This window comes from Trichosurus vulpecula, chromosome 1 (assembly GCF_011100635.1).
Source record: "Trichosurus vulpecula isolate mTriVul1 chromosome 1, mTriVul1.pri, whole genome shotgun sequence".
NCBI classification, from domain to species: Eukaryota; Metazoa; Chordata; class Mammalia; order Diprotodontia; family Phalangeridae; genus Trichosurus; species Trichosurus vulpecula.
This window is the reverse complement of record NC_050573.1, coordinates 456,984,005-457,272,362: the sequence shown is the minus strand read 5'-3', so window position 1 is coordinate 457,272,362 and position 288,358 is coordinate 456,984,005. Positions and strand designations below refer to the sequence as shown.

Sequence of the window (288,358 nt, the reverse complement as noted above, 5' to 3'; positions counted from 1 at the left end):
CCATAAGGTGTTTGATGGGTCCCCCGATCTACCTCCATCCCATGACAACAGCAGGAACGCTGGGTGTTACATATGTTAATAAAAAAATAGCTTTCCTCTGAATTGCAACTTTATAAGTGCTATCATGTGACTCCAGATGGAGAAAGATGGGTCCTTCTCTATCTTAGTACCATGGTGATACCACTGCTGTGACCTATTATAAGAGCTGAGTAGAAACTCTGCAGTGCAAATGGGGGGAAAATATAGTCATATCTGAGCAACTGTCAGAAGATAAATTATGATGAAGTGCTTACTACCTAGTAGGGGAAAAGAAATAAGTGCCCCTTCAAGAATCTCACTATCTTCAAAGGGCACAGTAGGTATTAAGAAACTTATAAACACAAGAACGGCATGTAATTTTTATTTTGGCTTGTTGGTTTTAAGGGAAGAAATAAAAGGGAAGGAAAAGGAATACACTGGGAAAGATATGAGGAAGAATGGGGAGGGAGTTACTATTTCATGTAATTAGAACACATAAGAAGAAGTATATGCAATCATGGAAGACAAGGTAGGGGAGTGAACAGTTTATGGCCCTCATTCTTATTTGGTAGGTATAGTGAACATAAATACAAAGAGTTTGTGTGTAGAAATACATTAAATTCAAAAAGAAAACAAGCAAGAAGAAGGAAAGGGAAGATAAGGAAGGAGTTTAGACAAGGAAAGGGAATAATTATAAGCAAAATAAACCTCAGCTTCAGAAGGTGGATTATAAAAAAGGGATTAAAAAGAATCAGAGAACAAGGTCTTGATTTAGGGTAGAGAGGGGTAGGGAAGAGGGGGAAAAAAAACATTTCACTTGCAAATTACTAGTTTTTCTCAGGTTTCATCTCTTTATCCAGCTCCTTCTTCTTAGCAAAGAACAGATGAGGGAAGAGAGAGAAAATAATATAAAAAAGATATGATGAAAGGAAACACATTTAATCATAATATGAATGTGAATGGGATGAACACACGCCAAAACAAAGGAATGTAGGATACTGTATTGGAAAAATCTATAAATGTGTTTATAAGAAACAGACAAAACATAAAGATTCACACAGAATCAAAATGATGGGTTAGGAGAAGAATCATTATGCTTCAGGTGAATTTTAAAAAGCAAGGGCGGCAATCATAATCTCAGACAAAGCAGTTGTAAAATATATAGAGTTAGGGAAAAGGGATAAGATGAAAAATAACATTATGCATAAAGGTACCAAAGCTAAGGAAATAATGTCAATATTACATATATATGCACAAAATAGCAGGCATCTAAGTACCTAAAGGAAAAGTGAAATTACAGGGAGAAATAGACACCAAAACAATAATACTTGGATCCTACAATTTATTCCTTTCAAAGCTACAAAATTTAGCTAAAAGATAAACCAGAAAAGAGTTAAGTGCCTGAATCATAGAAATTTTAGAAAAGTAATATATTGATAGTTTTCTAGCAATTATTAAATGAGAATAGAAAAAGTATATTTTCAGTTATTTATGGCATCTTTACAAAATTGACCATATGCTAGAGTATAACATATTTAAACTTAGAAAAGCTGAAATATTAAATACATTTTCCTACCTCAATGCAATAAGATTATAATCAATAAAGGGTATTTGAACAAAGGATTCAAATTTAAATGAAAACTAAATAATTTAATCTTAAAGAATTGGTGGATCAAAGAACAAATTAGAGAAAAATAGATAATTTCAACAGAGAAAATGACAACAATGAGAAAACTTACCAAAAATATTTGGCATACAGTTAAAGCAGTTCCTGCAGGAAAATTTTTATAACTAAACTCTTTCATCCAAAAGAGAAAAATAAGAGATCAAGGGTTTCACAACTGAAAAAAAAACCAAAAAAGCAAAAATCAAAAACCCTCAGTTAAACACAAAGATGAAATTCTAAAAAAAAAGCACATTTTAAGACAAAAAAAAAACTGAATTGACAAATAAAACTAGGAGTTATTTAATCTGACAAAAGGGAGGAAAACCAAATTGTCAGTATCATAAATGAAAAAGGAGAATTCATAACAAATGAGGAGAAAATTGAAATTATCAGAAAAGATTTTGCTTATTTAGATGGCAATAAAATTGATAACCAAATGAAATGGATAAATATTTTCCAAAAATAAGACAATGAGATTAATAAAACAAAAATAAAAAAAATCTCAGAAAAAGAAACTGAACAAGTAGTAAGAAATTTCTAGGAGGAAAAAATATGCTAAGGAATTGATTCTTTCATAAGTTAATTCCATCAAGCATTCAAAGAGCAATTAATTCGAATATTACAGAAATTATTTGTAAAAGGAGGGAAAGAAAAGATTATAGCAAATTCCATTAATGAGGTAAATATGAAACTTATGTATAAGCCAGGGAGAGTTAAAGCAATCCGAGTAAACCAATATCTCAAGTGACAACAGTGCAAAACTTTTGAACAAAATGTTATTAAAGAGGCTGCAACAGCAAATGTTAATGATTATTTTATATATTAAAAATTGCATTTATACAAGAAATGCAGTATTGAATATTAAGAGATCTTCAGTCATATTGATAACAAAAATTTTTAAAGCCATAATTATATCAACAGATCCAGAAAAAGGCTTAAAAAAAGCCAACACCTTTGTGTTGAAAATAAATAAATAAATAGCACAGCAATAAATATACTATTTCTTAACATGGTAAGTGGTAGCAGTCTAAAACCAAGACCTTTTCCAATAAGATCCGGGATAAAGCAAGGATGACTATCATCACTACTATTTTTTCATGTTACTCTAGAAATGCTAACAATAGCAATTAGACAAATAAAATCAGGGAATAAATGTAGGCAAAGAGACAACAACATTACTGCTTTTTGCAGACACTTTAGTTTACCTAGAGAAACTTGGTTTCAACTAAAATTAACTCAAACAATAACTTCAGTAAAGCAGCAGTATATGAAATTAATCTACAAAAATCACTAGCTTTTCTATATATAGCCAAGAAAATCCAGCAAGAAAAAGTATAGAAATTCCTCTTAAAATAACTACATAATGTATAAAATATCTGGAATTCTACCTGTCATTCAGCCAATAAGCATTTATTAAGTGCTTACTATGAGTCAGACAGAGTGATAAGTGTAGGGAATATAAAAGGCAAAAGATAGTAACTGCCCTCAAAGAGCTCACAACTAAATGAAGATAACCACAAATATGGATAAACATGCTATGTACAGGATAAATAGGAAATAATTAATGGAGAGAGGGCACTAGAACCAAGAGGGATTGGGAAGAGCTGCTTGTAGGAAGCAGGATTTTAGCTATACATACAAAAATTATATAAATATGACTACAAACACACTTTAAGGAAGTAAGGGGCAAATGTAAAGAATTAGTAAGATAATAATTGTTCATGGTTAAGATATGCAAATATATTAATGAGAATACTGTCTGAAGTAATTTACAGATTCACTGCCATATCAAACTAAAGAGTTACTTCATAAAACTAAATAATAACAATATTAATGATGATAGTAATAACAACAATACAACTTATATGAAGGCACAAAAGGCAAATATCAAGAGAAAAATGAAAAAAAGAGGTAAGGGACAACTAGAAGTACATCTAAAATTGTACTACAAAGCCATAATCATCAAAACCTTCAGCTATTGAGTTTAAAATAGAAAAATTGATCAGTGGAACATATTAGGACCAGAGCCAATCAAACATAGTAGCACGACATTTTAATGAACTCAAGAATATCTAGGTCATATATCCATTTTGACCTTATTTTGGTGCATTGTGTAAGATACTGTTCTATGCTCAATTTCTGCCTGACTATTTTTCACTTTCCCATTTTTTTATCAAATAATGAATTCTTATCATAAAATCCTAATTGTCAAACACAAGGTTACTATAATCATTTGCTGCTGTAAATTGTATGTCTACATTGTTCTGCTGATCTACCTTTCTATTTCTTAGCCAGTACTAGATAGCTTTAGCCCTACAATATAGTTTAAGATCCTCCCTTTACATTTTTTCATTAGTTCCTTTGATATTCTTGACCTTTTTTTTTCTTCCAAATGAATCTGGTTATTATTTTTTCTAACTCAGTAAAATAATTTTTGGTAATTTAATTGGGATGGCATTAAATATATAAAAGAACCTGTATATTCTAAAATATTTATTGCCACTTTCTTTGTGGTGGCAAAGAACTAGAAATTGCAGGGAGACCCTTCGATTGCGGAATGGTTACACAAATTATGGTATATGATTGTGATGGAATACTACTGTGATATAAGAAATGATGAGCTCTATGATTTTAGGAAAACATAGACAAACATGCATGAAATAATGAAGAGTGAAAGGAGAATCAAGACAACATTGTATACAGTAAGAGCAATATTGTTTTAAGAACAACTTTGAGTGACTAAGTCATTTTGACTATTATAAATAAACAAATTAACTACAAAGGGCCACAAAGGAAGACACTATCTGCATCCAGAAAAAGTACTGATCAATAGAAGTATGTATAGAATGGTTTTTACACACACACACACACACACACACACATTTGTATCTAATGGTAGCCATTGGGGTGGGGAGGGAGGATAGAAAAAAAAAGTAACATGAAACAGTTATTACATTATTTTATTCTTAATTTTATTATTTAAATTTTGTATAAAATTTATATTTATAATTTAAATTACAATTAAAATATAATTTATAACAAATTATTTATATTTATCATTTATATATTTGTTATATCTAAAATTTAAAATTTTATTATTTAAAAGGAATAGAAAATTTTACATAACAGATTTGCAGTTTCGTGTGGAATCATCTGTTTTTTTCTATTTTACTATTTTATGGAAATGCTTATTTTATTTCTTAAGTTTAGAAATAAACTTAATAAAATAAATTAAATAACTCAAGGATACCAACTATTGATGTAAAAAGTCACTATTTGGGAGGCAGTCAAAACAGCAGAGGAAAACTAGAAAGTAGCCTGAGGTCTCCCCAGTTTCCTTCAGAAACAACATTAAATCAATGTTCTCAAAGGATTCTGGAGCAACAGAACTTACAAAAAGATGGAGTGAAATAATTTTACAGCTTAAGATAACTTAGAAGGACTTCAGGAAAGGTCTGTCCCACTTGGACAAAAGGGGAGGGCAGTGCAGCACTGTCCAAGTATCCAGGAAAGCCAGTGGGAGACTCTTAGCCACAGTAGAGATCAGCAACTAAGGCCCCTTGGTCCTAGCTTAATCTCCTAGCAGCACAGCAGGGCAGCTGTGAGGCCTCCAACCCCAGTGCAGAAGGTAAACTGCCAGCCCAGGAACACCTGGCACAACAGGAAGGACTAGGCCAGGACATCCCAGCACATTGGGCAAGCTGTCAGCATGTAAGGTCCTAGAGCAGAAAAACAGTGACCAAGACCCTAGCCCCCAGCACAAGAAGTTTAGGACAGTGTCCCCTGTGCCCCAGGAGCACAGTTCAACTTTAAAAATCACAAAATAGGCTAAAAATGGGTAAAAAAACAGAAGATAGCCCTGACCATAGAAAGCTACTATGGTGACAGGGAAAATCAAAGCACAAACTCAGAAGAGGATAATAATGTCAAAATGCCTACATGAGAAGCCTCAAAGGAGAAGATGACTTGGTCTTAAGATGAAAAAGCCTTCTTGTAAGAGTTTAAAAAGGATTTTAAAAATCAAATAGGAGAGGTAGAAGAAAAATTGGGAAAAGAAATGAAAGTTATGTAAAAGAGAGTCAATAGCTAGGAAAAGGAAGGACAAAAATTGACTGAAAAAAAAAAAACAATTTCTGAAAAAATACAACTGGCCAAATGAAAAAAAAATCTACTGAAGAAAACAATTCCTTAAAGAGTAGAGTTTCCAAATGGAAAAGAAGAAAAAAGCTAACTGAAGAAAATAATTCCTCAAAAATTAGAATTGGAAAAGTGGAAGCTAATGATTCTAGGAGATATCAAAAACCAGTCAAACAAGATCAAAAGAATGAAAAAATAGAAGAAAATGTAAAATAACTCATTGGAAAAACAACTGATCTGGAAAATAGATCCAGGGAAGAGTATTTAAGAATTATTGGACTACCTGAAAGTCATGATCAAAAAAAGAGCCTGGAAGCATCTTTTAAGAAATTATCAAGGAAAACTACTCTGATTTCCTATAACTAGAGGGTAAAACAGTCATTGAAAGAATCCACAAATCACTTCCTGAAAGAGATCCCAAAATGAAAATTCCAAGGAATATTGTAGCCAAATTCCAGAATATCAGGTCAAGGAGAAAATACTGCAAGCAGTCAGAAACAAACAATTTAAATGTCAAGGAGCCACAGTCAGGATTACGCAGGACTTAGCAGCTTCTACATTAAAAAATTAGAATACGATATTACAGAAGGCAAAGGAGCTTGGATTACAACCAAGAATCAACTACCCAGCAAAACTGAGCATAATCCTTCAGAGGAAAAGGGGGAAATAGGGGACTTTCAAATTTTCCTGATGAAAATACCAGAGCCGAAAAGAAAATTCAGTCCTCAAATACAAGATTCAAGAGAAGCATAAAAAGGTAAACAGGAAAAAAAAACCAAAGAAACACATTATTTAATAGGGTTAAGCTGTTTACATCCCTACATGGGAAAATGATACTTGTGTAACTCTTGAGAACTGTATCTCTATTAGGGCAATTAGAAGGAGTATGCGTAGGTAGAGGGTATGGGTATAAGTTGACTTTGATGTGATGATACAAAAAAATTAGGGAGTAAAGAAAGGATTGTAGTGGGAGAAGAGGAAAGGGGTGGCAGAATAGGATATATTACATCACATCAAGAGGCACAAAAGACTTATTACAGAAAAGGGAAAAAGGGACAGGGTAACCACTGTTTGAACCTTACTCTCATTGGATTTGGCTGGGAACAATATACACACTCAGTTGGGTATAGAAATTTATCATATCCTATAGAAAAGTAGGAGGGGAAAGGGGAAAGAAAAGGGAGGGGGGCTGATAGAAGGGAGGGCAGATTGAGGGAGGGTTGGTCAGAAGCAAAACACTGGTGAGGAAGGATGGGGTGAAAGGAAAGAGAAAAGTATAAACAGGGGAAAATAGGATAAAGGGAAATACACAGTTAGTAATCATAACTGTGAATGTGAATGGGATGAACTCTCCAACAAAATGGAGTGGATAGAAGAGTGGATTAAAAACCAGAATCCTAAAATATGTTGTTTACAAGAAACACATTTGAAGCAGATACACACACACATAGAGTAAAGGTGAAAGGCTGGAGGAGAATATATTATACTTCAGCTGAAGTAAAAAAAAAAAAAAAGAAGGGGTAGCAATCCTGATTATAGACAAAGCAAAAGCTAAAATAGATCTAGGTAAGAGAGATAAGAAAGGAAACTGCATTTTGCTAAAAGGTACCATAGACAATGAAGTAATATTAATAGAAAACATATATGTACCAAGTACAACATGTTCCTAAAGTCTGGACACATAGGCAAAAATGCATATTTTCAAGAAAGGAAATGAATGAAATTTTCAACATTTTATTTAATTGAAATGTTAACAAATAACATCTTCAACATGATTTCCATCATTTGTGATGCAAAGGTTGATGCACTTTGCAAGATTCACATGAACTCGATACTATAACTCCACATTGCTGTCAATTTTAGCCCATTCACTATTTATGCATTCAATCAAGTGTGTTGCATCTGTGATTTTCATTTTCACTGAGTACACCTTCTCCTTAGCATACCCCAGAAAAAAAGTCACTGAACAACACAGATTTTTCAGTAAAACAATTAATGAGATGTCAATGAGATTTCCTATGTGTCCAGACTTTAGGGACACCCTGTAGTATGGCATCCAGATTCTTAGAGGAGAAGTTAAGTAAGTTACAGGAAAAAACAGACAGCAAAACCATACTAGTGGAGGGAACTTAACCTCCCCCTCTCAGAACTAGATAAATCTAACCACAAAATAAACAAGAAAGAAGTTAAAGAGGTAAATAGAATTTTAGAAAAGTTGGATATGATAGATCTCTGGAGAAAATTGTATGGATTAGAAAGGAAGATACCTTTTTCTTAGTGGTACATGGTACCTACACAAAAACTGACCTTGTATTAGCACACAAAATCTCACAATCCAATGCAGAAAGGCATAAATATTAAATGCATCCTTTTCAGATCATGATGCAAGAAAAATTATGTGTAATAAAGGACAATGGAAATATATATTAAAAATTAATTGTGAACTAAATAATCTAATCCTAAAGAATTAGTGAGTCAAACAACAAATCATAGAAACAATTTCATCAAAGAGAATGACAATAACAAGAGAACATATCAAAATTTACGGGATGTAGCCAAAGCAGTTCTTAGGAGAAATTTTACATCTCTAAATGCTTACTTGAATAAAATAGAGAAAGAGGAGATCAGTGAATTGGGCATGCAACTAAAAAAAGCTAGAAAAAGAACAAATTTTAAAATCCCCAATTAAATAGCAAATTAGAAATTCTGAAAACCAAAGGAGAGATTAATAAAATTGAAAGTAAGAAAAACTATTGAACTGACAAATAAAACTAAGAGCTGGTTTTATGGGAAAAAAAAACAATAAAATAGATAAACCTTCAGTCAATTTGATTTAAAAAAAAAGAAAGAAGAAAACCAAATCACCAGAATAAAAAAATGAAAAGGATGAATTGACCACCAATGAAGAGGAAATTAAAGCAATAATTAGGAGCTATTTTGCCCAACTGTATTCCAATAAATCTGACAATCTAAGTGAAATGGATGAATGTTTACAAGAATTAAATTGCCCAGATTAACAGAAGAGTTTCCTTTTGAAATACTTAAATAACCCCATTTCAGAAAAAGAAATTGAACAAGCTATCAATGAACTAAGAAAAAATCTCCAGGGCCAGATGGATTTACAGGTGAATTCTAGCAGACATTTAAAGAATGATTAATTCCAATATTATATAAAATATTTGTAAAAATGGATGAAGAAGGAGTTTTACCAAATTCCTTTTATGACACAAATATGATGCTGATACCTGAACCAGGAAGAGCCAAAACAGAGAAAGAAAATTATAGATCAATTTTCCTAATGAATATCAATGAGAAAATTTTAAATAAAATATTGGCAAAGAGATTAGAGCAATTAATCATGAGAATAATACACTATTACCAGGTGGGATTTATATCAGGAATGCAAGGCTGGTTCAATATTAGGAAAACTATCAGCGTAATTGTCCATATCAATAACAAAACTAACAAATCATATGATTATCTCAATAGATGCAGAGAAAGTTTTTGACAAAATATAGCACCCATTCCTATTAAAAACAATAGAGAGCATAGGAAATAAAGGGAGCATTCTTTAAAATGATAAGCAGTATCTATCCAAAACCATTAGCAAGCATTATATGTAATGGGGATAAGCTACAAGCTTTCCCAGTAAGATTGGGTGTGAAACAAGGATGCCCATTATCACCACTATTATTTAATATTGTAGTAGAAATATTAGCTTTATCAATAAGGGAAAAAAAGAAATTGAAGGAATTAGAATAAGCAATGAGGAAACAAAACTGTCACTACAGATGATATGATGATATACTTAGAGAATCCACTAAAAAACTACTTGAAATAATTAACAACTTTAGCAAAGTTGAAGAATATAAAATAAACCTCCATAAATCATCAGCATTTCTATATATTACCAACAAAGCCCAGCAGCAAGAGATGGAAAGAGAAAGTCAATTTAAAATAATTGTAAACAATACAAAATATTTGGGCCCCTACCTGCCAAGACAAACCCAATGAACATAATTACAAAATAAAGTCAGGTAAAGGAAGGTGGCCTAGCTGTACCAGATCTAAAACTATATTATAAAGCAGCAATCATCAAAACTATTTGGTACTGACAAAGAAATAGATTGGTGGATCAGTGGAATAGGTTAGGTACAAGACACAAAAGTAAATGACTAGAGTGATCTACTGTTTGATAAACCCAAAGACTTCACCTTCTGGGATAAGAACTCAGTATTTGACAAAAACTGCTGGAAAAAATGGGAAATAGTATGGCAGAAACTAGGCATAGACTAACATGTCATACTGTAAACTAAGATAAGGTCAAAGTGGGTACATTATTTGGACATTAAGGGTGATACCATAAGCAAATTAGGAGAGCAGGAGAGTTTACCTGTCAGATCTATGGGGAAGAGAAGCACTTATGACCAAACAAGAGATAGACAACATTATGAAATGCACATGTTGATTACATTAATTTTAATTACATTTAATTAATTACATTAATTTATTACACTTATTATAGCACATTTAATTACATTATTACATTTATTAAATTACATTACATACAATTTTTTATTACATTAAGTTTGCACAAACAAAACCAACGCAACCAAGATTAGAAGGAAAGCAGAAAGCTGGGAAACAATTTTTACAGCCAGTGCTTCTGATAAAGCCATCATTTCTCAAATATATAGAGAACTGGGTCAAATTTTTAAGAATATCAGTCATTCCTCAATTGATAAATGGTCAAAGGATATGAACAGCCAATTTTTAGATGAAGAAATCAAAGCTATCTATAGTTACATAAAAATGCTTTAAATCCCTAGTGATTAGAGTAACACAAATCAAAATAACTCTGAGGTACCACTTCATACCTATCAGATTGGCTAATATGACAGAAAAGGAAAATGATAAACATTGGAGAAGATGTGGGAAAGCCAGAACACTAATGCAATATTGGTGGAGTTGTGAACTGATCCAACTCTTCTGGAGAGCAATTCAGAACTATGCCCAAAGCGCTATACAACTGTGAGTACCCCTCTGATCCAGCAATACCACTACCAGCTCTGTATCCCAAAGAGATAATAAAAAAGGGGAAAGAACCCACATGTACAAAAATAATTATAGCAGCTCTTTTTGTAGTGGCAAAGAATTGGAAATTGAGGGGATGCCTATTAATCGGGGAATGGCTGAATAAGTTGTGGTATATGAATGTAATGAAATAGTACTGTTCTATAAGAAATGCTGAGCAGGCAGATTTCAGAAAAACCTGGAAATGTTGAGTAAAGTGACCAGAACCAGGCAAACATTGTACACAGTAACAGCAACATTGTTCAATGACCAACTATGATAGACTTAGCTCTTCTCAGCAATTCCAAAAGACTTATGATGGAAAATGCTTTCACTTCCAGAGTAGGATCTGTGGAGTCTGAATGCAGATCAAAGCATACTATTTTCATTTTTTTTCCTTTCTCGTGGTTTTCCCCTTTGTTCTGATTCTTCTTTCACAATATGACTAATGTGGAAATATGTTTAACTTGATTGTATATGTACTATCTACAACAATGAGGTCAGCATTGTAGACCTTCAGTTTGGGTAATCAGTCTAATACCTCTTCTCTCCCATACTTTTCTTCAAAGCCTCACAAACACAAAGCTAGCTCTGGCAATGAGTGGGTCAAACTCATTATCAATGTGTACATCCCTGGAAAGTATACTACCAAGGTAAGTTAACTCATCCACAGCATTCAAAACTTCTCCATTTGCTGTAACTGATGGTTTCACATGTTGGTGGTGTGGTGGTGGCTCATGGAACACCTGTGTTTTCTTGGTGTTAATTGTTAGGCCAAAAGTAGCACAAGCAGCAGAGAAGTGACCCATACTTTGTTGCATTTCATCTTCAGAGGCTGCATTGAAAGCACAGTCATCCGCAAGCAGAAAATCATGCATCAACACTCCCTCCACTTAGGTCTTGGCTCATAGCCCTTTCAAGTTAAAGGTATTAGACTGATTACCAAACTGAAGGTCTACAGAGCCATTGTGCTGACCTTATTGTTGTATGCCTGTGAATCCTGGACAGTCTACCAGCACCATGCCAGGAAACTGAATTGCTTCTATTTGAATTGTCTTAGGAAGATTCTGAAGATCACCTGGCAGGATAAGGTACCAGACACTGAGGTCCTTACTCGAACTAAACTCCCAAACATTCAGACTCTGCTTCAGAGAGCACAACTCCAACAGGCTGGCCACATTGTTCGAATGCAAAAAGACTATTTTATGGAAAACTCACACACGGCAAGCATTCACATGGTGGTCAGAAGAAGCGATATTAGGACACTCTCAAGGTCTCTCTCAAGAACTTTGGAATTGATTGTGTGACATGGGAGACACTGGCACAGGACCGCTCAACATGACGTTCCCACATCAGAGAAGGTGCTGTGCTCTATGAGCATAGCAGAACTGAAACAGCTCAAAGGAAATGCAGGATGCGCAAATTTAGAATATCTACCCCAAATGTTCACATGGACTATTTGTGCCCAACCTGTGGAGCATTGCAAGCTTGTGTTAGTCTGATCAGCCACAGTGGAACATATTGAAACTTGACTAGCATGGTGATGTCATTTTGGTCCTCTTAGATAATGAAGGACAACAACCAACCAACCAATTATGTATATCAGATTGCTTGCTGTTTTAGGAAAGAGGGTGGGGAGAGAGGGAAGGAGAAAAATTTGGAGTTCTAAATCTTATAAAAGTGAATGTCGAAAACTATATATGTAATTGGAAAAAATAAAATACTATCAAGTGGGAAAAAAGAGTCGCTATTTGACACAAATTGATGAGAAAGCAGATTGTTGTATGCAAACTTTAAGAGAGATGACAGGCTAGGATCCTAGAACAGAAGTTCCCAAGCTTATTTGGCCTACTACCCCCTTTTTAAAAAAATTACTCAGTGCCCCCCTGGAAATCTACTTTTTCTTTATCAGGTTTTTAAAAAAATTGTATCATTTCAAATATATATATATATATACACATATATATGTATATTATTTTTACAAATGATGCATCTTTAAATTTAATAATTTATTATAAATTTTTTTCCTGCATTGCAATTTTGATGATACATTATGTCATGCAACTGTATAGTATTGTATTGTAAACAAGTCGTTATATGCACATATTCCTGCTGATGCTTGCTGGACTTCCCAACAACACACCACACGCTTGCCTGCAACGCTTGCTTGTTAAGACCTGTTGGCAGACTTGACCATTGATAGGTTATAACTTGTATTTTGCGTTTTTATTTGGAAAATAATGTCATCATTATGACTAACTCTGTTACAAAATTTTATTTTCTCTTTTTTTTCCTTATGCTTTCACTGCCCCCTTATTTTTATACAATGCCCCACAACTGCACCTAAGGCTACTATCACCCCTCTGCATTCCAGCTCCTCCTCCCCAGGTGACAGTATTGCCCACTTTGGGAACCTCTGCAGAACCATAGACAGGTAGGGAATGTCATCCCCTCACCAATTCCCAAGACTTCCCATATCTGCAGCCCTAGAGAATGCTGAATGGAATCCACTTTACCACCACCACCTCCTCTGCTTCATCCCCAATAAGACAATTCTTTTTTCTGGTTTGAGCTCAGCTCTCATCTCATTCCCAGCTACAGAATGTATTTACTGTTGTGTACTCTTTGGTATATTCTAATCTAATTTCTCTGATTCATTTGCTGATTTCCTTAATCAAACAGGTTCACTACATATTGATAGTGGTCTTTGTGCAACCAGTATTTGGTGGGAAAGAACTAAGGTCCATAGCATAAGCTAAGGACTACCCCTTCCCTTGAGAGCAAACAGGGAAAGAGCTTTCAGTTGGAACCCACACTCATATCCTTAGAAGTCTAGAGATAGCAAAGGTGTGATAAAAGATCTCCTTCTAGCCCAATACCTCTCATAGAGATAGGAAAGATCTCTCCATCATGGTATTCCTGGATCCTGCCTGTACTTTGCTCACAACCCCATGACTCTCTTCTTGTTCTCCACAAAGATGGAAAAAGATCCCCAATCATATCTCCCCATGATGTCACACATGTGCACGCATGTGCACACACACACACAGTATTAACATAAATAGCACACACATGTATCTCATACTAGGGAGAGTCTTATCAACAGGTATAAAATGAAGTGAATACAAGAGAACAATTTAAAAAATAAGCACATGATGAGCAACTTTGAAAGTCTAAAGAGGACCAATCTACATTACTTCCCTGTCAGAAATAACAAAAGAGCCTGAGAGTTCACAAAAATCTGATGTGATGGGGGGCAGAGCCAAGATAGCAGCTGGAAAGCAGGGACTAGCGTGAGCTCCCCGCCGAGTCCCTCCAAAAACCTATAAAAAATGGCTCTGAGCCAATTCTAGAACTGCAGAACCCACAAAACAGCAGAGGGAAGCAGGGCTCCAGCCCAGGACAGCCTGGATGGTCTCTGGGTGAGGTCTATCCCGCACGGAGCTGGGAGTGGAGCGGAGCAGAGCAGAGCCCAGCATGAGTGGTGCAGACTAACCAGACCAGGAGCCAGGCGGAGTGTGCCCTAGCGCCCTGAATCAGTGAGCTGCAGAAGTTACCAGACTTTTCAACCCACAAACACCAAAGTCAACAGAGAAGGACAGTGGGAAAAGCTGCTGGGGACACAGTTTAACAAGGAGTTCTGGTTAGGCCGCCGACCCCAGGGCAGAGGAGGTGGGGCAGCTGCAGAAGTACAGCTGCAGTTGCTTCCGGCCCCAGGCCCACCTGGTGGGAGGAATTAAGTGGCGGATCACAGCAGGAGTGAAGAGCCTGCTGAAGATTTAAGTCCAGTCCGGGTTGGGGGTTCTTGGGGAAGGAGGAGTGCTGGTGTGGCGGAGCTGGCGCATCCCCCCAGGCTTGGAACATAGTTCTCTAAACTCTACAAGCAGTCATACCTCAATGAAAAACTCATGGGTCAAGTTAGTTGGCTGGGGATATGGCCAGGCAGCGAAAACACAGCCAGATTCAGTCTCAGACTTTGGATTCTTTCTTCGGTGACAAAGAAGACCAAAACATACAGACAGAAGAAGTTAACAAAGTCAAAGAGCCTACAACAAAAGCCTCCAAGAAAAACATGAACTGGTCCCAGGCCATGGAAGAGCTCAAAAAGGATTTGGAAAAGCAAGTTAGAGAAATAGAAGAAAAATTGGGAAGAGAAATGAGAAGGATGTGAGAAAACCATGAAAAACAAGTCAATGACTTGCTAAAGGAGACCCAAAAAAAAAATACTGAAGAAAACAACATCTTAAAAAATAGACTAACTCAAATGGCAAAAGAACTCCAAAAAGCCAATGAGAAGAATACCTTGAGAGGCAGAATTAGCCAAATGGAAAAGGAGGTCCAAAAGACCACTGAAGAAAATACTACCTTAAAAATTAGGTTGGAGCAAGTGGAACCTAATGACTTTATGAGAAATCAAGATATTATAAATCAGAACCAAAGGAATGAAAAAATGGAAGACAATGTGAAATATCTCATTGGAAAAACCACTGACCTGGGAAATTAGATCCAGGAGAGATATTTTAAAAATTATTGGACTACCTGAAAGCCATGATCAAAACAAGAGCCTAGATATCATCTTTCAAGAAATTATCAAGGAGAACTGTCCTGATATTCTAGAGCCACAGGGCAAAATAGAAATTGAAAGAATCCACCGATCGCCTCCTCAAATAGATCCCAAAAAGAAATCTCCTAGGAATATTGTTGCCAAATTCCAGAGCTCCCAGATCAAGGAGAAAATACTGCAAGCAGCCAGAAAGAAACAATTTGAGTATTGTGGAAACCCAATCAGAATAACCCAAGATCTGGCAGCTTCCACATTAAGAGATCGAAGGGCTTGGAATACGATATTCTGGAGGTCAATGGAGCTAGGATTAAAACCAAGAATCACCTACCCAGCAAAACTGAGTATCATGCTCCAAGGCAAAATATGGATTTTCAATAAAATAGAGGACTTTCAAGCTTTCTCAGTGGAAAGACCAGAGCTGAATAGAAAATTTGACTTCCAAACACAAGAATCAAGAGAAGCATGAAAAGGTAATCAAGAAAAAGGACAAGAAAAAGAAATTGCAAGGGACTTACTAAAGTTGAACTGTTCTGTTTACATTCCTACATGGAAAGATAATGTGTATGATTCATGTGGCCTCCGTATTAGGGTAGCTGAAGGGAATATGCATATATACATATATATATATATATATGTATAAGTGAATGTATATGTATGTATATATATATATATAGAGAGAGAGAGAGAGAGAGAGAGCGGGCACAGGGTGAGTTGAAGATAAAGGGAAGATATCTAAAAGAAATAAAATCAAATTAAGGGATGAGAGAGGAATATATTGAGATAGGGAGACATAGAATGGGGTAAATTATCTCGCATAAAAGTGGCAAGAAAAAGCAGTTCTGTAGGAAGAGAAGATAAGGCAGGTGAGGGGGTAATGAGTGAATCTTGCTCTCATCAGATTTGACCTGAGGAGGGAATACCATGCATACTCAATTGGGTATCTTACCCCACAGGAAAGAAGGAAGAGGATAAAAAAAGGGGGGGAATGATAGAAGGGAGGGCAGATGGGGGTGGAGGTAATCAAAAACAAACACTTTCGAAAGGGGACAGGGTCAAGGGAGAAAATTCAATAAAGGGGGATAGGTTAGGAAGGATCAAAATATAGTTAGTCTTTCACAACATGAGTATTGTGGAAGCATTATACATAATGATACACATGTGGCCTATGTTGAATTGCTTGACTTCTTGGGGAGGGTGGGTGGGAAGGGAAGAGGGGAGAGAATTTGGAACTCAAAGTTTTAAAAACAGATGTTCAAAAACAAACAAAAAAAAGTTTTTGCGTGCAAGTAGAAAATAAGATACACAGGCAATGGGGTGTAGAAATTTATCTTGCCCTACAAGAAAGGAAGGGAAAAGGGGATGGGAGGGGAGTGGGGTGACAGAAGGGAGGGCTGACTGGGGAACAGGGCAACCAGAATGTACACCATCTTGGAGTGGGGGGGAGGGTAGAAATGGGGAGAAAATTTGTAATTCAAACTCTTGTGAAAATCAATGCTGAAAACTAAATATATTAAATAAAAAAAAAAACGCAAAAAAAATCTGATGTGATGGGAACAATATCCTAGGTGCCTCTTATCCCTCTCTCTCCCCAGCAAGTTAGGGTAGTTTTTTCCTTGACAGTTAATTGCCTCAATAGTTTCCCAGTCAACTGGGCACAAACTGCAAAGACATCAGCTGATGCTGACCCTTAGGCCACTGGGGCTGTATGTGCAGCAGCAGGATGATGGACACTGAGACAGCAAGGTCACTCAGCTGAGCCAAAGCTATATCCCGGATGAACGTGCTTTGCCCTGCTCCTTCCTGACCCTGATGACTATAGCTAAGTAAACCTCTTTTCGTTAACTGTCGAATGGACCAAGAATGGCTCATTTCATTCCATTTTCAGACCTAAACTACCAGAAGATCAGCATTAGATGGGCCCAGCCCCGCTACACCTATGAAGGTTTGCATGAAGAGATAAAAGTGAGCATAGAGTAATTTATACCTTAACGTCATCATTGCACAGAAAAACAGCTTTGGGGGCAGCCGTTAATACGTGCAGTCAGCATCTCGTGGTACAGCTGGGACAGACCTTCAAGATCATCTATCGTTCTCAGTAAACTGAGACCTAGAGACATCGGGTGACAAGGTCACACACATCTGGTAATGGGCACGGACTTGAGCCCGGGTGCCTCGACCTTGATCCAGGCCTTTACAGCACATCTGGCTGGTTCCCACTCCTCCAAGGGCAGGGAAAGCCCATTTCAATGTTATGCACAATCGCTTGTAGCTTTTTCTCTCTCCAGTCATTTTCTTGTTCAATCCTCAATAGTAACTACTTAATAATGTTTGCTAATTGGTCGCTCTATGGACAGTAAAAATTTCTTGCTACGAAAGATTGGGGAGGAAAATACCTCTTCTCCATCTATAGAAGTCAATGACACTCTAAATTCTCTTCCCCGATTTAAAGGCTCACTGGCACCCTAAATTCTCCCTAGTTTGTGCTTAGCCTAACTGCACTAACCGTCCATGTGGAGTTTGAGAGCCGGGAAGAAGATTGAAAAGAGGAGACTGGAAGAGAGGTAAAAAGGCGTAGCGCGCACTACGGGTAGGCGGTGTGGATACGTCGCCGCGCTGAGGCCACAAGTCGGCGTATGACGCCACAGGAGAGTGCCCTCCCACTACCTGTATGGGGGCGTTAACCAGGGGCGATAAGGGAATTGATAAATCTACCCCCTCCCCCATCTCACGCAGAAGCGCCAGCGTCGTGACGTCAGCACGTCGTTGAGGAGGCGGGGGTGGGGCGTGGTCGGCTTCAGTGTTGGCGTCTCGCGAGGGCTTCCTGCGTTGCTCTGTGCGCTGCGGGGCCGCAGCCGGATCGTGTGCCTTGTTCTTCCTCGTACCCGGGTTCCCGGGGCCGCTGCCCGACCCTTCCGGACCCCTCGCTCTCGGCTGTCGCCCGGGATGTATCACAACAGCAGCCAGAAGCGGCACTGGACGTTCTCCAGCGAGGAGCAGCTGGGGCGCCTCCGGGCCGACGCCAACCGCAAGTTCAAGTGCAAAGTGGTGGCGAACGGGAAGGTTAGTGCGAGCCCCCGACCCCCAGCGGCCTCGCCTGTGCTGGTGCAGACCCCTCAGCTCGCCTTCACCGGCCCCACACTCAGTTCCTGGAGCCCGAGAGCCCACCGCATGTCCCTGGAGTCGCGAAGACCCGAGCTCAGATCCGGTCCCCAGAGCCTTAGCCAACTGTGTGACCCTGGGCGGGTCCGTTCCTGCCTATCTGCCTCAGTTTCCCCTTCTGTCAAATGGAGATAACAGTATCTTTCTCTCCCAGGGTTGTTGTGAGGATCAAATAAGACATTTGTGCAACACTGCGGACCTTAAAGCGTTGTAGAAACATTGGTTATTATTAGAGCCGGGAAGCATCTTAGACACGCCACAACCCTACTCTTTCCAAAGCGGGAACTATAAGTGACTGCTCGGAGGATCACACAGCTTAGATCCAAATCCAGGAATTCTGATTCCCCTCCAGGTTCAGGGAGCAGTCTTTATTTCTTGGAGGGTTGGACATTTTTTCTTTTAAATTAATGGTGGTGCCTTTTAAATTGTCAGTGGGTCAGTTCTACACTGTGCAAGAACCCTGACTCGAAATTGACACCTGCTTTAGGTGTTGCCTACTTTAGGTTGTGGAATTGTGTAGTATTTTCCTTCAGCATAAGTGGACCATGGGTTGCCACAGCCAAGGGATTCATTAGCTTGTGACCTACCAACTAGTGAAGATTTTTGTTCTTGGCCGGATTGGTCTTAGGACAGCAGGAATCAATAATCCTCAAGGATTTATTAAGCACTTACCATGACAAGCAGATGCTAGGTGTTGGGGATATAAAGACAGAATTGAAACAGCCCCCACTTTCAAGTAGCTGACGTCCCACCAGGGCAGAAGGCGTGTGCATATAGGCGTGTGCAGAAAGTAGCAGGAGAAGGCACACAGCTAGGAGGACCAGGAAAGACCTTATATAATAGGCGAGGTGGCACTTGAGCTGAGTCTTTAAGGGAACAAGCATTCACAATGCAGAGGTAAGAAGGGAAAGGAAACTAGGCATGGGCAACAGCTAGTGTAACGGCACAGAGATGGGACCTATGTGTAAGAAACGGCAGGAAGACAGCCAGTATGGCTGGACTGTAAAGTCTTGGTGGGGTGCAAGGTGTAATAAATCCTAGGATCTCCTTCCTTTCATGTCTGACACGTATAAAGATGGTCATTCTGGAATTCATTCATTGCCATTCATCTCTGGGTTCCCCTCATCATTTTACCTCTCCTGTTCCGACTCAGGAACTGCTGACCTCAGCTGGAGGAATACTTCACAAACTTTCTGTCTGGGTGCCATTACCAATTCACATTATCCAGCCTCAATTGAACCTTCACTGCCCGAGGGCAGTATATTTAGTCTTCCCTAATTGATTACTTATTCTGTTGCCCAGAGAAACTGACAAAATTGAGGCCATTTGACATGAACTTCCTGTTCTAAGGACATCTCCCACTCTGTCCTTTCCTCTAGTCTCTGACAAAGAGGTGGCTTTTTGCCTTTCCAAAGCCAACCTTTCTAATATGTGCACCCTTGATTCCATTCCCTTCAGCAGATTTACATCCTGCTTCTTCCTTAACCCCCTTCCCGTTCTTCAGTCTCTCCTTAACTACTGCTTTCAAATATACCTCCTTAAAAAATCACTAGATCCTGCCATCACCTCAAGCTATTGGTTAGAATCCTCTATTTTTCAACCAAGCTCCTCAAAAAAGGTGTCTATCTGCATTCATTGTTTCCACACTGTTGAGCCCTTTGTAATCTGGCTTCAGACTTCTTCACTCAACTGAAACTTCTCCCTCCAAAATTGCTTATGATCTTATAATTGCCAAATCTGATGCAGTCTTTTCTTAGTCCTAATCCTCACCCCGTCTGCTGTATGGGGGCATTGTTAGCCCTCTCCTCCTGTATAGTCTTTTCTAGAACCCCTCCTCTACCTCCAGACTTAAATCACCAGTTGCTCATTGGACCATTTCAAACTGGATTTCCTGGTGACATCTCAAACTTAACATGTCTGGAACTGAACTCATCCACTCTTCCTTCGTATTCTTCCTTCTTCCATACTTCCCCATTTCTATGAAAGACACAACTATCCTTCCTGCCCCCCAGGTTTGTAATGTCAGCTTTGTCCTTGACTCCACGTTCCCTAACCACATGTATCTAATCAGTTAACAAAACTTGATGTTTCTACCTCTACATCTCTTGCCTCCATCCCTTTCTCTCTATTCACACAGCTGTCACCTTACTTTAGGCCCTCATTGCTTCTCACAAGAATTACCAAATTAATTGGGGCGCTTTGTAGACCTTTGGAAGATGTTTGTAGGTTTTGGACATACTGTGTTTGAAGTACCTATGAGACATCAAATTCAAAATGTGCGATGGGCAGGTTATTCAGATCTGGAGCTGAACTAAAACCCTGGGACTGGATATGTAGATCTAGTCATCTTCTGTGTAGATATGCATTGGAACTGATGAGTGTAGTGGTTAGGACACTATAGACATGAAGACCTGGGTTAAAATCCTCCATTAGACACTTAGGTAAAATGCGTTTGGATTCAGTGGCCTCTTTTTTAAAATTTTTATTATATGGAATAAAATAAGCATTTCCATAACATAGTACAATAAAAAAGTTGATTGACAAATCTACTATGCAGAACTTGCTGTTCTTTTCAAATATACAACACAATTCTCATGTACATTTCTTTTTTTTTCTTTTTTTCTTCCCTCCCCCCATTCCCACTTAAGAAATGGCTACCATTAGACACAGGCGCATGTGTGTGCGTGTGTGCGTGTATGTATATGTGTGTATATGTGTGTGTATATACAGACATACATATACATACGTATATATGTAAAATTCTCTACATCTGTTTGTCAGTTCTTTCTCTGGATGCAGATAGCACTTTTCTTTATGTGTCCTTTATAGTTAATTCGCATATTTATAACAAACAATTCACTAGCTTCTTGAGGTCCTTTCTAGCTCTAATCCTAAGTCTTTCCCTATGACTCCATGTCTAGTGCCCTTCCACTATACTATGTATCGTCCTCTTCCTGCTTAACAGCAAAATTAGTGTTTGTTGTGAAGGAGACATGGGTTGGGCATTGTGCCTCTATTTCATTGAGATGTGTGTAAAGTTTGATTTTGGTCTTGGGGAAAAGAATGCTAGGTGCTTTGACTGAAATTATTTGGTAACCTTTTTTCTTAAAGGTTCTGGCAAATGATCCAATCTTTCTTGAACCTCATGAAGAATTGGTAATCTGCAAATATTATGAGAAAAGACTGTTAGATTTCTGCTCCATATTTAAGCCTACAATGCCAAGGTCTGTTGTGGTAAGTCATGGGCATGGTGGGTGAAGAATATGTTTCAAAACAAGCTTAGTAAAATCAGACAGTTTCCAAACTCTGAATTATCCCAACTTTGCTCGCTAGTTACACAAAATATCGTTTCCACATACGTATATAATCAATGTTGATGTCTTTCTTGTGTTCAGCCATAACAGATAAGGTTAGAGGTACTGTAAGTTGACTTCAAACTCTTTGTAAAACCTGAATTCTTTTTTTCTCTGTATCAGAAGTTTTTTTTTTTCCTGACCCAGACCATGTTTCTCATTCATCCTTTGAAAGCTGTAATCCTCTGATACTATTTTGTGTTTAGCACGTATTTATGGAAATCAGCCCCTGCCTATTTATAACCCAACCTGGTGACATTGTCCCTTGTCATAACAGGAACCTGCAGACCATAGCTTTTCCCTGTCCTCCCCCTTTCCTTTACCCGTGGAAATTTTTTTTTAAATTACCTCGTGTTTATTTTTTATATCTTGTATTCTCCACAATAGAATATAAGATCTTGGAAGACAGAAACTTTTATTTTTTTAGCTTTGTCTTCAATATCTAACACAGCGCCTAGCATATGGTAGGTGATAAATGCGTGCTTGCCGACTGATGTTTTGTCCTTATCAGTTAAGAGCTCCTAAATACTTACTTATGGACCATGAATGGTCTAACAGGTTGAGCCTAATAGAAAATAATGTGCTCTTCTGATGGAGAAACTTAGGCACATTGAAACCGTGAAACCTGTTAAAAAAGACAGCGTGCAAAGTATTTTATCTTTTATGAACAATGTGCTATTTCTTCAGAACATACTAAATAAAAGTATTTAGAAGTTCTGGTTCAAATAAATTTACAGCAGTCTTTTTAGATGTCCTGAGATCTAGATGTCTCTTTTGCCTTAAAAGCAATGAATATTTTGCTAATATACTGTCCATATGTACTCTTCTCATTACTGTCTCTGCATGTAAGTCAAGTAGTTAGAAGCCTGCTACATGAATGATCTTGTTGAGGGCTTGTAAGGACTTGAAGAGAGATTTGCCATATTTTTAGATTTGACAACTGAAACTAGCATCCTGCTACAACGTAAGATTTTGGATAAGTAGGAATGGGAGCTCATGATCTTTCAAGTATGTGACTAGAATGTATTGAATTGAGTAGAATCTCAGAGTCTATCTAGTACTTGAAAAATAAGCCCCTCTACAGCATCTTTAACAGGCGGTCATCCAGCCCTTGTTTGAAGGCTCCCAGTGATAATAAACCCAACACCGCCTGGTTTATAGCTCATTCTGCTTTGGCATAGCTCTGATCGTTAGGTAGTTTTCCTCATATCAAGCTTAAATTTCACTCTATGGCTTCAACAACATATTAATTCTCTCTTTAAGAAAGATCTTCCATTTTAGAGTTTTTCATGCGGCCTTTATGGTAACTTCTAGCATTATTGAGGATGAGGATGACGACAGTTGGCATTTCATGTACCTCATCTCATTTGATTCCATTGATTTTGGATAAATGGCAACGGAAAGTTCACCTTAGTAGTATGCCTAGGGTGCAGGGTGGCTTTTTTCCCCCCTTATAGCTATAAAATGACAGTAGCAGATGAGCTGACATATAAATATTGTTTAGTTAATATTTACTAAAGAACGATAGACAAGTAAACGAGAATAAATATATTTTTAGATCTTATGATGTTTAACCTATTCCTGGATTATCCTGTTGCACGTTTAGGGAGTTGGGAGTGGTGGTGGTGTTCATTCAGTTGTGTCCAATTTTTTGTGACCCCACACTATAATTCTGTCCATGGGACTTTCTTGGCAAAAATACTGGAGTGCTTCACCATTTTCTTCTGTGGTGGATTAAGGCAAATGGAGGTTAAATGATTGCCCAGGATCACACAGCTAGTAAGTGTCTGAGGTCCCATTTGAACTCGGGTCTTCCTGACTCTAGGCCTAGCAGTCTGTCTACTGAGCCATCTCATTAAAATAAATAAAACCACAGATATGTAGTAAGAATAAGAGAAAGGCTGTGTGTGCACTGTTTAAATTCATGTATTATTTGGACTGTATATTTTTAAAAGAGCTAGTCATTGGCTATGGGATCTTTTTGTTATTCAGAAATTTTTGTTATTGTGGCACTGCTTGCATTCCAAATCATTCCATTTAGCTAATTTGTGATGTTCTATTGAAACTTAGTTGCATGACTGGCTATAATAAATATTTTCTTTAACTTAGGGTACAGCATGTATGTACTTCAAACGTTTTTACCTCAATAACTCAGTGATGGAATATCACCCTCGGATAATAATGTAAGTAAATAAACATAGCACTTTAAAAATCTTTACTTGCCTAGTTGATTATTTTAATTTAGGAAAAGGTTTTTTATTGTAAAACTTGGTCACATAAGATGAAATTTTCCAACATACCATACATTTAAAAGTTTAAATGTGTGGAATTTTTTTTCCTTGTAGGCTTACTTGTGCATTTTTGGCATGTAAAGTAGATGAATTTAATGTGTCCAGTGTACAATTTGTTGGCAATCTTCGGGAGAGCCCTCTTGGGCAGGAAAAGGCACTTGAACAAATTTTGGAATATGAACTCTTACTTATTCAGCAACTTAATTTCCACCTTATTGTCCACAATCCTTACCGGCCGTTTGAGGGCTTTCTCATTGACTTGAAGGTAAGTCTAATCATTTAGAAGTAAACTAATGCAATGTTCTGTTTGTGGTATGGCAATATGAAAAGATATTACTTAAAACTTTTAAAATTACCTCTTAGTTAAAAGCACATAAGTACTTGACCTATATACAAATTAGAATCCCTCTTTAGTTTGGAATCCTTATAGTGGGTCTATTTTCAGCCCCTTTTCAGTTTGTATATTTATTAAGAAATATTAGGAGAACCTTGCAGCAAAGCTAAGAAACAGCATTTAAAAGGAAGCCCTCCGTATTGTATTACATAGTATCATTGTACTATATCTGGACTTAACTAAATTAAGGGCCATAATCTCTAACTTTTAGATTAACTAGATGATAATTTGGCTAATTAGCATTTTACCTATTACTAATAGAATATCAACAAAGATGCACCTCTGAATTACTGCAGAGGAATTGGCAAAGGCCTCACTGGGTTCTGGGGGTAGTCTCACCCGTCGGGCAATAGCTCACCTTAGTGCTTCAGCTTGCTGTCTTGGAACGTAAGAGAGGTTCTTCAGTTCCTCACGTGTTCTACTTTGATACCAGAAATCTTGTTGGTGCTCTGGTCTCTTAAGGTCAACCAGTTTTATTATTCACATCAAAGGGAATTTGAGAGTCATAGATTGACCATGATAGTTGTCTACATCTTTGCGGATTTCCTAAAAGTGTTTTTTGTTGGCATTTGGAAAGAATTGGCAAGTCTTCTTCAACCCAAGATTAATTTCAGGTCATTCCTTAGAGGCCAACCTTAAGATGATGGGAACATCATTAGTCTAGTTAATGAGCTCACTTGTCTCTGTTGGCAGAGTCTTGGAGTCAGGAAAATGCAGATTCATATCTTGCCTCTGATAATTATTCTTTTTGTGACTGAGTAAATGACGTCATCTCTCTGAACCTCATTTTCCTCATCTAGAACGCTATTATTAGGGTTGTTTCTGAGGATCAAATGACATAACTTATATAAAATACTTTGCAAACCTTATAACACTATGTATAACAGAACTTTTGTATTTTATATGCCATGGTACTCTTGTCTATTGTATGAAACGGGACACATGTTGTAGAACAAAAAGAGCTGTATCAGTACCTTTGATGGTATTATTGTGCTTCTCAGTGGCTTTTACCCATTCATTCCTTTCAATGTGACACAAGGGAAGGGTAAATGGAAGTAAAGGATCAATTATTTTGCATCTACCTGCATTTTCCCTAGTGGCTAGCATAACATCTACCGTTCAGAAGACATCCTCCTGAAAGTATCTTATTTAGAAGAAGCCAATTTATCAAATTAGTCATCTGTTCTAAATAAAATATTTTACAAGTATTACATATTGGGTTTTTTTTCTGCCTTAGGGAATAATAGTGTAGGAAGCTGGCAAGCTGCTAAAACATTTACAGACCTTAGTTATTTGTTCTTTGCTGTTTCTAATAGAACACACAGTTTTACGTGGGGAATTTATTAAATTGCTTGTCATTATTAAGCACAAAAATAGTGCTTCTTTATAAATATTTTCCTTTTAATATGATTCAAAACAAACTGTTTAATTCCTGCTCTTTTTTTTTTAGACTCGTTATCCAGTACTAGAGAACCCAGAGATTTTAAGGAAAACAGCTGACGACTTTCTTAATAGAATTGCTTTGACAGATGCTTACCTTTTGTATACACCTTCACAGATCGCTCTGACTACCATTCTGTCTAGTGCCTCCAGGGCTGGAATTAACATGGAAAGGTATAATTTCATTTTATGTTTTAGGTACACCCTTTGTCATTTTATTTACCACTGATGGAGACCCTTTTTTTTTTTTTTAAAGAAAGTACTGTTTTAAAATGTATCAGTTTCATGTCCCTGAGTTTCAGGGTTGTCTAATAATAGAAATTTTTTAAAAGTGAAACAGACAATTAAGTGATTGAATCTTTTTCCAGAGTTCTGTAAAAATAAGAAATATTCTTTGATTCAAGATAATTCATTCCTATCTAAAAGTTGGTATTGACAATAAGATTCTTCAGAACCGTTCACAGGTTTATGGTATGGCATATATAGGAATTGTTTCACTCTGTTATCTAGAGGTTTAGGAGAGGCATAGTATGTATAAATGATAACCATATGTAGATTACACACAGGCAGCTGGGTGGCACAGTGGCTATGGGATGCTGTGCTTGGAGTCAGGAAGACCTGACTTCAAATCCAGCTTTAGACGCTTAAGAGCTGTGTAACCCTAGGCAAGTCACTTAATCTGTGTGTGCCTCTATTTCCTCGTCTGTAAAATTAGGATAGTAATAGTTTCCCCAGGATTGTTGTGAAGATGAAAAGACATAATAATTATAAAGTGCTAACGCCATACCTGCAACATAGTAGGAACTTTATAAATGCTAGCTGTTATGATTATTATTATTATTATTATAGTAAAAGCCTTATGATTAACTTGAGAATAAAAGTACAAAGGGAACTGATTGGAGTTTGAGCAAAACTGACCAAGTATAATAACATTCGCAACATTCCACATTAGCATTCCCACACCTCAAGGGAGAGAAGTATATTTTCTTAATTCTTTTTCAAGGACAAATTCATTCATTCTAATTACACAACATTCAGTTTCATGGTTTTTGTTTTTAATTTTTGTTGATTCCATTGACATTGCTATAATCATCGTATATGTTGTTTTCCTGGTTCTGCTTATTTTACAATTACTTACCAGTTCATATGGCTTCCAATGCTGCTCTGAATTCTTATCCATCATTTCTTATGGTAAGGTAGTAAAATTCTGTTGCATTTGTGTTTTAGCCATTTCCCAATCAGTGGGCATCTATTTTGTTTCCATTTCTTTACCATTATAGTAAGTGTTGCTGTGAATATTTTGGCGTATATGGGACCTTTAATTCTGTCTTTGACCTTCAGGTAGGTACCTACCAGTAGGATCTGTGGGAAAAGGGTATGGACATTTTAGTCTTTTCCTTCGCCTAATTGCAAATGGCTTTGCAAGATGGTTGGACCAGTTCATAGCACCTCCAGGAGTACGCTAATGTGCCTGTCTTTCTGCAACCCTTCCAACATTGACTGTTTCCATCTTGTGTCATATTTGCTGGACATGAGAGGTCAAACCTCTATGTTGTTTTAATTTACCTCTCTTTTATTGTTAGTGATTTGAAACAATACATCATATGGTTGTTAATAGTTTTTAGTTGTTTATATGGTTGTTAATAGTTTTCAGTTGTTTTGAGAACTGTTCACAACACTTAACCACTTATTCATTGGGGAATGTTTCTTAGTCTTACATCTTTCTGTTAGTTGTCTATATATCTCAATCTCAAACTCTTATCAAGGATGCTTAATGCAAAAGTTTTCCCACCCAATTAATAGTTTTTCTTTTTATCCAAGTTGCTTTGATTTTGTCTATACGGCTTTTCCATTTTCAGTAATCAAAATTATCTATTTTATCTTTTGTGATTACTTTTGTCCTTTGGTCAAGAGCTTTTACCATAGCTGTTAGAGATACTTGATTTGGTTCTCTTTATAGTGTGATCTTTAATATTTAGATCATATATCCATTTTGAATTTGCTGTGGTATATGGTGTAAGCTGTTGATCTTACGGTGCTTCTGCAGGATAATGTGTTCCATCTTCCAAATAATCAGTTCATAAAATTGAGGAATATCTGAATGTTCAATTATGCTACTTGGTGCCATAAGGAATTTGGAAGGAAAATACTGTATTATAATCTTTTTTTTTTTTTTGATACTCAACAAAAATTTGGTAGAACTTTGAAAATTTATTTAGGTTACAAAGTTTTGGGGCCAGAAATTAAATAGCAAAAATGTTCTAGTTACTTTTCATCATTCCTTTCCTTTGTACTTTGTTTTTCTTCTATTTTCCTCCACTATGTGTTCATGCTGCTGGTCCTTTCCTTCTTTCATTTTTTTTTATTCCCTGTCACATTGTTTAGATCTCCATTTATTCTTTATTAGTCTGCTTTCTTGTCTTTTTTGCTTAACTGTGTTAAAAGCTGCAACTTGATAGTTAAAAAAAAACAAACCACAAATGATGTTTAATTGTTAAGCAATGGAAATTCTAATTAGCCCTCTATTTGTAAGCAGAAAAAAAATAATTCTGAGATTATGTTAAATAGCTGTTTTTTAATACTTTTATAATGTTAACAGAGTATTATACCTTTAACCTTGAATTTTAGGGTAAAACAATGTGTCTGGCCACTGACATGCATGATACATTATACATACATGCATGTACATATAAATACATGCATGTGTATATATACATATATGTATATAGATAGTAAGTATTCATTGGCTAAGTGAATGCTCTGAAGGAGTAGGAATATTAAAGAGGAAAAAAGGGAAGGACAAAACCTAATATTCTTAGTATTCCACTTTTATTTCTTTGTTAAGATTTATAAAATGTAAGAAATGACGTTAAACAATTAACAGGATATTAATTCATTTCGTAAAGTAGTAGATAGAGACTGCTTAGCTCTGGTGTCAGGAAGACATTGGTGCAAATCTGGCTTATGGTAAATGTTGGTTATGTGACCCTGGACAAGTCACTTCTCTTTGTTCCAGACAACTTTCTTAGACTAATTATCATACAAGTTGCCAGTCTGCATTGGTGGAGAAAGTTTCTATACTAGTTATTTGGCCCACCCTGATGAAATGACAGTCTAATATCAGAAAATCTTTTGTCCGTGATAATCCTGGTGCATTTTATTTCTAGCTTTAAAATTTTGGTTATTTTAAAAATGTTGCAATCTTTTTTTTTTTTGCAGAGAATAGAAATTGATTTCTTGTAGTTGCTATAAATCTTTGAGAGATTAGGTGCTTTAGCAACATTAATTTTCTGATATTTCAAATATAGCATAATTAAAATTGGGACAAAATGATGGTATATTTGCCCATCATGATAAATGTGACAGAAGATTTTTCCTCTCACGTGTACGTGTTCTATTCAATAGTAATTGCAAATAATTAACAAAAAGATTAGTCTTTAATTTTCTTTTTTTCCTTTTTTTAGTTATTTATCAGAAAGTCTTATGCTAAAAGAGAACCGAACCTGTTTGTCACAGTTATTAGAGACAATGAAATGTAAGTAAAGAAGCTTTTTGAGGAAATATTTGTTACAACGTGATATTTTCTATTAATCTTGACTGAACTACATTTTTCTTAGGGTGCTGTATACATATGTCCTACAAAATTATTTAGATTTGTAATTATATACAGGCATAAAGTGTATATTTGTGGCAAACAAAAGGCACATAAAAAGAAACACTTTTCATTGTAGGTAATAAACATGGAATTCGCTTCAGAGATTGTACATGCTGAAAATACTATTGGGACAACCTGTATAAGTTAAGTTCAGTATAAATTTTAGTTTTATAAATTCATAGAAGCAAAATCTCGGACCTCAAAGGGACCTCTGAGTTGTTATGTATCTGAACATGAGAGTCCTTTCTACAATACCCTAAGAAATAGAAATCGATCCTGTCTAAGGAAGCAGAACTTGCCCCTTCCCCCCTTTGGATAACTATAATTGTTAGGAAGTTTTATTACATTAAATCAAAATTTGTCTCTTTGGAACCGTAACCCATTGTTCTCATTTCTGCCATCTGGGGCCAAACCGAGTAAGTTTAATTTCTCCTCCGCAAGACATCTTTTAAATTAATTTGCAGATGACATTAAGAGCAAGCTGCCATACTATATAACAGACTCCAAAAAGATTTTGACACGTAAGAACATTGGACTGAATCTAATGTAATGAAATTAAGTTTAATACATGTTATAAATGTTGAATCTTATACTTGTAAAGTCAGTTTTTTGAACCCAGATACAAGATATTTCTGCCATTTTGTTTGTTTTTTGGGAAAAAAAAATCTGTCAGCAGTGTGATGTGGCAGCCATCAAAACTAAAGCTCTCTTGGACTGCATTATAAAAGGCCAAGCTTTCAGGAGTAAGGACATAGTCCCTTTGTACGCTAATCAAACCATATCTGGAGTATTGTTTTCAGTAACAAATGGTACTATAGTTTGGGAAAGACATCAGTAAGCTAGAGAATTTCCAGAGAGGGAAGCCAGCATGGTGAAGGTCTTTGGATCATTTGAGTGTCTGTCGAAGGAGCAGGGGATATGTGTAGCCTTGGAGAAGAGAAGACCTGACAGCCATGTTCAGGTACTTGAAAGGCCTTCTTATGTTCTGTTAGACTCCAAGGGCCAGAACCAGGATCAGTGAGTGAAAATTGCAATGAGGCAGAGTGAGGATCAATGTCAGGAAAAATTTGCTAGCAATCAGCTATCAAGGAGTGGAATGAGCTGCCTTGGGAAGTGGTGGGCTTCCTTTCCCTGGAGGGCTTTAAGCAGAGGCTGGATGACCAGGTGTTAGGTTATTTTTGGTGATCTTTTTCAGATATTAGTTGGATTAGATGACTATTGCTATCCCTTCTACAATTCTCTGATAAATACTTGAAGGCCTCTATCATGTTCCATCTTTCCCAGGCTTAATATCTTTAGATGGCATGATCTCAACCATGAACAATATGCTTCCTAAAATGTCACCTTTGGAATCAAACACATCCTCCAACTGTAGTCTAAGTAGGGGAGCATAGAGTAGGAATGACTTCATTCTGAATACTTTATCTGTCTCAATAAAGCATAGTCATTCAGTAAGCATTTATCAAAGCTGTATGATGTGCCAGGCAATGTGCTGGATGCTGGAGAAACAAAGACAAAAATGAAACTGCCTCTGGCCAAAAGGAGCTTTTTACATTAAAATCTCATTAGGTTTTTCACCGCCATGGCCCGCTTATAATTGAACTTTCCATTCCCTGAAACCCTTAAGTCTCTTTTTCAGAACTGCTCTTTAAAGGTGCTTTCCTTATCTGTACTTGTGAAGTTGATTTTTTAAAAACTGAAATATAGGTGTTACCTTTATAAAGCTCTGTGAAATAGCACTTTATTAGTTTTGTCCCAGTGCTCTAGACTGTCTAAGTCTTATAAATTTCTGTCATCCACAGTATCAGCTGTCTTCTAGTTTTGTATATCATCTGCAAATTGATATGTATCTTCAGCCAAGTTATTGATAAACACCATAGAGCCAAGGGTAGAGATCCCTGCAGCATTCCACCTGAGATTTTCTTACAAACTGGCATTGACCCATTTGGGTTTGGTTATTCAGTGATTTCCAGATCTGCCTAATTGTATTATTATCTAGCCTACATTTTTCTGCCTTGCCCATAAAGGTAACAAGAGAGACATGCTTCACTGAAATCTGGGCAAAATTAGGTCTATTAGCAAGCAGGGAAGTCACTGAATTCAAATAGTTCTTTGTCCCTTTCTTGTCCAAGTAATTTTTTATTTGTAAAGATGTTGGGAAACCCATTAAGATTGATTTTCAGAAGAAACAAGGTTAATTTTAGACCCTCTTGTTTGTTGACCCTTCTACTAATGGGTTCTTAGAAGGGTAGCAGTTAGCCTGTCCATCTGTAGTCTCTTCTGTTGAGAGGGAGCCCTCCCTCCGCACCTAAGAGTCCTAAATCCAGGAGAATGAGTCAGATTGGCAGAACAGTTGGGGAAGGATAAGAAATAACAAGCTTTATCCTTTATTCATCCAGCATTACTGAAGGCCTGCTATGCTCAAATACCTGTGGAAGGTACTTTAGGCATCGTAGGATGAATATGAGATAGTATGAATGGAAAGGGAGGAATACTTGACCCAACTTGGGGTCAAGTACCAGTGAAACTGTTATAACCTTGGGTAAAATCCCCTCTCTAAACCTCTTTTCCCCATCTAGAAATCAAGGATCTTAGACTGAATAAGTTCCTGCTCTAAAAATATGAATGTCCAAAAATATTTATATTCAGTAAACTCAAGAGTTAGCAAACATTTGTTATGTTTACTGTGTACTGGGGACTGCTCTAGGCCCTAGAAGAGAGAAAGTTTAGAATTAAGGAGCAGACCACATCTTCATGGAATGTCCAGTAGAGGTGAGACAGATACATGTAATAGATAATATTATATGCTAAGTGCATTGGAGAGAGACAAAAGTCCAAAGGGGAGCCAACAGTCCTAGGTAATAGAGATAAAACAAATTGATTCATTTAACAAACACATAAGTGCTCTACTGTATGGCACCAGACATACAAAGAAAAAAGAAATGGTCCCTACCTTCAAGAAGTTTGCGTATCCTAATAAAGGGATATAACGTACACAGAGATAATTAAGATATTTTGAAGCAGGAACAAGCACTAATATCTAGAAGGATCAAGAAAGGCTGTTTCTAAGAATTCTAATGGGTAGAGTCAACAGAGTATTTCAGACTGGGGGGCGGGAGAGAACTCATTTGATTACACAGTGATAAGAGGTGGAATTTCAAAGTCAGGGAACAGTGTAACTGCAATGTAAAGTGCCTCAAAGGGAGTAAGAAAGCTGTGAAGGTAGAGAAAAGCCAGATCGTGGAGGACCTCAGATGCCAGGCCGTGGGGTTTGCATTTTACCTTAGAGATAGTAGGGAGCTACTGAAGAACACTTTTGATCTTGTAGCAGTATGGGGTTTAGTGGAGAGTGAATAATGTGAATTTCTGGTGGACCCATTTGACAACATTTATATGAATTCCTCCTTCAGCTTGGGTTAGAGGGAAGCTGGTATAAGTGTAAGAAGCCAAGGATTAGGTGGGGATGGGGGGAGGAATAGTATGTAATTAATCTGACTAATTCTGGGATCAGCATTGGCAAAGGGGGAAAGGAAGGCTACGACATGGATGGACAGATAGACAGGTCATAGTAACAATCAAGAAGAAGTTCAGGAGCATTGAAAATGGAGGGTGATAGGGAAAAGCACCAGATTATGATCAGCGAGGAGACTTTGAGTTCAGGCATGTAGGTCTGAGGTGATGGTCAGGTCTGTGCTACAGTCCATGAGAGCTGAATAACATTCCTTCCAAGTTTCTCAGACCTTGGACCTGATTAGCTTGATGCGAAATGGGTTTTTTTGAAAGCCCTTAAATTTTTAAAATTTGAAATCTGTTCAGAGTGAGTATTAGTATGTTATTGTTGGCATCTATAAAGCTTTATATATCTAAGAATGTTATCTTATTAAGTTATAGATTTAATTTTCTATTTTGTTATGCAAATCAAGTTACCAATTAACATTTTGTCTCTTGTTTGCTACTGACCTTGGTTGAGGTTGGAACTTTTACATAGATTGGTCAAATTAAGTTGTAGGTCTTCAGTTGTACCACTAGAGGGTTCACTTTGAAAGTGAACTATGATTTTGATTCTGTATATTTAGGAATCATTTAATGAATTGTAAAATTGGAAAGAAACTTGGATGATTTGGATTGAAATTTTCTTTTCAGAGAGGAGGGCAATTAAATGTTTTGTTTTAAAATGTCTATATTTTCATCCCAGATAATTTTTAAAATGGAAACCAAGTATTAAACTTGTGAAAATACAGTATGTTCTTTGAAATAAAACCTATTTGAAAAAAATTACATTGGGTCAAAATTGTTATCCTAGAGAACGTTTAAATTCACATATTGACTTAATTCAATGTTTTATTTGTTACATAACTGGATAATAAACTAATTAAAATCTATAGATATGTATAGTTGACTCTGGAACACTGGAACTGGATATAGGCGCAAGGGTTCTCCTACACAACAAATTCTTAAGGGGTTTATATAATCTTTTTTTTTTCCTTAGCTGGAGTCTATTTAGCAATATAAAAGAATTTGATTAGTTATTGCTGGAGTTATTTGCCTTTATTATAAAATGATTTTTTTTTAACTTAGAAATCATATAACTCCTGATGAAATTGCTACCTTTTAGTTAAAGTGTTGGAGAACATTCTTTCCAATTACTTTCTTTGGAGAAAAGAACCCTCTACCCCAGATTGTCATATGTGTATAGCATATATTACCATAGCAAGTTGCTGGAGTATTTTCTATGTATAAAGATGGTAGTGCCTTATCCTCTTGGTAGGGCCTGTGCTTCAATTTCTTTTTCCAAATGTAGTAATAAGTTTGCATTGATCCTTTAACTCTTTTACTCATTCTATAAAGCATTTCCAAAATAACCTGCCAGTGTTAGGGGTGCGGTCTGTGGCAATTAAACAGAATAGTAATTAACCCATATAGGATTCAAACCCTGGAATCCTGAGAAGACTTGCCGGAGTACTAGGCACTTAATGGTGTATTATTATGCATCAGATTGTGCTGAAACGTTAACCACAAAGCCTATGAATTAAGATTCTTTTTTTAAATATTTTTAGATTTTTAATTTTTAGTTTACAACATTCAGATTCCACAAGTTTTTGAGTTCCAAATTTTCTTCCCCTCTCCCCCAAGACAGTATGGAATCCTATATCTGTTCTACATATACCTTCTCATTAAACTTATTTACACAATAGTCAAGTTGTAAAGAAGAATTATGACCAATGGGATGAATCACGAGAAAGAAGAAACAAAACCAAAAAAGAAGAGAAAAAAAAGAGAGAGCAAATAGTTTACCTCATCTGCATTCAGACTCCATAATTCTTTCTCTGGATGTAGATAGCTCTTTCCATTATGAGTCCTTTGGAGCTGTCTTTGAGCCTTGTAATGCAGAGGAGAGCCAAGTCTATCAAGGTTAGTCATCACAGAATCAATATCTCTGTGGTTGTGTACAATGTTCTCCTCATTGTGCTCACTCAGCATCATATCATGTAGGTTTTTCCAGGTTATTACGAAGTCTGTATCTTCCCCATTTCTTATAGCACAATAGTATTCCATTATATTAATATACCACAGCTTGTTTAGCCATTCCCCAATTGATGGGCATCCCCTTGATTTCCATTTCTTTGCCACCACAAAAAGAGCTGCTTTAAGTATTTTTGTACATATGAGTCCCTTTCCCACTTCTGTGATCTCTTTGGGATACAGTCCTAGAAGTGGTATTGCTGGGTCAAAGGGTGTGCACATTTTTATAACCCTTTGGGCATAGTTCCAAATTACTCTCCAGAATGGCTAGATCAGTTCACAACTCTACCAACAATGTAACAGTGTTCCAGTTTTCCCACATCCTCTCCAGCATTTATCATTTTCCTGTTTTGTCATGTTAGCCAATCTGACAGGAGAGATGTGGTACCTAAGAGTTGTTTTGATTTACATTTCTCTAATCAGTGGTGATTTAGAGCATTTTTTCATATGCCTATAGATATCTTTAGATATTTTTAATTTCTTCCTCTGAAAACTGCCTGTTCATATCCTTTGACCATTTCTCAATTGGGGAATGGCTTTTATTCCTGTAAATTTGGCTCAGTTCCCTGTATGCTTTAGATATGAAGCCTTTATCAGAAACACTGGTTGTAAAGATTTTCTCCCAGTTTTCTGCTGCCCTCCTAATCTTTGTTGCATTGGCTTTGTTTATACAAAAACATTTCAATTTAACATAATCAAAATTATCAATTTTGCATTTTGTAATGCTCTTTGTCCCTTGTTGGGTCATGAATTCTTCCCTTTCCCTTAAATCTGATAGGTAAACTATTCCTTGCTTTTCCAAATTGCTTACTGTATCAGCCTTTATTCCTAAATCACAAACCCATTTTGACTTTATTTTGATATACAGTGTAAGATATTGGTCTTCTGCCCTACCATTTTCCAATTTTCCCAGCAGTTTTTGTGATACAGTGAATTCTTAGATCAGAAGCTGGGTTCTTTGCGTTTATCAGAGTAGATTGCCATAGTTTTTGTCTACTGTGTCTTGGATGCCTAACCTATTCCACTGATCCACCACTCTGTTTCTTAGCCAGTACCAAGTAGTTTTGATGACTGCTGCTTTATAGTACAGTTTAATATCTGGTATGGCTAGGCCACCTTCCCTAGCATTTCTTTTCATTAATTCCCTTGATTTTCTGGACCTTTTGTTCTTCCAGATAAATTTTGTTATTATTTTATCCAGCTCTGCAGAATAATTTTTGGTAGTTCAATTGGTGTGGCACTTAATAAGTAAATTAATTTAGGTAAAATTGTCATTTTTATTATATTAGCTCGGCCTAACCACAAGCAACTGATGTTTTTCCATTTATTTAGATCTGACTTTATTTGTGTGAAAGAATTAGGATTCTTTTTAAAGGTGGAAGGGACCTTGGATTAGAGATGCATTTGTTCTGGATTTTATCTGCTTCCCTTATTTTACAGATCAGCAACCTGAAACCCAGGAAAGTAACATGCCCAAGGCCCCACAGCTAGTTAATGACAAAGAGACTAACAGAATTTTTAGGTCTCCTGATTCCTTTCCCTCCTGCACCTTGTGATCTTTGTGCCGTATTCTCTGTACCCCTTTATCTGGTAGGGCTAAAAGACAAACATAAAAACCTATTGCTTTTACCTTCCGGTATCTCAGGTAGTAGTCTGATTCTTGAGTAAAGCTGCAAAAGAACGTCTTTGCTCAGCACAGGGGCTAAAGAAAGGGAGCAGAAGTAGTTCTTGTGTATTGGGTCAAGAGCTTCAAACCGAAGAAATGTCAACAGGAGATGAGATGAGTGTGGGGGTGTGAGGCAAAGACTGTAGATAGATTCTCCATGGCATTACTTTCAGGGGATAAGCTTGGACCCATAATTAAGCAAGAACTATAAAACAATACTACATATAGTGTATGTACATATCTATATATAACATAATATCTATACATATGATATAAACAACTACAATTTAGTCTTAATTATACTTTAGTTATTTAATGATAGTTGCCATTTCATGATATGTGTTGACAAATGTAGGAATGTTATTTGCTGGATTTTGGTATAGTATAATGTTAAGTTGTTTCAGCGTTTGTTTTGGTTTTGAAAGCATAAGATATTATGGAAACAGTCACTTTCTTAAAAAAATTATTCCTGTGGTTTTTTTTTTTTTCACTTTTGGCAGTGATCTTTCTTGTGTTTAAGTTAAATGCTTTCATATCTCCATAGGCATGAAAACCTTAGTAAAGAAGTATGAACCACCAAGGCCCGAGGAAGTTGCTGCCCTAAAACAGAAACTAGAGAAGTGTCACAGTGCCGAGCTTGCATTTAATATCAATGTGTAAGTCAGTGAGGATGTTCCTCAGGAACACAGACATTTAAGTTCTACTTTACTCTTAGATGCAGTCATTTAAATTTTTCTGTTTAAGTGTAACATACATTAAATTTTTTTCTTGTAAATTGGTAATACACAGGCTGGGGAATAACTGTGTTTGTAGTTTATAGGCTTGCTTTAATCTTTTTATATTGACTAGAGATTGTGATACAGGGCTGCTACTAGACAACAGGACATAATCTATATTGGGAAGGAAGGTGGGACAGGTGTTCTAAGATGCAGTTATTTCTGATAGCTTTTCTGCCTAGAGATAGTTTTCTGGAGAGGGAAATTCTGCAAAATTTTCTTTTGTGAAAAGATTGGGGAGATAATGGAGTGCTTGTCATTGATTTGGATGTTGAGTTTTAAAGTCTGCTCTTAGTCCTTGATCTGCTTTGCAAAATGAAGAATCTTTTCAAACACAGTTTTGTCACTGTAGAAGAAGGCCAGGTAAGTGCCAATGATTGGTTTGGGGCTGGGAATGATAAGATTGTCATGATAAAACACACAGAGACATTAACATTTCTGAAATATTTTAGGTGGAATTCCTAATTTACAATAGAGGTTAAGCTTTCAATTTAATTACAGTTCTTTGTTGGATTTTAATCACATGATTTGAAATTATTTGGGTTCTTGATCACATCAGAGGTAATGAATATTTGCTACATGGATAATTGCTGGTGGAAGCATTAGTGAAGTGAAAAGTAGAACTGATACTTAGATTACATGTATGTGACTGTCTTTATTCACTGTGTAGTTATGGATCGGTGCATATTCATGATACATTAAAAGATTGGTGGGATGGATATACATGCACATATCTAGTTATAACCAGAGTTATTAAAAAATTCCCAATTCAACTCAGAAGTTTAAATTTGTAGCTTATCTCTTCTGCTTTTTAATGGCAAGGAAGAAAAAAGAAGGAATTGTGGAGAAATAGCACAACACCCCAGAAAAGCATTTGTAGGATTGAGTGGAGCCTGTCCCAAATAGGTTTTGTAGTAGGCTCAAACAACTTTGTCCTTAGCTACTCTTGTGTTATCTTAGCCTGTAGAATTGAATTGACTGTTCTCTGAAGCACCTAATAGGTAATACACAGTTTTTCATTTTCATCCTCCAAGACTTATTTTTTGTGTTTTTGACAAGATTGTGCATTTTACTCGTAGAACACATTGGGATAAGACATATATGTAATTTTGTTATCTTACTGAAACTTTATGAGTATTTTTATTTTGAATCAGAAAGAAGAGGAAAGGTTATGAAGAAGATGAGTATGTCTCAAAGAAATCTAAGCTGGAGGAGGTTAGTGTTTTTCTTCTGTGGAAGAATTGATACACTAAAAATAGTTATTATATAATACAACTCTGTTCATGCTCTGTGGTTTTGGGCAGGGCTCAAATAATAAACTACCCAAAAATAAACTGCAAGCAAATAGGGAAAGGTATGTGTGCTTATTTTAAACATTTTGATTTAAAATATTTTTCTGAATTTAATGAACAACCCACCACTCCACCCCCACAACCCTCCCCTCCCCCTCCCAAAAAAGGAGAGAACATTTCTATACACAAAGTAGAACAGGAAAAGTGGAGTATTTGTGAAACTATGAATCTGTTATGTACAATTTGCTATTTTATAAAATCATGTAAGAAATTTAGCATATTACTTTCAAAGCTGTCCTGCTTATCTCCTTCCTCAGGAACACCCTGTACTTTCCTCATTTAAAAAAAGCTTCATTGACTGCTTTTTTTCCCTCTGCTCAGATTCTTCCTTACTTCCGTATAAAGAAGAAATAAACAATCTTTGGGACAAATACATGTGGGCAAAGAAAGCATTCACACATCTACCTTGTTTCCCGCCTCTCCCCCCCCCCAAAAAAAAAGTACGTTTTGTCTGCATTTTTAGTCCACTGTCCCTCAGTCACAATGTGCTTTTTCTTTTTTTAAGCCATCATTTTTTTCTTCTAAGTCTCCTCACATATATTCATGCCGTGCTACTGCAGGACAAGAATCTTGGCCTCGGTTGCGCATGATCTGAAGAAGCTGCCTAGGTTTGATTTTTTTTTTAGAATTTTGTTAGTATTAAGCACAGCTGATAACTGTGCTATCTGTTTTTCTGCTAAATAAAGTTAGGTATTTGTTAGATTGTTGTGAAGAGGAGCATGGCTAGCCCAGTGGATAGAGAGCTGGCCTGGGAGTCAGGAAGATCAAGGATTCAGGTCCCTCCTCTGACATATATTTAACTGGTCAAGTCTCATAACCTTTCTTGCAGTGTTGTAGGCAACTCTTTTAAGACCGCCCGTTGTAAAGCAGGTGCCAGTCTGTTTATGTAGCTCCCTATACTTGTGAAATCACATGTCCAGTACCAGAAAAATTGTGTGCCAGGGAGTTCGATGGATTTTTTTTATCTGAACCTATAATTTAATTAGTATAGGGAACTCGAATGAGGAAACTCCCCTACAAATGCAGATCACATTTGTTAATAACCTTAGAATTTTAGAGTTGATGAGACACTTAGAGGTTAAATGGCTTGCCTAGGATCACACAGCTAGTAAGTATCTGGGGCTGGATATAAATTCTGTTCTTTCTGACTCCAGGTCCGACACTTTATCCTACCTACCATTTCCCATAGCTGTCTCTTAATAAATTGTAGTAGTTCATTTTGATTTAACAAAAAACCATTAAGTACCTATTAAATGTAAGGGACTATACTAAAAGCTAGCACTACAGAGATAAGTAAATGTAATAGATGAAGTAAACTCTGTTCTTAAGGAGCTCATAATCAGATGGGTTGGAGGGAGCATGTTTGAGACATACTACTAAGGTAAGAGCAACAAAGACAGTCATCAAGAAGTTAAATGTGGGATGTGAGGCAGAGAGGAGAGACTGGGTTTGGGAAGAATTGGCAAGATGGTAGTGTCGTTAATAGGAAAATTATGGCAAAGGGCAGGTTTTTATGGGAAGAAGCTGAATTATGTTTAAACATGCTGAATTTGAAGTGTTTAAGGTACCTAACAGATAGATGGAGAAAAAGAGACTAGAGTTCTTGGGAGAATTTTGGAGTGTACAAATAGATTTGAGTGTCAGAGTGTATAAAAGTAGCAACTAGAGCCTTGGGAACAGATAAGGTCATTAAGGAAAGGGTGTAAAGAAAGTAGTTGAGGGCCCAGAACAGAACCCTAGGAAACACCGACATTTAACAGGACAAGAAGAAAACAAGGACCCACCAAGGGAGAAGGAGCAGTAGTGATAGAAGAAGAGTGATAGTGGTGTAGGACAATATCAAGAAGGCCAAGAGAGTGAAGACACCAAGAAGGAAGGCATAATCAGCAGTGTCATGCCGGGATAAAGGGGTGAGTGGGGGACCGTTTGATCTAATAGTAAGGAGGTTCTTGGATTTTTGTATGAACCTGGAAGGAGAAAGCATAAAGGGAGAAGCATTTGGGCAAAGAATAGAGGAGATAGAAACAAGATCACCTGCAAAAAAGAAGAAATAGAAGAAACTTAGCAGACTTGGCACAGAGGCGTTATGTAGTAGTGAAGAGACTAATTAGATTTGTCCTGGAGTTATTTATCAAAAGCTGAACAACTAATTTATTGACTTAATGATAATTTCATCCTTCAAAAGGGTAATAAAATGAAGAAGGGAGAACTTTTCTTCTGGATCTGATTGTCAGTAACCATGGGAAATTGTTTAGGGAGGAAATGGTGGGAACCTTGGAGGAAGTAACCACCACTTTGGAGTTTGTGATAGAGGAAAGCCGAAAATGTTCTGAGTTGCACACTACATTTGGAGTCAGCAGACCTCAACACTTAGCATTCAGGAGGAGGATGTGTAGGAACCCATAGTCTAAAAGTTATTTAGAGCAGCACTTCTTAAATTGGGTTGCAATCCTATATGGGGTCATCAAAAATCTGGGAACAGTAGGTTTCTGAATGTGCAACAGCCAAAAATCAATTAAAAATCAAATCTATAATGAATCCAAGGTGTTTGTGGCAGCACTTGGCCATGTTGCATCATGCATTTTCACTGCAGCCTTGGTTCTGAACACAAAGCATGTGCACTTTTGCATTGCATGTGCTCTCAGGCCATGCAGTGCCAACTGAACTGCTGAAATGCAAAAAGGGATTTTTGGTGGAAAAAGTTTAAGAAGCCCTTTAGAGGAAGGTAGGTCCAGAAGGGATGAGAAGCTGTCAGGAGTGAAATTCTGAACATACAGCGACATATCTGCTAAGGAAGAAAAAAAGGGAGTTGTCTCAAGGGGACTACCTCTATGCACAGGTAACTCAACAACCAATTTAGAATTAAAAGATCTTACAGAAGATAAGAATAGAAAGATGTGTCACAGTCTTCTAAAGATAGCATCAGGAGATATAAAGCTCAGAATAAGTTGAGGCTGCTTAGAAATAGTAAGAACAAAAAGTTTGAATTTTTTTTAAGCTCAGGGAAAGAGGAGCTTCAAATAAGAGATAGTACTGAAAGCTGAGTGGATGGGACAGTAATGACAAAAACAGCTTCTTCATTCTTGTATTTTCTTTGTTCAGAGATCATCATTTTTCAACTGGAAAGGGCAGGACAGTTATGGCTGATAGAGAATTGATACCCAAGGACAAATCATATAAAGAGAGTGCTTGGCTGTTCTCAGTGAATTCCAGTAGCCTGCTTTAAATGAGCTACATCAAGGGGGTCCTGAAAGAACTGGATTAAGTCACTATCAGTTATCTTTGAAAGACTGGTAAATAAGGGAGATATTGCAGGAATGAAGAAGGTAAATGTCCCAAATTTTTAAACAAGGGAGAAGAACAGAGTTCACAAACTATAAAGCTCACAAACTGATTCTGGACAAAGTTCTACAACATATTATTAAAAGGGTGGTTAGTTAACCATCTAAAAAAAGAAGTGGTTAGTACAAAGATCCACCATAGCTTTGTCAAGAACAAGTTACGCCACACTAACTTTTATTTCCTTTTTGGACAGGGTGACTTGTAGATCTAATTAGATTTTAGAAAAATATTTGCTGGTTTTTAAAATTCTTGTGGAAAAGGTAGTTACCAGCTAGAGTTTGTAGTTAGGTTGATTTGGAAGTTGTTTAATGGTAGGAACCAGAGTCATCATTAATGGTTTGATGGGAATTTACAGATTTCTGGACTCTGCTTGGGCCTGTGCCCATTTAACTGTCAGTAACTTAGATTAAGGCTTAGACTAAATACTAGTTGGCAGATAACCTAAAGCTGTTACAGAGACAAGCTAGAACATTAGGTAGAGTTGAACATGAAATGTAATAGGGATCCATATTTTGTCTTACAACTTATGAGGTTGATTTCTTTTTTCTTGTAAGTCTTAAGTATAAAATGGGGGAGGTGTGACTGAAAAGGATTTAATGGATTCTTGTGTTCACATGACTCAGCCTATGATATTGGGAGTATGTTTTAAACAGGGATAATGTCCAGGAGTAAAGAGGCAGTGGTCCCACCCTGCTCTGTCATGTTAGTAGTATTGTGTTAACTTCTGGGCACCCAATTTTAAGGATATGATTGGAAATTTCAATTACCCTGAAGAGGACCACCATAAATGTTCAATGGGCTTGAGTTCTGTCATATGGGATTTGGCTGAAGTACTGAAAAGAGGGCAAATATACTAGCTGTCTTAGATATCTGAAGGGCTATCACATGGAAGAACAGATTTGGCTTTTTACAGGTAGCCCCAGAAGGTGGGAAGAACAAGTAAATAGGTAGAAGTTACAAACAGGCAAGTTAAGGTTTGATGAAAGGAAAAAGTTCCCAATAATTAAAGCTATTTAGGATTGGAGATGGATTGTTTTCAGGAAGTAGTGGGTTCTTAGTCATTGGAGGTCTTTCTACAGAGGTGGGATTACCATTTCTTAGGTGTTTTAGAGGTGATTTTTTCCCCTCAGTTTTACATTTAATTAGGTGGTCACTTAGGTTCTTTTTAATTCAAATTGTGAAATCATTGGTGAACTCAAATTTTTCACTAGTATCTTGGGGAAAACTGCCTGAATTACAAGGCATAAGTGAGTGAAGGATTACAGAAATTCCATTCTTTGCCCAATTTTATAGCAAAAAACTTGTTTCTTAAACAATAATATGCTCCTTTTTCCTTTCAGGAAGAATGGACTGATGATGATCTTCTGGATTCCCTATAACTTTATGGGTGTTACCAAGTGTTATGTTGGAACATATAAAGTTAACTCCGGAGTTCTGAATTGAGAGATAGGGGTGCTTTATCTTGAGTCAAAAGTGTGCAGTGAAAATAACTCCCTTTCATTAAACTTTTTCTATTTATGATACTTTTTCATTGCCTTTCTTTGGGATAGATGGGTTTTATATGAAGTGAAATACTTCCAAAGTTCAGGCACATGGTTTGGATAAACTGTCTTCAACAGTACTAAACAAGCTGTACTTTAATTAGCATACGTTTTTTCTCAAAGACAGAAAAATGTTTTCAAATAAGTTACATGAGAAGTTGCCCGTATTCAGAGAAAAAAATTATATTCCAGTAAAGGTTAAGACCGAATTACCATTAAAGGCTGCTCTGTTCTCTCTGCCTGCCAAGTATCTCATGAAGATGTAGTCCTGATACCTTAGCCACCAAGTAAAATATCAACTGCTTAAGGTTTAGATAGTTTAGTTCAGATTTATAGCTATTGAGGTAAAAGAATCAGACTCTGAGGTGGAGTACAGGAGAAAGAATACTGGAGTCAGTGAGACCTGATTTCAAATTCCATTTCTACCACTTATTACCCATCTGGCCATGGGCAGGACAATTCATTCCCAGTGGGCCTCAGTTTCCTCATCTGTAACATGAGAGGTGTACTATGACCTCTGAGGTCCCTTGAGTTGTCGGGACATTAATCTACTGTAGTTAACAAAATGCAGTTCTTATATGGGCAGCTAGGTGGTACAGCGGATAGAGTGCTGGGTCAGAAGTCAAGAAAGACTTCCTGAGTTCAAATCTGGTATCAGGCACTTGACTGTGTAACCCTGGGCAAGTCACTTAACCCTGTTTGTGTCAATTCCTCATCTGTAAAATTAGCTGGAGAAGTAAATGGCGAACCACTCTAGTATCTCGGCCAAGAAAACCCCAAATGGGGTCACAAAGTGACAGACAACTGAACAACAAAATACAACATGCTGTAAAATTGGTAAATTACTTCATTTGCAAACTCAGTGAAGAATTTGAGATTTATCTTACAGATCTTATTTCATGGTTTCAATTTTTCCCTTCTACAAACAGGTCATACGCACCTTTTTCATATTGTAGTTTAGTTTGAAGCGTAACCAGGTTTTAAAAATAAATACCCTTCCTAGGAAGAAATGTTTTCTGGTTCATTAAAGGCAGATCTGCAAATCCTTGGCATTGGAGGGGAATGTAATCTTTATTACTCCATGTCTCTTCTAGATGAAGATCACTATCTCTTAAATAAGATGCCTGGCAAAATTTTAGAATTTAAGCCCCTGGCTTGTAGTTGGATGATTACAACATTTAGCCTTTTTTGAGAAAAGAAACATTTGTCCTTAACAATTTCATGGTGCCTCTCCCTATTAGTGATTTCCATTGCCTTTTCCACAGTTCAAAGTCTGTTCTCCTTTGGTGAAAAAAAAAATCACAAGCCAAGTAACATCTGAGCAGTTTAAACCCTATTCTTGCCGAACAGCAGTCCCATTCCTTTCGTCCAGTTTCCTCATAGATTAAAAAAGTGTTTAATCAGTAACAAAAGAAAAAAATTGAGGCAAAGTATAGGATAAAAGCAGAGAAGTATAGACTAAATGTTGAGAAATGACTATACTTCAATGGAAGGAAGGAGAAAATCCAGCATAGAAGAAAAGCAGTCAACCAGCAGGAATGAGCCTTGTCTCTTTGTAAGGTAGTATCATGGCGAATGGTTTGCATCTGTAAAATGGTTCCATATTTTACTATTGGCAGGGTGGGGGGCAGTAATCCAAAAGATGATGTGTTTCATAGACCCAGAGCTATCAGGTTCCACAGACCTGTTGCACAGGAAGAGAGTGACAACTGAAATTCAAACCAGAGCATCTCTGACTTCGAACAGTACTTGGCCATTGCAACAACTTGCCTCCTTAAGCAGGGAATCTTAAACTTATTTTTGTGTAATGGACCCTTGGGCAGTCTGTTGAAGACCATGGACTCCTCAGAATGTTTTTAAATGCATAAAATAAGATTAAAGGAAAACAAGCCTATTATCAAAAAATTTGAAAGTCAATGGAATCCCAAGTTAAGAAGCCCCTGCTCTAAAGATAACCAGGAACAGAACAAAAAGCCTGTTATAAAAGACCACTGGACCTAGATTTGAATCCCTCTTCTCTAACTTGCTTCCTATGTGACTTAGGGCAGCTTACTTTACCCCTCAGCTTCAGTTCCTTCATTGAGAGACAAGTATTGGATTAGATGACCCAAGTACCTTTGAGCTCCAAGTCTGATACAAAAAAAGCTCCTTCATATATTCTTCTGAAACTTATGCTTCTAATATTCATTTGAGTAGAAGGTGTTCTTCTAATATACAAATGACTCAGTCTAATATGAATTACTTTAATCAATAATGTAATTGGGCATATAGGGAATATTTTTGGGAGAGGGAAAAGCATATTGTCTGGAGAAAATAAATAGAAAGTAAGGGTAAGGGTCAAACATTTAATGTGATTTTGATGACTAAAAGACACACTTTTCCCTTTAGGTTTTACTGGACTCAAAACATACTGGGATTCAGTTAATATGCTCAGCTTCCCCATAACCTCTTCCATCAGGAGGTAGAGCTGAAAAAGTACCTCTAAAATGCACTATGGGAAAGGGATAAGTACATATGTACTACCCCATCCCTTATTCCTCCCATCCCTTATCTCCCCCCCTCCCCACCATCATTAAAGGTATTTATACCTTTATAAAGCATAACTTCATCATGAACAGGCAATACTAGTCTAATTTCATTTCCTTTTTTGAATTATTCATCAAGGGAATTCTATAGATATTATTCCTGTAGATTTCAGCAGGTCATGTGACAGTCTCATACTGTTCTTGTAGATAAGATGGAAAAAAGTAGGTTAGATGGTAGCACAGTTCATAGAATGATAGCTTGAGAGCTACAGAGGACGTAGCTATTTAAATCCATCCATCACTTACTTGCTCAAGGTCACACATTAGGAATCTGATGTAGGATCTGAATTCTGGTCCTCTTGAGCTAGTGCTTTTACACTGTACCACAAGGCCTCCATTGATGGAATGGATATCGCCCTAATAAGCCTGGAAAACTTTTGGAGTAAAGGATAACATCTAGAGGTAGGTACTCTTTGCTATGCAAAGGGTAGGTTCTCAAATACGTTAATGAACAACTTCTAAGTAAAAAGGGAACAGAGTTTCATCATCCAGGGGACTTTGAAGGTTGACTTGCCTCCAAAGTGGACAAGAGAAAGAGCAGAGGAAAATGAAAAGGTATCCATATTGAAGCCAAAGCAGAGACCAAGAAATGAATGGAGAAACAGCAAATAACACAAGACCCTTTGACTTTATTTCAACTTAGTTTTTGTGAATTTCACACAAAAAAATACAGAAGCAAATCTTATCAATAAATAAAACTATGTAGTCAAACAAAATATCCCTTCATGAAGTGCAGCTCTCAACCAATGAGAATTTTTTAACGAGCAATAGATGTGTTTTAGCTAATTTAAAATAGCACAAAAAATTCGGAATGGCTGAGTGTTTTAAACAAAGATAATGCTTAGGTTTGGCTTTACATAAAAGACAACAAATTCATATTTTATAAAATGGTTTAATGAAGGCATGCATGACTGGTAACAATGATCAATAAATTTACTGAATTCAAATTATTTACTGTTGTAAACATTTTACAAAAGCATTGAGATTTATCTGAATTCACTGTCTGATGAAAGAATTACTCAAACAGACAAAATCAATGGCACATTTAAAAAATAAAGCTGACAAATATCATTCTGAACATTCTCTTTTAACACAGTCCAGGCAAGAGAAAACAGTACAGTATAAAAAAAAAGTATACAACAAAGATTGTTCTTATTATAATGTCAAACTCTGGAAACTGTAAATACAAATAAAGTGATTGAACAGTCATCTCCCCACGAGGAAGAAGTTACAGTAAGAAAAATTTGCAATCCAGTTATATTCAGCTGTCAAAAGAGAAGGCTTTTCTTTCTTGTCAGTTGACGACATAATTCTTTTTCCAACAGACAGCGAAACTTTGGCAATTGGATGTATTGAAAATAAATTTTTGAAGTTCAAGAGACAGTCACAGCATTTTACTTTATGAAAGGTGATCTATACACCAAGGCTCAGAGGTTGTTAAAGATTCATTCCATGTGGAAAAAAAGTGCAAATATCCTGCACAGATAGCTTACAAAGCTGCCGGCACAACTCTCCCCCAGCAGAATCTTGGGTTTTGTTTTGCATAGTTCACACATCCCTGGGAATGTGGAAAGGTGTGCTATTTTTGGCAAGAGCAAGGAGAAAGTGATATTGATGGGAATTATACCATGTTGAGCATGCTGAATCCATGCAGAATACTAAGGCAAAGGCTGCTACCTGATGTTATTTGTCACTGAATACTGGTTCTGTTTTTGTTGAAGCAGTTCTGTAATAGCCAGGAGCTTTTTTAAGACATGCTAAGAAAAAAAAAAAAACAAGCAGAAAATTATTACACTTCAGAATCCCAAGGTATGGAAAACATATTAACAACAATTGAGACTCAAGTCTAGGACAAAAATTTCCATGAAGGAAACCTGAATTTTCATAAATTTAAGTTACCCAAATGAACTCTTATGAAAGAGAACTGCTATTCACATCTGAATGAGGTTTCTGAGGAAAGAATCCTACTCTAGTTATGCAAAAATCCCCGACAATTTTCTCTTCAGCAGAAAATCCCTGGATGAACTCTTCATACCTAAAGTGACATTTAAAAAGTCAGCCGAATGAGAGAAATTCAGATGTGGAATGTAGAAACGTAACTACTTCAAGTGAATAAACAATCACACAATATTTAACCCTAACATTCAAGGCAAAGTAGTCTCCTGCTAAGAGACAAACCTGTCATAAATGGTTAGTGGTAAACATACACAGAGTGTATCACATCAGGAATATTTTAAGATCAATGAGGAAGGGCTTGCTACTAACAGTAGCTAATACTTATAAGGTACTTATTATATGCCAGGCATTATGCTAAAGGCTTTACAATTATCTCCTCTGATCATCTTCAATAATACTGGGAGGCAGATGCTATTATCGCCACCCCCCCCCCCCCCAGAGGAGAAAACTGAGGTAGACAAAGGTGAAATAATCTGCCAAGGGCACACAGCTAGTAAGTGTCTGAGGCCACATTCTGACTCAGTTCTTCCTGACTCCAGGCCCAGTGGTCTACCTGGCCACAGTGCCAACCTAGCTGCTCAATGTTTGATATATTTTCATTATAGCACAATACATCTCTATTCTACATCAACTCATTTTAAAAGCTTTATCAAAAACTCTTCTAAAAACATAGTCTTGATTGAGTCCAAATACAGAAAATGCAAACATATAACAAATATTGAAACTCTTAAATTTGTTTTTTAAATTAGGCATAGTAGACACAAAACAGATGCAATCAAGTATCTTCATTGACAGAATACAACAACCTTGTAAATGCATTAAAATATCTTAAAGGCATTTTTATAGATGCATTCTTAATAAGCCAAAATTCATCCAAACATAAGTAATTTTAGTAAAGTACTTGTTTTATAATTAATCTTGATACTGATAATTTAAGTACTAATTACTTGAACACATTATTCCCCAAAATATCTGTAGTACAAACCCACCTGCTGTACACCACGCTCATTACTGAGTGTTCGAAGTTCATCTGAATGTGCCACACAGATTTCATGCAATGCTGCCAGGTCACGTGATAAGTCAGTTCTAGAATGATCTGTAGTGTCTGGAAGTTCGGGGACATTCTTGAAGAAGAATCATAAAATGGCATTTAGAAAGGCAATTGTTTACAGCCCCTTTAAAGATGTAATTTAAAAATTGTGACTGTCAACTAATGATGTAGTAGCTATCTTCTCAAACTCAATGTAATCGCTCTATCAAATTTTAAAACTAGCCTATTCCTGATAAAATGCAAAGACTGACAAGCCGGCATATCGTTCACATCGTGTCAGGCCTTTCTCTTGTAGCCAGTCCTAGCCTATCTGGGGGAAACAATTCCTTCTTCTCCACAGTATTTGTAATACTAAAATTCTAGGTATTCTGAAGAAAAGAATTTTTCCTAAAAGCTAACTTGGAACCTATAGTAAACTTCAAAGCCAGAAAAACCCAGGTTCTGATAGATATTGGCTGTGTCACCAGTGGAGGTCAAGTCACCTGATCTCCCTCTGTCCCAGGCATCTCCCTAAGTAACAAAGCAGATATTTAATCTTCATTGCTAGAGAGAATTCACAACCCATAGGTTCCCTCACAATCCTATTTGAAGTGACTACAAGTATTATCTGTTTTACTATTTAGTGTCGGAGCAGAATTTCAGCCCCCCACAGACCTTTTCTGAGTCCAGCACCTGGAACCCACTCTACCCTGCTGCGCCCCAATATGCAGCTTTTTTTTCATTTTCCTATGGCGTATGGAGTCTTGATTGAGAGAACAATAATCACTAGTACACACTACTGCATGTCTGAAGAAAAGGTTATATATTACGCTGTTTAAAGCAAAAAATTATATCTAGATAACTATAATATGTAATACACATACCCCAAGTTCGTCTAAAAACATGATCATACGATGTTTGTTACTCTTGATGAATGGATTTACTCCCTCCATGTAAGGCTCCTAGAGAAACAAAAATAAAAGCTCTTTATACTCTTTATGAATCCTCATGAATTAGATGTAGTAAAAATTGTTGCCTAATGTGTCACAGTATGATAATTCTTACTGATCTACTTAATATTACCAAAGTTCAAAATGATGGTGTGTCTTATAGGGTAACAAACCTGATGGGCATGTGATATTTTATTTGAAGAAAGTCCCTAGACTCCATGTTCTGGGATGTTTTTTGATTTCTAAAATAAAACTAAGAAAGATACCCCTACAAAAGTTTTCTAAGTTACACTTATAACTGAAACTTCAAAAAAAAAAGATTAATTAAATGCATTTAAAATTTAACAATAAATGATCTTTTTCTCAAAACTCTAAATCATTAATAGTAAAACATCCAAGTTTTATAAACAGAAGATAAAATGAAGTAATACTAGAGACCTTAAGGTTGATGGACACAAAGTAGTTATTAACAGGGTATACAAAAATTCATGAAGGTTCCCTACGCCCTTTTTTAAAATCAAGGACTTGTTCATCACCTGACTATTCACTAATTACATCATATCTTATTTCTCACAGGCCTAAAGACTGAGAGCCTGTTTGCCAAAGGGCTGGTAGGTTCTATCAAATTTATGAGATTATGTGTAAACTGGAACCTTGACATTACAACTCTACCTTTAGGAGAAACTGACTGCTTTCCAAAAATGAAATGACCAGCTTCTAACATTTCAGTGGGTGATCCAGTGTGTGCTGTGTGCCTTTTTACTGCAGTACTCCTGAAGAAGAGCTCCCACAGACATACAGCACCCATGTGCAAACTCAACACTTCCTTCTTTCTCTTTGCTGGCACAGCATCTGACCTGGCACCTCCACCAACCCTTGCCTGCCCAACTCTCCTCCAATAAGACATCACTGTCTTGATTCATTTCCTATCTTCCTAATGCTCCTTTTCTGCATCTTTTCCCTGACTCTCAGTCCTTAGCATCTACTTTCTATGTTCTCTAGTTTGGCAGATTCATTAACATCAACAGAGTCATCAACCCCTGAATGCAGTATCTTTGACCTCTCTTCAATGCTCCAAATACATACTTTCACCTCCTTCCTAGATATGTAGCATCATGAAAGAATAATAAGCAATAACTAGAAAGAGAAGTTCAAGGTCTCTATGCCAGTTACTGGTTGTCTGATATCGCAAAAATTGCTCTTAAGAGAGTTAAAAAGCCCTATGCCAACTTTCCCTTCAAACCAAATAATAGAAGTAAAAAGTTTACAAAATGAGAAAATTCATCAACATCAAGAAAAGGATAAGTGAATAATACCCAACCGCAAAGGCTCTCCGGAGCACCCTCTCTCTTCATTTCCACCCTTAAACAAGCAGGGACTGAAACAGTGCAGCTGCAGAAAGGACAGTGGAAACCAAAACAATGAGACTCTTCAAAGTGGAGAAGAGGCCATCCTACTCCGGCCACTTGTGATTTTCTTGTACCATTGTTCCAATAGCCACCCTCATCTTTGTGGAGGGAAAAAACCTCGCTTGTTCCTTCCCTCCATTCTATCATCCTGTACCTCTTCTGCTCTTTGTGGACAAACGCCTCAAAAAACCTCAAAAAAACCATCTACAATTAGGCGCCTCTAACTCTCTCCACTCACTCTCTTCTTAAACCCTTACAATCTGGCTTCTGACCTCGTCATTTCAAGACTGCTCTTTTCAAAGTTACCAATGATCTCTTAGTTGCCAAATCCATGGCTCTTTCCCAATCCTCCATGGCCCTTACCTCCCTGCAGCCTCTGACACTTGATCACTCTCTCCTCTTGGATATTCTTCTCTCTAGGTTTTCAGAACACCATTCTCTCCTGGTTCTGCCCCTACCTACATGACTGTTCCTTCTCTTTCTCCTTTGTTGGATCCTTAACCAGATCATGGCCTCTAACTGTAGGTGTCCCACCAGATTCTGTCCTCTCCTCTTCTATACTATTTCACCTGGTGATCGCATCAGCTCCAGGGAATTTGTTAACATCTTTATGCTCACAATTCTCAAACTTAAACTGCTGATCTCTAATCTTGTACATCCAACTACATCTCAGACATTTCAAACTAGATGCCCTAGTAGACATCTTAAACTCAGTATGTCCAAAACTGAACTCATTCTCTTTCATCCTCCTGACTTCCCCAGTTCGTCAAGGGGAATGCCTTCCTCCCCCTGTCCCTCAGGGTCATAACTTAGATGTTACTAGTTAAATAGTGACTCCTCCTCAAAGACTAAAGCATTTAGAACAAAAGATACTCTCCCTACTAGATTTTCAAAAAGAAAATAGAATTAGAACACAAAAATGAAGACAGAAGGAAAAAAATGGAATACAATTTTAAGAAACTGGAAGAACACTTCTGAACGCTACAAAATAAGAATAGAGAAACTGAATATGGGAAGCAAAGAAGCAATTTAAGGCAAGTATGTCTTCCAGAAAAAAATGTCATGAAGAAGAAAACTTGACTACCACAGTTCCAAGAAACCATACAGAAAAACTGCCCAGAAATATTGTAAGCAGAAAACACAAATTCAGATCAAGAAAATCCACACAGCACCAAATGGAAAAGAAATCCAACATTTACACTGTTGAAAAACCAGAGTCATATAGTGGAAAGAATTATAATTTCAAAGAGGTATGTATTATAGCTAGAGGATGGAACGAAAAACAACAACAGAAAAAAGTCAAATTCCAAGGACAAATAACTAAGATGGGAAAAATTATTCTATGGTTACAAGAAATCAAACGAAAAACTGGAATAAAATATATCAAAGAGCACATGTAACATTGGCTAGAAACCACAACTAATATACCATGCAAACCTGAGCCTAAATGTTAAAACATAATCAAAGATTCTTGAACATTTAGTAAAGGTGAAGAATTTGAATCAATTTTTCAAACAAAGCCAGAGCTAAACAGAATATTCAACTTGCAACCTCACTAAGCATCAGGGGCCACTGTTGGAAAAATAGATTTAACTGACTTTATGACTTTTATAAGAATATTAAAGAAAGTAAATTTTCATCATCCCATGGTACTTTTACAAAAAAAGTCTTAAAAAACATCCTTTACAGATAATAATGCAATAAAATCAATGAAAGATATTGATTTTGAATACTGGGTCAAAGAATAAATTATGCTAACAATAAACAATGTTGAAGATCACAACAACAGCAAAAGAGAAAGGGGGCCAATAAACATTTTTTAAAAATTAAGGGCTAAAAAATTATTTAGTAACCCTTCAAAATGCACAAATCTTGAAAATTTGAGGAAAAACTTGAAAATAAAGATAATAAAAACAACAAAAGGGTTGATTTTCAAAAGATTAATATAATCAATGAACAATTAGCTAATCTGACAGAGAAGAATATTGCATTTTAATTAACAAGGTGGATGATAAAAAGAATTATCAGAAATTACTAGAAATTACTATCAGAAATGTAAAACATTTTAGCAACATTTTAAGGGTAGAAGTTGACTATTTATAAAAATATGTAATAAAACAATAAATAATTTATCTTAACAACCCAATCCTAGAAAAAATAGATACAAGTTATAAGTGAATTATTGAAGGGGGGGCAAAAACTCTAGAAGGATCTGCTTGTGAATTTTATGAAAGATATATAAAAACAAGCCAACTGATAGTTATGCTACAAAAATTATTCTCAAACTGAAAGAAAGCACTCTACCAAACTCTTCTTATGAGATAATGACACCAAAACAAGAGAGAGATAAGGCAGAGAAAGAGGGATAAAAACCAACTGCACTATTGAATATTGATACAAAAACTGTAAATATATTTCTTACAAGAACACTACAGCCATATATGCAGAAAATAATTCGCTATAACCAAGCTGAACTCATACCAAGGACAAAAGAATATTTCAATATTAGCAAAAGAAATTAACATAATCAAAAAAGCAATTTAAGGTACAAACAACATGATTGTTACAAGTGATGGAGAAAAAAAAATCTTTGATAAAGTTTAACCCTCATTTATATTAGAAGAATTAAAAAGTATAACCTTGGAATAAAAGCAAGAATCCAAAACCAAGATCTAACATTGCTTGCAAGGGAGAAACACTAGAAGTTTTCAACCCATATGTGATGAAGTTCTAAAAAAGTTAGCTTTATCAGTAAGACAAAAGAACAAACTTTAAAGCTGTTAGAAACATTACCAGAAGAGACAAAATTATTCTTATCTGCAAATGACATGATATACTTAGAAAATCCCAGAGACTCAACAAAGAAACTAATTGGAACAATTCAGAGTATCTGTAAAGTTAAGGGGAAGCAAAATAAATCCACAAAATCATCAGCATTTCTGAATAGTAAAGACAAAAACATGGAAAAAATGATGAAAGGAATTACATTCAAAATAGTTACAAAAATGCATAAAGTACCAAGCAGTTAACCTACTTAGATATACACAATATTCAAATAAATGTAAGTACAAAAGAAATAAAAGGAGACTTAAACTGAATATATTCACTAGCTATTGTCATTACAGGCCATGCCAATATGATAAAAAAGCTAATACCTAATGATAAACTAATATACAGATTTAGTGCTAAATAACTGAAAGTATACTTTTAAAAATTGTGCAAAGTTACTTTGAAAATACAAAAGCTCTAGAATCGAGGATAGTAACAAAATAAAGTACAAATGAAGGTGACAATCTTCAGACCTCAAACTGTATTTATTACAAAGCAGTAGTCAGCTTTTTGGTACTGCTTTAAAAAAGAAAGAGAGAGAGAGAAATCAGTGGGATAAACTACATAAACAAGAAACAAGCACTCAAAAGCAGTAGTCCAGTGTTTGATAAACTCAAGAACATGAATTTCTGGGGGAGAGACTCCTTTTTGATAAGAAGTCCTAGAAAGATTGCGGAGCAGTTTGGCAGAAATTAGTTTTAATATCTTATGTTACACAAAATACTCAAAATGGATTTGAAACCTAAAGATCATATACCTTTAAAAAACTGTATGGGTACAAGATTGAATATATTCTGCAGTTAAGTCTAAGAGTAAAATTCTTAAACAGAGGAGAGAAGAAATCATAACAGATAAGAAATATTGACCACATAAAATTTTAAAAACTTTTTTAAAAAACTTATTAATGAAGATAAGAGTCAGAAAAGAAACATTAGGAAAAAGATTTTAATCAAAGATCATTAAAGTCTGATATCCAAAACATAAAGGTAAATTAACAGAAATATGTTTTAACAGGCAAAGAAAAAATAATTTTCAAAAATTTGCAAACTGTAATTCACCACATAAAATCTTCAATAAGAGAAATGCACATTAAAAATTATTCTGAGGCTGAAAAGCAGGGACTTGCTTAAGCTCTCCCTCAAATCCCTCCAAACACCTGTGAAAAATGGCTCTGAACAAATTCTAGAGCTGCGGAACCCATGAAATACTAGAGGGAAGCAGGTGTCCAGCCCAGAACAGCCTGGATGGTCGCTGGGAAGGGTCTATCACACGGTGCTGGGAGCGGAGCGCAGCCCAGCATGGGCCATGCTAGGACAGACCAGACTGGGAGGTAGCCCGGAGCAGGCCTTAAGGCCATGAATCATTTAGCTGGTGCAGTTACCAGACTTCTCAACCCACAAATGCCAAAGACCACAGAACAGGTTAGTGGGAAAACTGTTGGATCCAGGTGAGAGCGGTCCAGCCCCAGCCCTGGGGGTAGTGGAGGTGGCACTGTGGTGGCGGCGGAGGCAGCAGCAGGAAGCTCCTGCGACTGCTTCCAGAGCTCCAGTGTCACCTGCTTCCAGAGTCCCTGGCTCACACAGTAGGAGGAATCAAGTGGTGGAACAGAGCAGGAGTGCAAGGACCCCATTGCTGGCAAAGAGACAGGTTCTCCTGCTGTGCCCTGCTTAGACCTGGGTCACAATCCTGGTTGGTGGTTTTTGGGGGAGGAGAACTGCTACTGTGACAGAGCTTGCAGTGACAATGGAGTAGAAGTAGCTCTGAAAACAGCAGCACAGCCACTAAAGCTTGGGACAAAGCACTCTCTACAAGCAGTCATACCCTGACAAAAAGATCAAAAGTCAAGTAGTTGGCTGGAACATGAACCGGCAGCAAAAACGGGCTCTAGAATCTTTTTTTGATGACAAAGAAGACCAAAACATACAGCCAGGAAAAGTCAAAAAAGTCAAAGACCCTACATCAAAAATAGGAATTGGTCTGAGGCCATGGATGAGCTCAAAAAGGATTTGGAAAAGCAAGTTAGAGAAGTAGAGGAAAACCTGGGGTAGCGAAATGAGAGTGATGCAAGAAAACCATAAAAAAGAATTCAACAACTTGCTAAAGGAGACCCCAAAAAATACTGAAGAAAACACCTTAAAAAGTAGACTAACCCAAATGTCAAAAAAGCTCCAAAAAGCCATTGAGGAGAAGAATGCCTTGAAAGGCAGAATTAGCCAAATGGAAAAGGTCCAAAAAAACCACTGAAGAAAATACCACCTTAAAAATTAGATTGGAGCAAGTGGACGCTATGACTTTATGAGAAATCAAGATATTATAAAACAGAACCAAAGGAATGAAAAAAATAGAAAACAATGTGAAGTATCTCATTGGAAAAACCACTGACCTAAAGAATAGATCCAGGAGAGATAATTTAAAAATTACTGGACTACCTGAAAGCCATGATCAAAAAAAGAGTCTAGACATCATCTTTCAAGAAATTTTCAAGGAAAACTTCCCTGATATTCTACAGCCAGAGGGTAAAACAGAAATTGAAAGAATCTGTGCTTGCTTTGGCAGCACATATACTAAAATTGGAATGATACAGAGAAGATTAGCATGGCCCCTGTGCAAGGATGACACACAAATCTGTGAAGCGTTCCAAATTTTTCACACTTTCTGTTCACCCTTTTTTCCCTTTGCTCTTTTTTTTTGCTTTTGTTTTTGTTTTTTCTTTCTCATGATTCATTCCACTGATCATAATTCTTCCTTACAACTTGACTATTGTGTAAATAAGTTCAATGTGAAATACTGTGGAAACACAATCAGAATAACGCAAGATCTAGCAGCTTCTATATTAAGGGATCTAAGGGCTTGGAATATTATATTCCAGAGGTCAATAGAGCTAGGATTACCTACCCAGCAAAACTGAGTATAATGCTCCAAGGCAAAATATGGACTTTCAATGAAATAGAGGACTTTCAAGCTTTCTGAGTGAAAAGACCAGAGCTGAATAGAAAATCTGACTTTCAAACACAAGAATCAAGAGAAGCATGAAAAGGTAAACAAGAAAGAGAAATCATAAGGGACTTACTAAAGTCGAACTGTTTTGTTCACATTCCTACATGGAAAAATGATGTGTATAACTCATGAGACCTTTCTCAGTATTAGGGTAGTTGAAGGGAATATACATATACATATACATACACATACACATACAACATATATATAAATATGTATAGACAGAGCACAGGATGAGTTGAATATGAAGGAATATCTAAAAAAATAAAATAAAATTAAGCGGTGAGAGAGGAATATATTGAGAGAGGGAGAAAGGGAGAGATAGAATGGGGTAACCTATCTCACAGAAATTGGCAAGAAAAAGCAGTTCTATTGGAAAGGAAGAGGGGGAAGGTGAGGGGGAATGAGTAAATCTTGCTCTCATTGGATTTGACTTCAGGAGGGAATAACATACACAGTCACTTGGGTATCTTACCCCACAGGAGAGTAAGGGGAAGGAGATAAAAAGGTTGGGATGATAAAAGGTAGGGCAGATGAGAGGAGGTAATTAAAAGCAAACACTTTTGAAAAGGGACAGGGTCAAGGGAGAAAACTGAATAAAGGGGGGAAGGATAGAATGGAGGGAAACATGGTTAGTCTTTCACAACATGAGTATTGTGGAAGTGTTTTACATAATGATACATGTGTGTACTATGTTGAATTGCTTGCCTTTTTAGGGAGGGTGGGTGGGAAGAGAAGAGGGGAGAGAATTTGGAACTCAAAGTTTTAAAAGCAGATGCTCAAAAAAAAAGTTGCTTTTGCATGCAACTGGGAAATAAGTTATACAGGGAATGGGGCATAGAAATCTATCCTGCCCTACAAGAAAGTAAGGGGAAGGAAGACGGAGGGGGAATGGGGTGACAGAAGGGAGGGCTGACTAGGGAAGAGGGCAATCAAAATATCTGCCATCTTGCAGTGTGGCGGAGGCTAGAAATGGGGAGAAAATTTGTAACTCAAACTCTTGTGGAAATCAATGTTGAAAACTAAAATATTAAATAATAAAAAATATGAAAAAAATATTCTAAGACTTCACCCTATTACTAACAAATTGGTAATGATTAAAAATATATTGAACTATCAGTGTTTGGATGGTTGTGCTACAACAGGTCCACTCTTTGTAAAACCGTGAATTTGCTAAGAATTTCAAATGAAAATTATTTAAGGAAGTGACTAAACTGTCCATAACCTTTAAATGGGCCACCCCACTAATGGACATATACATCAAGGGACTCAAAGTCAAAAACAAAATTCAATACATAGCAAAATATTCACAGCACATAACAACAAAGAACTGGAAATAAAGTGGGTACCTATGAAAGTGGGGAAAAGCACAAAAACTTATGTTAAGTGAATGCAATATAACATTATTTTGTAATAAGAATCCTAAATGAGGAATTCAAAGAATTGTGTCTGAGGATCTAAATGATCTGATGCTGAGTGAAATAAAGTCAAAAGAACAATGCCTAATCATAACAATATAAATCAAAAGATTGCTAAAGTGAAAATTAGAAGTGATCAAGGAAACACTGGAGATTCTTGTGAAAAATTAATACAACACAGCCCTTCGAAAATGGCAAAGAGGCAGTGAACTACAACAAGACTGATTATCATTACCACTGTCAGCAATTTTCTCTTTATTAGATGTTTTTGCTTAATCATTTTCTTTGTCACAAAGGATGGTGTAATATGGAGGTAGTTGTGTGGGAAATTATGATCCCATAAAGATGAAATGCAAGGATAAAATGTGTTTTTTCTAAAGTGGCTTATGTTTAAAGCCCTGGTGTTATCTCATAGTTTTCCCATTTGCTTACTTTTCATATATTCAATCATTTCCAGAATTGTGAAATGTTTTCTCAGTTCTGGTACTAGCTTTCGTTGGAAATTAGGGAATTCCGAATCTCTGACTGCATCTACAAAATGATTTAAGCCACATACCATATTCTGGGGTAAAGATGGGAGGGGGGAAGAGGGAGAGGCATTAAAATTTTAAAAGTCTCTATTTAAAATTACATTTTGTGGCTTTGACAGGAATCTGTAAAATTACATCTTACATCATTAAAATATCTTTTACCTTGGCACCAAACTCAACCAGATTTGCTAAATTCTGCACAGATTTAGCCACCAGTGTCAGCGTTCTTGCAGCAGTAGGAGAAGGAGAATCTACAAAGAAAAAGAACAGAATACTTTTAGTGATTTGAAGTCAGAAGGGTTTTAGTCAGTTATTTGAGAAACTAGCACTTTAAGAAGCCTTCACTACCAAAATCCTAACATTCCTTCATCCAAAATGTAAAGGCTGATGCAAAAATTCAAGTGAAAAAGTTTTTTTGGGTCACCCTATATATTGGAAAATCTTATGAATTAAAGAAATCTGAAAACACTTTACATATTACTGCTACCAAATAGGTTATTACAAACACAAAATCTTATTCAGGAATCTTCAACCAACGCCTGATTTAGTTTACATTGGTTATCACCAGCATCTGGGAGCCAGCTAATGACCACCTAGTTAGGAAGTGCTAAACATGATGGGGATATTCAGACAATGACATTGCAAATCAGCAGACTCCTCCTTCATTCAAATTAAAAATATATCATCAGGAAAAAGTTGCAGATCTCTGTTCTAATTTGGGGACTTCTAACATTTCACTGATCACTATAGCTCATATCAAATTCAAAAGACAATAAACATCTTTAATGACAAGAATAACTAATCTGCTTTAGAGATAGTTGGGAGATGTATGTGTCTGTAAGGCATGTAAACTGGAGCACTTTAGTCAGAAGTTGTCTGTAGCCCACTTAAATGCCTGATCTTGGCTCTCTGAAAAGAAAGCCAGTTTTTGATCCCTAAATTCTTTTATACAATTTCATGAACCATCAGAGTTAATATAACTATTTTTTCTAGAAGTCTAAATGTGGTTAGACCAACTTGGACAAAATAATAATTACATTTAAGAGATAATCTGAATTACTTAATTCTTTCAGAATTTAAGCAATTCCAGTATCTATTTTGTTATTGTTCTTCAATCTTTTTTCAGTCATGTCAGATTCAGGCCCCCATTTGGGATTTTCTCAGCAAAGATACTAGAGTGATTTGCCTTTTCCTTCTCCAGATCATTTTACACAAGGAACTAAGGGTCATATAGTTAGTATCTGAGGCCAGGTTTGAACTCACAGAGATGAGTCTTCCTAAGTCTAGGCCCAGCACAATATCCCCTGCAACACCTAGCTGCCCTCCAACCTCCACAAGAGCAATGAAAGAAAAACACCATCAAAGACAAATGACTGCTAGAAAACTAAACAGTAATTTTTTTTCCCCAAAATATGTCAATCATATAAAAAAAACAAACCATATTCTACATGATTCACTTTACTTTCTTTTTAACAGATGACTAAATTTGTAAGACATCCTCCAGAAAATATGTGTAACACCAGAATCTGTGGTTTTTCGGGCATTTGGAGAATTTAAGGTTACCATTTGCTAGCTGGTGACAAGAAATTTGAGTCAGTGAGTGGGAGAACTAAGACTTCATTCATAAGCACTGAAATCCATTCTATCTCTGCTACCAGAGATACTATTTTAACTTGATCATACTGTCAACTCTGAAGATGACAATGACAAAAAGAGCAGTGAGTACAGGTTAATAAGGGCAAAACCAAAGACAAAATTCTTCCCTATCCCAGAGTGGAAGTATGTCAGTATCTAGTATTAGGAGTTTACCAATAACTGTTTTCCAGCAATCAAAAGTTTTACAGATTTCATACAAATCAGGGTGTTGAGAGGTAGAGAAAAAAAAAATGGAATGGACATCTCTACAGATACTTATTGATTGTTTCAGATACTGGGAGAAGAGATGATGAAGAAAAAAGGGAAGATGGAAGGAGGTAGTTAAGGTGCTATCAACAAACAGTTTTAAGTGCTTGCTATGTGCAAGATACTATGTTCAATATATATATGTATATATATGTATATATATATATATATATGTGTGTGTATGTATATGTGTATATATATATGTATATATGTGTGTATGTATATGTGTATATATATGTATATATATATATATATATGTGTATATATATATATATCCAATTATGAAAGTGGGATAAAGCTACTCCAAAAAAAAAAATAGCATTTGACTCTAATTTCCTGCTTCTTTTAAGTACTGAATCCAAATACAGACATAACAGCAATAGCAAGTATTAGTAAGAACATTTTAACTATTCAATTTTGTCTAAATTAATCTAGATAAATTACACATCTAAAATTAATTAAATGCTATTTATTTACCTGAGATGATATTAAACATCCGTGGATTAAGGATAGCAGGACAGATAAGTCGAAGAAAAACAAAACCACTGAATGGGAGAGGAAAAAAGACTTATGAAAAAAAAAAACCACAGTAAGATTCATCACATCAGATATATACATTCCAAACAACTAAAGTACTATAGAAAGTTAATACTGACTCTGAATGTAAGGCAACTCTGACAATTTTAAATCAGAAACAAATTTAATACCAAAACCTAATTTAGGATCACAGGAAACCACTAACAAAAGTTAGCTGCCCCAAACCTTCTCACTGGTAAGATTATAGAATTTTAACAATATCTACCCAAACTGACAATTTTTCCAGTAAACTTAAGTCTTTTATTCTTGGGATAAGATGAGGCAGCATGGCATAAGGAAAACAATGCTTGACTTAGGTTTGATGCCAGGACTGCCATTTATTACATGTATAATGTAAAGGGCACTTCACTCCTTTGGGTCTTAGTTTCCTTATCTGCAAAATGGGCAGTTGATGGAAGACTATGGATGATATCTAAGGACCCTTCTAACTTAAAGCATTATAATCATTTGTGTAAGTACATAAGGCTTAAGGACTGACATTTCCAAACCTTGCTTAGTAATGGAGACTTATCCCAATAAGATCTATGACCAGGAAAGAGCAAATGCAGAATGTACCAGATACTATATTCCCAACCTATTTCAACACTTCAAGAGATCTCTTTATAATTTAGTGCAGCTTAAAAAAAATTGACATCTGTTAGCCAATCTTCTGCTTATTAGCCTCTCTCTAAACTAAGCTCTAACAGAGGTACAGATCCACTCACCACAAAAACCCAGGGTTACCTCTGTATCACAATGAGATATAATAGGATTTTAATGGGCAGTAGGGGTTTGTCACAATCTAACTTTTGTTTTATAGATATTTTCTTTTATAGAGATTGATTTGTCACTGGTGTTAGCAACATCAAATCTATATTCAGTGAGCAAAGTAAAATTACCAGAACATCAGGTCCCTATTTATAAAAATGTAGGAGATAATAGGGCTGAGAGGCACTAGTCTTTCTCTAATACACCAATTGCCTACAAAAAAGCGATGAAGAAAAGGATTCTACTGAGGGCAAGAGAGAGGCAGGAATGTCCCACCAAGTTAAAAAGCAACAATTTCATAACTATTCAAAGGTAATCCATGTTGTCCCTAATGGGAGATTAGCATATTCTTTTCCCATTTTGAAGGTTTATTTCACAAATACAGTTTGGGAGAGAAAAAGCTTCTATGAAGTGAGCTCCTGACATGTTGGTTTTAGTTTAACAATTTTTTAATTGGATTTACAAAATGAAAATCTGAAGTAAATTAATTTAATGTCAACCCAAGACTAAGCTTTTAAAAATGAGATGCTTAACGTACCTCGGGAGACCCATACAAAAATACAGTAAGTTAAATTCTAACATAAGCTTAATGATTTGGAAACAATGCTCAGCACTATTCCAGTACGAAATGGAAGGTCAAACTATTTGTGTAATTTGTTTTCCAAAAAACGAGTTCTCTCTTCTCTTCCTAGTATGTCACATTTCTCCTATCTGCCACCTATTAAGCCACATAGCTCCTTACTTATGAAAGTTATACATTACAGAAATAAATGAACTGAAAATTCTTACCTAACAACTCTAGTTCTCATGGTTGTGTTCGTTGGCCATTTGTGTTGTACAGATTTCTGTAAACACCCATAAATATACCTCAATGTCCTGTCAAAATAACATAATTATGTTAATATGTAAGGCACTTTAAAAATATTTCTATGATATATTAAGTATGCTTTAGAATAGAAACCTTTACTCTTAATAGCATCTTATGATAAAATCTACATTCTATCCCAATTCAATCAACAACACTTTTTAAACACCTATTACATGTCAGGTCCCACATACTTTTTTAGTCGCTGCACATAATGCTTCTGGTCTCTACTCAAAAAGACCCCAACTCCTCCAAAGGCACAATGTCAGCAAAAGGCTTTTAAAATCAATCAGGCAAGCTTTCCATTATTTTTATTTTTTATTTATATCCTCAGCATCTTGATAGTTCCCAAATTAATAATATTTTGCTAGCTTTAGATTACTTATGTTTTAAGTGAACAAAATTCTACTTTTTGTTTGTTTAGAGGAAATATGGGGCATTTTTAACCACGTTGGTAAATAATATTTTTCCAACAAGGTGGCTGCCAGGAGACACTATGGAAACAAAAAACTAATAAATTCATCATCCACTATTTACCTTTCCAACTCAGAGATGCAGACTATATTACTTTTAAGTGAAGAGCACTTAGCACCCCAGAATTTATATAAGGTACCTACTATTAAATAGAAATAAAAGAATAAAATACACTATAATTAGAAAGTAAAAACCATATCATTCACAGAGCATAAGGTCTTTTTTAAAAAGTACAGATTCATTTTACAATTACACATGCTCATATACAAATGTAAAATCCCCTCAGTATCATAGCTAAGCAAACATTAACTTACGGAGGCAAAATCTCTGCAGCCATGAATATTTTTTCCACAAGCTCTGAAAGTATGTTCAATAGGTGTACCAAGTTAGTGTTTACATCTTCATTTTTTTCTAACTTTGAAGGATTTAACTAAATAGAAGAAAAGAACCAACATAAATGCTTCGTGAAAAGTGAAACTTCAAAGAGACTTCTATATCAAATAATTCTAACTTCTCTAGAAAGTACAATTTTTTAAAAGTGATTTGCTCTAGACAAACAACTGCTATAAATATAAAGGCAGTCTACACAAATGTTGATGACAACAAAAGACATATCAATATACTCTATCCCTAGAGGTTCTTCTAAATAACTTCTAAAAGTTATTCTACTAATAACTAGGTAATATACAGTACTGATCTGGTATGGGAACTCTTACACTTCCAGGAATAGAATTCCTTGTCATTCAACAACACAATCCAAAATATTTGTTAGGTACCATAAGGGCAAGCAAAGTGGGATTTTTTGCTTTTTTTTCTTTTGGACTTACGTTTCTGTAACACATTAAGTGCTTAATGTAAGGTTAATTTAATTAAGTGCTTCTCAGCACTAAAGCAATCAAGTGCCTTTGGTTGAGTCTCGTCTTTGATTGAATCGAATCTTTGACTACTGATAACAGTATATATTTCTTGGAAGAAGAGATGTGGGTAGAACAAGAGAAGCAGAGCAGAACATGAAGAGAGAAGCAGAGCTGAGAAAAAGAAGTGTGCCTGAGCAGCTAGGGGAACTTGCTTGTGGGAAAGCCTAACAGAAAGGATGTTTGTGATCCTGGTACTCTGTCTGTTGGTGTGTGTTAATTCCTCAGACAGAAGCCCCTGTCTGTTGGCCTTTATGAGTGAATTGAGATGATGGTGCTGGTAATGTGTGTAAATACTGTTGTAGCCCTAGGTTAAACTTTGCTTTCCCAGAAACAGAAGCTGTGGGCAGGAGCCCCTGGAGCCTACTGTCATGGAGGAACTGGAGGAACTTAAAGTGGAGCAGTCCCCATGAACTGCAAAAAGGAGCAGGAGCAGAGAGCTGCCTGGATATGAATCCAAGCAAAAGCTGGGAGCAGTCAGCCTTTGGAGAAAAAACCATGTGTGGGGTTTGGAAGTCAACCTTGAGTCAAGACAAAAGAGGAATTTACTTGGACACTCCGTACTGGCTGAGGAGATTGTAACTTGCTGTAACCTAGGGGTGGATGGTGTTTGTATTTTCTGCTACTCCTTAAAGATGATCTGTTGTGCTAGGGGAAGACCCTAGCCCGGGACCCCCTGATTGTGCAAACAAGTATTTTGGGGAATGCTACTGGATGCAATGATATATGCTGTGTGGGTATTCTGAGAAGTGCTTAAGATATACTGAACGATGTGTTTTATTTAAGACTATGTGGCCAACTTAGTAATAAGCTATTATGTTATGTTATTGTGAATGTTATCTTTTAGTTCCCTGAACAACATTTAGTTCTGAATAGAGAATTCATTATACTATGTGATTAGACCCTTAAAGTTATTCGCAACAGCAGTCCTCAGGTGTGCTGCCATGATTGGTTTTACAAAAAGCTGGTCAAACCCTCATTTTTAACAGACTAAAGTCTCACCTCTGAAATACTGAGTATTTGACCCTGCACAAGTTATTTAGCATTTCTGTGCCCCGGAGAAGTTTCCTAAAACTACAAGCTGCCAAAAGTGCCAATCTATAATGGTAGAGAGATTTTCCTTGAAGGAGGTCCCTACAACCAATAAAATCAATCAATCCATCAAGCATTTATTTAGTGACTATTTTGTACCAGTCAGTCAACAAGCATTTATTAAATGTTTACTTTTTGCCAAGCACTGTGCTAAAATACTGGGGCATAAAGGTTTAAAAAAGAAGCTCCTACTCTCAAGGAGCTAATTTTCTAATGGGAACACAATATATTTAACCAGGTACCTAACAAGATACAAACAAAGTAAATATGAGGTAATATTAGAGAAAGCAATTGCAATGGGAAGGGCAGGGGTAAGGGGTTCAGTGAAGAACACAGGAAGGTAGAACTGGAAATCAGGTAAACTAAAAAGCAGACATGAGAGAAAATTCCAGGCATAAGGGATAGCCAGGACAAAGGCACAAAGACAGGACACAGAATGTTGTGCGCTGACCAGCATAGCCAGACTGTAGAATGTAAGGAGGTGAGAAAATTATGATTAGACTGGAAAGGCAGAAAAGGGGCCAGGTTATGAAGAGCTTCAAATGCCCAACATTATATTTGATCTCAGAGGTAATAAAGAACCACTGGAGCTTATTAGGCGAGGGGAGGGTGACATGATCAGACTTAGGCTTTAGGAAAATCATTTTAGCAGCTGATTGGAAGACTGATTATAACAAAAAAACACTTGAGGTAGGGAGACTAATCAGAAAGTTACTGCAATATTCCAGGCAACAGGAAATGAGGTCCTGAACTAGGGTGGTGACTCTGAGAATAAAGAAAGAACACATACATACGCACAGGAACGACAGAAATCACGGGTCTGGAACCATACTCCAATTTAGTTGATATAATTTAGTTTTGTTTTCAGGCAGGAGATTAAAAATATACTTAAATGAAATAAGAAGTAGTGTGACATTTGAATAGTGGGTCAGCCTTGGAGTCAGGAAAATCTGATTCTAAGTCCTGTCTCTTCCAATGTGAACATGGACAAGTCACTTAACTTGTCTAAATTAAGTAGCCAAGCTGCACTGGTAGATAGTTACACTGATGAAATCATAGGTCCATAAACCTCTGCACCTCAAAAAAAAATCCCAAACTACACCAGTACCACCTTATTTGACAGGCAGCAACTATTGTTTATGTACAACTTTAAAGATGACAAAAATTCTGTGTGTCAGGCAAGTACTATAAATATCCCCCCTGTATGGATGAAGAAACAGAGGCACAGACATTAAGTGACTTGTCTATGTATGATCATATACTAGTAAGCAAAGGAGCCAGGATTCAGGTCCAGGTTTTCTGACTCAAAGTCCAATATTGTCTTTCCACTAAAACCACTGTGTCCTGGAAAGGGAGAGTCTGTGAAATGGAAGATGCTGGCATGAATTCAGACAGAATAATGTCCACTAATATACCAAAATGCCCTTAGGAGAGCTACATAAGCAACCTGTACTACTAGCTCTGATCCAGCAATCCATGATCTCTGGTCCAATTCTAAAAGTGCCTATTTAGAACCTGGGCAATATAATCCCTAGGTAGACATCATCCTTCAAATCAAGATTATCTTAAAAATTTCTTGATTTTCCTTGACATTTCTGGAGTTCAGGTCAACTCTGAAGGAAACCTAAGCATCCTAAAGTGAATGCACTGATTACTTGAATACGAAATTCAGAGTAAAGCGTCATATAATATTGTCCAGTATAGATTTCTCTTAGCAAATTGTTATTTTACCTTGAATTCTAATCATAACAGTAAAGAACATTTTTAATGCTTCCATATTCAACTAGCTAAACTTTAAAACAAAATCACAAAACATGATTAAATAATCTTATTCACAGATGACTAAATAGACATTTATAGATTTAGAGTGATATCTGATTAAAAATGAAATGAGTTCCTAAACTAAACCCTTTTCAGTAAGGGAGTATGGATAGATCTCTTGCAAAAGCAGGTTCTAGTGTATTTATATTAAGTTACATCATAAAAACCTGTATGTTACCCAAATTTTCAGTTTTTAAAAAAACTTTCAGAAAGCTGTCTATATAGATTTTAACAGTAATGCATGAAGGAAAGTAAGAAACTGACATCAAAATTTTATGGTACAACTTTATAATCTTAAACAAAACATTTTTAAAATTCCTATTTTGGCATTCATTTTTAAAGATACTGTGCCACAATATACACATGCTGTATCCACTTTATTTTAAAAAGATCACACATTTCCTTTAAAATACACATTATGAAATACATATTTGGCATTCCTTTGAGGGAAATACTGGAAATATTAAAGTCTTACTTCACAAGACTGCTTGCTTTCCATTATCTTTAAAATAGTGTCTTTCAGAGCATGGTGAACAAAACGTGTGGCTGTGGCTTTCATATACTGTTCCATCAAGGTGCTTGCAAGTGTGGTAGCTCGAAATAAGGTAGTAGCTTCATCTAAATAAATATTTTAAATGGAATATGAACAAAAAAGTGTAACAATTTAATCCAAATTAAAACATTCACAACTGCCAGGTCATCGCAATTATTTAAAAAGCTAGCTACATTATCAAAATGATATCATACATTCCTAGAGCACTGTGCACTATGCAAAGTTTCTTAACATCAATTACCTGGTTCGCCCAATCACAAGAGATAAATAGGGCAAAAGAATCATTTTGTAAAGAAACCCAGAATTGAAGAGTATAAATGATCTGCTTTAGTTGGATAGCAATCTGGCAGCAAAATAGGAACTAGAACTCAGGTCTCTAACTACACAATACCTTGCTTGTCAAAATTAATGATCAAAAGAATCAACTGTCTGACCTCCTTTGCAAAAACTTGTAACTGTATAAAAGTATGAAATTTGGCTTAACAACATGATGATTACAGATTAAAAAAAATTATATATTCTATCATCCCAATTACCAATTACTGTGCTATAATAATATTCTATTAAAATGTGTATGTTGCTATACGTTACACTCCCAAACCATACACCGCACTTCTTAAATGTTTATATTCTTCAACCTACTTAATTTCTAAAAATTGTTATGGCATTTTATTAATTGGTTTTATTATCATCGTCATCATCATGGAACGTGATTCCAGCAGCAAATTCTGATGAAAGCAGTGTGGTGGGAAAAATTTCATTAACACCAACGAGGTTTCCAAATTCCACTGAAATATCTAGATATACTATTTGCAAAGTACTAGACTTAAGGAATTGGAAGCAATACATATATGGTATCAGAGCCCTTTGGATACATTAATTCGCTCAACAAATTACCATTAAAATATAGCAAGGCATTATGCTAACCATAGCAGGAAATAAGGTATGGTCCCTGCCCTAACAGAGCTAACAAGTTCCCTTAAGAGAAGAGATGGGAATTAGTAGGGAAAGTGAGACTAACTATAAGGTGTACTATAAAAATGTATTAAAAGTAAAGTACTTAAATTACTCACAACTTATGATAACGGTAAGTAATAAGAAGAGCTCTGAACCCAGTATGACAAAGCAGGAAGTAAAAATTTCAAGTAATCAGAACAACAGCACTATGGGTCAATCTGTCCAGATACAGAAATTTTTACCCCAAATAACTTTTACTTAGAAAAACTTCTCTGTAATGCTACTCATTGTAATGCACAACTACAGATATGAGAATGACCCAAGTTTTAGTAACAGGCAACATAAGAGCTAATTGTGAACTTTTATAATTGGTAAAAAAAAAAAAATCAGAGACATGATCAAATATTAAACATTTATTCAAAGAACAAGAAATAAACGCTAAAAATCTTTTTGTAATTCCATTTTCTGAATGGCAGTAAAAAATTCATACCGTACCTTCCATGCTTATTTCTCTGTCATTTAGTGTTCGTAACAACAATGATTCAAGCTTTTCATGAAGAAAAATCTTCAGTAAGATGCTAGCCAATAGTGTTCGGTCCTGTCCACACACATGTGATAAAGCATAGACTACATGCAGCTCTTTTTGTAGAATAAGCTAAGAAGAATATCAGAATACAAAACTATTTAAAGTATATAATAACATCGTCAAGTAGTCTTAGGGAGATTAAAAAAGAACATTGTTTTGAGGCTATAATGACGTAACAATGAATAATTCATAGAAAATGGAAGAGATATGTAGCCTACATAGTCTAGTCTCTAAAGCCCAACATCACAACTTTGCAAGGCTTTTATAACCTTTCCTAGCTGTCAGCATGCCACTATAATATGCAATCACTATATTTAAGTTAATGGATGCTTTATTAAACATTTTAATGTTTCTATTAAATAATGCTTTCAAGGATAATTAGACTGGTAAAGCAATTTAATACCTCTTTAAATTCACTGTACTCTTCTTCTGGCATGATTTTCTCCATAGAATATCGTGCTCTGACACGCAAGGAGCCTGGTTCAATACCTTTTAACGGTATATGAGAACTGAGCTGGAACCATTCATCTGTCGCGTGCCCTTTCTGTAACCGGCTCAACTGGCAGCGCATAAACACTTGGGAAGAAAAATATTGTTCAAAGTCAAAAGATGTCAATGTCTTTAGAAATATGCACTTTGCATTACATCTCAATTGGCTTCACTATAAGTTTTTTAACAAAATACAGTGACATCAGACCTATTTGTGAGAAATGAAATTCCTTTTGCTGGTTTACCCTATTTGGCAAAAATTTTATTTTTGAAAGAACAAAACACACAAAGCCTGATGATTTCTGCAAGGATAAAATGCCAATTTTATTGCAACTAGCAATAGATGTAAAGTTGACACTCAAAAAAGCTGTTCTAAGGGGGAAAAAAAGCTTGTCATTTACCTTCTGACATATTTTTAGTTGAACTGAAATGTGCTCTGACTTTTAATTTCTTTGATAGATATTGGCTGGTCTTGTCTTCCGGAATAACAATAACTACATATGACCTCACATTTATATATGTACTTTACAGTTTACAAAGTGTTACACCTCCCACCAAATTAATGAGGTAATGAATGAGAACAAAATACTCCCCACTTTCAAATATGGAAACTTCAGTTTACAGGTTAAATGGCTTACTCTGGGGTCACATGTCTGATGTAGCACAGCCCCAATCTCAAATCCAGGCCATTTAACTCCAACTTCTAAGCTCTTTTAAAAGGTATCTTGGCCTACGGCAATTTATTTCTATTGATCATTAACAGTGAACTTTATACGTGCTAAATAAGGTAAAGAGAAACACTCAACACACTATTTGTAGCTTTTTCCTCTATATTTTATTTTTAGTATTTAAAGCACCAGTTCAATTTTGAAAATGAATACAAAAAATTCACCAGCCTGCAAGGTTAAGAGCTCTCCGTGTTCATTTATCCTTTTTTGGTTTTTTGGTTTATTTGGGGAATCTGTTTTGCCAATTGCCCTCATTATGAACTGAATTTATCAATAGTAAAATGAAAAATCTATAATCCTACTATGTAATCTAAAATCTTACTGATTAAAAAAACCCCAACATTAAATGATGATCTACAATGCTTATTTTCAAATAGCCAATTAATACTAAAACAAGATAGCAGTTTCAGGTAGTAATACAAATAGACTAGCTACACCCATAAAACGCAAATGAAATAAGCTTAAGTACGAGAGGGAACAGATTTTAATTAAGATAACCTTTTAAAAGTGAGGCTAGTCAATGGCTTACTGCTCTGTCCCTTTTGATGAGAGAACAGAAACATATTTAGTAATAAAATATAATAAAACATTAACTGGTTTGGTCAAAATATAAAGCTCTAAATGGATAGCTAAATATTCTGAAATAACAGGTGCCAAATCTGTTTAAAATATTGAAAATATAACCATCTTAACTGAAATTTAAAATTATACCCAAGGACATATCTATCACAAGCAGAGGAGCTGCCATTACCACTTGTTCCCAAGCCCAAGGAAAGGATAAGAATAATCAACTTCTTAAGGTCAAGTTAAAAACACATACTAGAATTGCTACTCTGCCACATGACCTCTGGAATCAAAAGTAAATTGTCCATTACGTCATCTCTCACAAACTTTCATTCCTTCTTCTGCTTTCTTTTGTATGTACTACTTACTATACTGCCCTTTATTAGTCCTTTTCACCATCAACCATTACTTTACTTTATTGTGTGTTCTGTGTGTACGTACACGTTATTTGCTCATAAGTTTCTAGGGGTTTCCTGTCATCTACTATGTTAAATTCTAAACTTTAACTTTTAATTTTAATATCAACTAGTAATTAATCTAGGCAGCCAAGTGGTGCAGTAGATGAGTGCCAGTCCTGGAGTCAGGAAGACCTGAGTTAAAATCCAGCCTCAGAAAAATTAACTAGCTATATGACCTTGGGCAAGTCACTTAACGCTGTTTGCTTCAGTTTCCTCATCTGCAAAATGAGCTGGAGAAGGAAATGGCAAACCACTGCACTATCTTTGCCAAAAAAAACTCCAAGGGAGTCACAAAGTCAGACATGACTGAAATGACAGAACAACAAGAAACTAATCTGATTCATCCCTTACTCCCTAAGGAATAAAATGGCCCCACCTAAAAAGGAGGGAGTCTACAAAAAATGAGCAAACATGCCTCTATGAAAACAGAAAAGAATGGGTAAGGCAATACTCAAGATGAAGCATTTTATCTTACTTTACCTATCAAGTCATATACATCCCAGTGTTTAACATAAACATTCCATGAGTATTTTCTGGCATTAATTTACACACTTCTCTGCAGGGAGTACAGTTAGAAAGAATCTTAGAACAAGACTAAGGAAATTATTCCTGTTCTCTAAAACTTAGTTTTGTAAGGATGAAAATAACAACACTTGCTCCACATACTTCGCAGGGTATCAGTTAGTACCTGGGGTGAGGGACAGAGATTGTAACTTAAAGCCCTACATAAACGTGAACTGTAATCGTTATTTCATATACGGTAACTCTGCTTTCACATATGCTTATGGTAGCCATACCACCAGGATTGTTTACTTGACTTTAAGATAGCATATAACTTCTACCTTGGCTAAAATAAATAAATAAATAAATAAATAAAATAAAATAAAATAAAATAAGCATTCTAAAGCCCAGGGACAGTATGTCCATAAAACTTATTTATTGTGGCACATTTCCCTGTATCAACTTACATATGTCAGAATCTTTGCTCTTCTTTGTTTTGTTACTCAAACTTATTTCAAATCTATTGATATCTGGCGAAAGATCACTAGAAGAAAAAGAACAAAAATGGAATGATATAAAGATATGAGTTGTTATTATAATAATCTGACTCCCTTACCCAAGCAATTAGATTTAAAAGTAGGAATAAAATGTTAAATGATATATGCAAGCTACCTAAAAAACAGGTACTAATCCCCAAATCCCTCACATTCAAGATCTCTCAAGATAATATTAATTCATGCCAGATGGCTCAGTGTATAGAGCTGGAGTCAGGAAGATCTGAGTACAAATACGGCCTCTGACGTTTACCAGCTGTGTGACCTCTGGACAAGTCACTTAACCTGTTTGCCTTAATCCACTGGAGAAGAAAATGGCAAACCACTCTAATATCTTTGTCAAGAAAAGCCCATAAACATATGGTCCATGGGGTCATGAAGAGTCAGCGACCCTTAAAGCGCTAAACACCAACATTTGTTTACTAAAGGACCTGGGGCAAACTTTTGTTTGTATGCACTGAATCTTTTGAACTTGTAAGACTAGAGTGTAGTGGTGCTGGGAGTAATACCAAATACTACAGGAAGATGTACTGCATAAACAAAAAAAAATTGGGCCAACAAAGGAATGTCATTTTTTTTTGAATAGCCAATATTAAAATATCTCTCCTTTTTGGCTTGTGATTTCAGGGCTCTAACACATTTGAAAAAAAAAAGTTTGACAACAGTGAGATTTAGATGAATAGCAAAACAAGACTTACTCAAAGACAAACTCTTCTGACCATACAGGGTTTTGTCCTTCTCTTGCATGTGTTTTTGCTACCTGAACACTGTTCAGGTATATGTTACAATATGGATTAGTAAAATGTTTTACTGGCAGTTTATGAGCTTCTTCAACATGTAAAACAAGACTGCTAACCTAAAAGAATGGAAAAAAAAAAGTCATTTTATTAACAATTACCTAACAGATCCAGAAAATAATCACTTTAAATTAAATGAAATTTCTACTTTCTTCTATTTTTCAACAGATTTTCCCATTCCATATGAAAATACTGACTTTAATCATATTTGCCCTTAGGAGTGTTATCATCAGGTACAGCATAAAATGCAACATAGAGTGTAAATACTGACCAACTTCTATATTCAAATGAGATTATATAAAATACTTTCTGAATCTTGAGACACTCACATAAATGTTAGTTATCATCATTATTTAAACAATCTTTCTACCTTAAAAAAAACACACACACAATCCCAACTTCTTTTTTAAAGTGTCTGCTGTCTTTAAAATAAAAAGTGTTATATAGTCTTGATAATCAAACATGAATACTTTCTATATGCACAGAAAAACAAAAGTATTATACATGAAAACAATAATTTCCATTACATACAGCTTGCAGTTTTTTAAAAATCAGATGTAATGAATAAATGTAAGATAAATTATAATTTGTTATATGAAAGATACAATTCAATATGTTGGCTGCAAAGCTGACCTGTTTGTCTCTCCTCCTGAATGTTGTTCTTTTCCTCTTTGATTTTTTCTCTAAATGTTACGGTGACCCTCTTTTCTTTCTTTTAAAATTCTCTATTTCCAAATCCCTCACCTCCTTCCCTCGGAAACTGATAAATAGGGGACAGGTGGTGATGGCAGTGGTACTTCTCTTATAACAAAGTTAAACAAGTCACAGTTGAAAGTGGACATATCAATTTCATCATCAAGTCCCCTAGAATCATGGTTGATCACTGCATTGATCATTATTTATAAGGCTTTCAAAGTTGTTTAAAAAAATTGTCATTATATTGTTTTCCTGGTTCTGCTCACTTCACTCTGTATTACTTCATAAAAATCTTTGTGGGTTTTCTTGGATAGAGACCCAGAGCACTCATATAACATAATCTCTTCAGTCATTCCTAAACTATACATTAATTTTTTAAAAAAAGCTTTTTCTGAATATAATCATGCGACTTTTGGTGTTTGGTTGTTACTATCTTTCTCTATTTATGTTAGTCATTTTCCTACTAATAAACACCTTTGTATTATTGGTTTAAATCCACACTACTCTAGTTTCCAATCCTTTTTTAATATATTGTAACTTGGCTGATACTTCATTCAATATTTTTGTACTGATAATCATCAGAAATAAAGGGTTTTCTTTTTCTGCTTTGTTTTTCCTTAGTTTAGGTATCAAGTCCATATTTGTATCTTAGAAATTTACAATCTGCTGTTTTCCTATCTTAGAAGTTTATGTAACATCAGAATTTACTATTTTTTGAATGGCTGATAACAGTTCACTTGTATATCTATTTTATCTTTGATAGTTTACTTCTGGCCTATTCAATTCTTTGTTTCCAACTTAGTTATTTGAATTTTCTATTTTTATTCCATTAAACTTGTTATTTTATAATTTTTTAAAATATTCTATTTCTATTTTCATTTAAATTAGTAGTTTTGCTGGAATATAACTAGGCATAAGTTTTTTTTAACTTATTTTTTATTACATTTTAAGTTCCAAACTGTCACCCTCCCACACTCAAGAAGGCTACCATTTAATATGGATATGTACATATGTAAAACTGTATTAGGTATACTTCTATTTACCAGATCTTTAACTGGAGGTAGATAGCATCTTCCTTCATAGGTCCTTTGATTTGAGTATTTATACTACTTAGAATAAGTTAGTCATTCATAGTTGTTCTTTGAACACTACTGCTGTTATTGCATATAACGTTCTTTTGGTTCTGCTCATTTCACTCCTCATTATTTCATGCAAGTCTTTCCATATTTTTCTAAAAATCAACTTGCTCATCATTACTTACAGCGGAGTTATATACCACACAATATTCCATCCTAATCACATGCCACAACTTGTTTAGCCATTCCCCAATTGATGAGCATTCCTTCATTTTCCAGTTCTTTGCCACCACAAAGAGAGCTGCTACAAATATTTTAGAAGATTTAGGTTCTCTTCTGTTCTCCCTGATCACCTTGGGAAACAGGACTAAGGGTACTAATGCTAGGTCAAAGGGTATGACACATTTCTATAACTCTTTGGCCATAATTCCAGGTTACTCTCCAAAAATCAGTACATAGTTCCACCAACAATGTATTATGTCTCAATTTTTCCATGTCCCTTCCAACATATTATTTTCCCCCTTCTATCATTTTAGCCAATCTGACAGGTGTGAAGTGATATTTCAGTTGTTTTAATTCGTATTTCTCTAATCAATAATGATTTGGAGCATTTTTTGATGGCTATATTTAATTTTTATTTTTTTCGTTAAAAAACTGTCTGTTCATATCCTTTGACCATTTATCAATTAGGGGATGATTCAGAATCTTATAAATTTGACAAGTTCTCTATATATTTGAGATATGAGACCTTTTTCTGAGAATCTGTCTACAAATTTTTTCCTCCAATTTTCTGCTTTCCAGGAATAAGTTTCTAATAATTTCTTTCATTTACCTCTTCATTTATTGTGAAATTCCATTTTTTATTTTTCATAATGACAATCTGGTTTTCCTCTCCTTTAAATAAGACTGGCTAATATTTTACCTACTTTACAAAACAGTTCCTGGTTTTATTTATCAATTGAACATGTGGTTTTTGCTTCCAAGCTTATTAAATTGCTTCTCCAATTTTCAGAATTTCTACCTCAGTCTTTAATTTAGATTTGCTTGATTCGACATTTTAAAGAACATTTTTTTCTAGTTGCATGCCTAATTCATTAATCTATATTTCCTATTCCCCTATCCTCACCTCAAATAAGAATGCTTAGAGATAAATTTTCACCTAATGACTACTTTGCGTTTATTTCAAAAGTTTGGGAACTGTTGTCTCTCTTTCTTTGATGAAATTCTTTATTGTTTTGGTGATTTCTTTTTTGACCCACCAATTTTTTAGGATTAGGCTTTCCAGTTTCTTCAAAGACCTTTACTGATTATAATTTTTGTAAGCACTGAGGAAAGGAGATATATTACTATTTCTCCATTTCCTTATGAAGTTTTCCCTACTACAGGGTAAAGTTTGAGAAAGTTGACAAAACAAAGCACAACTAAAATACATCTATATCACTTTTGATCTTACGACTCCCATTCAGTAACTGACAGAGCTCTATCATATCTAACCATTCTAAAATTTTACTAAAGGCCTTGATTTCTTTCCTGTTTATCTATTAGTTAGATTTATCTAGGTCCGAAAGGAATACACATACACACTGAGGTCTCCTAATATAATTTTGCTATTTCTCCCTTTAATTTGATTCACTTTTTCCTTATTAGGTGTTACACCATTTGGTGCATATGAAGTCCTGATCTCTTAAACTGTATATCGTACCTTTAAGTATAATAATGTATTTTCCCTGCTTATCTCTTTTAACAATATCTATTTTTACTGATGCCTTGTCTGAGATCAAGCCTGTTACCCACTCCATTTTTTTTTAATTAAACTGGGCATAATAAATTCTGCTCCTGAATCTTTGTTTCAAGTTTGTGGGGTTTTTTGGTAAACATATTATTGGGTTAAAAATCTCCAGGGCCAGATGGATTTATAAGCAAATTCTATCAAACATTTAAAGAATAATTAATTCCCATACTTTGTAGACTATTTGGGAAAATAGGCGAAGGAGTCCTACACAAATATGGTACTACTACCTAAACCAGGAAGGGTCAAAAAAGAGAAAGAAAATTATAGACCAAATTCCCTAATGAATTTTGATGCAAAAAATTTAAATAAAATATTATCAAATATATTACAGCAACTTATCATGAGAATAACACACTACAACGAGGTAGGATTCATTCCAGGAATGCAAGGCTGGTTCAATATTAGGAAAACTATCAGCATAACTGATCATATCAACAACAAAACTAGCAGAAACCACATGATTATCTCAACAGATCCAGAAAAAGCTTTTAACAAAATACAATACCCATTCCTATTAGAAACACTAGAAAGCACAGGAATAAACAGAGTCTTCCTTAAAATGATAAGTAGCATCTACCTAAAACCATCAGCAAGCATTTTGTGTAATAAATAAGCTAGATGGTGAAACAAGGATGTCCATTATCACCTCTATTATTTAATTTGGTACTAGAACTGTTAGCTGTAGCAGTAAGAGAAGAAAAAGAAACTGAAATAATTGGAATAGGCAAAGAAGAAACTAAGTTATCACTCTTTGGAGATGCTATGATGATTTACTTAGAGAATCAAGTAAAAGACTACTTGAAATAATAAATAACTTTAGCAAAGTTACAGGATATAAAACAAACCCACATAAATCCTCAGCAGTCCTATATATTACCAGCAAAGCCCAACAGCAAGAGATAGAAAGAGAAATTCATTTAAGGTTACTATAGACACTATAAAATATTTGGGAGTCTACTTGCCAAGACAAACTCAGGACCTATATGAACACAATTTCAAAACGTTCACACAAATAAAGTCAAATCTATACAAATGTAAAAACATCAATTCCTCGTGGTTAGGCTGAGCTAATATAATAAAAATGACAATTTTACCTAAATTAATTTACTTCTTTGGTGCCATACCAAACTACCAAAAAATTATTTTAAAGGGCTAGATAAAATATTAACAAATTTTACCTGGAAGAAAGAGGTCCAAATATCAAGGGAATTAATGAAAAGAAATGCTAGGGAAGGTGGCCTAGCCATACCAGATATTAAACTGTATTATAAAGCAGCAGTCATCAAAATTACTTGGTACTGGCTAAGAAATAGAGTGGTGGATCAGTGGAATAGGTTAGGAACACAAGACGCAATAATCAATGACTATAGCAATCTACTCTTTGATAAAACAAAAGAGTCCAGCTTCTAGGTTAAGAATTCACTGGAAAATAGTAAGCAGAAACTGGGCATAGACCAGTATCTTACACTGTATACCAAAATAAAGTCAAAATGGATTCACGATTTAGATATGAAGGCTGATACTGTAAGCAATTTGGGAGAACAAGGAATAGTATACCTGTCAGATTTATGGAGAAGGGAAGAATTTATGACCAAACAAGAGACAGAGAGTGTTACAAAATGCAAAATGGATAATACTGATTATGTTAAATTGAAAAGTTTTTGTACAAAACCAATGCAACAAAGATTAGGAGGGAAACAGAAAACTGAGAAAGAATCTTTACAATCAGTATCTCTGATAAAGGCCTTACCTTGAAAATATACAGGGAACTGAGTCAAATTTATAGGAATACAAGTCATTCCCCAATTGAGAAATGGGCAAGGATATGAACAGGCAGTTTTCAGAGGAAGAAATCAAAGATATCTACAGGCATATGAAAAACTGCTCCAAATCACTATTGATTAGAGAAATGCAAATCAAAACAACTCTTAGGTACCACATCTCTCCTGTCAGATTGGCCAACGTGACAAAACTGGAAAATCATAAATGCTGGAGAAGATGTGGGAAAATTGGAACACTGTTACATTGTTGGTGGAGTTGTGAATTGATTCAGCCATTCTGGAGAGCAATTTGGAACTATGCCCAAAGGGCTATAAAAATGCGTATACCCTTTGACCTAGCAATACCACTTTTAGGACTGTATCCCAAAGAGATCACACAAGCAGGAAATGACCTGTAGGTACGAAAATATTTATGGCAGCTCTTTTTGTGGTGGCAAAGAAATGGAAATCAAAAGGACACCCATCAATTGGGGAATGGCTAAACAAGTTGTGGTATATGAATGTAATGGGACATTACTGTGATATAAGAAACGGGGAGCAGACCGACTTCACGATAACCTGGAAAGAACTACGTGATCTGATGCTGAGTGACGGGAGCAGAACGAGGAGAACATTATACATGATTACAGAGACACGGCATCTGTGATGACTAACTCTGACAGACTTGGCTCTTCTCAGCAATACAAGGTTCTAAGACAACTCCAATGACTCATGATGGAAAAAGCTCGCCACATCTCTCTTTTTTTCCTTTTTCAATTTTGTTTCTTTTTTCTCATGGTTCATTCCATTGCTTATAATTCTTCTTTACAACTTGACTATTGTGTAAATAAGTTTAATGAGAAGATGTATGTAGAACATATATCAGGTTACATGCCATCTTGGGGGGGGGTGGGGAGGAGAAGAAAATTTGGAACTCAAAAACTTGTGGAACTGAGTGTTGTAAACTAAAAATAAATAAATAAATAAATGAAACGTACTGGGTTCTGCTTCCTAATTCATTCTGCTACCCCTTCCATTTTATTATTACTAAGTTTACCCCCTAATTTAGGTTCATGGCCATGATTTTATTTTTTCTTCTCTTTGCTCCAAGCCCTTCTACAAAGAAGAGAACAATGGTGAAAGGGTATGATCAATGCCAGTAATGTTACTACTTCAATGTAACTGAAGTGATTTATTTCCATTCAATTGGCCCTTCACTACTCTCCTTTCCCAAACTTCAATCACTCATTCCTAACCTTTTTCTTTAAATTTCCCCTTCACAAAGCACTTTTTAAAAACAATTCAAACTTTTTTTTTTGCCTGTTTATTCCTTTTTCAATACTAAACTCCCTCTTAATCATCCCCTCCTTCATCAAGAATGTAATGTATTTCAACGACTAAACTCTCAAGTCTTTCAACCCTCCTTTGTCCGGCTTACATAAGAGTAAAAGTAATGTGGCACCCACTTCTCTGCCCTATCTGTTTGTATACTCTTCTTACTCACCTAGGAGAAATAGTAATCCTTGCCCCAATTTTTCCCCTTTTGTCCATTCTCTACATCCTTGGCTTATCATATGTTAACTTCTTCTATGATCTTTAAAGACTTTACATCATTGTATAATCCCTTCCCATTTGTCCAAATGTATTTGCCTTTCCTGGTTTTTCTTGATTCCTGTGTTTTCATTGTGGCCTTTCTACTCATATCTGGTATTTTATTCTGGAAACAAGTAAAGGCTACTATTCAACTAATAACTCATTTTATTCCTTTTAGTATTATGCTCAGTTTTGCAAGTTATTTTTGGTTGTTAGTCTCTATCTTTTGCATTTTAGAGTAGCATATTCAAGATTTCTTCTATTTTACCAGGTAACTATAAACTCTTATGTCATCTGATTTTGATTCCTTGGAATTCTAAGACTTCTTGAAATATCATATTCAATATTTCTTGGCTATTGCTTTTTACAGTTTTCAATTGCTTGAAGATTCTTAAATTCTCTTTCAACTGCTGTTCAAGTCTATTATTATTGGTTGTAGGTACTTAACATTTTCAATTTTTCCAATATTTTGGATTTATGCTAATATTTCCTATTGTCTCATTATGTCAATGATTTCTTTGGTCCATTCTAATTTTCAGGGAGTCCAGTTTGGGAGTATGGTTTATGCACCTTATGTTCAAAGCTACTGATTTTTTCTAATTCTTTCCTCCATAGCTTTCATTTTATTTATAATCTCTCGCTTCATTTTTCCAGGTACACCTGCAATGCTTCTACCCAATCTATTTTAATAGTATAATAATTATTATAATTATATTATCATATATAATATATTATCATATATAACATAATTCTAATTATAATAATACTTCATATGTATCTATATTTTATATATTATATATTTTATTATTATGAGTGTAAGGGTATACTCATAGTTGTAGACTCTTTTTTCCTCTGTGACAATTCTTGACCCATAACATTTCTTCATAAAATTTGATATCTTTTCTTTAGCCTCAATTCTTGATTTGGGACACAGTCCAGAGAGAGGCTCTGCACCTTTCTCCACCACTGGACAGGATGTTCCTTGCCTTGTCTTCTTAGGTTCCTGCTACTAGCTTCCACCTTCCCTGGTTTGTTTGTTCTCTGTACCCTGGTAAATTCTCTGTAGGGGGCTGTCCTTGAGCAGGACACCAGGTGGTCTTCTAGCGACCCTGAAGCTTCTCCAGTAAGGGTGCTGGGTGGTCTCTATTGCCCTGAGTTGTCCCTGACCAAGGTCCCAGAGAATGTTCTGTCCCCCTCATAATTTCTTGAACAAATCCATGGATCATCACCCTCCTATCAAAATGCTATATTATCCTCTGTTCTTCCCAAGACTTTCTAAACAGGATGCTGAGTGGTCTTATATTCCAGCCTGGAACTTCCGTGTCAGGGTATTATTGCTTCTTTCCCACTCCTTGGAGATGACTTCTTTTCTGTCTGGAGTTTCCTTGATTGGGAGCTGATGGTCACTGTATTCCGCGGGGCTTTCCAATTCACAGTGTTGCCATGAGTTTTAGGTTTCTTTACCTCCATTTTTGGTGGTTTCTCTGGCAAAATTCCTCTTTCAGTATATACAACTTCTGTGTTTTTGTGTACTCCTGGACTGGATAAAGAAGTTTACTGATGCTTCTCTATGCATTTATTGTTGTTTGACATGGTGCTCTTACTACAGCAACACAGGAATAAAAATGGGACAGTTCGAACTCCTGTATGATATACCAAGCTGCCACCTTATTCAGAAGTTCCCCTACAACTTATTTTTCACAAGATGTTGCTCCAAACATTTCCTCATAAAGATGCACAACATGTTTTCTAACCACAGAATTCATATAAAGAGGAACTGAGGTACAGAAGAGAGATGACGATTCCATAAGGTACTTATACAATTACTCTGGGACAAAAAAAATTCCCTTTGCTATAAAAACAAGAGTATCCTTGTCAAGAATTAACAGTAAATTCAGAGGTCAAAGAATTATTAAACATTAACTGGATATCCTTAATCTCTGGGAAAAAATTCTACAGATCGCATCATACACAAGAACCCTTTTTAACTTAATTTTCCAGTTTCTAAAAAGACATACTTGAAAGGATATAAGGACAATTTTTATCAGTACATATTCCAGAGGGACACAAGAAGAATAGGAAAATGAAAACAGCTTGGCAGTCACTAGTACTGAGCAACCACAAAAGGGAGTAGGTTCACTGGTTCTACTACTAACAAAGTTAATTCTCCAACATCAAAAGCCAATTTGTAAGTCACACGGAGATAGTTATTTACATAATCCCAGGTTGCCCTGGGAATTTAAATAGACAAGGGAAATGCAAAAAATGGTTTAGAAAGAAAAAGGCAGAAGTAACAGACTACAGGAAAATCTAGGGCACATTAGGCTTTCATAATGCTGGTCTATTATGAGACACTGGGCAATTAGGTCATGCAGTGGAGAGAGTGCTAAGCCTGGAGTCAGGAAAACATCTTCCTGAGTTCAAATCTGGCTTCAGACACTTGCTAACTGTGTGACCTTGGGCAAGTCATTTAACTCTGTTTGCCTCAGGTCTTCACCTACAGAATGAGCTAGAGAAGGAAATGGTAAACCACTCCATTATCTTTGCCAAGAAAACTCAAATGGGGTCCTGAAGAGCCAGTCACAAGTGAACAACAAAATTATGAGACGTTACTCCCAAGTTCCCTGGGCATTACAAACAAAGAATCTCTGTTATAGGACCGACCCATTTGAATATCTATGGTTTTTGTTGTTTTTTTTTTAAACAAGTTCATTTTATTTTTGTGGAAGCCTTGATAACTATTAAAATAACACTTCAGCTTCAATAAATAAAGAAAATGGATAATCCATAACAGCTGTCACTGACACAAATTATAAACAACTGGCCCAAATACAGTTTCATAAATTACAATTAAACAATATTTTCATAGATATTTAGTTAAAATTCTTAATTTGGACACTGACATCAGTTTTCCACCAAGTAAGAATTAATGGACTCTTTCTAATGTGTGCTTGTTTCACATTATTAACAGATACAAAAGATGCAAAAGTATAGGAATAATCCACTTAGGCCATCTAGATCTCCTTGTATTTGAATAAGATCTCTGAAAGAGTAAAGACAATGCCTAAAAATTAAAACTTCAACGAATAGTAAAAAGTGAACAAAACGTTCTTCTCCCAAGCCTAAGTACTACAGTATATTTGAAGTGTATCAGTTTTCACAACCACAATACAGACTACCTTTACAAGTTACATTTGGCTAAAATTTCCAAAGTCTATTATATTTGAAATTGCAATTAATAACCCAAAAGAAAACTATAATGCTTCACCTGACGTAGGCGCTTGTTAGATGTTCCCGGACTAGTTTTTCGTAAATTGCAAAATGTCTGTAGACCTTTCATCCACTCCTATGAAAAACAAAAGAAAAAAAACCCAATATTTCAAAGTAAGTACATTTTATATCTATATCCATCTATGTATCTAGATAGATATAGATATATAGATATCTGGTATCTAACATCAATTCAATGTTAACAGTTTAACAGAATATGGTAGAAGTATTCCTTTCTCTTTTGCTTCTGTGCCTTAGTCTCAAATGTACTTTGACACACATGCATATGTATGCACACTAAAGACACATGTGTATTTATGCAAAAATATGTCCATATATTCAACTTCTAAAAGATTTTACACAACAAAAGGCTCTTTTTAGCAAATATCAAATACTAAATAGAAAATGGTCACTACTGCACTTATATTTCATAAAAAAATTACATTTTTATTTTCTTAATGAATCAATACTTATTTCTACTAAGTAAATACAATGTTAGATAAACGAAGCAATTAAACTGTATAAACAGTTAAAGCTGGATGTGAGAGAGAGTTGTGTGTTTTGTGTGCGTGTGTATGTGTAAAAACAAATTCTAAAACAAACGAGGACTGACTTGGAAAGCATCCTAACTTGTATTATTAAACCATAATACAGAAAAGAATGTACTAAATACATTACTATAATTAGAGCCAGAATCTCAAGAGTTTTGTTTTTGTTTTACTTTAAATATTTTTTTTTTTAACGAAAGTCTGAAAGGCTAAAATAAACTTAATGTAGTATAAGCTGAAGCAACTCTCCTGGTACTCAATTTAAAGTATAGTTTTACTTCAACAACTTTCAAATAGAAGATGCTCTGGGGAAGGGAAATAACAATTTTTTTGCTTATTAAAAAATAATAAGTACAAACACTTCACTTTGAATTGCAGATTTCTAGAAAGGTCTTTGTTTTTTGTATTAGCCATATCTTGAGTTTGGAAGCTATTTCAATGAGTTTCCTTGAGCTGTGCCAATACCTAAGGTAAAACCACTGCAATAGAGCAGAGAGTTAAAAGCATAAGCAAGGAATGCAACCAAAAACTCAGAAGTTCAATTATCTAACAGAAACCTGAAAATAATCACATACTGCAGCGAAGTTACTAAGGAGCAAGGGAAGAAAGAATGTAAATGCAATGGAAGAAAATTAAAGAACTGGCTATCCACATAATTATGTGACATGCGAAACTTACACATAGTTGTCCTCAGGGTGTGAGGAATATCTTCACATAGAAAGAGGGAACATGGTAAAGTGATTAAAGCAGAGGATCCAGAGGTGCTGGGTTCTATTCCTAACTCCACTTCTAACATTTGCGACACTGAACAAGTCAACTAAGTTTTCTGTGCCCCAGTTTTTCCCATCTGCAAAATAGGGATATATACCTCAAGAGAGATATTGTACAGGTTTGATTTTTGTACAACTGCTACATAAATACAAGGTATTTTAATTAACTGAGAAGTTTTGCAAAGCCCCAAGAGAGAAAACTTGAAATATGAAAATCAAATGTTCCTTTCAGGACCATTAGCTTTTAATATTTTTTATATAAAGTTTTTTAAAAGTTTGTTCTGTTTTTTTAATGTGAGTCAGTGTCATACACAGGCTTAAGAAAGATGCATAGCCAGAGAATCATTCTCACTATGCCCAGGGGGTAGTCAGTGTATTATATTAGCACTTTCAGTATTATACAAAGCCACCTTCTTCCTGTTAACCAATGGCGGGTTACCTCTTCCACAGAGCATCAAATATTCACAAAGTGGTCAATAGTAGAGCTATACCTAAATTATATACTTCATAACAACCCTACTTGCAAGTTATTATTTTATTTTTTAAAAAGTGAAATTTTAGAGAAATTAGGTTTTTCAGGACCATTATTTCTTTGCTAAATCTGGTACACTATTTAAAAAAAAATACATACATACATATACACATGTCTATGTATTGCATATATATTCCCAGCCACTTAATGATATTCTCAGCTAAAGTTAGAAGCTAGAAGAGACGCAGAAGGAAGTAAAGAATAATTCTGAGGATGTGAATAATATCTAGGCCATGCATTTTTTTCTTCCTAGTGATTAGAATTCTCTTTACAACACAGGGATTTAAACCAACAAAAAATACGTAATGTTCTGTGACAAAGCCAACTAGTTTGCTTCTGTCTGTACTGTACTGAGAATGTCAAGAATTTTATATAGCACAGATATATTCAAAATGAGCATTCACTTCAAAATCAAATAATTTCATTTTTTAAAGAGAAACATTTCATTTATTAATAATTATTCCTTTAAATTACTGTAAAGAATTTCTTATGCTAAGTTCTCATAAATCTATGAAAGTTCCTTTTTGTTCCTTGGAATAAAATGTGATGAGCAAATTCCTTGTCTTACTTATACTATAGATGGGAGCTCCCCCAAAACAACAAAATATAAAACATTTTAGTACATAAGTTCACATTCGAGAGAAAAAAAAAAGTTTCTCACCTGTGCTTGCTCTGGAGTCTCTCCTGCAAAGTAAAAGATGTAATGCTCTTCACTAAAGTGCTGAACTACTATCTGAAAACAGTTTGGCCTTTAAAAACATAAAAAACAAAATTATTGAAAGATTTTTTAACCAAAATCAATAACAATAATATAATTAATTGCTACCTTACTATTAAAAATATTCAAACTTTTAAAAGTAAACACTTTCAAGATGGTGGAATAGAGGCAGCAACTCAGGTAAACTTTCCCAACAGTCCCCTCCAAACAACTTTAAAATAATGGCTTAAATAGAACTGTAGAATGGCAGAGCCACCAAAAGTTCGAGATTTTAAGGTTGAGATTTTTTGAGCCTTAGACAACTTAGGGAGTAAGCAGAAGTCTGTTTCACTGGGGTAAGGACTGGGAGGTGGCTATGATAACAGCAACAAAAACTTTAGGAGTTCTCAACCCAGAGACAATAGGAGAAGTTATGACAACTGGTCAAAGATTACAGGGCACTCTGCTGGCTGGGTGGGTGTGGCTGGTACTGACTGGCAAGTCTATTACCCACGCACAGTTTGGGTTATAGTTCCAGAGTGTAGCGAAGCACTTGTGGTTGGTCACAAGGTAGTAGGGGAACTGGCCCAGTTCCAAGGTAAAGAGCACAGACCAGGAGGGCAGTGACAACACCTCTCCCCAGATCACACCACATTGGAAGTACCAAAAAGTGCAGACCCTTAGAACTAACTCTGAAAACAGCAGCACAAAAAAGCTTGAAGCTTGGGATGGTGACTCCACAGCCGCAGTAGAGTAGAGCACAACTTTAACATCAAGTTCAAAGTCAAGAAATAGGTTGAAAAAATAAGGAACAACAGAAAAATAACTTGACCATAAAACACTAATATGGTGGCAAAGAAGACCAAGACATAAACTCAAAAGAAGACAACAATGTGAAAAGGATTATATCCAAAGTCTCAAAGAAAAAATGCCAATTGGATACAAGCTCAAAAAGAATTCCTAGAAGACTTAAAGAGAGAAGAACGATAAAAAAAAAATTGGGAAAAGAAATGATGGTAATGCAAGAAAATTATGATAAAAGAATTAACACCTTGGTAAAAGAGGCACAAAAAAACAAACACTTTAGAAAATACCTTAAAAAACAGAATTGGCCTAAAGGCAAAAGAGGTACAAAAATTCACTGAAGACAAAGAACTTCAACAAATGGAAGAAGTAGAATTGGACAAATGGAAAAGGAGATACAAAAGCTCACAGAAGAAAATAATTCCTTAAAAATTAGAATTGAGAACATGGAAGCTAATGACTCCATGAGACATCAAGAAACAATAGAACAAAGATAAAAGAATGAAAAAATAGAAAAATTGTGAATTATCTCATTGGAATAACAACTGATCTGGAAAATAAGATTCAGATAATTTAAGAATTATTGGACTACCTAAAATCCACGACCAAAAAAAAAAAAGAGTCAAGACACCATATTTTAAGTAATTATCAAGGAATTCTAGAACCAGGGGGCAAAAGAGAAATTGAAAGAATCCACCAATCATCTCCAGAAAGAGTTCCTAAAATGAAAACTACCAGGAATGTTACAGTCAGATTCCAGAGCTCCAAGGTCAAGGAGAAAATATAGCAAACAGTCAGAAAGAAACAATTCAAATATCACAGAGTCACAGGCAGGGCACACAAGATTTATCAGCTTCCATGTTAAAAGAAGAGGGCTTGGGATATGATACTCTGGAGGGCAAAGGAGCTAGAATAACAACCAAGAATAATCTACCCAGAAAAAATGAGCGTAATCGGGATGGGGGTGGGGGGGAGAAGGAGGTAGATATTTAATGAAATAGAGGACTTTCAAGCATTCCTGATGAAAAAACCAGAACTGAATAGAAAATATGACATTCAAATATAAGACTAAAGAATAGCATAAAAAGATGAACATGAAAGAAAAATCAGAAGGGATCAATAAGCTTACACTGTTTACATTCCTAAATGACAAGATGACACATGTAACTCCTAAGAACTTTATCGTTATTAGGGCAGTTAGAAGTCTACATAGAAAGGGTGTACGGGCTTAACTATGTTAGAATGATCTCAAGAAAAAAATAAAAAGGGGGTGAGGAGGAAGGGAATCAAAGAAGGGGCAAAATAATCTCACAAAAAAAGATGCAGGCAAGGAAGAGTTTTTACACTGGAGGAGGGCTGGCAGGCAAAACTTGAACCTCATTCTCATTAGAATTGGTTCGAAAAAGTAAGACCATATAGACAGATATATAGATAGAATGGTATATGTATGCACACTCAGTTGGATTGTACGGGCTTAACTATGTTAGAATGATCTCAAGAAAAAAATAAAAAGGGGGTGAGGAGGAAGGGAATCAAAGAAGGGGCAAAATAATCTCACAAAAAAAGATGCAGGCAAGGAAGAGTTTTTACACTGGAGGAGGGCTGGCAGGCAAAACTTGAACCTCATTCTCATTAGAATTGGTTCGAAAAAGTAAGACCATATAGATAGACAGATATATAGATAGAATGGTATATGTATGCACACTCAGTTGGATACTGAAATCTACCTTACCTAATGAGGAAACAGGAGGGAAAGGGGATAAGAGAAAAGGGGGTTAAGTGATAAAAGGGAGGGCAGGTTTTTTAAATTAAGTAATATTTTTTCCAATTACATGTAAAAATAATTTTGAAGCTTCATTTTTTAAAACTGTGAGTTCCATATTCTCTCCTTTCTCCCTATTCCCTGATACAGTAAGCAAAGTGATATAAGTTATACATGTACAATCAATGCAGAACATATTTCCATGAGTCACATTGTGAAAAAAGACACAAAAGAAAAAACCATGAGAAAACTAAAGTGAAAAATAGTATGCTTTGATATGCATTCGCACTCCACCAGTTTTTTAGAAGTGGAAAGCATTTTTCATCATGGGTCTTCTGTGATTCATTGTCTTAGATCATTGTATTGCTAAAAATAGCTAAGTCATTCACAGTTGATCATCATACAATATTGACATTACTGTGTACAATGCTCTCTTGGTTCTGCTCACTTCACTTTGCATCAGTTGGTATAAATCTTCACAGGTTTTTCTGGAATCATCCCCCTTCCCCATTTCTCATTTCCAACATGATCATATACCACAGTTTGGCCAGCCATTCCTCAATTGATGTGCTTATCTCAAAATCTTCAATTCTATGCCACCACACAAAGAAATAACAAATCTTTTTTTATAAAAATTAAGTCCTCCCCCCCATTTTTTTATTTCTCTGAGATACAGACCTAGTAGTGGTATTGCTGGATCAAAGAGTATGCAGTTTTAGAGCCCTTTGGGCATAGTTCCAAATTGCTCTTCGGAATGGTTGGATCAGTTCACAGCTCTATCAATTGTGCAATTAGTGTCCCAACTTTCCCACATACCCTAACATCTATCATTTTCCTTTTCTATGGTATGAGTCAGTCTGATAGGTCTGAGGTGGTACCTAAGAGTTGTTCTGATTTGCATTTCTCCAATTGGCAGTGAGTTAGAGCATTTTTTTTTCACATGCTTATAGATAGCTTTGATTTCTCCATCAGAAAACTGCCCGTTGATATCTTTTGATCATTTATCAATTGAGGAATGACTCATATTCTTGTAAATTTGACTCAGTTCTTTATATATTTTACAGATGAAGCCTTTATCAGAGGTACTTGCTATACAAAATGTTTCCAGCTTTCTGCTTTCCTTCTAATCTTGGTTTCACTGGTTTCGTTTATTTTCATAATAATCAAAATTATCCCTTTTACATCCCCAAAAGCCCTCTGTCTCTTGCTTGGTCATAAATTCTTCCCTTCTCCATAGAGCTGACAGGTAAACTACTCTTGCTCTCCTAATCTGTTTATGGTATTACCCTTTATGTCTAAATCGTGTACTCATTTTGACCTTATCTTGGTGATACGGTATAAGATGTTGGTCTACACCTAGTTTTTGCCATACTGTTTCTCAATTTTTCTAACAGTTTTCATCAAATAATAAGTTCTTGTCACAAAAGCTCGGGTCTTTGGGTTTACAAACAGTGAATTACTATGGTAATTTACTATTGTGTACCTACTCTATTACACTGATTAATCACTCTATTTCTTAGCTAATACCAGATAGTTTTGATGATTACTGCTTTATAATATAGTCTGAAATCTGATACTGCTAAGGCCACCTTCCTTCACATCTTTTTCCATTAATTTCCTTGATTCTTGACCTTTTGTTCTTCCAGATGAATTCTGTTATTATTTTTTTCTAATTCTGTAACATAGCTTTTTGGTACTCTGATTGGTAGGGTACTGAGTAATTTAGGTAGAACTGGTATTTTCATTATATTGGCTCAGTCTACCCATGAGCATTTGATAATTTTCCAATTGTTTAGACCTGACTCTATCAGTGTGAAAAATGTTTTGTAATTGTATTCATTTAGTTCCTGGGTTTGTCTTGGCAGGAAGACTTCCAAGTATTTTATCTCATCTACAGTTATTTTAAATGGAATTTCTCTATTTCTTGATGTTGGGCTTTGTTGGCAATATATAGAAATGCTGATGATTTATGTGGGTTTATTTTATATCCTACAACTTCGCTAAAGTTGTTAAGTAGCTTTTTAGTTGATTCTCTAGGTATAACATCATATCATCTACAAAGAGTGAGTTTTGCTTCCTCATTGCCTATTTGAATTCCTTTAATTTATTTTTCTATTGCTAAATCTAACATTTTTAGTATAATATTGAATAAGTGATGATAATGGGCATCCTTACTTCACCTTGTTCTTACTGGGAAGGTTTCTAGTTTATCCCGATTAAAGATAATGCTTGCTTGTGTTTTAGATAGATACAACTTATCATATTAAGGAAAGCTTCATTTATTCTTATGATCTCTACTGTTTTTTTAACATTGAGTACTGTACTTTGTCAAAAGCTTTTTCCATCTCTATTGAGACAATCATTTGATTTCTGTAGGTTTTGTTATCGATATGGTCAATTATGCTGAGTTTACCTAATACTGAACCAGCCCTGCATCCCTGGTATAAATTCTCCCTGCCCATCCCTGTAATAAATTACTGTAATCTATTTGCTAGTATTTCACTTAAAATTTTTTCCATCAATATTCATTAGGTAAACTGGTCTATGAAAAAGGGAGAGCAGATTAAGGGAAGCGATGGTCAAAAGCAAAACAGACTTTTGAGGAGAAACTGGGTAAAAACAGAGAGGGAGAAGAATAAACAAATGAAACTAGAATTAATGGAAAAACACAGTAATCATAACTATGAATGTGAATGGGATGAATTCACTCATAAAACAAAAGCAGATAGCAGAATGGATTAGAAACTAGAATCTGATAAAAGGTACCAGACAATTAAGCAACATCAAAAATTTTACAGCAAGTTATTCAGATAAAGACCTCATTTCTCAATGGTAGAAAACAGTCAAATTTATAAAAAGAGCTAGTCCCCAAATAATAAATGTTTGAGGGATACGAACAGGTGATTTCTAAAAGAAATCAAAGTCATTTGCAATCTTATAAAAATTAAAAAATGAAAGAAAATTCAATCAATCACTACTGATCAGAGAAATGTAATTAAAACAACTCTGAGGTACTACCTCACACCTACCAGAAGTGACAAAGGCTAGACAGAATGTGGGGAAATGCATACACTAGTGAATTGTTAGTGGAATTGTGGTTCAACCATTCTGCAGAACAATTTGGATCTATCCCCAAACGGCTATAAAACTATGCACACCCTTTGATCCAGCAATACCACTGCTAGCTCTATACCCCCAAAGACATCCAAAAAAAGGAAAAAGACCTGTTTGTATAAAAACAATTGTAGCAGCTCTTTTTGCGGAGGCAAAGAAATGGAATTTGAGGAAATTACCCATCAATTAGGGACTGGCTGAAAAAAATCATGGTATATCTTTGTGATGGAGTATTATTGTGCTATAAAAAGCAATAACCAGGATAGCTTCAGAAAAATCTGGGAAGACTTCTACAAACTGATGCAACGTGAGCCGAACCAGGAGATCACTATACACAGTAACAGCAATATTGTAATGATGATCAACTGAACGATTTAGCTACTCTGATTAATACAATGATCCAAGACAATTCATAAGGACTCATGACAAAGATTGCTATGCACTTCTAGAGAGAGAACTGATGAACTATGAGTGCAGACAGAACAAAAAAAACAACACATAGATTTAGGAATTACCTATATAATGGACAGCTGATACAACTAAGAGAGGAGTATAGGAAGAGCAGAGGGCTTAGGACAGGACCTAAATGATACCCAGTCTCAAGAAACAAAGAAGAATACACCACCCACCCACCCCTTCCACAAAGTGACAGAGAGATCAAATACAATGAGAGTTGAGAAAAGACCATTGGATTGAGCAGGTAACAGATTTTTTTTGGGTAGGGGGGGAGGGGTTGAGGGGAGCCTAGTGGTGGTAAGGTGACGAAAATTCCAAAAAAGAAAAATAAGAAAAAAACCATCTTACCTGCCAAACAGACTATCATGAACGACATAGACAGAACAAACACTGAGATCTATTAATCCTTTTGGTTTTGTGGCTCGTTTTTCACTTTCAAAATAAATAAGCTGGGCATCGTTTCCCTCTAAGATAAAATATAAATTTTTCCACCGCTTTCCTTTGCCTGCCCAAAAAAAAGTAATTATTTTCATTTTATCCCAATAAACATTAAAAGCTAAAAGTCAAACCACTGGAAACAGAAACTAAGTGTTCGACAAAATTTTTTAAACCTTATATAAACTAAAATTTTAAAAGCTGTCCCTTCTAAATTTTAACCTTGTACACGGAAAATGAAGAACTCTTACACAGTGAATAAAAATGCCTAGAAACTTTATAAATATATCCTCTAATGAAAACATGTGGTTACTACAAATTGTCATATATATTCTCCTTTAACATGAAATCAACTTTTCTCTAGCCTTGGAGAAATAATAAAAAGATCTCCACCTTATATTAGCTCTTTTCCTATTCCAATGTCTCAATGAAGTGAGGTATAAAAAGCACTTCAAAGAGTAATAATAAGGGCAAGTATTTCACATGTAAGGTGATGTTCCCTTCAAATAATTGCAAAACACACACTTGTGTTGGCACTCAAGACTGCTGTATGCTCCTTAAAGTTAGAGGTAAGAGACCTGGAGGTCAGACAGATTTGTTCTTTAAACCTAAGAGTCTTAAGAGGGGTTTTATTTATAACCCTTACACTTTTCTTAAAAAAGACTGTATAATAGTCAATTAGCTGAGAAAATCAATATTATATAATAAGCATACTTAAAAAAACAAACTTCTGTTTTATGTCTAACATGAATGACTCAATTTAAAATAAGTAAAATATAAGATACTTTAAAATATAATGAAAAATCATACTTACTCTTTTTTAGAAGATAGCCTTTCTTAACAATATTTTTATAAAAGGCATCCTTTGTTTTGCGGCGAATTGTATTGTAGATTTCTTTGCCATCTACTGAATCATTTAGTACTTGTTCTTGATGCTGATTAAAAAAAAGTATACATACAAACATTTCTCAAAAACAACTCTTTGGTGAATCTGACATAAATCTATATAGTGATTACTTAATTAAGGAAGGAAATGTATGTATGCCCTCAATTTAAAAAGTCATGTCAAATCTTAAATTTGCACAATAGATAAATCAAGGAGTGGCTTTACATATAAAGAATTCTTGCTTTTCAGAAGAAGTATTGGGAGAGTTCCTAAATATCATAAGTAACCCATTAAAATGATTTAATTTACATGATACACATGATACAATAAAGTTCACATTTACATTTCTTGGGAGCACATATTACAAATGCAAAGCAACATAGAAGTTGTAATCAGAGAAATGCATAAGTGAAAGAAAAGCTGGTCATGTGGGAAGAACTAGGGATAACTACTAAGTTCCATTATAACTTTGAGTAGTGAGGAAGGTCCACATGATGGACTGCCTGTGTGAATTTACAGAAAGACACAGACAGAAGTTTCTTGGATGGATGGACATGAACAAGGTTGTCAGCTTCATTACTGGAAGTAGTACACACAGCAGTGAAATTGGTGATCTACTGGAATGTGGGAAAAGACTCTAAGGAAATCAGCGTAGTAAGACTAAGAGGACAAATAGACAAAAGCCTGGTACAACTTCTATTCTCCCAGATTAATTTAATGTTTATCTACTGAAATAAAATTGCATAAGTTTGTTTTCATTATTTCATTAATGATGTCAGATTGCTTTCCCACAGGTATATTTTGTAGCTTTTCATATAATCCCTGAGGAAGCCTGTGCCAGACAAGTCAAACCACCATGATCAATCAGTCCAAAATCTCCCTTTAGCCCCTGATGAGGACAGCCCAGGACACCAAACACAAAGAACCTTGGGAATAACAGTGTCCTCTAAACCACCAGATGTGGTTCCAGTTTAGCTCCCACAGTCATCATTGTAGGGAGAAATCACTGTGGAGAGGGGACCCACCTTTCTAATCACCAGCTGCTGATCAACAGGCACAGGAAGCCTTGGAGTGGTGGTATCCCTTGGACCACCATTCCTGCTTCCAACCCAGTCCCCACAGCCATCATCTAGGGAAGAAACTCCTGCAGACAACAACTGCCACCCACCTGTCACACACAGAGCAGGCAGGCCAGCTGGGCACTCTAAGGGAAGGACAGGAGGCAGCAAGTGCAACACAAGTCAAACTACCATCTTGACTACCATCTCCCATCAAACCCTGATGAGGACAGCCCAAGACTTGAACCTAAAATCTCTGGGAATGTGCAGCTAAATAATGATGTGAAAGTGGCAGCATTAACATCTTCTTTGTCACTGCATCCTCATAACCATGCCACTTTTCCCATCTGACTTATAGCTGTGAGTTCCTTGAAAGTAAGAACTGTCTTAACTTTTTTAAGTTTAGCAAGGTGTTTTGCACATGAGAAAGAGGATTATTGATAAATAAATGCCTTATACATTCATTCATAGTTTATCGACTCATCCTGATGACCATACTCAGGCATACAACATGACAGAATGAGACCATGACAGCAGGCTTCAAACCCTCTCAGTAAAGGAGGAGGGTCAAGTCCTGTGCTCAAAGAAGGTAATAGAACAGGAGTTGGGGGCTTGAGAACAAAGGAGGAAATTTAGACTAGCCCCTAAAAGAAGTGAAGTATAGGGTTCAGTCAAAGATGGATTTAAAAACTGTGAATCAATACAGGCCCAACTGAGGGTAGATGGCATAATTTCTAGTGAACTCAGTCACTGAAACTACAGCAGAGCTGACAAGCTTGGGAGTAGGAGAAAAAAGATGATGAGTAGGAAGAGTAGAAAGAAAAGATTCAAGAATAGAAGAGGATACATTGTTGAAATGACTCATTATTATGAAAAGAAAGAGGTAATGTCAAAACAGAAGTAAAAAATAGAGAACAAGATTGGATTAAAGCATAGGAAACTGAGTAGAAAGAGGCATGGTATAATAGGAAAGCATGCCAAAGGATCTGAGATCAGATTATGGGTCGGCTGCTTCCTACATAAATTTGGGGTAAGTCATTTCAACACTCTGAACCTCAATTTCCTAATTGGAAAAATGAGAGAGAATTAGATAAGCCTAAGGTATTTTCCAGTTCTAATTAAACAGTTCTAGGTGATAAAGTTTTATGTCTAAAATGTGTAGCTGCTACTACAGATGAATTGGAGATTACTTAATAAATAATTGTTGTTTACAGATTGAGAAGGAAGTCATGGGAGTTAGGTTGATCAGAGAGGTCAATGGACTAGGGCTCACAGAATTTGAGTTCATAATTGTTAGCGGGGTGGCTGTAAGTCACTTAACCTCTCTGAAACTACTTTCACTGTATGTAAAATGAAAACATTTATACTACGGACTCTAGGAGGTTGTTGTAAGGAGAATGATATGTAAACCTTATGGAAGCTACTATTACAAAGGTCATCAGTATGAATGCATAAATCACTGAGGATTATAGCTGTGGTAGAAAACACTAAATCAAGTATTATAATTAATGAGGCCATTTGCAGTGTTCAGAAGCCTCATAGACAGAAGTGTTAGCAATCAGAAGAGTCCTTAGGTTTGTTTAGAGGAAAATAAAGGAAACAAGACAAGTTGTTCTAAGGCCAAAGATGTACCCAATGTAGTCCATGATGCTCAAAAGGAATTACAAGGACCTCTTCTATACCATCTGATTTGCCATATGCAAACAAGGATCTAGACCTTAGAGACATGGTCCATGTTATAGGCCCCAGCCCTTTCTAAGCACTATGTTTAGTCCCCATCTCAAACTATTTCCATAGTACAGGCATTCTGCTGTTCCTATGGGGATTCGAGGCAAGCGGAGATAACCATTAGCACCAAGGTTCCTGCCATAGTACCTGGTTGGTTGATTGTTCTTAGTTCTTGAAGAGGGGCAAAATGATATCGCCATGCTAGACTCAAGTTTCATTGTGTTCAACTGTGGCTGAGCAGACCAACACAAGCTCAGAATGCTCTACCACAGGTTGGGCACAAATAGTCTGTGTGAACAATTAGGGTGGATATCCTAAATTTGCCCATCCCATGTTTCCTTTAAGCTGTCTCAATTCTGCTTTGCTCATCGAGCACAGCACCTTCTCTGATGTGGACACATCCTGCTGAGCAGTCCTGCACCAGTGTTTCCCATGCTACACAATCAATTCCAAAGTTCTTAAGAGAGATCTTGAGAGAATCCTTGCATCACTTCTTCTGACTACCATGTGAATGCTTGCTCTGTGTGAGTTCTCCATAAAATAATCTTTTTGGCAAATGTACGTTTTACATAAAAATAACATGGCCAGCAGATTGGAGCCGCGGCCCCTAAGCAGAGTCTGAATGCTGAGCAGTTTAGTTCAAAAAAGGACCTCAGTGTTCTGGTACCTTATCCTGCCAGGTGATCTTCAGAATCTTCCTAAGCAATTTAAATGGAAGTGATTCAGTTTCCTGTCATGGCGCTGGTAGACTGTCCAGGTTTCACAGGAATACTACAAAGAGGTCAGCACAACGGCTATGTAGACCTTCAGTTTGGTAATCAGTCTCATACCTCTTCTCTTCCATATTTCCTTCAGAGCCTCCCAAACGCAGAGCTAGCTCTGGCAATGCATGCATCAACCTCATTATCAATGTGTACATCCCTGGAAAGTACAATACCAAGGTAAGTGAATTTATCCACAGCATTCAAAACTTCTCCATCTGCTGTAACTGATGGTTCCACATATGGATGACGTGGTGGCGGCGGCTGATGAAGCACCTGTATTTTCTCCATGTTAACTGTTTGACCAAAATTAACACAAGCAGTAGAGAACTGATCCATACTTTGCTGCATCTCAGCTTTAGAAGCTACACAATCAATCTGCAAACAGAAAAATCACTCACCAGTACTCCCTCCACTTTAGTTTTGGCTCACAGCCTTTATAAATTGAAAAATTTACCATCAGTGTGGTAGCTGACCTTGATGCCGTGTTCATCCTCCTTGAGAGCATTTGACAATATGGCTGAAAACATCATGCTAAAAAGCATGGGAGTAAGCACACAGCCTTGTTTCACTACACTGGTGACTGGGAAGGCAGGAAAGCATTGTCCATTATATAGAACCTGGGCAAGCAGGCCATCATGAAACTGACACACAATGTTGATAAACTTCTCCAGGTACAAAAATTTTGACAATTTTTTAGAAGCCCTCAAGACTAACAGGATCAAAGGCCTTGGTCAGATCTACAAACGTTGCTCTGCTCTACAAATCTCTGTTCTGTTCCTGGCATTTCTGCTGGAGGTGATGAGCAGCAAACACCATATCGACTGTTCTTGGCCCTTTTTGAAGCCACAATGGCTCTCAGGTAGATGACCATCTTCCAGGTGAAGGATCAGCCTATTAAGGAGGACTCTGGCAAGAATCTTGCCAGCAATGACTAAGACAGAGACCCCCCCTGTGATTGTCACAGGACAATCTATTTCCTTCACCTTTACAGAGATGGATGGTGGAGGCATCCTTGAATTTCTGTGGGATAACCTCCTCTTGCCATGACCTGGAAAATTTCAGTCAGCTTTTGTATGAGCAATGGACCCCATACCTTGTGAATCTCAGCGGCAATAGAATCAGCACCAGGTGCTTTGCCACACAGAAGGGGCCTAATGGCATTCAAAAACCTCTTCTTCAGTTGGAACTTCAGCTAGGGAGGGACTGACTTCAACCTGAGGTTAACAGTCAATGGTCTCAGCATTGATTGATGATGGTCTGTTGAGAACACTATGGAAGTGTTTAGCCCAACTCTCTATGATCATATCTTTATCACTTATCAATGTGGCTCCATGAGCACTGAGTAGCTGAGATGCACCATAGGTCTTTGGCCCATAAATAGCCTTCAGGACATCATAAAAGCACTTTGGATTGTTACTATAAGCATAAAACTGAATTTCATCTCCTTTCTTATTGAGCCAAGAATCCTGCATCTCTCTAAGCTTTGCTTGTACTTTACTTTTGATGGCATTAAATGCTGCCTTCTTAGAGATGGATGAACTATCCTGCTGGTAAACCCTGTGGAGTTCTCGTTTTTCATTTAGCAGCTTCTGAATTTCCCCATCATTTTCATCAGACCGTTCTTGGTGTTTTCAAGTGTTCTGACCCAGATGAGCAAATGCAGTGCTATACATCAAATCTCTGAAAGCTACCCGCTCCTCTTCTGCTGCACTGTTACCAACTGTGTGTTGGCTCAACTTTTCCTCCAAGTTAGCAACAAATTGTTCCTGTTCAGAGAAGAGCTCTAATTTGTTGACACTAATTCTTCTGCTAGTCATTTTGCCTTGGGGGAGCCCCTTTTATTGAATGTGAATATTTAGCTTGGAAAAGTCTAGGATCAGTCCAGCACTCTGCACCACACACTGCCTTCATCACTCTCACATCCTCTCTCTTCTCCTTACAATCACATAGTCTATTAAATGCCAATGTTTGCTGCAAGGGTGCAACCATGAAGTTTTATAGTGTTTACGTAAACAAAAGACAGTGTTGGTGATGAGAAGGTCATGAGATGCACAAGTCTTCAGTAGAAGTGACCGCTGCTGTTGCCGTTTTCAACTCCATTCCTCCCTAGGACTTCCCGCCAAGTCTAGTAGTCTGAGCCTACTCTCCAGGATCATAAGCTTGTCCTCATTTGGCACACTGACAATAAGGGTCTCCAGGTCTTCATAAAATTTTTCTTTCACCTCATCTGGTTTTGTCACGGTGGAAGAATAGGCACTGATGGTGGTGGTGTGATATTTTCCTGCAAGTGGCAACCACATTGTCACGAGCCTGTTGTTCACTCCTTTGGCAGGCATACAAGCTTGTTGACTAGATCAGTTTTGATATCAAAATTTACACCAGTTTCACAGTACTCCTCTTCACTGCAGCCACTCCAGAAAAAGTGCATCCAGCTCTAACTTCAGTAAGCTGGCATTCATTTGCCAGCCTTGTTTCACTCAGGGCTGCTATTTGGATGTGATGTCTGCTGAGTTCTCTTGCAACAAGAGCTGTTCATCTTTCAGGTCTATCAGTATGCGCACATTTCACGTGCCTATGGTGAGTGGAATCAACTTTGTAGACATTTTTGTACGTTTTTTTGTGTTTCAACCTCGGAATAGGATTCCCCACCTGCCACGGTAATCAGGCCAAGGTTGAGTAATCAGACAATTTTTAGGGCACCTTTTCTAGTCCATTCTTCACACCAGGAGGTGAGCAGTGCGATCCTTAAAAGGCTGCTCAGATACCCAGGGGGCTGCTGAATCCCACTGCTGCTTCCAGTGAGAAATGACCCTATGGCCTGGGCTGCCTGTGTGCAGGATTGTGACTATAGCTCCCAGTGTATCTGCACCTGCTGCTTTGTCACCTGCCTTTCACCACAGGACTTTGAGATAGGTGTAATAGTAAAATGGTATGGGTGATGTCTTTTGATTTGTGCATAGACTGGATCTGTGCATAAACTGAATTTAAGTGAGGCAGTTGCATGAAGTCATCAGCCTCATTCTTTCCACTAGTCATCACAGTTCAGTGGCAGGACAGAATCAAGACAGCTAGTGATGGCTCAAGATGCAGTGGCTGATCTTGGTGTCTTTAATGTCTAACCAAGCTCTAAGCATCTGAGAGTGCCTGCTTCAGCTGCCTTCATGGCTGTTGGAACAAATTGTTCTCATCCACCCATCCCACCAGGGGAAGTCTTGACATGCTTAGGGTGGACACCCCCCTAACTCACCAATGGGTTTGAGACTCCTTGGTTACCCTCGACCTAGTTTAGTCCATCTGCTGAAATGGTTTCCCAGGGTGTGACTAGTGCGCATGCTACAGCTTCTTGGAGCCACAGGTGAGAGTTGGGTAGAACAGGTGGGCACCAAAGGTGGAAAGCTGCACTGAAACTGGCTTGGCAGCCATCAACATACAAAAATGTCTACAAAGTTGATTCCACTCACCATAGGCACATGGAATGTGCGCATACTGATAGACCTAGTCTTCCCTGAACACAACCTACACCCCCCCTAGTACTTAGTACCTAATTACTCTCTGGATTCTTACTATTTGACCCAGAAACATAAGATTCTAGCCATACTGCAACTGGATTTAGAATCTTTCACTCTGGAGCCCACTACTATTTAAGAAGGCATTATTAAGGCACCTCTTCACTTAACCACTAGAGAAAAGTAATAATGGGTCACTCCTTAGTGGCCAAACACAAGGCTTCTTATGTGAACCAGGACTCAGTCAAGACTAGAACACAGTATCAGTCTTCTTAAAGCCAGGTATTTCTCCAAAATCAGCAGCTCAGAAACAAATTAAACTGGAAGCCAAAGCAAAATGACGTAGAATATCTTTTGGGGATATGTCAACCCCCCTCCCCGCCCCATCTTGGGATAAGGCAAGGAAATGGTACTGAGAATGAGTTTGGTTAGCTGCCTGGGGACCCAATCACTATGTATTTACAAACACAGATAATGGACTAGATCTCAACCTCTGCCAGCTCAACACCTTTCCCCATGGTATCTGGAAAAAGAAAATACTGCTGATGTATTATTCCTGTTATTACAGGACCCTGAAGGGTGGCAGTACCAGTTGTCATAACAGCATTGCATTCCCATATTATAGCATACAACTTCCCACCTCTTATTCTCCCAATCCCTGTGATTCAATCATCTTTTAAGCCACTAAATACCTGCTATCACGCTCCTATATCTATCTTAACCCTACTCTTCCCCAGACCCTAATGCTTATGTCCCTGTAGTTACAATTCTATCCTTAACAGAATTACCTTTGCCCCCCTTTTCCTTCATTTACTGCAATCACGTTTTAACTTACAAGATACTCTAGCCCTGTTACAGTAATGGAAGCTCCTTAACTCACTTCTCCCAATCCAATGGATGGAATAGGAGGAAGAGACATCATACTCTTTGCTCAATGCCAGTTTCAGACTTTCCCCTGACAGCCATAATGCACCAACCTCTCCTTTAAGATTCACTTTATCCATCATAAGTTACCTTGTTGTCAAGTTATAGCCTCCAGGTCATTTTTACTCCTCTTTCAAGGAACAGAATATCTGATTTAGTCTTTCTCTTCACACTAACCCTTTGGGGGATGCAGGGAAGGGAAAGAGGGTAGCAGGGAATGACTGACATCTCTCTTACGAGGCTGTTACACATACATACACAGAATATAACACACATCTTCACTTTCTGTATCTACTAGTTCCTTCCTGCCTATAAATGTGCCCAGGTCTCCTCCATTAATAAAACAAAACTTTTATGTAACTTTATCAATCTCCATAATCACCCCTTTCAGACATACCCCTTGAAAAAAATCATCTAAACTCATTGTCTCCATATTCTCAATTCTATCACATCTCAACCCTTTGCAATCTGGTTTCCAACCCCACCATTCTAACAATACTGCTTTATCCAAGGTAATCAACAATATGTTAACTAGTTTTAAAAATCTTCTTCAGTCTTGATTCTACAGCTTTGGATTCTATTGACCTGAGGCCCTATGTAATCTCCCATCCATTGCCTGTTCTCTCTGTTTCCTTCTGTCTTTCTGATTGTTGCTTCTCAGTTATCTTTGCTGCACCACTATCCCCACCTCCTGCCCAGTAAGGGTCAATATCCCCTGAACTTCTGTCCCAGTCTCTTGTTTTTCTGTCCCCAAGGTCTCAATAGCCTCTATACAGAGGATTACTAAATGTATAAAACTAGCTTTATTCTTCCTTTTAAATCCTAGTAGTTCATTGCCAAATGCCTACTGAACATTTCTATGTGGATATCTCAAGAATATCACATGTTCAAAACAGAGCTCATCATCCTTCCCCATACCTCCTCCAAACTTCCCTATTTCTGTTAGAGGCACCATCATTCTTCTGGTCACACAAGGTTTGCAACCTTGAACTCATTCTTCAATCTTTTTCCTTTACTCTCCAGAACCAATCAATTGTCAAGTGCTGTTAATGCTACCTCTGTTACATATTATACATATTATGTATACATACTATCAATAATACATATTACATATTATTAAATACATATTTGATATGCATATTAACAACATCAATATGATCAATGGCAAAACAAGGAAAGGTAAAGAAGACCAAGTAGGTAGATCGATTAGAAGCACAACAATTTGGCAACAGTGGGTTTGTGCGAGGGGCAAATAGGTGAAACATGTAGGTTAGCACAAGGTAAAAAGGTAGGTAGGTAAGTACAGCGATAGAGTTGTTGAGACTAAGGAAAAGAAGTTGAGTAGAACTGTCAAGTTATCGAGACAATAACTGGCTGTAAAAGTTTTAGCTATGTGCTAAGAGTAAAGGTGAAATTTCCCACAAGTAGGTAAAAAAAAAAAAAAGATGAAAATCCAGTGATGAACATCAAGTGTTCCACGTTTGCATTTTTGCCACAGATGAGTGAATGATATCTGTGTTCAAAATGTAGGCTGATTTCCCCACAGAAGGACAAAATGAATGCATTCAAAGAAGGCCCCTCCACATGCTTAAGTTGTGAAGAATGAAGTAAACCTAAAGAAAAGAGCAGCAAAACTTCAATAGGAATAAAAGGGATCTGAGAGGAGAGATGTGATCTTTGTCAGGATGTTGAAGAGTATTATTACACGGAGAGAAAAGGAAAGGAACATGAGATCTGTACCTTAAGAGCTTCAAATCAGATCTGTAGAGCCACAGAAGTCATGGGGAGATCGTCTAGTAAATGTCAGATGAAAATTCAAAGAGTAGAGTGGCTAGTGACACCCTGCTTAGGGGGTAATGAGATGACTATGTGTTGACTTGATAACAAAATGAGAGATCTACGGTCTTCCTGAAAGGATGTATCCAAGGCTTAACAAATGCTTATTAAAATAGAAGACAACTACCTACTTACTATTAATGGTTCACATAAGCCCAAATGTGAAATAGCATATCACTAACAGATATGAAGTATTGGGCAAGAAATCTTAAGGAATAGTTCATGATGTTCCGTTGTTTTTCGGTAGGGTCTGACTCTCTGTGACTTCATTTGGGCTTTTCTTGGCAAAGATACTAGAGTAGTTTGCAATTCCCTTCTTCAGCTCATTTTTGTTGCTGATGAAACTGAGGCAAACAAGTTTAAGTGACTTGCCCAGGGTCACAAGGTAGTAAGTGTCTGAGGTCAAATTTGAACTCAGAAAGATGGGTCTTCCTGACTCTAGGCCTGGCACTCTATCCACTGCACCACCTAGCTGTCCTGTTACAAGGAAACAAGTTATATTTTCCTCACTTTTGCCTTTTGAATGTAAGGGATGCAGAAGGGAAAAATTAACTTGGAAAAACAAAAAGCTGACTAAGAAGGAAATGTCTAAGAATAAGATTTGAACTCCTGGAAAAGAGCTTTAAAAATGACAGATTCTTAGCCCAATAAAGTCTAGAAAGAATTTCCTCGGTATCTGGCAAATGTAATAATCAATAAAAATTTAAATTTACAATAAGGGGGAAGAAAAATACCCATGTATATGTTCCAAGTTAAATACCACAAAGAGTAGATAGCATTGAGAAGAATAAGCTGAATGAATATAGCTGTTGAGACACGCAAAAGTTCATGGGAGAAAAAACTCCAATGAACGACCTATCACTTAAACCCTGACTTCAAATATCCACACACACAAAGTTCAGGCAACAAACAGAAGGAACCCCAGTTTTAATTTAAGGAGGTATCACTGAGATTTGGGAGGATGAAACCCATGACTATACCATGGCTCTAGATAGAAATACTCTCTTCAAAAGAAACAAAGGGTGTACGGTAGCCTATGTTAAAAAGATACATTCATGTAAGGAAATACATATATACATGTACATGTGTACATATTCATATACATACACAGGCAAACACACAATAGAGTTACCTTTTTAATCATGCTTTGCTAAGCCACAAATATTGAAATTAGTTAACATTCCCTCAAACAAGCCAACTGATGATATAAGAAGTGAAGAGTAGTTTCAGAGTACCAAAAGACAGCAATGATGGCATTTAAACATGATACAGAGAGTTCAGAAATTCAATTCAGTTCAATAACCATTAAGAGTCTGTAAGGTGTCTGAAAAGTGTTAGTGAGTTTTAAGCTTTAATAATCCCTGGAGTCACCCAGAAAGGAGCTCAAGTCCTACCACTGCACACTAGCTATGTGATCATGGGCAAGACATTTAACTTCTCAGTGCCACAGGTAAACCTCTAGTATTTTAAGGGTCACCTGCTGTTCTGCATCAGAGGGAAGAGTTTCGTATCAAGAGGGAGGAGTTCCCCATAGCAATGAAATTACAGGTCTAGACCAGAATCCCTTCAGGAAACTTTTTAAAAGGGAAAAATGTACAGAAAATTATAAGCTAGCTGACATAAATTACGTAAACTAGCAATAAAGAATTCCCTAGGATGACAAAACTGTAAACCTCGTAAGTTATCTCTAGGAATTTATGACTACTCAAATCTCAGAAACCAAAAAGAATTTTTCAGTTTGCTTTAAAGAACTTTGCTGCTTAAGCAACCTATAATTTTCTCTTCATTCAAATTTGATTTTTTTTCTGGTTAATTTCACAGACTTAATTCTGTGAATTTCACACACACACACACACATACACACGTATGCACGCATGTATACCAGTAAAAAGACCTTAAAAAACCCTTCAAAATGCTTTTGGGCCTCTGGGGTATGAAACCCTTACCTGCATTGGGACAGGATCCTTAAGGTAGTAGCCTTCAACAATCTGTTCCTTCCGATAATGTTCAATGATGTCACCAATGCTAAGAACATAAAAATTATAAAACCGACAATTTGTATAATGTCCAAAAAGTGTTTAAAAATAATCTTAAATATCATATGCCAGTAATGGAGTCATATACCATGTTAGCAAAATTTCCAAAGCATACAACTTGGAAAAAACTAATGAAATGTATGCTCATGATGATACTGGATTTAAAACTCTTCATCAAGTTATTATCTAAATCAAGATTCTGTTGGTCAATAATAATACCACCAAATTTTGAAATAAATAAGTTGACATTGGCTGAGATCATAAAACTATGGATGGAAGACTAAAAGCATTCAATTTTTATTAAAATTCTTCTATAAGACTGGAATAAAAGAACTGATGGATGCACTCCACTTACTTAGCAATCAATAAGGTTAGCAATCAGTAAGTTATGTTAAATGAATTATTCTCATCACCAAAACTCCTCTATGTCGCTTCCCTAATTACCAGATGCATTTAGGCTATAATTGCATTCTGAAAGATCTATGTCTAAGTGGTGAAAATAAAACCAAAGAAAAATTAGAAATTTCTTTCACAAATATCACTACTATACTCTCAGTAGAGTAATATATATATATATGTGTGTGTATGTATCATACAATTTTATTTAAAGCACTACTACAAATAATTTAATATTTCAAGAAAAACACGAATAAAAACTGAAATTAAAGGATAGCAATACATAAAATAAAGTTTGTAATTTATTTCCAACACTTAGTTTCTACATATGATAAATATGATATATATCAAAGTAAGCTAGGTTTCTCCACAATGTAATAATTGACATTTATATGTTGTGTTTAAGGTTTACAAAGTACTTTTTTTCACAACAATTTGGTGCCTTAGCTATACACTATTGTCCCTATTTTACAAATTAAGAAACTGAAGGTCAGAACCTGGATTTTCTAAGTCCAGTGCTTTTTTCATTACTCTATGCTGTCTTAAGAGTGATCTGAAATTCCATGATTTCCTTATTTCATTAAGGAGAAAAAATTCAGTGACACCTAGGAAAATATTTCTTAATACTGAAGATTTTTTTTCATTTGATTACTCTTCTACTCTTAATAAAAGAGTAATCAGAAGTTGCAAAAATTTAATTCCACTAGAAAACATAAAATGCACAAAATTAATCATCACAAAGTGAAAATGGATGACTTTGAAGAGGTCAAATGAAAAAGATGAAGAGATGAATTAAATTCTAAATGTTATTTACTACAAGAAAAAAGGCATGGTGGTAATAAATATCACAAAGAGGACATCATCTAATTAGTCTCTTCTAAATTTACAAAGAGGAAACTCTATCTGAATAGCCCCATGGGCTCTGTGTTTTGATATTTTTCTGAGGAAAAAATTCCTGAAAGTAAATTTAATTTTTAAAATGTTGATTATTCATATTTTAATATGAGTGTCTCACTGATGATCACTTAATTGTGCCAACTCAAAAATAAATTTCTATGAATCTTGGTCAGAAATCACATCTCTTTTATGGTAAAAATGTACAGTGACTTTAACTTTGGTCATTTGATAAATGTGTGACTAGTCATTCCTATTATTCCCTAAATTCAGGCTACAAAGCTATTCAGAACATCAATAATCCCATCATAAAAGGTACTAGTTAAATAAGGTGCATAATGACTTGGGGATGTAGGTACAGTTAATACCTCTCTTTACCTAAAGAGCAGCAAGGATGGTTTTGCTTTTACTTTAACAGAAAAGGTAAAGCTATAATTGTGTTAGATAAGCTTCTAAAGAATGCTTAACTTATATAGACAATACAAAACTGACAGCATAAACTTCCTAACAAATTATCTGCTTCCGCTAAAAAAAAGTTAAGAAATTATGTGTTTTCCACAAAGAAGGCGACCTACATATTTAAGTCAAATAACATTTGGATTTCTTAAAAAATAAAACAACGAAATGTTCACAATTTCTTAATAACTCATTTTAGTTTTAGAAATAAAACATTTTTATTATAATGAAGTCTGAAAAATAAAGATTAGAGATGTAGCTAAAACAACTAATTGGCATACTTTTAAAGAAATTATTTCATATTGCAGGCTTAATCAACATATGCAAATGACAAATACAGAAGAAATTTAAACCAAATTCTTTTCCCTTGCTGTTCAATAATGCCCTTCATTATCATAAAAGACTGTCTTACTACCACAACTGCTTCTGGTATTCAGAAAAAAATTCTATCTTTGTAAAGCTTTGATACTTTAAGTTATATAGAAGTTTACTGGTTCAATACACTTCCAAATAAGTCGATACTTAGATCACCTGATCTTCAAGAACATTCACACCAAAGGGAACCCTCTGTCAATCCAGTTAAGCATACACAGTAAATTTTCAACTGTTAGCTTGTTTTTCTAGACCACTAGAAAACTGGACAATGTGAAAAATTAATTTACTTTCATAAAGTACTCAGACTGGAGTTAGACTGATTTTCAGTGAGGATATCTAGAACAAGACTGCAATGTTGAAATTACTCAAAAGGAACTTATATGTGAGGTATGAAAGAGAATCCAACTGTCTACCCTCATGCCTTCTCCTTGATGTCTTAATATCACCAGGTAAATGTCTGTCCATTAGGAAAACTTGACTATTTTTTCTGATAAGCCAGATGTTAGATCTCTACTCACTCAGAGGCTAAGCTGAAAGTGAAAGAAATTCTAAATGGAATGAAATAAAATGCCTTCTGTTAAAAGAATGAAGTATGGCAAAATCTTTCAAGGACAGATTCTGTCCTCCAAAAGAATAGAACAATGTCACTCTCTAAATATCAAGTATAGTAAATTCTACTCATTCACTTATCCTAGCAAATAAAATGGAAGATGTCTTCCTTTTTTAAAAAATGCTGGTTCTTTGTTAGGCTTTTCTTGTACTAATTTTTATTTTTCTAAATCAGTCTAGTGGCTGACAGCTTCACCTTGAGTTTTTGCTCTAAGCCAAAGACTCATTGTTAGAAATTTGATTTGTAATTTCCTTGCAGTTTAGACATCCAAGCTAGAAGTCAAAACTTAAATTAGGAATCCCAAAAGGAGTTTTAATAAATCATACTTTTAACCTTTCTTTTCTTTTTTTTTTTTTGGGGGGGGGCATTTGAGGCCATTTTAACCAACTTTTCCCTAAAGAAAAAAAAATAATCTTATTGCTTTAAAAAAAAAAGAATACTATACATGCTTTACCTAAAGCTCGTTCTAATTTATCATTTCATCCTTCAAAAAAATCGTAAGATACAAGTGTAATGAAAAAGTTACCACAGATTAACCTTCAGGTTACTGCAAATTAAGTTCATCACCATCTGGGGGATTTTGAGCAATATCTGAGCATGTTATAGATGTCAATACTTAAAGGCAATGTGACTTTCAAGACTGGGAAAAGATACTTTTAAAAATCTCAAGAGCTCAAATATAAAGACAATAAAAATTTACTCCAGACTGCCAGAGGCAGATAAAAACTCAAATTTCTTATAACTCACCTGTTATAGTATCTGCCTCCCATCATAAACTGATTGTTGGGTGTTGGACATATTTTAAAACGCTGAATATTTTCACTGGTCCGAAAATAAAGTGAATAGTCACCAGGAGTATTATCAGATGGCCTCACAAGAAAACTGCAAACCTGACCTACTGTGAAAATACAATAAAGTACCAATTATTTTTATACCCTAAGTCATCCTAAAACCTTCCACAATTTGGTTGCACCTTATATATACAAGTAGTAAAATACAGACAGACAGACAGACAGACACACACACACACACGCACGCGCATGTATGTGTATGCGTGTGTGTGTGTTTTCTTTTCCTAAGAATCTTCTAAACAACTTTTTAACTGTGCTTTTCCCCTGGACATTTTCAGTCTAAGTCTCTTTCTGTGACATGCCACCTTTCTTAACTCTGTACCAAAGTACTATTGAAGTACATTAAAACACTCTGTTTCATGACCCTAGAGAATGCCAATAATTTCTATAAATGCCTCATTTACAATAAGGTAATCATTCAAAAAAAAATTCCACTGAACTTTTAAGACTAAAAAAGTCAGATTCATATTATAATTGACTCACAATTATCTCATTCTAAAGGAGACGATTCTGTCAATCAGGTTAATTAAATTTATATGCTCAATGATGAACAAAGGGATGAATGGATGAATATACAAATTCATCAAATACGTCTCAGTAAGTAGAATTTCTTAGAAAAGTTAAAATTTAATGCATTTGCAAATAAGTCCCAATTGCTTAAGCTAATTTAATTGTAATTAGTTCCTATGATGTCTTAGACCATGGTGGTAAAATGTTTAATATATACACACACACACATATTTACACATAAACATGTTATTTTTGGAGTGAAAATAGAGAGCTTTAAACAAAAACAAACCAAAAAGCCTTTAAAATTCCAATGAACTCTTTTCCTTACCTAACTTTTAGAGTTTCATTCCCCCAAAATCAAGGTTTTTAAATAAAGAGCAATTCCCCAGTCCTGGTGAACTTATCAGATAAGCATTCATATCTGTATAGTGCTTTAAAGCTTGCAAAGAATTTTCTTCATACAAGAACCTTTTGAAAAAAGGTACTGCAGATTATCATCTTCATTTTATAAATAAGGAACTAGCTCTGACAGATTATCCAACTTGCTAGTGACTACTCAGCTGTCATACAGAACCCAATTATGATCAATTACCAAGTAACAACCAATCATGTATAAATTAAACACTAATAAACAAAATATCTGAAAGACATGAATATAAGTTAATTTACAGGTTTTTAAAGTACACATTAACAGTAAGAATATATATATATATATATATATACCTGTCATCAATAAAGCATAAGCTTCTTGTTTGGAAATCTTCCCATGGAACCATCTTAAAAATAAAACAAAGAGAAAATCCAAAAGTATATCTTTGTTGCTTTAATATAGATGGATAAAGGCTAAACATTAATTTACTAAGTCTCATTCAAAGAAAACACAATGGATTGGGTGAAAAGTCAACTTACGGAAGAAGCCATTTAGTAGAAACCCTGTTTGACCCAAAAACTTTTCTACAATATCCCCAACAGAAGGAGCTAGCCAGCCTCAACTAGAACAACCCCTAGCCCTAGCCTCTATTTCCTATTCCCTGCTCAGCAGGCCTCCTGAAAAAGAAGAACTCACAATATCTATTCTACTTTTGAAGTTTAAAAGTTTTCTTCAGAACAAGCCAACTTACTTCAACTCATTTTGATAAACTCTAACCTTGGTTTGTTTCCATCATCTCCCTCCTTTATTCCTACTCAAATACCACTGTTTATAGAAGTAATGAAACCATGCTGACTGGGTCCACTAAAAATTGAGGTTTAGAACCTTAGAATCATCACTGACTACTTTAAATATGATTTACTGTAATGTACTTAGATGTTCCTACTATGAGCAACACATTATGCTAGGCACAGGGAAAACAAAGACAGAAACGAAAAATGTATTTTCTTGTGCATATGAAGGACTTGTACTTGTTTGAGTCCAACATATAGTAGATATGCACTTCCCTGGATCAAATATCTTTCAAGATCACTTTCAACAATAAGATTTCCTCTATGTCCTCAATTGTAGTATTAATTTATATTCTCCACTAATAAAAAGCTAAAATTAACTTAATCAACATTAAATTATTATAAATTTTAAACTGGAGCTGCCTTATGGTTTGGTGACTTTGAAAAATAAAATGTTAATATTAACTTACATTTTGCCTTCATGTGGATCTTCTTCCCGACCCTAATTAAAGAGGGAGACATTAATATTTTACACCTTATATAATCTATTTTGCTGTTTTACTGAAATCAGATATTCAAATTAAAACAAGCCACACCTTTTATCTGTTTGTGTATATCAGGAGAGGTACATTTGTCTTAATGTGATATTTTCTTTCTAGAAAATCTTAGCATTTATTCTCAGCAATACAATGATCTAAGATGACTTTGAAGGGCTTACGATGAAAAATGCTATCATCCATTTCCAGAGAAAGAACTAATGGAGACTGAATACAGATCGAAACATACTTTTTTTTGCTTTATTTTTCTTGTGTTTTTTTTTGCAGGGGAGAGGGTCTGTTTTCTTTTACAACCTGACCAATATGGAAATGTTTTGCATGACCACACATGTATAAACTATATCAAATTGCTTGCTTTCTTCAATGAGGAGGGGCAAGAAAGGAGGGAGAATTTGGAGCTCAAAAATTTTATAACGAATGTTAAAAATTGTTTTTACATATAATTGGGGAAAAATAAAATTACCTAATTTAAAAAAAGAAAAGACAGTTTTAGCATATCTCTTCTATGAATGAGTTAGCTGATATGCATTAATACTCTAAATGAAACAAATTCTAATTAGATAAACAGTGATGTTTGCTCTACATAAACAATTACTTCATAAGATCTTATCCTCTTGCAATGTTTCTAATCATTAAGATAAACATGAGTATAAAGAAAAAACCAACATTCCATGGGTTAACAAAGGGGTTTTTGTGATATTTTTTTTTTAAACAAAGACAGTGCACAAAAATTTGAGGCACATTTTAAAATTCCTGTGGCTAGACAGGTGAAACAGAACTTATTCAGAGAACTTAGCAAAGAACTTTCACAACCTTTACAACTCTTTATTTTTTTTTTTTACAAAAATAGGTAAATCAAAGTCACGTGTATTAACTGTTTTACAGTGAAGAGAGAAGTTCAAATCTCTGCTAGCAGCCCCAAGATGTTTTTGTTCTATGTAACAAAAAGTAAAACAAAAAGATCATCCCTGATCCAACAGCCACTTCATCAAGTGAACAATTAGGTAAAAGATAAAAATGTCTTGTCTGATCTCATTTTTTGGAGCTGTCATGAGAAGGCAGGAACTAGCACATAACCAGATTCATGGCATAGTCTCAGAGTTTTCATATTTCTGAGCTGAGAAAGGTCCCTTAATGTCACTCTATCATACTGGAAGTTTTCAGGAAAGAATGTATTTATTTTGAAATTTTGAAAATATAGATGACTATATTTAAGTAATGTAGTTTATTTTTGTAATAAAACAACTTTTTTTTGCATTACATGTACATGTAGTATTTTGGAGCTAAAAAAACACTTAAGATGACCTCACCTGACATATATAAAGGGAAGCCCAAAGAAGTAAAGTGACTTTAATTCTCACTGAGAATTGAGAGTTACACAGTTAATAGCATAAGTGAGACTTAAGATTCAGATGCTCTTCCCCATCATATTCATATATTCACAAACACAGATTTAAAACGATAATTCATGCTACTATAGTAAGACATTTCCCATGTTTATAACTAATTGTCACATGAACAAAAAAGTGATGTGCCATGTAGTATGCAAACGAATGAGAAATCTAAAATAGAAAATTTTAATAATTAGGAAACACAAAAACATGTAAAATACTAGGGACAGGAATCTGAAACTGAAGCACTAATTTGCAGCCATTCCAAAGTTATGAGGTAAATTTGAGGTAGTGTTTCAAAATGCAGTTATCTGAAGACTGGTGAAAATATACATACACACAATATGCACTGGTCTTTAGATTCAAAATACAAGTTTCAAAAAGGCACAGAAGCTTCTATTATTTGATTCCCTAAGCAACATACTTTAATAGTCTAACATCATAACCTTCATTACATGTGAATATTAGTAAAAAAAATAAATTCTGCACCCTTTAGCAAAACAGACTATAAATAGAAACCAAACTTTCTCATCAAATGCTTTTCAATCAAAGCCAGAGTTCCTTAAGCATTTTCAGTTTTCCAAGGCTTTTAAAAAACTACATAGAATTCTTTATAAATTAAAAGAAAACCACCTACCACTTCTTCTACTAGATCTTCAACAATAAGGCCTTGCTCGTCTGTTCTTAGATTTGTAACCCACATCCATCCATCTTCTAATTCATTATGAACAATGAACATATCTCCTTTTAGGAAACTAAGGATAAAAATATTGAAGTTATTAAAAATGAAGTCACAGGAAAAAAAATATTAAAAAGGAAATTTTAAAAGTCATCTTACCATACCATAAACCAGTTAGATTAGATTAGGAGAAAATATCTAAGTAAAAGATGTATGCTAAGATAAAATGACAAATTGCAAGAGTCAGAATCAAAGCACTGACTAATCCAAGGAACAGACAATACATACATACATATGTGTGTTCAGCTCATGGCTGGCACTTAAGCATTTGCTGAATGTTTAATTCAGATAGCCATAAGATTAACAGAAATATGACAATTAGTTATAAACATTATCACCTTTCTCTGTGTGTGTATACGCGCGCCCACTCGCACACACGTGCTTTCAGATATGATTGATGTCATTCTGTTTTGCTTATCAATTACAAGGGAGGATTCTTGGAAACAATTTAGATGCCTAATGATTAGAGAATGGGTATCCAAATTATTGCACATAATGTAATATATTGGTACATGGGGCCCCAAGAAATTATGAATATGAACACTACAAAACTGCAAGAGAAGACAAGTAAACTGATGCAAAGTGAAACAAATAGAACCTGGAAAACAATATGCACGACTACAACAATATAAATGGAAAGAATAGCAAAGGAAAAACTCTTGAGTACTCTAATTATTATGATGATTAAGCTTACTGCTGAAAAAATGAACATCCTTTCCTTTTTTGGCAAAACCTGGGGAATATGGGTATAGAATAGTACATATATTGTCAGACTTGGTTTAGTTTGGCTAAATCCTTTTTTTCTTCCCTTTGTTGCACAACCTGGCTTTCAGGGCAGGGGAAGGAGGATATATTTGAAAATGAATATGCTGTTTTTAAAAAAAGATCAATAAAATTATTTTTAAAGGGGGTTTCTACTGGCTAGCTGTTACTAGAAAATGACAAGAATGTAAAAAAGCCTTAGTGAAAGATTTTAAAAATTTAATGTTAGTTATTTTAAGTAAGCACTATTGCTTTAAAAGGTTGAGCACACTAAGTATTTTCTAATAAAAACATAAACTGCAACACAGAGATAGATTCTGATCTACCACAGGCCACCATCCATCTAACCCTAGCACTTTATATCTTCATAGTAGCACCAAAGCAACATGTCACAAGAAGGCATGTTTAACCTATCTAACATCTTCAGAAATTGGGAATTTGCCCTAAATATTCTATTTTCTCTTAAGAGAGATGTCAATAAAGAAATGTATGAAAGACTTTTGAAAGTTAATTTTATTTTCGGGTGGTACCGCAATGCTGAATTTGAAGTCTGTGGATGTTGGTTTGAATGCTGGTCTATTGATTTACTAGCTGTGTGACCTGGAACAGTTATTTCAAACTCTAGGCCTCAAACTTCTTTAACTCTAAAATGAGGGAGGAGGGTGGGTCAAATGTTCTTTACATCCTCACCACTTCTAAAAATTAAGGCCAAATAATCTCTTAGCGCTAATTCTTTGTTAGTCATATTTAAACCAATAAATTCCTTGAATTTCTCCTCATCTACTTGCATTTTCAAGGAATGCCACCTAGTTCTACTATGCCAGGATTTGGTTAGAAGTTACACCAAGAGTTAGTTTTCATCTTTTCATAGCCCTTCATGGTTTTATAGATGTCAATAACATTACCTTTTAGCCTTAATCATTCCAAACTAAAATGCCCTAATATGTTTCTCTGTTCTCATACACTGGAACAACCTGCTCTACCGGCTCCTCATGTCTTCCTGAATTAAATATGATTGTGGGGTTTTTTTGTTTCTTTTTTTGAGTCATCTATGTATTTAGCTGTCATTTATGTATTTTTTTGCTTATTTATTTATTTATAAAAGTAAAGATATTCTGCATCCAAACTACATTTTAAACCTGGACAATGAGGACTCCGGAGTTGGGATCTTTTTTTTTTTTAAATTTTATTTTAGACTCAAGGGCAAGAACACAAATATAGAATAGAGAAAAGAAACAAAGCATATCATAACTCTAATTATGAAACTTAAACACAAAGAAAAAGCATGTCGTATGCATGGCAGAACATAAGAGAGGATTCAAAATATGTACCAATAAATTTTCATTTCAAGAAAGCCTGTATGATAAATAATACACACTGCATTGAGAATTTTTCTTTGCTTCCTTGTGAGTTTTCTTTTGTTCTCTGCTGGGCATTTTTTTACTCTGTTCTTTTTTTCCCTCTCCCCACACCCCCGGAAGGCTAAGATTTAGGCATGTTTCTCTATAGCTATATAGATATATACATACACATATACATTTATAAATGCATATATGGAGACATATACTTTCCCAAACATACTCTACTCCTGATCTTTGTATGTTTGTGCATATTTCTTGTTTCCTATCCCTCCTGACTCCTCTACTTTACTTCTACGCACTACCTTGTCCTCCTATTACTTGCCTACTCCCCTCCTCCCCTACCTTCCCATTCCCATAAATCTAAACATCCTTCTATACCTCCCTTTACCTATTCCCTCATTCTACCCTCTAAAAATCCTTCCCTTGTGCTCTCCCCCCTCCCTATACCCCTACCATTTTATTTCGTCTAAATTTAGAAGATTTTTATACTCTTCTAAATATATATATATATGGATTGTTCCCTCTTAAACCCACTCCTGATGAAAGTAGGTTACCAGAACTACCAGCCCTCCTCCCCCATCTAAATCCTCTGTATCCTTTCTTCCTCTTGCACCTCATTTGTATAAAATAATTACTCTTTTTAGCTGCTCTTAAGTGGTTTGACTTTTTAAATACATATTGTAGTCAGGTTTACCGCAATCTTTCTTATGAGCTCGCCAATTATTAATAAGAATCTTAGACATACATTTTACATATATAAAAGGTAAACACAGTCTGTCTTTATGAATCTCATATAATCAGTCTTTGGTATGTACCTTATGTTTCTCTTGCTTCTTGTATGTCGAATCTTCTAGTAAGTTCAGGATTTTTTTTTAAACAAAGTCTTCAAAGTCTGAGAGTTTATCAAATATCCATTTTTTTTTCATTCAGGATAATACTTAACTTTTCAGGGTATGATATTTTTGGCCAGAGCCCAAGGTCTTTTGCTCTTTGATGTACTGTGTTCCAAGAGCTGTGGTCCTTTAATGCCTGTGCTGCTAGGTCTTGTGTAATTCTAATTGTGGCATTATCATATTTAAATTGTTTTAATCTTGATGCTTTTAATATTTTATCCTTGAGTTGGGGATTTCAGAACTTGACTATGATATTCCTATGAGTTTTTCTCATAGCATCTCTTTTAAATGGTGATTGATAGATTTTTTTTTCTATTTCTACTTCCCTGCCTTGTTCTAATGCTTCAGGACAATTTTCTTTAATTATTCTTGTATTGTTGTATCAAGATTCTTTTTTTGATCATGACTTTCAGTTACTCTGATTATTTTTATATTTTCTCTTCTTGATCTATTCTCCAAATCTGCTGTTTTTCTTATGTTTCACTTTCTCTTCTATTTTTTCATTATTCATATTTTAACTATATCTTGATCTCTTATAATTTCACTGGCTTCACTTTGCCCAATTCTAATTTTCAAGGTGTCATTTTCCTCCTTAAGATCCTGGATCTCCTTTTCTAATTGGTTGACCTTCTTTTCATAATCATCTTGTTTTTCTCGGATTATTTTTCTTTTTTTTTTAGTTTTTCCTCCATATCTGTGATATGATTTTTAAAGTCTTTTTTAAGATTTTCTATAAATTCTTTTTGGGCAGGTGACCATTTGACATTACTCTTTGGGGGTTTTTTAACTTCAATATCCTCCTCTGAAGATGAACCCCAGTCATCTCTATTCCCATAACAGCTTTTTATGGTTGGATTCTTTCTCCTTTGCCTGTGCATTTTTTGTTTTAATAGCTTGATTTTTGTAATCACCTCTAGCCCTGGGGTATGGAATATGGTGCCTTTTGCCCCAGAATTTCAGTTCTCCCCTCTAGCTTGGAACCAAAGCCAAACCTCCAACCTCCAGTAAGTGCCCACAGCCGGGGGCTTTCTGCCCCACTGCTTCTACACTTACCAGGTATGTGCTAGTTCCTTCTCTCCCCCACTGCTCTTCGCAGCAAAGCTGGGTCTGGTGTTCCTCATCAGGAAAGGGACCCTCACTGTTCCTGGGCTCAAACACCCAACTCCCCTCACTTTCCCTTCACTATTCCAGGGTGAAAAGTTCCTGTGGCTGGAGCTGAGGCAGCCTCTCAAACCAACCAACTTCAGGACTTACAGCTTATTTAAGCATCTAGCCACTTATTGTTAAAATATAACCCAGCTTGGAGGTGTTTACTCTTCTCAGGGACTAAACCTCATCCAGGGATTTTTTTTCCAATCTTCTCAAATTGTCCCAGCAAGATCCTGGTCGTGCCCCTATTCTTCTTTGTCTCTACCCACACTTTTGTTTGCCCTAAGAGGCTATTTTAACTCTTTGGGGGGGGGGGAATCGTGACAGCTTTGAATTTTTTGACCTACTCAGCCATCTTCCCAGAATCCTCCCTTAAATATGATTTTGTATACACAGGTGAACCAGAGTTTTGTTTTTTGGGTTCTTTTTTTGAGAAGTGCCTCCTTGGAGGTCTTCAAACAGAGGTTGGATCAGTGGTGTCAAACTCAAATAGAAATGAGAAACATTCATCCACATGTGAGAATCCCTATGGGCTGCATATTGACTTAGTTTTAAAAATTATCTGTATTTTATTGTAGTTTTATTTGTTTTTGCTAAAAAATTTCCCAATTACATTTTAATTTTGGTTTGTACTGCACTCGCAAGTGTTGTGAGCCATGTATTTTGATAACTCTAAGCTAAATGACAGCTTGTTGAGTGTGTCATATGGTGGGGACACCTTTCATTTATAAGTTGGACTTCGTGGGCATTGAGCTCCCTTCCAATTCTCAAATTCTATAATTCTGGGATTCTATAAAGGCAGAATGTTTTCAATACCTTTGATTTCTACCCTTTATGGTCATTACCAGGACTTAGCCTTCCTCAGTCTTAGTCTACTCATCTGTAAAATGAGGAGGTTAAAGCCTGAGGTCCCTTCCAGTGATAGACCTACATTCTCTTAACTATTATCATCTTATCAATAAAGGAAATAAAACAGTGATAGACTGAAAGGAATTAAAATGTTGAGACTGAAGGCCAAGGCAATCTGATGGTAGAGAAGGCCTCGATCAAAAAGCAGCCTTCTTTGCTTGAACACATTGTTCTACTCTGGATTTCTTCAAATGCAGGAGACTATTCATAAGCACAGGGACTAGACCTGTGATGTCACTGAAACAAGAACTCCTAGGTGAGGAAAATCCCTTCAACCAATGCAGATCAGCACCTTTCCTGCAACTTAAGAGTGTTAATATAAATTGCCCACAGTTTTCTTGGATGTGAGAATGGCTATCTATTCATTATGGCACACTGACTCTCATAAAGTATGGTTAAAATGACTAATACAGTATCTTAAATTAGCTGAAAAACCTGAAGGAAATGAATATCTGGATGCAGGGTTGGGAACAGCCATCTGAATACATGGATCAATATGAAATAAGGTGAATAACAATATCAACCATCCTCTGGCCGTGACAGAACATAATAAAACCAAAGCCAGACTATCTTTCCTTTTACTCCCTTAGCTCTTACAATGCACAGAGGTCAGCCAAAACAGGGATTAAGGAGCATGGGCTCATGCTTGGATAGTCTGAATCGGTTTCAATTCTAGATATACCACCAGAGCCTTACAGTCTTTCTAGCCTAAGCCTGAAAGCCCTATATCCTCCAGATTTCAAAACAATGCTCACCACACTAAGTCTAGTCATGAGATCATACATGAAAAAGATACCTGATTTCATCTGTGTCTGGTACTTTTGTATAAGGGAGGATTGCTCGTACACGCCTTCTATCTTCCACTGGCTGAAATGGGAAAACAAGGAAGTTTTTTAAATGGATAATTGTTTTCTCAAACTCAAGTGCCACATTCATAAAAAAAGAATCAAATCCCATTACAATAACCTTTACAGTACTGCACACATTATTGAGTACTTTAATTTTGTATCTTCAAAGAAAGGAAGTAGGGATCACCCAAAGGGCAATGTAAAGGCTGTTCAAGGTGGACATGAGCAGGGTGAAACACATTACAAATGACGAATTATGCAGGTGTATAAGATGCCATAAGAAAAGTGTTATAACCTGGAAAAAATGGCCTGCCACATAGCAAGCTTGAGGGACAACCAAAGATAAATATCTTTGACAAGAATGTGATGCCTTTTTTATGCCTTCCTTAAGAGGGTTAAACAGTATTATATTTGATATTATCTCTTACAAGGACACCCAGTTTTTGACAAATGAATAGGAGACTCCTTGCGGGAGAACCTTCACCAATTATTTTATATATCTTCTCTATAGCATTTCATCAATTTGTGGCTAAAAGCATATGGTATGTTATAAAATATTTCTTTCAAAAATATGCCTGTTTCTTTCTCATTGCTTCATGATGAATGCCCCTGATGTATGGGATGGCTTATTCTTGTAAAAATTTTGTAGAGATAAAAAAGTAGGTACATGGACAGGTAGGTATTGATATTTTCATCCTTTTCATCTCTTCTTTAGAGTATTAATAAGGTCCAATATTTTATAGTGTCAACACCTGGAGCTGATACTATATGAAAAAGTAGAATGATTCATATTTCAATTCTTCAATGATTTGTATATTTATCAGAATGGTTATTTCTTCCGCTGATGTAAACTGTGATTCCTCATTATGTAAATGGTACACCTAAATTACTCTGTCCAAAAAATTCATCACCCAGCAGCTAACCTAGTGACAATTTAGGTTGATCTCTGGTTAAACTTCTGGTCCTCAGAAAACCAATATACAAACCCACCACTAGGCCACTAAATTGGACATAGAACTTTAAAAACTGGAATTGGAAGAAACATCTGAACCTGATCAAGCACAAAGAGAAGAAGTTAATGCTACAGGTACACAATTTTAAAGACACTGAGGGATGAATTTTTCAAGAAAGGAAGATTCCCTAATCATTCAACAAGCCTATGTCCCAAATGCATTACTAGGAGATAAGGATATAAACACACACTGAAATTAATTGCATTCTCAAGGAACTGTATAATCTAATGGAAAAGAATAATTCTTTTACCCTCTCCCCCCAAAAAAGGTAAACATCATCAACTACCAACCTATATGCCTTCTTCATCTCTATACAAATATCTGTGAAAATCAAGAGCTTCGTTGGAAAACATAAGGGAACAGATAAGCTATAAAAAAATATACTTCTCAGTCAATAATATGACTGTTAAAGGTGTATTTGAAAAAGTTATACCCAGAAAGCTTTCTTCAGACACAGTGTCTCATATATGCAACAAAATCAGAAGACACTGGGATACAATATGATTGAGATACAGAGTAGTATGGTGACAAATGCTGGTTCAAGAGTCAGGAACCAGCATCAACCAAACTCTGGATGCCAGCTAAAGAACTGACCTCTCAAATGGGACTCTTGACCTCTTGGGGCAGGGACAGCTCTACATCCAATTTCAGCGGGAAGATGCTATGGAGGACAAGACCTTCACCCCTCACCCCAAGATTGTGAGCCCCGGGCAGGTAAGTAGCACTAGAGCACCTGCCCTAGAGTCAGGAGGACATGAGTTAAATCCGACCTCAGACACTTGACACACTTACTAGCTGTGTGACCTTGGGCAAGTCACTTAACCCCAATTGCCCTGCCTTCCCCCCTCCAAAAATACAAACAAAAAAGATTTTTAGCTCCATTTGTTCGAGGGGGGAATGATGATATTGTTTTATAAGCTAATTTTGCGTTATCCCTGTTATACTGTTGTAAAGTTCTGTTGACACCAGTTATCCCAAAACTCCTACTGATTGCCCCACTGACTTATGTAATGTGTAAGAAAGATCTTGAGGCCAAATGTAATGGTAATTTGGTAATGGTAACAGGCCTATGTGGCTTGCTTATGTCACAGGAAGCCTAAGTCACATGTGGTAGGAGGAGCTTGCTGAAGGAGAGGAACTGGAAGGGTGGAACAGGAAATCCTCAAAGCTGTTAAGAGCTGAGGGAGAGAGCAAACCTGCGCTGTGAGTGTTTGTTGGTGGCAAGGCCACAGTAGGGGGTGGGGAGGTTATAGAATGGAATCTTTCTCTGCTGTGATAATATGTATTAATTTCTTTGCTGCTATGATGGATTGGACTTACCGGTTTTGGGATCTGGTTCTCTGGTATCTAAATAAATGGTTTGCTTCTTCCACATTCTATATGGCAAATCTCATATTTTGTGATACAGAACTACAAAGGCATAATTACAATTATTGTCTATATTGTGATTATTGCCTTGCTAACATAAGCTCTCAAGTCTGTCCACCAATACATACAACTTGTACAAGAATTTCAGAGAGACAATAAAATGAGTCTAGGCTGAACAAGAAGAAGAGATAAAGTTATACACAGTGCTTCCAAATTGCTCACATATTCAAAGGCCAGTTTTTAACTCCCACAATTTCTGGTAAGGTGGCATGGCTGTTAACCATAGTAATAGAATAATTAAAATTGCGAACTACTCAAAGGCAAAGATGTGTGACTAGTAGTGGTAGGTTGAATCACGTACAATGCCAACAATGGCTTATAAGAAAGAAGTATCTTACAAGATCTTATTTAACATACATAAGAACATCAGAAAAGTGGAACACTTATGTACCAAGAATAAAAACCAACAGATGAAGAGAGTTGGTACCTTCAAAATACTAGTAAAACAAAGAGGAAGACCTCTAACAAATCTTCATTTAGCAAATAAAGAAACGGAGAAAGTACTCACACTGAAAATATCATAGATCCTTCAAAGTATGTTTAAGTATTTCAAAAACTGTGTTCTCTAAAATTCCTCCTTCAAGAGGGACAGGGGTGGGGGAAGGGCAGGGGGCTAAGGAAGGAACACAACTAAACACTTAACTATTCTTGAAATAGCCAAGGAATTAAGACAAGAAATATTAGAATTAGAATTTGGGAGCTGGAAATAACCAGAGATCATGAAATAAATACAGCAAGCCCTGTCCCTCTCCTTAAAGATGATGAGGCCGAGATAAATGGTAAAACTGACTGCAATTTTATCTATTTAGTGATTTTACCTATTTAGTGTTTTACTTAGTTTATAAAATGTCTATTTAATTTTTTAATAAGATTATCACAAAATTTTACTAGGTTTTGCATTCCTTTTTTGTACATAAACTCCTCTTTTTTGGCATAGGTAATGTGGTGTAATACAATGAGTCCTGGACTTGGCATCTGTGATTCAAGTTCCAACACCAAAATATACTAATTATGTTATTCCGGACAAATCATTCCACCTCTCTAAGCCTACACGTCCATCCTCAGTGGTAAAATAAGGCTAGACACATGACTGCTAAAAAAAAGTCCCTTTCAATTCAAATTCTATGACTCTACATTTGAGGTTTAAATGACATATCAATAGGTAAAAAAAATTCCCAAATTGTTAAAATATAATCAAATATATTTAATTCTGGAAGTACACAATATAAATTATTTCTTAATGATTCACAAGTACTTAAAGGTCTCAAAGTGCCTCATGTTTATCACTTTATAGCAATAATGATCATAAGCAGAGGCAGAGCCAAGATGGCAGAGTAAAGGGAGGGACTCACCTGAGCTCTCCCCCAAACCCCTCCAAATACATTTTAAAAATGATTCTAAACAAATTCTAGAGCAGCACAACCCACAAAAAGATGGAGTTAATTTTCCAGCCCAAGACAACTCAGAAGGTCACAAGGAAAGGTCTGTTGCAACAGTGTGAGGAAGGGGTGCAGTCCAGTACAGAACACACCAGCACACCGTGTGTGACCCAGGCCCAGGAGCAAGCCTGAAGCAACAGAATCACTGGCAACAGTGGTGGTTTCCTGACCTCTCAGCCCACAGACACCAAAGACAACTCAGAAAGTCAGCAGGAAAGGTCCGTGCACCTGAGTGAGAGTGGAGCACTCCAGTACAGGCCATCCCAGCACAGCCCCAGACCCAGGAAACCAGGAGCAAGCCTTGGGAGTGACTGAATCAGCAGTGGCTGCTTCCAGAGTTCTCAGCCCACAGATGGTAAGGGGAATTGAACACTTGGTCAGAAGGAGAATACAGAGGTCTTTTTGCTAGCACTGAGGCAAGACTCTGCTGCTTTGTTCATACCGTGGATCCCAGTCCTAGGTGGCAGTCCCAGGGCCAGGAGCGATAGCATAGCAGAGCTTCTGGCAACGGAGGAGCAGAGTCGGCTCCTCACATTTCCAAGGCTGAAAAGAGTGCTTGTGGTTGCTCATAGACCAGAGCACAGGCCAAGAGAGGAGTAAACACATCATCTTAGAATCATACCACCTTGAAAGAACTGGAAATTCATAGGTCCCTAGAAGAACCTCTGAAAACAGCTGCACAAAACCCCTGAAGCTTAGGACAGTTTTCTCTACACACTAGAAGCAGAGCCCTACTTTAACAAAGACTTAGAAGTCAAGTAGTAGGCTACGAAAATGAGAAAACAAGAGAAAATATTCTGAATATAAAAAGTTATTATGATGACAAGGAAGATGAAAACACACACTCAGAAGAAGACAACAAAGTCAAAGCTCCTACATCCAAAGCCTCCAAGAAAAATATGAATTGGTCTCAGGCCACGAAGAACTGAAAAAGGATTTTGACAATCAAGTAAGAAAGGTAGAGGAAAAACTGGAAAGAGAAATGAGAATAATGCCAGAAAAATATGAAATACAAGTCAAGAGCCTGGTAAAAGAGACAAAAAAAAATACTGAAGAAAATAACACCTTAAAAAACAGACTAGGCCAAACGGTAGAAGAGGTCCAAAAGTCAATGAGGAGAAGAATGCCTTAAAACACAGAACTGGACAAATGGAAAAGGAAGTACAAAAGCTCACTGAAGAAAATAATTCCTTAAAAATCAGAATGGAGGGGCAGCTAGGTGGTGCAGTGAGTACAGCACCGGTCCTGGAGTCAGGAGGACCTGAGTTCAAATCCGGCCTCAGACACTTGACAAACTTACTAGCTGTGTGACCTTGGGCAAGTCACTTAACCCCAATTGCCCTGCCTTCCCCCCTCAAAATAAAATAAAAAAAAAAATTCTAAAGTTAAAAAAAAAAATAAAAAATCAGAAGGGAGCAAATGGAATCTAATGCCTTTATGAGAAATCAAAAAACAATAAAACAAAACCAAAAGAATGAAAAAAATAGAAGACAATGTGAAATATCTCACTGAAAAAACAGCTGACCTGGAAAATAAATCCAGGAGAGATAATCTGAAAATTATTGGACTACCTGAAGGCCATGTTCAAAAACAGAGCCTACATATCATCTTTCAAGAAATAATCAAGGAAAACTGCCCCAATATTCTAGAACCAGAGGGTAAAATAGAAATTGAAAGAAACCACTGATCGTTTCCTGAAAGAGGTCCCAAAAGGAAAACTCCCACGAATATTATAGTCAAATTCCAGAGTTCCCGGGTCAAGGAGAAAATATTACAATGAGCCAGAAAAAAAAAAACAAATCTAGTATTGTGGAAACACAACCAGGATAACACAAGATTTAGCAGCTTCCACATTAAAGGATTCAAGGGCTTGGAATATAATATTCCAGAGGGCAAAGGAGCTAGGTTTACAACCAAGAATCAGCTACCCAGAAAAACGGAGCATAATCCTTCTGGGGAAAAAATAGACATTCAATGAAATAAAGGATTTTCATACTTTTTTTTGATGGAAAGAACCAGAGCTGAATAGAAAATGTGACTTTCAAACACAAGACTCCATAGAAGTATAAAAAGTATAAACAGGAAAGGGAAATCATAAGGGACTTGATAAAGGTTGCACTATTTAGATTCCTGAAAGGGAAAATGATATTTGTAACTGATAAGACCTTTCTCATTATTAGGACAGTTAAGAAGGAGAGTGTGTGTGTGTGTGTGTGTGTGTGTGTGTAGAGGTAGAGAGAGAGAGAGAGAGAGAGAAAGAAAGAGAGAGAGAGAGAGAAAGAGAAAGAGAGAGAGAGAGATTGGGCAGGCACAGGTATGAGTTGAGTATGAAGGGATGATACCTAAAAAATAAAATTAAGGGATGAGAGAGGTAGAATGGGGTATATTATCTCACATAAAAGAAATAGAAAAAGCTTCTACAGTGGAAGGGAAGAGGGGTAAGAAGAGTGGGAGTGAGTGAATCTTTCTCTCATCAGAACTGGCTCAAAGAGGGAATAACATACACAATCAGGTACAGAAATCTATCTTACCCTACCCTTTAGTAGGAAGGGAAGGGGGTAAGAGAAGGTGGGGAGGTGATAGAGAAGAGGACATATTGGTAGAGGGGGTGGACAGAAACAAACACTTTTGAGGAGAGACAGAGTAGAAGAAGAGAGAATACAATAAAAAGGGGGGGGATGGATTTTGAAGAAAGTTTCTCTGATAAAGGCCTCATTTCTCAAACATACAGAGAACTGAGTCAAATTCATTTTATAAGAGCTATTCCCCAATTGACAAATGATTAAAAGATATGATCAGTTTTTGTAATCGAAGCTATCTATAGCCATATGAAAAAATATAACTCACTACTGAGTGGAGAAATGCAAATTAAAACAAGAGGTACTACCTCACATCTATCAGATTGGCTAATAAGACAGAAAAAGTAAATGACAAATGTTGGAGGGGATGTGGGAAAAATGAGATATTAATGCACTGTTGGTGGAGCTGTGAACTGATTGATTCAACCATTTGGTAGAGCAATTTGGAACTATGCCCAAATGGATATAAATCCATGCATACCCTTTGACCTAGTAATGCCGCTACTATGTCTGTATCCCAAGAGAAAAAAGAAAAAAAGAAAAAGACCTATATGCACAAAAATATTTATAGTAGTTTTCTGGGGACGAAGAATTAGAAATTAAGGGGATGCCCTTCAATTAAGGAATGGCTGAACAAGTTCTGGTATGTGATTATGATGGTATACTATTATACCCTAAGAAATGATAACCAGGATGTTCTCAGAAAAACCTGGGAAGACTTGCATGGGATGATGCAAAGTGAAATGTACTGGGTAGAAAGTAACAGCAATATTGCAACATGATCAGCTGTGAATGACTTAGCTATTCTCAGCAATACAAGGATCCAAGACAACTCTGAAGGACTTAGGATGAAAAATGCTATCCATCTGCAAAGAAAGAACTGATGAAGTCTAAATATAGATTAAAGCATACTTTTTTACTTTATTTTTCTTGAGGGTTTTTTTTAGCATACGTTTTCTTTCACAACATGACTATTATGGATATGTTTTGTATGACTACACATGTATAACCTATATCAAAATGCTTGCAATGAGGGGAGTAGGGAGAGAGGGAGAGAATTTGGAACTCAAGGTTTTCAAAATGAATGTTAAAAATTGTTTTTACATGTAACTGGGGAAAAATAAAATACTAAATAAATGAAAAGAAAATAATGATCATAAGTAAAAATCCATATTTAATCCTGTTGCTCTAATGTTACCAACAAGAACATTACAACATACTTTTCATTTAAAAAAATAACAATATTTAACAGAAGCTGAAACCTATAATCTCTTATGTTTATGTCAATTAATCAAGTTTTGAAAATTTGTATTCTAAAGTTTTACTTGCCTCAGGAGGTGCTACTGGATAAAGTAATTTTTCTCCTTTAAGCAAACAAGACACATGACTGTAATAACCGATTAGATCTGATAACGAAGAAAATCGTCTTCCGCCAATGTAATAATCTCCACACATAGCAATAATCCTGTTTGTAAAGTCAAAAAGAATCAAATATAGTATGTTGTTGATAAATTAACATATGAATTTATTTGATGCAATTTTAAAAACTAAATGGCAAAAATAAAGTTTTTTTAATAATCCATTTTAAATGCTTCTCAAATTTTTATCAAATTTATTGTTAAAACTACTCTTTTCATTGCATACTAAGTTTTGGGAAGTATTAGCTTTTTTTAAATAAATGGCATGACATATGTTGAATGCCAGAGCCCTATATGAATTAAACAATTAACTAAAATATTTGAAAATCTTTAATAATACAACTTTCCACTCCTTTCCCCAGCCCCATTTCTCATCATTCATTTTGAATTCACAATATAAGCCATTCTTTCTTTTTTTGCTAATATATGGGCATTGGAAAGAAACATTTATGCAAACTTATGCAAATATAAAAGGCAATAATAAATTTAAAATATATTAGATGAGGAACAATTCATATTCTTAAACTTCATTTTAATATTTATAATTTTAACTATGCTATTTTAATATCAGAAGTTCTGCACCTCAGGTATAGCTATTCTTCCCCCAAATTTTGTCTTAACAACAGCTAAATCACCTATACAAAAGCACAAAATGGAGTATTTGGATCTGATAACTAAAAAATTGCTTTCCTATCTGATTGGTACGAACACTGGGAAAAATATAAACCAAATAAGCAAGAGAGAGGGATGTATAGGTGTGTGTGTGCGCGTAAGTAAATGTAACTTTTTTATTGGAAGGGTCTTTCAGGTTTTTTTTTCTGCTTTTTTTTTTAATCTACAACTTTATGAACTTTAACTCAAGCTTTAACACTCAAGAATTCTTTGCATTTCTTTATTTTGTTAGTGACAGCAAATGTATTTCAGATAATCTCAATAAATGCTTAGTAAATCAACAGTGTTTTAAATCAGAAGAAATAAACTGAATATTCAATACTACCCTTTACTATGTACTGGTGACTAAATCACTTGAACTGAAAATAACGTATAATTTAAATACCATCCAGCTTATAACCCCATACAAAGCGAGATGAGAATATTTCTACATATTAAACAAATAGTATTTTTCTACAGAAGCAAAATTTTTATACAGCAGCAAAAACTTACCTAAAATGATTGACAACATTTGTTTTGCTAAGGAATGAAAGCACAAAGGATCCTGGTCTCCGATCACTCTCTCGTATTAGGTAACTGCCAGGTTTCCCTGCTTGTCGGAGGCGTTCTTCTGCTATGGTTCGATCAAGTTTTCCATGATACCATCTAAGAAAAATAAAAGAATTCAAGAAAATGCCATTATTCAAAAGGGCAAACGTTAAGATAATAGTGCTAGTTTAAGGGGAGGGCATGAAATGCTTTAAATATCCACGTTTTATTTCCAACTTTTCCAGTAACTAATTTTGACCCTGAACAAATTATATACAAGTCTATCTAAACTGTTTTGTCTTTTTAAAACACTAGATCTCCTCATCTGGACCAGGATAGAGCATCAGGGGCTACTGACAGGCTGATAGCACTAATGACTGACACAGAGGAACTATAATCTACTCTGTTTTTGACATGCGCAGGTTCGTCTCTCCTTAAGCAACTAGTGACTCACTGTAGACATTGGGCTGACATAGATCTGACAAAACCCTCTAGTCTCACAACTCCCAAACTCAAGAGATTCCTCAGCCTGAGACTCTCAAGGCTTCTAACACCACACTCATCATCTTAAAGGTTTCTGTCAAAATCAGTACATAATCCATAGCCAATGTGTTTTTTTTCTCTTTCTTTTTTATTTAATATATTTAGTTTTCAGCATTGATTTTCACAAGAGTTTGAATTACAAATTTTCTCCCCATTTCTACCCTCCCCCCCACTCCAAGATGGTGTATATTCTGGTTGCCCTGTTCTCCAATCAGCCCTCCCTTCTGTCACCCCACTCCCCTCCCATCCTCTTTTTCCCTTCCTTTCTTGTAGGGCAAGATAAATTTCTACGTCCCATTGCCTGTGTATCTTATTTTCTAGTTGCATGCAAAAACTTTTTTTTGTTTGTTTTTGAACATCGGTTTTTAAAACTGAGTTCCAAATTCTCTCCCCTCATCCCTTCCCACCCACCCTCCCTAAGAAGTCAAGCAATTCAACATAGGCCACATGCGTATCATTATGTATAATGCACGTTGTGAAAGACTAACTATATTTTGCTCCTTCCTAACCTATCCCGCTTTATTGAATTTTCTCCCTTGACCCTGTCCCCCTTCGAAAGTGTGTGTTTTTGATTACCTCCACCCCCCCCCCATCCGCCCTCCCTTCTATCATCCCTCCTTTTCTTTTTATCTTCTTCCTCCTTTTTTTCTGTGGGGTAAGATACCCAATTGAGTATGTATGGTATTCCCTCTTCAGGTCAGATCTGATGAGAGCAAGATTCACTCATTCCCCCTCACCTGCCTTCTCTTCTCTTCCTACAGAACTGCTTTTTCTTGACACTTTTATGTGAGATAATTTACCCCATTCTATCTCTCCCTATCTCCCTCTCTCAATATATTCCTCTCTCATCCCTTAATTTGATTTTATTTCTTTTAGATATCTTCCCTTCACCTTCAAGTCACCCTGTGCCCGCTCTCTCTCTTTCTATACATATATATACACATACATATATACATACACTCACATATACATTTATATACATAAACATATATATACGTACATATATATACATACACATACATATATATACACACACATACATTATACACACACACACACACACACACACACACACACACACACGTTCTCTTCAGCTACCCTAATACTGAGGTCTCATGAATCATACACATCATCTTTCCATGTAGGAATGTAAACAAAACAGTTCAACTTTAGTAAGTCCCTTGCAATTTCTTTTTCTTGTTCACCTTTTCATGCTTCTCTTGATTCTTGTGTTTGAAAGTCAAATTTTCTATTCAGCTCTGGTCTTTTCACTGAGAAAGCTTGAAAGTCCTCTATTTTATTAAAAATCCATATTTTGCCTTGGAGCATGATACTCAGTTTTGCTGGGTAGGTGGTTCTTGGTTTTAATCCTAGCTCTACTGACCTCCAGAATATCGTATTCCAAGCCCTTCAATCTCTTAATGTGGAAGCTGCTAGATCTTGGGTTATTCTGATTGGTTTCCACAATACTCAAATTGTTTCTTTCTGGCTGCTTGCAGTATTTTCTCCTTGATCTGGGAGCTCTGGAATTTGGCAACAATATTCCTAGGAGATTTCTTTTTGGGATCTATGTGAGGAGGTGATCTGTGGATTCTTTCAATTTCTGTTTTGCCCTGTGGCTCTAGAATATCAGGGCAGTTCTCCTTGATAATTTCTTGAAAGATGATATCTAGGCTCTTTTTTTGATCATGGCTTTCAGGTAGTCCAATAATTTTTAAATTCTCTCTCCTGGATCTATTTTCCAGGTCAGTGGTTTTTCCAATGAGATACTTCACATTGTCTTCCACTTTTTCATTCCTTTGGTTCTGTTTTATAATATCCTGATTTCTCATCAAGTCACTAGCTTCCATTTGCTCCAATCTAATTTTTAAAGTAGTATTTTCTTCAGTGGTCTTTTGGACCTCCTTTTCCATTTGGCTAATTCTGCCTTTCAAGGCATTCTTTTCCTCATTGGCTTTTTGGAGCTCTTTTGCCATTTGAGTTAGTCTATTTTTTTAAGGTGTTGTTTTCTTCAGTATATTTTTCAGTATTTTTGGGGGTCTCCTTTAGCCAGTCATTGACTTGTTTTTCATGGTTTTCTTGCATCCGTCTCATTTTTCTTCCCAATTTTTCCTTTACTTCTCTAACTTGCTTTTCCAAATCCTTTTTGAGCTCTTCCATGGCCTGAGACCAGTTCGTGTTTCTCTTGGAGGCTTTTGTTGTAGGCTCTTTGACTTTGTTGACTTCTTCTGTCTAAATGTTTTGGTCTTCTTTGTCACCAAAGAAAGAATCCAAAGACTGAGACTGAATCTGGGTGCGTTTTCACTGCCTGGCCATATTCCCAGCCAACTAACTTGACCCTTGAGTTTTTCAGCGGGATATGACTGCTTGTAGAGTTAAGAGAACTATGTTCCAAGCTTGGGGGGATGCGCCAGCTCTGCCACACCAGCACTCTTCTTTCCCCAAGAACCCCCAACCCTGACTGGACTTAGATCTTCAGCAGGCTCTTCACTCCTGCTCTGATCCGCCACTTAATTCCTCCCAGGTGGGCCTGAGGCTGGAAGCAACTGCAGCTGTAGTTCTGTAGCTGCCCCACCTGTGCTGCCCCGGGGGCGGTGGCCAAACAGCAAACACCTTTTTTTTTTTTTTCCACTCTGTCCCCAGTAGCTTTTCCCACTAACCTTCTCTGTTGTCTTTGGTGTTTGTGGGTTGAGAAGTCTCGTAACTGCTGCAGCTCACTGATTCAGGGCGCTAGGGCACGCTCTGCCCGTCTCCTGGTCCGGTTGGTCTGCGCCGCCCACACTGGGCTCTGCTCTGCTCCACTCCGCTCCGCTCCCAGTTCTGTGTGGGATAGACCTCACCCACAGACCATCCAGGCTGTCCTGGGCTGGAGCCCTGCTTCCCTCTGCTATTTTGCGGGTTCTGCAGGTCTAGAATTGGTTCAGAGCCATTTTTTATAGGTTTTTGGAGGGACTCGGTGGGGAGCTCACGCTAGTTCCTGCTTTCCAGCCACCATCTTGGCTCCACCCCAACTTTCCAATCACCCGAACTCCTGAAAAACTTACTTCAAAATGTGGCAAACATTTACCAAAATGACAGTCTATGTTGAACAGGAAAATGGGAAGGAATATCAAACAACCTATAATTATTATGGAAAGTATTGGCCATGAACAATTTTAAAACTTCAATTACCTCTGTAAATTGTTGTAAGATTTACAAACAAACACAGACTTTAAAAAAAACCATCACAATTTTAATGAAAGAAACAGAATCCCTAATTTATACTATGTTTATACTTGACCTCTGATAGAGGTCAAGACCCTGCCACCCTAGGGTTAAGGAAAATTGGTAAGAGCTACACAGAGAGGGAATGGTCCTTCTTTTTGCTATAGTGTTTGTGCTAAGTTATAGGTGCTCAACCTGGGGCTCATGAATTTTTGTTAATTTTTAATAACTACTTTGATATAACTGGTTTTCTTCGTAATAATATGTACTTTATCTTATAAATTTCAAAGTTATATACTGAGAAAAGGTCCACCAGCTTCACCAGACTGCCAAAGGGGTTCATGATGAACAAGGTTAAAAATCCTTGTCCTCCAAAGATAATAAATGGATAACAATGTCTAAGTATTTATCACAGCATCTCTAAGCTACCCCAGATTCATACCAGTTCCTCAACACTGTGAGCCATTGTTCTCATTTCACAATCCACAACAAAATTGATATTAGCCCTTTGCTGAAGGAACCCAGTTCCTTCCTGGAGAGGGAAAGGTAAGTGACATGGGTATACCAGGTCAGGATATATTGGTGTGGAAGAAATGGTCCATCCCCAAAAACATGATTGGCAAAAAGACTATAGCTTTGGCCAGATTATACAGCAACTACTTTTGACTTGTATGATACATTAACAGACTACTTGTTTAAATTACACTCTCAGTCTTCAGCTAAAGTTACACTTTCATTAAAGCAACTAGGAAAAATTTGGGGTGGGGGGGACCTCAAAAGATCATATGGTTTAACTTCTTCATTTTATAGACAAGGAAGTAGATCACTAAGAAGTTAAATAATTCGACCAAGGTCACATAGCTAGTTAAGAGACAGAATGCACACTAGAACTCAAGGTCTGACTCTGAGCCTATAGGGCTTTTTCTACTATTCTAAATGACTTTCTATTCCATCCTTCTAAGCTAAGCTATTAAGAATCAAGAAATATATCCTAGCATTGAAAAATATATCAGGATTACATGACATTTTAATGTGGGTAAATGAACAAAATTAATGTAGCTAACAAACAGGCACGGGGGGGAATCTTTACATCAAATATCTGATATAGGTCACTAAACCTCTTTGAGCTTCACTTTCCTCATCTATAAAATGGGGGTGGGAGGCAGGGCAGGAACAGGATGAGACTAAAGTTCACTATGTTCTGAATAGTTGTAGCTGTTGTTTTAAATCCAGGATTTATACTGTTTAAACCAAGGAGAAGATAATATTTTTTTGGAGTTGATTTCTATTCCTCAGCCTTTCACTACACAGCTGTATGACCATGAGCAAGGCTGGGACTCCAATTCCTCATCTGTAAAAGGAAGTTAATTTACCCTAGATGATATTGAAGGTTTTTTACAATCTCAAAATTTCTATATGTATTAGTATGAAAATAATATTGCTGATAAAGTTATTTCATTGTGAAAATGGCACAAGTAATCCTTAAAATTTATTAAAGCAAAGAGCTGACAATCTAAACATCACACAAAACTAAAACATGGAAAATCTCATTTAAAAATTGTGTGTATTTGGGTGCTTTTGTTTTTTTAATCCAGTAAAATGGAAGGTTTTAATCCTTCGCATTCAGCTGAATGAAAGTCAAGTAAAGAATACTACTTCCAGAGCAACATAAAAGTGTTAAACAATTATTATTTTTTAAAAAGAAAGAAGAATAAGAGGGTCTGGTTTAAAAAAAGGTATGATTTGCTTAGACCCATATTTTCTACAAGTAGTTGGGTTTTAAAGCAGCTGTTCTATTCACTATTGAGATTTTAATCTAACTACTAAACCACTTCATTTCCAGACCAATACTAGTTTCCTTTCATGCCAGAAGCTCAAAAGCCCTGAAGAAATAAAAAGCAAAACATGTCAACAATTGCAGGTTAACTATAAACTGTTACTAAACTATTCATTTGCTAAGTGTACACATTTGAATTTGATTCAGATTCCTCAAAGAATGTCAAAACAATTAACTTCCAATAGCTTTTTAGCTTTTGCAGGCTACACGGAAAATAAAAGTGGTATAATCATTCATTTAGCATTTAGAAATTATTTAATCACTTCTGTGTTTTATTTCCCTTTATGAAAACACAAGCTTACTAAACAAGATTACATGTGTATATGTGTGTGTGTATACACACACACACACACACACACACACACATAAACACACACCCCTACCTGGAGGGAAAAAAGTCTAAAACAAACCAGAAAAAAATCCTTATTAAAAAGTATGTTCTAGAATACAATTTTACCAACACTTGAGACTAAGAATCAAGGGAAAATTTCATGAAGTTAGCGTGCAGGTAAATGTGGCTTTATAAAAGTCATATTCTATTTAAAACTTGTCTTAAAAGAACTTTATAGTATTAGCTAATGGTCTAATGGTATTTCAAGTATAAAGATATCAAAGAATAGTGACAAAACTTCTGGTTGTTCAGCATGATATAATAATTTATGGGTCACAGTCTTTATATCAGGGTGCAATCTTAGGGAGTTTTACAAAGATCTTCTACAGTTTCTTAAAAAATCACTATTCATTAGTAATCTAACAATTCTACTAAGCAAAGAGATCAGTTCTCAAAGCCATAAATTGGAGTCTAAAGAGTTGTATAAAGTACTTCCATCATCCAATATCTCTTATTTCAGTAAGTCAACACTTCAATGGCTCTCTATCCAATGCTACAGAATTAGTTCAAAATCCTTTACCTTGGAAGTGAAGACTCTTCCATGAAAAGAAAACAAGTGAATATGAATTGTCTTTCCAGGTTTATCTCACATTATCTCCCCTATACTCTAAATGTATAATTTGACAACTTGTCAATCCTTAATCTTGTCTCATGCTTCCTCACCTATGCACCTTTGTTCATGCTATGCCATCCATGTTCTTGGAATCCCTTTGCATCTTGTACAACTTGTCCAATGCGAAACTATCTCTAAGCAACATGAAAGCAGAGATTAACTTCTTCATCAATAACTCCAGAATGAGAAGCTGCTTTTAAAAAGCAGACCCTGAAACACCTATTGAATCAAGTCTTCGCTCCTCTACCATTATGCTTTTCCCTTTGTGGTACTGAGACCAAAATAAACTCCTCTCTCCCCTTAATTCCAATGGCAGTTATCTATGAACGCTAATCTGGCATTTAAAATAGGCCACCTTGCATGGCTTTTATCATTTTATGCTTGTGCCTTATCTTGTCAACAAACCACCATAAAGTCTTTGAGGGAAGGGATCCTAGGGATCATGTCAATTATTTCTTTGCATCCTTGGCTCCTTGAACATAGCAGACAATCAAATGTTTATTGACAAAGACAGAAGAGGGCTATCATGAGAAGAAAAACGACTAGCACTTGGGCTTGGCAAGAAAGTACAAAGTACTTCCTATCTTTCTTATTTACTTACCATATTAAAGATTTACATGTTTCCACTTTCAAGTAGGAAAGTGAACTACATTCTAGTTGATATGGAGGTACTTTCAAGAAAATAGGAAATGCTTATATTTCAACAAGTTGTTACTTTTAACATTAAAAACCCCAAGGCAACTGTGATATATGCGAGCAGTTTTAATAAATGCGCATAAGTGACCTTAGCTTCTAAAATGTTTGGAACAGTAACATATGTTAAATGTTATGTTTAAAAAAAAAACTCTGCTCATTAAAGTATCACAATTCATGTGTATGTGCATCATTTTCTTAACTGTAGTTCTAAAGGCAATAAGCATATGCAAAGGCACGAACAATTTTTACGAGTGTCTGAGAAACCCCTCAGAAGTATCTGTAAAGGGTTAAAAATATAGTTCAAAGGTATTATAAATTTATTAGGGGGAGAAACTATTAATTTTGTGTGTATATACATACATACACACACACATGCACCCAGAGCAACCATCACAGGGTAGCATGGCATATATACTAAGCACCAGAGTAGGTGGCATTAAGTATAGTTTTACATACCACGTCCTTTGGTCCTGCCTGGCATTTTGTTTCTGGACAATGTCACTGAAGATTGTGCTATAGGAGCATAGTTACCCTCCATAATCCTTGACATCAATTTCAAATTCAACAAAATCAAGTCATATTCCCTGAGGAAAAGGCAATGTTTACTAGCAGAAAAAGTCTATAGAGAGCAGAAAGAATCTGAGAGTCTAGGTTTGAAAGCCGGACCTGCCACTTAACTACATGTGTACCTCTGGGAGACTTACTTAACCTCTTTAGGTCTCAGTTACCTATATTTGTTAAATAAGACGATTGGACAAGATGATCTGTTGAGGCACCTTACAGCGTAAATCAATAATCTTATTTCCTGAGGTTTGAAGACTAGAATTACACATAGTGCTCCATCTGGATATTTACTATGGTTAGTATAATGGCAGGAAGTTCTGCCTTTTGCTTCCTTCCAGGGAGTATCTATTAATTTAATAACTATTGATCTCCAAAGAGGTCTTTAGTACAGTACTCTGCCTTTGGCTCTGTTCAGTTCAGACTTTTTTTTTTTACTTTTTTTTAATTTAAATTTATTTATTTAAACATATTTGGTTTTCAGCATTGATTTTCACAACAGTTTGAATTACAAATTTTCTCCCCATTTCTACCCTCCCCCCCACTCCAAGATGGCATATATTCTGGTTGCCCTGTTCACCAGTCAGCCCTCCCCTCTATCACTCCCCTCCCCTCTCATCCCCTTTTCCCTTCCTTTCTTGTAGGGCAAGATAAATTTCTACACCCCATTGCCTGTGTATCTTATTTTTTAGTTGCATGCAAAAGCTTTTTTTTTTTGTTTTTGAACATCTGTTTTTAAAACTTTGAGTTCCAAATTCTCTCCCCTCTTCCCTTCCCACCCACCCTCCCTAAGAAGTTGAGCAATTCAACCTAGGCCACGCGTGTATCATTATGTATAACCCTTCCACAATACTCATGTTGTGAAAGGCTAACTACATTTTGCTCCTTCCCAACCCATCCCGCTTTATTGAATTTTCTCCCTTGACCCTGTCCCCTTTCCAAAGTGTTTGTTTTTGACTACCTCCACCCCCATCTGCCCTTCCCTCCATCATTCCCCCCCCCTTTTATTTTTTTTATCTTCCTCCCTCTTCTTTCCTGTGGGGTAAGATACCCAACTGAGTATGTATGGTATTCCCTCCTCAGGCCAAATCTGATGAGAGCAAGGTTCACTCATTCCCCCCTCACCTGCCCTCTCCCCTCCTCCCACAGAACTGCTTCCTCTTGCCACCTTTATGCGAGATAATCCACCCCATTCTATCTCTCCCTATCTCCCTCTCTCAGTATGTTGCTCTCTCATCCCTTAATTTCATTTTATTTCTTTTAGATATCTTCCCTTCATCTTCAACTCACCCTGTGTCTGCTCTCTCTCTTTTACATATATATATAGGTGTGTATATATATATATATATAAAAACACACACAGATATATATATATATACATACATACATACACATGCATACATATATACATAGATACATACATACATACACATTCACTTATATATATACATAAACATATATATATGCATATTCCCTTCAACTACCCTAATACTGAGGTCTCATGAATCATACACATCATCTTTCCATGTAGGAATGTAAACAAAACAGTTCAACTTTAGTAAGTCCCTTGCAATTTCCGTTTCTTGATTACCTTTTCATGCTTCTCTTGATTCTTGTGTTTGAAAGTCAAATTTTCTATTTAGTTCTGGTCTTTTCACTGAGAAAGCTTGAAAGTCCTCTATTTTATTAAAAATCCATATTTTGCCTTGGAGCATGATACTCAGTTTTGCTGGGTAGGTGATTCGAGGTTTTAATCCTAGCTCCATTGACCTCCGGAATATCGCATTCCAAGCCCTTCGATCTCTTAATGTAGAAGCTGCCAGATCTTGGGTTATTCTGATTGGGTTTCCACAATACTCAAAATTGTTTCTTTCTGGCTGCTTGCAATATTTTCTCCTTGATCTGGGAGCTCTGGAATTTGGCAACAATATTCCTAGGAGATTTCTTTTTGGGATCTATTTGAGGAGGTGATCGATGGATTCTTTCAATTTCTATTTTGCCCTGTGGCTCTAGAATATCAGGGCAGTTCTCCTTGATAATTTCTTGAAAGATGGTATCTAGGCTCTTTTTTTGATCATGGCTTTCAGGTAGTCCAATAATTTTTAAATTCTCTCTCCTGGATCTATTTTCCAGGTCAGTGGTTTTTCCAATGAGATACTTCACATTGTCTTCCACTTTTTCATTCCTTTGGTTCTGTTTTATAATATCCTGATTTCTCATCAAGTCACTAGCTTCCACTTGCTCCAATCTAATTTTTAAAGTAGTATTTTCTTCAGTGGTCTTTTGGACCTCCTTTTCCATTTGGCTAATTCTGCCTTTCAAGGCATTCTTCTCCTCATTGGCTTTTTGGACCTCTTTTGCCATTTGAGTTAGTCTGTTTTTTAAGGTGTTGTTTTCTTCAGTGTATTTTTCAATATTTTTTTGGGTCTCCTTTAGCAAGTCATTGACTTGTTTTTCATGGTTTTCTCGCATCCGTCTCATTTCTCTTCCCAATTTTTCCTCTACTTCTCTAACTTGCTTTTCCAAATCCTTTTTGAGCTCTTCCATGGCCTGGGCCAGTTCCTGTTTTTCTTGGAGGTTTCTGTTGTAGGCTCTTTGACTTTATTAATTTCTTCTATCTGTATGTTTTGGTCTTCTTTGTCAGCAAAGAAAGAATGCAAAGTCTGAGACTGAATCTGGGTGCGTTTTCGCTGCCTGGCCATATTCCCAGCCAACTAACTTGACCTTTGAGTTTTTCAGTGGGGTATGACTGCTTGTAGATTACAGAGTTCTATGTTCCACGTTTGGGGGGGAGGTGCCAGCTCTGCCACACCAGCACTGCTCCTTCCCCAAGAACCCCAACCCGAACTGGGCTTAGATCTTCGGCAGGCTGTGCACTCCTGCTCTGATCTGCCACTTAATTCCTCCCACCAGGTGGGCCTGGAGCCAGAAGTAACAACAGCTGTAGCTGCCCCACCTCCGCTGCCCCCGGGGCTGGAAGCCGAACCGCAAACTCCTTCCACTCCGGCAGCTTTTCCCACTAACCTTTTCCGCAGTCTTTGGTGTTTGTGGGTTGAGAAGTCTCGTAACTGCCGCAGCTCACTGAATCAGGGCACTAGGGCCCCCTCCGCCTGGCTTCTGGTCTGGATGGTCCACGCCGCTCAGGCTGGGCTCTGCTCCACTCCGTTCCCAGCTCCCAGCTCCGTGTGGGATAGACCTCACCCAGAGACCATCCAGGCTGTCCTGGGCTGGAGCCCTACTTCCCTCTGCTGTTTTGTGGGTTCTGCCGTTCTAGAATTGGTTCAGAGCCATTTTCTATAAGTTTTTGGAGGGTCTCCGTATGGAGCTCATACTATTCCCTGCTTACCAGCCGCCATCTTGGCTCCGCCCTCAGTTCAGACTTTTATTGGCTACTTGCACAGAGTTATAGATGGCATTCTTATTAAGACTGGATGATAAAGCTTAAATATATAATACTTTAAAGGTGCTATTTGACAGAAATCATATAAAATCTTGAACCTGGATTTTAAAACAACATTTGCATGTACTGGAATAAAGTAGGCATGGCTAGAAATCCATTCATATATTTTTTTAAATGACAGACCACAAGCTAAATGTTGGTCAACAATATGCTGCAACAGCCCACCCCTCCCCCAGCCCCCAAAAAGTAATTCAACCTTGAGCTACTTTTAGATAAAGTTTTATGTACAGAATAAGGAAGGTGATAGTCCCATCCTACAAGATCCTGACTCCATCTAACACGGCAGACTATGTTCAGTTCAGTGTGTCATCTTTTAGAAGGGGTAGGGACAGGCTGAAAGGTATCTAGAAGAAGCTATATGGAGACTAAATCTTGCTACGTGAGGATTAGTTGAAAGTGCTGGTGTTTTGCCTAAAGAAAACAAGACTCAAGCATGAGATATGGGGCAGGTAGGTGGCACAACGAGTAGAGCACCAGCCCTGGGGTCAGGAGGACCTGAGTTCAAATCCAGCCTCAGACACTCAACATACTTACTAGCTGTGTGACTTTGGGCAAGTCACGTAATCCCAATTGCCCTGCCTTCCCCCTCCAAAAAGAAAAAAAAGTTAGATGTGAGTGTTAGCTTCAGATAACTAAAGATTAACATGTAAAGAGAGTTTATGCAAACAGTTCTTGCTTTAAGTAAGTGGACCCTTTTGGCAGATCAATTTTTCAACTATGCCAATAAAATGCCAATTTACCCACTAACATGAGGAAGGGAGGGGAAGAGAGGCAGGAAAGAGACCAGATTCCCACAGAGCGAGTAGTCCAGCACATGTTTCAAGGACAACTGGGGGGCCCAAGACAGAGAAGCAGGAAGAGGAACATAGGGAGCTGGGGCCAACCACATGGGGACCAGATACAGACAGGGTAAGACTAACAATATGCAGGGCCACAGATAGACACATGATACCAGAATGTAGACTGAGGAACACAGGGGGCAGACACAAGGGTAGGTGGGCAGAGAGGGACCAAGGTCTCCTCTCTCCAGGCCTGGATCCAGGAGGGGAAGGTTGCAGAGTATTATGCTGAGGGATAGGAGTAGAAAGAGAGCTATACAATAAAGTTAACACAGACGGTTTTTTTGGAATGTGGCTTGCTTTCAAAATTCTTTCCAGAAAGTCAAATTTGCATATAGTGAGAACTGTCTGTACTTGTTTTGCTGGCCCCAAAAGACAGAATTAGAACCAATGGCTAAAGTTTGCCAGAAGATACATTTAGGTTCAATATGAGAAAAAATTGTTAATAGCTGAAATCACTTAATCTCTCAATGTCCCAGAAAACACTCAAAAAACAGCTTGCTGAGTTGGGCCCATCTACATTAGTGGAGCGTTTTCCTCCGTAGGAGCTTCCTACACCAATGAAATCACAGATCCAGACCTCTCAATAAAACAAACCAAAAAAAAAAAAAAACATCTTCCTGACAATTCCTTACTAGCAAAGCTTTTTATGAAGTATCATATACTATTCTTATGAAGGTAGAGAAATACAGATAAAGAAGATAATACAATCAGATGGATTTAAAACTGGCTTGGATGGCTGGACTCAATGAGTAGTTATTAATGGTTCAATGCCAATGTGGCAGTATCTATCACTTGTCCCTCTGCAATGTAATATTTTTTTTCAGTGAGTTGGGCAAAGGCATTATCACTAAGCTCATCAAATTTGAGCCCCATACAAAGCAGGAAGAGATAGTTTGCAAATTAGGTGACAGAGTCAAGAATCCAAAAGGATCTTGACAGATCAGAATACTAGAATGAATCTAGTAAAATGAAACTCAGGACAAATGTAAAGTCTTGCACTTAAGTAAAAAAGAAAAAAATCAACTTCACAACATGTTCAACAGTTGTTCTGAAAAAGAGAGCTAGCTCAATTTGGGGCAGCTGGGTGCAGAGTGCTGGGCCTGGAGTCAGGAAGACTTATCTTCCTGAGTTCAAATCTGGCCTTAGATACTTTCTAGCTGTGCAACCAAGGGCAAGTCACTTAAGTTTGTCTCAGTTTCCTCTTCTGTAAAATGAGCTGCAAAAGAAAACAGCAAACCACTCTACTATCTTTGCCAAGAAAACCCCAAATGGAATCACATCACAAAGAGTCAGACACAACTGAAATGACTGAACAATTATGTCCTTCTCAGATTTCCTCTAGAGAATTTTGTTGAATTCTGAGCACCAAGGTTTAAGCATGGAGACAAGTTGGACAGTGTCCAGAGCAGAACAACTAGAATGGTAAAGGGCTTTGAGTTCATGCATGTAAGAATCATCTGAAGAAAGAACCTGAGAATGTTAAGAGAAGAGAATACTCAGGGCAGCCATGATAACTGTTTTCAAATATCTGGGAAGAAGGGATTAGACTTGGGATGTCTGGTCCCAGAGGGCAGAATCAGGGACAATGTTTAAGTTGCAAAGGGGAAAATTTAGGCTTGATGTCTGAAAGAATTCGTAACAATTACAGCTGTTCAGAAGTGGAATGGGCTGCCTCAACAGGTAGCTCCTTGGCAGTGATCAAGCAGGACAACCACTGGTTGGGCATTCTACATTTAAAACTTCTTTCATTTATATGATGGACTGGATAGCTGCTGAAGTTCCTTCAAACTCTCAAGTTCTTTGAGTCTGTGATTCAATTAGACAAATCCAAAAATCAAATGGTCACAGAGTATGGAAAGTTGAAAGAGACTATACATCTTGGTATATGTTATAGACAAAATTAATGCTATGAGTAAGGTTTAGACTACAACCTCTTATGCCTTTTCTATCTATGCAGTGCTAAAGTTTTGCTCTCTTAACTAGAGTTCCCATCCTTAATAAACATGGAGATCAAAAAATATGAAGGTCATTTATATTTGTTTTTTATTCCCCTAGACCAGTTCTTTTTCCATTGGGCAACAGCCTACAAATCCCACTGTTAACTTAAAAAAAAATTAAGGGTAATAAATGATGGCCTTGTATTTTTTTTTATCTCCTTTTTTCATAAAGATGTATCATGAAGCGAAAACACAAAAATTGAGAAGTTCAAAACAGAAAGGAAAAGCTATAGCCTCTAAACTTTACGAGCACTATATCTACAGTCATATCATAGACTTTAGACCTGGAAAGGACTTTGTAAAACAAGGAGTTTTGACGAAATGGTTTCTAGAGGAGGTAACTGTAGAGGGGATGAAGTGATTTGTCTACAACCACATGGTAACAGAAAGGAGTTAGGATTCAAAGTCAGGTTTTCTGACTCCAAATCAAATTTCCTAAGACCTTAGTTCAAGTCCCTGCTGTTCCATGTACTAGCTGTGTTACATTAGGCTCAGGAAGGTACACTGTTTGCCCCAATTTCCTTATCTATAAAACAAAGATAATATTTGCACTACCTATAAAATTCAGCTGTTAAGTTCAAATGGGATGACATATCTAAAGTGCTCTGCAAACCATTATATGCTATATAAATATGACCTACTGTAGCAATTCATGCAATATGCCTAAAGATCACAATAAATACTTGGTAATGATCTAAAATAATTATATTCAATATGATATTAGTATGAGATTCTTCAAGAGTTCTGTCTTGTAAACCTTAAACATATTTCCACAATTTCTGATATTTAATTTTCATTTAAGAGTGCACCAAAATAAACTGTCTTTAATCATCTGAAAAGGAAAAATACTTAAAACCCCTGCTACATTTAATATTATCATACTGGTATCAGGTTCTTCTCTATACCAAAAATTCAAGCACATTAGGTCAAGTCTTGTTGAATTGCTAGTGTATTGCTGAAGGTCTATTTTCACGTAAAAAAAGAGCAGGTAAAATACCAGAAGTATTATTATAGAACATTATCCTGACCTGCTGGAAATGTATAATGCAGCAGAGGAAAACATTTTTATTCACTATTTTTCTAAATATGGAAAATAATTTAAAATTATACATCCTGGGATTTAAGACAAAAATGAATCTAGAGGTCCCCTATCCCAAATCCCTTATTTTTAACCTATGAAAAATGAGGTCCACAGAATTTAAATGAAATTATCCAAGATCATATATGTAGGCAAGCCGCACCTCCAGGACTGAAACCCAGCTCCTCAAACCCAAAACAATGTTCTTATCAAATTAAATTTGGTAGAGGACAGAGAAGAAAGAGGAAAAAGAGAGAAAAGGGAATGAGAGAAGAGAAGAATGCTATATACCTGGGTTGAAGAATACTGCATATATTTTTCCTAGCCTACTTGTCAGGTTTAATTTTATAAATTTGTCATAAAGATTTTAAATTTAAGGTATCTGTTAATTCTTCAATGCGAGTACTCCCTTCACTGGTTAGATTGATAATGACACATTTTGTTCTCTGTGTATAATAATGATAACTAATTTTGTTTATATATACTTCAAGAGTTGGAAGGGACAAGACCTCAGTAGTAATTTAATCAGCTACATCTGAAAAGGAATTCCACTATAACATACTAAACAAATTGACATTTTCTAGTCCTATCACTGAGGATTTCCATTGAGGGTAGTGTACTAACTACCTCTCCAAGTCCACTCATTGACAGGTCTACTTCTTTCAAAATAACTTGTTCTCCTGGAATCAAGTCTAAATATGCTTCTTTGCAACTTCCACTTACTGGTCCTGATTCTGTCCTCTGGGATGGTACTCTTTGTCTCTCTCTGTCTCCCTCTCAAGCACACATTACTAAAAGTATGTATATGTATGTGTGTGTATATATAGATATGAATGATTATAGTTTCATACTTATTGTGTGCATTGTGCCCTTTTTACATACGTCTGCATGTGTGGCTAGAAGGAAATGGACCAAAGTGTCCTAAGTGTGAAAAAGTGCCTTTTCTCAGTCCTTATCCTCTCTGAAACGTTTGACACTGTTGATCACCTTGTGGTCACCATTCTCTCCTAGTTTTCCTCTTTTCTGTCCAATTTTTCCCTTTCTATCTCTGCTGCTAATTCTTCATTCATGTCTCTTTCTCTTTGTAGCCTCTTCACTTATCCCTGTTAGTAACCTCATTGGCTGCCATGCGCTAACAATATTGTTTCTATACAAATCTATGTATTTATCTCTAGTCTCTCTCCTAAAATTATAGTCCAGGCCAGCAAATGTTTTTTTTTGGGGGGGACATCTTGAGCTCAATGCCCTGTAGCCATTTTAAATTCAGCATGTCCAAAAATGAGCTCATTATCTTTCCCCCTAAATTCATACCAATTTCAAGGGAGAACACTGCCATCTTTTCAAGTATCAAAGCTCACTCTTATTCATTGCCATATATCCAATTCATTGTCATTTCTATCTTTATGACATCTCTTGCATACATTTCCTTCTGTTCACTCACACAACTTCAATCAAGTTGAAGCCTTCATCACTTCACTAAACCATATAACATATAAGCTCCTACTTTTCTCCTCCCTCCTCATCTCATATTACTCAGACATCTTCCCCTATTATCTCCTCGTTCATTCTGGTCTCAGACTAAACACGAATCTTTTCTCTTTTGGGGTTTATCCAATTATCCTAGTCTACTTGTTTCTTAGGACACCACCCTCCATCTCCTGTGTCTCTATGTCTTTTCACTGACCATCCCAGTAGGCCTAAAATACTCTATTTCCTCATTTCAGCTTCTTGGTTTCCCTGGCTTCTTTCAGGACTCTAGTAAAAAAAATCCTATCCCTGCAGGAGGTCTTTCCTGGCCCCCCAGCCTCTTAAATAACCTTCCATCTACTCCGTATGTAGCCTGTGTGTGCCTGATTATTTACACTTATCCCACATTAGTATGTATACTTCTTGGTGACACACAGTAAGCATGCAATAAGTGCTTCTTGACTAATAACAAAAACAATTTTTTAAAATCACAATTATATGAAGAGAAAAAGCTTTGACAAAATATATCCATTTCTGTAAAAAAAAATTTAAAAACATACAAATAAATGGACCTTTCCTTAAAACGTAATGAAGAAAAACTAGATACTTTTACAATAGCATAGGGAATAAAGGAAGGATATCTATCATCACTATTATTTAACATAGTTTTACAAGTGCTAGTAACAATAAAAAAAAATTTTTTAAGAAATCAAGGCAGAAGAACCAAGTTATTGGCTTTTGCAAGTGATACGGTTTATTAGAAAAATGTAGAGATTTTAACGAAAAATTTAACTGAAACTAATAATTTCAACAAAGTAGCAGTGCATAAAAGAAAACCACATAAATCATCAATCTTTCTGTATACTACCAACAAAAATCCAGCAGGAAAATACTGAATGAGAAATTCTGTTCAAAATAAAGTATAGCATTTTGGGGAGTACACTTACCAAAACAGACACAGAAATTATGTTAATATGACATTTAATACCCCTCTTTGTACCAAAAGACTGACCTAAATAAGTTGGAAAAATATTAGTTAATGATTGGCCCATGCCAACCATTACCTAAATTAATTCACTCAACACTTAGCACAGTGCATGGCATATAGTAGGCATTTAATAAATGCATGTTAAGTGACTGATATATCAAACTACCAGTTATTTGGGAAACTAACCACACACACACACACACACACACACACACACACACACACACACACACACAAATAGACACAGCAAAATTAATCTGGAGGTATTGATTTCAAGAGAAATAATGAAATAAATGGAAAAGGATGGGGGCATACCAGGGCCAGATCTCAAATTACACTACAAAAGCAAAAACCATCAAAATTATTTGGTACAAGTTAAGAAATAGAAAAGTTGGTCAATGGAATAAATTAGGTACATAAAATACAGACTCAAACAGTGTTCAATAAACCCAAAGACCCCAATTACCAGACTAAGGACTTGCTATTTAACAGAAATTGCTGGGAAAATTGAGAATAATTTGGTAAAAATTAAGATTACATCAATATCTCAAACTATATTTCAATAAACTCCAAATGGATACAGAACATACATATAAAAAGGCTACATAAACAAATTAGAGGACCTGGGAGATACATTTTGCAACTGTGGATAAGAGAAGAGCTCTTGACCAAAGAGGGAAGAGTATCACAGATTACGTAATAGACAATTCTGATTACATAAAATTGAAGGGTTTTCTGCAAGAACAAAATCGATATATTAAAATTAGAAGGCAAGTTAACCAAGGGTAAATTCTTTGCAGTAAATTTCTTTTACGAAGTTTTTTGAGAGTTAAACTACATAAGGAACTGATTCAAAAAAGACAAGACTAAGAAGTTCTAAAGGGCAGAAAACCACACTATCAACTATTAACTATCAATCTATGAAAAAAATGCCATATAATTAACAGAAATGAAGCAAAAAATAACCTCACACCCATCAGATTAGCAAAAATGATTTTAAAAAAAGTGAAAAGTACAATTATTAGAAGGGCTTTAGGAGATCAGGCTCACTAAAATATTGTTAATGGAGTGCTGAACTGATCCAACCATTCTGGAAAATAATTTAGAACTATACCCCCAAAAGCCATTAACAATGTCCATCATTTGAAAGATACCTCTGCTGGGCATGTATGTACTCCAAAGAGAGAATGAATAGAGGAAAGATCCATATGTACAAAAATATTGATAGCAGACTTTTTTTTATCATAACAAAGAAGTAGAAACTAAAAGGGTATCCATTAATTGGGGAACAGCTGAACAAATTATGTGAATATAATGGAGTACAAATGCTGAAAGAACTGATCAAAGGAATGCAGTAAGAGGAACCTGAGAAGATGTGAATGAAGCAATGCAGAGCTAAGTAAGCAGAATCAGGAGACCAATTTATACATTGACTACAGCACTATAAAGTTGAAGGACTCAAGAAAGAACCCTAATCAACACAACGACCACCTCGTGACAATAATAGTGAAATGACAAGTTATTTTCTTAGTATTCCTATTAAAACTTTTAAAACTCCAACCTCAATTTCCTTTTGCCAATGTCATAACATTTCCTAATATTTTAACTAATCTCACTCAGGTTGCTGATTTCTTTTCTTATAATTAAATTATATTCACTGAATGTGATTCAACTATCATGAATCATATTCAAAACTAAAATTCCCCCAAGCCCCAAACATGTATTTCTAATTGTCTAATAAACACCCTACCTGAACCTCTAAAACTAGTTTCATACCCCAGTCCACAAAACAACTAAATCTGTTCCTCCTAATTTTCCTATTTCTACTTGTGTCACCACCCTCCTTCAACCATCAAATGCTTGGTTCAAACATCAATGGTTAAGTTTCAAAACCTTAAGTTCTCTCTCCTTTTTTTCCCTCTTTCAGATTCAACATCCAAATTGGTTATCACATCTTATTAATCTGACTTCTAACAAAGTCTCTAGAATATATCTCCTTTCTATTCCTGCTTTCAGGTGCTAATTACCTCAGATCCTGGACTATCATGACACCTTCCTTTTTAAACCCTACAAAATATTTCCAGACTAATTTTCCTAGAACACCACCCTAATTACATATTCCCCTTCTAAAAGTTTTTCAATGGCTCCTTCAATGCTTACTCATAGTAGGAAAAGCAGCTGAGTAGAGGGAGCTGAGCACTGACCTTCACGTCCAGAGGCCTGCCACTGGCCATGCTATAACCACTTCATTTGGTTGAACCTATTTCCTCATCTTTAAAATGATGATAATAATCCTGTCTTATCAACCTCATAGGGTGTTACAGGCTCAAATGAGATAATATAAATCAGCAATAATGATAATGATCACCACTGACATTATATCAAGTCCAGACTCTTACTTACAATGACATGCAAGGTCTTCTATAATTTCAACCTGACCTCCTACTCCTCTTCTGCATACCCCCAGTCTAAATGGACTCCTCCCTCATGTGCCCTGAACATGCCTGTGCTTTCTTACCTTCATGTTTTTGCTTGCTTTGTACATGTTTTATCCTCTACTAGATTGTTCCTGAAAGCAAGAACTGTGTTTTACTCTTCTTCCTATCACTGACAACAAGCACAGCCTCTCACATGAGGGGGTTGAAATAATTATCTGCTAAATGAACGACATTCCTTCCCATTCTCCAGTTTCTATTAGGAGAAAGGGAAGGGAGCCTGATGACAATGAGCAAGGACCCTCTGTAATATTAAAATTATAGTTTCTCACAATTAGTAACTTGAAAAATGCAACTAAGCATAACTAACAATGTTCTCTTCTTAAACTATCACTAATACTCATTCAGCCTATGTTCTTACCTCATCCAGCTCCAAATAAAAGATGCCCTCCTGAAATCAGGAAAATGTGTCTCCTTTTACTTTTTAAATACAGGCGCATTATGAATAATCTCTGGAATCAATGAATGAGTGTAGTCAAAAAATGAACAAGTTTTAGGATCACTGCCTTGTCTTAGGGGCAATGTTCATTCTAAGCATATGCCAGTCAGTTATGAAGTCAATTACTCTCTAGTTTTATTCAAAGAAAAGGATATGTTATTAGGAAAAAGGTTCTATCAGAAAACAGCCTGACTGCTGAAAATTATATTACCTAAAAATCATCTCAATTAAACCCTCACAACAACCCTGTAAGGTAGATACTACAGGGAATATTATTACCCGCATTTTACAGATATGGAAACAGACTCAGCAAGATGAAGTTAATAGCCTATGGTAACATAGTTGACATAATTTAAATAAACCCAGGTCTTCTGACTCTAGGACCAACACTCATCCTACTGGTAAACATTGGCAGAGGCACTGAAGTGATTCCTAATATTATACAGGACGCCCCCATACTAAAAATAAATAGGCATGTTTTTGCAATTCCAAGAAAGGAAGAGTAACAGCTTCTTCTGTTTTGGGAAGGAGATGAGATAAGAGGGTAGAATGAACAGAGTAGTTTAGAAAGAATATTGTATTAATTATGTTCACTCAAAATTTCCATGTTGCTAACTGTGTGATACCTGAGGGAGTCCTTGCTCAAGGTCATCAGTCTCTCCGCCCTCTCCCCAAGACTTCATTAAGTATGAAGAGAGGAAAGAGACTTCAGAATTTCATCGTTCACTCAGCAGATGTTTACTTTAAATGTTTTTTATTAGATATTAAGAATAGCAGCAAAATAAAAACCAGTCAAGCAACAAACATTTTCCAGACACCTATTAAGTCCCAGGTACAGTACTAGGCTCAAGAAATAAAAACACAATTCCTACTCTCAAAGATGTTACATTCTGTTCTACTGGTGGGATAGACGTTCACAATAAGTAAATATAGGCTATATATAAAATTCAGCGATATCAAGAAGGGGGAGCTAACAACTGGGAGAATCAGAAAAGGCCTCTTGATAGAGGAAGCTTTTGTTCTGAGGTTCAAGAAAGTGGAAGGGGAAAGGACCAGGCAAGGATAAAAAGTCCAGGAAACACATGAGAGGCAGGGAATAGGCACTGGAAACGGCAAGTAGGCCAGTTTGGCTAAAGCATAGCATGTTAAGCAGGAAAATTAGGTATAATCATCCTGGCAAGTTAAGTGTGTGAAGAAGAGGCCAAACCGTGAAGGGGTTTAAAGAGTTTCCATTTTGTCCTACAGGATAAAATACATTTTGTCATGATGTAAAACCAATTTTTCTTTTTAAAATTAAGAAATAAAACTCAGATTTGCCTCAAAACCAGAGTGGTCCAGTTTCTGAGGATCTGGGTTTTAAAGCCTTTCTCAGATAATTACTACATTACCTTTGGCAAACTACAACTTCTTCTATAAAATGACAACACTGTATTTTTTAGCCTCTAAATTATCTTTTTAAAGTCTAGATTTATGCTATGATCCTATGAATTAGGGCCTAAGTAAAATATTTAAGATGAACACTAGAAAGAAGGGAAGAGGACTTCAACGATTACTTGGTAAGTGAAGAGGTACCCAGAATATATATTTCCAAATTTTGTCAGTCGGTTGGAATATCTTAAATTACATTCCCCAGAACGTTTTCTTTTATCAGTCATTTCAAAAAAGTAGGGACTCTAGTTAGTATGTACAATTGCAAAGACAACCATGAAGTCAGAGATGGAGGCTACAGTCTTTTTAGTCAGGGCATTGAAGAGGAACACTTGCTAATTATACAACAAAGGTAGATTTGTGCAAAGTAGTTATAGGCAGTGGGTTGTTTTGGGTTTTTTTTTGGGGGGGGGGGGCTAGTCATGTGATATCACTACGTAAATAACTCCTCAGTAGGGAACTCTCCTTATCAATGCAAAGTAAGGATTGTTCAGCAATTTATGGTCTTAAGATAGATGAGTGTCAGACTAAGGACTTGCACCTCAGTCTTTAGTAGTATCATAGTATATAGAATTATATAAATGATAATTATTAATTCTTGCTAATAGTTAAAAGTACTATTAAAACAGTAGTATGATACAGTGTTATAAGTTATCAGGTAACCTGAATTGGTAATCACTTATCTCTGGTCTAAGGACCAAAAAGTTCAAATAAGCTGAATACGGATCATCCCTGAATAGGAAATTAGTAAGGAGGCTATATGGATATGAAGGCTATATCTGATATATGGAACAATATGAGATAAATGGGAAAAACCAACAACGCTATGCAAAGAGTCAGGAGTAATAACTTCAGGGACAGTAGTGTTGTTTCAAAGCTATTTTAAAAGATGCATATTTTGAAAGAATATGATTCTAATGACAAAATATAAGTGAATGATAAAATTATCCTACTCTGTAGTAAAAAGATTTAAATTATTAATTAGTGATACTGAAACGATAAACAAGCTCTACAAGCCTGTCTATCCAATATTGTAATCTGAGCAACAGACATTCTTTATCCATTTGGTTTTTGCATGTAGATGGTCAAGGCAAACTCCTTTGAGTGGATTACAGATCTCATACAGATACATATCACTCATAAACAGGAGCATATAGAGAATGTCATTATCCACTGGGGAATTCTTCAACTTGGGCATTGCACTAAATCTCCTCTATTACAGTGGCATATACTTTTGATAAGAATATTATCTCTATCACTTTGCATATCTGGGTCAGATAGAGGGAACTGGGCCCTGAGTGGAGCAAGAGAATAGCTAAATGGATTGCCTTCAAGAAATACCAAAGCTCTTTTCAGGATACCCATGAAAACAAAGGCACATACTTTTAACATTAAACATTCTGTCCATAGGCCCTACAGAATTAAAAATTAGTATCACACAGAAAGCAATGAAGAAGACAGCATGGAGGATGTCAGCAGGCTCTAACATATAACCAATAAGGAACTCTGAAGAACCTGAGGAATTAAAGATATCATCAAGGATTCATTTGAGACAAAGAAAAGAGGGGCCTGGTCACATGGGAAGAATGAAGAATGACAGAATGCTACAATCCTACTCTTTGGGACAGAAGTGGAGAAAGACAATTCAGTATATTGGGTGGACCCTTTAGGACAACTTAGAGAAAGACAAAGGATAGAAAACATGGAAAAATTTATTGTGGGAAGAATATTCCAAGCTAATGAGACAACAAATCCACTTGAATATTTATGCAAAGGTGGGGAACCTGAGGCCTGGAGGCCATATGTAGCCCTCTAGGTCCTCAAGTGCAGCCCTTTGAATCCAAACTTCACAGAACAAATCCCCTTAATAAAAGGATTTGTTCTATAAAACTTAAGACTCAAAAGGCCATACTTGAGGATCTAGAAGGCCACATGTGGTCTCAAGGCTACAGGCTCCCCACCCTGGTAAGGACTTCAATGATAAGAGATTATAGGTCACAGAAATATTAAAGATGTTCATAAGCCTACAATTGGCCCAAATAGTGTAATTATATCACTATCATCTCTCTAAATAAGAGAACACTAAGGTTACAATACTACTGGAAAACTGTAAAGTAGAAATATTTTCTACAAACTGTAAAGTATATTTTCTTCAAAGTCTGATTAAATTTAATAAATAAATTTATATAAAATTAATTTCTGTAAATTTGTATATTTTTTTAGAGAGGGGAAGGCAGGGCAATTGGGGTTAAGTGACTTGCCCAAGGTCACACAGCTAGTAAGTATGTTAAGTGTCTGAGGCTGGATTTGAACATAGGTCCTCTTGGCTTCAGTGCCAGTGCTCTACTCACTGCGCCACCTAGTTGCCCCCTCTATAAATTTTTAAAACCTAGAAATAGCACATTAATTCTGCCATTTGCAGATCTACATCACAAATTGTTGGAGTAAATAAGGTATGTGCATATCATTCATGTCTTTGAATTCAAACAACATTACTGTTGCCCTTAAAATTTCTTTGAAAGACCTCAAAGCTATAATCTTAGACTAAGTCCTGGTCAGCTATCTCCTTGATAATTTCAGCCTCTTCCTTACTAAACTGACTCCAATAACCACCCATTTTTTCCATCAATCCTAAACTTATTCACCAAATACTCTGATAACCAAACGATGCAATTCAGTTCAATAAGTATCTAAGACAGACATTAAGCTAGGTCCTAGAAATGCAAAGAAAAACAGTCACTGGCTTCAAGGTTAAAAGAGAAAAGTAAACATTATTTGAAGAGCAACCAAAAGGATTAAAAAAGGTTTTCCCCTAAACAGTGAATAAACAAATACTCTTGGATCTATGCATTGGGAAGATTATTTACACAGCTATGTAGCACTAAATCAAAGATACGTATAACTAGAAAACAAAGTAGGCTAGTTATCCTACAGAATAGATGTAATGTCAGGAAGACTTGGAATAACTACAATTGGGCCAGTGTAGCTGGATCAGTCAGTGGAGGAGAATAAAGTGTGAGAAGGAGCCAACTTATAAAGAGTTTTAAATGGCCAACAGAGGCCTTTATATTTAATCCTGGCTGAATAGAGGATGGATTTAAGCTGAGAGACTTGAGACAGGGAAAGGAGTTAGACTATTGCAATAGTCCAGATGAAAGGTGATCAAGGACAGAACTGGAGTGGCAGCTGTGCAAGCAGAAGTAGAAACTACACAATCTGGCAATTTGCTGGGGTAAGATTGGGAAACTGAATCTAAGCCTTGGTGACCAGCAAAATGGTGGTGTCCTCAACAGTAATGTGGAAGTTCAGAAGAGAAGGAGAGAGGAGGGTGTGCCTGTGGGGAAGGAAGGGTGACTCTAATTTCTGTACAAAATTACTGTAGGATGTCTAAAGGACATTGTTGGATATATCCAAAAGGCAGCTGATGATGTGGGACTATAGCGTAAGAGAGAGTACAGACAGATATATAGATCTGGGAATTATCTGCACAGAAATGATAACAAATCTATGGGAGCTGAAAAGATCACCAGAAAAAAGAGAGTACATTGAAAAAGGAAGAGAACTCAGGGAGGAGCCTTGGGACACATCCATAGTTAGTAATGCAAACTGAGAGGGAGAAGTTGGACAGATAAGAGGAGAACCAGGGAAGTACAGTGTTAATTAAATCTAGATTGGAGAGAATATCCAGAAACTGAACAGTGTCAAATACTGCAGGTCAAGAACTAGGACTGAAAAAGGCCATTCGATTTGGTAATTAATAGGCCGATGACTTCACAGTTTCTCAATCTACTTAACTCCCTTGATGTAGTCCTCTATTCCACCTCAACTACATACACAGATGGATGGTCTTATCTCTAACCATGCCATCACCCTTAATTGTTCCACTTCCATGTTTACTAACTCCAAAAATCTTCTATCCAATCATGATCTATTATTTCATTTCCCCCTATAGCTTCCTGGTCTTATGATATGGTAGAACAGGGGTACTTAGCCTTTTTTATATCAAAGACCCTTCTGGCAATCTACTGAAGCCTATGGGACCTTCTCAGAATGTTTTTAAATGCATAAAATAACAGGATTACAAAGAAAACCTGTATTGAAATAAAGATATAATCCCCCCCCCATCCAAGTTCACAGACTCTCTGAAATCTATCCATAGTCTTCTTGAGGGTGCTATAGACCCCAGATGAAGAACCTCTATGGTAGTAGAGGGAAGAGTTAGGAGAAAAAGTAGGGTGAGGAATGAACTAATTTGGAAATAAGTGAATTTAAAAATTTTAAAGAAACAAACTGTATAGTCACTGTTTTAAGAATATAAATCCAGATGTGTAGTCTAAATCCTAGTTACATAGTCCATCCAAACCAATATTAGATATTCAGTGGTACTGAATCTTGGGAAATGTATATATTCCATAATATCTACCTCACTAGCTTAGGGATATAACCCCAAGTCATCAGTTATAGACCTAATTATCAAATTTACCTAAATGAATCATTATTTTAACCCTATTCCTCGGGGAAAAGCATGCCAGTAAGCTCTCATAAATTTTACAAAGGTGGCCAGAAAACTCAGAGTACAATCCTGGTGACAAATTATCTCTCCTTTGAGGACTAGCCTAATTATTGAAGAACATCACCAATACACTGGTCAGTAAAGATTAATTCTTAGCCAGTGGTTAAAATGATTGTGCTGGAAATATACAACTCCCACTTCTGTACTGACAATCAGTTTTTAGAACATCCATAAACACTAACTTAACTGTTGATGCTTTAAATGGGAGGTCCTTATACAACAGAACAGACATGTTGTAGATGAACTGAATCACATCAATGTTAACTTTTTCACCATATATGAAATAAAAAGATAGATGCAGCTAAATGGAAAGATGGCTCAAAGGACAAAGAGTTGGTGGAATTTGTTTTCCTTGAGACCAAAGGCAGTAAGAAACACCATTTCATGTAACATTTGGTCATCCTGCCTAAAGCAAAAAGACTACCAGCAAAGGTTTAGTGTAGCTTATCTGTTGTAAAGAAAAAGGAGGCTTCTAGGTCATATGACCAGTAAGATGAAGGACTAGACATTTTCTCCTGATTTTCCCCTACTCTCAAAACTCAACAAAACAAGAATTATAGGTAAGAGGTTGGTTCAGTAGTTTCAACTATCTGCAAAAGTCCCTTCTTCTACTTCCCCACCCCCCCCATCTGGAAAAGCAGCACAACTTGTGTTCCAAAGAATGAGAAGGTCAGGAAATCTATCCAGGGTCACACAGCTAGTATCTGGAAAAGACTTAAATATTAAAACCCTTAAAATAGTAAAAGATTTAAATATTAAGACCTGGCCTTCCTGACTCTAAGGTCAGAATTCAATTCTCTACCATAAATGGCCTCTCATACTACTAGGAAGCATTTCTAGAGGTACTTACTTAAGGTTGGTATCTTATTCACGTCGGTCTTACAAATCTTTTTTATTGAATATATCACCATTATTCTAGTCACTTAGTCTTCAAATACTCTTTTGTCATCAACTTCCAAATCCTTCCTGATCTTTTCTCAACTCAGTAAATAGCCAACAAACATTTAATAAATACCCACAAAGTTCCAGGAAAAGTATTTGAGATACAAAGAAAAGCCAGACAAGAGAGATATGAGATAATAGCTAGTACAGATAGATTATGTGGGGGCTTTAAGGATGGGGAAGACTGTGCATGTTTGTAGGCAATAGGAAAGCAGCCAGAAGACAGTGAGAGATTAAAGACAAATGAGAAGGTGAGGATGATGGAGGGAGCAATCTGTTGGAGGAGACAGGATGGAATGGATCACTTATGCAGGTAGAGAGATTGGCTTTGTCAAGAAGGGCCACCCCATCATTTGAAACAGTAGGAAAGGAAGAGATAATGGTAGAAGGCATCTGGGTGATATAAGGAGGAGGGTAGAAGGAGTTCCTGTTGACTGGATTCAATTTTTTCAGTAAAATAAAAGGTACAGGTCTCGCCTGGAGGGGAGAGGGCAGGGGAGGCATGGAAAGTCTGAAGAAGGATGAAAAGGGGAAGTCATTGTGGAGAGGGATAGTGAGTTAATTGAGGGTTGTAAAAAGGACTGTCTGGAAGCGGTAAGGGTCCAGCTGAGGTTATATAACATAAATTTGTAGTAGACTCAATCTGGGCCGTTTTGTGATTTTTGCCACTTGCTCTCTGGAGGGAGTGATCCAAGCAAGAGGCTTGGCAAGACACAATCAATCATATAAGGGGGCAAGGGTCTCAAGAGAAAAAGATGATGTAGCATTGAACTGATTTACCAAGGAGACAAGATAGAGAAAGGGGGGAGAGTGTAGCTAGCACACGGGTGATGGTCTGAGAACTGAGCAGGGCTAGGTATAAGACTTAGTTAGAAGAAGAGGTGGAATGCTAATATCAAGCATATAATCAGATGAAGGAATATCAGAGCTCATGAACATGAAAGTGGATCATTTGTGACTGATCAAGGATATGACCATCTTGGTGCCTGGCTATGGTAGGCTGGAGGAGTAGGTCAAGGATAATGAGTTGAGGAACTGGGAGGCTAAGGTGTTTAAGAGATTATCAATGTTTGTTGAAGTACCCTATTTTGAGGGCAGGAGTTGGGCAACAGAGAAAGATTGTAAGCCAGATACTAACCTCACTGAAGAAGGAAAGAGAATATCCTAGAGTTAAGTAACCAATAGTTACCAGGATTTTGATTGGGTGGTAGATGTGGATTGTATGAACCTCAAAGGATGGTGGTAGGGGGAGAATTTGCAAAAAGCACTGGAAAGGCAAGGTATATTCCAACTCAAAGTGTTACCAGTGCTAGAAAGGTTTTGAATACCACAGTATTTTATATTTGATCCTAATGGTAATGGGGGCCACTGGAGTTTATTGAAAAGGGGGTAACATGGACAAACCTGCACTTTAAAAAGATCAATTTGACAGCTAAGTGGAAGATAGAAAGAGGTATGTGGCAAGCTGACCAACCAACAGGGCTATTGCAAAAGTCCAGGTGTAAGTAAGACTAGTGCTTGTACTAAGGTGGTGATACTTGTTTCCTCCTTTGAATTCTCAACTGTCACCAGATTAAGCTTCCTAAACATGTCATTCCCCAGTTTAAAAACTTTCAAATATTCTTCAAGCACTTAGGGACAGTGTCTAACCTCTTCCTCACATTTAGGATCCTCCAGTCTAGTCTAACTTCCATTTCTAGACTTCTAACCCTATAGCAAATCTTAGAGTAAATAATAAAATATTATTTGAATTAATGGAATTCTCTACAGTGATCTAAGTTTATAATGCCAGAAAAGTTCACTAATAACTTTTCAAGAGTCTTTATACATTTCACAATTTCATCTTATATGTTCAGATTCTTTTATTTCAAAAATCTATTTCCGTAATATTTTGATCATCCCCTTAAAGTAAATGGGAGGAAGGGCAATACTGAAAATTGATTTAGTCATATTAAAAAAAAAAAACTTTTAAGGTTAGCATCTGAAATAAAGTGTGGGATCTCAGGAAAAGAAAATACATTGTGTTAAAATACAAGGTTTACTTTGAAAACTATGTATTCAGAAATATTTTCCCATTAATTTTTATCATAATTTCAAATATGTCTTCCTACAGAAACTCAATACCTTAAATTCAGGAGGCCTGACATTAACTAGAAGCATTCTGCTGTGGTAAATAGGAAGCCTAGGTGTGTTTCTTTCCTAATTTGTAAGAAAGGTTTATCAAACTGACAAATTTTGCGCACTCACTAACAAACATAAAAGTTTGCACACTCACTAAAAGGAAATACATAATAAACCACACAATTTCCCTTTCACTAAGAACAATATTAAAACCAATTAATTTTATAAGCTTCTAAAAGAATGCTCCATCAAATTCAGTCCTTTCCCTGAAACCTGCTAATTGCATATCAATTAGGGAAAGTATCATATCAGTGTTAAGAAAGTCAGAGAAGGCTTTATGGAGCAGGTAGCATTTGAACTAAACTTTAAAGGACAGGAATTCAACAGAAGGAAAAGGATAACAATTGTTGCATAGAGAACTAAGGGAGAGGTGAGAATAACAATAATAACAATAAAATAATAGCTAACATCTACGCAGCCCTTACGCTGGGACGAGGCTCCTGGCTAAGTTGATCCTCACAACAACATAGAAATATAGGTGCTATTATTATCATCCCTATTTTACAGTTGAGGAAACAGATTAAATCATCTGTCTAGGATCACATAGGTAGTATCTAAGACTCAAGTCTCCCGACTTCATGCCCAGAGAGTGATGTCACCTAGCTGTCTCCTGCAAGAAATGCAAAAGGACCAAAGCAGGTAAATGTAGGTTGTGTTAGGGGATAAAGATGAATCCAATTAAATCTAAGATGTAGAGTGCATACATGGGCGTAATATGAGATAAGATTGGAAAGACAGAGCAGCATATAGTTACAATAAGCTCTAAAAACATCCACAACCTAAAAATAAAAGGTTGTATCACAAACTAGAGAATAAAGAAAAATTTCCTAACTATGACTAGGAGGAGTGTTCTGGAAAAATAGATAGAAATCATTAATAAAAGATAAATGATAAATTTTGATTATGTAAATTTAAAATCTTTGTATGAACAAAATCAATTTGGCTTGAAAAATACTACTGTCCAACGCCAGAGGGATGAGGGTGGGAACTGGGATTTGCATCTCTGATAAAGGCCTAATAGTGAAGAAATTATTGGAATATATATTCCTACACACACTTGTATATAGATATAAACATAGATATATAAATATATAGATAGATTTAAATATAGATAATGTATACTTACACACATTCCCACATAAAAAATATAGGAACCTGCTACAAAGATATAAAGTCAAAAGCTATTTCCCAAAAAATAAGTCATCTTAAGGAGGTGAATAAACAGGTTTTTTTTTCCTAAAATGCAAACTATCAACAATTCCACAAATGATCCCAATCACTAATCTAAGAGAAACACAAGTTAAAATAACTTAGTTTTTACTTAATATTTGTAAGACTGGCAAAGATACCAACTTAAGAGACAAAAATGATAAATGTGGTGAGACTACAGGACCACTGTCAGATATACGAATTAGGCTAAATTTTTGGAAAACTATTTGCAAAGTACTAGTAAAGTCACTAAACTGTTCATTCTTTGACCCAGTGATAACATTGCTGCATATCATACCCCAATGAGATCAGGGAGGGAAAGGTGCTATCCACGCCAAAATATTCAGTTACTCAACAAGCAGTGCTAGGCACTGTGCTCACAGCATCACTTTTTGTGGTAACAAGAAATAGTGTAAGTGTTCATAAATAGAGAATAGTTGAAAAATTAGGACATGTAAATGTTACACAATAATGCTGAATCTAAGAAAAATGAGTATCAAGAATTTAAATAAACCTTGTGTAAATTGATACTGAGAGAAATGGAACCGAAAACATTTTACACAGCAACCTTAGTAAGAAAAGGGAAAACACTGAAAAATATCAGAATTAAGTGAAATAAATTTACTCTTCCCTCTCCTCTCAGCAGAGAAGTGGTGGACTATAGGAGCAATTATGGCTGATAATATCAGATATGGTCAATATGTGATTTGTTTTAACTATACTTATTTGTTAGAAGAGGCATGCCCTTGGGAAATGACAGGTACATGAAAATAAATAAAATAAAGCAATACAAATTAATGAATGAATGAAATAGGGAATGGAGGAAAGAGCAGCTATCTTTATTCCTTTGCTGTGAGGTCATTATCAGAGATGTGAAACTCTCCTCCCACCCCCAACTCCACAGATAGCATCATTAGTAAAGTCAAACTGATTTTGTTCAAAGTCTTTTAAGTTTACACAAATAAAACAATAAAGCATTTTAATTAAAACAAAGAAAAGAAAGACAGAGAAAAGATATTAAATATTAGGCAAAAGGAGTTTGAACTTTACTGAGGAGGAACGAGACAGGTTGTCTATTCAGAGAGCTATCCCTTTTCAAAATAATGTAAGTACACATCTGAACATGCCTAGAATATATTCTCTCCTCACTCTGCTTTGTAATTCTCTAGTTTCCTTCAAAACTTAGTTCAAACACCACCTTCTGTGTGAGACTGTTCTTGATTTCCCAGTTACTAGAGTCCTCTCCCCCCAAAATTACATTATGTATACACTTATTTACATACTTGTCCCTCTCAATAGAAGTTAAGCTCCTTGATGGTAAGGATCATCATTTTTGTCTTTTCATCTCCTGCACCCAGCACAGTACCTGACACATAGTATAGTACCTATTCCTTTTTTTTCCTCTAACAATTATTTTATTATTTAACACTTTAGTTTTCAACATTGATTTCCACAGGATTTTGAGTTACAAATTTTCTCCCCATTTCCACCTTCCCCTGCCCACTCCAAGATGGCATATATTCTGATTGCCCCATTCCCCAGTCAGGCCTCGCTTCTATCACCCCATTCCCACCCCCATCCCCTTTCCCCTTACTTTCTTGTAGGGCAGGATAGATTTCTTTGCCCCATTGCATGTATATCTTATTTCTCAGTTGCATGCAAAAACAACCTTTTCTTTTGAGCATCTGCTTTTAAGGCTGAGTTCCAAACTCTCTCCCCTCTTCCCTTCCCACCAACCCTCCCTAACAAGGCAAGCAATTCAACATAGGTCACATCTCATGTTGTAAAAGACTAACTACATTTCCCTCCATCCTATCCTGTCCTCCTTTATTCAATTTTCTTCCTTGACCCTAACCCTTTTCAAAAGTGTTTGCTTTTGATTACCTCCTCCCCCATCTGCCCTCCCTTCTATCATCCCCCATTTTAATCTGCTTCCCCCTACTTTCCTGTGGGGTAAGATACCCAATTGAGTGTGTATGTTATTCCCTCCTCAAATCAAATCCAATGAGAGCAAGATTCACTCATTCCCCCTCACCTGCCCCCTCTTCCCTCCCAACAGAACTGCTTTTTCTTGCCACTTTTTTGTGAGATAATTTACCCCATTCTATCTCTCCCTTTCTCCCTTTCTCAATATATTCCCTCTCATCCCTTAATTTGATTTTTTTTTTAGGTATCATCCCTTCACATTCAACTCACCCTCTGCCCTCTGTCTGTATATATGTATATTCCCCTTCAACTACCCTAACATTGAGAAAGGTCTCATGAATTACACACATCTTTCCATGTAGGAATGTAAACAAAACAGTTGAACTTTAGTAAGTCCCTTACGATTTCTCTTTCTTGTTTACCTTCTCATGCTTCTCTTGATTCTTGTGTTTGAAAGTCAAATTTCCTATTCAGCTCTGGTCTTTTCACTGAGAAAGCTTGAAAGTCCTCTATTTTACTGAAAGTCCATATTTTGCCTTGGAGCACTAATCCTAGCTCCTTTGACCTATAGAATATCATATTCCAAGCCCTTTGATCCCTTAATGTAGAAGCTGCTAGATCTTATATTATCCTGACTGTATTTCCACAATACTCAAATTGTTTCTTTCTGGCTGCTTGCAATATTTTCTCCTTGACCCGGAAACTCTGAAATTTGGCTACAATATTCCTAGGAATTTTCTTTTTGGGATCTTTTTCAAGAGGTGATCAGTGGATTCTTTAGGTTTCTATTTTACCCTCTGGCTCTAGAATATCAGGGCAGTTCTCCTTGATAATTTCTTGAAAGATGATATCTAGGCTCTTTGTTTGATCATGGTTTTCAGGTAGTCCAATGATTTTTAAATTCTCTCTCCTAGATCTGTCCTCCAAGTCAGTGGTTTTTCCAATGAGATATTTCACAATGTCTTCCATTTTTTCATTCCTTTGGTTCTGTTTTATAGTATCTTGATTTCTCATAAATTCACTAGCTTCCACTTGCTCCAATCTAATTTTTAAGGTGGTATTTTCTTCAGTGGTCTTTTGGCCTTCTTTTTCCATTTGGCTAATTCTGCCTTTCAAGGCATTCTTCTCCTCATTGGCTTTTTGGAGCTCTTTTGACATTTGGGTTAGTCTATTTTTTTTAGGTGTTATTTTCTTCAGTATTTTTTTTGGGTCTCCTTTAGCAAGTCATTGACTTGTTTTTCATGGTTTTCTTATATCACTCTCATTTCTTGTCCCAATTTTTCCTCTACTTCCCTTACTTGCTTTTCCAAATCCTTTTTGAGCTCTTCCATGGCCTGAGACCAATTCATGTTTTTCTTGGAGGCTTTTGTTGTAGGCTCTTTGACTTTGTTGACTTCTTCTGGCTGTATGTTTTGATCTTGTCACCAAAAAAAGATTCTGGAGTCTGAGTCCTTTTTAGCTGCCTGACCATGTTCCCAGCCAACTACTTGACCTTTGAGCTTTTTGTCAGGGTATGACTGCTTATAGAGTAGAGAGTGCTTTGTCCCAAGCTTTAGAGGCTGTGCTGCTATTTTCAGAACTACTTCTACTCCACTGCCAGCACAAGCTTGGCCACATCAGTGCTCCTCCGCCCCTGAGAACCACCAACTAGGATTGTGACCCAGATCCAAGCAGGGCAAAGCAAGCCCTGCACTCCCACTCGGGTCTGCCACTTGATCCCTCCCACCGTGTGAGCTAGGGACTCCAGAAGCAGCTGACACTGGAGCTCTGGAAGCCACTACCACATCACCTCCGCAACCCCCCGGGGCTGGGGCCAGACTGCTCTCTAACCCAATCTAGCAGATTTCCCACTAATCTGCTCCATGGTCTTTAGCATTTGAGGGTTGAGAAGTCTGGTAACTGCCACAGCTCAATGATTCATGGTCCTAAGGCCTGCTCCGGGCTGACTTCTGGTCTGGTCTGTCCTGGAGCAGCCCACACTGGGCTGCGCTCCGCTCCCAGCACCATGCAGTAGATCCTTCCCAGTGACCATCTGGGCTGTCCTGAGCCGGAGAACTGCTTCCCTCTGCTATTTCGTGGGTTCTGCAGCTCTAGAATTTGTTCAGAGCCGTTTTTTATGGGTGTTTGAAGGGAGAGCTTTGGGGGAGAGCTTAAGCAAGTCCTTGCTTTCCAGCCGCCATCTTGGCTCCGCCCCCGTACCTATTCCTTTTTGACTCACTGAATAGCTACTAACTGCCTAAAAAGCTATAAATGATAAAGCTCCCTATTTCATATGCTGCCATTTTATCTTAAAATGTCTACCACACAGGTATATAAATATGTTAACTGAATCAATATATTAATTGAAGAAAATAAAATAAGGGAAACTGTTAAATGTTCCAAGTCAAACTGAAAGGTCTTCACATTCCCTCTTTTTGAAAACTCACTTCCCACACCAGCATATCTACTGCTTTGAAAAATATTACTCTATTAATGCTAGACATAGCTTGTTTCTCCATGCTCTGAAAAAGTTTTACTAAGGGGGAGAATAAGGGATTGGTCAACGAAGTGGAGTTAATCAAAAAGCAGAATGAGTAAAGGGACATAGAAGAAAAGCTGAGAAGTGCTTCAGTTTTTGGAATTCTGCACTTCTGCTATTGGATTTGCTATCTGCTGAATGAACCCTAGCAAAAGGGAACAGGAAATTTTCTTAAATGTATAATTTAACAACCATATGTTCATTGAAAGAAATTCTGAATTATAAGAACCTTACATGTCTGCCCCCTCCCTCAATCCACACGTGGCTCAGTAGTTAATCCATTTCAGAATTACCAAGAAAGTGATAGGTGATAGAAAGGAAGAAAAAAGGGCGGGGGGGGGGGGAGGGCAGGCAATAAAAAGCACAGCAGAACTCAGGCTTGAAATTTCTCTATGTGTTATTACTAGCTACAGTAATAGCTGAGTATTTATATATTGCTATAAGGTTTTTCAAAGTGCTTTACAAGTATTACCTCATTTTATCCTCACAAAAACCTTGGGAGGTTAAGTGCTAGTTATATAGTCTGAGGCAGGATATGAATTCAGGTCTTCCTGACTCCAGGTCCAAGGCTCTGTTCATGATGACACCTAACTGCAAGATATTTATAGATAAGAAATTTTATTGCACCTTTTTATGGCTCCAAACATCACCAGGAAGTTTTAGGCCTAAACATCAACCAATAATGACTCCAAGTCAAAGGCTCTATTCACTATGACACCTGATTTCAAGATATTTATAGATAAGAGATTTTACTGCACTTCTTTTATGGCTCCATCTATCACTAGGAAGTTTTGGGCTTAAGTATCAACCAATAACAAGCAAAATATTGAGTACAGGAAACTGTACTAAACAGCATGGGGAGATATAAGAAACAGAAAATGTAGGCCCTACACCAGAACTATTTGTAATATAATTAAAAAAATCTAAAAAAACATGAGATAGTTTCTCGTGGTTACTACAATGAGGTAAAAATTACATAATTGGTCAGAATTTTATGAAGACTCATAATGGTGAAATGAACCCAATCTTGTCAGTAATACATAGACAAAGTGAAAAAGAACTATGCTCTTGCCCTTCTATGGATCCTATGGTAGTCCGAAGGGAACTGGCCCAACCCTCCAACCCTCACCCTGGCTCTATGGAAGATAAATGCAGGACTCTCAAGAGGGAGTACATTCCAGGTATGAAATGAAGCCTGGATGCTAGCGTTCTTTTGAAGAACAGCCCCCAAAAAGTTAAAAGTTAAAATAGAATTGTATACTGAAGACAGGTCCTGAAGGGCTCACAACTTGGTGAAGTGGGTGCTATTATTATGCTCATTTTACAGATGAAGAAAATGAGGCTGAGATCATGTAATCTGCCACTGGAGTTTACCAAACAAGGGAATGACATGGTCTGGACTACAATTTAGGAGTATCACTCTCCTAAAAGTGAAGGATATTGCAACAGTCCAGGGGAGACTTGAGTCCAGGAAATCCAAGTCTTCACATGCAAAGGAGAGTCTGTACAATTTTCTTATGAGTCTGTTTTTCCAGTAGTTGTAAACGATTTGTACTGATCTATTCAGATATTATCCTTCTGGATCAAACCACAGATAGCCAAGCTAATAGGTAAAGTCTTTAAGAGAGTAACAGAGAAGTTATCATACTCATAGGAGGTTGAAACCAGTAAACATGAACCTTCTCTTTTTTTAAAACACCCTGCTGTAAACAAAAGAACTAACCAGTCAGAAAATCAAATACTGCCCACTTTTTAATATGGTTACAAATCGAGATTTAATCTGACATTTTAATTGCTAAGAACATCACTCATCTGGGCAACATTAAGAACTATCCTGCTTGCTTCCATCTTAAACAGTCATTGGTAAGGTTTTCCTAAATTTTTCCAAAAACTGCAAATTCAAAAAATATGGAAGAATTATTTTGCAAAACTAATGCTAGTCATAGAAGCCTAAAAGCCATCATGAAGCCCACACAACTATTTCTGTGACCATAATTATGTTATTTAAGCAGAAATTTAAATCAATTCATATATCAAACACTTTATTTAATGCCATACACCACAATATACACTAGAGAAAGATGGTGATACATAAGACAAAGGCCCTTTCTCAAAAAACTTAACATCTAATTAGAAAGAAAACTGGTATTAAACAAGAAAACTGGTAATTAAACAAGAGAATGTGTTAAAGTACATGGAAGAGATCCAGATAAAACGCTATGAGAAATCTGAGAAATTATTTTCAATTAAGTGACTGAGGAAAGACTTAATGAAAGCAGTGGTATTTGAGTTGGGCCTTGAAGGATGGAAGTGAGATTTCAACAGGTATTTATTGGAAAGGAGGAAAAAGGAAGGAATGGTTTGTTTTAAGAATTTGGGACACTAGAAAAGGGAAAGGGGCCAGGCACAAACAGCATTAAATCACATAAGTTATCCCTGGAAAAATAGATTGGTGCTCAAATTGTGGAGTGCCCATGATTGCCAGGATGAAAAGTTTTAAGTTATTTGTTCAATAAGAAAGGCCATCAATATTTTTTTCTTTAGTAGTAGAGGAACATTATTATCAGAATGACCAATTAGGAAAATTAATCATACAGCAAGGTAATTGAAAATGAATGAAGTAAAAACAGAGAAAAATTAGGAGGCTATTAAAGAATAATAGCAGTATGAAGAAATGTGGACTTAAAAAAGGGTGGTTACAATGGGAATGGAAAGGAAATGACATGTCAGAGATCATAGCAACTACAAAAGAGACGGGTACAGTGGGGAAAAATACTGAATGTGGAATTGAAGGTGCTGGATTTAAATCCTGGGTTCCACCACTTACTACTTGAGTGACCTTGATGAAGTTGTCAAAAGTCAAATCAACAAGAATTTATTAAGTGCCTACTATATGCCACGCCCTGTGGATACAAAAAAGTAAAGGCAAAAGATGGTCTCCACTCTTCAGGACTTCAGTATGAGGGATTCAGTCTGAACAAGGAGTTACCCTTTAACTCTTTGGGCCTTAGTTTCTAGATATATAGAACCAAGGTATTGGACAAGAAGGCCTCTAAGGTCTCTCGAAGCTCTAAATGTATGATCCTAAAATCACTGGTAGTGAAAAGCATAGTAAAGTAGAAAGAGCACTGGATTTGCAATCAGCGAGCAAGGTTCAAATCCCACTTCTTTTACTTACTACCTATATAACCATGGGCAGTTTTTTCATCTGTAAAATAAGAGGGGAGGTCTAAATGGCCTTTGAGGTCCCTTCCAGCTCCAAATTTCTGATTCTCTAGTCACAAAACTAACCCATGATCAAGGATAAAGAATAATCCAAATCAAATGAAATATTTAATAAGTAACTCTAATTAAAAAATCACAACAGCAAAAGCTGTATATGAACACATATAACCCAAGGAAAACATTTCCTTAAGCACCAGAATCTTCCTCCAATCCCTTATCACATTATGGAGGTAACTAGGGGTTCTCCCAGATGAATGGAGCTCTGCCAATTAATGGAAAATTGGGAAAGTTTCAAGTAAGGCTCTCTCTCAGTCAGATAAAAGCTAAGTATAAGACTTATGCATGAAGTCTTTTTTGTTAACACCTGTCAATCCTTCCCAAATTACCACTCATTTAGCCAATTTGCGTGTCTATGTGTTTATTGACTTTACATTAAATTGTATTTAGTTTTACATTTTACATGAGGCAGCTGGTGGTGGTACCATGGCTAGAGCACTAAGCCTAGAACTAGAGAGACCTGAGTTCAAATTCACTCTCAGAAACTTACCAACTTGTGTACTGGGCAAGTTACTAAACCTCTGTTTCAATTTAAAATAAGGATAGTAATAGCACCTATCTCACATAATATAAGGATCAAATAAGATATTCATAAAAAGTACTTGGCATAGTGCCTGGCACATAGTATATGCTATATAAATGCTTACTACTTTCCCAATCCCTTCCTCCACTTCCTTTTACATATACTTACTGTCTCCCACACTGGAATGTGGGAGTAGGGATTACCTAGAGTAGGGATTATTTCATAATTCATACTTGTAGTCCCAATGCCGAACATAGTGCCTAGTACACAGTAGGCACTTAATACTTGTTGCTTGATTGATACATTATTTACCAAGAGTTTAGACAAGTGATTAATTTTCTGACCACTTTATGAGACTATCTACAAAATTCTGAAGTGATTGCTATCTACATCTTCCCTAGATAGAGTGCCCATGCATCAATGAAATCACAGATTTTTAAGTATTAAAGTAAACAGCATCCTGTATAAGTACTATAAATTCCATCACTGGACAAATCTTCAAGATACAATACAACATAACACAAAGCATGCATGGCAACTAGTCAAAAGCAAATCTATTGGAGGACTCCCCTTTGGACCTCACATTTCTCACAGCTTGCATTTAATTTGTATTACAGTTATGTGTATATTTAGACATATGTTATGCAAGTACTGAAGCAGTGTAAAGAGTATCACCCAAAAGCTATGTGAACATGAAAGGAAGTAGGTAGTGATCGATAATCCATGAACACCTACACGCTCCACTTCTATCTATGAACTATCAAAAGATCCAGAGTAAGGTGCCCTCCACCCCCAAGGACAATCACAAGTTAAAGGATGAAAATTCATGGATAAGTTGAGATCTGGAACATTGGTGGGAGTACTCACATGAATGAAATCATATATCTGCCCAAGTACTGTTATGTAGCACTGCTGCTGCGCTGACAGCTAGTCCTCTAAAATCATAGACTATGCCTTATCTAAACTTTTCCCAATATTCTCCAGCTCTTAAGTCCACATACTGCAAGCAACTGACAATAAATGTTTGATGAATTTCTATAATAAAATGTCGAGTATAGCATATTTTTACAGCAACAAAACAAAGTATATTCATAATAATAGCTAGCATTCATAGAATGTTTTAAGAGTTGCAAAGCACTCTACAAATGTCTCTTTTGAGCCACACAACAACAACACTAAGAAGGAGGTGCTATTATTATTCCTATTTCACAGATGACAAAACTCATCTGTAAATGAGGTAGACAGAGGATATATAACCTGCTCAAGGTTACACAGCAAATAAGGGTCTGAGACTAGATTTTAACTACAAGTTGTTATTTGTGGTTTTAAGCACAAAAAAGTTAAATTCTGTGAAAAGTCTAAATATTATTGTCAATAGCAACATTTGATATAAGAGCTGTTTTGTTTTCCCTTCCAATGGGGTAGAGTTATTAAGATATCAAAAATATCTTTTCATCTCAAAGGAGGTCTCACAAACTGACCAATTTGGAGGCATGAACAACAGTAGCATAAAAAGCTAAAATTCCAGCTCATTTGTCTCTTTTACTAAATCAACTATAGCTATACTTCAAAATATGGCTTATTTCAGATACTTCAGATATTTCAGACTTATACAAACAAAATAACACTTGACCAATAAATATTTGAGCACTTACATCAACTGTAAAGAAAGCATTTTGTAAACCTTAAAATGCTTATGTATAAATGCAGGCTATTATTACAAGTTCATGTTTTTGTTTTTAGAGTAAGAATTTCACCAAATGTTAGTCTTATTAAAATACTCACAAGTGAACTCATTTCTTGAAACAACTATTTACCATGTGAATTTTTAGAAAGTTCCTATCATTCTACAAAATTACTAGCTACCTTAAAAACATTTAATGTCGCTACAATCTGAAACATAGCTAAAAATTTAATACAATTTTGATAATATTTAGAAAAATGGCCCCCAAATAACCTATTTTTTACATCACTCAGTGAGGACTGAAAAAGCTCTGTAGGGAATAGATAATGTTCCAAAGACTAATTTCTCATCCAGAGACTCAGCATCATTTAAATATTGGCTTTTCAAATTATATATATTCATGACAAAAATTGTTCTTTGCAAACTCAGTTTTGTACTGTTAATTTTCATTTGTATGTATTCTTGGGTTAAGACTACTAAAGATATAAAACTGACAACTTAAATCCACAGTGATCTAGCATACTAGTCATACAGTATGAAAAACATTTCATATTTTTTGATAAGAAATGGTCAACATTGTATTTGGACAGGGAAAAGTTTTTAATTGTAAAAGAGGGTTGGGATTTAGGGTTATTATTCCTACCACACAAATTTGGGACAGATGTACCTGCTATCCTAAAACCATAAAATTTGATCTTAAAACTGCACTCTGTACTGGGTAATCAGAAATATAACTTTTTGTCATGGCTTTATAAATAGAATTTAATTCTGCCCTAAAAATCAGAATGGGCAAAGACAAAAAAGGACCAAAAGAATCCTGCTTTAGAGTGCTGAGCATTACAGCATATTTTCCTAATTAATTTTAAGAATAATCCACTTAAACTCTTCTAAAGTCTTCTAAAGTAGCTTAAAATCAAAATATCCTAAGTCATGTGTACCAATTATTTCACTGCACAGATTTTTTAACTAAATCTTTCTGGTTCTGCCACACGGTAAGCCTAGTAAGATTCAAAGCGTCATTTTAAACACTTAGAAAAATGTTTAGAATGCTAGGATATTACACTTCTTCTAAAGTTTTCTTCTCTAACCCCAAGCCCCGTATCTCTTTAAACTCAAAATTCAACTGGACAGAAAATAGTATGACTTGAAAAAGCAATTAAATTAATATTGCTTACCCTATACGATTTCAGTATCATCCCTAAAAATAGATTCTCCTGGGATTGCTAATTTAATTTTCAGGTGATTATTGGGAATATTACAATCTACCTATACGTATTGGTTGATGAAAGGAAGCATAAACTTTTCTTTCTTCTCAATTCAACAAGTACTTACTGAATAGGTGTCATTAAAAGAACAGTATTTGGGAAGGAAAAAGAAAACACCACTATAATAATTCAAAAATCTGAATCACCTACGATTGCTAGGCACTGCTTCCTTAAATTATCCAAAAATTACAAGTCTCCTTCCCTGCCTCACTCATGCTCAAGCTTTTGACGTCTGACTATTGTACATATTTCAGTTCAAACTGTGGTTTCCGAGGAAGTCCTGAAGTTTGGGTTTGCACTCTTTTAAAGTTATCGTTCCAATAACCGATGCAGTTTTTTAAGTAGCAGCATCAAACACTAATTCGACACTTAACCCATTTCAAAGCTCCTCCCCAGCACCCCGAACTTAATAGTTTGCTGAAGCCCCGGGCTCCTGCCCCTTCCCACCTGGGGCCGGAGGAGCCCCCATCCTGTTCTCCCCGCATCCAACCTCCAAACTTTGTGCCTTCCCTAAGCAGGGGGAGCACGCCCACAAGGGTCCCCACATCCACGGCCCCGAACTCCCCCCAGAGGGTCTCAGTTTGGGGGCAAGTGCAGGGGGGTAGTGGGGTGCGGGGGGCCTCCCCCCTCCTGCCCTGTTCCGGACTCACTGGTTGGTCGGGGGCGCGTTGAGAGGGATGGCCACCTCCTCCTCCTCGTACTCGGGTCCGTCCAGGGAGTCGCCTTCGTCCACAGTCCCCGGTCCCCCGCCTAGGAGGGCGGGCAGCTGCTGCGGCGGTGGCGGCGGCAGAGGCGGGAAGCCCCCCGGACCGGGGGCGTCGGCGGGCACCGGGACGCCCTTGGAGGGGGCGGCGTCCCCCAAGGGGCCAGCCGCGGCGGCAGGAGCACCTCCCGCCCCAGGCCCGGCTCCCAGAGCCGAGCACAAAGCGGGGCCCCCGACCCCAGGCGCCGGGCCCGGGCAGGAGGCGGCTGGACAGGGCAGGGCCGCCGGGGTCCTGACCCGGCACACAGCCGCGCAGGGGCCGGAGTCGGCGGCCGGGGCCGAGCCGCCTCCGCTGCCTCCCGCCCCTGCGGTCGCTGGACCGCCCTCCTCACTCCCGGCCGCCTCGGCCGCCATCATGTTGGAGCCCGCTCGGCCCTGCCCTGCCCGGCCCTGCCCGTCCGGGAGCCCCGGGGGCCACAGGGCCCCGGCTCCTGGCCCCCCCTCCCCGGCGGGGCCCCCCTCAGCTCCCCAGGCCGCGGAGGAAACAACAACAAAAGGACGGAGTCCGCCCGCCCTCCGGCCCGAGGAGCCCCTGGGGCTGCAGCCCGGGCGCCCCGGAGCGGCCCTGACTGGCTACGGAAAGAGAGGTGGGGAAAAAAAAACCCCGACCGCGACCCCGGCCCCAGCCGAGGCGCGCACACGCCCCCCGAAGGCAGACCTTACACACGCGCGCGCACGCGCGGACACACACTCACACAGACACACACGCACACAAAAGACACACACCCCCGAAAGAAAACTTCCCGGCTCTGTAACTAACTAACGAGTACGGGAAGAAGGGGAAGTGAGCTGGAGCCACCGCCGCTGCTCCCGCCGCCACCTCTACCACTGCGGCCGCCTCTTCACCGCCCCAGTTCTGGCCATCCCCACCGCAGCAGCCGCCGCCGCTGCCGCTGGCGCTGCAGCCGCTGCCGCCGCGGCTTCATCCTCCACGGGGCTGGAGGAGGGAGGGCTGGGGAGGAGAAGAGGGAGGGAGGGATTGGGGGCGGGAGAGAGAGCGAAGCAGAATCCCGAGTCGCGATTTCCGACCTGGATCTCGCAGTTAGAGGAACTACAAGAGAGAGGAGAAAGGGAGACAGGGAGGGGAAACCGGAGGGAGAAAGGAAGAGAAGGGGGGAGAAGGGGGGGAGGAAAAAAAAAAAAGAAAAGAAAGACAGAGTGAAGCTTCTGCGCAGGCGCACCCTGGGAAAGCTTTGGGCGCGGGGAGAGTCCGAGAGTGGAGCTGATGGGAGGAGGAAAAGGAAGGGGCGGGGGAGGAGAGGGAAGGAAGAGGTGGGCGCGCGCGCGTTCGCGGCTCAGCCCCCACTCCTGCCAGCCGGGCGCGTGGCGGGCGGCCACTCTGAATTGTTTGCCTCGTTCGCTGCGGCGGCGGCGGCGGCGGTGCGCGCGCCTCCTGAGGCATTGTTCAAATGCTCCCGCGGCCCGCGAGTCGCTTTGTTCCCAGACTTCCCCTGTGCACCGCGGCCAACCCAGCCGCCCGGTCCCATCCTGGCTGCTGGCTGTAAGGGGCGGGGACCAGGGAGGATGCGCGGGGCCCGGAGCGCTGGCGGGGATAGACAGCTTGGGAATGGGGAGCCCAAGGTGGGTTCCCGGGAGCGCACAGACAGCGGGGCGGGCGTGACAAGAGTCACACCCAGGGGTCTCCGGGCAGCACTTGGAGGAAGGAGGATACTGTTAAATGGGTTAAGAAAGACATTTCCCTAGAGCTCCTAAAGACTCCCAAGAACCAGAAGCCAATAAGGAAGGGATTATAAGTCATTCAGTAAATAAACATTTATTAGGCACCTACTTTATGCCAGGCACCGTGCTAAGAGCTAGTGATGCAAAAAAAAAAAAAAAGTAAAGGCAGCCCCTGCTGTCATGGAAGTCACTGTTGAAAGGTGGAAACAATATGCAAATAACTGTACAAATGGGGAAGCCTCTCTTGAATTAAAGAGGATAGGGGGAAGCTTCCTGCAGGAGGTGGATTTTTAGCTGGGACTTCAAGGAAACCAGGAGGTGGAAAGTGTGCTCTTGGAGTAGGGTCTTAAAGGATCAAAAGGGCGCGGTAGAAAGAACACTAGAGATATAACGCCGGTTGCCTTTGTGACAAGGGCAGTAAAACCACTTAATCTTTTCCGGGCCTCGGTTATCCAATCTGTAAAATGTAGGATTCGTGCTACATTATCTCCCAAATGCCCTTCCAACTCTAAATTACTATGATCTTAAATTGCTAAAAATCAACCAGTTATGTCCCATGCCTGGAATTCTCTCATCTCCGTTCCCTGGCTTCCTTCAAGTCTCAGCCAAACTCACCCCTTAAACAAAAAGGCTTTTCCTATCTCCTTACCCTTTTAATGCCAGTTCTCACCTCTGTTGATTATCTCTAGTTAATCCTGTATATATCTTGTTTGTACGTGGCTATTTGTAAATTGTCTCCCCAATTAGGCTGAGCTCCTGGAGAGCAGGCTAGATTTTGTTTTAGTTTACTTTCCCCCCTTGGTTGTATCCCACACAGTACCTGGCACATAGTATCAACTTAATACATGCTCATCGGCTGGTGCATTGACAGTGCTCTTCTCTCGAAGTCTATAGCGCTCAATTTCTTTGTGCCTTTTCTGATCAGATTAAGGAAGACATGTAACAACGGTAGTCGGGTGGGGGAATAAAACATCAACAGCACTGGCAAAACACTAAAATCAAGAACTGTTTGTCTTAACCCCTGCCCTAAAGAGTGCTATGCATGTACCATTCTATTGTATGTGCCAGGACAGACAAATAGAAGACTGAACATCAGCAACCTCTGCAAGCTGAAACAGGCCAGAAAAACTAATAGTGAAAGATATCTTTGCATACCACCACCAAAGTTCTCCCATGCCTCATCCTGGCATGGAGAGGGTCTTGAACACTATGCCAAGTATCACAAGTTCTAGCAGGTCTTACCAAGCTGGAAAGGCTTAGAGTAGGGGCCCAGCAATTGACTGCGTATGTATTGTGCAAGGACTAGCCTAGCTAATTTTGAAGAAGTTCATCACCTGGTTGGAGGGAGGCAAATGAATTTTTCTACCACAGTCACTAGCGGTATAAGGGGGTTGTGACATTGCTTAGTTGAGGGAAAATTACTGATCCTTAAAGTTTTTTTGCATAACTTTTCTTCCAAATTTTCCGATAAATTCTTGCAAGAAACTTTTAGTCTCTTTGTATAGCGAAGGATATTTTTCCGTTAGCGGTAAAGGCTAAAAAATATTAACTCATTGGTAGGAAGGGGTGTGAGCAAGGGCAAAATAGGCCTTTTGGTAGGGAGGAGGATTACTTAAGCCATCTTCTAGGCTCTGAGAACTAATTGTTAAATTTTCAGTGTGAGCATTGACACTTCAGAAATCATCAAATGCTACATATGGGGCTTGACTTATTATTTTGTTAATTTCATAGACGTAAGAAAATGATAACTATGCAGATTAAACTTAAGAGTGCTTTTTAACCCTCCATTTTTTGAGAACCAGTTGTTAAACATTACTAGAAAATCTTTATACATCCATCTGAAATTACACCAGCATTTGATTCATGCAAGTGGTTTAAGCTTTATCCTCTACATACCTTTCTCCCCTTTTTAATGAAAATACCTTTGAGAAAGGTAACATTAAATCCCTAACAATTTAGTATGAATTTTTTTTAGATAAATTTCCTCTTTGAATGGAGTAACTGGCAAAAGAGTACTGACACCCTGGGCAAAAATGGGGAAAGGACCTGAAGGACAGAAGGACACAGAAAGGGATGGTAGGAGGCACTGAAGGAAAGGCTACTCATTTCATTAATTTGCCTACAACACATTTTGTACAAAATAAATCTGGGGCTACTGAGCCAGGTACCACTGGGGGTGGGAGAGGAGAGAATTAAGTGTGAGCTATTGAAAGGTTATTTGGGAATTCTTGAGGGATATTGACATTCAAATCAGTAAGGGTTGACTGAACAAAAGGATCCCAAACAGGCAAGTTTGGCCAAGTACTCTCACAGTAAGGTACTGAAGGGAGCACATTAGGAAGTACTGAGCTGCTGCTTGTAGCTGTGGACCACCTTTGGATGCAGGATTTGAGAATAGTGATCAGAGGGGTGAAGCATCTCTGTGACACTTGGAAGGGTAATGAAATAACACTTTTCACAGCACAAACATGTCCCATCACCCTCAACGTCATAGGGTAGAATCAGATTTTTTTCCTCCTTGAAGTTCTAGCAATTATAAATAAGGAACCATAATCTAACACTGCTGCCTTATATTTTTCTCTAGATGTTTTCAGATACATTGCCACGCTGTAAGTAGAAAAGGTTGTCCTATTTTTTTTTACCTCCTACATAATACCTAACACACTTCTGCTGAAGTAACGTGAAACTCAAATAGAAGTGCAGACCTCTAATTTGTACATAAAGATCCCTGAAGGCCACATGTTGACATAGTTTAAAATACAATATTATCTATAATTTATTGTATTTTTGTTTATTTTTTAAAATATTTGCCAATTACATTTTAATTTGGTTCTGCTGCCTTCAGTGAGCTGTTTGTTTTGACACTTCTTCTAGTAGTGACTACCAGCCCAGATTTAAATTCCTAATATATATTTGTCCCTCAACTGTCTTGCGTCACAGTCTCCGTTATGATAAACACTGGATCAGAACAGTTTACATTTAACCCCTCAAAAATATTTTTGAAGGCCTGATTACATAGACAGTTTCAACAAAAAGGCTGATACTGTATGTTTTGTTCTAAAAAAAAATCATGGAAAAAAAGTCACAAAATATTTTTTTCCTTTCCATGATATTTTAAAATGTGTGCTGATGTTTAAGTGAAAGGCTCCCATCTTGAATGATGAGAAGAAATTCCGTAAGATAGATTTTTTTCATCTTTTATTTCTCTTCCAATATGCTTTGTATTCTGAATATTTGGGGCTTTTTCTACGATTTTTCATGTGTGTGAGGTACAAATCTTTTCCTTAGTTGTGTTTATTTTCTTTGTTTCTCAGTTTTTGTTGTTAATTTCCCCCTTTTCCTCTTTTGTCTTTTTTTCATCTAGAAGCTTCTGAATCACTTGGCTTAGATATAAGTGATTCTGACAGGAGAGTAGAAAACCAGCTTCAAGTCAACAAAAGTGACAATATGCAACTGTGTGTCAGTATCTAGTTAGAGAGAGGTGTCCTGGGGTATAGTAAGAGTGGGTGTTAAGTCTGTTCTTTTATAACATCTGTTAAAACAATCTGTTAATGAAATTCACAGACAATATTAAATAGGGAGGTGCTAAGAAATAAGAGGAAATTGTAGGAGAAAACTTGCAAAATGAGATTAAAATTTCTAAGTGAATAATTTTCCATATTACTTACATATACCAGATATTATTTAATAAGGAGGAATAAATCTGAATATTATATCAATGAAAAGAATTAGTTATAAAAGAGTCCATAATATAAGTTATTCTCCATGCTCAGTAGCATCTTGAATAATGGGTTAATTTCATCTTGGAACAAAGCATGTATTAGTACCATTGAGTATCAAGTTAAAGAGGTCATTTCATAGGCAATGCTATAACTACAATTTCCATCATCCCTACAAGGTTAGTAATAGATGACACATAGTCACACATGTGGCAAATACTATAGTCAAGATCTGAACCCAGGTTCTCCGACTCCAAATCCAGTGCTCTTTGTATTAAATCATTCTTAAGGAGATAGGTAGCATTCAGGGTGTTATATGATGAATATGAAGGAGTAGAAGAGCCAATTTTAAGAGATTTACATTGGTGTCTGAGGAACACAATCCTCACTCTAGTACATAGTCCTCTATAGACACATTTCTAGGTTTTCCTAAGTTATGTTAATAAGTTTAACACTATGGCCAGAATCTGATGCCTTTATCTTCTAGAAACCCTTTTTTCATTGTAATCTTTATTTCACTGTCTTCAGAGTAACAAATTTGAAGGACCAATATATTTAGAAGGCACTCAGACAGGGGAAAAAAACAGATGAGAGGGAAATGGCAAACTAATTCATTTAATTCAATTTAACTGACTTCCAAGCATTGTAGAGAGGCATGAATCTCAGTGCTGGACATACACCTGAAGGAGGTTAATGACAAATTACATATATACCAAAATATTTATAACAGCACTTTTTGTTGTGGCAGAAAACTGACGGGGTGCTCATTGGTTGAGAAAATGACTAAGTAAATCACGGTATATGAATGTAATGGAATGTTATTATTGTGTGAAAAATGACAAATGCGAGGAGTTCAGAGAAATATGGGCAAACTTGGATGAACCGATGCACAATGAGGAAAGCAGAACCTCAACAATATACATGATGACTACAATAATATAAATGAAAGCAACATTAAAAGGCAAGTTGAACTCCTTTTAAATGCAATGACTAGAATTAGTCTTTGACTAGAATTAGACAGAAAACATGATAAAATAAACCTCTCTTCTCTCAGTAGGGAGAGGTGCAATACAGATACTGAATGCTGCCTGCACTGATTGCTGTATTTTTTTATTTTTGCTTAACTATTTCCGTTTATTACAAGAAAGGTTTCTGAAGGGTAGAGGGTGGAGTAAAATCAGGATATTGGTATAAAAAAGTAACTATATAATTTTTAAAAGAAAAGAAAGAAGAGACCTTCATTCTGGTGACAACCAGAAGTCTATAAAGTCTATAAAAAGGGGCTTAAGCGATATAGTTGGCTCTCAAAGGTACCAAACTGAGAATGCCATTGCAAATGATTCTTAGAAAAAAGAAGGTAAAAAGAATATCTAAAAAGAGGAATGTAACTGCATAGGAAACAAGTTAGCACTGATTTTCGAAAGGCTCTTTTAAAAGGAGAAACATATATAGAAAAACATTTGCAGAAGGGTAACACTGATCAAAAGGAGAGTCTAAAAATAACTCAAGTAAGGGTACCCTGAGGCTTACAAAAATGCTAAGAAGAAAAAAAAATGAGAGGGAAACTTTTTTAGACTTGCTTTTATTGAGGCAGGAGGAGTAATCGCCCAACGTTACAAAGGTGTTGGCTATTTTACAGTGGAATTTGGTTATATGTTAATGACAACATTATGAAAAGACATTCCTTCTGGCACCATTATATGCATAGAGAACTGCCCATAGTGGAAGATGAATTTGGATGTGGGAAGTGAGGCCAGCTTATGGGTGAACTTTAAAGCCAATAAGAAGAGTATGGTCTCTAGCTTTATGGTAATATACAGGTAGTGCTTTTGAGCAGCGGGGGACAAAGGTGAAAACTGTGTTTTGGAAAGTGTATCTTAAATCAGTCTACAACCTAGATTAGATATATGAATAAATGATTTGTAGTTATATGAATGCTGTATAGATAAATGATAGGACTTGACAAGTGATGGGAAGTAAAGTGTTAAGGAAGTGAAGAAATTTTTTAAAAAGTAATTATTCCAAGATTTTAAACCTGGGAAATTGTAGTTCAGAACTAGAGAGAAGTCGACTTATGATGTTCCTAAGAGAAAACTTGAATGAGGGCATAAACTGGAAGGAGAGATTTGTATGACAATCCTACAAGATGAAACCCTTGTAAACCCAGAACTGTGCCGTAGACCATGATTATTATTTAGCATTACAAATTTAGGACCTTAGAGAGAGATCATTTTGTCCAACCGTTTCATTTCATAAATGAGGAAACTGGGTCCCGAGGAGGGTAGGTGATTTGCCCAAGGTCACACATCTAGTAAAATAGTAAAGTCACATTCGAATCCAGTTCCTTTACTTCAAATCCAGCTCCCCATTTCATTGCTGGAAACTGGGGAGCATTGATAATGTAGAGTGGAAGATAATAAAATTCATTAAGATAAAAAAATCCATACATGGATATAGCACCAAATTTAGACAGGCCAGGTTCAATATTAGGACCATCTCACAAACTGCTCTTGAGTTTGTGTCCCCACCCAGAGTTTTCCCTAGGAACATTGCATATAGCTTGTGTCTAGATCTTTATTAAGAAATAAAGTGATCTCCCCTGAAAACACTCTGGCTAACAATATATCAAATACAGGATGTTTTATCTCACCTGACAGAAAACTCAAACACAAAGGACTCACATCTTTTTATAGTCTTTAAACAGTCTCTGTTAAGCTCCACCTCTCTCAGGGATCTATACATTTCTCTAGAGTTGAAGCTCCCCAACAGGAGGAAAGAATTAGGAGAGAAAAGAGAGTCCCTTTTCTCTGAACCAGTGTAGTCCACAAAATTCGCAGCACTGATGAAAAACAAAGTCCGGGTTTGCTATATCACAAAGTGGTTTTGCCTCTTACTGTTTCTTGGCTCCAGTTCCTTCTTGGTCCCACGACTCCTCATCTTGGTCCAGGAACTCGGCATTATCTAGGAACTCAGCCTGTTTTTGTAAGGAGGTCTCTATGCACTTCTTGTAGCCAGTTGCCATCTCTGTGGCCATGTGTTTCTTCCTAAGACTGCACAGTACCCTAGAGCATATGCATTATTCCGTAGTCACTATAGACACACAGTCTTCTGCATAAGGGAACTAAGCTTCTGTAGCCCATTTCATATCTAAGTCTAACTGCTCAGATTCCCTTAGATCCCAGAGCTCTGTGATGGCTCTTCCTTTTAAAGCCAGCTGCAAGGAATGGCTCAGGTGTATAGCTAGCCATGACTCACTCAGTCATCCCTGGTATGGGATCAGTGATTGATGAGTACCTTTTAAAGGAGACATTGCCATTACTGTTTTACTAGATGTGTGACCTTGGGCAAATCACCTACCCTCTTTGGGACCCAGTTTCCTCATTTATGAAATGAAAGGGTTGGACAAAATGATCTCTAAGGTCCTAATTTGTAATGCTAAATAATAATCATGCTCTATGGCCCAGGACCAAAGTTCTGGGTTTACAAGGGTTTCATCTTGCAGAATTGTCATACAAATCTCTCCTCTTGCTTTATGCCCCCATCCAAGGTTTCTCTTAGGAACATCATAAGTTGGCTTCTAGTTCTGAACTACAATTTGCCAGGTTTAAAATCTTGGAATAATTACTTTTTTAAAAATTTCTTCACTTCCTTAACACCCTACTTTCTATCACTTGCCAAGTCCTATCATTTAAAGGAGACATTGTGATTACTAGAAGTATTTCAAATGTGGTATCAGTAAAGATGTTAACCTTGACCAGGCTTCTTCTGGTCTATGTTGTCTCTATATTGTCTCCCCTCCCCTGCCCCAATTAAAATTTTGTAGTCCTAGCAAATCACAACAGAATACCTTTGTATGCAATGGTTTACATCTTTAATTTGCGATTTCTGTCCATCTGAGAAACTCTGTAGTGTCCAACAGTTCACTAAATGCAGCAACTACATTATACTATTTTATGAACATCTTTATAGGTACTTTATATTCCACCTAAGGGTCTTGCTATGTATAAAGTCCTTTCCACAGTGCCTTTATCACAGTTAGGCCTCCCCAAATTAAGTTTTTTTTGGGAGGACCAGACCTTCTGTAGCTGGAAGGCCTGACTGCTTGAACTCACCACAACACATCACTGTTGACTATTCCTCTCAGCTCAGAAATATCTTGATACCTTGCAAAGATGCCATATAATCTTGGTTATACTTTTGCAGAAAGCCTAGGCCCAAAACAATAACACTTCTTTCTTCTTCCTCTTTTTTTTCTCCTCCTTCTCTTCCTAATAATAATAATAAACAGCATGAAAATAAAATAAGATTAATCACTTTAATCCCCCTTTCCCAAAGGGAAAGAGTTATACTTCCTTTCTATTGCTCCTTTCTGGTCACACCTTCTTGATGCACTTAAATACTGTAATTACTAAGTGCCTAGAGAAGTAGAGATGAATTTTGAGTGTGACAGGATTAAAGATTGGTTAAATAAAACATGAGAGATTCGAGGAGGTAGGCTTAGAGTTTCAATTCCCTAAGGGTTACTTGTGACATTATTTGTTTAAAAAAAACTAAACTAAATAAGGGAATAGACTTCTTTTGGAGGAACAAACTAGCTATTTAGGGAGAGGGTCACCATCAGTAGACTGTGATTTGTAGTCATGGAAACCCATAAAACAGAGGAAATGCAAAATACTATAGTCGTCAATCCTATGCCTTCTTCTCTTCTCCCATCTACACCCCCACCATCAGCACTACCACCATCCCTGCTGTAACAGTGGCAAAATGTTAGGAAAGGAGGCAGGTGGTCCTAAGGATTACATAGTTTTTGAACCACCTACAAACATTCATTTAGCTTTTTCTAAATGTAAGGTCCTTGTCCAATGATCAACATGCAGATAAGCTACTGGAGGCACTAAATTACATCCAACCTAACGCTCTCACTATAACCCAGACCAGAAGACAGAAGTTGGAGCTAAATGGAAGGAGGACTCACAGGTTCTTCTTAGAGAAGCAAATAAAGGCCTTAATTGGATTGGTTTTGCCATGAATCCAAAAGCAACAAGAAACATAATTTCATTGGCCATTTGATCATTTCTTAATTCAGTGCTTATGATAATTATTTGAAAAATGGCAAGCATGAAAATAATCACGATTTATGTTTGTCAATACCTGTTATAGAAAATGAAGATGCAGAGAAATCCTATGAAGGACTCAGTAAGAATCAACATATACTTTGGTATTTGTGACTTCGATTTAGGGGAGGGAAAATATGAAGACAACAATAACAACAAAAACTTAGAAAATATGCTTCAGGAGTAAGGAATTAAATGAACCAAAGACTTGTAGGCTAAATAGATATAGGCTACACTTATATCATAAACACTTTCTTCAAGAAAATAATTGACAACACCAGATATGGCGAACACCAAATACTATCAGAAAAAATGAAATTGATTATATTTTATTGAAAAGGAACTGATTTGAGATACTTTAGAGTCATGTCTGTATATAATTGGTCCATTGAATTATTAGAGCAAGGATTAAAATTAATGCTGACCTATAAGACTAAAAATATTAAAAAGATAAGGCATGCAATTAAAACCACTCTAACATGACCAATGTAAATTCATCTGTAAAATCTTACTGAGAAGGACAGTGAAACATTATAAGTGATGTTACCTCATAAAATATTGAGGAGCAATGAAGGGAAAAACAAATTTAAAGAAAACTTGGCAAGAGACCCAGTGAAGTAAAGTCATTTGAGGATAAGCCTAGAAAGAAAATGACAAGCAAACAAAATGGTAAAGGTATATAAAGATTTTTATAACTATTTCCGACATGTGCACTCTAAATCACAGTCCAGAATGTACTGCTGGAGGAAGAAGAAATAGCACTAAAAAAAACCAAAGATAGGAGAAACAGGTGAACTAGATAGAGGAGGTCTAAGTTGAAGGTAACATAACTTTGACAGCACTGAAGGTTGAGTTCTCAAGGTATGTGAAGAGGGGAGGATGCCAATGGCATAGAGAAAAAAAAATCTTAGAACTTATTATTATTCCACCACCCCCAAAAGCAACTGAGAGAACATTAATGACTACTGTCCCTTATGCCTACTTTCCTGTCTATCCAAAAATTTTAGAAGAATAACCAAAAGACACATTAAAGGCATCCTTGATGAAGCAGGCTTTTGCAAGTGCTATTCCATATATTTACAATCACATTTGATTAAAAGGTGTAGAAGATGCATGACCCTACTGTGCATATTGTTTGTTTACTATTAAAAAGCATTTGATTATATAGAGCAATATGTAAGGAGAAGAGACAGACAGAATGTGAGAGTGATGAAGGCAATGTGTGGTGCAGAGTTCTGGCCTGATCCTAGACTTATCCTTTCCAATCTAAATATTCACATTCAACAAAGGAGCTCCCCCAAGGAAAAGTGACTACCAGAAGAATCAATGTCAGCAAATTAGAGCTCCTCTCTGAACAGGAACAGTTTGTTGCTAACTTGGAGGAAAAGTTGAGCCAATACACAGTTGGCTCACAGTTGCAGCAGAAAAGGAGTAGGCAGCTTTCAGAGATTTGGCATGTAGCACTGCATTTGCTTATCTGAATCAGAACACTTGAAAACACCAAGAATGGTTTGATGAAAATGATGGGGAAATTCAGAAGCCGCTAAATGAAAAACGAGAACTCCACAGGGTTTACCAGCAGGATAGTTCATCCATCTCTAAGAAGGCAGCATTTAATGCCATCAAAAGTAAAGTACAAGCAAAGCTTAGAGAGATGCAGGATTCTTGGCTCAATAAGAAAGGAGATGAAATTCAGTTTTATGCTTATAGTAACAATCCAAAGTGCTTTTATGATGTCCTGAAGGCTATTTGTGGGCCAAAGACCTATGGTGCATCTCAGCTACTCAGTGCTGATGGAGCCACATTGATTAGTGATAAAGATATGATCCTAGAGAGTTGGGCTAAACACTTCCATAGTGTTCTCAACAGACCATCACCAATCAATGCTGAGACCATTGACTGTTTACCTCAAGTTGAAGTCAATCCCTTCCTATCTGAAGCTCCAACTAAAGAAGAGGCTCTGAATGGCATTACACTCCATTCCTGTGGCGAAGCACCTGGTGCTGATTCTATTGCAGCTGAGATTTACAAGGTATGGGGTCCTTTGCTCATACAAAAGCTGACTGAAATTTTCCAGGTCATGGCAAGAGGAGGTTATCCCACAGGAATTCAAGGATGCCTCCACCATCCATCTCTGTAAAGGTGAAGGAAATAGATTGTCCTGTGACAATCACAGGGGGGGGGTCTCTGTCTTAGTCATTGCTGGCAAGATTCTTGCCAGAGTCCTCCTTAATAGGCTGATCCTTCACCTGGAAGATGGTCATCTACCTGAGAGCCATTGTGGCTTCAAAAAGGGCCAAGGAACAGTCGATATGGTGTTTGCTGCTCATCACCTCCAGCAGAAATGCCAGGAACAGAACAGAGATTTGTAGAGCAGAGCAACGTTTGTAGATCTGACCAAGGCCTTTGATCCTGTTAGTCTTGAGGGCTTCTAGAAAATTGTCAAAATTTTTGTACCTGGAGAAGTTTATCAACATTGTGTGTCAGTTTCATGATGGCCTGCTTGCCCAGGTTCTATATAATGGACAATGCTTTCCTGCCTTCCCAGTCACCAGTGTAGTGAAACAAGGCTGTGTGCTTACTCCCATGCTTTTTAGCATGATGTTTTCAGCCATATTGTCAAATGCTCTCAAGGAGGATGAACACAGCATCAAGGTCAGCTACCACACTGATGGTAAATTTTTCAATTTATAAAGGCTGTGAGCCAAAACTAAAGTGGAGGGAGTACTGGTGAGTGATTTTTCTGTTTGCAGATTGATTGTGTACTCAATGAAGCCTCTGAAGCTGAGATGCAGCAAAGTATGGATCAGTTCTCTACTGCTTGTGTTAATTTTGGTCAAACAGTTAACATGGAGAAAATACAGGTGCTTCATCAGCCACTACCACGTCATCCGTACATGGAACCATCAGTTACAGCAAATGGAGAAGTTTTGAATGCTGTGGATAAATTCACTTACCTTGGTATTGTACTTTCCAGGGATGTACACATTGATAATGAGGTTGATGCATGCATTGCCAGAGCTAGCTCTGTGTTTGAGAGGCTCTGAAGGAAATATGGAAGAGAAGAGGTATTAGACTGACTACCAAACTGAAGGTTTACAGAGCTGTTGTGCTGACTTCATTGTAGTATTCCTGTAAAACCTGGACAGTCTACCAGCACCATGACAGGAAACTGGATCACTTCCATATGAATTGTCTTAGGAAGATTCTGAAGATCACCTGGTACCAGACACTGAGATCCTTACTCGAACAAAACTGCCAAGCATTCAAACTCTGCTGGCCATGTTGTTCAAATGCAAAATGTCCACTTGCCAAAAAGATTATTTTATGGAGAACTCACAAAGAGCAAGCATTCACATGATGGTCAGAAGAAGCCATGCAAGGACACTCTCAAGGTCTCTCTCAAGAATTTTGGAATTGATTGTGTAACATAGGAGACACTGGCACAGGACTGCTCAACATGGTATGTCCACATCAGAGAAGGTGCTGTGCTTGATGAGCAAAGCAGAATTGAGACAGCTCAAAGGAAACATGGGATGGACAAATTTAGAATATCCACCCAAAATGTTCACACAGACTATTTGTGCCCAACCTGTGGTAGAGCATTCTGAGCTTGTGTTGGTCTTCTCAGCCAGTCCAAAACATCGAAATTTGCCTTCAGCATAGTGATATCATTTTGGTCCTCTTCGAGAATGAAGGACAGCAACCAACCAACCAACCAACCAACCAACCATATTTGATAGAGCATTGGGTCTGATGTCAAAAAAATTTGAGTTCAAATCTAGCCTCAGGTGGTTACTAGCTGTGTGACCCTGGGCAAGTCACTTAACCTCTGTTTGCCTCAATTTTCTCACCTGTAAATTGGGGATAATAACAGAACCCACCTCCTAGGTTGTTGTGAGGATCAAATGAGATGGTCAGTTAGCACAATGCCTGGCACATGGTAAGCACCATATAAATATTAGTTATTACTATTAATGTGTTCTTTATTTACTTTATAGAGTTGTTCTGACCCTTCTTAGATAGAGCAGTCAGAAATGATCAATGCTCTCCGTAAACTCTTACTATACTCTCTAGTTCTCATATACTTCCTAATTTGAATTATATTTATGTTTCTTATTTGCCCCTTGCCAAATTATACACTCCTTGAGGGGAAGGACCCTGTCATATCTAACACATCCTCCTTACCATCTAACCCAGTGTCTTGCAGTGTTGAAATGAGACAATCTACTTGAAAACACTTGGCAAAAAATAAAGTACTATATGAATATAAAGTAAAATAAAAGTAAAATGAATTGAGTTTAGCTCAACATTGTTTATTTTAATCCAATTATGTCTCAGCTCTCCTTTTTCTTTGCCTATAGAAAGTCTATAATTCTGTTTAGAATTTCAAGTTAGCTTCTTCCTAACATGATTTTTTTTCTGTGCTTACCAATGAAAATTAATTTCATTTTATGTCTGTATGTCCTTGTGTTTGCACAACTTGAAAAAATGATATGTCAGAATTTTCTTTTTGCTTGAAAAATCAAAGCACCAGAATGTTCTGGTAGTTGACAAATAACTCCAGTGTCATTTCATTCACTTGATCTCCTAAGCAGATAGGAATTCTAATGTTTAATTGTTTACTGTTGCCCTTTTCTCAAGTAAATTTCAGAATACAGTGAAACAATCAGGCTTTCAAAGCTTGGCATTACTGAAAGTAAAAGCTAATTTAGGCCTGAGGTTGCTAAAATGCAATACTTACATGTACAATTCCTCCTACAACTTTGTGGTTGACACAAAAATTTATTCTAACTCCTAAGCAATATGCTGTTTTCCAGTTCAGTTCAGATAGCACCTCTATGGTTTTTCCCTATCACCTTTATTTCCCATAACAGCATAGGAATAATTTCAGCTAATCATATAAGTGCTTATGCTTGCTATTAGTAATTTTTATTCCTGGATTTTCAGATGATTATAATAACTCACATGATTGCAAGGCATTTTCATATAGATTATGTAATTTGATTCTCACAACAATCTGGTAAGGTAGGTAAGACAAAAATTATTATTATACAGATGAGGAAAATGAGACTCAGAGAGCTGAATGTTCAGTTGTGTCTTTTCACAAGAAATAGGAATGGCAGGAATTATGAGTCTTGAACCAAGACCTTACGCTTATGCCCCATCTGCTGCTAGTTGTCTCAATGCATAGTCAGACTGCCAAAGAATTCAAGGTGATTGTAGAGTCACCTACCCTACCTGGAGGGGTAGAGTTGGGCATGCTCCTTCACCCCTCGCCCCCACTACTTATCTGTGACTTATCTGTGTAACATCAGTGCTCTGCCATTTTTACGGAAGCCTCCATACTCAGTGCTTGTACTACCTATTTGGTTCATCTAGACCTCTCCTCTTGGCCAATACCTATCATTTCTCTGCCTATGAAATCAGAGACAGGAAACCAGACTTGCCTGAGCAAGAACTCCTCCCTCCCTTCCCCTGCTTCTCATATTACCCATGACCTTCAGCTACTTCCAGAAACAACTATGCTATGCAGGCAATTTTGACCTAGGCATCGGTATGCTGAGTTGAACAACCTTTTTGAAGTACCATCGCTGACCTCTTCCTTCTCCTATTGTAGCTTAAAGGTCAACAAATCCAAGATTCCTGTCTTAGTTGTTTCCTTCCCTTTTTTGTCCCTGCCCTTGACCCTATGACCCTACTCCGGTGTTTTGCTTTAGGCCTCTGTCTCCCCTTGTATTAGTTAAAATTCACCAAAATAAAAGGCCTGTTGCTTTGTGTATTATTAATCCATCTTATCCTTTTAGGAAACCCCCTAGAGGTAATATGATTATCGTAATGGCTGGGGGGAGGGGCAGTACATGAACAAGTTTGATGGAGTGGAAAGCAGACAGAATGTGAAATCAGCTGACTTGGGTCCTGGTCCCAGGATCACTGTTTATCATGTGACCTTAGGCAAAGTACTACACCCATCTAGGCCCCAGTTTACTAATCTATAAAATGGAGATAAGAAGGACTGAAGGAAAAGAATGGACTAGATGATCTCTGACGCTCCTTATAGCTCTAAAGTTCTATCATTCTTTGATTAATACTGATCCTAATTTTCTCTCATGTGTCTGGGAATTGAGGCTATTTCTGAATCCTCACCTTCCTAAAAGTGTAGAGAATAAACCATTTTATACTCTGAGATTATCTCCATTAACCAAGGAGAGGGTCCTAGCTTAAGGCAGAAGAGATTTGATGCATCATTTTTTTAAATCAGTAACTCATTTCCCTGCCTTTTAGTCTCAAGTGAAGGGAGCAGCAAATTTGAGGATCAGGCTGACATGAGAGTCTCAAATAAATCTACAGATAGTTGGAACAGGGGTATCTTGGGGTATATGTTAGGGCAAGAGGAAGACAGAAGACGATTCTTCCTTCCTCAGGTCTTTCCCTATTCCCCAGCTTAAGTCTATAATTCTACCAGCAGAGCTTTTGTCTTTTTAGCTTAAGACTTTGATCCCTGTTAAAATGAAAATTCCTCTGGGAACAGTAAGATTTTGAGCCCCTGTGTATATTTTAGTGTAAATTAAATTCCTATTGTAAATAGGATAGTGTAAATATATATACAAAGATATATAATAGGATAGTGTAAATTGAATTCCTATTCCATGCCTTTTCCTAGTGTAAATGTGGTCCTGGTTCTTAAAGATGGTGCCAATGGTGCGTAAGTTCAAGGGTTAGAGTAGAAGGCCCTTTAACCAACTGAGAGTCTGTTGTATATAGGAGTAGTTTGGCTCCGGGGTGATTAATTTTTAAGCCACAACAACACCCAGAGACTACCTACTTGGTTGTAAAGGGGTAGGTAGTGCTCTGTATCAGTGGAAAGAATAGCCACACGGATAAAACAATGGATCCTGGGAGCACTGAAACTGAAGTGAAACCAGAGAGCAAATCTTGACGGGGGAGAAGGATGTCCATGATAACACTGATGATAACTGACTTGCTGAGGCAAAGGAGAGATGATGTCATGAAGGAAGAGCAAAGGCAAAAAAACTGGAAATTGGTAGGAGGAGAAGGCACAGAATACAAAACTTCATTTGACTAGACATATCTGCTGGGACCAGCTGCCTGAGATGGTTGCTCCAGACTGCCCTCCTGACATGCTGGACTTTATCATGCATGTCACAGAAACCTCTTCACTCTGGAAATTCACTTTTCTCAAACTGTTACCCCTGTAGCCTCTTCCTTGGATTGGCTGGTTCCTCTCAGACCCTCCAATTTAAGAAAGACTCTCAGGCCAACCACATCTTCATTCCCTTTCCGGCTGCCCTCCTGACTCTCCAGACTTTTCCTACCATACCCTGGTGTGAGTAGCTGCCCCCCCTTTTGGATCCTATTGTGTGTCTTCCCCCATTAGAAGGTAAGCTCCCTGAAGCTAGGGACAATCTTTCCGCTGCTTATATTCCCAGCACTTAGCACAGTGCCTAGCCTAGCATTGTGAATACTTAAGAAATGCTTGCTAACGACTTGAAAAGGCTCAATTGTACTTCCCATGCACTTGGTTTCAACTAAGAAGGGAAAAGACTGAGAGAGTATCAAATAGATCTTTAGATAGTCCTAATGACACAATGTCTTCCCACTACACTACATTCCATTCAATTCAATTCAGTAAATGTTTCTTTTGCTTGCATCACAGCATGGCATTGAGGTGACATTCCTATTGTGGTAATGAGTAAGTGTCACACCCCAAATTTCCAGGCATTAGGTCATAACTTTGGGACTGTGGATTCTTCTTTTTACCAACAAAGATGTTCTTTGCCTTTGCCATATTATTTTATGTTGCTAAGGCAGAGTAGATAAATGAGAATTCAAATTAATCAAGTGACATATTTGGTTCAATGGGGATATAATTAAACAAAAATGAAGGGAACATGAAGTCTGAAACAGTTTGCCTGATGTTCACAAAAGACATATTTGCATTCAATGCTCTCTAAAAATTACTCTAATCCTCAAACTTGACATACACTCATTTTAAATTAGTTAATACATTAGCAAAATGTACCCCGACATTAACATAAACTGTGCTATTTTTCTTGAAATTATTGAGGCTGCCAAGGAGAGTTTCTTAAAACAATTACCAAGCATTTCTTAAAATTGACAGCTGAGTCATTTCAAAGTATTGTGCCAAAATAAAATAAAGCATGTAATAATTTTCTATTACTCTGAACCTTTTGCTTTTTTTTTTTTAGATTGCAATTAGTCTTCAGGATAGAAACATTTTCTCCCAAATCAATTCAACAGAAATTTATCCAATACCTACTATGTGCAAAGAACTAGACACTAAGAACACATAGGCAAAATGAAATATAAATGAGCTCCATATGGTTTGAAATGGTCATTATTTTCTATTAGGCCATACCATTATTATGGTATAATCTTACTATAGCATGGCTTTTTGTGTCCCTAAGATATGGCAAACCCCAACCTCAGTCCACGATTTGGGCTCCAGACAAAGAAGAAAGAGGGGGCTGTTCTGATACTGAAAAAATATATCCAAGGGCTTAGTACACACAACCAGCTTCTAAATTCCCCCAGTGGATTATATCTGGCTGCCTGGCAACGGCCTTCTTCTTTCTTGCCTTCATGATTCTTTTTCCTTTCAAATCTCTCTTGGATTGTCATTTACTTTGATAAAACAGAGAGAGCAGTAAGCCCAGAGTCAGGTCTCATTTCAAGTACTCTATGCCTCTGGGCAAATCATTTAATACTGCAAGGCCTCAGTTTCTTCATGTGTAAAATGAGGATTACCAGAGTAGAACCCCATATGTCAGAGGTTTGTTATGAAGAATCACTTAGCAAACCTTGAAGTGTTATAGAAATGTAAGTTATTTTAATCAAACAACTGCTTATTCATTTAAACATATATAAATATGGTAGAGTGGGAGAGGGGGAAGCTTCACACAATGCAATTTATACTTAGCCCAAACACATATTAGATGACTTTAGCCACCTATAAAGTCACGGAATCACAGAAATCTAGAGCTGAAAGACTCCTCAGAGGCCACAGAGCTCAAATGAGAATTCACATCATAATCTCCCCAATAAGTGATATATCATCTTTGCTTGAACCTCTCCAATCAGGGGGAACCCAATGCTTCACAAAGAGGTGATGGTAATGACTTCAACAATTTTAGAGTATTATAGGAACATACAGCATATGCCTGACCACACAAAAGGTATTGTGGTTTGGAAATATCTCTCTCTGGACTTAAAGCCAAAAGACCTGAGTTTGTATTTTGTCTCTGACACCAACTAGTTATCTGAGCTTTGAACAAATCACTTCTCGTCTCTGAGCCTATTTAGCTCTTTGGTAAAAAATAGAGATGATAATATTTGTCCAGCCTTCTTTGCAGAACTGTGATGATGATCAAATGATATCATATGCCCAAACTGTGAATTTGTGAAGTTGTGAAATTCTATGTAAATATTGATTATTATTATTGCTGTGTCAAAGAATATATGTCATCACTATGGATACTCCCTCAATTGGTGCAGAAGACAAACCATCAATGTCTTCTCATCTTGTATGATTCTTGGCCATGGGTATTCCCTATTTATTTTCCACAAATTCAGCCTAAAGAATGTATTCCAAGGCCCTGGAGACCTTATTCTGGTTCTTTAAATATTTCATGGATGTAAGGGTCACACTCACATTGTACAGCTGTTCTCCTTTGTTCTCGTTATAGCACTACTCCATGTTCTTTAATGCATGCATGTGTGCTTCAGGCCATCTTTTAAGTTACTTCTCCCATGAAGGTCATTGTTGGCAATATATTGCGATCTATTTGAATCCACCATGCCCATTAAAAGATTACCTGATTCTTTTTTTTTATTTTTTGAGCTCATAATGCTATGTAATTCACAGCCATATAGGTAGTATCACCAGGAGAATATCAATGTTAAAAAGATGTTTTTGTCTGTTTGTGACAGGAGATAGATTGGGATTATTGAAAATACCAAGCAGTCTTCCAAATGCAATCCATCCCTATTTATTTGGCAACTAGATAGCGTACTGGTTAAAGTATTGAACCTACTCTCAGGAAAACCTGAATTCAAATTCTGCCTCAGACTCTTACTAGCTATGTGATCATAGGCAAGTTACTTAACCGCTGTTTGCCTATTTCCTCATTTGTAAAATGTAACCTTCATTACAAGGTTGTTGTGAGGATCAAATGAGATACCCTGAGGGGCGGAGCCAAGATGGCGGCTGGAAAGCAGGGACTTGGGTGAGCTCCCCACCACGTCCTCCCAAAAACCTATAAAAATGGCTCTGAACAAATTCTAGAACTGCAGAACCTGCAAAATAGCAGAGGGAAGCAGGGCTCCAGCTCAAGACAGCTTGGATGGTCGCTGGGTAAGGTCTATTGCACACAGAGCTGAGAGCAGAGGAGAGTGGAGCCCAGCGTGAGCATTGCCTGGACCAACCAGACCGGGGGTCGGGCGGAACAGGCTCTAGCATCTTGAATCAGTGAGCTGTGGCAGTTACCAGACTTCTCAACCCACAAATACCAAAGACAACAGAGAAGGTTAGTGGGAAAAGCTGCGAGGACAGAGTGAAGGAGTTCAAGGTTCGGCCACCGCCCTGGGGGCAGTAGAGGAGGTGCAGCTACAGGACTACAGCTGCAGTTGCTTCCAGCCCCAGGCCCACCTGGTGGGAGGAATTAAGTGGAGGATCAGAGTGGGAGTGCAGAGCCTGCTTAAGATCTGAGTTGCAGTCCTGGTTGGTGGTTTTTGAGGAAGGAGGAGTGCTGGTGTGGCAGAGCTGGCTGTATAGAAATAGCTCTGAAAACAACAACGCATCGCCTGAAGCTTGGAACAAAGTACTCTCTACCCTACAAGCAGTCATACCCCAACGAAATACTCAAGGGTCAAATAGTTGGCTGAGAACATGGCCAGGCAGCGAAAACAGACTCAGATTCAGACTCAGACTTTGGAATCTTTCTTTGGTGACAAAAAAGACTGAAACATACAGCCAGAAGAAGTCAACAAAGTCCAAGAGCCTACATCAAAAGCCTCCAAGAAAAACATGACCTGGTCTCAGGCCATGGAAGAGCTCAAAAAGGATTTGGAAAAGCAAGTTAGAGAAGTAGAGGAAAAACTGGGAAGAAAAATGAGAAGGATGTGAGAAAACCATGAAAAACAAGTCAATGACTTGCTAAAGGAGACCCAAAGAAATACTGAAGAAAATAACACCTTAAAAAATAGACTGACTCAAAAGGCAAAAGAGCCCCAAAAAGCCAATGAGAAGAAGAATGCCTTGAAAGGCAGAATTAGCCAAATGGAAAAGGAGGTCCAAAAGACCACTGAAGAAAACACTACCTTAAAAATTAGATTGGAACAAGTAGAAGCTAGTGACTTTATGAGAAATCAAGATATTATCAAACAGAACCAAAAGAATGAAAAAGTGGAAGACAATGTGAAATATCTCATTGGGAAAACCACTGACCTGGAAAATAGATCCAGGAGAGATCATTTAAAAATTATTGGACTACTTGAAAGCCATGATCAAAAAAAGAGCCTAGATATTATCTTTCAAGAAATTATGAAGGAGAACTGCCCTGATATTCTAAAGCCAGAAGGTAAAATAGAAATTGAAAGAATCCACATGGAAAGATGATGTGTATGATTCATGAGACCTCAGTATTAGGGTAGCTGAAGGGAATATACATATATGTGTATGTGTGTGTATATATATATATCTGTGTATACATATATATGTAGACAGAGGGCACAGGGTAAGTTGAATATGAAGGGATGATATCTAAAAAATAATCAAATTAAGGGATGAGAGAGGAATATATTGAGAGAGGGAGAAAGGGAGAGATAGATTGGGGTAAATCATCTCACATGAAAGTGGCAAGAAAAAGCAGTTCTGTAGGAAGGGAAGAGGGGGCAGGTGAGGGGGAATGAGTGAATGTTGCTTTCATTGGATTTGACCTGAGGAGGGAATAACATACACACTCAATTGGGTATCTTATCCCACTGGCAAGAAGGAGGAAGAAGATAGAAGAGGGAGGATTATAGAAGGGAGGGCAGATAGGGGGAGGAGGTAATCAAAAACAAACACTTTCAAAAAGGGACGGGGTCAAGGGAGAAAATTCAATAAAGGGGCATAGGTTAGGAAGGAGCAAAATACAGTTAGTCTTTCACAACCTGAGTATTGTGGAAGGGTTTTACATAATGATATGCATATGGCCTATGTTGAATTGCTTTCCTTCTTTGGGAGGGTGGGTGGGAAGGGAAGAGGGGAGAGAATCTGGAACTCAAAGTCTTGAAAACAGATGTTCAAAAAAAAAGTTTTTGCATGCAACTAGGAAATAAGATACACAGGCAATGGGGCATAGAAATTTATCTTGCCCTACAAGAAAGAAAGGGAAAAAGGGATGGGAGGGGAGTGGGGTGACAGAATGGAGGGCTTACTGGGGAACTGGGCAACCAGAATATATGCCATGTTGGAGTGGGCAGGAGGGTAGAAATGGGGAGAAAATTTGTAATTGAAACTCTTGTGAAAATCAATGCTGAAAACTTAATATATTAAATAAATTTAAAAAAAGAAAAAAAAACAAATGAGATACCCTATGTAAAATACTTTTCAAATTGTAATAGCTCTGTAAAAATACTATTATTATTATTATTTCATTCTGTGTCATTTATTATCTATCTGTAGGTTATATCTAAGAGGTACAAACTGGTGGACTTAATGAAGTATTCATCTAATGGTTATAATCTGGGAAGTAGGTATTATTCATTCCTCTGATTGTTGATCAGTAGGCCAATTTCTTTTGAAAGATCCTGGAATTTATTGAGAGGGCCCTGTGATGTTCTGTCAGGCATAAAGTTTGATCTTAGTCCTGGTGTGGCCATGCTAAGACAAAATCCAAGGGTTGTAATGTTTTAGGTATTACTTGTTCTGCCTCAGCTCTGAGTTTAGGGGTGGCTTAGGCTGCATGGTCTTAATTTAAACTATATGCAATAGCCATTAGTCATGGGAATCCTGAAATAGAATAGGTTAAATGAATAAAGCCCCACTTTTTGGAAACTCTGTATGAACCAGTATTGGTAAGGAGGTATAGCTCTTCAGGACTGACAGATTGTTTATTCTCATGTGGACTATTATTATTATTGACCTGGATACATTCCCATGGATAGGCACCTGAAGAGCTTCTCTCACTCTCTCTCTCTCTCTCTCTCTCTCTGATCTCTATCTTCCTCTCTCCTTCTCTCTCTCTCCCTCTCCCTGTCTCCCTGTCTCTCTCTCTCCTTGCTAAGTGTATATAGTAAAAGTTTTTTTTTTAATTTTTAATTATATGCCATATTGACAAAGTCTTTCCAAATCCTGAATATATATTTGGAGCCAATGTGCACAAGACCTAAGACACCCATTAATAGAATGGAAGTTCCTTAACTATTACTTTTTTTTAATCTTTACTACCTTGAATAGTGCTTGGTTCATATTAGGTGATTAATAAATACTTGTTGAACAAATGAATCAATGTTAGTGTTATATATGAGTGATACCTTGATTGAGCAAAACCTTTAAGGATATATTTTTGCTTACCTTATCAAATGTTTATTTTTTTAGAGAGTCAGCTAACAGTAATCACAGAAGGGTCTTATGATCTCTGTACCTTTCAGTCCATTGTGTGACTAAAGATGTAATCTGCATCAGAATATCCTTTGTGAAAGTCTGCTTGTTCCTTTCTCATCCTTTTACAAAGGATGCCCTTGATAGATATGTAGATTATTCTTTAAAATATTTTATAGAGGTGAGAAAGAAGGCATACAGGTTGGTGGTTAATTGATATCTATTGATCACCTTCTGGGGTAGTAATTTAATATAGTTTTCCTCAATTATTTGGTATCTTCTCTATTTACAGATATTTTGAGAATCAGTCCTTCAATGTCCCTTAAATTTTGTTCACTCTTTCATGGAACTCCTCTCGCAATATTCAGTCTGGACCAGCTGTTTTTCTTATATTTTCTTATATATCTTATATTTCTTATATTTTTCTTATATGTCTTATATTTGCCATTTCTATTTCCTCATGAAACAGTTGGGAACTTTGATATTAGAGACCAAATGTGTAGCTCCATAGTCATTAATAAAAAATTTTTTTATAGAAATGTTGACACATTTTTCATTTTTGTTTCTTTTCTTCCAATTTCATCTCTAAATTAGGACAATCTGACTATAAATTTATTTTTCCTTCACAGTTTCTCTATATTTACATAAGGTGATATTGTTCATAATACTATATTTTTAAACTGCTATTATCCTTGGCTTCCATTTCTTCCATTTCTATTTGGCAGGGATTTCAAATGTTTGCTGACTAAGGTGTCTTCTAGACATTTTTTTGCCTCTTCTATACACACACACACACACATGCACATATACACAGATTGACATGTGTCTATATAAGCATATATATGTATGTATATATTCATATATCGATATTCCTGCTTGTTCATTTCTTATCTTTTCATAAAGGATGCCCTTAATAGGTATGTAGATTATTCTCAAAAATATCTTATAGCGGTGAGAAAGAAGGCATACAGGTAAATATTTATATAGATATATACAAGCTAGTATTTATATAGTGCTTAAGTTTTGCGAGCATTTTACAAATATTATCTAATTCGATCCTTACAACAATTGTGGGAAGCAGGTGCTATTATTATCTCTAATTTACAGATGAATAAACTAAAGATGACAAAGGTTATATAACTTGCCCAGGATCACATGGCTAGGGAGTAATTGAGACAGGATTTGAACTCATGACTTCCTGACCCCTGGTCCAGCTCCCTATTCACCTAATTGCCTCTTATATAGTTAACCTTCTACAGAAAATAGTTATAGTCTATGACAATAGATTGTCAATAGCTTGGAATGTCTTACTTTTCTAATTATATTTCTTGTACTTAGCTATATTTGATATGAACCCCATCTATGTTTTTTTTTCAAGTTATTGATAAAAAATTTTAAGCAGCACAGGCCTAACACAAATCCCTGTGCTACCTCATTGAAGACCTTCCAAACTGATGTGGTGTGAATAATGAATTGTATTATGTGGTTGCATTATTTGAATTCATACTACATATTTCCTTTGGGCTAGAACCAATGATTGTATTTTGCTTAATGCCTTTGAATGGTGCCGATTTGAATTCAGGTGACCACTTTATAGGATTTACTATTCATTATTTAAGACCTAGCAATATTGACCACATAAAGCAAGTGCTTTCCTCGGTTCTAGTTAAAACAACCATTAGGTTGAACCGGTGTATGGGGACTACACAACTCTCCTATTCAGTGTGGGGTATTTATGCAAATACAACTTGAGCCCCCATCCAGTGCATTCTCTACCAAGAGAAACAAACCAAATAGAAAAGCTATTATTTAGGACAGAATAGTAAAGCAAATATCAAGTTAAATCCCCTTCATTAAGGGGGTACAATCTCTGGAATATTTCATGGTTACCTCTGGCAACTAGTGCTAGAACTATGCAAATTACCCTGGAAGTTAGACAAGCCTCAAGGAAAGTGCTTCCTTGAAGCACTTAAAAACACTAGAAACAGGGAAAACTGGCAACCTTTGGCTACCTTTCATGCTGCTACACCTAGGCTACTTCCCTCTTAAACAGGTAATTAAAAGTAATTTTAAAAATTCTACTTTAATTTAGGATTAGTGATAACTAATGTTCTTACTCCGTGTGTCATTAGCAGAAAAAAGGTCATTGGTAACCAGAATATTAGCTCTTCTTTGAAAACATGGTTTTGAATCCAAACTTTTCCAAAAGAGAATTGAGTTCTATTGCTTTAAATTAGTTCTTAAATGGATGTCTATTCACATTAACAAATTATTAGTCTAACACAGTGATATGTCAGTACTAATAAAGAAGAGGGCAAGTTAAGAATAGTACAAGAACTTCAAGCTCATAGCAGCAAAGTTGCTATGCAAATCTAAAGTGTTATTATAGGACTTAATTAAAGAATGGCAATTGAGTAAGATTATGAAAAAACTTTCAGAAATGAATCAGTCCTGAGAATGGACTAAAATAAAAAATTTGCATTTATATGATCAGATTCAGTGCATTTTAGCCATGAATTTCACCAAATTACATGGGTTGATAAATTCGATAATTGTTCAGACTTAACAATTAGGCCTTATCTTTATTTTCAGTGATTTTATTTTAGCTTTAACAATTATTCATTGAGATCATATAATACGTAAGATCTCTATATTTTATACTTTTGCTTATACATAAACACAATCAATGAGATTATAATTTATTTGATAATATGAGACATATCAAAAGACAAATAATAATACAAGTCTGCATATGAAAAGCACTAACTGAATTGTAAAGAAAACAAGGGATCAGAGGGGAGAAAAATCCCCTTTTTTGTGTGTGTGAAAAGGGCAGCTAGGTGGCACAGCAGATAGAGCTCCAGGCCTGGAGTCAGGAAGGCTTCAGTTCAAATTCTGCCTCAGACACTGGGCAGGTCACTTAACCCTGTTTGCCTCAGTTTCCTCTTCTATAAAATAAAAGGAATAAAAATAAAAGGAATTCTATAAAATAGAAGGAAATGGCAAGCCAACCAGACATGACTGAAAACAGTTGAACAACTTGTGGGAAAAAGGTAGTTAGGCAGGGAATTATTCTAAAAAGAAGCTAGGATATCAGATACTTGGAAAGATAGGTAGAATTAGGTGGGAGAAAAGATTGGTCTTGTGTAAATGTATAAAAAACTTCATTTTTAGTTCAACTAAAAATATAAAGAAATATTCCTCCAGCCTAAAGCCCTTTTCAGACTTTTCTTTGTAGAAAAGTACATAAAAATTCAAGAACAAAAGCTAAGGCTTGGAAAAATGGATTAAGGGTAGTAAACAAACTTGGAACAAGAAATTCCTCATCTAGTTAATATTACCTTCCACATCTCCTGAAGGAATTAGAGTTACGATTAAACAAAGGGTAGAATAATTTTTTCTCTATTTTGATGGAATTAGGGTATTGATCATAGGATCCCTTTGACTATTCCAACAGAAGTCTTGAAAGGTGCAGTCACATAAGGAAGTAAGTAGTTTTAGAAGATTAAGCAACATGGCTCTTTTAGATGGCGTAGAATGTTAACCCATACCTTCCTTGTCCCCCCTACAACAAGGATTGGTTTTCCTCAGAAGAAGACAAAGCTTTCCCCAGGACCTGATTGGTTCTTAGTCCTTTTGAGATAATTCTGTGGTCAACCAAGGGCATAAAAATTTCACCAGACCTGGTGGATGCCTGACATCATGAAAGTCATCAAAACCTGTCCTAGTGACCAGACATGTTTCCATAAAGAGACAAATACAGCCACATCTACCAAAGCTGAGGCTTTTTTTTTTAAACCAAAGCTGTATGCTTTTTGTATATCTGTTAGGGCAAAGTTAACCTACTTTTGTTAACTATTTAGTAACTTTTGAGTGCCTTATTTCATCCCCAAATTGAACCTGAACTAACAGGGCTAATATCTCAAGGGAGATAATTAAGAAATGTAAATATGAAGAAGAAATAACACTGTTGGAGCTCTAATTATATTATAAAGCAAGCATCATCAAAACTGGTACTGGTTAAAAATAGGTAATTGGAATAAACTACAAATAGAGAATTGGAAACAATAAAACTCAATAACCTAATGTTGTATAAACCTGAAAACATACACTACTTGGAGAAAATATCCCTATCTGACTAGAACTCTTGGGAAAACAGGAAACTCATTTGGCATAAATTAGATTTAGGCCAAAATTAGACAATATATCAAAATAAGCACAATCAATCAATATTAAAGGTCATTACAGAAGAGAATCACATCAGGGTAGAGAGAGAGTTATTTTTTTTTAGATTTATTTATTTTTGGTTTACAACACTCAGTTCCACAAGTTTTTGAGTTCCAAATTTTCTTTCCATCCCTCCGCTTCCTCCTCCCCCCAAGATGGAATGGAATCTGATATATGTTCTACATATACCTTTGCATTGAACATATTTTAGAGGGAAAGTTCTTAATCAAACAAGGGAAAGAGATAGTTGCTTGAGATAAAATAAATTATTTCAATTATGTGAAAATGACAAGCTTTTGCACTAACAACATCAAAGAAACTTGATAAGAAAAGAAGCTGTTGTTTGGGTAGAAAAACATATGCATCAAATACCTTTGAGAAGGGTCTGATATTGAAGAGATAGTGAGAGCTGACACAAATACATATACTATCAAGAATCATTTTTCAATGGATAAAGGTCAAAGGATATGAACAGAACCCTCAACATAAGATTTGCAAATTATTGATAACAATGTTAAAGATTGCTCCAAAACACTAGAAATAAGAGAAATGTGCATCAGAGCAATTCTGAGGTTTTGCCTTTGTTAGAGGTGGACCTAATGTTAGCACCCTGTTTTGGTCACAGAGAGAGATCTTTACCAAGTAATATATGTTCTCAGGTTTATCCAACATAGGGTTATCAAATTTGATTATTTCTGATTCTTCCTTATTTGTAGTTTACTCCACTAATCTATTTTTAACTAGTAACAGCTTTGAAGATTCCTGCTTTACAATAAAATTATAGCTCCAAAAGTGTTATTTTCTCTTCCAACCTACATTTCCTAATTATCTCTCTTGAGATACTAGCCCTTTTTATCCTTCTAAGTGAATCTTACTGTTTTGTATAGCTTTATTAAGCAATCCTTTGGTAGTTGAATTGGTATGGACTTGAATAAGTATGTTAATTTGGTCAGTATCATCATTTTTTATTATATTGGCATGAGATTTCAGTCATTTTGGATGCCACTCAATATATTCCTGAGATATTTTTGTACTTGTGATGACTGAAATGTTTATAATCATTCATTGTATTGCATAACAGTTTTGGCTTGACTTCTATATTCTGTATGTCTCTCTCTCCTCCCATGTATATGCATATGTATATATATATATGTATATATGTATGCATGTGTGTATGTATATATGTATGTGTATATATATGTATATATTCTGTAAGTGATGCCTGAAGTCTACTATCATGCAAAACTTCAGACAAGGGTTCATTATAGAGTATATTTTGTAGAAGGACTAAACAAGTTTGACTACTTTTCTGAAAGAGTTATACCTCTAAAAATGAACAGCTAAGTTAACAATAGATGTATTATATTAATAAAATTATTTCTATTTTTATTTATTTACATCGTATGATGCTATTGAATTTCCCATTCACTTCTTAATTCCTTGCAGCCTAGCCTCTGACCTCACTACTAAATTGACACTACTTTCTCCATGGTTACCAATGATCTCATAGTAGGTGCTTCATAAATATTTTGATTAAATCCAATTAACCTAATTACTAAATTAAATGATTAAAGCCAATCATTCCAGCCTTCTTCCTTTTAATCTCAATACAGCTTTTTTTTAAAAGAATATTTTATTTTTCTCCCAGTTACATGTGAAGACAATTTTTTTTGGAGGGGGTAAGACAGGGCAATTGGGGTTGAGTGACTTGCCCAAGGTCACACAGCTAGTGTGTCAAGCGTCTGAGGCCAGATTCGAACTCAGGTCCATCCTGACTCCAGGGCAGGTGCTCTACTCACCGCGCCACCTAGCTGCCCCTGTAAAGATAATTTTTAACATTCATTTAAAAAAAAATTTTGAGTTCTGAATTTTTCCTCTCCCTCCCTTACCTCCACCCTTCTTGATCAACAATTTGATATAGATTTTACATGTCCAATCACACAAAACATATTACTACATTAGTTATATTCTGAAAGAAGACACAGATCCAAAGGAAAAAAATACAGAAAATAAAAAATAATATGCTTCAATATGCATTCAGATTCCACTGATTCTTTCTCTGGAAGGAGATGGCATTTTTCATCTTGAATCCTTTGGAACTGCCTTGCATAGTTGTTCAGTATAATATGACTTTTGACAATATTGACCACTCACTCCTAGATACTCTCTTCTCCTTGAGCTTTTATGACACTGCTGTCTCCCAATTCTCTTCCTTCCTGTCTAACTATTCCTTCTGAATCTACTTTTTCTGGATCATCATTCATGTCCTGACTTTTTACCCTAGGTTTGTGTCCAAAGCTGTTTGGGTCTTCTTATTTCTCTGCACTCTCTGTTGGAAATCTTAGGACTTTCCATTTGTTCAGTTATTATCTCTATAAATATACTCTCAAACCCATGAATCCATCCCCAGTATTTCTCCTAATCTGTAGTCTTGCATCACCAACTGGCTACTAGACATCTCAACTTGTATGTACCCTAAGCATCTCAAACTCCTTAAATCTAATATGTAAATCTAATAAATATTATTTTCTCAGATAAAACAGTCCCTCCTTAAAACTTCCCTATTTCTATCCTCCCAGTCACCCAGGTTCACAACTTCAGAGTTATCTTTCACTCATAGAATCATAGATTTAGATCTGGAATGGAACAGAGAACCCACCTACTTCTACTTCCTCACTTTACAGGTAAAGAAACTTCACTCTGTCACTTCCTGTAATCCAACCATTCATAAAGTCTTATTAGTTCTATCTCCACATCTCTTTCATCAATCCTGTTTTTCTTCACTTATTGGTAAAATCAAAAGTGCATTGGATTTAGAATCAAAAGACCTGGTTCAAATCCCTACTCTGTAACTTACTGCCTTTGTGATCTTAGACAAGTTACTTAACTTGATCTGAACTTCCTCATTTGCAAAATTAGGAGACAGAGCTTAATGGTTTCTGAAATCCCTTCCAATTCAAAATAAATGAAACTCAAAAGATCTAGAGAATCAAGGGAAATGATAAAAAACAGGGATATGGGGAGAATAACACTTCCAAACCCCAAATTATATTATAAGGCATCAGTCAGACCACTTATTATTAGTTAAAAAACAGAGAGACAGATCAATGGAACAGACTACATGAAGGAAAATCAGAAACAATAGAACTCAGTAACTCAGTGTTTGATAAAGTGTGAGACATACATTGCCTAGGAAAAAGCTTCTTATTTGATAAAAACTGTAGGAAAAGCTGGAAAACAGTATGGCAGAAATTAGGCTTAGACCAATACCTTACACCATATTCCACAATACAGTCTATGTGGAAAAGCAACCTTAGTATTAAAAATCCTATAGCAAAAAAACAATTAGAGGAGAAACAGATTATATAACTTTCACAGCTATAGGTAAAAGATGTATTCTTAGCCAAACAGGAGATAGAGGCAATTATAAAACATAAAATAGATCACTTTGATTATGTGAAATTGAAAAAGTTCTGCACAAACTAAATTAATGTACCTAGGATAAGAAGGGAAGTGGTGAAATGGCAAAAAAAACCCCTTATATCAAGTTTTTCTGATTAGGGTTTATTATCCAAGATATATAAACAATTTATATATACATATGCAAAAACATATACACATACATGGATGTGTATATATCTGTATGTATATACACATATGTATATATGACTAATAGCCATTCTCCAAGAGATAAGTGGTGAAAATTATAATTGATTGTGTAACATGGAAGACTCTGGTACAGGACTGCTCAGCGTGGCATGCCCACATCAGAGAAGGTGCTGTGCTCTATGAGCAAAGCAGAATTGAAATAGCTCAGAAGATGCACAGGATGCACAAACTTACAGGATCCACCCCAAATGTTCACACAGACTATTTGTACCTGACCTGTGGTAGAGCTTTCCGAGTTTGTATTGGGCTGATCAGCCATAGTTGGACACACTGAAACTTGACTCAAGCATAGTGATGTCATTTTGGTCCTCTTCAAGAACAAAGGACAGCAACCAACTAAGTGGTCAAAAGATATGAACAAACAGTTCTCAAAAGAATTGCAAAGCATTCACAGCCACACAAAAGAGTGCTCCAAATCACTAAAAATAACAGAAATATCAATCAAAACAATCCTGAAGTTTCACCTGCAAATTGTCAAAAATGACCGAAAAAATGGCGAGAATCAATGTTGGAAGGGTTGTGGAAAGATAGGCACACTAATGCATCATTGGTGGAGCTGTGAAGTGGTACAACCATTTTGGAAAGTAAAATATCTGGAACTATGATTTATGTGCCAATACTCTAGTTTTGGTCCCTATCACCTCTCACCTTTTTATTATTATTGAAGCAGCCTTCTAATTGGTGTCCGTGCTTCAAGTCTCTTTCTCCAACCCAACCTTTGCTCAACCTTTATCTAGCTGCCAAAATAATCTTCCTAAAAAAGAAAGATGAACGTATTATATCTCTCTTCCTTCCCCCACTGCTCAGGAAGCTTCATTGGCTCACTATTGCCTATTTGATAAAATACAAACTCCTTAGTTTGGCATTTAAAGTCCTGCACATTCTGACTCAAGCCTACCTTTCTGAATATTTCATACTACTCCACACTCCATACTTTCCAAGCAAGGCAATTTGTTCTTCCCTATATGTGACATTCAATTTCTTGTTAGTGTGCTTTTGCGCATGCACACCTGGAATTGATATCTTCATTTATTTTTAGATTCCTTCAAATCTTCATTTGGGTGCCTCCTTCTACAGGTAACCTTTACTGATCCTATAGCTCCCCAGAAAACTCTTCCTCTTCAAATGACTTTGATTCTACTCATTTATTTGTGCGATTATTGTATTTCACACCCTGCACCTACCAATAGTACACAATGTCCTTGTATACAGGTACTATTTTTCATTTGTCTTCCCATCCTCAAAGCCTAATACAAAGCTTTGCTCATTTCTTGGGTGTGTGGAGGATGGGGTACATAGTGTTGTGGTGTCCAGCCCCGTAATTTCATCAGTTGGAGAATTCTCTGGTATTACTGCTACAGAGACAAATGAGCAATGTATTTATAATTTTTAGTCTGAGAGAGATGCCTGAGATGCTAAGAAATGAAGTTAGTTGGGGGCAGAGCCAAGATGGCAGCTGGAAAGCAGGGACTTGCTTAAGCTCTCCCCCAAATCCCTTCAAACACCTATAAAAATGGCTCTGAACAAATTCTAGAGCTGCAGAACCCATGAAATAGCAGAAGGAAGGACATCTTGGATGGTCTCTGGGAAGGATCTATCACACCATGCTGGGGCGAAGCGCAGGCCAGCATGGGCCATGCCAGGACAGACCAGACCAGGAGTCGTCCTGGAGCAGGCCTTAGGGCTGTGAATCATTGAGCTGGTGCAGTTACAAGACTTCTCAACCCCCAAACACCAAAGACCACGGAGCAGGTTAGTGGGAAAACTGCTAGATCAGGTTAGAGAGCTGTCTGGCCCCAGCCCTGGGGGTTGCAGGGGTGGTGCGGTAGTGGCTTCCAGAGCTCCAGTGTCAGCTGCTTCTGGAGTCCCTGGCTCACATGGTGGGAGGGATCAAGTGACAGACCAGAGTGGGACTGCAGGGCTTGCTTTGCCCTGCTTGGATCTGGGTCACAATCCTAGTTGGTGGATCTTGGGGGAGGAGAAGCACTGCTGTGGCAGAGCTTGTGGTGACAGTGGAGTAGAGATAGCTCTGAAAACAGCAGCACAGCCTCTTATTCTTGGGACAAAGCATTCTCTACAAGCAGTCATACCCTGACAAAAAGCTCAAAGGTCAAGTAGTTGGCTGGGAACATGCCTAGGCAGCGAGAAAAGACACAGACTTAGACTCATACTCTAGAACCTTTTTTTGGTGACAAAAAAGACCAAAATATACAGCCAGAAGAAGTCAACAAAGTCAAAGAGCCTACATCAAAAGCCTCCAAGAAAAACGTGAATTGATCTCAGGCCACAGAAGAGCTCAAAAAGGATTTGGAAAAGCAAGCAAGAGAAGTAGAGGAAAAACTGGAACAAGAAATGAGAGTGATACAAGAAAACCATGAAAAACAAGTCAATGACTTGCTAAAGGAGACCCAAAAAGATACTGAAGAAAATACCTTAAAAAATAGACTGGTGTCACAAGAGCTCCAAAAAGCCAATGAGGAGAAGAATGCCTTGAAAGGCAGAATTAGCCAAATGGAAAAAGAAGGCCAAAAGACCACTGAAGAAAATACCACCTTAAAAATTAGATGGGAGCAAGTGGAAGCTAGTGACTTTATGAGAAATAAAAATATTATAAAACAGAACCAAAAGAATGAAAAAATGGAAGACAATGTGAAATATCTTATTGGAAAAACCACTGACCTGGAAAATAGATCCAGGAAAGATAATTTAAAAATCATTGGACTACCTGAAAGCCATGATCAAAAAAAGAGCCTAGATATCATCTTTCAAGAAATTATCAAGGAAAACTGTCCTGATACTCTAGAGTCAGAGGGTAAAATAGAAATTGAAAGAATCCACCAATCACCTCTTGAAAAAGATACCAAAAAGAAAACTCCTAGGAATATAGTTGCCAGATTCCAGAGTTTCCAGGTCAAGGAGAAAATACTGTAAGCAGCCAGAAAGAAACAATTTGAGTCTTGTGGAAACGCAATCAGGATAACACAAGGTCTAGCAGCTTCTACATTACAGGATTGAAGGTGTTGGAATATGATATTCCAGAGGTCAAAGGAGCTAGGATTAAAACCAAGAATCACCTACCCAGCAAAATGTGAAGTTTCAGTAAAATAGAGGACTTTCAAGCTTTCTCAGTGAAAACACCAGAGCTGAATAGAAAATTTGACTTTCAAACACAAGAATCAAGAAAAGCATGAAAGAGTAAACGAGAAAGGGAAATCATAAGGGACTTACTAAAGTTGAATTGTTTTGTTTGCATTCCTATGTGGAAAGATGACATGTGTAGTTCATGAGACCTTTCTCAGTTTTAGGGTAGTTGAAGGGAATATACATATATATATATAGACAGAGGGCACAGGGTGAGTTGAATATGAAGGGATGATATCTAAAAAAATAAAATAAAATTAAGGGATGAGAGAGGAATATATTGAGAGAGGGAGAAAGGGAGAGATAGAATGGGGTAAATTAGCTCACAGAAAAGTGGCAAGAAAAAGCAGTTCTGTTGGAAGGGAAGAGGGGGCAGGTAAAGGGGAATGTGTGAATCTGTTCTCATCAGATTTGACTTGAGGAGGGAATAACATACATACTCAATGGGGTATCTTACCCCACAGGAAAGTAGGGTGAAGGGGATAAAAAGGGGGGGATGATAGAAGGGAGGGCAGATGGGGGAGGAGGTAATCAAAAGCAAACACTTTTGAAAAGGGACAGTGTCAAGGAAGAAAAATGAGTAAAGGGGGACAGGATAGGATGGAGGGAAATATAGTTAGTCTTTCACAACATGAGTATTGTGGAAGTGTTTTACATAATGATACTTGTGTGGCCTATGTTGAATTGCTTGCCTTGTTAGGGACGGTGGGTGGGAAGGGAAGAGGGGAGAGAATTTGGAACTCAAAGTCTTAAAATCAGATGCTCAAAAGAAAAAAGTTGTTTTTGCATGCAACTGAGAAATAGGATATGTAGGGAATGGGGAATAGAAATCTATCATGCCCTGCAAGAAAGTAAGGGGAAAGGGGATGGGGTGGTGGGAGTGGGGTGACAGAAGGAAGGGCTGACTGGGGAATGGGGCAATCAGAATATATGCTATCTTGCGGGGGGAGGGTAGAAATTGGGAGAAAATCTGTGACTCAAAATCTTGTGGAAATCAATGTTTAAAAGTAAAATATTAAATAAATAATAAAATAATTATTTCTACCTCCCCCAAAAGACTGTTCATAAACAAAAAAATAAAGCAAAAATGAAAACAAAAGAAATGAAGTTACTTGTCCATGGTTACATAGCCAGTATGTGTGAGAATTAGGACTTCTCCTGATTGCCCACCTATCCATATGCCATGCTGCCGCTGCCCATGTACATAGTAGATGCTTAATACTTATTCGTAAGCATGAAAAAATGAGTCTTAAATTTTTCATCTCTGTAATTTTCAACCTCCCTTAAAAACACTCACAGATTGTGACACTATTTTTAATAGCACAAAACATTTTCTAATTTGAACATGATATTCTGGGGTTAGGGCTTATGACTAAACTGCACATCTAATTTTATTAAAATCCAAATCCTCCTTTACCTACACATTAAATGCTTCTTATCATATTCTATTTATGAGCATTCATATGCCAGTGACCCCAATTTACACTCTGCTTTTCCTCTAATTATCCAAATGGTAGTTCTAATGATCTCTGATGTGGTTTCACAGCCAAGTGACTATCATATTATTGTTGTTTTAAATTTTTCAGAACATCTCTGTCAGACAGCTAATCATCAGTGACAAACCATAACCTTTGTCCCATTGTTTGTCAATTTTCTAATTGCAACTTGATCATCTTTTTAGTCATATTTTTAAAATACAAATTGAAGTTGAGGCATTAATTAAGACTAAATAAGAATTTTTATCCCTTTAACCAAATGAATGAAATGAGTGTCTTTGTTTTTAATTAAGGAAGATGTGTATGTTGCTATTAGGATGTTTTTGTTTAAAAAAATAAATTACAGGCATATACACATATATACATATATATGCACATATGTATATATATATATATATATATATATATATATATGTCTTTAAGTATTTCCAGTAAACAGAACATTTTAGAGTGATAATTTTGATTTAAAAGAATAAGCTTTAGATTCACAGATGAGATGAATGAATCAGATGTGCTGTATTATATTTCTTCATGACTTAATTTTTGTTTTACTTTCTTTGACCTAAAATAGGTCTATGCAAGGCAAAAATTATGGGAAAATTTAGTGATTATCTGGTGATTAGGTCAATATAATTGACAGAGTTTACTAATATCTTGTGCTTTAATGGTATTTTTTTCCTTTTCCCCAAAGCACTTTCACTTCCGTCAATTTATCCTCCTATTTTACCCTTTTAGATTAGTTTGGCTTTGAGGACACTTTACACCACAAAGCATACTTCCTTCAGATATTTGGGGAACCACTGAATAATATATAGAGGACTGAACTTGGAGTAAAGAAGATTTGAGTTCAAGCACTGCCTATGAGATATAACCATCTATAAAACCTCTCTGTACCCCTGTGTGATTCTCTCTCTTTATAGAGGAATGTTAAAACTTGTTGTCTTTATCATTTGACATACTGTATTTTGGGGAGATTTGCTATCCTATTAAGCTTGCAAGAAAGAGGGGAATGGTATCAGTTTTAACATTCCTTTATAATGCATTAAGAGCTAATGCATTGTTTCTCTTGCCCTGTAACCTTGATGGATAAACACATCTCTAAATGTAACCTCAAAATATTCAACAACTGAAATAATGAACAATCACTTAAATTATTTATTAGTGACCTGAAACTATTGACGACTGATTTTAGCAAGAGTGGATTCTAATAAAATTCCTCATCAATTCATATTTAGGATGGAAGAAAAGGTTTTATTTATTCTATTTAGAGGCAATTAGTGGCATGGTGGCTAGAGCAGTGGGCCTGGAGTCAGGAAGACCTGAGTTCAAATATGATCTTAGGCCAGCTGTGTGAACCTGGGCAAGTCATTTAACTGCTGTTAGCCTCAATTTCTTCAACTGTAAAATGGGGATAATAATAGTACCTGACTCACAGGTTCGTTGTGAGGATCAAATGACGTAATATTTGTAAAAGTGCTTAGCACAGAGCCTAGCACATTGGAAGCACTATATAAATGCTTATTCCCTTCTGTTAAGAATAAATCATATACCTATAGTATTTCAAGGTTTGCAAGGCACATCTCTTACAGTTCTGGAAGGTAGGTAGTTCAAATATTTTATCACCATTTTTACAAATGAGGAAACCAAGTCTTAGCTGTTGAATGATTTGCCCATGTTTATACAGCCATTGAGTTACTCAGGTGGTATTTAAACTGACATCTCTTGATTATTTTAGGTCCAGACCTCCTTACACTCTCCATTTGGCCCCTCAAAGCTTCAATAATTTGATTGCAAGCTGAGACATGGTTTTGGCACTCCGGTATTCCCTATTTTGATCATTTCTATGTCAGTAGATTTTCTCTGTCAAATGTCAAATGCAAATCTACTTATTATTACATTTACTCATTCTCTGATTATTATTGTTGATTTAAAATGTGAAATATTTGGGTGTGCAGTCACTATATTACCCTATTTGTTTTGGTGGCTATTTGCTAATTCTAGGAGATGCTGTCACCATGTGTATTGGAAAGTGCACAGGAATTGGGGTCCAAGGACCTAGCTATGTCCACATCTCAGTCGTTCTACTTACTACCTGTGTCATCTCAAGAAAGTCATTCAACCCCTCTAGGCCTCAGTTTCCAGCTCTGTGAAATGAGGAATTAAGACTGAATGCAGTCTCTTTAAACTCTAAAACATTATGCTCCTTATAAATAATTAACACAAAATATTAGATTATGAATATTTAATTTAGATAGTATAAATAAAGGAAGTAAATTTAAAACTAAAGAACAGGATCTTATTTTTCCTGCCTTAAGATTCAGTTTCCATGATCCTAAATATCAGAATGAAATAGAAAGAACACCGAATTTGGAGTCAAAGGATCCGGATTTGACTCATAGCCCTGTCACTATCTCTATCACTTTGGGTAGGCCACTTCACCTTTCTCAGTTTCAGTTTCCTTATCTCCATGAAGTGAGGTAGTTGAACTAAATAAACCCTATGGTCCCTTCCAATCCTGTGTCTTATTATTCAACACTAATAGAAGATGTTGGCAGCGAGATCCAAGGTGAACTATTGGGTGAAAAGAGACTACAAGGGAAGTGATTAGAGGGTCCTAACCCTGGGTAACCACACATTTCGTATTTTCAAAAGTGCTGGCCTTACAAATAGAAGGCAATCTAAATTTCACTAAATAATGTCGGAGTCAAGTCTAACCAGCAAACATTTATTAAGTCCCTACTGTGTGTCAGGCACTGGGACAAATCAACAAACATTTATTCAGTGCCTATTATGTGCCAGGCAGTGGGGATACAAAGAAAGGGCAAACAAACAAAGCACAGTCCCTGCTCTTGAAGAGTTTACTCTATAATAAAGTTTAAGAAAAGACATGCATTTATGAATCTTCTGAGCTTTATATGTTTATATATATATATTAATCTTAATTTTTATATTTTATATAATCTTTAATATATTATATTTTATATAGTCTTCATATTAAAGACTAAGCAAATATGAAAACTCATCCAAAAAAGTTAGTATATATATTTTAAATTCCTGATAAATTGTTTGCTAGCATTAAGTGGCCTTTCCCCACACATAATCCAAGGTGTTTTTTTTCCTGTCTGTGCATTTAAGCATGTGTTCACTTAAATGTTAAGATATATTAAAGTTTCTGGCTTTATATTTATATAATTTTTGTCGTTATTACTGTACTACTGTCCTCTCGTCTCTTTTGGTAGTTCTCTTCAAGTACAAAGCAGCCCAAAGAGGTCAATTTCTACTTACAGCTAATGAAACACTACAGTGCTATTATAATGTGCTTCTTTTCATATGATGACAGCTGTGACCCTCCCCGATGAGTGTATAACTTGAAACAGAGCAAAAACTGAAATAGTTAGAATAGGCAAGATACCAAGGAAACAGACTAACTAGGCAGATGGTGATTATTTTCTTGAGAAAGTCTTAGTAAAACTGTAAATCTGGAGCAATGGACTGAAAACAAAGGGACGTTTGTGGGCATTTATAACTTAATTTTTTTCACAAACATCCTTTCTGTTATGACCAGTCGTTGCACCAATACACATATATTTTCATTCATAGTAATATTTCATTATTACCATTATATAGAATTTTCTTTTATATTAGAAAAAAACTATTTGAAAATACCAAATTAGAAGAAATGATAATGATGAGAAAGAAGACATTACATGTGATTGAAGCAGCTTCATTCCTGTTTCTGTTTTATTTATTCCACTTAATAAATATTTGGAGCGACAGAATTTAGATACAGGCATACCTCATTTTATTGTACTTCACAGATTCTGTATTTCTTACAAATTGAAGGTTTGTGGTAACCTGTGTTGAGCAAATATATCAGCACCATTTTCCCAACAGCATGTGTTCATATCATGTCTCTGTGTCACATTCTGATAGTTGTCACAATTCAGACTTTTTCATTATTATATCTGTTTTGGTGATCTATGATCGAACTTTGATGTTACTATCATAATTGTTTTTGGGTGTGGCCATGTAAGATGGTGAACTTAATTGATAAATGTTTCATGTGTTCTGACTGCTCCCCTGCCTGGCCTTTCTCTCATTTCTCTCCCTCTTCTCCAGTCTCCCTATTCTCCAAAACACAACCATATTGAAATTAGGTCAGTTAATAATCCTGCAATGGCCTCAAAAGGTTCAAGTGAAAGAAGAGTCAATTGATGTGGCAAACTTCATTATTTTAATTTCTTATTTTAAGGAATTGCCATAGCTACCTCAACCTTCAGCGGCCACCACTCTGATCGTTCAGCAGCCATCAACATCAAGGGAAGACCCTCCACCAACAAAAAGATTATGACCCACAGAAGGCTCAGATGATAGCATTTTTTAGTAATAAAGCATTTTTTAATTAAGGTATGTACATGTAATGATAATCAGGACAGGATTTTTTGCTGTCAAGTGCCTTTGATGAGTCTGGCCTTTGTTGGAATGGGGCAGGTAAAGTGGGATCTTTTGTCTTGGAATGCTTCTCAGCACTGGGGCATGGAAAGTCATTGATTTGTATGTGATGTGGTGCTTTCCCCCACTCTGGTCTCTCACACTCCAAATGGTGAGCCTTGAGCCCTCAGGGTCCTGAACAGGGTATGTGTACTGGAAGGTTAGCGTTTGACTTTTGGGGGTAAACTCATTGAAAGGGTGACAAGACTCTGGGCAAGCCATTGAAATAGCCCCGCCCCCCCCAGCTTTGATAACCCAGACAGATGATTGGTGCTTCTCTGGTAACTATGAATTGTGACTTGATCAGACACGGTCTGTCTCTTGATGCTTGTAATTTCTGTCTGTATTTGCCCTGAAGTTCAGGGGGCTGATCTTTTCTTCCTGAACTAACTGAATGATATATATATATATATATATATATATATATATATATATATATATATATATATATATATATTTAATTAAACTGAGATTGTTAACCCCTTAAAGTTGCTTTCCTTAGAAAAGCAGATCAAAGAAACTGTGTTGGCAGCCCTTCTGTGTGCTCTTGTCTTTGGTCTTACAAAGCCACAGTAGTTGCTAGCCACCTTGTTTATACAGTACATTGTGCCTTTTTTAAGGCACGATACTATTGCACACTTAATAAACTACACTCTAGAGTAAAAATAACTTTTATATACACTGGGAAACCAAAAAAATGTATGACTTGCTTTATTGCAATATTCATTTTTTGGGGGTGGTCTGGAATCAAACCCACCATATCTGTCTCTGAGTTTTGCCTGTATACCACATTGATGTCATCATGGAACTTTCTGTCTATTAGGGCAATTAAATAAAAAAAACAGGTAATACACAATACTGTTAGCTATGTAACCCTGGGTAAGTTGCTTAACCTCTTTCAACCTCAGTTTCCTCATCTCTGAAATGGATATAGTAATTGTATCCACTCTACAGGATTATTATGAAGGTCAAATGAGATAATATATGTACAGAACTTTGTAAACCTTGGAGCACTGTATAAAAACCATCTATATCTATCATCATTATCCTCCTTCTTGTTATTATTATCACTTTAAACTTTGCAGGACAACCCCAGCAAACAAGCAGCAGTCCTTGGGGTGGGGGTGCAGGATGGAATGGGGTGTGACAGAATCAGTAGCAACAGCAGCTTCTTCTGAAGCTCTCATCCCAAAAACAGTAAGGGGGTCAGAGCCAGTCAGAGGGAAATTAGAGGGGTCACTTTGCTGGTCCTGGGTGTAGGATGCTATTGTGTTGCCCATACACAGATCCAGGTCACAGTCCTGGTTTACAGTTGCAGTCCTGGGTTACAATCCCAGGGTGAGGGTGCATTAGCACACCAGAGCTTGCAGTTATAGGGAAGTGGGGACCTGGTCATTCACAAACCAGAGCACAGGCCATGATAGTAGTAAACACACCTCTCTTTAGATCATACTACCTTGGAAGAACTGAAGCATATAGATCCCCAGAACTTGCTCTGAAAACAGCTACACAAAAAACTTACAGCTTGGAACAGTACTTCTCCAGTCAGGACCAGAGCCAAACTTTAATATAAATTTAAGTCAAGAAATAGATTGGAAGACGAGTGAAGAACAAAAAAAGATTCTGGTCATAGAAAGTTACTTTAGTGATAGGGAGATCAAAACACAAACTTAGAAGAAGTCAACAAAGTCAAAACTGCTACATCCAAAGCTGCAATGCCAAAAAAATTCCTGGAAGAGCTCAAAAAGGATTTTAAAAATCACATAAGAGAAGTAGACAAAAATTGAGGCAAGTGCATCATAAGGAAAAAAGAGTTAATAGCTTGGTTAAGAAGGCACAAAAAACACTGAAGAAAATACTACCTTAAAAACAGAATAGGCCAAATGGTAAAAAGAGGCACAAAAATCCAATGAAGACAAGAATACTTTAAAAGGTAGAATTGGCCAAATAGAAAAAGATGCACAAAAATTCAGTAAAGAACTCCTTAAAAAGTACAATTGACCAAATGGAAAAGGAGGTACAAAAACTCATTGAAGGAAATAATTCCTTAAAAATTAGAATTGGGCAGAAGGAGGCAGATGATTCAATAAGACATCAAGAAACAATAAAACAAAATCAAAAGAATGAAAAAATTGAAGAAAATGTTAAATATCTCTTTGGAAAAACAACTGACTTGGAAAATGAATCCAAGAGGGATAATTTAAGAACTATTGAAGTACTGAAATCCAAGGTCACAAAAAGCGTGTAGACATCATCTTTCAAAAAATTATCAAGGAAAACTACCCTGAAATTCTAGAACCAGAGGGTAAAATAGAAATTGAAAGAATCCACTGATTGTCTCCTGAAAGAGATCCCCAAATGAAAACTGCTAGGAATAGTATAGCTAAGTCCCATAGCTCCCAGGTCAAGGAGAAAATATTGCAAGCGACAAGAAAGAAATAATTTAAATATTATGGAACCACAGTCAGGATAACCCAAGATTTAGCAGTTTTTACATTAAAGGATCAAAGGGCTTGGAATATGATATTGCAGAGTGCAAAAGAGCTAGGACTAAAACCAAGAATCACCTACCCAGAAAAACTGAGTATAATTTTTCAAGGGGAAAAATGGATTTTCAATGAAATAGAGAATTTCCAGCATTCCTTATTAAAAGACCAAAGCTGAATAGAAAATTTGACTTTCAAATACAAGACTCAAGAAAAAAAACATGAAAAGGTAATCAGGAAAGAGAAATTGTAAGTGATTCAATAAGGTTGAACTGTTTACATTCCTATATGAGAAGATGATACAGAATTTGATCGTTATTAGGGCAGTTAGAAGGAGTGTACATAGACAGAGGGCATAAATATGAGTTGAATATAATGGGATGATTATCTAAAAATAAAATTAAGAGGTGAGAAAGAGGAATGCATTGGGAAAAGGGGAAAAGAGGAGGTAGATTTGGGTAAATTATCTCACATAGAAGAGGCACAAAAGGCCAATGGAGGGATCGATGGGGAAATGGGGCAAGTGCTTGAACCTTACTCTCTTTGGATTTGGCTCAAAGAAGAATAACATACACATTTAGTTGGATATATAAATCTTTCTTACTGTACAGGAAAGTAGAAACAGAAAGGGATAAGAGAGGGGCTGATAGAACAGAGGGTAGATTGGAGGAGGTAGTAGTCAGAAGCAAAACACTTTGATACACTGAAAGAAGAGAGAGAATAAAATAAACAGGGGGAGGGGGAAATAGGATAGAGGGATTAACAATCATACCTGTGAAAAAATTTTACAGTAAATTTCTCTGATAAAGGTCTCATTTCTCAAACATATAGAACACTGAGTTAAATTAATATATAAATAATAAAAAAGATCCATTCCCCAATTGATAAATGGTCAAATGGTACAAACAGGCAGCTTTCAGACAAAGTAATCAAAATTATATGAAAAATGCTCCAAATCACTATTGATTAGAGAAATGCAAATTAAAAAAAAACAGAAATTCCACCTCATACCTCTGAAATTGGCTAGTATGACAGAAAAGGAAAATGAAAAAGTTGGAGGGGATGTGGGAAAATTGAGAGATTGATGCATTGTAGATGGAGTTGTGAACTGATTCAGCCAATCTGTAGAGCATTTTAGACCTATACCCATAAGGCGACCCAGCAATACCACTACTTGATCTGTATCCCAAAGAGAAAGGAAAAAGATGTACATGTGCAAAAATATTTATAGCAACTCTTTTAGTGGTGGCAAAGAATTGGAAAATGAGGGGATGTCCATCAATTGGACATAATTTGTGTTATATGATTGTGATGAAATACTACTGTGTTATAAGAAATGATGAGCAGGTTGCTCTCCGAAAAACCTGGAAAAACTTACATGAACTGATGCGAAGTGAAATGATCAGAACCAGGAGAACGTGGTATATTGTATGATGATCAACTGTGAATGACTTAGCTATTCTCAGCAATGCAATGATCCAAGAAAATTCTGAAATTTGTATGCCAAAAAATGCTATCCATCCCCAGAGAATAAACTGATGGAGTCTGAAAGCAGATTGAAGCATACTTTTAAAAACTTTTTTTTCTTGTTTTTGGCTTGCATTTTCTTTTACAACATGACTAATATGGAAATATGTTTCACATGACTACACATATAAAACCTATGTCAAATTGCTTGCCTTCTTTATTAGGGGAGAGAAGAGGGAGATAAATTGGAACTCAAAATTAAAAAAAAAACCGAATGTTAAAATTTGTTTTTACGTGTAATTGAGGAAAAATAAAATGATAAATAAATAATTTCAAAATGATAGAATAAAGGCTGATAATAGGCACAAGTAGGCTACCAAGAAGTTACATGATAGAAGTAATATAAATAATATTGTTGAGGAAAATGCATGATTGGGAAAGGAGGCAAGTTGGTAATATTAACAAGGAGGACAGACAACAGATGGAGAACTAGTATAATTGGTACCCCTAATACACTGAGATAGTTTGAGGAAGTTCTTCAGCATGTTATCCTTCTAATGTAGAGATACTTGGAGTAGCCCTCATACTAACTGACCCCTTTTGTACCTTGCCTTCTCCAACCTATCATCTGCAACCCAGTATACTTCTCCAAAGCAGGGACACTGTCTTATATCTTTGGTTTCCATTATATATAATAAAAATAAAAATAGACTCCTTTCTAATAAAATCAGGGGTGAAACAAAGATATCCATTGTCATAACTTCTATTTATATGGTACTAGAGATTCTGGCTAGGGCAATAGGGAAAAAAAGAAATTAAGGAAATATGCATTGATAACAATGAAACAAAATGTTCACCTTTTGCAGATGGTATGATAATATACTTAAAGCACCCTAAAGAGTCAGCTAACAAATTAGTTGAAATAACTTCAGCAATTAATAACTTATGGGATACAAAATATATTCACACATCATCAGCATTTCTATATGATACTGATAAACCTCTCAGAAAGAGATAGGAAAAGAAATTCCATTTAAAATTAGTACAGAATGTATAAAGTGATGGGAGTCAACCTACCAGGATACATAAGAACTAGGTAAATAGAGCTACAAATCACTACTTACAGAAATAAAGACAGATCTAAATATTTGGAAAGATATGAATTGCTCATGGATAAGACATTATAATAAAAATAACAATGCTACCTGAATTAATGTATTCAATGTCATACCCATCAAATTACCAAAGGATTACATTACAGAACTAGAAAAAATAATAACAAAATTCATGTGAAGGCAAAAATGTAAAAAAATCTCAAGGCAAATAATAACAAGAAGTAGGAACAAAGGGGACCTAATGGTACCAGATCTCAATCTATACTACAAATAGTAATTCTCAAAATAAGTTGGTACTGGTTAAAAAAAGAAATATAGTGAAAATAGTGAAACAGATTTACTATATAACACAAAAGCAAATGTATCTAGAACCCTGACAAATGCAAAGACCTCAGCTACTGAGATAACGATCCACTACTTGACCAAAAAACCGCTGGGAAAATTGGAGGGCAAAGTGGAAGAAATGATATTTAGACAAACACTTCACACCCCATACTAAGATAAGCTCAAATTGATATGTGACCTAGATATAAAAGGTCACATCATAACTAGGTTAAAGAAACACATGAAAAGATATCTATCAGATCTTTGGAAAGGAGAAAAGCTCATGAACCAGCAAGAGATACAGAGGATCACAGAAGATAAATGGATAATGTTAGTTACATAAAATTTAAAGGTTTTTGCACCACAAATCCAATAAAGCCAGGATTAAAAGAGAAACAATTGGGGAAAAAATCTTTGTATGAGTTTTCTATGATAAAGATATAATTTCCAATATATAAGGAACTGAATCAAATTTATAAGAATAAGAACCATGCCTTAATTAACAGATGGTCTAAGGATATGAACAGGGTAGAAACTCAGGCTATCCATAGCCATATGAAAAAAAATACTCCAAAGCATTACTAATTAAAGAAATGCAAATTAAAGCAATTCGAGATTCTGCTTTGCACTTCTCAGATTGACAAAGATGACCAAAAAGGAAAATGATAAATGTTGGGTAGATGTGGGAGAACAGGCACATCAGGACACTTGGGGCAGACTTACAGATGGTTTCAACTGTTCAGGATTTTGTAAGTATATACCACTGCTAAATTTATACATAAAAGACATCAAACAATAGGAAAAGGTTTTAAATGAACAAAACATTTGTGACAACTCCTTTGTTTCCATTTTGGCAAAAGCTGGAAACTAAAAAGAAGCTTATCAGTTGAGGAATTGACTGAATAAGTTGTGGTCCATCAATGCCATGGAATTCTATTTTGCTGTAAGAAATGAGGAAATAGATTATTTCAAAGAGACACTGAAAGACTTAGATGAATTGATGCAGAAATGAAGCAACCAGAAACAGAACAATTTATAACATCAATATTACAGAAAAGGAACAATTTTGAAGACTCATAGAAGAATGAAATGAGCGGAAGTAGGAGAACAATATACAAAATAACAACAACATTGAACCAATAGACAACTTTGAAAGCAGAAAGAACTATGATCAATACGATGACCATCTATGATTATAGAGGACCAATGAGGAAACCTAATTGTTTACCTCCTGACAGAGAAGTGGCAAATATAGCATGTAGAATGAGACATAGAAATTTTTGTAAGCAGTCAATGAGTGATTTTTTTTGCTCGACTATGCAAATTTCTTACAAGGAATTTGTTTTTCTTTTCTCTCTCTCCTTTTTTAAAAAAAGTAATGTAGGGGAGTAGGAAATAGATTTCTTTTAATTCAACAAATTTAAAATAGAGATCTAGGCATTGCTTCAAATGTAGAATGTTACCGACATTTTAGATGAGATCACTGTGTAATTAATTTTTCTTAGTTTTTTTTCTTTGTTACAATATACCTTTCATAGAATGGGGGTAATCTATAAGTGTCTGTAATATAAAAATAAAATACATCAATAAAACTTATTTTTAAAAAGTAAATGTCTGAGGCAAGATTTGAACTCAGATGTTGTTGTGTCTAAGACCAATACTCAATTAAAAAAAAAGATTCTCAAGGAGTGTCTAGCATCATTTCTAACACGCAAGAGTCACACATGGCTGAATCAAAACAACAAAAACTCAAGGTCTTCTATGGAAGATATATGAAACTATATGAACAAGAATCACAGTCTAGGAAGGCATGTATGGATATCAATGGTAGCAGGAATTGATGGGAAAACGCGCACTGATGAAAGATTCCATCAAAGTATTGTTCGAAAAATGTCCATTTACTCCTCCCCCAAAGCCGCACTTTTTGTTATATAGCAGTGGATTTTCTTTTTGAAAGACATTTGAGCATGTATGATAACATTATCTTTTTAATGATTAATAGATAAAATTTACTGAAATATAGTCACCACTAATAGGAGTCTTGGAGCATAAGGGGGAAAAACTTACACTTAAGTACTTCAGCTGCATAATTAAGTGTTGTCCGCAGAAAACAAGCATCCAAATACATCCTAGCAGGAAAGCAGCAAGGGAATGAAAACACAGGTATCCCTGGCGCCATGCCCCAAAGCTTAACAAACAAGAGTCAAGACTATGAGGTAATGCCAGAAAAAAAAACCAAATAACAAAACACTCTGCCTCTGATTCCTATGGTTCAAGTCTGAAGACTTCACTGCCTGAATATTTGAGCTTTCTTAATTATTGGGAAAGTGCCTAAAGATAAAGGCTATTGATTGGGCCACAAAGGTAAAGAAGAGCATGGTTCCCAGTCTTCAATTTCTCTCTGTACCTTAGATTAGGTTGCTTCTAGCTTAACTGTGCTTGTATGCTCTCTTTCATATACTAAGATGATGTTACCAATCTAGCAGTGCTTGGAAAGGCTCAGCTTTAAATTGTTTTCTAAAAGTGGTGATAGGTATGCACAGTTTTGTCCAAACTCTCTTGCTCAGTCCCCTTTGTTTTCTTGATTGGTTTAAATAGGGTAACAATTGCTTGTGGTCATGGATCAAAGTGAAGGTCATAGGTCATCTATGGAGTAGAATTAATAACTGGCTTCATTCTAACCATTCTCATTGGTAGTGAAGACACTACCTCTAAAGATCAAGCTTTGTTAGGGAAAATAAAAGGGGATGGACAAGGAAAAGGGCACAAATTTGAAGATCTATAATGACTTCGGGAGGAATTTTTTATGGCATAGGACTCAGAACATCCAGGGAGTGGTGGAAGCTGAGTGGTCTGAAGCCCAAGAGGCATCTCCTGTAGGAAGTATAGAGATTGTAGTAATGGTATGAATGAGCTCCTGGAGGGCAAATATTGTATCTATATGTTAGAAATGGGCCTAGCAATTTTGAGACTTCAGTAATTCAGTAGCAAATTAATAATAATATAACATAATATAATACAATGATAGTTGTACTAGTATACAACAGAGATCCCTTGATGATGGAAGCAGACTTAATGCTTACCCCTTACACCTCACCATTCACAGTACATTTTGTTAGACTTCCACTTATTAAAAGTGGTATCCTATATATCTCATTTTACAGTAATTTACTCCACAGTCCATCAGGCAAAAGCCACCTAGCACCTATAGAGCCATATAACAAAAACTCCATGTGAGTAAATAACTCTTTAAGGAGAAGCTTTTACATTTATTTACATCCTGATAGAGAACTCATGCTGAAATGGCATTAATATGGCATTTTTATAAATAAAGACATGAAAAAATTTATGTAAAATGTACCCACAGAGGAAAAAAATGTAACAGAATGCATACATTTTTAAAAAGACTTCACTGAGGAGAGTAGGTAGCTCTTCTGATGATATTGTTAGCTACCAAAAATAACAATTGCTTTAGGGCGGAATTCTCTTATGTGCACGGAATATTCTTACTTTGCAGTCCTTGAAATCAAGCTCCTTTCTGGTCCTCTTTTCCCATATGTAGAGATCAGGCCATCTTAAAGGCTCATACTCAAAGATCTTCATTTCCCTCAATATAAGGCTGATATATGACTCAGCATAACCTCATATTTAAGGAGTTGCACAAGGCTGGACCTTCATAAAATTGTGAAATAGACAATCTTTTTTGAGTGACCTCTCTCCATCTCTGACATTTTTCCCAATACATGACCTCATGCTACCCAGAATTCTTCCTTGTGGTTTCTTACCTGCAGCAGCACATACAACTATGTACCCATAGGACAACAAAGGGGCAGAGCAACTGACCCATAGAATGCAAAAATCATGCATTGTTCAGATGAGAGCTCAAAATATCCTTTTAAGATTGGCATTCTTTGATCCGTGTTGATTACCAACATTCTTAGCTATACACTGCCTGCTCTGTTTCTGCCCAATCTTTGATTTTCCTCGTGTCGCAACAGCTTATTGACTGAGCTCCTGGGTGGGTGTTTGATAGGTAGTGTTTGCTTTTTCCTCAGGCTTTGGCCTGTGACATCATAACTTGATAGCAGCCTTAACATCCAAACCCATGACTCATAGAGACTGATGTCTCAGGTAATGTGTGAATCAGTTGTACTAGTATACGACAGAGATCCCTTATGATGGAAACAGACCTAATGCTCACTCCTTGTTGCTCACTATTCACAGTACATTTTGTTAAATTTCCATTTATTAAAAGTGGTACCTTACATATCTTATTTTGTAATAGTATCAAAGTGGAAAAGTATAACTGGTTTTTAATAGATGCTACTTTTTACCTCTGTATATTAAAATCAACGTTGCTAATTTAAATTCTGGGTGTGGAGAATAGATTTTTTTAAAAAACATCTTCTCTAAAATTTGCTAAAGTTATAGAAATATATTTTTTAATCTCAGGAAATTTTTCTTTTGGGGGGCCTCCAGGCACTGAAGAGACTGCTTGGATAACAGTCATACCTATTTATACTTTGAATTGTTACTGAGATCTAGCAGTCTTTTCAGAAAAACAAAAGCAATAGATCTGGTATTTTGTGGTATCTGGGCCTTCAAAAAATAGTTCATGAAGATTAATTCTTCCCTTTGAGTCCAGGAGTGTCATAAGGGACATATAGAAGAGAGAAGAATTTTCCTTTGATTCCTTTCTAGAATTTTGCCCTCATTCAAGTTCATAATGGAACAGAAGGGTTAATATGCATTAAGCCATCTTTAGTCTCTTTGTCTATTGAATTTATGTTATGTTCACAAGAAAAGAATCTGTTTCGTAGAAGTGTGGGACATTTCTAGGTGAATGACAGGATCATTGTCTATATTCACAGTGCTGCCATTTTTTTCTGAAGTCTCTTTGGTCTCTATGCTTTGATGGCACCTACATCAATGTCTTTACTGTGGTATGATACTCAGAACTGAACCCAGTGCCCTAGATATGGCCTGACAAGGTGATAATGGAATTATCATTTGCCTTTGGCCACTGAACTTTGCTTAATGTAGTCTATGACGGGAAAGTTACACTGTTGGAGAGAGGAGTATTAAATTCTAGTAATGGCTCTACTATTTATGAGCAATGTGACCTTGAGCCTCTAGATGTCCTTTGCTTTATCTATAAAATTGAGGATAATATTTTATTGACTAGAATCCAGGAAATAAGTGCATATGGTCTCTTTGTGTTCCTTCTGGCTCCGAGGCTTTGTTGTCCTAACCATCTTGTTCTCTTTGTTTAGGACATGTTTCTGTGTCAATATGGGAGTCATACTCTTCTGTTTGCAAATATACTTCTTGCAGATCCCACAAATATCTTAAGTGGTAAGCATACACTCCATCTGATCCCAGACACAAGCAGTTTGGTACCTATGACACACTGTTGACACTTATAGGAGACACATCAAAGTTTTACTGCAATTTTTTTATAGTGTAAGTTTTAAAAGTATTTATGCAGTACAGGTTGCAAATGGTATAGACAGAACCTTAGACTTCCTTTGATTCTTTGTTCTCCATGTGGTATTTACATGTGGTGCCCTGTATCCCCTGGATATTCAGTGAATGTTTAATTCACTGAATTAGGGCTTGGGGTTGCAAAAGAAGTAACACCAAACTACCTTAATTTCCTATTAAAATTATATAATGTCATATCTTATCTTATCTTACCTTGTCTTCCACTCGTATGAATAATAAAACACCATGAGAAGTAGTCACCACATGTTATATAGGAGTAAATTAAATAGAAGTGTTGGGTAGTGGGTGTTGAGTGAGAGGACCAAGGGCAGTCTCTCACTCTATATATATACTTTTACCCTCATGTAAAATGTAGAACAAGGAAGTAAGAATAAGAGAACATCTACATGTAAATTTAAATGAAAGCTAAAAGGAGACTTAGGTGATGCTTATTGTAAGCACTGGCCCTCCTCTTTCATCTCTAGGTGGCTCCCTGTTCTGAGGGATGATCTTTAGGAGCTTTTTAATTCACTTTAGGTTATTGATCTCTCTCGGTTTAAACTCTCTCTGATAAATCAGCTTTGAGCTGGTCAGCTAATATGATTTTAGAGTGAGCTAAAGTTTGTGATCTCCTATTGGAGAAATATTTGTTCTGCTGCCTTCCCACGTGCCTTTCACTAGGGGTTGGATACACCTCTTGCTTTTCCCAAACTGACCAGTTTCTCAGACCCAACTTCTATGTAAGATACTAGTACTGATTATGTAACAAGGGTCAGTGACCACTAATTTATTTTTTATAAAAGTGAACATACAACACAATAAGAGGGAAGAAAGCAAAAGGATGAAGGAGCAAAGTTGGTTGGCCAGGGTCAGTTACATCTGACCACATGAGCAGAAAAAAGGTTTTCTGCTTAGGTTCCTTTTCCCTCATAGGAAGAAGGGTTTCATCCCCTTCTGAGCAAGAAGGGGAGCGTATTTCTCCAACTAGCTGGCAGGCCAGAAGGATAATATCTCTGAAGGGCACTTCAACTATCTCACCAGTCATCATTTTTATCAGCACAACAAGCATCCTCATTGGCCTCAGTGGCTACAATTCAGTGAATGACTTGTCACAGGGAGGGAAGTGTTGGGAAGGAAACATTCTTGGGCTCTTGGCATATTACCATATGGTATCAAGATGGAAATTGCCACATAAACTCCAAACTTGATGACTGGTTTTCCTAGAATTGTACACATATGCACACACACACACACACACACACACACACACACACACACAGAAACACACAATTCCATAATTTCCCCATTCCACAAAACTGGCACTGGTGAATTCTGGGGCAACCCCTTTAATTTTTTTTTGTTATTTAGAACTGTTTTACAAGCACAAGAACAAACATTTCCATATATAAAGGAAAGAAATATATTGTATATGAAATTGTGAATCTTTATTATATGCAGCTTGCTTTTATAAACATGTGATAAATTAAACAATTTCAAAGATGACTGTCTTCCTCAACTACCCTCTGTTCTCTTTTTATGTACATTTTTAAAAAAAGGGATTGATTGATGCTATTTCTTTCCCACTAGCCACTAACTCCTGTTTCCATACCTCAAATCCCACACCTTACTCCAAAATAACAAAATGAATCAAAACAAAAGCAACTTTGTAACAAATGATCATAGTCAAGCAATCTCTCTTTGAATAGGAATTGTTTCTTTCAATGCATTTGCATTCTCAGTACCTACCATGATACCTGAAAGGTGGTAGGCACTTAAATATTTGTTCATTGATGGATTGATTCGGGCTTATCGAACACTATGCTATTATGTGCATTTGCTCCTTGGTCCTGTATGCTTAATTTGTGCCAATGATAATTTTTTCCCATTTTTTAAACCAGCACCAAATAATTTTAATTATTACTGCTATATTTTACTTTTTGAAAACTTCTTGTTCATTTTCATATTGGGAAAATGGCTTTCGCTCTTATACGTTAATTTCCTATATTTCTTGGATGTCAAACCTTTATCAAAGAAACTTGCTGCAAAGCTTTGTCTCCCTCCTCTCCACTAAACGCTTTCCATAATTTTAATTTCTAATTCTAATTTTAGCCACATTAATTGTGGTTTGTACAAAAAATCTTAATTTTATATAACCAAAATTGCCTAGCTTTTTCTTCTGTGATTCTCTCTATCCTTTGTTTAGTCAAAAACTCTTCCCCCATCCTTCCCTGCTCTAGTGTGCTTGTAATGTGACCTTTTATGTATAGATCATGTGTCCATTTGAAGCTTATAATTGCAATGGCTGTGAAATATTGGTCTAAACCTAATTTCTGCCAGCCTGCATTCTAGTTTTCCCAAGAATTTTTATCAAATATATAAAAAAATCAAATTGAAACTCAAATATGGAACAAGCCTGGAATTTCTGGGATAAATCCAACATGGTCATAGTGTATAATCTTTATGATATGTTGCTACAGCTTCTTTTGATAATATTTTATTAAAATTTTATGTATCAATGTTTATTAGGGATATTGGTCTCTAGTTTTCTTTCTCTGTTTTGACTGTCCTGTTTAGATATCAAAATGACCATATTAATGCATAGAAAGAATTCGGTAGGTTCTCTTCTTTTGTTACTTTTGCAGATAATTTGTGTATTACTAAAATTAATTGTTCCATGAATATTTGATAGAGTTTGCTTGTGTATCCTTCTGGTCTTGGTTTTTTTTTGGGGGGGGAGGGGAAAGTGGAGTAGAGGGAAGGATAATTTGTTTATGATTTTTTAAATTTCCTTTCCCCGAGATTGTATTATTTTTCTTAACTATTTTTTTGGTTTGTTAGTCTGGAGATATATATATATATATATATATATATATATATATATATATACACACACACACATACATATATATGTATATATACATATATGTGTACATATATATACATATGTATAATATTTATTTATTTCATTTAAGTTATCAGTTTTGTTGGCATCTAATTTGGCAAAATAATTTCTAAGGGTTTCCTTTATTTCCTCTTCAATTTTTATGAATTCTTTTTTCAACTTGGATACTGACAATTTGATTTCTTCTTTTAAAAATAGATTGGTTTATAGTTTATTTTATTTTTTCAGAAAATCAGTTTTTAATTTTATTTGTTGATTTAATAAGGGGCTTTTTGATCTTCAATTTTGTTGATCTTTTCTTTGAGTTTCAGAATTTCCATTTTTATGTTTAGTTGGAGATTATTTATTTCTTTTCTAATTTATTCTAGAATTAAATTTACATTATTTAATTCTATGTTGTCTTATGTGTGTGTGTATACACACACCCATACACACACACACACACACGATATAATGGATATAGAACTGGCTTTAACATGGGAAATACCTAGGTTCAAATCCCACATCTGACACATGCCAGATGTGTGAGCCTAGGTAAGTTACTCAGTCTCTCAATGTCCCAGGCAACTGTCTAAGACTAAGTTGCAGAGTAGGTGACTTTGGTAAAGGAAATTTCCTCATTGGTGGCTTCTTATGACAATTAAATCACAGGCACGGTCCCAAAAAGGTGTGTGTGTGTGTGTGTGTGTGTGTGTGTGTGTGTGTGTGTGGTTCAAAAGCTCTAAATGCTATGATTTGTGTTCTATAGTACTGCTGTTTTCAGCCTCAGTCACAGAACATACAGAGCAATGGTCTGTAAACCATGACATACAAGCATAGATGGAAGGAGCTGGGGTTGTTTGGCCTGGAGAAATGGATACTTGGGTAAACCAAGCATCTTCAAATATTTAGATATCCAACATGCCTGTTTAGGACCACATTGGGTAGCAGTTGTATGGTAGCATATTTTGGCTCAGGAAACTTTGGAAAGTTTGTTAACTTTGAGGGACTGCTATGGGGTCCAGGGGATGTTAGTTATTGCACTCATCCCTGTCCTGAACCCAGGCATATAGTGAGACTAGCTTCAGTCTCAAGGAACCTGGCCTTAAATTATGCACCATCTTTCCCACCCTTCTGACTCTTGGGAAGTAGCTTGAAACAGTTCTAATAGTATTCAAAGCTGGAAAGTGAAGAGCTTGAGGAGGAGGGGGAAGCCACTTTCTTTTGTACATTCACTGAGTCATCCATTCTTGTAGTTCAGCATTCATTTAGGGTACTTCTCTCCATATAAAGCACTCAGGAATGGTGTCTGTGCACATGAGAGGGCCTCCATCACATGAAGAAAACTTCCTAACACTTAAAGCAATTCCATAGTGAAATGGGCTTCCTCAGTGGACAGTGAGCTCCCTGTCATTGGTTATTTAAACTGAAGCTAGATGGGTTTGGCTTAGGGATGCTGTAAAAGGGATTGATGATTTGGGTAGGGATTGAACTTCTGGGTTCCATTCCACTCCAGGTCTATAATCCTATGTGTAGAAGTTAGAACAATTCTTTTTGGCACAGAAATATGTATTGGGATGCCCAGAGTACCTGAATCATTATCATCTACAGGAAATAGGGCAAGGAGAGGAAGAGAATTAAGCTTGAAAATTTATTATTTAAAATTTCAAAGGACCTATACTTTATGATTCACCTTATTTATTTATCTGCAGACTTGCGCTAAGGAAACCATTTTGTTAAATAAACATTTTAGAAATGTCTGGTATCATTCTGATTTTGTAAATGACATATTTATTAGGCAACTATTGTGATTAACTTTGGGTGTGGAGAAATATGCTTTTACCCTGAAGGGAGAAGATCTGGGTTAATTTTTATCTGTCCATTTTTAATGAGTTGAGTTAATCCAAGGAGCTACATAGAAGCTAGAGATCTAATTGAAGTTTTTTTTTGTTTTTTGTTTTTTTAACTTAAGCTTTAATTTTCATTTCATTTCCAAAACTGTTTGGCCTTGGGTAATAGGATGTTCTTTGTTACTCTTGGAAGACCTACTTGTATGACGACTACATTTCCTACATTGCTCAATTCTGAAGTTGTTAAGACAATCAGTAGAAACTCCTATGTGCCAACTTATTCTGTTTTCCTCAAATTAAAGAAAGAAAATACAACGTAAGCCTTACGGGAAGACCTGTTTTGTACATAGGAGTGATAGAATAAATTTTGAAGTCCTTCTGGCTAGCTGCAGAGCCAACTCCATATTCAGCTTGTATACAGCAAGCAAGCAGCAGGTATGCAAACAAAGGGAAGTCAAGATTTGCATTATGGCACTCAGCAACTGACTATACAACTAATTGAGATGATTCTGAAAAAGGTACATCTTCCTGCCCTGCCCCACCCCACCCCCTCTTTAAAATGTGACCCAAATGGGTTAGGTAGAAATCTCCAGGCATTTGCACAGTCGTTTTCCAATCTAAGAATCCAATAAAAATTTATTAAGCCTGTGCTGTTTGGCAGGCACTGTACTAGATGTTAGGGATATAGTTAATAAAAAGAAAGATAGTCCCTACCCTCAAGAAGCTTAAAATTTAATAGGGGAGACAACACACAAGAGGAGGCAGGAAAGGGAGTAGGGAAAGAAAGGGGAGATCCGAGAGGATCTCATTCATGGAGTTGAAACTTGGCAGGGCAGCAGATGCAAAGTGGAGGAAAATGAGAGTGTCCAGTTCCTTCCCTCTATAAAAGAAGCTATTGGGAGGAGTTTGGTACTCTGCCCTTTAGCCCTCCAATCAGAGGGGAGAGGAGGCTGAGGGAGGTGGTGTCAGTCAAGGCTTGAGTTAGCTCATGGTGATGAGATTAGAGGTTATGAGCTCAACCTGGGAGGGGCATCTTGTTCCACGGAGTTGCAACCAGGCAGAACAGCAGATATAGAGTAAGATGATCCTGATGGGAAGTTAGGGACATGCCCAAGGGACTGGGCAAATGCCAAGAAATTGAATGATGGAGAGACTGATGTTGATAGCAACAAGCACAGTGCCAACAACTTAAAAAACATTGCTGTCCCTGTCCTTTGATAGTACCATGGCTGGGACATTAGTACTTTCATTTGAGACTGAGAAGGGGTACTAAATAGCTATGTCCTTTGCAAATGCTACAGGGGCCCACTCTATTCCTAATTTTGCATAGAACAAAGGTGGGCCAGTGGTTGGTTTAACCATGTAGGAGGTGAGCCACAGAAAATAGAGAAGAACTGGAGTGGTTTGTGGTACACTCAGCAGCAATGCCTTCTTATCAGTGGATAGCATTGCAGTTGGCTTAGGGTTGAGCCAATCTATTGACTGAGAAGTATTGATGAGACTGAGAAACAAGAGTGGGTGGGTTCACCTTTGGAAAAATTCTTAAATTGTGACCAGTAAGATAGAGTTATCCTCCAAGTCAGCAGTAAACACACGCACACACACATACGCACACACCACTTTAAAAATTCCAAGCTGAAATAATCAGATGGCATAGAGCTCATTTATGTAGTATGCTTATGCTCCTGAAATTATATTTTCTGAATATTGTAATAGGAGTTGGCATAGGCTGATTATAAGAGACTTTTATTTTATTTTTTAAATTATTGTGATTTATTCTTAGGTGTTATATAAAGATTGGGCATTCCTTACATACTTGGACAGCAGTGTATCCCCTGGACATGGAAAATGGAAAAATGGAAGGTAAATGACAGTGGAAGAAGTATTGGAATGAGTGTCAGGAGAAAGCTGAATTTGCCTCTCGCATAGCTGCTGGACAAGTCACTCCCTTGCTGTGGGATGTGTTGTTCTGCCTGCCAGGTAGGTCCATTGCTGGGCTAGGTCAAGCAGGTTGATCCTTGTGGCTGAACTGGTGAACTGGGCTCAGCTGTGTGCATGCTCCGAAGTGGAGAGCCAGGTCCTGTCATTCCACATTATCCAGAAACAGACTCACCAAACATCCATGTGGGTGTCCTGTATGTGTTCCCAGGATTGAGCCCTCATTAGTCAGTCTCCTGTTACACACACACACACACACACACACACACAAACACACTCCAACCTGCTTCAGGTATCATCCTAATTACCTACTGGACATTTTAAAATGGATGCCCCAGACACGTTTCAAACTCAACATGTCCAAATTTCAATTCAACATCTTTTATCCCAATTCCTTACCCTCTCTAGAAACTTTCTTACTTCTGTTGAAGGTACAAACATCCTTCTATTCTCCCAGGTCCATAATGGATTTGGCCTCCATTCTTCATTCTCCCTTACTCCACTTGTCTAATCAGTTGCCAAATCTTATTTTTTTCTAGCTTCACAAGATTTCTCACATTCAGTCCTCCCCACTGCCTTTTTTTCCTCTCCCACTGCTGCTACCTTAGTTCAGACCTTCATCACCTTTTGCCTAGATTATTGCAATAGCTTCTTAATTGGTCTCTGGGCCTTAAGTGCCTCACTACTTCAGTTCATCATAGATACTGTTGTCTAAGTCATTTTCCTCAGACAGAGATCTCACCATATGACTCTCCTCCTCAATTAACTCTGCTGGCTTTCTATTGTCTCCCAGATGAAATACAAACTTTCCCATTTAACTTTCAAATCCCTTCATGACCTGGCCTCAATCTATGTTTCTAGCTTTGGGAAATGATTGAACACTACTTCTCCTCTCACTGCTCCTCACACACTCTTCTCTCTCTTCCTCACATGTGATACTCCGTCTTCCATTTCTTCCATTACTATGCATTTGCCCTGCTCCCTCCCTCCTGCCACCTACTTACTTTTGCCTCATAGATTCATTCTTGTCCTTTGAGATTTAGCTCAAGCACCATATTCTGTAGGAAGCCTTTCCTGATCTTCCCAATTGTCAGTGCTCTCCCTTCCAAACTCTTTCCCTCCCAAGGTCTAACCTTGTATTTATTTGTATTAATTCACATTATATTTATGATGCTTATACTTTTACATGCATTTGTTGTCTCTGCTATTGAAATATAAGCACATATGGAGTAGAGATTGTACCTAGCACAGTTTCCATCGCTTAGGTTTTTTTTTATTTTTTGGGGGCAGGGCAATTGGGGTTAAGGGACCCAAGGTCACACAGCTAGTACATGTGTCAAGTGTCTGAGGTCAGATTTGAACTCAGGTTCTTCTCACTCCAGGGCTGGTGCTCTACTCACTGCGCCACCTAGCTGCCCCCAGTTTCCATCACTTAGTAGGCACATAACAAAGACTTGTTGATTGATTGACAGAGTAGGATAATTTCTACCCATTGTCTCCTAAAACATCTCCCAATCTGCTCAATGACTGATACGTTACACACCTCTCCATATGTTTATTAAGAGAACAATGTCATTCACTTTTAACTCATAATTCAAAATATATTTTATTACTTCATTTGATGTATTACCTCATTGATATTTGTATGATCATCACTCATGCAAACCATTGTCCATCTATGTATGCTTTCCTATTCTTTGTGGTGCTCATCAATGCTCTCCCATATACACTTTCACTGAGGATCCATCTACTGTGTTGCAGGCCTTCTTCTTCTAGGTCTTTTTTAATTTACTGGATACCAGTGCAACACACCAACCTTTTATCTGTTATTTCTTAGATCACTCCACACAATTAGCCTACTTCGATTTCCCATCTTATGTTTCCTTGATTATATATTTCCTTGATGATATCCCTTCCACCACTTCTTGTCAGAAGTCATGACTGGAGATATATCATAGCCTATGTGCACTCACGTGGCATTTTTCCAGTAAAGATAAAACCAATAAGACATTAATATATCTGAGAGAGGTAATAATAATAATATAATAACAATAATTAGCATTTATATAGTGCTTTAATTGAAGGTTTGCAAAACAACTTAACAAATATTATCTCACTTAATCCTCAAAACAACTGTAAAAGATGGGTACTGTTGTGTCCCTGTTTTTTAGATGTTGAAATTTAGATAGAGGTTAAGTGAACGATTGGACTAGGATCACAGAGTTAAATAAGTGTCTGAGGCTAGATTTGAACAAAAGCCTTTCTGACTCTAGATCCAACACTCTATCTAGCAGCCCCCCAGTATATTTCATGTAAATCCTAAATCAAAAATCAGTGTTCTAGAAGGAATTTAGAGGCTGCCTAGTCTAACCTCCTCATTTTGCTAATAAAGAATTTGAGGTCCAGGTAACTTAAACGAGTTGCCTAAGGACACAGATAGTGTGTTACAGGTAGTAATCATCAGAAGTAGGTTCTCCTACTCCAGGATTAGTGTTTTTTTTTTACAATTTTTTTCTTTCTCTTCTTATTGTGAACTTAACAATCATCAACTAATTTAAGCATTTAAATATATAGAGAATAAAAAGATTATACAAAATAACGAATTTCTCTTACATATAGTGTGTATATTAAATTCAGCGTAATTATAAAGAAGTTACTATTTGTCTCTTACTTTTCTTCTGTGTATTTTAAAATTGTTTTATTGATGCTTTTTCCTGTTTTCATATATACCTGTATCACTACCCATTAACTCATGGTTATCACAAATAGATGTTCTCCCTTGTAACAAGTGAGTATAATCCAACAAGACAAATGACCATGTTGACCATGTCTGAAAGTGTGTGTCATTCTCCATTTCTTGTCATTCACCTCTCTACCAAGAGGTGAGTAGGACGGTCCATCACCAATCTTCTGAAGTCAAGATTGGCCAGTGTTTGATTGGAGTTCCGAAATCTTTCAAAATTGTTTTCCTGTACATTATTGCTGTTATCATTTAAATTGTTCATTTGGTACACTCGTTACCCTATATCTTCAATTTATACATCTTCCTAGTTTTCTCTGAATTGGTGATTTTTTTTCCTTTTTTATGGTATTAAATACCATATTTTATTTTAGGATATATTCCATGAAATTCATGTTTAGCAATTTAGTTATCTATTCACCAACTGACAGGGACCCACTTTGTTTTCAGTTCTTTATTACATCAGTGATAACAACAGTAACAAAAAGTGGTACTATAAATATTTTTCTGCATATGAATCTTTCCCCTCTGATTTTTCCTTCTTTGGCTTATATACCTAGTAGTGGCATTTGTAGGTTAAAGGATATTCATAGTTTAGGGGTATAGTTCTAAATTGCTTTCCAGAATGGTTGGATCAATTCTAAGCTCCTCAAGCAGTGCATAAGTTTGCTTATCCACTGACAGCCCTCCTAACAATTGCCATTTTCCTCTTTTGTTATCTTTGCTAATCTGATAACATCAGAATCATTTTAACTTGCATTTCTATTATTGTTAATAATCTGCAGTATTTTTTCATGGGACTATTGATAGCTTGCACTTTTTTTGGGAGGGGGAAAGGCAGGGCAATTGGGGTTAAGTGACTTGCCCAAGATCACACAACTAGTAAGTGTATCAAGTGTCTGAGGTCAGATTTGAACTCAGGTCCTCCTGACTCCAGGGCTGGTGCTGTACTCGCTGCACCATCTAGCTGCCCCAGTTTGTACCTCTTTTTAAAACTGCTAAGACGTATCTTTTTGCCACTTAACCATTGGGAGAATGGCCCTTGTTCTGATTTATATGTTTTGTATTGATTATTTATATATCTTGGATTCCATACCTTTATCAGAGAAATTTACTACAAAGATTTTTCCCAGTTAACAATTTCTCTTTGCTCATACCAAAGTTTTTCAGTTTTACACAATCAAAATTGTCCATTATGCCTTGTATTCCTTGTCTAATAATAATAACAGCTAACACTATGTACCAGGCACTGTGGTAAATGCAGTATAAATATCTTATTTAATCCTCACAACAACCCTGGGAGATGATTACATTATCCCTATTTTACAGATGAGGAAATTGAAGCAAACAGAAATTAAACGACTTGTGCAGGATCACATGACTAGAGTCTGAGGCCAAAGTTGAACTTAGGTCTTCCTGACTCCAGGCTTGGCTCTCTGTCCACTTTACCACCTAGCTACCTAGTGAAGAATTATAAAAACTTAAGTTAATAATTCGTTAAGTTCTAATTAAGAATTATAAATAAATTTATATATATTATACATATATACATATATACATATATAAATATAATGAATATTTATTTTTATATAATATAATGATGCATGACAATTCCAAAGGACTCGATGAAAAATGCTATCCATTTCCAAAGAGAGTTCTGATGAATTCCGAGTATAGATTAAAGCACATTTTCTCATTTTCTTGCTTTTTTTCAACATGACTAATGTGGAAATATGTTTTGCATTTATGTCTCCAGCTCATTTTACAGATGAGGAAACTGAGGCTTTAGGGTTTAGTGACTTGCCCAGAGTCACACAGTTAGTAAGTATCTGAGGCCAGATTTGAATTCAGGAAGATGAGTCTTCCTGACTCTAGACCCTGCACTCTACCCAGTGAGCCACCTATGAGCCTTATCTATGTATAACGAGTATCATATTTTTTTCTTCTCAATGGGTAGGGTAGAGAGTAGAGGGAAGGAGAGAATTTGGAACTGAAAATAAAAATTAAAAAAATTCCCAGAGCTCATTTAACATCAAGTTTGTAAAGTAGCATGGCATAGTTATATTAATAACAACAAAAACAAAATAAATATATAAAAATATAAATAAAACTTATAAATAAATCCCCAGGCATATTGATTTTTATGTAAAAGTTTTTTTTTTCAGTTTTATATAGTTGAAATTGTCCATTTTATCCTCTATCCCTTGCTTAGTTACAAATTCTCTCTAGCCACATATGTGTGTGAGCATCTCCTCCCCTTGTCTTCTCTCTTGTTAGTGATATGATCTTTTCTTTTTTAGATCACATATTCATTTGGTGTTTATTGTGGGATATGTATGGCATAAGATGATGGTCAAAACTCAATTGCTGCCAGACTGCTGTCTAGTTTGCCTGATAGATTTTGTTGATTATCACCTTCTTTTCCCAGTAGTTCATATCCTGAAGTTTATCACACTTGCTTGCTTCTGGAGCTCTTTACTTAATCTGTTCCATGGAGCAGCTTCTATATTTTCTAACCAGTACCAGAGAGTTTTGATGATCACTGCTTTATAATGTAACTTGAGATCTAGTAATGCTGGGCCCCTTTCACTCCTTTTATTATTGTTATTTTTTTCATTATTCCCCACGGGATTCTTGACCTTTTGTTCCTGGGGATGAATTTTGCTATTATTTTGTCTGGTTCTATTAAAGCCACCCATTGGTAATTTGACTGGTATAGCAAGCCGGTGCCTTTTCCACTGTACAGAACCATGTCATGATTTTAAGTTCCTTTCTTTTGATAGAGTGAAAACACAGTGAGGTATAGAAAACAGGAAGGTATAGGTTAATTGAGGGCAGAGGTCACTAGAAATTGGCAAAAGGGCATTGAAAGAAGCTAAAGGATCCAAAAGAAAAAGTTGACTGCCTTAAGCACTTTATCTGCAGTTTCTCATTTACCTTCAACTGAAAAAATGGAAACTCAGTGAGTAAGGATAGATTTCATTTTTTTTTAATATGCTCTAGCCTCCTGAAGCCTGCTCTTAAACTACATTCATGCGTAGATTCATAGAATGTTAGACCTTAGGGGTCATCTAGTCCAATTACTTAAATCTAAAGAAGGTTGAGATTTTCTCAGTGTCATGTAAACCTGGTTAGTAGCTGAGCTGGGATTAGAACCCAGGTTTCTTCTCTCCTATTCTAAGGTCAATTTTGTGCCATGCTATTTCACTAATGTGATGTTAAAACAGCTCTGGTGCTTATTTATTTTAATTAATTTAAAAAATTTTATTTTCAGTTTCAAATTCTCTCCCTTCCTCTACTCCCTGTCTCACTTACTGAGAAGGCAATAAATATGATATCCATTGTACATATATAGTCATATAAAATATATTTCCACTATTAGTCATGTTGCAAAAAAAAAAGCAAGAGCAAGAAGGAAGTGAAAAATTTGCTTTCATCTGCAGTCAGGGTTTATCAGTTCTGTTTCTGGAGATGGATAGCATTTTTCATCATGAGTGTATTGGCCTTATTGTAGATCATTGTATTGATTTGAATAGCTAAGTCTTTTACAGATGATTATCGTTACAATATTGCTATTAATATTGATAATCTTCTTCTAGTTCCATTCCCTTCACTTTACATTGAGCTTTGGTGTTTAAATCCACTATCTTCTTCCTAGATTTCATTGCCTAGCAACATCTATACATGTTATTGTAGTGTATTTGACATAACGAAATAACAGATAAGGCCAATTACTGAAATAGCAAATCCTTGAATGACAGAAGGCCCCAATAACATCAGCTGGAAGCATAGCAACTGGCTGAAGTCCAATAAAAATCTGCATACATTAGAACAAGCTCATGTTAATGGAGCTGTCCCTAACAAATATAATGATAGGTTTAGTACTGGCTGGCATCTTCTTTATAGCCTCTCGGAACATAAAAAATTTGCTTTTTGAGAATAATTTCTTGCCAGACATGAGACAATGCTTATATGTTCAGAAGTATTGGGTAAATGCTGTTACACTAACCTATACAATATTGGGAACTTTGTTCTAGTACCAGAACTGTCAGTACCAGGCACCAAAGAGTTAGAAATCAACAGCAACAACTCCACAATGATTTGTTTCCTGTATACAAGGCACCAAACATCCTCATGGATATTTTGGTTCTTCATTTATTTGGGTTTTGTTTATTTGTGTGTTTGTTTTTGTTTCTTTTCATTTTTATAAGATTTGTAATTTCAGTGGCACAGGGAATTTGCAGTGAAGAAGCTCCCTCTACTAATTCAGCTCAGTCTTTGTCTGGAGCACTGAGAGGGTAGGTGCCCTGCCTGGCCAGGATGTGTCAGTCATAAGACTTAAACACGGGTCTTTCTGAACGAGGCCAGCCCTTTAGCCACTACCTGATCCATCTCTGTCTTTTTAATGGTTGCTAAATGTTAAATGTAATTGTGGCAAGAGACTTGCCTAAGGAGGTCCACATACAGAGAAGGGCTGTCCCCCATGCCTGTAGTGTGGGGTGGTGTCATTGTGTGGCTTGAAAGGAGGCAGAAAAGACATTTCTAGCCTCTTCTCCCTCCACTCTTCTTAAAGGGAGACTTTAATTCCTGTTGGGGGGGAGCAGAAGTTGGGGTCAAAGATCACCACTCTGCTTTCCTCAGAGAGAGGGGGTACTAAGCTAGGATTACATCTATCTACTCCCTTAAACATTCTTAGTGTAGGGAGTACTTTCAGATTCAATCTAACTTCTGATCACTTTTTTTGCATCATTACTGGAGGAAGAGGGGCCCCAATCTCTATTTCTAAGACTTGACTTTTTTCCCACTAAACACCAATGAATGAAAATAGCAAATAAACCCATTTACCCAAATCATAGCAAAACTGAAATCAGAGAAGTATGCATAGAATATATACCAGACAATAAAGAATGAAGGAACTCTCCCATCAGGAGTGAGATAACTCACGTCAACCAAGAGAGAGAGTTCTAGATCTCACCCAAGAGGAAGTTCCTGGAAGTCTCTAAAGTAGTTAGCTGGGATACGGATATGATGGGGACTGTTGGCTCCCCTTATGTCTTCCCGGAATCAACTGGCCTCTTCTATCTTCTCTCTCCAAGCTGGAAGCCACAAGTTCCCAAAGCAACTCAAAGCTTGAAGAGTCCAGAAGAGGACTCAAGATGGCTGGATTCCTATCCCACCAACTCTACCCTGCCAGGCAGGGTAGGGTTTATGCAGGGCAGGGCTTTGATATCCACCAATAAGGAGAGAGTCCCATACCAATGGGCTTTGGGACAAGGGTTACATAATAATAGAGTACTAGCCAAAACATCATTAGAGAGGCTATGGGTAAAGGTAGCATTTGCTTTGGAGCTGTTTTGAAAGAGTAAGTGAAAAATTTCTTTTTAACTGACTCCTTGACAATATTCTAGCTGATTGAGGGAGGGGTGGGGGGATGTTGGGAAGGGTGAGAGAGGGGAGAGATGAGCTACTCAAATGTCATCTATAGATAATAAATTTTTTAAAAATTAGATATTGCACATTTTATTGCCCTTAATTATACCTGACATTTAAATTATAACTTCAAATAGTAATTTGTATTTACTCTGAGGTTTTGACATTTTGCCAATATGTACTATACATAAAGTTTATCTGTTTCCTGTGTTCAAATTCTACAAATTCCTGTACAGTTTACAGTGAATTTCATATAGGAGGCCATTAATTCCTACTAAATTGACTATATATTGAGACCTATTGTTATATTGGATGCAACATATTTTGAGTTTTTTTTTATTACTAATAGGAAAAGTCAAATGAGTAGAATAACAGCCCAACAAATTGTATAATGTAATGCTTTGATTTGCATGTTAAAATTTAAATGATTTGGGCTGGAGATGACTCACATATGCTGGAGGAAAAAGAATTTAAATAGATCCTCTATTTAAAAAAAATAGCATATCGCACAATCTGTTTAAATTTGGAGTCGTAGAACTAATTGCTGTGCAAAAGAAATGAAGAAAAAGTTAGTTTAAGATAGATGGCATGTAAAAAAACACTTTGCTAAATAAATATTTTTTAATTGAACTATGATTTCAGATCACATTTTAATTATAGAACAAAGGGCAAGTAAACTTAGGAAATGGGGATGGGAAAGAGATTCTATTATTTTAAAAGCTTATACTTTGGCAGAAAATTTCATTAATTTTCAGAATAAATGAAGACTGATTCTTCCATTGAAATACTACTCTGCTGTCTCATCCTGGACTAGAATTGATCCTGGGCATTTGAAAGCTATGTCAGTACAGCAAATTATAGCACGTTACTAATCTGGAAACCTTCAAGTCCTGGCCCGCTTAGGTGCTGTGTGTCTTATCAAAGAACCATCCTGGCTAAGTGTGGAAATGCTCAACATCAGGTTGGTAAAAGGGTGTGACCATTTTGATTAGAACATTTTGAAAATAACATATTTTGATGTTTAAAGGGGTTTTAATATTCCTACCTTGATGAAATGATGGATGTGATTAATTTGATTTAATTCGAATATTCCTTAATATATGAATATTAAATATTCCTTAAGCACTTAAGTACTGGGGATATAGGCAGAAGTAAAACAGTCCTAGTATTTCATGTACCCAAGCATATAAATACAAGATAACTTGAGGAGGGAGAAAACACCAACAATGGAAAAAATTAGAAAAGCATCACAGAGGAGATAGCGTTTTAGCTTGAACAAAATCAAGGAGTCTCAGAGCCTCAGAGAGGAGGAGCGAGTGCATTCCAGGTTAGGGGAGGATAGTGCAAATGCAGGGAGGTAGGAGATAAGATACCTCCTTCAGAGATCAACTATTGGTCTAGGAGAAGAACAATGTGAAAAGAAAATGAGGATTCAGAAAAGGCCATTGGATTTGGCAACTAAGAGATCTCTGGTGACTTTGGAGAGGCTAGATATATCAAATATTCATTCGACTGCATTTCAAGATCTATAACCTCAGTATCGCTAGACCTACAGATTTGCAGTCCTGCTCCTGATTTGGTGGACATAACTCCGGTTTCCTTGACTTCCCGCTGCTACTATTCTCTAGCTAATTCTAAAACGCCGTGGCTCACTAGTCCACATCCGCAAGACTGTTATATAGCTCAACGAGTCTTTCTGTGGTGTGAAATTGCTGCACAGACCTCTGGGGAATGTAGTTCTCAAATAGAACACAGTGCTGTGCTCAGCCACAGACATCCTTCCCCCTCTCCCCTCATCCCGTTCATCTAATGCTTTAAAGTTACAGAATGTGTTACCTCTCATTCAAGACTTAGATCAGCCTGTGTGGCAGGTAGGACAAATATTCTTATCCCTTCTTTACAGAAGAGAGGAAACTGAGAAACAGATAAGCTAAATGACTTGGCCAAGGTCACATAACTAGTACTGGGCGGCTAAGTGACACAGTGGATACTGCAGCTCTAAGAAGTCAGGAAGACCTGACTTCAGATCTGACCTCAGACACTCACTAGCTGTGTCATATTGGGCAAGTCACTTAATCTGTTTGCCTCAGTTTCCTCATCTATAATAATATGACCTACCTCCCAGGATTGTTACGAGGATCAGATGAGGTAATAATTGTAAAGCACTCGGCACAGTGCCCTGGTATGTAATAACCGCTATTATTATTATTGTTATTGTTAAAGTGACAGAGTGAAGCCTCAACTCCAGATTTTCTGATTGCAGTGATCTTTCTATAATGTCGGGGACTCAACGAAATTTCATGATGCCCTGAAACACTATTCTTTTCTGTTCTCCCGTGCTCCAGAAATGTATCTATCTTTTTTTGTTTGTCTTTAGCTATGAAGACAAGGCGAGGAAATGAAGGATTTGGGGAGCATTACATACCCCTAAAACTCATTCATGTATTTTTAAAAGGTCACTCTAAGAATGACAATGAAATCCTCCCTTAAAAAAGTGTTCAGCAGAGACTGCTCTATTTCTAAATCATATTTCCCTTTCTTTGAACAGGTTATAGTCATGGGTATATATTGAGCTTTGGTAGGGGGTCTGGCTTAGGGGCAATAGACCATGCAAAGGTAGATGATTTTTTTAATGCCTTTTTACTAGACTAAGTTAACAAAATACCAAGCTCTAGCTTCTAGCAAAATCAATGAAAATTTATCCTTATAAATAATATAAACTACAGCTAGCATAATCTTTTCAATAATACATGTTAAGGGATTAGAATCTATTACTAGCCCAAGAAACCTATCCACAGTTCTATTGTTGATGTTAGAGAAAGGAAAAGAAAATGCTCCAGGGTGTCATGAGATTTTCAGGTCCCCAGATTTGTGTATCCATGTAGATGCCTTATGCCATGGCTAAAGCTGGAACACAGGAAAGGTTAACATTACTCAAAAGAATTAAGGAATAATAATTAGCTAACTGCCATATTTTTAAAACCAGAAATTAGTGCAGTGCCTTCTCAATAAATGTTTGTTTAACTGAATTGAGCTGGATTGCATTGTACCTGTTATTGTTTTCTTTCCTGGTCTTAATGTTTGTATTTTAATTAGTTTCGCAACTTAGTCTTTGGAGCAAGATCTCCTAGCTCCCAGGAAGGTGTCATTGGTTAATGAGGAGTTTGCATGTATTTAAAATAGAACTTCCTTCAGTAAAGTGGTAGCGTAAAGTTACAATGTGTCTTTGCCACCTGTTCCTCCCTAGGTCACTTTCAATATAACTTCCTTATTGAATTTATTGACTCACTTAAGTTTTTTCAATTGCAATAAAACTTCTACTTGAACCAAGCTGACCGCTGTGTGTTTGAATTCTAGACAATCCTGCGGCTGTGTCCCTGAAATAGAGAAAGCTACAAAATAGTCTTCATTCTTCCTTAAAACAATGAATTTTCTGTGTCATTTCGAGCAATAAAGAAAAAAGACTGGCATAATACACGATCTCTGCCTTCAAGGAATTATTTACTTGCTTCCTCTATTATCTTCACAATTGACTTGATTAAATCCCTATAAGTTAATATGTGACCTTTTTCTTTACTGAAATCTCTCTATTAAAAATTACTGGTGCTTTTCGTTTTTTATGCCATAAACACTTCCCGGTATAAGCCTATCCCTGTTGAACACTCCCATATAACTAAGAAATATGGTATAGCAGGGATTCGCAGCCCTCTTTATTCCAGGGCCAGGCAGGTTCCATCTACCCCCTCCCCGACTACTTACCTCACTCATTCTATGGCATTCTGAGGGCTTTTTAGGCAGCTAGGTGGTACAATGGATACAGGACTGGACTCAGAGTCAAGAACACCTGAGCTCAAACTCTCCATCAGACACATACTAGCTATGTGACCCTGGACAAGTCACAACCTTTCTATCTCAGTTGCCTCCTCTGTAAAGTGAGAAAAATAAGAGCACCTACCTCCCAGAGTTGTTGTGAAGATACATAATGTGCTTTGCCAAATTTAAAATGCTATATAAATGCTAGCTATTGTTATTATTAATTATTGTGGAGTATCACTTCTACTTCCATGGGCTTTAGCCTTCACCAACTGAATTCTTCCCTTCATCTTTAGGGTCTAGTTCAACTTAAGCACCTAACACGGTTTAGCTTTTTTTTTTAAGTAGTTTCAAAGACATAGCAAACAACAAAAACAAAACCTCAAACATACAAACGTTACCCACCCCAACATCTTGGGGGCATACTCTCCAAATCTAGGTCGAGTAGGCTCACAATTTAGTTCAGTTCCTCTGTAATATAGGTCCCACTGAGTCTTTCCATGTTTCTCTGTATTAATCATGTGTCTGATTTCTTATAGCACAATAATATTCTATTACATTCATAAAGCATAGTTTGGCCACTCTCCATTCTATGGGCACCTGCACTACTTCCAGTTCTTTCTTTCCAAAAAAAATACGCTGCTATAAATATTTTGGTGTATATGGAACTTTTTTTTTTGGTCTTTGACTTCCACGGGCTTTATGCCTAGCAATAAAATCTCTAAGTCAAAGAGTATGGTATTTTAGTCACTTTATTTGCACAATTCCAAATTTCTTGCCAGAATGGTTGTATTAATACTAGCAAAGCATGAGTATACCCAATTTTTACAATCTCTCCAATATTGACTATTCTCATCTTTTGCCATCTTTGACAGTTTACTGGCTGTGAGGTGAAAACCTGGGATTGTTTTGATTTGCATTTCTCTTATAAGTGATTTGGAACATTCTTTCATGTCACTTTTAGTAATTGTGACTTTTGCAGTTCTTTTGAGAATTACTTGTTCATATCTTTTGATTCCCCGATTACTGAGGAATGGCTTTTGGTGTTATATAATTCTGTTGTCTATATATATCTCGGATCCCAAATCCTTAGAGATATTTAGCATAAAGATTTTCCCCCCATTCGACTACTTCTTTCTATTCTAGATGCATTAATTTTGTTTGTGCAAAGGCTTTATAATTTCATATAATCAAAATTATCATCAGTTAATAAACATTTATTAAACATCTACTGTTTGCCAGGTGTTGTGCCAAATGCTGGGCACTCAGAAAGAGGCAAAAGGCAGTCCCTGCCCTCAAAGTGCTCACAATCTAGTGGAGGAGACAACAAGCTATAACAAACTATATAAAGGATAAATAGGAAATAATTAAGAGAGGGAAGGCATTAGAATTAAGAGGGGTTGGGAAAGGCTTTTATATTTTTATTGACTGCCTCTACTGTTTGTTTGGTTAAAATTTTCTCTTCTATCCATAGCTATGAAAGGCTTATGACCTACTTATTTTCTAATATTCTTATGATGTGATCTTTAATATTTGGGTTCTATATCCATTTTGAATTTATTATGGAAGTTGGTGTAAGATGTTAATCTGAGTGTGATATGAAAGGCTTCATTTTCAGTTTTTCTTTTTAAATATGAAGTTCTTTCTGAAGTGATTTATGTTTTCAGTTTTATTGAATACTATATTACTGGCAGGGATGCACTGGTAAGTGTTTAACCACCAGCTCTTTGGAAAAGCATCACACACTTTTAAGTTTACCTGTATTATCAACATTTCCTCCATCTCTTTCTTAATTCTACACAATGCTGTAAACAAAACATAAACCAAGCCCTGATTTATAGCATTAGCTAATTTCTGAGGTGTAAATGCTCACACTGAAAATTTAACAATTAGCTTTTTCAGGTCTGTAGCAGCTGGATCCAGCACATCCTTAACTGAGTTTCATGATCTTCGACTCTCCCTTGTCTAGTTTGTTCCATTTTTTCTTCTATTTTTAAAAATTAGTACCAAACGGTTTCAAAGATTTCTACTTCGAGATATAGTGGGAAGTCTGGAAGTGGTATTTCCCCCCTTCATTCCTACTTTTTTCATTATTTTTGTTGGCATTCTAGATCAAGGGGTTCTTAACCCAGGGTCCTTGAACTTGTTTTTAAAAATATTTTAATAGCTATTACAGTATAATCCTATGTTTTTATTTTATGTTTTTAAAAACATTATTCTGCTAAGGAGTCCATAGGCTTCACTAGATTGCCAAAGGGGTCCAGGACATAAAAAAGACTTAAGAACCCCCATTCTAGATATTTTGTGCCTCCAAATTAATTTTGTTATTATTTTGTGGCTTTGTAACATATCATTTTACTATTGGATTGGTATAGTAATACTAATAAATCTGTAAGTTAATTTTGATAATATTGTCATTTTAATAATATTGGCACAACTTTGCCATAAGCACTAAATATCCCTTTAGCCTTTCAAGTTGTTCTTTATTTCCTTAAGGAGAATTTTGAAATTGAGTTCATCTAAGTGTTGAATGTATTTTGTTAGACTGACTCCCAAATATTTTATGTATTTCATAATTATCTGGAATACCATTTCCCTTTCTATTATTATCTCTTGGATTTTGTTGTTATTAAATAGGCCTTTTCTTTTGTATGTCCAGATCACCTAACATGGAAGCACCTTGCCTCCCCCGGTTCTACTACTTCTGATTGGTTTCACTACTGGAACAGGCTGTTCCTTTAAAACTGGCCATACAGGGGACAGTCTCTTCCTACAAGCTATGTCCAGAAGGCAAAGCCCACAGTTCATCCATACTGTAGGTGCCATGAACTAAACAGGAAGAAGGAAATACTTTCCTTCCTCCCTTTTTACCCCAACCAAGAAAAGTCCTGCTGGTTTTTGCCTTGTTCTGTTTTATTTGTCATTTTCAATTTCAGGTGGCAGTGGTGATCCCCTTTGAACTGAGAGTTCAAGCCATAGCAACTTTGGAACTAAGATTGCAAAGAGGATATTGTAGCCAATCAGCCTAGCAGGAAAGCTCTGAGAATCCTCCTCCTCCTCCTCCTCCTTTTCTTCTTCTTCTTCTTCTTCTTCTTCTTCTTCTTCTTCTTCTTCTTCTTCTTCTTCTTCTTCTTCTTCTTCTTCTTCTTCTTCTTCTTCTTCTTCACCTCTCTCTCTCTCTCTCTCTCTCTCTCTCTCTCTCTCTCTCTCTCTCTCTCTCTCTCTCTTCCTTTCCTGAGCTAAGCTATTTGTAAACCTTTCTTAATGCAGGGCAAAGTAGGAATTGATAGACCTGGGTTCTAGCTGCAACTGCAGCCCTTCAGTTCCATCTTGTTTTTAGTGACTCAGACAAGTCACTTAACTTCCCTGTGTCTCAGTTTCCTTATATATATAAAATGAAGAGTTGGACAAAATTATCTGAGTCTTTCCTGCTGAAGTGTACAATCCTAAGACACAGTGGTCTCTGGCAGCAGTTCTCAAAGTATGGTCTGGGTATCTCTAGAGGTCAAGGGGGTCTATGAGGTAAAAACTATTTTTATAATAATAGTGAGTAAGTTTCAATAATACTGGTAAATACCAACAGATATAACCCACATAAACAAAAGCACTTCACAGGGGTGGGAGTGTCCTCAGTAATTTTTAAGAGGGTAAAGGGATACTGAGACCAGAAAGTGCTAGTCTTTGGTGCTAGAGAAAGAATGCTAAATTTGGAGTCAGAGGACCTGGACTCAAATTCAATTCCACTACTTATTACCTATATCTCTCACTTTAGGCAAATCAACTAACCTCTCTAGGCCTTAGCTTCCTCATCTATAAAATCAAGGGGTTGGACTCCATCATTCCTAAGGTCCCAACCAGCTCCAAATCTATGAACCTAGTTTTTTACTCAGACTAGTGAGACATGCTGTCTTATGTTGATTTTAACAGTGACCTGACATTTGGAGTTTATACATCTACAATGGATCTTCATGACAGTCCCAATACTAATGGGGTCTTCTGAGGGGTATTCAGATAGTTCGGGTAATTTCCCTTATCCAAAGAACCCAACCTTGGCCATTTGGGAGCCATTTCGGCCTGTAAAAAATAATTCTGTCCCTAACCTGAGCCTGTACAGGTACACAGCCACACTCCAGAACTAGACCTGCAGCCTCAACCAGGCCCTGGGCAGAAGAGTGTCAAGGTGCTATTCTTAGAAATTTATTCTGGTGTTTCTGGCACTTAGTCAGACCACACCTCTATGGGACAAACTAAACAGCAAGACAAGCCACCTTCTTTTTTTTCCTCTCAGCCATACAATTTGTTTGTTTCCGTTCTTCCTTACCTCTTGATATCGGATTGATTCTGTTGTTACGTAGGCCTCATACTAACTCAGCCTGCATTTCCTTCCAAGAAATTCTCTGGCTATACGTTTCAACTTAATTTTTGCCTGATTATGCTATGTATGATTTTGCTTCTGTTAGTCTAAATGGTTGTTATTCCTTCTTGGTTGGTTTCCCAGTAGATCCTAGGACTGAAAAAACAGGTTGGATTGGTTTAGCCTGTATCTGCCTAAGTCAGGTTCTTTGGGTGGGGAAAATCATCCGAATACATTTCACTCGTTTTGAAACTGCTCCTTCAGAGATTGTTCAAATAATAAAGTGTCTGAATTTTGAAGTTATTCTTCTGACATTTATGCTTCTGATAATGCTTTGCTGTCATCTCTTGCTCTTTTCAATTCTTAATATTTTGACTGTTTCTCAACTCCAAATTTCAATTAGTCTCTTTTATTTAATTATTCTAGTATAAGGGAATTTAATAACTGCCTTTGGATATCAAATTCCATAATTCTGACTTGTCAAAGTGATAGCTTTGGTTCACACATCAATTTTATATTATAATAATAGTATTTATATAGCACTTTTAAGATTTGTAAAGTATTTTACAAATTATATCTCCTTTTATCCTTACAACAACCCTGGGATGAGGAAACTGAGGCAGACAGACCTTAAATGATTTGTCCATAGTCACGTAAATAGTGTTGAAGCCATGATTTGGACTTAGGTCTTCCTGACTCCAGATCCAGTTCTCTATCCACTGCATCAGCTAGTTGCCTCTTAAGCTCCCTCTTTTATATCTAAGAAAAATTTTAAATAATATAAACCAGGCAACATCTACATTATATATGGATTAGAAGAGCACTGCATTTGTAGGCAAAGGTCTGGGTTCAAATCCTGATCCTCTACTCACATATTTTACCATCCTACACAAGTGACTGTGAAAGTCATCTCACCTCTGTAAGTCTCAGTTCCCTTATCTACAGAATGAGAGACTTGATGGGTGGTGGCGAGTAGACCAGAAGATTTCCTATCACTAAATCTTATTGTCTTATGATCTCCACTGGTTTGTGAAGTGAGAGGAAAAGAGATGAATTCTCATTTGCATACTGTGGTACGATGCCTAGCTGTATCACATGTGAATTGCCCCTGGCATCAAGCCTGGTTTGGGAGGATTCTTGGGGAAAGGAGAAGTCAGGTCAGAGAGAATATTGTTACAGTGGGTTTACTAGAATATTCCCTGAATCCATTAAGATGCCAAAAATCTGGTTGTTTTACAGAATGATTTCAGTAGATAGAAAAATCCTTTCTTGGCCCTTTATGCAAGCTAGAATGTCTGCAATGGTATTAGCTAAAGCCTTCTCCCCACTGACTGCTCATCTTGGGGAGATAAGGAAAAGGGCAAAGAAGAAGAGTCTTGTATCTCTGCATTCAGAAAACATTGAAGAATAACAACAAAGAGGCTTAGTTATGATGCAAATATACACTACAAATTGGCTGTGAACTCCCACTAACTCAGATTTTTTTTAAACATGGGATAAGGGCTAGGTCACACAATCAAAGCAGTGGAAAACCCGAGGAATTATCCTCTGATCTGGAGGCAGTTTAGACAACTAACTCATATGTACTTCAGATCCTAACACTTTCTTTTTAAGTCAAATTGCCTCCAGACAATCAATAAGCATTTATTGATCTCTAATGTTCTAGGACACAAACCGTTTACTTCAGTATAGCACTAAACACTCTGGGGAGTAAACAGAAGAATGCAATCTTTCCCTAAAAATATGATGTACTCTATACTTCATGTAGATTCACAGACCCTATTTTGGATGTTCTGATTGGGAAAAACAAATCTGGTACTTTTGGGGGGTTACAAAGTTCCTTTACTACTCAAGAGAGTAGTTAAAATGTCAAAACATGGGATCAAACTCTTTGATGTATCAGTAACATTCTGTTCATTGCTTAAAAAAAAGACAAGTCCCTATAAATGTATGTTTTCCTCACTTGCTAATATAATGCTAGTTGTGATATATATATATATATATATATATATATATGTATATATATATATATATTTAATTGCTGTCATGTAATTGAAGCAACAATTAGGACTGGTACACTAAAGATTACAAATTAGCTTTTAAACATAAATCAGTCCTATAGGAGTGTATATTACCTAGCTGTCTCCATTTCCTGCCTACTAATTCAAAACTGTTGCTATCTGAGTTTGTGACAATTGTATTTAGAAAGCCTTGTGGTAGAATCTTAGTGACTCTATTACTAAGGTGTTAGTAACTTATAAAAGTTTATAACTAGCTATCCACAGGTTTAGTAGTCAGGAATGGCAAAGAAAATCTCTCTTTAGGACTCATTAACCTCACTAATAACTATTTAGTACATGCCCACAGATTGTTTTCTGATAATAGGGATCTAGAAATCCAAATTACCTCCCAATGACAGGATTTAGGAAACAACACAAAACCAGTTCCTTTGCAAGGTATCAGGTTCCATGAAATCTTAGTCATGATCCGGTTTGGCAATGGGGACAAATGGGCTGACATCTTTGTCTTCTGCTCTCTCTCTTGCCCACGCTGCACAGAAATCACTGCCTGATAAGTTAACTTAAAAGGCAATTTAGTGATTTTATTTTTAAACTTGGCATAAGATGAAAACATATTTTTAAAGGAACTTTTGATCAATCTGGAGTAAATGAAATCAGTACATATTTTAACCATTTTTTAAAAAAGGAGTATTAAATCAAGTGGTTAAGTTTGCTGCCCAAGGCATATGAATTTTTAAAACATGCTATCTATACTTCAATAAACATGTATTTCAGTGTGCACCCATTCACTTGCAAAGTACCTATACATACAAATACATAAAGTATTCATGAATCAGTATGTACACATTCATTATTTTAGAGTATTAGAAATATAGAGTGAAATGAGACAACAGATAATTAAATAATTTTATTAATGTATTAACAAATATTGTCACTTTGTCAGGTAAAGAAACGATACAGGCTCTATCCGTTAGTACAACACTAGAAAACATTTGGGGAGAATGAAATTTCCATGAAATCTATTTTCCTCATTTCCTAACAACAGAACATATTTAACCTTCCAAGCCATGTAAATTAAAAGGTCTTGGGGCCTTTATATTCTTAATTATATTTTGTTCAAGATAAAATATGTAGGGTTAAAAACTATTATTTCCAAGAAATTAATTTCTATATCCTAATAATTGCCTCAATGGCAAATATGATATAATTATTCATATTTATCCTCTTCACACATTTCCTGATTTTCCGTTTTTCCAGTTTTAGGAAAGAAATAATTTGCTCATCATTTCTTACAGCACAGCCATATACCACACAATATTCCATCACAATCATATATGACAATTTGTTTAACCATTCCCCAACTGATGTATATCCCCTCAATATCTTGTTCTTTGCCACTACAAAGAAACCTGGTACAAATATTTTAGAACATATAGTTTTTTCCCCCTTTTTCCCTGATCACCTTGTGAAACATACATAATAGTGATATTGCTTGGACAAAGGGTATGTACAATTTTATAGCTCTGGGCATGAGTCCAGATTGTCTCTCCAAAATGGTTGGATCAGTTCACAGTTCCACCAACAGTGTATTAACATCCCAATTTTTCCACATTCCCTCCCACCCCATGTCTGCCATTTTCTCCTTCTATCATTTTAGCCAATCTGATAGATGTGATATGATATCTCAAAGTTGTTTTAACTTATGCTTCTCTGATCAATAATGATTTAGACCTTTTTGTATGACTCCATATAGCTTTGGTTTCTTCATCGAAATTATGAAGAACCTGTTCATATCCTTGGACCATTTATCAGTTGGGGAATGACCCATATTCTTATAAATTTGACAAAGTTCTCTATATATTTGATATATGAGACATCTATCTGAGAAACTGTCTATAACAATTTCCCTCAATTTCCTGCTTTCCTTCTAATCTTGGCTACATTGATTTTATTTGTATAAAATCTTTTTAATCAATGTAATCAAAATTATCCATTTTATATCTCATAATGTTCTCTATCTCTTGTTCATTCATAAATCCTTTTCCTATCTATAAGTCTGATAGGTAATATGTTCCATGTTCTTCTAGTTTGCTTATAATATCTCCCTTTATATATATGGCATGTATCCATTTCGACCTTATCTTGGTGAATGGTTTAAGATATTGGTATATACCCAATTTCTGCCAGATTGCTTTCCAGTTTTCACAATAATTTTTAACCAAATAGTGAATTCTTTTCCCACAAGTTTATATCTTTATATTTGTCAAATGCAAGTTTACTATAATCATTTACTGCAATGTATTATATGCCTCCTCTGTTCTGCTGATCCACCTTTCTATTTCTTAGTGCCAGATAGTTTTGATAAAACTTAAGTCTTTAAGAACTTTGAATCACCTTTCAGTTTTGGGGTAGTTGCTGCTCTTGTGTATGGAAAGAAAAAAAACCAAGATGGGGTTCCCCATCCCCCCAATATTTTCAACAAACTATCTTGTACTCTGTATTGTCTTATTTGACTTCTCTTTTTTTTCTCAGCCTTGTGGGAAGGTAGCCTATTGATTATACTTTTGGAAATAAGGTTAGAATGAAGGTGCCAATGGCTCATTCTTTTTCTGCTCCAGTAACCACCTGGGTGGACCTGAAGATATGGGAAAAAGAGACAACGATGCTTCTTAAGCCTCTTCTGTACTGCACTTGATATACCGTTTGGGAGACCAGCCAATGAGGGCCTGGTCCTTGATGCATGTGTAAATATGTATATATATATATATACAAATATTCCCTGCATGATTCCAGTACAAGAGCCTCATAGAAAGCTGGGAGGTAGAGGGGAGGAAGAAGCGATTTCTACTCCTGTATCACTGAGGGCTTGGTACTGTTTTCTAATTGTCTAAGGAGTTTGAAGGACTGATGACTCAGGAGTTTTTGTACAAAAGGGAAGAGTTACGGAATTCTTCCTTCTTGTTAGTGAGGCAGAACTACAGTACTATGAGTTGTTTGGTGATAAGGAAGGGAAGTTGCCCTATCTCCTACTTGGCCCCTATGTGTCAATGAGCACATGATGCCTCTTTTCTTTTGTATTTATTCTCTTGATTTTAGGTAAGTGAATTTGAGAGATCAGTTGAGGTCTTGCCAACAGCTAGAATTGGTAGCCAAATCCAACAGAAGTGGTAGCAGTAAGTATCAGAATGGTCATGGCTGATGCTAGAGGAAGGGCCTGTAGATGTATGGGGAAAGACTGTTAATGGAGGCTATTTGCAGCTTCAAGGAGCATAATTCATGAATGGAGAAGTGCTCTATAGATTCTAGAAAGGAATCTTTGGAAGATGAATTCATGGGGAATCCACGAAGAGAGCAAAAGACTCCCAGGCTCAGGAGTCTTGGGATACTTGTTGGCCTCATTGTTCTCTGCAGGTGTGACTTAAACCCACGTTCAAACATAAGGGATGTCATGCGTGCAAGGAGACTTTATCGCCCCATTTGGGAGGATTACTTTACACCAACAGTCCTTGCTGCATCTTCTCAGTAAATTCCATTTGTAAAAGCCAGTGGAGCTTAACTAATCTGTTGATAATGAGGATCACAGTGGTAGGGATTCAGGAGACATAGTGTTAGAGACCCTGGCCCCTCAGGGTTACTCCTAGAACCCTGAGGAGAGTAATAGTCATCCAGCCTCTGTGGACATAAACTCCCAGTGTGAGTATGGGTTAGGAGGGTGAGCCTTGAGGGGGTGCTACATTTTTTTTTGGTGAAAATTATCAACATTAACTTGCAGTTTGGTAAACTAAACATAATTCTCCCCTTTTGACAAGCATCATTACAATTAGTCCAATTAAAAAAAATCTCTATTTTTATGCCAGTTTAATTTGACAAAAAAGAGGAAGAAAATTAATGAAAATAAACTTGACAGTCATTATACAAAGTAATTTTGCAAAATGCATCTTATGGCACCAGACCTTGGGGGTTATTCCATTAGTTGTTGGAATGATATCATTTCATTAAAAAGTGAATCACAAGCAAAGTATTAGATTTATCCTCACTGAAATATAGACATCATCAATAAATGATGATTTCTATTTAGAGACTTAGTCTTCTCTAAGGTGCTGCTACTATAATAAAATAAGAGTCAAAAGTCCATGTTTTGCTGTACTTTAAATACTCTATAAAGATTATCAAAGGAAACATGATTTACTCCTGCCTTCATTTATCATGTACTTTCTAACTCAAATTAATATTATTCTGCATCCATTGATACCTCAAATTATTATATGAATGAATTTCCTCCAGTTGATAAAGATGGCAAAGCATCACCTACAGAGAAATAAGCAATAATTCTGCAAGCAACACACCCATTTCCAATAGCTAGCTAAACAGCTATTTAGAATATCAGAAAGATACTTTGTTTACTAACAGCTTTTGTTTGAGAACACTGAATTAAATTGTATTTGAATCTTTACATTTTTAATTCAGGAATCAGAAACAGTAAATATTTTCAAGGGGAGCTGAAAAGACATAAATTGTTCTGCATAGTAAATGTTTTAAAGACATTCATTTGGTTGTCTAAATATTTTTAGTCTGTTTAGGTTACTTCTTAGCCATCAAAGACTTTAGGTGGAATATAAAAAGAACAATATGAAAAGAGTTAGGATAACAACAGAGTACTTTTTCCTAAAATCATTTTTGGAAACATATATGCCAATGGATATGATACCCTGGATTTAAAGAAATAAACAATAAACTATCATAACCATCAGTATTTCTTAATTACACTAATACCTCTTCCATTAGAATGTACATTTCCATTAAGATTCCTTATACTGCAAGAATTTCATTACTGTCATTATATTTTAGAATCCCAGAAGGAATTTTTGAGATGGTATAGCCTAATACTTTTTATTTATTTTTAAATATAACTTTATTTTATAATTAAAAATTTTTAAATCCTATTTTTTGTATCTTCCTCCCACCTCTCTGTGTCCTATTAATAAAGAGAAAAAGAAAATCTTTATAACAAATATTCATAACCAAGCAAAACAAATCCCTCATTGGCCATGTCTGAAAATTTATATTTTATTCAGTATCTTGAGTCCATCTTCTCTCTGTTTGGAGGCAGACCTCATTTTTCATCATCAATACTTTAGAATCACGGTAATCACAGAGATCAGAGTATTTAAATCTTCCAAAGTCGTTTGATGTTGCTGCTATATAAATTGTTCTCCTGGTTCTGATCACTTTACTCTCTATCAGTTCAAAGAAGTCTTCCCAGGGTTCTCTGAAACTGTGCCTTTCATATTTTTTATAGAACTATAGTTTTCCATTTCCATTATTTCCAACAAATACCATAATTTGTTCAGTCATTCCCCAGTTGATGGGTACCCTCTTTGTTTGTAATTCTTTACCACTACAAAAAGCTCTTATAAACTGTTTTTGCATATATGAATTCTTTCTTTGATCTCTTTGGGAGTAAAGGCCTAGTAAAGGTATTGCTGGGTCAAAGGGTATACAAAATTAGTGACTAATAGCTTCCCAGAATTGCTGGACTAATTTACAACTTCACTAAGAGTGCATGAATGTGACTGTTTTTACATAGTCCTTCTGAGCTTTGTCATTTTTAAAAAATTGTCTCTTTGCCAATCAGATGTAATGCTTTCCTTTACAGATGAGAAAACAGGGCCTCAAAGAGATAAAGTGACTTCCCCAGAGTTATACAGTAAGTGACAGAACCAAGATTTGGACTTGGGAGCTCTGGCTCCAAATCCAACCTGACCAGCCATCTTCCTGTAGACTGAATAATCTGTCCATCTTGGAATCTTCAAGATAGTGGTGAGAGTGGACCAGTTAGTCATCAGGAGACCCCAACTTTAGTCCTGGCTCTGCCACCAACTAGTTGTATGAAAGTTGAGGAACTCATTTCATTTCTTCAGACCTCAGCTAGATCATGCCTAAGATTTTTTTTCAATTCTAACGTTTCATCATCCTATATCTAAAAGGTGAAATGTCAAACCCATCTGAAGCGTATGCCAGGAAATAGTTCCGTCTCTTTTCTCTTTCATGCCATTCTATAACCCTGGACTTGGGGACCCTTTAGGGAGTTTCTCATTGCTCTTTATTTTCTTGGGAAAAGTCACTGTATGACACCATGTAGTGAATTGAGTATATTGTTACCGATTTCCCCTCTTCTTCCTTGCAAACATATGATTCACAAAACTTGAAAAAGAAAAATGTTTATTTGCAGGTTGAGATAGAAAATTATGAGATTAGCCAAAGACCTGGATGGACTTGGCCACTTACAATCACGCATTAGTTAACACTTCTTGGGGCAGTTGGTGGCAGTGGTTAGAGTTCTGGGCCTGGAGTCAGGAAGAGTCATCTTCCTGAGTTCAAATCTGGCCTCAGACACTTCTTAGCTGTGTAACCCTGTTTGCCTCAGTTTCCTCATTTGTAAAATGACCTGGAGAAGGAAACGGCAAACCACTCCAGTATCTTTATCAATAAAACCCCAAAAGGGATCACGAAGGGGTACTCAACTGGAAAATGACACAACAACAACAACAACAAAAATTAGGCCCTTGTCTTCCTCAGTTACTCTCTGTCTGTCTTCTACCAGTCTCTGATCAATGAGGCTCCTCAGGAGTTGGTAGCCCTTTTGCAAGAGAAAACTGTCCTTTGTCCTACGTCTTGTTCCAGTACAATAGAGCGAATGCTCTGGTATTTCCCTGTCTGGTGAGGAGACAAAGTTTTCATTGCCAAAGGGACCTTGACTCTTAAGGTTTTTTTCTTCTTCTTTAATACTACAATTCCCATTGTCCTCTGGCCTTACAGAAGTATACCCAGAAATGAGAAACATACCTTCCTGCTCTAATCTTCCTGCTGTTATCTATCGCTAGTGCTAAGTTAAAACATGGAAACTCCAAAGCCTGTTCAACTCTTTGCCTCAGGCACCTGGGTGGTGTGGGCACAGGAACTAATTGAACACTTGCCACAGGTCTAGAAACTTGACAAAACATCCCAAGTTCTCCCCTGTGGTCTCTCAAGTCCTTGCAAGTCTCCCTGGGATCTTCTAGGGTGCCCTACTCAAATTACTTGGGTAAGAGGGATGGACAGATGAAGCTACTATTTTCCCAGCCATGTCTTGGAGCAAGAGAATGGAGGAAAGGGTGGAGGGGAGAGGAGCTGGGCATGTTTTAAAGCTGCAGCTGAGCCTGGATCCACTTTTTCCAAGCCCAGTATGGCCTAGTATATTTCTCAGTTCCCTGGAGCTATAACCATTCCATTGGTTTAACAACTGGATGCTTTCATATATAGCTCCACATGTAAAAATTTTTAGATTTCACTAGCACTCAAAAAGTTTACATTGGGATCACTTCTCTACAATGAAATATGCAAGATATGCTCATTTTCCATGTTGTTAAAGAGAAGTTGTTATAATAAAGGGTAAGAATCCTTGTCTTACTCCTCTTATTCAGGCCACTGAAAATCTTAGATTCTTTTGTGTATTTTTAAGGAAAATAAAAAGGGTTTGAAGTGTGGCAGAGCGATGTACACTTCTTTTGAAAGGAATTTTATTTCCTTTCACTTTGGACTAAAAAGAGCCTCAGAATACCTTTCACGTTCCCTGTTTTACATCCTCCCTCTTCTCTTTCGATTTTCTTCCTGTATCCTTTTCATCAAACCATAGGATTTAGAGTTGGAATGATATCATCTAACCTAACCCCTAGCCCAGATGTATTAAATGATTTGTCCAAGGTCACACAGAGATGAAAGAGCAGCGTCAGAATTCACCTCCCTCCAAAGTGGGTAGATAAAGAAAGACATTCATGGTTAGCAGAGACTGCAATGAGGGGAGGAAGAAAAACCCCAAACATTCAGACTTTTATTTTTACCCTTTTCACCCCAGGCTCTGCAAACAGTGAGCAATCATTCATGTTAATGTAATCTTACAAAAACTTTTGCTTTAACCTTTGGCATAGGTCATAGGGATTGACTTACTTGCTTCTCAACACTTTAGTCCCAATCTATTCAACAGGCTGTCTTGTAAAGCAGTCTAGCCAAATGAGTTCTAAAATATAAAAAATGGCCTGAAGCTTGGTACATATACAACATGAACTGAGTTTCCAAACTTTGAAAATTTTTATCCCATGTTGAGCTAGTCCAAGATTTCTCCTGGGATGCAGCTGACATGCAGTCTGTTCATTTTCCAACAGCTTCCATTCCATTTAAAACTTTAAATCTGACTTAAACATGGACCTGAAATATTTTCTTCTCTTACTCCCACTGGCTTTCTTTACATTATAATGCCAATCACAGTGATATATTCTGGGATATAATTAAATTGGTTTGCGGCAGTGCCAATAGCTGTGTCTACACACAAAAAATGGCTCGACTGAATTCACTTAGAAAAAAGGGAGGAACAAGAATTTTTCATTTCAGTGAAATAAACTTTTTTGATGCCAAATGGAAGTTGGATTAGATTTTCTTACTTTTTCAACTGTTTTGGTATCATGTAAGCCCAGCCTGTATGAGGAGAGAAATGATAGACCAGATGACAACAAATGATTTGGCATCCTGCTATGAACCATAACTCTGGATTGGTGCATGAATGGCCATGTTAATATAAATACAAGTCTGATTTTGTAGGTAGACAAGTACCCTGTTGTATGGGGCATTATCTGACCCTAACCTAGAAATATAGGCAACCAATGAAGTTCCCGTGTTGCTTTTTAATTATTTAAGAAATTAAGCTAGTGATAAAGTAATTCAAAAAGCATTCTGTAGTATTATTTTCCTGGAAGAACTCAAAAAAGTCACTACGCATAGGGAAATTGTTCCCTTCAGTTTCTAGGCATGAAAATATTCAGGATTATAAGAACTTACTTTGCTGACATTCTCAGCAAAGAAAAGATAGAAAGACAGGGAGAGAAGAAAGGACAGAAAGAAGGGATAGAGGGAGGAAGAAGCAAGGAAGGAAAGAATCACAGAATCTGAATTCAAGTCCTGCCTCTTATGCTCATTAGTATGACCTAGAACAAATAATTTATCCTCTCTGCACCTCATTTTCTTATCTCTAAAATGAAAGAATTGAATTTGATAGACTTTGAGGTTCTATTCAGCTCTGAATTTATGATCCTATAGTATTTTGATCCAAAGGGCAAAAGTAGGATCAATTGGTAGAAACTGAAATAAGGTAAATTTGGTCCCAAAAGAAGGAAAAACTTGCAAATAATTGTTAGAACTTTCCAAAAGTGGAATTAACTACTTACAAATGTAGTGGATTTCCTATCAGGAGAGGTCTTTAAGTGGATGTTGAATGGCCATTTGTTAGGAACAATGTGGAGTGAATTACTGTTCAAGTATGACATGATCTCTGAGGTTCATAGGATCATAGATTTAGAATTGAAAAAGACCTGAAACATCTTTTAGTCCAACTCCCTCATTTTACACATTTTGAAACTGATATTCAGAGGTGAAACGATTTGCCCTTACATGTAGTAAGGCGTAAAGCTAGCATTTAAATCCAAGTCCACTAGTACCAAATCATACCACTCACTGCACCATCCTGCCTTTCCAAAGTTAAGAATCTATAATTCTACAGCTAAGAGTTAATTGCATTTTTTAGTCTATCACTGATGCTTGTCAGTTTATGTTAAGCCAAACTTAGCACAAGTAGCGGAGAATCAATCCAAACTTTGTTGCTTCCCAGTTTCAGAGGCTTCATTGAGTGCACGATCATCTGTGAACAAAAAGTTACGCACCAACTCTCCCTCTATTTTAGTCTTGGCTTGTAGCCTTTTCAAGTTAAGTAATTTACTATCATTGCAATAGTTTTTGTCCCTGTTGAAGACATCTGACAATATCGCTGAAAACATCATGCTAAAAGCATGGGAGCAGGCATACCACCTTGCTTCACTCCATTAATGACTGGGAAAGCGTGAAAACACCATCCACTATCCAGAACCTGAGCAAGCATGCCATTATGAAACTGACATAAGATACTGATGAACTTCTCTGTGCATCCAAATTTTGACATAATTTTCCACAAGCCCACAGTATTGAAGGCCTTGGTCAGATCAACAAATGTATATAGACCTCTGTTCTGCTCCTGGCATTTTTTCTGGAGTTGTTGGGCAACAAACCCCATATCAACCATTCCTTGGCTCTTTCTGAAGCCACACTGGCTCTCAGGTAGATGACCATCTTCCAGGTGAAGGATCAGCCTATTAAGAAGGACTCTGGCAAGAATCTTGCTGGCAACAACTAAGAGAGAGACACGTCCTCTCCCACCCCCGACCCTTTGATTGTCACAGGACAACTTAGTTCACTTTCCTTCATAGGGTGGATAATGGAGATATTCTTGAACCCCTCTTGGATAAACTCCTCTTTCCATATAACCCAGAAGATTTCAGTCAGCTTTTGTTTGAGCACTGGACCCCCTGCCTTGTAAACCCCAGCTGGAACAGAATCAGCACCAGGAGCTTCGCCACATGAAAGGAGTCTAAGGGCACTCAAAACCTTTTCTTCAGTTGGAAGTCTGGCTAGAGGGGGATTGACTTCAGTCTGAGGTCTATAGTCAATGGCTTCAACATTGATTGATGAGGATCCAACTCGCTAAGGCCCATTGGGGTCCATTTGAAACGTGCCTTTGGAGAAAGTGGCCAATTAAGTATCATTTCCTTGTAAATGCCTCTTCTGGTTGTGAGATAATTTTGCCACATGCAGAAAAAAGCAGACCATGAAGAACTGTGTGAGTGTAGGCCTTATTCATGTCTGTGTCCTGGTGCTTTGTGTAAATGGCAAGGCTCTTTGGATGCTGTAATTCCGCATTTGATATGACAGAATAAGTCTATTACAACATTGTTGGGAGAAGATACAGTTTTTTTTTTTTGCTATGAATGATAACATTTGAGTTCAGAAGAAAAAATACAACGTCGTTAGTAGGTTCTTTAAAACCTATTTGTGCTGAATATCTATCTATCTATGTAGATATATATATATATATATAAATGTGTGTGCGTGTATATATATGTATATATACATATATATATATACATATACACATACAGGTACATATATACATACACACATGCATACTTTAACAGTTCATAACACCAAGAATCAAGTCATTTAATTTTTCTCTGTGGAATTTTCTTCATCTATAAAATGAAGGTATTGTACTACATGGCCTCTAAGGTCCTTCCCAACTCTAAATCTATGAACTTTTCTTTCTAGCAGATAGAGAAAATTAGTATGTAAAGGATAAGTCTTTGTTCAGTGAATCATGATATTCTTTACTTCCAAGATCAGGAAATTAGTATTTTTCTGCTTCAAAAACTGATGTAGAAGAGAAAAAAGTTGGGGCAGCTAGGTGGCACAGTCAGTAGAGCACTGGCCCTGGAGTCAGGAGGACCTGAGTTCAAATCCGGCCTCAAACACTTGACACATGTACTAGCTGTGTGACCTTGGGCAAGTCACTTAACCCCAACTGCCCTGCCAAAAAGCAAAAAAAAAAAAAAAAAAAAAAAAAAAAAGAAGAGAAAAAAGTCCTCCAAGTATCTGTACCATCAAATTTAAAATATTTAAATAATTAAAAATATATTCTGCAAATTTTAAACTATGGTACTAATTAAAATAGTTGATTCTTTTACAAAGGAGGCTAAAATGAATAAAACATCTAGATCATAGCTTCCTAGTAATTTGAAAAAAATAGTTTGTATCTGCAGGCTGAAAATAACTGTCACCCCACTATGTACATTTTGACAAATGCATTAGTTATTGGATGGTGTAAGGTTTCATTATTTTTTTCTTGTGTTTCCTTCAGATAAAGTTTTGGTAAGAACAGCACAGCTTGTCCTCATTCACTTTCACATTTTAGTTGTTTTTAGCCAGGATGGCTTTGTCACCTACTAGGGAAATCTAATGGGCATTAATTCCCAGATAATAGATACTCATAATTGTCATTAGCATTTCCAAAAAGTATCAAAAACATAGAAGCGTTTTCATAATTTGCCTTAATCTCTTAAAAAATAATGGACGCATTTTGTTTTGTTGGGCTTTGCAACAAACCCTTAACCAACCCTCTCTCAAAAATACATTGACTCAAAACTGTGAAGCAAAATGACCGATAGAGTGATTGCTACTTATAGGACATGCATCTTTCCACTTCTGTGATTTAACCGATTGTTAGCAGAAAGGAAGGTTGTGTGCTTTAATGGCGTGGAAATGACCTTGCTTGTGGTATTTGACCTAAGTTTTGTTGCCTTTACACACTTTCTACATTATGGCAACTATTGTGTAGATTACTTTTTGATTTTGCTGTCTTCATTTTTGTATTTCTCATGCCGCCACCATTTTTTTTCTTAAGCCAGACCTTTGATTTCATTGGTGCTCTGTACATTATCACCTTAAAGAGTTACCGGGGAGAGTAAGAGATGAAGTGATTTACCCAGAGTTACATAGCTAGTATGTGTCAGAGGTAATATGCCTTTGACTTGAGGGCATTTCGGATTTATGAATACAGGATACGTAGAGCCTGAATGGGCCAGGACCAAAATTTTGAGGTTCAAGATGGGCAGGAAGGCAAAGGGGAAGTAGAATCCAAGAAGGGACGAGGGCTTGATTTTAAGCTAGGCAATCAGGAAATAGGTAGTGCAGAGTTTGGAGCAAGAAACTAGGAATAGTATCTCAGGATCTGGAATAGGTAGAAAGGTCCACAAAATATGCAGCCTGAGTGTAACTATAGATCCTATCACAAGGAGGGAAAATTATTTCCAGAAAGGCCTTTCTAAACTTGGACCAATATTCAGATGGTATATAGTCTGTTATTAGGACTATACTCAGTGCCTTTCATGTTTGGTAGGTTGTGTTAGACTAGGGGCTATGGACCCCTTTATCTCTCCTCAGAATAACATTTTTAAAAACATAAGATAAGTCATATAAGATTGCAAAGAAAATAAATTATATTGAAATACAGTCATCCACCCCCTTCACCCTCCTTCCACTCCCCCAATCCCACCATAGATTCCAGCTTAAAAACTTGTTAGAGTTTGCACTTCAGTGGCAGAGTTTTTGAAAATCCACACATGCAGGGGTCTCAGAGTAGGACTTCAGATGAAATTTTGTAATATGACCAGAACCTTTTAATTTCATTGCTAGTTTAGCACAATACCTGACATGTAGTAGGTGTTTAATAAATTTTATTGATTGATTGATAAGTATAAATACACATGGCTGATACTATCTGTTACAATATATTAAGGTTAAATTAATCTGGGTGATAAAAATAAAACAGAAGGAAAGTTGCCAGTTCTTTGATCTCCAGACTGACCCTTTGGCTCATGTGGATCTACAGATGAAGAGCCACTGATCCCTGGTGTCTCTGTAGCTAGGCGGAATCTTGAACTGCCCAGGCCTCTGATATCTCTGGGTTGCCTTGCTCCTACAGATCCCCCGCAGCCTCTGATGATTTCCCAAGAGCCTCTTCCAGAACTGATGCCCAGAAACTGCATGGGACATCTGCCAAGAGTGGGAGTGATTCTCTGCTTAAATTAGGCATGAATAGGGAAGCCAGGAGAAAGGCTAGAGGAAAATTTTATTCTGCTTTTAATATACAATATTCAGTGTTGCACCTTACTATTAGAACTAGAAGCCTATTTTCAACCTTTATACCCTATACTCTGTAACATGAAAGCACCTTCCTTTATATTATCTCTTTTATAGTTATGCACATATGTATCTAATAGTTACAATAATTTTTGAAAATGTTTTGTCACATTGAAAATATCTTCTTGCTTAATTTTTATTTGCCTTGAAAACCTGTTTGAGTACTTCACAAGAAGATTTATTATTATTTTCCCTCTTTTAGAATCACATAAAGGTAATCTCCTTGGAAAATTAAGTTTAATAGACTAAAATGATGTCATTACATCTAGTTATTTGTAAGTTCTTTAGCTATGAAATACCATTAATAGATGATAATTTTTGCTCTTTATTATCATGAATTTATCCACCACTTTGTTTCTAGGATGCATGATTATAGCATGCAATACCATTCTTATTAACTGTCAGCCTTCAATTATTCAGCCATTTTACTTCTATTTTTTTCTGGCAGCTGTTGCATTGAATTTTTGATAATTGCCTCTTCTATACTTGAAATTAAAATGAAATGTGGAAGACAAGAGCAGAGAATAGAGGAAACCATATGAGAGAAAGGATGATAGCGTCATATAAGCACAAATGTGCTCCGACACTTGAAAAAAATCTAAAAATAAATGTCCTGGGAATGCATGATGTTATCACATACTACTGGACAATGTGGTCTTTAGGGAAATGATGCTGAACAAGGACTTGGGGATATGGATTCTTGTTTACACATGTGTGAATCTGAATGCAGGTGCCATAAAAAGTAACCTCAAGATGGACAGTTTGAAAAATGAGCCATTAACGTTGTGTCCCAAATGTTATCTGGAAAGATACAGGATATTCTTTTCTTTCTAAGATTTCAAATTTTATTGAAAAGGCCAAGAAATGTTCAGTTAAGGGCCAACAATGTTAGTCATTGTGGTTTGAATGGTTGTTGTTGGCTGTGAAAGAGCCTTCAGTCAAGAATTTGGTTTCACAACAGTATCTGAAAATATCTACACAAAAGTCTCATTTCATCTCCTTATCATGGCATGGAGATGACCTTAGACTTTTGAAGGCTATCCCAGTAGTTCATAAGGTATATAGGTTCTACCCAGTTATAAAGACCTGGAACCAGCCTGGCAAAATAAGGAGACAGAGGTGCTAAGAGTTAACCAGTTCTTAACCTATCTGCAAACGTTAGACTTAGGACTTTTGATATGTAATCTTTGTCCAATAGGGAGAGAAACCAGCTGCCTTTTGAGATCTCCCAAGACTTTGTACCAAAGGAAAGATAGAAATGTTAACCGATTTCCTGTGTGTAAATGCTCACACTGAAAATTTAACAATCAGCTTAACTCAGGAGCTGGTTCAAGTTAGCTCCAACACACCCCGATTCCCTTATATTGTCATCCTGTCCTTTCTCCCTATTCTATGCACCCTTTTATTCTGTTATTTCCCACAAGATCACAAGCTCTTAATTCAGAGGACTTGGGCTCAGCTCCTTTCTCTAGCTGTGTGCTGTGATCTCTGGGGCAATTTACTTCTGCTTCCTGGATGTTGGTTTCCTCATCTGTAAAATGATAGGTTGGACTAGATGCCTTCTGAGGTCCTTCTCAGTTCTAGATCTATGGTCCTTTAGGGTTTAGTGTGCAGTGGTTCAGTTTTCTTCCTTTACCTTTACTTCTGTTTCTTTATGTTCTGTTTACAGCTTTACTCCTTTGCATCCTTAAAAAAAATCTCTTTATGATCTCTCTTATTTAAAAAAAAAACCCTTCTATCTCATAAGAGACTATCATTAAATTTTCAGTGTGAGCGTTTATACCTCAGAGATTAGCAAACACAGTAAATCAGGACCTAATTTGTTGTTTTGTTGATTTTATAGACTTAACAAAGTGAAGGAGGAAATGTTACCCCAGATTAAACTTTAAAATGTACCATGACGACTCCTCCATCCCCAAAGCTGGCTGTTAAACATTTATCTGCACACCCTTGCCTATATGCCAATCTCTCTCTGTCTCTCTCTCTCTCTGTCTCTCTCTCTGTCTCTCTCTCTGTCTCTCTCTCTCTGTCTCTCTCTCTCTCTCTCTCTCTCTCTCTCTCTCTGTCTCTCTCCCCCCACCCCCCAACCTCTACATAAACTAATTCGTTTCATTACTTATTCTTTCTTCAGTAGTTATACTTATTTAATTTTCTTGTTCTGTTGTTTGGGGTGTTTGCAAGTCCAGTTCTTTGATCATGCCTATTTTTTCCCTTTTTCTTTTGCAGAAATATCTCAAATGCCCCTCTTTCATTAAATATCTATCTTTTAAAATTAAAGTTCAAGTTTTCAGTCTATGTGATTTTGAATTTTATAGCTCCTTTGCTTTTGGGAAAACACTATTCTATTCCATTCTGTGATTTCTTATTAATGTGAAACAAAGTTGTTTTATTCACATTTCCTTTTCTTTATAATTGAAGTTCTCCTAGTTTCTTGCTAAATTCATCATTGAAATTGTTCAATTTAACCACTAGTTGTCCTGAATTTTGAACTGTAGGGCTTTGTTTGTTTGTTTTTTGGTAAATGGAGATAATCTTGAGTCTGTTAACTGCTGTCTAGTTATCTGTATTCAGAAGTCCTATGCAGTTTTCCTATATTATTTCCTGAATTATGGTATTTAAATTTCTAGATTTTTCATGTTCCTTTGGGAGATCTATGATCATTAAGTTATATCTATGCATCTTGCTTTCAAGATCACTTGCCCTTGTATAAAATTCCTTTTTGTTCTTGTTTTAGCTTTCTTATTTTAAACATTAAACTTTTTTATTCTGAATTAAAAAACAACAAATAAAATCAACATTTCCATATACAAAAAAGAGAAAAAAACCATTGTACTTGAAGCTATAAATGTTATGTAGAATTTGATTTTTCTTTTAAAGTATATAGTAAATTCAATATGTAACTTTCAAGGCTGTCTTACTTGTATGTGATTCCTTTTAGCTTTCCTTCTGTTCTCTTCTGTGCATTAATATATGCCCCAATGATATACTTTTCCTTTCTCTCTGTTTTTGTCTCTGTCTCTTGTCTCTGTCTGTCTGTCTTGTCTCTTTTGGCAACCCTATCCCTAACAAACTGAGGCTGGGCTGTAAGGGTGGATTCCAGTTCCATTTCCTTCAAACCTGGTATAGCCACACACATTGGATTCCCTCCCCAATTCCTCTGTCTTTCTCCTCTTAAAAATTTTTGGTGGGTCTAAATCAGCCTCTGCTGCTTACTTCATGGTTAAGGAAAAGGCATTGAAGATGTATGGAGAAAGCCTCTACAATCTAGGACCAGTCTCCAGTCAGTATTAAGCACATTTTTAGCACCTCTTCTTCTTCCTCATCCGGTTGGGTAGTCATTGTCTGTTGCTTATTTCAAGATGGGGGAATGATGGAGGTGTGTGCCATCAAGAGGCTGGGGGTATGCACAGGGAGAACCCTTTGATGGGTTCTAAGTATAAGCCTGAATCTACTTGTGTTTCTGCTGCTGTGGGGGTGAGAAGAAGAAGGGGGCTGAATGAAAGCCTTAAAGATTAATGTTGTCTGGCACTAATTCATAAGAATTTTGTTTTTTTTAAGGTTCTTTTTTTTTCTTAATTCACCTTTAATTGCTCTACAACTGGTACTTAGCTGGAGAGTTTAAAGGATCTGGTCAAAGTGATTAACCTGCCAGCTTTCTGATCTTATGACTTTAGTGAAAGAAGAAACTTCTTAGTTAGAGGAGCCTCAAAATTGAGGTAGCTGTATGGTGCAGTGGATATAGCCCCGGGCCTGGAGTTAGGAAGACTTGAGTTCAAATCAAGCCTCAGATTCTTACCAGCTGTGCAACCCTGGTTGTTGTTCAGATGTTTCAGTTGTGTCTGACTCTCCATGGCTCCATTTAAGATTTTCTTGGCAAGGATACTGGAGTAGTTTGTCATTTCCTTCTCCAACTCATTTTACGGATGAAGAAATTGGGGCAAACAGGATGAAGTGTCTTGTCCAGGATCACACAGCTAGTATTTGAGGCCAGATCTGAACTCAAGAAATTGAGTCTTCCTGACTCTAGGTCCAGAACTCTATCCACTTCCTCATCTAGCTGTGACTTTGAGCAAATCTCTGTTTGCCTCACTTTCCTCACCTGTAAAGTGGGGTACTTTACAAGGTTGTTGTAAGAATCAACTGAGATGATATTTGTTAAAAACAAAACACTTATCACAGTGCCTGACACATGGTAGCACTTCTCCTTCCTCCCTCTTCCTACCCATTAGAGGTCTTCAAGAAAAAGCTGAATAACCACTCTTAAAGTATGTTATAATTGGCATTTTTTGGGCATATGGGTTGTCCTAGAAGGTGACTGAGGCTCCTTACAATCCTGAAACTTTATGATGCTCAATGGGAAGAAGAGAACAGTAAGGATTATGGTTGGAAAATTACACAGCATTTTTAAACTTCTCTGTGAAGCAAAAGTCCATCTTTTCAACACTAATCTCCTAGTGATGCCATGTGGCTTATCACAACTGAAAATAATAATCTTATTAGATTCAAAATTGTAAGTGTTTACAGGGCAACTGAAAAAATAATCAAGATTGTAAGTGGGTTGCAGCATATTGCTAAATATGATTTGTGTGCCTGGTGTTCTCTAAAAGATTTCATCAAAGGTACATAGAACTAGAAAGATTAGTAGTAGGCCAGTCATGTATTTTAGAGCAAGAGATCATATCTATGATATATCTTCAGTTCTGCGTTGGTGTCCATGAAATTATATATATATAAATATATATATATATATATATATATACACACACATACACACACATATAGAAAGATAGATAGATAAGATAATGTCCAGCATATTCAAGGGATCTTCTGTGAAGGAGATGTACAAATGCATGGAGAAGAAAAGGCAGGGCCGAAAAGATGAAGAGGAATTTTGATCTTTACTGTTAGAGGGACTATACCCCAATATATATTATTTTCCTCAAATTGTAAGCTTCTTGAGGGCAGGGACTGTCTTACTTGCTTTTATTTCTATTACTAATGCTTATCATAGTACCTGGCACAAATTTAATAAATTAACATTTAATAAATATTCATTATGTATTTATTGATGCATCAATGTATGTAGGTGTATACACACACCTTTAATAACTCCTGATTTTAATCCGGAAAGTGAAACTTAAAGAAAAGTAAAAATTACAGCTTATTTTTTGGATCTATGGAGCTCCTAAAATCTCAACAGAGAGCATTTTGGTCCTCTATGCTTTAAGAAGCAAAATTCACCCCTTTTATGTTTTCCTCCTCCATGTTTTGACAAGACAGAATTGGAAGACTGGTGACATAACTGGATTTTTAGATGATAAAAAGGAAGAAGAATTTCCTCTCCTTCAGGTGACAGAGTAAATGAAAACATACAACTCTGACTTAGCCTAATCAAAGCTTTGGTCAGGGAGCACAGAAGAAGCACAGAGTAAATTTTCCTTTCCTGAATCAATCGCTTCCCTAATTACCTAGAAAACAAAAGCAGGCTGGAGGAGATGGCTGAACATCTGTCATTTCCATCCAAAGCAGTTCTCCAGAATGTTTTTGTTTTTAATTAAGGCCTTGTCTTCATCTTACTCTGAGTGTTATTCTTTGGACTAAAAGATACACAGAACTGGGACCAGCATAGAAAAATTCATATGCAAGAAAAAATAGCTTATAAGCTGTCTAGCTGTGGCACCTGTATAATAAACAGAATGATTGAGGTGGTTGCAAATCTATGTCCTCTGGCAAAACAAGGAGAGAAGGATGGCATTTCAGAAAGACAACAAGCATACCCAATTTAGGAAATTCGATACATGAAGCTCAACATTTTCCCAAAGAGATCAGCAGGGTGTTTTCTTAGTCACTTGGCAAAAAGAGCCTCCATTTTATGAAAGTAGTTATCATAAATACCCTTTCAACATCAAACTCTCATAAATGCATTTAAGATAACTTGATTTGTTCACTTTTCCAGGATGCTGTTCATCTTTGCACATAAGTGAGGCACACCTATATTGGACTGGGAGAGAAACTTGCAGTGATTTTCTGAACAATGTCTTACAAAATTCAATTTCCCAGGCACCCATGAGTCATTTTTTTTTCATTTCAAAATGGGGATGGTGATAATGTTAACAGATGCTCATTAGGCAAATGGGCTCACCAGCTCTTTTTATGGACTAAGGGTTCCGGAAGGAAAGGATAACATCAGAGTCATTGTGACAAGTATTAAGTAACACCCAAGGCATTTGTGGTGGCACAAAGCACTTCCCACCATTATGCATTTTATTTTATTTTTTTCTTCTTGCTCCTCCCTGTTCCATTTCTTACTGTCTCATTCTTTTCTTCTTCTTCTTCCTTCTTCTTTTTTGATCTTCCTTCCCCTTTTCTTCTCCTTACTTTCCTTTCTTTCCCTCCCATACCTTGAGCCTGCCAGGGGCATCCTTTTCCAGCACTACCTTGCTTTGGGCTAAAGCAGTTGGCTTTTGCCCCAGCCACATATTTCTTAGAAACTTCCAGAATGCTCAACACAATAGGCACATTAAAAAGGTAGCTGGAGGGCAGAACAATGAAGCATGTGGCCTGTCCTTATTTTGTCTGTCCAACATTCATTCACTACAGGAAGACTCTCATAGCTCTATTAAGTTTTCAGGGAGGTTATTCCAAAAGTTCATTCCAAATTCTAAAAAAACCCCAAACAAACCCAACCACCCCCCCAAATCCCTCTCAAGTACTATTTATTTATTTACTGGTTTTCTTCTCAGTTTAGTTTAAGCATTATCTATATGAAGTCTTTTCTTATCCTACTCCCCTCCATCCCCTTTCCCTAATGATCTTATATTTACTTGGGTAGCTATGCCATAATGCTGGTCTTGAAGTGAGGAAGGCCTGTGTTCAACTATGGGTTCTGACACATACTAGCTGTATGACCTCGGTCAAGTCACTTTTAACCTTTCAGTACCCCAGGTAGCTGTTCGGCTAGCTATATAAAGCATTCATTATATGCTTTCAACGTGACAGGCATTGTGCTAAGGTTTTAAATAACAGAACAAGTGTTGATCTGTAATGGTGGGTGGAATTTCCTCATTGGGAGTTTCCTACATTGAAGAAATGACAGATGTCATTCTATATGCATGTTTTTCTTCTGTTCAATATTCATTCAGCATATGAGAGCTTTCTTATAGATCTACATATTTTCGGAAAGTGTATTGCAAAAGTACATCCCCTAAGACTCCAAATAAGTGTATATATGCGTGTGTGTATGTGTGTGTGTGTTTGTGTAGATATGTATCACATATATACATACACACATATATGTTTAATATAGCACATAAGAAATAAATTGTATTTCAAAGAAATATGTAGTATATACATATACACAATGTAAGTATGTACACATATACATAATATCATACATATGTATGTCTATCATTCACACAGTTGGAAATCTATGTCCCCTGGTAAAACAAGATGGTGTGTGTATGTGTATGTCAGTGTGTATGTGTATATACACACATATACACATAAATCAAGAAAGCGTATATATAAACATATTCTATAAATATACACATATACTACATAAACATTTACATACACACCATTTTGTTTTACCAGGGGACATAGATTTTGAACTGTGTGAATGATATACATATGTATAAATATGTGTAATACATACATGTATATACTACATATTTCTTTGAAATAATATTTATTTCTTATATGCTGTATTAGGTATATATGTGCATATGTCTATATGTGATAGATATATACACAAACACATACATATATACATACACTTATTTGGGGTCAACTGTATGAATGATGGTTATACACACACACACACACACACATATATATATACACACACAACGTATTTATTCAGAATAAAATTTATTTCATGTATGCTATATTAAACACATATAATATTGTGGGACAGAAGAAAAATATATTTTGCATTTCTTATCTATGTACATGTTAATTGAATGTAAGCTCCTTAAAGGCAATGTCTGCTTCATTTTTTTGTTGTTATTTATATCATCAGTGCCTAGAACAATATATAGTACACAGTAGGAACTTAATAAATATTTGTCAGTTGACTAAGTAAACATTCACTGAGTACCTATTGTGTGAAGAGTACCATGATAGGTGATGGGGGAGATACATAGTTTAGACAGGACAATTTCCCTTTATTAATAAAAGTACAGTGCCTAGAACATAGCAGATGCTATGTAAATCCTTATTTCTTCCTCCCCTCGTGGACGTTACTGTCTAATAGGGAGATCAGAGCAAAATACAGAGAACTATAATGCATGAATGTGACAAGTGCATGAGGCTGGTTTTAAAGCAAAGAAAAATGATGGCCGCCTTGAACAAACAAAAGACGCAAACAACCAAGAAGAAAGTATATTTGAAAAGAGTCACTTCTGAATGCTTCCAGTCATCTATATCTACAAGGGAACTAATATCTTTGTATCAAGTATTTTGTATCAAAGAATCATTTGCAGGAATATTTAAAAGTAGGGAAGTTTTATTAGGAATAAGAAAATGTGAAGTCCAATTTAACTGAATCCTATAATGGTATTGTTACTTCCACAAAAGAAATTCTTATCAATAAGTAGCAGACATAGTCAGTATCTGGGCTCACTCTCCCAATCTCTAGTTGGACAGGCAGTTTGGTTCCCCAGAGTATGGCTGGCTACTACTCCCTTAACATTTATTGGGGTAACCCTGACGGATTGGAGGGAGTACTTTCTAATACTATTTCTCCTGAGTCTCCATCTGGTGTGTTCTTTTCAATATCATTTGACCAATTAACATCTCCCCAACGTTAATTAACCAACTTACTTCAATACACATTTTTCAAAAGGATGTTCACTGAGAAAGTACTATAAGGATAGAACATTGTCCCTGAACTAAGATGTATAACCCCTTTACACATTTCCTCAGTCCCTAGGGAGAATAAGTTAAAGCTTAAAATGATTACTGGAATCATTCCTTCCACCAAGTTCACTTCTGGGCGTGGCCTAGCAGTTGGATTAATGACTCCTGTGTTTGAAAGACACAGTTTCTCTGTGGGGTCGATTCACTGTTCAACAGGGTCATGTAAGTAGTTCTTTGGGGCTGACTTTACTAGGCTTAGCTACTGTGGCTGTTGGCTCCAGTTGCTGAGGAGGCCTTTGGTATCTCTTCTGATCTGTGGAGGCTCACAAAGGTATAACACAGAAACAAAGGTACCATGTGTTCATGAACACATGGGTGCTAGATGGAGAGATAAAGCGGTCACCACTATTTATCCCCCCAACCAGAGGCCCAGAGAATTTCTTCTTCTTTACTTGAAAGTCACCAGGAAAGAGAGAGTTAGTTTGAGTTCAGCAACCAATTAAAAGGCTTTTTGGTCAGCACAAAGTAACCTGCGCATGCTCTGAATGGGAGTGGGGGCAAGGGCCCCTTCATCACCTATTTCTGGAAACATGATTGCTATGCCTTCATATGAATTGGAAGTAGTCAAAGCCTATCATACATGTTGTAAACATGGGGCCCTCTTTGGCCTGTTCCCCCATTACAAGATAGTAAGTAGTAGAGACTTAACTTGAACCTAGGTCCTCAGACTCCAAATTCATAACTCTGCCCAATATCCTTAGGTAATGCATAAAAAGTATTAAAGACTGAATGGTTATAATTTATACTAAAGATAAACTATTTGTTTTTAATAAAACAATAGTGTTGAAAGTGAGAATAAAAATGAATGAGAACTATTATCTAATCACTCACTGTAGTTTTTTCTATTTTAAACTGATTTGTCATAAAATCTCACCTGTCAGTCAGCGTCATTCGGTCTCTGACTTTCTGTCATGAACTCTCCCTGTCACCTCCTGACAGGGCTCTGACAGCTTCCAGAGTGTCAGTTTTGCCCTGAACACTGATTTCTTTTCAACTTAGTTAAGGCTACATTAACTTAATGAGGCTAGAAATATTCTCTTTCTGTTAAAATCACCCTCTAGCCTAGAGTTGTCCACACTTTCTGATATTGCTGTGATTTTTCTTCCGTATCCTTCCAATCTACTGTTTCTCTAGGCACCCCAGTCAGAATGTCCCTTTCTTTGACATAAAGTGGGACCTTATTCTAGAGGGCTAAAACATGCAAAGGCTTCTTTATCTGTTTATACTGTATAGTTTACTGGTGTTGATAGCATCTCATTCACAGCACACTTAGTTTTCAGATCTAACAAAATTCACTTTTAATCTACTGCTTCATCTTATAAACTAGTAGATTTATGGCGTGTGAGAGCTGGAAAGACCTCAGAGTTGATCTGGTACAACCCTATCATTTGACAGAGAGGGAAACTGAGGTCACCCACCAGGGGGTGACCTTCTCCAGGTCACACACATGGCTAATAAATGGCAGAGATAGGAGAAGCACAGTGGTGGATTAGGAGTCAGATCTAGGAATCAAATGATAGAGGTGGCAGTCTGGGATTTGTCAGAAACTCATTTTCCTCTTTGGAATTCAGCAGAATTTTAGGGGTGGAAGGAAGCACAGGTACCACCACAGTGCCTAGCAGTAGGTCTCTTTTCTCTCCAAAATGCCACTTCCTAAGAAGTCCTGAACATCATTCTCTCCTTCCTTCCTGCTCAGACTGTTCCCAGTGCATAGAAGGACATCTCTCTCTTCCTGCCTGTTAAATTCCTACCCATCCATTAAAACCAAGTTATATGTCCCCTTCCCCAAATGGCCTTTCCTAAACCTGAAATAATTTAATAAGTCACACACACACACACACACACGTAGTGCTTGCTTCACAACAATCCTGTGAGGTATATAGTGTATTGTCACTCACGTTTTACAACAGGCAAGCTGAACCCCGGAGAAGTTAAGTGACTTATCTGTGATCATTCGGCTAGTAATTTCTGGAGTTGGGGTTTAAACTCAGGTTCTGTGTCCTTTCTATTATATATGTCTTTTCTTTTCCCTCTCTAATCTCATCTATAATTCTGCTTAGATTAGACACCTACTGTGCCTCAACCAATGCGTGTTGATAATTACTCCACAATTTACAATGCTAGAGAATGGCCTGGGGATTTGGTATTATAACCCAGCCCATCCTAACTCGGGGGCTGGCTCTCCAACCACACACTATGCCATCTCTCAGGCCTCTCTCTTAAGCACTAAATATTTAATTTTATCCAACGAAGATTTATTGAGTTCCCACTTTAAAGAAGGCACAGTTCTAAGAGTTGTGAGATACAAAGACAAAAGCAACATAGTCCCTGTCCTCAATGAGCTCATGTTCTACTAAAGATAGCAGGGTAAAGTAAAGGTGTTTCTTTGTTTTGTTTTAATGTTTAGGGAGATTTGAAAATGTAGGCATCATGTATAACTGCATTTTATTTATTTGTATATGATATGAATGAATGAAAAAGCATTTATTAAGTGCTTACTACATGCAATACAATGCTAAGCACTAGGGATACAGGGGAAGGAGGGTAGGGTTAGTAAGAAGTAGTGAGCTGTGTAGAAGTAGTGAGGATGACTGAGAGTATGGTAGTGTCCTCAACAGTAATTGGGAAGTTCTGAAGAAGAGAAGGTTTTGGAGGAAAGATGATGCGTTCTGTTTTAGATATGTGGAGTTTAGGTATTTAGAGGAATATCTAATTCTAGATGTCCAAAAGACTGTTGGTGGTGTATGACTGAAGCTCAGGTGAGAAACTGGGGCTGGATGAATAGATCTTGGATTATCATCTCCATAAATATACTAAACAAACTAAAGGGAACCGATACAATTGCCAAATAATAGAGTTACAGGGAAAAGAGAAGATGGCTCAGTGACATGGACGAAGAACCAGCAAGGGAGACTGAGGAGTGGCCAGAGAGATAAGGGAAAAACCAGAAGAGAGCAGTGTCACAAAAACCTAGAGACTAGTTGGTGGATTTGTAAACTGTTCCAACCATTCTGGAGAGCAATTTGGAATTATGCCCAAAGGGCAACCAAGTTGTGCATACCCTTTCGTCTAGCAATACAACTGCAAATATATCATAAACATGGGAAAAGAACCTACATGTACAAAAATATTTATAGCAGCTCTTTTTATGGTGGCAAAGAATTGGAAATAGAAGGGATGCCTATCATTGGGGGAATGGTTGAACAAGTTGCAGTATATGAATGAAATGGAATACCATTGTGGTATAAAAAATAAAAAGCAGGTGGATTTCAGAAAAAACCTGGAAAGACTTAGATGAACTGATACAAAGTGAAGTGAGCAGAATGAGAAGGACATTGTACGGAGTAACAGCAACATTGTGTGATGATCAACTAAGAATGACTTAGCTCTTCTCAGCATTCCAATGATCCAAGACAATGCCAAACAACTCATGATGGAAAATGCAATCTACACTGAGAGAAATAACTGATGGAGTCTGAATACATATCAAAGCATACTGATATCACTTTATTTTTTTGTGTGTTTTATTTTTGGTCTGTTTCTTCTTTCACAGCATGACTAGTATGGAAATATGTTTTACATGATGGCACGTATATAACCTATATAAAATTGTCTACCATTTTAGGAAGGGGGAGGGGAAGGGAGGAAGAAAATTTGGAATTCAAATTTTTTTAAAAAATGAATGTTAAAAATTGTCTTTACATGTAATTGGGAAAAATAAAACAAACAAAAAAATTCTAAATGCCTAGAGAGGAGAGAGTATCCAGGAGGAGAAGATGCTCAATAGTGTTACGCTCTTCACTTACAATTCATTATTTGTTATGAAAGGAAGAAACTTGCTCTAATATAAGTCATCTGCAACCAAAGTTAGCCATTGTACTAGAACTAAACTGTTTTTATTGCTGTCTTCACTGAAGTCATTGGGTACATTTTTTCACTCTACATCCACACACATACATATTCATATAGATACACACATACATAACTTTTTATCTCTAAATTGGTCATATTGATTGTATCTTGTGGTACAACAATATTCCATTGTAATCATGTGTCATTTTTTTCCAGAAAATTCTTGATTAAATCAATTAATCCATCAGTATATATTGATGGCTTACTTGTGCCAGGCACAGTGCTAGGCTCCAGAGTTTCTGAAATAAAAGTCAAAGACAGTCCCTGTCCTTGAGGTTTGAAGCAAGCCTTGCTAAAAACGAGGAATCATAGGAAGTGGAGGTGAGGAAAGAGTGCATTCTATGGGCATGGATGGGTGGGTGGGGGCAATGCAAAGGCACACAAATGTGAGATGAAATACTGTAGAACATAGTGTTTATGAAAGACAGGAATATGTAAGAAGGCAAGAGAGGATGGGATTTTAAGGTTTTACTACTCTATATAGAACTGATATGAATATCATAGCACATCTAAGGTCTTTCTTTCTACCATTGGCCTCCCAGGGATATAAAACCAGAAGTGGGATCACTGGAGCAAAGAGTATGAATGTATTAGTAACTTTTTCTTGAATAAATGGGCTTTTTCTCAGAATGGTTAGACTAGTTCAGTTTCACCAGTTGTAAGTATGTCTGTCTTCTAATAACTTCCAGCATTGTTTGCATTTTCTATCATCTTTGTCAATTTGTAACCAGATACCTTAGTGCTGTTTTAATGTACATTTCTATTATTTTTAGTGATATGGAGTATTCTTACATAATTGGTGATAATTTTCATTTCTTCCTTTGAAATTCTTACATTCTCTTCTATTTTTAATGATGTAATATTTAGATCATTTATCTCAAACTCAGTTTCCTCGTCTATAAAACTGGATAACAATTATCCTGCAAGGTTGTTGTGAAGATTAAATGATATACTCTATCTATCTATCTATCTATCTATCTATCTATCTATCTACTTACCTACCTACCTACCTATCTATCTTTTCTATAGATATAGTTTTAAAATTTTTTTGCCAAGCTTATTTCTACTTTTCTTAATAGTTCTTATGAAATAATCTCTCTTTTTGTATTAGATGTTCTTGGGATAATTGAACACTAGACTGTTATACTCATTTGTTTCTGGGTATTGCTTACATCATCTCGTTTACTAATTTGTTTTTCCATTTTAACCGATATCATATATTTTTTGATAATTATTACTTTATAGTTTAATTTGAGATCTGGTTATAGTGGGCCTTTTTCATTACATTTTTGGGCCATTTCCCCTTGAAATTCTTGACCTTTGGTTCATCTAAATCCATATAAATTCTGTTATTTTGTATAGTTCTACTAAGTATCTCCTTGGTAGTCTAATGGGTTTAGTGCTAAATCAGTAAATTAAATTAGGTAATATCATCACTTTTTATTACTTTGACAGCCCAGACATGAACACTGAATAGTTACCCAACTATTTGCGTTCCTTTATTTCTGTAAGAAACGTTTTAGTTGTATTTAAATAAATCTGTGCATTTCTATTGGTGTTTTTTTTTGGGAGGAGGGTTTCAAATCTGTGATTCTATCTGTGTGAGGAATTCCTGGTGTGGAAATTTCTTCCACTAGTGCAGATGATCAGTCGGTCAATAAACATTTATGAAGTGCCTACTATGTGCCAGGCACTGTGCTAAATGCTGAGGATACTCATTTGAAAAAGAAAAACAGTCCCTGACCTCAAGGAGTTTACAATCTAATGGGGCAATAGAACACATTAAAGGAAGCTGAAGGAGGGGGAAGAAGATTGATGGGGCGTGATGGAAAAGTCCAAAAAAGTTCAAAAGTAGTACAGCTGGTGGGAAATGAGCTGACTATCCTAAACTAGGTTTAGGGGCTCATAGCCCCCCTCCAATCAGATGGGCAGAGGATGGTGATGAAGTGTGAGTTCCAAGGCTGATTTCATGCTTGCAAGATGATGTTTTCCACTGATGAGGTTCCAGGTTCCTGGGGCATGGTGGAAAAGTCAGAGAAGTCCCAAAGTAGTCCAGCCAGGTGGGAAATGAGATTGGAATCTGTTCTATAGCTTAGGTCACTGAATGAGAGGGTAAGTGACTTGACCAAGGTCACACAGCTATTGTGTGTTACAGGCAAGATTTGTACAGAGGTCTTCTTGACCTTAATGCAGCAATCTATCCACTATGCCACACCTACTTCTCCTTGTTAATTCCCAGATACCATATGCATTATTTAGCTATTATAAATATAATTTCTCTATCATTTCCTACTATGTTTTTGTTAATATACAAAAATGACTATAAGAAATGATTTTGCATCTTTCTCCTTTACTGAAGCTATTAATCGTTTTGATTAGTTTCCTTGTTGATTCTTTAGGTATTTCTAAATAAACCACCATAAGATTATCAGTAGGAATATTTTGCTTCGTTCTTCCTTGTGTTTATGCTGTTTCTTTTTTTTTTCCTTCTCTCATTGCTACAGTTATTATTTCTTTTTACTAATAGGGAACATTGTTGCTTTACCACTGAACTTATTGGAGAAGCTTTAATGGTTTCTCCATTATAAATTGTACTATGTTTTGTTTTAAGATATATATTTTCATTCAGATAGAATACGATCCTTCCATGCCTATGAAATTTTTTTAGAATTTAAAAAATATATAAATGAGAGATTTTTTTTGTCAAAGTTTTTCCCCTGAATCAGCTGATACAAGCATGTGGTTTTTGTTGGTTTTGCTGCTTATGTGATTGATTATGCTAATTGTTTTCCTAATGTTGGATAATCTGTGATAATTCCATTTTGCTTGCAGTGAATAATATATATATGTATACATATATGTGTGTATACATGCATATAACATACATACATATACACACATAGACATACACACATATATACTGCCATGGTGTCTTTGATAAAATTTTATCTAAAACATTTGCTGCATTCATATTCACTTGTCATCAAGTGTTCTTTGAGACCCTTCATTCATTTCTCTGACCCTAACACATTCTACTTGTAGCATTTCCTCTCGTACAGGGCAATGTGTCACAGTAGAAGGTGCTGAGTATTGAGGTTTCCTTTACTTAACTTCAATGCTTCAGGGATCTGTAATTTTGTCAGAATTGGTAAGAAAGAGAAACTAGTAGCTCTGCAAATAGCTTATGCATATGTGCCTCTCCAGACTTAGGTTATTTCTCAGAAGACAGTTGTAAAATCCCTTATTGGTCCTAGACTTAGTCACTGTAGCTTGACAAGATTTCCAGAGTTGTGTGACCTAATGGAATAACCTTTTAGGACCCAGAGTAACATCTACACCTTAACTAGGCATTGGTTTAGTGACATATATTTATTTATTTGGCATCCATTTTAGTGATTGTTTCTTCAGTGAAAATATGATTTCATTATCTGAAGCAATAACATAATGCTTTGTGAACTTGTAGCTTAAACAAAGTTATATAAAATGTGTTTTTGTGTCTTTTATTCTTTCTCCAGTGCAGGTATGAAATGGAGAATCCATATAGAAAGGAATTTGTTTAGATTTGAATTCAGGTCTCCCTGACTCCAGGTCAGTTTTTTTTTTTTGTCAAAAAGGAATTTTAGTTCATGCAGTTAGGGTATAATTTATAACATTTGTCTTTCTTTTTTCCTGGTATAGCACCTTCTCTAGTCTTATTTTCCTCAATTCTCACTCATTTTTGTGGGCAGGAACCCAGAAGGTGGATGACTGCCTCTCTGCTTAGGGTACTAGGGGTAACTCTGAAGGTTGTAGTTTCTAATACTATTGCTCATGAGCCTTCATTGGTTGTACTCCTTTATCAATTAGCCAGCCAGAGTTAATTAGCTTATAGAAAGGAATATTTACCAGTCATCAAAACCTTGGACATAGAACATATACAGACAAAATGAAAAACTGAGGGTTTTCTCTCAGCTTTTAAGACTTTATACTGTGCTATCATAGCTGTAATGCTGAACAGATTTCTGTTAGCAGAATCAATAATTCCACTGCCCAATTCTGATAAAGTGATGACATACAGAATGAGCAGGTCACAGAAACCTGGGTATGTGAATAGGAAAGGAGAGGGTTATATATTTTATTTTTTAAATTGAGAATCCCTAAGGCAAAGGAAAACTTAAGGGTTTTTTTTTTTTGCTATAAAAGCTATCAAAAATAGCTTAGATTTCATGACATTATTTCCTATAATGTTTATGATTTTAAAACATTTTTTCTATCCCCTGAATGGTTTTATTTCACTGATTTAGTTATTTTGAGTAATCCCTAACGAAAAATCTTTGCTAGGGAGACATTGTGTGCTGTTGTGCACTATGCAATGTCTGTTTTAAAGTCACTATTTAATTTATGATTTTACTATTACTCATCTCCTTGTATTTCCTTACGACAATCCATTTCATTAATAATAGAAAAATCTCTAGCCGTAACAGACTTATTTTTACGCAGCTTATTTTGGTTAGCATCACCGTTAATGTCTCTTTCGGCATATACAATGAAATTTCATCACAAAAGTGATGCTCTCCAGAAGTTAAAAAGGAGCACTGTTCTTAGATTGGGCTGCAAAGCTGATTATATTTTTGTTACAGTGTCATAGACTAAAGAGTAGATACTTTAAAGACAATCCTTTTTAGTTGTATTTAGTGTTACATGGTATATTTTGCCCTCTAGTACTCTAAAAGAATCCTTCCTAGCCACATACTTATAAAACTTTGATACAAAATAAATTTTTACTGGTCTGTTTTTTTTTAACGAGACAGTCAGGGTTAAGTGACTTGCCTAGGGTCACACAGCTAGTAAGAGTCAAGTGACTGAGATCAAATTTGATCTCAGGTCTTCCTCACTCCAGAGCTGCTCTATCCACTGTACCACCTAGCTGCCCCTCCATTGGCGGTTTGGTGAAATTATAACCTCACTAACATGGAAAATCCTTATTCTCTTTCTGCAGATTATGACCCGGCCTGTGTGATTCTAGGTTATATCCTCTCATTCATTCTCCATAGAAGATTTATCCAATTTGCTAGAGTTTTTCCTATAGGCCATTTAACATTTCATGGGTACTAGTCCTGCCCTTGGACCATCCATCTGTTATCCTTCATTCACTCTATGGCTAACTCACTACCTTTTCTGGAAAATAAATGAGTAAATTAAAAAGTATCTCTAAATACTTACTATGTGCCAAGATTATTTGAGGATACAAATAAAAACGCTTCAGCTCTCAAGAAGTTCACTATTTAATTGGGGAAGATGACACTCTAGAAAAGAGTTCAGCTGCAGGACAGAGGGAAAGGCCCAGAAGTCCTAAGAGTTTAGCTGTGGGGTGGACAGTGGCAGGGCAGGTGGCAAGGTCCAGAGGACTTTAGGATGAAGTAGCAGGGCAAGGATGAGGGCTGGTGCTCGTTTTCACTGAAAGGTGTGTTATTTGTGATTCTTTGTTCATCCAATTAGTGTGAATAACCACGTCTTTTGTCACTGGTTGGCTTTGAATCATTGAAGGAAGATGGAAGGGAAAGTTAAATATCACAGTTTTCTGATTATGAGTTTAGCACCTCTATCTATTGGGGAAGGATGCTGGAGGCGCCTTTCTTGTCAACTTTGTTTAATTGCCTGCTCAGCCAGAACTCTGAGAATATGCGTCCATGAGATATAAGGATGACTCTGAGCTCCAGAGAGAGTGTAAGAAAGAAGGTGGGGAGTGGTGTCTTTCCTTATGCTAGTCCAAGGTATGAATGAATGGCCTCCTAGGCAGGTCTGTGACTGAGACAGGGCTGCTTCCTCCCCTTCCTTCTCCTCTCCCTCCTTCTTTTCTTTCTTCTTTTTCTCCTTCCTCTCCTTCTCATTTTCCTCCTTTTCTTCCTCTTCCTCCTCTACTCCTTATCATCCTCCTCCTCCTCTTCCTTCTTTTTAATACAGGGCCTTATGAGTTCTCAACAGGCAGCTGACATCTTCCGCCTTCCCAGGCACCTTAGCAGTGGAGTAATAGCTATCAGAACAGTGGCAGAGGCAGAGGCAGAGGCAGATGGTTTTAGAGGGAAAGAGATCCCCCACCCCCCACAGAAAAAGAAACCAGTAGGAAGAAAGAGACCCACTTGGCATTGATTCAACTATTCTTGGGGGAGGTAAAATGTAAATTAGCTAATGAGTATCTGTGTTACAAATATCCTAAGGAGACTTGTGAACGAGTCTTTCTACTGATTTTAATCACTCCATAGTTATTTATTGCTTAGTGCTGGACTTCTCTGAGGGATTGAAAGAATCTGTTCCACATCTAATTCGTATTTGCACTTTAGATACCTTTTTTTAATACCCACTTGCCTTGCTGAGGAGGATTCCTTTGACTCAAGTCCCAGATAGAATTATTCCTCAGGAATCTGAGATGAGAGGTGGAACTGAGACACTGGGAGCTTAGATCCCTTGTTGAGGAGAAAGGCAATCCCAAAGTAAGGAAGCCAGGGCAAATTGAAGGGCCAGGTAGAGGACAGGGATTGGTGAAGCTTGCCCACCCCATGGCCTCAATCTAGCAGGGTCTGGCTGGCTGGTGTGCTGGATATATGAACATAAGTTTGACTGTTGGTACTCTAAATGTAAGATCTTTATTCAGTGACCAGTGAGCTGATATATTATGAGAGGAAATGAACCAAATCTATATTGACATTCTCACTATAAATGAAATAGGGAGGTATAAAGAGGTAGCAGCTAAATGGAAGGACGGCTCACAGCTTCTCCTCAGAGATAAGAATAAAGAAGTTGATGAAATCGGTGTCTTTGTATGCCTTAAGGCAACAAGAAACATCACTTTGTGGTTATCTCGCCTTGCAGTGCTCAGGATGAACATAAACAAAAAGACCACTTTGAAGATAATCACTGCTTATGTGTCAATGTCTGTTGCAAGGGACGATGATGAAAAGAACTGCTAAAATGGATTTAACACGATCCTCTGGATGAATCTGACATATACTAGGTGATTTTAATGTAAAGGATGGTGAAAAAAATACACTGGAAAATATGGTTCGGGGATTAAGAAGTGAAGCAAAACCTTAGAGACTAACCAGAAGTCTCCTACCTGAGGACCATGAATACTTTCAACTCAATTCAATTCAGTTTAATTCAATAAACATTTATCTTGTATTGGCTGTGTGCAAGATACAATGCTAAGTAATGAGAATACGAAAAAAAGAACCCAAAAAAGTCACTACCTTCAAGTTTAAGAAGTACTCAACAACATCCCTGCCTTTTCTCTACCCCCGCCAAGCATAAAATCAACTACCTCTTAATAGAGAGGAAATGAATGATTTCAGAAGTTGGAGTCATTTCTGAATCAGTGGTCTAGTTGCAATCAGACCATTGACTAGCTAGCACAAGATCCGACATCAGAATTATATTAGCAGAAAGGATGAAGATAAAAATATAATTGTAACAGATCCAAGCTGACCTATTTAAACAAACCAATAATTCCAAAACATGGATGACATTTACTATGATTATCACCATTTCTTAGTGTGGTGAAATCAAGGTAAAGTAGTTGCATGATGAGGTTGTCTAGAACCCGGAATCTGTCTTAACTAGCAAAAATTTGGCCTCCTTGCAAAGTGGAGAGACTTGGAAACCAAGGACAACACTGTTTTGGAATATAAGGTCATTTGCAAAACATTATAGAAGAGCATGATTGAAATTCACAAGCAATATTAACCATAAATGTGAAGGCAGCATGGTACAGGGGTGGGGAACCTGAGGTCTTGCAGCCCCATGTGGCCCTCTAGGTCCTCAAGTGAAGCCTTTTGACTGAATTCAAACTTCACAGAACAAATCTCGTTAATAAAAGGATTTGTTCTGAAAAAACCTGGACCTCAGTCAAGAGGCACCATCGCATGTGGCCTCCAGGCCACAGGTTCCCCACCCCTGTAGAGTAGATAGAGAGCTGACTTCAAAACTTAGGAAGACTTGAGTTCAAGCACACCTCTGATACATACTGGCTATATGATCCTGGACAATTGACTTAATCTCTTATTGCTCTTCCAAGGTGCTAAACTCCTTCCTGGAAAACTCTTGAGGGAAGTCCAAACCAGAGTAAAATGTAATTGCATAAAGTTAAACAAAATAAATAAAATACAATACAACACAGATAATATTAAATTGTGGTTTTCTAAGTCAATATGTAGACCATAGGGATTCATTTGGATTTTAGTTTGACATAATTCTCTAAGTGTAAGTTGGAGAGAAGGTACCAACCTGCAGTGGTAGAGGGAGTTTCCTCTACCAATTCCCAGACCTCTCTTTCTGGATGGGAAAATAGAATTTTTTTCACTATGATTGTTTTGATTGATTTCCTGATTAGGACTCAGTCTGGTGTGTTTCCTAGATCTTTGTGGAGGGGTTGTGTTGGAAGGGCTGAGCTATGCTTTCTGTATAGGGCATTCCTTATACAAGTGAAATCACATGTCTATTCCCTGTCCCTAATCCTATTAGTCATGAAACAGCAAAAAGCAGTGCAGGAGAAAGTAAGCCTTCAGAAAATTTGACATGAGATCTAAGCCAGATAATTCTAAGGAGTTGAAACCAAAAGGATGACAAATAGAGATAAAATGGAAAAGATGTGCAGTGTTTCTGTAGCAACCTATTCCCATCATCAATGATAGTGGAATGACCACATTTGCCCTCTTAACACCTTAGTACCCAGAGTAAAAGTCAGAAAGTAAAAGTGAAGCTCAAAAGAAAATGAATAAGAGCTTTAATGGTTTGAAATGATGTTAGCCAATCTATTAATGGGATATGAGAGTACCTTTTTACTTTGAGATTGCCCATCTAAAATTCTGATTTGTAGCATAATGAAGGGTCTGTACAGCATTTGCAGAGTACCTTTGTAGAGATCTGGGGTAGGGGAATGGAGAAATTTCTTTATTTCAAATTGTCTTTTCTGTGAAGAACAAGGGCTTCTTCTTTAGTAATTTAATGAGTTGAATTATCTATATGTAATAAGATTTTCTCAGCTACTCCGTGTGGTGGGGAAATCATTCTATTTAAAATAGTTCTATCCTAGAGGAGTGTGGCAGCATGGATTAGCGGGTAAAGGGATATCCTTCACAGTCAGGAAGACCTCAAGTTCAAATCCTACTTCAGATACATACTGGCTATGTAACACTAGATAAGTAACTTAACCAGTGCTTCTGTCACCTCTCTAGTATTGTTAATAGAGGAGTTGGATATGGTAGATTGGCATTTAAAAAAAACAACTAAGCATTTAATTTCCTGTCACATTAATGTGTGCTGGTATTAGTAGCTGCATCCTGTTTTGGGTAACAGTTTTCATCAACATCTGTATAGATAAAGGGGATTTCCCACACTGATGAAATCATAGTTTCAGACAAAAAAAGTTTTGGATGTGAAAGACCTAATGGAGAGGACTAAAGCATGGTAAATTGGCCTGAGCTCTATGTATCCTATTTCTTAAAGTATTTACTTCATAGAGAAGAGAATTCTCTTCCAACCTCACCTCATGACCCTGACCCACCTGCCACTAAATCTTTCCTTTTCTGCAGTGAAAGCAAACCAAACTCATAGCATGTAATTCTTATTTATCTATACAGAACTGCCTTATGTAAATAAGCAGAATAAAGAACCGGGCATCATATTTTATAATTTTTATAATCTATATTTCAAAACATCTTTGTGTTTACATTTTGAATAATAGAAAATGTTAATTTAAATTCCCTTTTTAAAAGTGTTAAGTCCTACTTTTTGGGCAATCTTCCTGTTTTTTTTTGTTTTTCCAAAATGGCATTTGGTTCTTAAATAAACTTGGCTGTGAAAACAGAAGTGTTTTTAAGGTATTACAAATAATTCAACTGAAAAATAGCTCTGCATTTTTTAAAGGCATAAATTCTTTTTTCCCCAAACATAGAGGACTTTTATTTTAGAGGACCAGTTTGTATATAAATAAGCTAATGGGCATTTAAAAGCTGACAATATAATTTCCTTTTCCTTATTAATATAGGCTTGGCCTTAGAAACTGCATCCTGCTCTAGAAAACCATTTTCCCATCATTCCTTCCTCTGACAAATGCACCCTAGTCTGCTCATTATCTAGACATCTAAATGGTTAATTGCTGATTAAAACAGTTACTATTTGTGTACTTGGAGATCAAGCTTCACTCCTTAAACATAGTTTGGTAATGGTGTTGATACTTATCTCTGAAGTAAACTCAAAGAGTATACCTGACAATGTTGCTAATAGAAGATTTTTTCTGAAGATATTAATTTTTCTTGTGATTTCATTAATTTTGTCGTACAAATCAACAAACTTTTCTCTATTAAGAACATACTTAAACCTTACCATCATAGTCCCTGGGGATTTCATAGAGGAGGTAAGAAATGGTACTAAAGAAAACAGTGCCGGGAAAAACAGCTAGACTGGACCAAGTATATAACTGTGAGGACATTGAGGTAATAATAGGCAAGTTATCAGAAGGAGGGGAAGTTTCTAAAGATGTGCAGAAGAAATTCAGACTTCTTTAGTATTGAAAAAAGGTGGTCAAAAGAATATCCGTAACTACCGATCTCTGTGCCTGCTTTCTCTTCTATTCTGACAAGAGTCATCTATAAACTAATGAAGGTGCTTTATGATGAGGGCATTCACAGGGAACAAGCAATCTTTCATAAATGATATTCAGCAATGGGCCAAATCTTTCACACTTTGAAACAGACTGAAAGATGCAGAGAACATAAAATCCCTTTGTGTTAATTGGTTGTTGATTATGGAAAAAATGTTTTAGTAGAACAAAATGCCACCATACAAGCCCTTTATAGCAAGGTGCCTACCATCCATTCATCAAGATCAATCAGGATTAGAAGACATATTAGCAGAAACAACACTGCTCAATGACCCTCTGATCATAAGCACCAGAAGAGGAGATGCAATGTAGAGTGCATGTAAGGGGAGGTATCCCTTGTGGATGGTGAGGTCCTCCAGATGCCCCTTTTTCATACGATGTTCTGTCTGTGCTTGGCCTATCCATCCACATGAGATGAAGCAAGTGGATAAAGAATGTATATGACTTAGATTTTAACTTTTGACTGGACAATTATAAGGCTAGTCCAACAATATTTATATCTGGAATTTATATCTGGAATATTTATATCTGGAATTAATTGTACAGATAGACAATGCACCATGACCATGGATAAAAAGGAAGGGGAGAGTAGGTTGGATCACTCTTAGAAAACTGCAAAACACTTTTACTGACCTTATATTTCATATGAAAACAAAGATCTGTTTTTTCAATGCTAACATTTTACCAATTTTGCTATATGGGAGCATAATGTGGAATACCACTGGCTCTGAAGAATTAAGAGTATTATAAAGAAGGCAGTGGACAAGAACCAGGTGGTTGTAAGCATGATGTAACAATATAAATCTGCATTGTTGGCCATTTTGTGTGTGTGTGTGTGTGTGTGTGTGTGTGTGTGTGTGTGTGTGTGTTGATCACTGTAAAGCAAGTGGTATGTTTTCTTCCCATATCATTCCCCTTCCTATCCCCAATGTTTCTCTCTCCAAATTTTCTCATATTTTACTTTCTCCAGAAATGTCTTATTCAAATATGTGTAACAGAACCTGACCTAGGCATTGAGCAGTAGTTTTCTAGAACAACAGTCTCTTAGGGGAATTAAATTCTGAAATCACAGCTCATTGTAATCGATAAATATCTTGTTCAGTTCAGTTGTTTTGGTTGTGTTCAACTCTTCATGACTCCATTTGGGGTTTTATTGGCAAAGATACTGATATGGTTTGCCATTTATTTCTCCAGCTCATTTTACAGATTAGGAACTGAGGCAAACAGAATTAAGTTACTTGTCTAGCATCACACATCATGAAGATGAATCTTCGTGATTCTAAGCTCAGTGCTCTAACCATTGTCCCATGTAGCTGCCCAAAATAAATATCTAAGTGCCTACTAAATGCATTGGACTATGCTGGACTTGAGAAAAGTCTAAGGAAAAATGGGAATATCTGCCCTCAAGAAGATAATAATCTACTAGAGAAATATCATGCAATCACATAGTAGAAACATTGGATTTGATTTTATAAGGCCTATATTTAAGCCCTCATTACTTAATATTAACTTAATCATTTACCTTTATCTTTTTTTGCTTGAGTTTTTTCATTTGTAAAATGAAATCCACTATTTCTATTTTTGTTTGTTTTTTGTATTTTTATATTTTTTCTTTTTTTTCACTATTTCTTAACAGACAGAAAATGAGGGTTTGGACTAGATGATTTCTGAGCTTCTTTTTATTGTGAACTTATGATCTTTATACATGTACCTTATAATCCAGGGGGGTCCCAAAGGATACTGGGCTCACATGGTCAATACTTGAATCCCAAATAAGGAGATATCTGCTCATCCTGAAACCATTCAGTTCTTAGTGTTGCCAATCATGGACCTGTGCTCAGAAAAGGAATTGGGAAGGCAAAAGAAACCAGCCAGGAACTCAAAGTCCAGACTCAGGACTCCCAGGCTCCCACACTGGGGCTATGCTGGTAAATGTTTCACAACTGGCTCTCCACGAGAAAAAAGGTACTCACAACACACTTTTAAGTTTAATCAGCATTACTAGCATTTTCTCCTTCGCTTTCTTAAGTC

General features: G+C 36.6%; 2 protein-coding genes and 1 non-coding gene across 3 annotated transcripts; 2 read left to right on the top strand and 1 right to left on the bottom strand.

The window, feature by feature from the left end:
• Positions 1-18,210: 18,210 nt before the first annotated feature.
• Positions 18,211-43,932, top strand: CCNH (cyclin H). The gene is made up of 9 exons (XM_036742060.1): positions 18,211-18,518; positions 21,729-21,851; positions 24,080-24,153; positions 24,316-24,526; positions 26,106-26,269; positions 29,560-29,630; positions 37,484-37,595; positions 38,870-38,930; positions 43,750-43,932. The coding sequence occupies exons 1-9, from the start codon at positions 18,402-18,404 to the stop codon at positions 43,786-43,788; spliced, it is 972 nt and encodes a 323-aa protein (XP_036597955.1). The 5' UTR covers positions 18,211-18,401; the 3' UTR covers positions 43,789-43,932.
• A 3,212-nt stretch (positions 43,933-47,144) lies between these two features.
• Positions 47,145-172,525, bottom strand: RASA1 (RAS p21 protein activator 1). The gene is made up of 25 exons (XM_036736510.1): positions 172,028-172,525; positions 129,200-129,352; positions 127,947-128,082; positions 120,107-120,177; positions 114,135-114,252; positions 112,020-112,051; positions 111,112-111,164; positions 109,775-109,925; positions 106,207-106,285; positions 94,373-94,493; positions 93,472-93,628; positions 86,952-87,039; positions 84,439-84,516; positions 74,155-74,312; positions 73,370-73,446; positions 70,566-70,738; positions 70,072-70,231; positions 68,542-68,684; positions 64,554-64,669; positions 63,690-63,776; positions 62,034-62,101; positions 59,817-59,905; positions 50,406-50,483; positions 49,481-49,615; positions 47,145-48,292 (listed from the first exon to the last, which is right to left on the bottom strand). Exons 1-25 carry the CDS (start codon positions 172,495-172,497, stop codon positions 48,209-48,211), a joined length of 3,075 nt encoding a protein of 1,024 aa, XP_036592405.1. The 5' UTR covers positions 172,498-172,525; the 3' UTR covers positions 47,145-48,208.
• On the top strand, positions 57,250-57,356 carry LOC118835149. The gene has a single exon (XR_005009483.1). It is a non-coding gene; the product is annotated as a U6 spliceosomal RNA (small nuclear RNA).
• Positions 172,526-288,358: the final 115,833 nt, after the last annotated feature.

What these genes read in the sequence shown, in the direction of transcription:
- RASA1 (XM_036736510.1), bottom strand. Translation starts at nt 172,497, where the DNA reads ATGATGGCGGCCGAGGCGGCCGGGAGTGAGGAGGGCGGTCCAGCGACC. An exon ending in CTAACAAGCGCCTACGTCAG is followed by an intron (nt 74,313 to 84,438) that starts GTGAAGCATTAT and finishes CCATTCTTTTAG; the next exon opens with GTTAGCAGTCTTGTTTTACA. An exon ending in ATGAGAACTAGAGTTGTTAG is followed by an intron (nt 62,102 to 63,689) that starts GTAAGAATTTTC and finishes TCTCCCATTCAG; the next exon opens with TGGTTTTGTTTTTCTTCGAC.
- CCNH (XM_036742060.1), top strand. Translation starts at nt 18,402, where the DNA reads ATGTATCACAACAGCAGCCAGAAGCGGCACTGGACGTTCTCCAGCGAG. An exon ending in GCTTTCTCATTGACTTGAAG is followed by an intron (nt 24,527 to 26,105) that starts GTAAGTCTAATC and finishes TTTTTTTTTTAG; the next exon opens with ACTCGTTATCCAGTACTAGA. An exon ending in CTTGCATTTAATATCAATGT is followed by an intron (nt 37,596 to 38,869) that starts GTAAGTCAGTGA and finishes ATTTTGAATCAG; the next exon opens with AAAGAAGAGGAAAGGTTATG.